The sequence below is a fragment of the Peromyscus maniculatus genome, chromosome 2 (genome assembly GCF_049852395.1).
Source record: "Peromyscus maniculatus bairdii isolate BWxNUB_F1_BW_parent chromosome 2, HU_Pman_BW_mat_3.1, whole genome shotgun sequence".
Taxonomy (NCBI): domain Eukaryota; kingdom Metazoa; phylum Chordata; class Mammalia; order Rodentia; family Cricetidae; genus Peromyscus; species Peromyscus maniculatus.
In genome coordinates this window covers 95304678-95565722 of record NC_134853.1, presented here as the reverse complement: position 1 = coordinate 95565722, position 261045 = coordinate 95304678, and the positions used below count along the sequence as shown (strand labels likewise).

At 38.5% G+C, this 261045-nt stretch overlaps 1 protein-coding gene and 2 non-coding genes across 4 annotated transcripts; all 3 read right to left on the bottom strand.

Annotated features, from left to right (window-relative positions):
* Nucleotides 1–25987: 25987 nt before the first annotated feature.
* Nucleotides 25988–26056, bottom strand: LOC121827761 (small nucleolar RNA U2-30). Its single transcript, XR_006070062.1, has one exon. It is a non-coding gene; the product is annotated as a small nucleolar RNA U2-30 (small nucleolar RNA).
* Nucleotides 26057–26178: 122 nt separating this feature from the next.
* On the bottom strand, nt 26179–26243 carry LOC121827762 (small nucleolar RNA U2-19). Its single transcript, XR_006070063.1, has one exon. It is a non-coding gene; the product is annotated as a small nucleolar RNA U2-19 (small nucleolar RNA).
* Nucleotides 26244–29213: 2970 nt separating this feature from the next.
* Nucleotides 29214–249144, bottom strand: Frmd3 (FERM domain containing 3). Of its 2 annotated transcripts, XM_006981404.4 has the most exons (15): nt 248819–249083; nt 176443–176547; nt 150589–150631; nt 128094–128172; nt 120910–121007; nt 106377–106500; nt 89932–90019; nt 87065–87153; nt 81787–81850; nt 80581–80669; nt 76283–76357; nt 75957–76025; nt 67598–67722; nt 42596–43051; nt 29214–29325 (listed from the first exon to the last, which is right to left on the bottom strand). In XM_006981404.4, exons 1-15 carry the CDS (start codon nt 248963–248965, stop codon nt 29312–29314), a joined length of 1665 nt encoding a protein of 554 aa, XP_006981466.1. In that variant the 5' UTR covers nt 248966–249083; the 3' UTR covers nt 29214–29311. The 2 variants fall into 2 exon arrangements, with proteins under 2 accessions (XP_006981466.1, XP_006981465.1); XM_006981403.4 differs by lacking the exon at nt 29214–29325 and having other exon boundaries at nt 42028–43051; nt 248819–249144.
* Nucleotides 249145–261045: the final 11901 nt, after the last annotated feature.

Here is a 261045-nt window from a genome sequence, read left to right as displayed (position 1 = left end):
AAGTATGACAGATCCTGGGTTTTTAAAAAGAAAGAAAGAAAGAAAGAAAGAAAGAGAGAGAGAGAGAGAGAGAGAGAGAGAGAGAGAGAGAGAGAAAGAAAGAAAGAAAGAAAGAAAGAAAGAAAGAAAGAAAGAAAGAAAGAAAGAAAGAAAGAAAGAAAGAAAGAAAGAAAAGGAAGAAAGAATTCAACTGTAAAGGGCATTATACGAGTGTATGTAGCTGGGCAGTGGTAGCGCATGCCTTTAATCCCAGCACTCGGGATGCAGAGCCAGGTGGATCTCTGTGAGTTCGAGGCCAGCCTGGTCTACAAAGTGAGTTTCGGGACAGGCTCCAAAGCTACACAGAGAAATCCTGTCTCGAAAAACCAAAGGGGTGTGTGTGTGTGTGTGTGTGTGTGTGTGTGTGTGTGTGTGTACAAGAAAAATATGAGATGACTTTTTAATTTTTTTCATTTCTTTTACATCCTGCCCGCAATTTCCCCTCCCTTCCCTCTCCCATCCCCTCCCCCAGGTTTTATTTTATTTCTTTTAAATCTAAATAAAAGCCTGGTAGTGGTGGTGCACGCCTTTAATCCCAGAACTTGGGAGGCAAATGCTAGAAGATCTCAGTGAGTTCGAGGTCAGCCTGGTCTACAAATCGAGTTCCAGGACAGTCAGAACTGTTACACAGAGAAACCCTGTTGGGGGTACTGCATAAAATATGCATGGCCAGTCAGGAAGTGTTAGATTGGAAACCTGATACCGTAGAGTAAAAAGCCTGGAGATTTGAACTCCAGTTCCTTCACACTTGTAGAAACATAATATTGCACATATAGCATTAATTTAATATAACAAATTAAATTCTCCAATTTTAACCAGAATTTTCCAATTTTTTTCCTGAATTCACTTAGCATTTTTGAAATAATACTCAAAAGACCCCAAGTTACTGCTTGGGGCTTCTTTTATGAGACCTAAAGGAAGGAGGGACTAATAATAATAATAATAATGTCTCTGAGGGAGAGTGTTTGTTTTTTGAAACAGGATCTTTCTACATAGCTGTGATGGCCAGCCATGTTTGTCAACTTGACCACATCTGACATCAACTAAAACCCAAGCAGCTGGGCAACTGGTGAGGGACTTATTCTTTCTCTTGGATAATTTGAAGTGGGGAGACCCAATCAAATTTGGTCAGTCCATATAAAGGAAGAAGAAAGCTTTTGCTTTTTGCCTGCTTGCCCTCTTGCCGATGAGTCCTTCTATCCTGCTGCTGAGGCATTAAAACATATTTATTCAGGATTTCAACATAGCCTGAAGACCAGCCGAAATGCCCAGCCTCATGTACTGTCAAATACAGAGACAGCCATTGTTGGACTAGCCTGCCTATAAGTCACCTTTATAAATGGCATACACACACACACACACACACACACACACACACACACACACACACACACTCATTCATTCATTCATTCATTCATTCATTCATTCATTCATTCATTCTGTAGATTCAGTTCCTTTAGAGAATCCTGAATAATACAGTAGGCCATGTTGGCTTTGAACTTAAGGTGAGCTTCTTGCATCAGTCTCCCAAGTACTAGGTATACAATCTTGAGTCACCTTGTCTAGCAACTCTCAATTCTTAAAATGTTCCTCTGCCTGTAAATCAATCCTGTCACTGAACTTGTGAGTCACAGCCTGTTCTGAAACCAGATCTGGCCACCTGTTTGTTCTCAATAAGCCAATTAAAAGAGCTAAATTAAAAGTGAAAAATTGTTTTTTTGTTTTTTTTTTTTAAGATTTATTTATTTATTATGTATACAGCATGTATGACTGCAGGCCAGAAGAGGGAACCAGATCTCATTACAGATGGTTGTGAGCCACCATGTGGTTGCTGGGAATTGAACTCAGGACCTCTAGAAGAGCAGTCAGTGCTCTTAACCTCTGAGCCATCTCTCCAGCCCCATAATGGCCCCGTGGACTTAAAGTGATCAGGCCCTAAAACGTTGTTGTGATGAGGTTTCTTTAGCAAGTTCGTGTTTAAATTATCATTTATTTGATGAGTGAAGTTTTTAACTTGCTTTGCTGTGTGAAATTTAAAAGGGATGTTTTTTCAGGCTGGAACAATAAATGTCGCTGTGCAGTTTATAAAAAAAAAAAAAGTGAAAAATTGATTTATTTGATGTGGCCACATTGGGAAGAGGGACAAAGAGAATCAGTGAATCCCCCAAGATCTCCGGAGTCCTGAAATGAGATTAAAATTTAAATAGAAGGCCAAAGATATGCACACCTAAGCAGTCCCAGTCAAGACATAGCCCCGCCCACCATTGTCTGAGCCTCACTCTCACCCAAGAGGCAGTCTGACAAGTTGCTAAACTATGACATCTCTTTCCAGGAAACAAGACCCCCCTCTGTCTGGTGCCTTTTCCTGATCCTAGCATGAGATTCCCATTTCTTTAAGGCCCATTGTTTCAGTAGTCTGCAATTTAGATTGAGGGACAGTGTCTCTTTAGAATATGTCAGTTCTGTTTGGCCTATTACTCTATGTTGAAACACTGCTTTCCTTCCTAAGGCCACCAAAAACTGCAAAAAAATGTCCCTAACTGCTGCCTTAGGTGTTTCCAATGTGGATAGGATCTGAGGAGACAGACACAGGAAGCTATGCACTTCTACTTTTGCTGCCCCTCACATACTGTCTAACCCCATCAACATGTATCCACCAGGTAATGGTCCACCAAGCTCTCTGAGTGCCCCAGAGGTTCCCTGTGTGCCTTCACGGCTCCTCTGACACAGTGTCTTCCTCAGCCCCACCAGGGGTTCCATACCTTTCCCTGAGAGCTTCCTCATGAACAATAGAGACAGCCTTTTTAAAAGGAGGAAGAAGGAAAGATTTGTTTTCAGACGACTAGGAACCATAAGATTGTTTTCTATTGTGTGCATTTCTTCCTGAATTGTATTCCAAATACATGTGTGCAAAGTTGGCATCCTTAGCAGGTCTCTCCAAGCCTTAGCACCTGCCTCCTACTTGAAAAATTACATACTGAAGGTATTAGCTCTTGATAAAAGCAAATTTTGAAAAACAAAAACCACATCTGGCAGGTAGTATTCATCAACATTTCATTAACATCTAGAACAATGGTTCTCAATCTTCCTAATGCTTTGACTCTTTAACACAGCTCCTCATGCTGTGGTGACCCCAAATGTGGGGTCACAACCCACAGGATGAAAAACACAGATCTAGAGCAGTCTTCCTTATTTACATCTGACACACAATTCCCAAAAAGTTCAACATGGTGGGACAATGTAGTATTGGTTGTTGGCAATCACTAAGCCAAGTATTTTAGCAAAAGGAGAGATTCCTCTAGGATTCTCAACTTTTCTTTAAGATTTTTCTGACATTAATCAAGCTTTTGTTTGGTTTCATTGAGCATAGCATGTATTCCAGGCTAGTCTCAAATTCTAAATCATCTAGGCTAATCTTGAACTCCTGATCTTCTTGCCTTCACTTCCCAAGTACTGGGATTACAAGCATGAGCCACCACAACTGGTTGGTTTTTTATTCAGTGACTTCCAAATGTTAATATGCAGAGCGATTTCCTAGTTGAATCACCAACATTGTTAAACTAGCATAGGCCTCTTCATTCATTAGTCCATGAACTAATGCTTACTAAAAAAACAACTGGCTACAGAGAAGACAGTGTAGGAGTGGCAGACTGACTGAAAGCTCACTTTTAATACTTTTTCAAGGAAGGCACATGTGAATTGGGTCCAAGTTTGTTTATGTAATTCTTTTGGTTTATTTGAGACAGAGTCTCCTGTAGTCTAGGTTACCTTGAACTTACTATATAGTTAAGGATATCCTTGAAAGTCTGTGTCTAACTCTCAGATTCCTGGGACTGTATGTTCCACCATGCCCAGTTCAATGTATAGAAATACCTTGTTCCAAAATTTGCTATTAAGATTCCAGAATCAAGCAGCTGACCTATTCATACCACTCCCTAGAATTGACATAATGTTAACTAGGTAATGACAATTTTTTCTTACATAGTCAAACCTGGAGATGACTTTGTGGTTATGAGTCACTTAGGTACCCACTAGACAAGTGGACTTAACTTTGGAGAATTTATATGGTGTAAAAATATCTTCTGCTATTTTTTGTTCTGGTTTCTTGTTATTTAATGACTACAAATAATTGCTTTACTGGGATATGTGGTGATATTTTATTTGTACTGAAATGTTATTTTAATTTTATGTTAATAAATAAAGTTGCCCTGGGGTCAGAGCTATTAGAGCCATAGTAAGAGCGTGGTGGTTAGAAGAGCTAGGTAGATTTCTGTGTGTTCAGGGATACAGCCAGTATTGGAGACATACGCCTTTAAGACCTGGAGGGCGGTACTTACAGGCAGTGATGAGGCAGTCATGTGGTTGGGTTTACAACCAATGAGAAGGCAGAACAGAAAGATTATTTAAACAGGGACACAGGAAGTACCTCCCTCTCTCGGGGAAGCTAGGAGCACTGCAGGAGGTAAGATTTTATCTCTGAGCTCTGACCTCTCGGCTTTTCTCTTTTACCCTGGCTCTGTGTTTCTTATTTTAATAATACGATTGGTTACATCTACATCTGGCGCCCAACGTGACAAGAATCCATTAAAAACTGCTTGGGGCCGGCTCCCTAGCCGGAGCAGCCGGCTCCCTAGCCCCGGCCCAGGTCTGGGTTCAGGCTGGACTGTGAGCTGCTTGCTTAAAGCCAGTGCTACAAACAGCTCAGGCCTGCCCTGCTAAACAGGGCCCCTGGCTGTAAAGCCAAGCCTTGACTCGGCTCAAGAGGGAACAAGTGGCTGGCTTTAAGCTTTAGCCAGCTACCCCTTCGCTTTCACTTTCACTTTCACTTACACTTTCGCTTTTGCTTTCTCTCTTGCTTTCTCTCTGTCTCTCTGTTTCTGTCTCTCTCTCTCTCTCTCTCTCTCTCTCTCTCTCTCTCTCTCTCTCTGGATTTACACCTAGGACTCTAGGTGGCTGTTTTGAAATTCGCTCGGATTTCTACTGTTCTACGCAGATTTGGTAAGTCATAAAGGAAACTATTTAAAAGACAAATTTTTTCCACATTTAAAAAAAAATGGGTTTCCTGTGTACATTGGAAGAAAATTGGGTTTTGTTTGAAATTTTAGGCAGTCTGACAATGGAACAACTATATGAAAAGATTAGTATTATGGGAATTATGCAGTTAATCACCATGCTTATTCTCATTTTACTATTTAAAAAGATAGTCGATTTAAGTGCCAGGATAACAGCTTTAGAAAAACCTGTTAATTTTAACAGTGAAGTTGGTTCAAGTTTGGATCATAAGGTTACAGAAAGAAAGCCTGTTTTCACACAGTCATCCTTAATTTATCCTGTAACCGTACAGCAGATGCCTGATCAAATGGCTACACAAAATATCTGGGCTCCAATTGAACTGATGGATTTTAAAAGGTTTAAGGAGGCAATAGTATCTTATGGCATGCATTCCCCATATGTAAAGCAAATGTTAAACTCTTGGTCAACATATAATAGGATTATACCACAGGACTGGCGGGACCTTGCACAAGCTGTTCTGGAACCCAGCCAGAGAATTCAATTTCTAACGTGGTTTAAGGAGGAAGCTAGAAATGTAGAAATACAATGGAGGGATAAAGGAATACAAGTTTGTCAGGATCAGCTTATTGGAGAAGGCCAATATGCTTCAATACAAACACAATGTTTATATGATGTTCAAACCGTAATTTTATGTCGAATGGCAGCCTTGAATGCATGGGACAGAGTTGATGAACCAGGAAAAAAACCTGAGTCATTCACAAAGGTTATGCAAGGCCCAAAAGAATCTTTCACAGATTTTTTAGAAAGACTGGCTTCAGCAGTAAACAGAATGGTCTCAGGATCAGAAGCTAGTAAGGCAATAATTGAAGCTTTGGCATTTGAGAATGCGAATGCAGCATGCAAAAGAATAATCAGGCCGTTAAGGGCAAGATCTGCACCTTTGGAAGATTGGATTAGAGAAACAATTAATGTTGAGGTTGATGAGCATGATACGTGGGTAGGAGAAGTAATTTCAAAAGGTTTGAGGAGTGTTAGATGTTTTGGGTGTGGAAAGCAAGGACATTTTAAAAGGGACTGTAAACAGGTCATTCCTAGAAGCAATGTTTCTTCAAGGAACAATGGCAACAGAAGGCCCCTTCCTTCTGGAGTATGCAGAAGGTGTGGTAAGGGAAAACACTGGACCAACGAATGTAGATCAACAAAGGACAGACAGGGTAATCCTTTGCCTCAGTTTTCGGGAAACTCCCGGAGGGGCCTCATGCAGGCCCCCATAGCAAAACCAGTTCAAACCTTTCCTGCAGCTGTAGAGGAAACCCCTGCTCTGAGCGATTAAATAACCAAATGACTATTGGAATAAATCATGCTGGTCAGGATGATGAAACAGAGAGAATAGAAAATTCAGGAGAAAACATAAAGAAAATTTTTTGGCAAACTTCTATTAATGAACAGAGACCAAAATTAACGATAAAAATAAATGGTGTTTTGTTGTCTGGTCTGGTAGACACAGGTGCGGACATTACCATAATTGCACCAGAATTTTGGCATCCAGCTTGGCCTCTTCAGGAGGTAAACGTTCAACTGTTAGGAATTGGGACATTATCTGGAGTGAAACAGAGTGCAAGATGGCTGGAATGTATAGGTCCAGAAGGACAGAGAGGAAAATTAAAACCATATGTCGCTAACATAGCTATGAACCTGTGGGGTCGAGACTTGTTGCAACAATGGAATACTCAGATTAAAATCCCTCCAATCTCAGAAACAAATCATAAACTAGCACATGTTTCTGAGAGAAATATTAGAAGGCATTATTTTGAGTGGTCACCAGCCATCCATATTATACAAGAACAGGGCACAACAACTGATAATCCTCCAAAAATACCAACAGCTCTACCTTTAAAATGGTTAACAGACAAGCCTGTATGGGTTCAGCAATGGCCTTTAACAACAGAGAAACTCCAGGCTTTAGAAGAGCTGGTAGAAGAACAGTTAAATGCTCAGCATATTGAACAGTCAACCAGCCCTTGGAATTCTCCTGTATTTGTTATTAAAAAGAAATCTGGTAAATGGAGAATGGTAACAGACCTTAGAGCAATTAACAAAGTAATTCAGCAGATGGGCTCTCTACAATCTGGAATTCCTTTGCCTACTCTGTTACCAAAAGGATGGCCTCTCATAGTTATTGATTTAAAAGACTGTTTCTTTTCAATACCCTTACAAGAAAAAGACAGAGAAAGATTTGCTTTCACAGTGCCTACTTATAATAATTCTCAACCGGTTAAAAGATTTCAATGGAGGGTCCTCCCACAGGGAATGTTAAATAGCCCAACTCTGTGCCAATATTTTGTACAACAGCCATTGGAAGTGATACGTAAAAAATTTCCTAAATCTATAATTTATCATTATATGGATGATATTTTACTAGCTGACTCAAATGCAGATACTTTAGAAAGAATGTTTGAAGAAGTAAAGAAAATTTTGCCTTGCTGGGGATTACAAATTGCTCCTGAAAAAATACAAAGAGGAGATTCTATTAATTATTTAGGATATAAAATAGAGCTACAAAAAATTAGACCCCAAAAGGTGCAAATTAGGAGAGATAGACTACAGACTCTTAATGACTTTCAAAGATTATTTGGAGATATTTCTCATCTACGAACTATTGTTGGGGTAAAAAATGATGAACTGACTAATTTGTTCAAAACCTTAGAAGGTGACAAGGACTTAAATAGTCCAAGAGAATTATCACCTGAAGCTGAGAAAGAATTGGCCTTGGTAGAAAAGAAAGTACATGAAGGGCACGTGGATCGTATTGATCCAAAGCTGGATTGCATTTTGGTTATTTTACCTTCTAGGCATTCCCCTACTGGAATATTAATGCAAAGGGAAGATATTATATTGGAATGGATATTTTTACCAAATAAACCAAATAAAAAATTAAAAACTTATGGGGAAAAAATCTCTGACTTGATTTGGAAAGGAAAATTGAGACTTCGTCAATTAGCAGGAATAGACCCAGCAGAAATTGTCGTACCTTTAACTAAGGAGGACATTGAAAAATTATGGACAGAAAGTGAACCTTGGCAAAGAGCTTGCAGTAATTTTTTGGGAGAAATTAACAGCAAATATCCCAAAAGCAACAGAATTGATTTTATAAAGAGAGCTGATTGGATCTTGCCTCGAATTGTACGGCAAAAACCCATATCTGGAGTTTGTACATTTTATACAGATGCCAATAAACAAGGAAAGGCAGGTTACAAATCAGAAAATTTAAGTAAAGTGGTACAAAGTCCTTATAATTCAGTGCAAAAATCAGAATTGTATGCTATTCTGTTGGTATTAATGGATTTTTCAGAACCTCTCAACATAGTAACTGACTCTCAGTATGCTGAAAGAGTGGTGTTACATATTGAGACTGCAGAATTTATCCCTGATGCTTCAGAATTAACTTCACTATTTATTCAATTACAAGATACAATCAGGAAAAGGAGTCATCCTTTATATATAACTCACATCCGATCTCATACTGGTTTGCCAGGCCCTTTGGCACAAGGCAATGATGAGATTGATAAATTATTGGTAGGAAATGTGCTGGAGGCCTCAGAATTTCATAAAAAACATCATGTCAATAGTAAAGGTTTAAAAAAGGATTTTTCCATAACCTGGCAACAAGCCAAAGAAATAGTAAAGAAATGTCCTACTTGTTCCTTCTACAATCAAACGCCATTACCAGCAGGATGTAACCCAAAGGGTACTCAGAGAAATGAAATCTGGCAGATGGATGTGTTTCACTTTGCAGAATTTGGAAAATTGAAATATGTACACCACACCATTGATACTTATTCAGGATTTCAATGGGCAACTGCTTTGAGTTCTGAAAAAGCTGATTCTGTAATCACTCATTTGCTAGAAGTTATGGCCATCATGGGTATACCTGCACAAATCAAAACTGACAATGCTCCATCATATGTCTCTGTTAAAATGAAACAGTTTTTTGATTATTACAAAATAAAGCATATTACAGGTATACCACATAATCCTACAGGTCAAGCAGTTATAGAAAGATCAAACAGAACACTAAAGGATATGCTAAATAAACAGAAAGGAGTAACAAAAACCCCCAGAAATAGACTGCATAATGCTCTATTAACTTTGAATTTTCTGAATGCCAATGAGAAAGGAACAACAGCTGCAGAGAGACATTGGGTAATAGAAAAAACTACAGAATTAAATCAGCCTATATACTTTAAGGATGTGCTGACCTCAGAATGGAAGCCAGGGTATGTATTACGTTGGGGACGAGGTTTTGCTTTTGTTTCTATAGGAGAAGATAAGCTGTGGGTACCATCAAAATTGATAAAGGTTCGATTTGAACAAGAGAGACCTCTTAATTAGAGGAGGTGATAGTTCATCAACCAGCATGAACATCCAATTTAAACTAACTCGTACCTGTAACACATGTCTTTTCATTTAATCAGATAATAACTTGCCAAAAAGGAACATCCCCAAAATTAGTCTTGGGGGAAGGTTTTTGTTTTTGTCTTTTAGGAGAATGAAGGTTAAGGAATCTGAAGGACACAAGACAAATGAGACAACTGAAGAAAAGGGACAAATCATCTATCCCAGGAAACAGAGTATATGGGAGTATATGGCATATGGGTATATATTATCTAAAAAATTTTATGTCTTCTTAAATGTTTGTTTCTGCTTTTCTCTAAAGATTTAACACTATTGGTTTTCTAATAGTCCCAGTTCAATTAAAATTTAAAGCTGACTTTGGAGTTGGAGAATGGCTCTCTCCTTCTTCAAACTCAAGCATGTTGTTAAAAGGAAAATGCAAACTCCCTGTATCATGCCAGAAAGAGCCATTTTCTGCTATGGGACAGGACAAAAGCCAAATTAATTAAGGGACTATTCTATTACTAATCTCAACTCTTTGATTCTATTCTGATTCTTTAAACTTTTCTTAAAGTATAAATTTTATATCAAAATTTACAAGATTAATATATATATACATTTTAAACTTTGTTAAGATATGAATGGTCATATAGAGTACTAACTAATTCTAGAAAAAAGGCTTCAGTTAGCTGCATATATATGTCTTTGTGTTTGAGTCTCTTATCAGTTTTCTGCAGGAAATCACGGCCAGGCCTAACATCAACTGAAGTCTCCAGGAAGAAAATGGGGCCCCACAACAACAACAACAATTCCACGTGGACAATAATAATATCACTGAACTGACAAACATCATCTATAGATCAGCTTTGAACTACAAGGTGCTCAGAGCAATTTTGAGATGACTAGCTGAGATGATCCAGTCTCAAAGACTACTTGAATAAGGACTTGAGATAAACCCTGAACTTTGGCTTTATACACAGACTGGATAATAATGAAGGATATAGTTACCTTTCCTAGAATTTGACAATTAACTTAAATTTTTCTTTCAGGATAAAGATAACTTCGCCCATACCCAGCAGGAAGCAATTTTAAGAATGACGCCCACATTCCCAAAGAGGTGGTGTGGGACGGGTGGTACGGGTGGTTTTTTTTTTTGGTTCTTTTTAATGGGTTTTGGGTCTGGGATAATTTTCATTATTTAGGGGGGTAGGTTACAAGTTGTCAAGGGTTAGGAAAAAGGCTAAGCAAAGGAGATTAGATTTAAGGTTCTTGTTTTAAAAAAAAAAAAAGAAAGAAAGAAAGAAAAGAAAAGAAAAAGACAATTACTAGTTTTAAATACTTTACATTATTACCAACTATTAGGATATAAAGAAATGAAAGTTAGTAGTTAGACATTACAATAGAAATTGTAGTCATATTAGATATGTTTTAAAAATTGAGCAGATGTATTTTAGACAAGTCATCTTCAAACCCTTCAGAGATCTACCGAATATGGCATTTAAAATGTTTTAATAACTTAGAAATTTTTCTTTTTTTGAGACATGTCGGCTCCTGGCAGTACCAATCTACTTCAGAGAAAATATGGGCATTGAAGAAACTGCATATGGAGTTAATTTTCATTGTGGCAAAAGTTAGCCACTGGACAACAAAGTATCCTCAAATCAACAGGAAAAATGGACAGACAGAACACGAAACAAAGGACTACCAATTCCTGCCAAAACAAGTGTGGTTATGGCTTTATCAAAAGCCATCTTCTGAGGCCAGGACAATATGGCACCATCCCTGAAGTCGCCTTCACAATCTGGAAAAGGTACAGTGTCCTTTTCTTTGAAGGCAGCTGAACAGGCAGTGGGCCGATGGCTTCTGTTGTGCAATGGAACAGCAACTGAAAGCTCACGCCTCTCAATAGTAGACTGGCATTTAATAGAGGGATGTGGAGAAGGGCATGCTTAGATGAAGCCATATATACACAGCCAAGAAGAATGGACAGCTGAATTCAAAAACCATCAACAATTTCCAGAATTTAAAATCCTGAATCATGACATGACACTAGTGGAATTCAGGTGTTTCTGGTACATGGACTGCTCTCACCCAAATGGAGGTTGAACTGTTGACCTTGTGTACAACCTACTTCACAAATGAGTCTGTCAGATACCATAAGCCTATAGGCTGAAGATGATGCCCCAACACTGTGGAGAAACCTCAGGTGACTGTCCAGGCAGCTGGCTGTTCTGTCAACTCACAAAATTTTTGGAAGTTGCTTTTGTGCACTTCCTGTTTTTATTTTTGTTAGCTAATATTATTTCCTTCTTGGGTCTCTGAGGGAGTTGAAGATTAGTTAGTTATAGTTGAAGATTAATTAGGATAGAAAGTGAATTAGATACATTTTGGACTTACTAAAATAGGATAGATAAGGGAATTATTTTCTCTGATTTGTCAAATACAAATGGACTAGACATCGTTTAGGTATTTGTTACTTGTATATATTGTATATAGTTATTGTACTTTTGTATATAGTTTTTCTTTTGTTAGTTATAACCTTTTGCCTTTTTTCTTTTTATTTAAATAGAAAAGGGGAAATGTGGTGATATTTTATTTGTGCTGAAATGTTATTTTAATTTTATGTTAATAAATAAAGTTGCCCTGAGGTCAGAGCTATTAGAGCCATAGTAAGAGCGTGGTGGTTAGAAGAGCTAGGTAGATTTCTGTGTATTCAGGGATACAGCCAGTATTGGAGACATACGCCTTTAAGACCTGGAGGGCGGTACTTACAGGCAGTGATGAGGCAGTCATGTGGTTGGGTTTACAACCAATGAGAAGGCAGAACAGAAAGATTATTTAAACAGGGACACAGGAAGTACCTCCCTCTCTCGGGGAAGCTAGGAGCACTGCAGGAGGTAAGATTTTATCTCTGAGCTCTGACCTCTCGGCTTTTCTCTTTTACCCTGGCTCTGTGTTTCTTATTTTAATAATACGATTGGTTACATCTACAGGGATAGCCAATGTCTGGAGTGGACGTTTTGAGGTTCTTGGCCCCTTGTTCAAAGAACTGAAACAATGACACACAGAGATTGCAATGTTGCCAAGAAACGTTATTCAAAAGCGAAGTAATAGAATGCATCAGAGTAATTCAAGAATGACAGCAGGCCACATGGAGTGAGAGAATACTCAAGGGTCCCAGTTATTACCTGGGGCTTCTTTTTATGGGATCTAAAGAAAGGAGGGGCTGGTTACTAAGAGGTATAGCATGGGCAGTTCTCTATTTTGATTGACATATTTGAATTATGTTACCTTTTCTCTACTGTGCATGTCCCTTCCTATGGAGCATCTAATTATAATCATGTACATGTCCAATTATGCACAGGTATAAGATGCTAAAAATTTACTCTGAGGACAGTTTGTTTTATGACTCACTCACCTAAAATTAGTTCATGTCATATCAGCCTCTTTCCCATCATACCCTACCCAGATATAACTAGAAATACATTTACATATAAATTATTCCAATCTGATGGATGTTGGGGGAGAAGAAACTTATTACATTGTTTGGAGTGGTGTATGTATGTGGCTGGATTGAAGGTGGGAGTTTTAGGTTACTGCCTGCATTGTTAGGAGAGGGGTTTGAATACACAGTACATTCGAGTGAGGATCTTAGGCTGAAAGTGAATTGTAGAAGAGAAGCATGTACAAGCAGTCCCTATGTGTGCCTGCCTCAGTTGATCATGGTATGCTTATAAACTTAGCATTTGGAAGATAGAGGCAGAGGGATCAGAAGTTCAAGGCATCTTTGGCTAAATAATGAGTGAGTCTGGGGCTACACCCTGGGTTTCATGAGACCGCGTGTCAAATAAAATAATAAAATGAAAGTACTTAAAAATTGAAGGTGCACATGCTTGACAGTCCTTGTTGCTCATTAACTCAGTAAATGAACATTCATTTTTTAGTTTTTGTCTGTCTTATGTCCTTAATTATTCAGGCTAGTGGTAATGGATATTTTAGCAAAGTGGACCTTGCCACAAAGTACCACAATGATGCCACTAGATACCCCCCCCCCCCCCCACACACACACACTGGCAAAACCATTCCTATTGACCTAATTTCATTAGCTATATTTAAACCATAAGAGGATTATCTGCCTAACAGCTGTGTTGTTTTAATCTTCTTGATCCCTTGCTATTTTCACTTTGGAAATTGTATTTTATTCTTGTTTCTATGTCTTTCAGACAGGGTCTCAAGAATGCCAAACTGGCCTAGAATTCACTATGTCGCTAAGAGCAATATTGGGTACAGGAGCATGAGTAGGAGACACTACTCCATTTAACCTTCCATGATCTATAGGCATTTTCTTTAAACTCTCCAGTCTCCTCTATCACATGATGGTGTTGCCATGAGTCCATCACACATCCCTCAAATCCTGATGTTCTCAGTGGATGTGGCTTGTGTTCCTTAGTACAAGGGCTTTAGTCTAGATTTTCAGGCCAGCCTTTGGGGTTGGCTTCCTTGTTCTGAACAGCTCCAGGACAATATTGTCACCATTTCCTTTCCATCAGCCACAACTCGCTGTTGAAAGGCTCCAGCTTGGGTGAACAGTCTCTACTCCCAGTCTACTTTATACCACATACTCTTCTGGGACAATTGCCTATCCTGTCCTATCCACTGTTAGCATAGGCTTGAAAGCCTTCCTGGAGTTTATTAGCACAGTATTTTGCTTTCTATTGATTTTCTTCTCTGGGAACTCTAGCTTTACACAAATCTTACAGACTTCTTGGTCAGTTTTTCCATTCTTTGATCCTGTCTTGATTGATTTTGTGTTTTATAAACCCAATATATTTGCTAACCTCTGTCATTTAAATTTGCCAGAGCTGCTTCTGAGTAATGATTATGTCCTACCATGGAGCTCAGCAAAGCTACTAAAACCCTATACCATTAATGAGGTCCCTGTTGAATCAATCACTTCTTTTAACTCTCCTGCAAACATATCTCCATCAGGCCCAAAGAAATGGGCATCAAACACTGCCTAATTCTCTCCCTCCTTTATGGTCTTCTAGTCTGTGATACTCATGCAGATATCAATTATTGATAACCAAGTGTCTCTAATGGATCCTACAAGACAGTCCATCGGGGATCTGATTTTACTCACATTTCTTCAGGTTATGTAACCATCTCATGGATGGACAAATAGTTATATTACCCAGTTTCTGTACTTCCACAGCAGAGATTGACCCCATTTCCCCCCGTATCCCACAGTCTCATGAACCAGTCTGGGATAGAATGCTTTTTGTTGTTTGAGGGTATTTCTAAATTCAAGCAGTTGAGAAACAGAATACTCACTATCGTGGCCTGTTACATTGGGCCATTATTTAGATTTTCATCTGCTGGCTGGGTTACTGGCATTTTCCTTTCTTTGTATTAAAGGTTGGACCTTGTGGGCATCTTCTATCACCTTTGTCTTCCTCTCTTCATCCTCATTACCTGATTCTTCTGATGGGTCCAATTTCTCTGATGTCAGGTAAGCTTTTTTTTTTTTTTTGGAGGGGGCGGGGCAAATTATCTGAGTTGTGTTCTCTGTTTAAAAAAAAAAGATTAATTGTATGTGTATTAGTGTTTTGCCTGCATGTATGTATGTGTACCATATGTATATGTGTGCTTGCTGCCCTTTGAGGTCAAAAGAGGGTGTTAGACCCCTGGAATTGGAGTTGTGGATGGTTGTAAGCCAGCATGTGAGCGCTAGGAATAGAACCTGTGCCCCTGTAAGGGCAGCAAGTGCTTTCAACAACTAAGTCATTTATTTCTCCAGTCCCAATGAGTTGTGCTTTCTTTACCATTCAGCTTTCTACCTGTAAGAAGCAGCAAGCCAACACCTTCCTCATTCTCCTGTTTTATGCTTTCCTTTCCAATCAGAAGCTAATGTGGAAGCTAACAACCCCATGTCCTTTTCCCACTGTAATCCATCCCTTGGAAAAGCAAGTTCTTTCTTGAAAGATAGCAATGAAACCCCACTCTTAATTCAAAAGTTACTATGATGAGGTCAGCTGTATGATGAAACCTGGTGGCTCTTATTATTCTAAAAACAAATAAAGTAGTTTTGTACAGGTGTACACACATGTTCATCTCCTAGCTCTGCGATAGATAGACCTATATATGAATGGTCACAGAAATGGATTCTCTAGCTCTGCCGTGGGTGTACATGTATAAGTTCACACACATATGTATTTGCTACCCATGCCATAGGAAGGTGTATAGGTTCCAGTCCACAAACATGCATTTTCTAGCTCTGTCACAGGGAGGCCAATTGCTGTGGATGATTGATTGATAAATAAAATATTGATTGGTCAGTAACCAGGCAGAAAGTATAGGTGGGACTAGCAGAGAGGAGAATTGAGAGAACAGGAAGGCAGAGAGGAGGAGACGCCAGCCTGCCATCCAGGGAGCATCATGTAGAGGCAGCAGGTAAAGCCACGGAACACGTGGCGACATATAGATTAACAGAAATGGGCTGAGTATAAGAGTAAGAGCTAGACAATGGTAGGCCTGAGCTAATGGCCAAGCAGTTTAAATAAATAAGCTTCTGTGTGTTTATTTTATATGTGGGCTACGGTACTGCTGGGGCTTTGCGGAACCCAGAGAGAAAAACTGTAGCTGCAAGTTTACAAATACATGTTTTTCCTAGGTCTTTCACAAGTAGGTCTATATGTTCAGGTTCACACACATGTATTTCCTACCTCTGCTATAGATAGGCCTATATGTATAAGAACACAGACATGTATTTCTTAGCTTTGTAATAGGAAGGTGTATGTTTCCAGAGACACAAACATGTATTTCTTATGTCTGTCATAGGTAGACAAGATCACAGTTTTATATATATATATATATATATATATATATACCTGCATATGAACATATGCTCAGAAATGTCATACTGACTGATGGCTTACAGAAACATCACATGTTTGAACAAATGTTTTCAGGCAGACATGTATCAGTGCTCACCAGTGTGATGCATTTAAGCACATATGCCCATGTTGACATGTAACAGTGCTTAGCCATGTCCCATGTGTGAACAAACATGTCCACATAGACACGTGGCATTCAGAAACTTCATACTGATACTTGATGCCTCTCAAGAATGTCACATGCCCGCACCAACATGTGAACATGTATGCCAATGCTGACAAATGTGACAGTAACAGTGCTCAGAAACATCCCATGTGCAAACCCGTGTCCCAATGCCTGTATATAATGGAACTCAGAAAGGTTCCACTTGTGAACATATAAACACATACTGACACATGCTGTGGGATGTCTTTGTGTATGCTGTGAATATGTGTTGCTCTCATTGGTTGATAAATAAAGCTGTTTGGCCAATCGTGAGGCAGAATAAGGTTAGGCAGTACATTCCAACTGAAGATGGAGATAAAGAAGGGTGGAGTCACAGGGAGACGCTGAGAGCCACCACCAGGAGAAGCAAGATGTGAGAGAACAGGTAATGCCACGGAGCCACGTAGCAAAATATAGAATAATAGGAATGGGCTGAGTTAAGTTGTAAGAGCTAGCTAGCAAGAAGCCTGACCCATAGGCCTTGCAGTTTCTAATTAATATAAGCCTCTGTGTGTTTACTTGGGACCAAGCAGCTCTGGGACTGGGTGGGACATAGGAAACTTCCATCTACAGACATATGACTATTCTCAGAAATGGCATGTGTGTGAACACATGTACACATGCTAACATGTGACAGTGCTCTGAAATGGTAAATAAATGAACATGTGTCCACGACAGCACTCAAAAATGTCTAGATTATGAATGCATGTGTTCACACCAACGTGTGACCATGCTCATCAGACCTACATATGACAATACATAAAAATGTCACTTGGGTAAACACATATGCCCACAGTAATGTGTGTCAGCACTCAGAACCATCCTGAACGTGAATATGTTGACCATGCCAACATGTGAAGGAACTCAACAATGACCCACATGTGTTCCCAAGTTGATGTGACAGTTACCATACCTTCTGTGGTCCTAAGGTGGCCATGTGGTGGTCTGGAAACACCTGTTGGCACACAGGCTGGGCATGCCTGTTTGTGCCATCGGGCCACCATTTGATGACATGGACACACCTGTTTGCATACCTGCTGTGTCCCAGTCCTTCCATGTGGGGTTTGGGCATGTCTGTATGTCTTCAATGTCCAAGTGCCACCATATTGCAACCTAGGCACATTTGTTTACTCATCTGCCATGTTCCAGTGCCAATAATTGGAGGGCGGGGCATAACTTTGTATACCTACTGTGTCCCAGCCCTTTCATGTGGTGATATGCTTGCTCTTTCCTAGTGCTGCCATGTGGTGGCCTGGGCAGACCAGTTCTCTTACTTTCAATATCATAGGGCCACCATGTGCTGGCCTGGGGCTTGCCTGATTGCACACATGCCATGTCCCAGCCCTACCAGCTGGTGGGGTGGGTACACCGGTTTACCTGTGTGCTGTGTTTCACCACCATTTAGCAGCACAGGAAAGACTCTTCACAACTGTGCTATGTCCCAGCGTCACCCGTTGGTAGAAAGGGCTTGACTATTGATACACCAGCCATGTCCCAGCACTGCCACAGGGAGGTGCAATAATGCTTGTTCACACACTTGCTATGTCCCAGTGCCATGACTTTGGTGGCATGAGCATAACTGTTAGCATACTCGCCATGTACCAGTGCCTCCACATGGCATGGGCTCACCTGTTTTCATGTAAGCCACGTTCCAGCATGTTATGTGGCAATGCAGAAAAGTCTCTTTGTAACCATGTCAGGCCCAGTGACTCCAAGTGGTGGCTCAGGCTGGCCTGTTTTTATGACTGTTGGGTCCTAGCGCCACAGCATGACATTTGTGGGTACGCAAGCTTGCACATCTGCCATGCATGTCTCAGGTCCACCATTTGGTATTCTAGGCACGCCTGCTTTTATGAATGCTCTGTCCCAGAGCCACAGCATGGTGGTGCACACCTGCTCACACACAAACCGTTTCCTAGAACTGCCACAGAGCAGTGCAGATGTGCGTGTTTGCACCACGCTCTTTCCCTGTACAGACATGTATCAGGCAAGCATAGCTGTTTGAATGCCTAGTGTGTCCCAGATTCACCACATGGTGACCTGGGTACATCTGTTTGCATGCCCGTGGTGTCCCAGAACCACCACCTGGTAGCCTGGCGTGTCAGTTTATCTACCTGCCATGTTCCAGTGCTACCACATGGAGCTGCAAGCATACCTGTTCACATACTCAGAAGTATACCAGCACTTCTGTCTTAATCATCGTTATATTGCTGTGAAGAGACACCACGACAAAGGCAAATCTTATAAAAGAAAGGATTTAATTGGGGGCTTGCTTAAAGCTTCAGAGAGTTGGTTCATGATCATCTGTGGGGGTTCCCCTTTGTCTTCGAGGTCAGTTGGCCATCAGTCCACGAGGACAAAGGGTCAGAAGTGACGACAGAGATCCTTTTATGGCCTGTGAACATGATGGAGACAGCCCTCTGCGAGACAGATGTCAGTGAATCAGCTCAATTTTATTTCGGAGTATAAGAAATATATAGGACTGGGGAGCCTGGGGACAAACCCTAATTTTCATTAAGTGGCATGGTCCTATCATAAGGCTTCATATGTGGCAGTAGGGTCACATAACAGAGCTCCTAGCACAAGTCTTAGATAACATCTGTGCACCAGGGGAGGCTTCTAGCAGTGATCTGTGCCAAGGGTCACACTAGAGATAAATCAGACATCTGGCTTAGAGACAGCTTTCAGATAAGGTCTGTCCTCTGGGCCCAGGGACATTCTCCAGACAAAGGCAGGCAGAGGCAGGAAATTTTGCTAGGGGGAGGGAGTCCTGTGTGGTCGAGCTTTGGAAAAAGTTTCCAGGCCATGATATACTGCAACCTCTGGCCAGCCAGCAAGGCCTCCCAACAATCATCACGGCAGGAAACATGTTGGCAGACAAACAGGAATGTTGCTGGAGAAGTAGCTGAGTGCTACATCCTGAAACACAGGCAGAGAGAGACATTGGACCTGGCATGGACTTTTGAAATATCAAAGTCCACCCCTAGTGACAAATTTCCTTCAACAAGGTCTCACCTCCTAATTCTTCTAATCCTTAAACAGTTCTACTCCCTGGTGACTAAGCATTCAAATATATGAGCCTAAGGGGCCGTTTCCATTCAAACCACCACAGCTGCCTTGTGGCACCCTGGGTTCACCTCCTTGTGTTCCCTCCATCTTCCAGTGCTGCCACTTGGAAGCCTAGGGTATGCCTCTTTGCACCCCAATATGTCCCAATGCTTTAACTTAGCAGCAGCGGCACACCTGTTTGCATGCCTGCCATTTACCAATGCCATCACATGGAGGCACAACTCAGCCTGTTTGCAACCGTGCCGTGTTCAAGAACCACCAGGTGGCAGCACGGATGCAACTGTTTGTACACTTGCCATTTCCCAATGCTACCGCATGATAGAACCAGGCATGCCTGTTTGCACACACTGATGTGTCCCAGGGCTTTCCACCTGGTGGACTGTGCACATTTGTTTACATGTGTTCTGTGTTTGAAAGCCACAACATGGCTGTGCTGGCTCACCTGTTCTCAGACAATCTGTTCCCACCCTGCCACATAGTGGTGTGTACATGTCTATTTGCATGTCTGCCTTGTCCTAACACAGCAATGTGGTGGTCTAAACATGTCTGTTTGCACACTCGCCATGTCCCAGAACTGTGTCTTGGTAGTGCTGACACAGGTATTCACATGCCTGCTGTGTCTTAGTACTATCACAAGCCATCGCAGAAACATCTGTTTGGATGTCTGCCATGTGCCAGCACTACCATATGGCAGCATGTGTTTACCTGTTTCCACATAAGCCATATGATCAGCACCACCACATCACCAGATGGAAAAGCTTTTTCATAATCATGGCATGACCCAGTGCCACTAAGTGGTGGCATGGGCTCGACATTTCTCATTGCTGCAGAGTCCCAGCACTGCCATATGGCTTGTCTGGGCATGCCTGTCTGCACATCTGCTATGTCTCAGGGTCATCAGGTGGTGGCCTGGGCACACCTCCTTGAACTCATGTTCTGTCTCAGAGCCACGACTGGCATGTAGGTATGCCTATTTGCACCTGTGCAGTTTCCCAGCCCAGACACTTGGTAGCCCAGGCATGCCTATTTTCATACCTACCTGTGCGGCAGCCCTAGGATGTTGCAGTGCCATGTGGTAGCCTGGGTCCACCTGAGTACAACTGTGCTGTGTGCCCCAGTGCCACCAAAGCAAGGTCTGAGAATGCTAGTGTACATTCCTGCCATGTCCAGGCTCACTGTGTAAGAGCATGCTTACATGGATCAGGTTGTTCACATGCTTTCCTTTCTAGTGCTACCACAGGGTAACTTAGGTATACCTGTATGTACACCTGATGTGTCCTAGCACTATGACCAGGCAGTGCAAGAACATATGTTTGCATGCCTGCCATGTCCCAGGGCTATCATGTGACGCCCTGGGCTTACTTATTTGCACATATGCTGTGTCTTATAGTGCTGTCGTGTAGCAGCATGGGCATGCCCCTTTGTGCACCTGCCATGTCCAAGCACTGTCATGTGGCAGACAAGGAGTATATATTCACCACTGTGGACGTCTCAGTGCTACCACAAGGGCACACAGGCAGCCTCTTCATAGGTTTGCTGTGTCCCAGTGCCACCACATGGTGCCAGTTGGCACACCTTTTTGCACCCATGTCATTTCCCAGCAGAGCCACATGGCAGTGTCTGCATGCCTGCTTGCATACCTACCATGATGCCCCAGCATTGTTATGTGGTAGTCTGGACACACCTGTTTGCACAGCTGACCTGTCCCAGTACCATCACACGGTGACCTGGTACTCCTGTTCACACAGAAGCTGTGTCACAGCACTGCAATATGGTGGTGTAGGCATGACTCTTCACATGCCTGCCATGTTCCAGTGCCATCATGTAGCGTTTTGGTCATGGCTGCTTGCATGTATGCTGTGTCTTGCAACCACGACACGGCAGTGTGGGCACTTTCTTTTGCATGCCTGCAGAGTTCCAGTGTTGCTAGAGTCCCAATGATGGCCTGGGCACGTCTATTTGCACATCTGCTGTGTGCAAATAGACATGACAGCCTTAGCTCACCTTTTCGTATGTGTGTTGTCTCCCAGCACCACTTGTGAACCTGCCTGGTCACTCACAAGTTGTGTCCCAGCATCATCATTTGATGCCAGAGGCTTGTCTGTTCACATGCCTGCCATATTTCAGCAATGCCACATGGTGGTCTGGGCATGACTGTTTGCAACTGTACCAAGTCACTGTGTGTAAGTGTGTCATGTCCTAGCACCACCACTTGGTGCTGCAGGAAATCCTATCAACATGCCTGCTGTGTCTGACTGTTGTCATGTGGTGACCTGGCTATGACTCTTCACATGCTTGCCAAGTGCCAGTGCTGCCATTGGTGGAAAGGGTAAGCCCATTTACACAATTCCCATGTCCCAGTACCACAGCATGGCTATCTGGGCATGTTTGTTCACACACTTGTCATGTCCCAGAACAAACACATGACAGCGAGGGCATGCCTGTTAGCAGCCGTGCCATGTCTCATTGTGGCCTGTGCAGGCTTGTTTACATGCCTGCATGTCTTATAGTAGCCACAAGGCAGCCTGGACAAGCCTGTTTGCATGCTTGCTTTATGCTAGTACCAAAGGATGGTGACTGGGCTTGCCTGTTTGAATGCATTCTTTGTTCCAGTACCAACATGTGGCAGCCTGCAAATGCCTGTTTGCATGCTTGTTGTGTCCCAACATCACCCTGGGACAGCACAGGCTCGTGTTTTTATATGTGAGTTGTGTCCCAGCTCTGCTGAGAGGCAGTGTGGGCAACTGTGCCATGCAACTGTGCCATGTCCTAGTGCTACCAAGCTGAGGGACCCACTTGTCATGCTTGATATGCTTGCCATGTCCCAGTGTAGTCACAGGTGAAAACAAGCTCACCTGTTTGCACCTCTGCTGTGTCCCAGCACCACCAAGTGGCAGCCTGGGAACACCTCTTCACAAGCCTACTAAATCCCAGTTTTGCCATGAGACAGTCTCAAGATGTCTGCTTGCATACCTGTTGTGTCCTTGCACTACCACGTGGTGGCCTTGGTACACCCAGTTGCACAATTCTGTGTCCCAGTGCTGCCACATGGCACCATGGACATGTCTATTTGTATGTCTGAAGTGCTGCTGTGCCCTGCATAGTGGCTTGAGCATGCATGCTCACACACCTGCCATTTGCTGGAGCCATCACCTGGCACCGACCATATTCTTGTTCAAACCCCTGCCATGTTCCAGAAAGGACACATTGTGGTGCTCATATGGCTGTTTGTATGACTGCCATTTCACAGCACCACCACTTGGTGGCCAGGATATATCTCTTCTATCAGGTTCAGTGTAACTGGATATATGTTGAGAACTTTGATCTGTTTGGACTTGAGTTTATGCAGGGTAATATATATGGATCTATTTGCATTCTACTACATGCTGACTTCGAGTCATGTCAGCACCATTTGCTGAAGATGCTTTCTTTTATCCATTGTATACTTTTGGCTTCTTTGTCAAAAGTCAGATGTCCCTAGGAGTGTGGATTTATGTCTGGGTTTGTGGGCGCCATGGGCCCTGGCCCCCGACTGTGAGTGGCTGCGGCCTTGCTTGCTGACCTTGATCAGATGTCCTCCCTATTCAGATTCCCTGCTGGTATCCACCCTTCTGAATGCTTAAGGGAAGTTCCTTGTTTGTGTATCCTGCATATTGGGCGTTAACAACTTATTCTTACATGCAAGATGTAGAACATTGGGTCTAGAATGTAGACCATTGGTAGTGAACTTCTGCCCTCTGGGGATCCTCCATTTGTGCTGTAAGCCTGTATTTAAGGTTTCTTCCCTCTTTCAATAAACGGCATTTGGCATTCAGCCATGGCAAATGACTCGCTGTCTCTTGTCTCTATTTTTAATCCGCAGCCCTTCGCTCAGACATGGTAAATGGGTATTGGTAATGCTGGCGTTACCGCTACATGGGTCTTCGATTTGATGCCATTGATTCATCTGTTTGTTTTATGTCAATACCACACTTTTTAAAAAATGACTATAGTTCTGTAGTAGAGCTTGAAATTAGGGATAGTGATACCAGAAGTTCCTGTATGGTACAGGATTGTTTTAGCTATCCTGTTTTTTTTTTTTTTCATATGAAGTTGAATATTGCTCTTTCAAGGTCTGTGAAGAATTGTGTTGGAATTTTTATGGGGATTGCATTGAATGTGTAGATTGCTTAGGAGTTATTGGTCTATTTAAATTGTTTATCTCATCTTGACTTAATTTTGTTATGTGGTTCCTATCAAGAAATCTGTCCATTTCGTTTAGATTTTCCAATTTTGCGGAGTACAGGTTTTGAAATATGATCTAATGATTCTCAGGATTTCCTCAGTGTTATGTCCCCCTTTTCATTTCTGACTTTTTCAATTGGATGTTCTCTCTCTGCCTTTTAGTTAGTTTCGGTAAGGGTTTGTCTGTCTTGTTGATTTCCTCAAAGAAACAATCTTTGTTTCATTGATTCATTGTACTGCTCTTTTTGTTTCTATTTTATTGATTTCAGCCCACTATTTGATTATTTTTTAGTATCTATTTCTTTTGGGGATGTTTAGTTTTATTCTAGAGCTTCCAGTTGTGTTGTTAAGTCGATAGTGTGAGATTTCTCCAAATTGTTTATGTAGGCACTTAGTGATATTAACTTTCCTCTTAGCACTGCTTTCATAGTGCCCCAAAAGTTTGGGTATGTTGTCCATTCATTTTCATTGAATTCTAGGAAGTCATTAATTTTTTCTTTATTTCTTCATTGACCCATTAATAATTCAGTTGAGAGTTGTTCATTTTCCACGCTTTTGTAGGCTCTCTGTAGTTTCTTTTGTTGTTTAATTCCAGCTTTAACCAATGGCGATCTGTTAAGATACAAGGGATTATTCCAGTCATTTTGTATCTGTTGAGATTTGTTTTGTGACTGAGTATGTGGTCAATTTTAGAGAAGGTTCCATGAGGTACTGAGAAGAAGGTATATTCTTTCGTGTTTGGGTGAAATGTTCTGTAGATGTCTGTTAGGTCCATTTGAGTCATAACATTTGTTAGCTCCCTTATTTCTCTGTTTAGTTTCTGTCTGGAAGACCTATCCATTGGTGAGAGTGTGGTGTTGTAGTCTCCCACCATAAATGTATGTGGTTCAATGTGTGATTTAAGCTTTAGTAATGTTTCTTTTACAAATGTGGGTACCCTTGTATTTGGGGCATAGATGTTCATAATTGAGACTTCATCTTGATGGATTTTTCCTTTGATGAATATGAAATGTGTTGTGTCTGCATGTGTGTTTGAGTGTGCACATGTCTATTTTAGTATGGGAGTCTGATAGTATGTAAAAATGTACAAGAGTTTGTCAGTGTTTCAATTCATGCATGTGTGAGTATTTGAGTGTATGACTACGTACATGAATATTTTTGTGGGTTAGTTTTAGTGTTTGATTATAAGCAAGTTTGTTTCTTTGACTGAGAGTGTGAGTGCATGCATGTATGAATGTATGTTGTGTGATCTGTGCATGTAGGATTTTGTAAGGGTGTTCAAGAGTGTGTGAATTTGTAATAATTTGAGATTAGGTGAGTATGTTTGAAAGGCATGTATGTGAGCATGTATGTGTGTCAGTGTCAGTATGAGTAAAAAAAAGAGCAAGTGAGTGTACAAGAGTATGCCAAGAGGGTATGTATGATTGTGTTGTGAGTATGTATATAAGTCAATGAGTGTAGAAAGGTGCACTGGGTCAGAAAAGTGCAAGGGTGCGTGTTTATGTCAGTGTGCAAATGTTTATAAATGTGTGGATATGTGAGTATGTAAGAGTATGTTAGAGTGTGAAAGAATATGAGAACATATGACTTTGAGTGGTTTTAACCGAGTGTGGATGTATGAAAATGTGTGTGAGCGTATTTGATTGCATGCAAGGTGTGAGAGTCTGTGACTGTAAAAGTGTGTATAATTAACCACCAATATTTGTGATTATATTTGCATGACTGTGTGGGTGTTCAACTATGTGTAAGCATATGACTGGGTGTCAGTGTGAGAAATGTATGTGTATGTGATGCAATGCTATGCAAGTGTTGGAAAGTGAGTGTATGAATGTATATATGTGATTCTGTGTGAAAGAGTATGTGCAAGACTTTCAAATATGCATGCATGCATAAGAGTTTGTGTGTGTGAAGATTGTGCATGTGTGTTTGACTGAAAGAATGTATAAACATGTGCAGTAGTGAGTATGTGAGACATTGTGTATAAGAGTTTGTGTTTGGATATTTGTGAGTGTTTGAGTGTATCTATGAGTAAGGGGTAGGGCTCCCATTAGGAATAGGGATAGGGTAGTACTGGGTAGGGTTTATAGTTAGGTGTATGTTTAGAAAAAGCTTATGTTTTTATTTATTTATTTATTTTATTTTATTTTTTTGAGCTCAGTTCAAGTGTAGAAACCTTCATAGTGACAAGTTCAGTTCTAAAGCCTTTTCATCATTGCTCAGAAATGACCACAGGCCCCACAGACATACCCCTTCCCTCACCATCCTTACCACCCCCAACACACATCCTTTCTCTCACCATACACAGACCCCAATTGTTTTAAGCTATTTTGTAGTTTTGCTTCTCAGAACTATAGAGATCATGCACCAAGCAGACCAAAATGTCTTCTGATGCTCAGATTTGGCTAAAAGCCAAATATTAACTTCAGAGTTATGGTTAGGATTAGGAATACAGATGTTGTTGTGGTTAGATAAAAGATTAGGGTAATTCTGAGAGTCATTGTAGTTCTAGGGCTAGGGTAAGAGTAAAGGTCAGACTTAGGTCTAGCCTTCTTTTAAGGTTAAGGCTAGGCTTAGTAATATTGTTAGGCCTGGGTGAGGGTTAGGTTAAATGCTAAGATTTGAAAAAATGTTCAGGTTAGAGTTAGGGATGGTTGTGTGTGTATGTGTGTGTGTGTGTGTGTGTGTGTGTGAGAGAGAGAGAGAGAGAGAGAGAGAGAGAGAGAGAGAGACAGAGACAGAGACAGAGAGACAGAGAGAGACAGAGACAGAGAGAGACAGAGAGAGTGACAGAGAGAGACAGAGAGAAAGAGGGAGGGGGAGGGAGGGAGAAAGGAAGGAAGGGAGGGGAAGAGAGAGATTGATTGATTGATTGATTGATTGTGGGTCAAGGTATGTGATTTTTTGTTACTATGCATGTCTTTGGTGTGTGTGTGTGTCTATGTATGGTAAGGTTTAGGGTTAGTTTTAAGAATCAGGTTAGGGCGGTGGTGGCGCACGCCTTTAATCCCAGCACTCGGGAGGCAGAGGCAGGCGGATCTCTGTGAGTTCGCGGCCAGCCTGGGCTACCAAGTGAGCTCTAGGAAAGGCGCAAAGCTACGCAGAGAAACCCTGTCTCGGAAAAACCAAAAAAAAAAAAAAAAGAATCAGGTTAGAGAAAGGGTCCAGAAGGATTAGAGTTTAGGTTACTGCTACAATTCAGTTTATGGTTAGGTTTGGGGTTAAGGTTAAATTTAAGAATATGTTTAGAGTTAGGATCAGGGTTGGGGCTAGGATTAAGGTTAGGGTTAATGCTATGAAATAGTTTTAATGTTTAGAGTTAGGAATAGGATTAGGGTTAGGTTAGGCTTAGAGTCTAGTGTTGAGGTTTAGATTAAGTTTAGGATTAGTTTTAGGATTAGAGATAGGGCTGTGATATTTTAATGGTCAGGGATAGATTTAGGGTTAGTGTTCTTATAAGCATTAGTGTTAGGGTTAGATGTTGGGTTGTAGTCAGGATTAGGTTTGGGATTAAGGTTAGGTTTAGGGCTAGAATATTGTTATGGTTAGGATAGATTTTTGGATTGTGGTTATTAGCATTAGCATGAGGTTTGGACACTGGGGTATGGTAGGGTTATAAGTAGGCTCATTTTAAGATTAGGATTAAAGTTTTGGGTAGAGAAAATGTGAAATTTAGGGTTACCATTAGGATTAGCAGTTCGTGTTAGGCTTATTATTTTAACATGGTTAGAGATTGGGTTAGTGTTATGGGTATGTTCATGTTATAATTAGGGTTAATACTAGGTCTAACTATAATGCTTGAGGTAAGTAAGGGTTCGTGTAACAGATAGGGGTAGGGTTAATATTAATTTTTTGCTATTATTAGGATTATGGTTAGAATTCACTATGCTGTTAAGGCTATGATTAGCTGGAGGGATAGGAACAAGGTTAGTTTTAGGAATATGAATGGGCTGATGGTTAGGGTTAGGATTAGGATTAGCTTTAAGACTAGACTAGTATTAGAGTTATATTTAGGGTTGGCATTAGGGATATATTCAAGTTTACGTATAGGGTTGTACTTACTGTTACTAACATGGTTATGGTTAGGGAAATGGTTGTTAATATTCATCTGTAACATTTAATTTAAAATTTTCTCCTCTACAATTTATAATTTTGGGTCAAATATATACTACAAGCATTGTAGTGAATTTCTATGTGAGTCCTCTTTTCTTTTTAGTGCTGAAAGTATATTCTGTACTTAGGGCTTCACCCATGCTAGGTAAGTCCTCTATCACTGAACTAACTATACCCGGATCGTATGATTGTTGAAGAGTGGGAGTGCTGTGATTGCAAAGCAGTAATTCTACTTTGTTTCAGTTTGTCACGAATACAAAGTAACATCCTAGAAGAGCAGCTGAAAGAAAGTAACTAGTGAGTACAGAGTTCCCAGAATAGTATTAGATGATTTCTTTTGCTATGGCGTGCTTTTTCAAAACATCCTGTTTCACCGTCAAAAGATGCGTATTTTTTATATGGATGAAGCATTTGGTAACCACTTAACCAGGAAGCACTATAATTACATGGCCACCATTGTAAGCTATAGCCTGAATTGCCGCTTGCATAACTGTAACCTCAAACCATGTTATAAAATTTAGGTTGACTGAACAGAGGTTAGATTTGATTCACATCAGCAAAATTACAGTAGACCTAAACAAGAACATTGAATTTTTAACTACTTCCAAACAATGTAGCTGTCACATTTTATGTAAACTAACATTGCTTTCATAACATGTTCTCCATCCTGAAGTGTATTCTCCCCAGAAATTCAATGATCAGAATAATAATTCTGTGATTTACTAGAATCAAACTGATGGATACTAGCTGGAGAAGTTGCCAGAATTTGCAAGGTGTGTTTTAATATGTAGTACCCACAGATAATATCTCTTTATCCTATTAAGAGTATTCTATAACCATGAAAATGACCTTGGTGCCTTTTCTAAAGAGATATGTGCAGTAACGAAGGATATAGAATAGGGATATATGGTTCCAACCAATCCTCTATTAGTTATTAACTGATTCTTGGTTCCTTCTCTCATTAGTGAAGGCTGTGAGGACCCATATTGGTGACAAACATCCTCTAATGCCTGGGGCTTAGCCAAGAACAACCTTCTGCATACTTTCTTTTGTTTTTTGTGACCTTGGAACACAACCAAAGTATCACTGACCTAGGTATTACCCACCACCATGCCACCATTCCAATTCCCAGTAGATAAAAGACACAATGGCCAAGAGATGATTCAAATCAGCTTTACTAATGGATGGATCAATGCAGCTGAAGTCTGAGGCTAAGTGGTGTTTCTTTCTTCCTCTCTGAAGTGATGACAGCTGAGCCCTTTTGGCTGGCTCACAAATTTATCCACCCAGTCAGAGAGAGAGGTTGGAATGTGGAGAACCGATATTGGATGGGTCCACCATGTGCAGGTCCTGCTGAGTCTGTTTATGGCATAGAGACTGGAAGTCCAAAAGCAGGTCCAAGACAGACAGGAAAAGAGAGAGAAGTAGGAGGATATGTAAGTAGGGACCTTCAGGACATTATCTCCCTCAAGTAGAGAAAGTCAGCCCAAAGATGCTCAAGTCCCATGAACCACAACCATGTCTGAAGTCACCCCATAGGCAAAAGCATCTCATTAATACTTGCTCTTTAGGGAAAGTTGTGAGAGAGTCTTCTTCTATTTGACTCAGCAGAAAATAACGGATAAAAAGGAAAAGTAGATGTGAACTTGGGTCAGAAACTCAAAGTACTGCACCATAAATAAGTGGTAAAGTGCTATATTCTTGAAGCCCTTAGGCTCAACAAACACTTATTCAACCTGCCTCCAAGAAAATATGCCCCATCCATCCAATTTCCCCATATCCAACCCTATCTTTGAAACACTAGACAAAGCATACACATTTTATTACAAATGTCCCACTGTAGTAAGAAATTTCAGATTTCTTAATGTTGATTCAAGGCTTAGAGCTGATTATCAAAACTATTTCCTCTTCATTTAGGAACAGAAGAAGAATATTTCCCTTTCCTCATCTAGTGACATTATTGAGTGATGCTCAGTGTAATTTAAAAAAGAAAAGGCATGCATTGTTTCTAAGCCCTTGCCTATGTATGAATCTCTAAATGTCAATGGGTGTTAATACCTTCACGGACACTGAAAAGAGCACCCATAAGAGCTGCCAGAACCAGGACTGTAAGTTCCTAAGTCATGCAGACTTTGAGTATTAAGCTCTGAACTCTTTTCTGTCCTGGACTTTGGACTCTGTCCTTCTCAGGACAGTTGAGTAAGAAAAAAACATATTCAGGAAACAACCTCAACAAGGGGCTGATCCTGCTTCACATATACAGTATTACTTCTTCAGCTGTGTGAAGAGTGGTGCTGAACTCAGGCCAAAATTCATCTGAAGATTTGTTACAGCAATGGAGTACACACCAGAAGGACAGCAAAAGTACAATAATAAAATTCTTTCAAGCCTGTGACAGAGGGAGGAATTGCATGGCAAGCATAGAAGAGTTAAGTCTGATGCACCTCTCTGGAACATGGACTCCTTCTTTTAGACAGTGGTGATAGTTCCTAATTTCTAACACTTTGAAATCATCTTTCCTATTTTTTCAGCTTATTTTCTATGTCTCATTTTTTATTATTTTTTCATACAATGTATGTTGATCATATCTTTTTCTCTTCCTCCAACTTTTCCCAAATCTTGCTCATCTCCCTATCTACCAGCTATATTCATTCATTCATTCATTCATTCATTCATTCATTTTCTCTCTCTCTGTCTCTCAAAGAAAACAAAAACAAAAGTCACAACAAACAAGCAAACAAGACAAAGAAAAATCAAAAACCAAAATAAAACAAAAACTATGAGTCCATTTTTTGTTGTACATCTACTCCTGGGCATGGGGCCTTTTTTGGAGTATGGTTCATTTACCTAGTAACACTCCACTGTAGAAAACTGATTTTCCCTTTCTTAGCAGGTGTTGGTTAGGGGTGGAACTCTGTGTACACTTCTCAGTGCTAAGATCTTGTTTGGTTTGAATCTATGCAGGTCTTGTGCATGCTTCCAAGTCTCTGAGTTTATGGGTGTATTGATCTTGTTGTGTTTTGAAGATGCTATTTTCTTGGAGTCACATACCTCCTCTGGCTCTTATAGTCTAGGTACCCCCTCTTCTGCACATATCTCTGATCCTTTAAGGGAGGGCCTTGACAATGACATCCCATTTAACTATGTCTATGCTCCAATTACTCTCTGCACACCGTCCAGCTGTGGGTCTGTGGGTCTCTGAGTTATTTACCATGTATTACAAGAAGGAACTTTTCTGATGAAGGCTGAGCAATGCATTGGTCTAAGGGTATAGAACTATGCCATTGGGAGTCATTTCCTTGTTATGTTCATTTAGCAGAATAATAGTAGTAGGTTTTCTCTTAGGGTCTGTGACCTATCGAATTTCAGGATGTTGGCACCATAGCAGTGTTGAGTGAGCATGGGTTTCATTTCCTGGAGCAGGCCTTAAATCCAATAAGAAAGTGGCTGGTTTCTTCCATAACATTTGTGCCACTATCCTACTAATATACTTTACAGGCAGATCACTGTTGTAGTTTATGGGTTTGTAGCTGGGCACTCTTGATGATTAACTTTCTCTTCTAGTTGTGCACAGAGTACCTTCTTGCACTATGAATGCTAGTCAGTAGGGGTGAAGCTTCTAGTTGGATACCAACTCAATTTCTTTGTGTTCAATGACATAAGTAAGTAGTTGTGGAAGGTAATAATTAGCTTTAGTAATAGCTTGTGATCCTTTGTGTGTGTGTGTGTGGGGGTGGTTTATGGGATCCTTTTGTCTAATGACTCTAAAAGACATAACCAATTCCCAGCACTGGGGGTTTTACTTGGTGGCATAACATGTTTAGTTAGGGGTATTATCTTGCTAACTATATGGTGATCCCATTTAAATTCATTTCATATATGCATATGTTTTAGGAAGCTTCTATAGTAGCAGGTTTCTGTATGGCTGTTCAAAGGGTCTTTAGTATTGGTTGTTCACCCTTCCCATATTCTCTCCTTATCCTGCCATTCCATTCTCCTCCCCACTTAATGTTCCTTTTCTGTATTCCTCTTTATCTCTTTATAACACTATATGCTATTTTCCTTCCTTGGGATATCTTCTTCTCCCCAGCTGGTCTCTTACTAGCTACCTAACCTCTGTGGATATTTATTTAAATATAAGTATCTAAAGCTTGAAAGCTAAAAGAGAATAAAGTTAAAAAGAGAATACATGCATAATTTGTCTTTTTGGGTCTGGGTTACCTCATTAAGGATGGTATTTTCTATCTTCATCTATTTACCTGAAAATTTCATAATTGTGTTTTGCTTAAAAGCTGAATAATTTTATGTTGTTTTAATTATCCACTCATCAGTTAATGGACATACAGGTTGTTTCAATTTTCGGGTTATTATGAATAAACTGGCAATAAATATGGATGAGTATGTATCTCTGTAGTATGAGGTAGAGTAGTTTGGGTATATGCCCAAGAGCAGTATAGCTGGATCTTGTGGGAGATCAATTTTTAGCTTTTTTGAAGAACCTTCACACTGAGGTCCATAGTAGCTGTACCAGTCTGAACTCTTACCAGAAATGAATGTGTTCTCCTTTCCCCACACTCTTATCAGCATGTGCTGTCAAATGTTTTATGGATGTTGTCCATTCTAACTAGGGTCAGATGAAATCTCAAAGTAATTAAGTTGTATTTTTTTCTGCTGGCTAAGAATGTTGAACATTTATTAAAGTGCTTCTCAGCCATTTGTCTTTCATCTTTTGAGAACTCTGTTTAACTTTATACTTCATTTTTAACTAGGATATTTGCCTTCCTTCCTTCCTTCCTTCCTTCCTTCCTTCCTTCCTTCCTTCCTTCCTTCCTTCCTTCCTTCCTTCCTTCCTTTCTTTTCTTCTTTCTTTCTGGGACACAGTTTATCTGTAGTTCTGACGGTCCTGGAACTCACTCTGTAGACCAGGCTGGCCTTGAATTCACAGAGATCTACCTGCCACTGCCTCCCGAGTGCTGGAATTAAAGGCATGTGCCACTGCTGCCTGGCTATATTTATTTTTTTAATGTTCAGGTTTTTAAAAAATATATTCCAGACACTAATCCTCTATCAGATGCATAATTGGTAAAGATATTTTTCCCCACTCAGTAGGCTGGCATTTTTTGCACACATGATGGTATCCTTTGCTACACAGACGTTTGTTGTTCTTGTTGTTGTTGCTGATTTTAGTTTCATGTGGTCCCATTTATTAACTGTTAGTCTTAGTGCTTATATTGTCATTGTTCTGCTCAGAAAATCCTTTCTTGTGTCAATGAGTTCAAGCTTATTCTTTACTTTATCTATCAGATTCAGTGTATCTGGTCTTACATTTAGGTCCTTCATCCACCAGGAGTTGAGTTTTGTGTAAGAAGGTAGACATGAGCCTATTTTCATTCTTCTATGTGTAGCCATCTACTTTGACCAGCGACTTGTGTTGGAGATGCTCGCTTTTTTCCAGTGTTTATTTCTGGCTTCCTTGTAAAAAAAAAACAAAAAAAAAAAAAACAAAACAAAAAAAAAAACAGGTGTCCGTAGGTGTTCAGAATTATGTTTGTGTCTTTGATTAGGCTCCATTGTTCAATGTGTCTGTTTTTATGCCAATACTCTGCAATACAACTTGAAATTGTGATGCTGATAGCTCTACGAGTTCTTTTATTTTTCTGGATATTTTTTGCTACCCTTGGCTTTCGTGTGTGTGTGTGTGTGTGTGTGTGTGTGTGTGTGTGTGTGTGTCTGTGTGTGTGTGTGTGCACACGCACGCTCATGCGCACGCGCGCACACACACTTCAATATGAAGTGAAAGATTGATCTTGTCATTTCTGTGAAGAATTGTGTTAGGATTTTTGTTTTACTGTTTTATTTTTAGATATTGTTTCCCTGATGTCTTTCTCAGTATGTTTGTCATTTATATATAGAAGTCTACTTTTATGTGTTAATTTTGTATCCTACAACTTTTCTGTAAGTGTTAATCAGCTGTAGGGGTTGACTGGTGAAGTCTTTAGGGCCTTTTATGTTTAAAACCATGTATTTGACAAAAAGATACTTTGCCTCCTTCCATTCCTATTTGTATCCTCTTGATCTCCTTCAGCTGGGTTAGTGTTCTAGCCCAGACTTCAGGTACCATATTCAATAGGTGTGGAGATAGTGGACTTGTCTTCTTCCTGTGTTTAGTGGAAATGCTTTGAATTTCTCTCCATGTAAGATGATGTTGGCTGTAGGATTGCTGTAAATTACCTTTATTATGCTGTAATATGTCCCTTGTATGCAGAATCTCCCAAGACTTCTATCACGAGGGGATATTGGATCGTATCAAAGGGCTTTTCTGTATCTAAAGAGATTTTTCAGTCTGTTAATATGATGGGTTATATTACTGATTTACATGTGTTGATTTATATGCATGCATCTTTGATGAAGCTAACATGATCATGGTTGTATAATTTTTTATATGTTCTGTAATTTAGTTTGCAAGTGTTTTATAGAGCATTTTTGCATCTGTATTGTGGTGGTTTGAATAAAAATGTTCCCCATAGAGTCATATATTTGAAGGCTTGATCCTTAATTGATGGAACTTTTTTGGGGAATTTCTTGTTCTATTATTGCAAAGAGACACCACAACCATGGCAACTCTTACAAAAGAAAGCATTTAGTTGAGAGCTTGTTTATAGTTTCAGGTTTATTCATTATCATCATGGTGGGAAGCGTTCTGCATTCTGATCTATAGGGAGAGAGAGAGAGAGAGAGAGAGAGAGAGAGAGAGAGAGAGAGAGAGAGAGAGAGAAAGAAAGAGAAACAAGAACTGGACCTAGCATAGGTTTTGGAAACCTCAAAGCCCATTACCAATGACATAATTCTTCAAACAAGGCCACACCTTCTAATCCTTTTAATCTTTTCATATAGTTACACTGCCTAATTACCAAACATTCAAATATATGAGCCATTTTTATTCAAAATACCATAGGAAGTCTTACGAGATATTGCCTTGTTTGAGGAGGTGTTTGGGGATGGCCTTTGAGGCTTCAAATATTCATGTCAGGTCCAGTCTTTCTCTCTGTGTTTGTCTGTCTGTCTGTCTCCAACTTGTAGATAAAATATAAGCTCCCAGCTACTGCTCTAATACCATGCCTGTGTGTCTACTGACATATTCCCCACCATGGTAATGCTCATGGACTCACCCTCTGAAATACTCATCAAGCCACCAAATTGATGCTTTCTTTTATAAGTTGTCATGCTCATAGTGTATCTTCATAGCAATAGAAACGTAACTAAGATATATCTTCATAAGAAATATTGTTCTATAATTTCCTTTTTTTTTTGTTTGTGTCTTTGGTATCAATGATTAGAGTGGCTTCATAAAAAGAATTAGGAAAAGTTCTTTCAGTTCCTATTTTTTTGGAATTATTTGAGGACCACTACCATGTTTTTTTTTCTCTTTTCTTGGGGGCCTGCCACCCAGCTTCCAAATAAATCACACACAGAGGCTTATACTTAATTATGAATGACCCACCTTAGCTTGGCTTAGTTTCTTGCCAGTTTTCCTTAAATTAACCCATCTATCTTTTGCCTCTGAGCTTTTCCTATTCTAACCTCTGTAAATTCTACTCTTACTCTGTGGCTTGCTGTATAGCTGAGTGACTGGCCCCTGGAGTCCTCCTCCTACTCTGGCTCCAAGATCCTCGCTCCCTCCTCCCAGTTTTTTCCTTCTATATATACTCTCTGCTTGCCAGCCCCGCCTATCCTTTCTCCTGCCTTGTTATTGGCCAGTTCTTTATTAAACCATGGGGTTGTTTCACACAGGCACAGTAACACAGCTTCACAGAGTTAAATAAATGCAACATAAACAAAAGTAACACATCTTAAAATAATATTTTACTACACTACCATTAGGTCTTTGAATGTATAGTATAGATTCTACACTGAATACATGACTGAGCTTCTTCGGTTGGGAGATTTTTAATTACTGCTTCTATTTTCCTAGGGTTTTTCTGCTTATTTAAGTCACTTATTCCACCTTGATTTGACTTTTGTAGGTCATATATATCAAGAAATTTAAAATATCATTGACCTTCTGAATTCCATTGGTGTCTGTTGTAATGTCTTACTTTTCACTTGTAGTTTTTTTTTTTTTTTGGTTTTTCGAGACAGGGTTTCTTTGTGTAGCTTTGTGCCTTTCCTGGAACTCACTTGGTAGCCCAGGCTGGCCTCGAACTCACAGAGATCCGCCTGGCTCTGCCTCCCGAGTGCTGGGATTAAAGGTGTGCGCCACCACCGCCCAGCTCACTTCTAGTTTTATTAATTTGGGTCTTTTCTCTCCATCTTTTGGTTAATTGGGCTAAGGGTTTGTTAATGTTGCTGATTTTTTTCAGTGAACCAACTCTTTATTTCATTTTTTGTATTTGTTTTGTTTGCTTATTTGTTTCTATTTTACTGATTTCAGCCCTGAATTTGATTATTTCTTCCCATCTACTTTTTTTGGATATTCTTTCTTCTTACTTTTATAGAGATTTTAGGTATGTGTTTGAATTACTATGAGATCTCTCCAATACCATACTGTAGGGACTTAGTGTTAATAACTTGTCTCTTAGAACTGCCTTCTTTGTGTCTTATATGTTTGGGTATAATATATTTTCACTTTCACTCAATTCTAGGACATTTTTAATTTCCTTTTAGGTTTCTGACTAGACATATTTTTCTTTCAGTTGAGTTGTTCAGTTCCCATACTTTCTGCTGTTTTTTTTGTTGATAGTCAGCTTTTATTCATAGTAGCCAGATAGGATGCAGGGTGTTATCTCAATTTTCTTTCATTTGTTTAAACTTGCTTTGTATCCTAATATGCACTCAATTTTAGAAAAAGTTGCATGAGCTTCTGAGAAGCAGGAATTTTCTTTAGTTTTTGAGTGGAATGTTCTATAGATGTATGCTACACCCATTTGGTTTATGATGTTATTTAACTCCCACATTTCTCTGTTTATTTAATTATTTCTTCTAGATGAACTGTTTGTTGGTAATAGTGGGGTACTGAAGTTACCCACTATCACTGTGTAAGGGGCAATATGTGATTTTTAGCTGCAGCAGTGCTTCTTTTATGAAAATAGGTGTCCTTTTGTTTGGTGCATAAATGTTTAGAATCGCAATATCCTCTTGGTGAATTTTTGCTTAAATGTAGTAACCTTCTCTATCTCTTTTTATTAGTTATAGTTTAAAGTCTATTTCATCAGATATTACAATAGCTTCACCTGCTTATTCCTAGTTACATTTGCTTGGAATATCCTTTTCCAGCCTTTACACCTTGAGCTGGTGTCTACCCTTGATGGTGAGGTGTGTTTCTTGCATGCAGCAGAAAGATGGATACTGTTATCTAATCCAGTCTGTTAATCTGTATCTTTTAATTGGGGCATCGAGACCATTCATATTGAGTTATTAATAAACAATATTGATTCCTCTTATTTTATTGTTATGGTATGGACTTTGCCCTCTCTCTTTTGATTGTTTGTTCCAGGATTATTATTACTTGTGTCACCTTGGATGCAGTCAGCTTTCAGACTGATGTTTTCCTTCTAGTGCCTTCTATAGAGCTGTGTTGGTAGACGGTGCTTAAATATGCTTTCACCATGGAACATTTTTCTTTGTCAGTTGTAATTGATAGTGTTTCTGGGTATAGTAGTCTGGACTGTGATCTGTAGTCTCTCAGAGTTTTCATAACATCTGGTTGGCCCTTTAGACGTTCAGGGTCTCCACTAAAAAAAAAATCAGATGTTATTATAATGGCCCTTCCTTTGTATGTTACATGTTCTTTTTCCCCTTGCATCTTTCAATACCCTTTGTTCTGCACATGGAGTATTTTGAATAATATGTGTGATAGGGAAATTATTTTCTGTTCTTGTCTATTTGGTGTTGTCTATGCTTTTACTTTAATCACTGCCTTTAGATTGGGAAAATTTCTTCTATTATTCTGTTTAAAGTATTGTCTATACCTTTTACTTGGGTTTCTTCTCCTTTCTTCATACCTATTAATTATAATTTTACTCTTTTTATCATGTCATAGATTTCCTGGATGTTTTACACTTGGATTGTTGTTGTTGTTGTTGTTAAAGGAATTAACATTTTCACCAAGTGGTGGTGGAGATGCATGCCTTTAATCCCAGTATTCAGGAAGTGGAGGCAGTCAGAGCTCTGTGAGTTTGAGGCCAGCCTGTTCTACAGAGAGAATTTCAGGACAGGCAGGTCTACACAGAGAAATCCTGTCTTGAAAAAATAAAACAAAATGAAACAATTAACATTTTCTTTGACTGAGCTATCCATTTCTTCTACCTGGTTTTCAGTTCTGAAAATTTTCTCTTCCATGTCTTTTAATCTGTTGGTTAGGATTACCCCTGAGCTTTTAGTTCAACATCCTGAGTTTTTCATCTCCAGTTTTATTTCAGTTTGTGTTTTCTTCAGTGGTTCTATTTCCTTCTATTTTCATTTCTGGAATTATTATTATTTTTTATTCAGTTGTTTGTGTTTCCATGGTCTTCATTACGGCATTTATTTATATCATATTTAAGGTCATTGAACGTGTGTAATTCCTATTTTGAAGTCCTTGTCTTGTGTTTTAGCTAAATTTCTTTCCTCAGGACATATTACAATAAGGTTTCTGGCTTCTGGAGGAGACATCTTGTTTTAATTGTTCATAGTTTTGTTTTTTTGCTAGGATTCAGGCATCTGGAATTATGGTATTTGAAGAGATTTTGATGTCTTGCTTTTGTTGTGTGGGTTTTTTTTTCCTTTGGTTACTGTTGCCGAATCTGGGTCCTAGCCCAGTGTGGTGCTATGAGGTCCCTGATTCCCACCCTAGTGTGGTGGTTGTGGGGTTCCTGATAGTGGTTCTGCATTTACATGGGGAGTCACAACAGAATACAGTTGATCTACAAGGCATGGCAGGGAAGAACTAAGGCTACTTTGGTCCTGGGTTTGCATCAAGTCCAAAAGGGACAGAAGTAGGCTGGGAGGAGGGGCTGAGGTAAGTAGGAAGTAGCCAGCTTAAGAGTAAGTCTGGAGAGACCTGACTGGAGGATAGGAACAAGGAAAAGTGTAATAGGAAGGAGAAAAATGTGTGGTCTTTAATCCTTTGAGTTTAATGATTTCCAGACAACTGTTGTGGCTCTGGGTCTCTGGTAGAAACAAATTCTGTGTATCTGCAGGGAGTCACAAAGGAATTTAGATTGGCGAGAAGAAATGGCTGAAAAGGACAGTGGAAAAGAACTAAGTGGGCCTGGATCATGGTTTTGCACAAAAAGACTGAGTCCCAAGCATATTCCTCTACCATTAATTTGACCAATCATTTCTTTTAAAGTGGAGTGCATTTTTAATGCTTATTTTTCTGCTTGGGCCTTAGTAACTTCAGTAGAATCTTAGGTAATTTCCTTCATCACCTAACACACATCCCTCTATAGTTTCCACCCATTACTTTACATAAAATAAAACTGAATGATTGAAAAAATATTTTACCCCAGAGTATTTTATTAGTGATTCCTGCTACCATATTAACAGACAAACATTCTGGATGTTGACATAGAAATGCTAATTCCACTATACAAAGATACATCTTCAATAACAGTAATATGGCCCCCATATCTCTTGTTACTTCAATGAAATTAACTCATTGTAAATTCTTCCCAGAGTTATGTTCATAAATATTAGACAAACTACAAAATATACTGTAAATACATAATACACATCATGTTCCAAGCTCAGAAATAAGTGATCCTTTACCTACATCATTCTCATTATAGAGCTCATATTAGCACTAAAGACAATTGTGTGTACATTTACTTGCTCTCTCGCTCTCTCTGTGTACACAAATCCACAAATGTACACAAAGTACTTTCATGAAATAATTAAGCACTTAAGGCTCTACATATCATGATATCACAATGTCTGAGAGAGAAAGGAGCAAAATTATTCCACAAATTCCTCACCTGGGGCAAAATTAGCACAAGTAAGTATGTATGAAAGGCATGTGGGCTATATCTATACAAACACATACATACATACATATCTTTTGTAAATACACATATACCAATGGAATAGAATACTCAAATGCAAATGTACTTGCTTTGAACTCTCAGTCTCACTATTTTATATACTGGCTATCCTTTGAAGAATCCCTTCTTCATTTGATTTAAACATCTGATGAAATCTTTTTAACAATAAATGCATATTTCTTAAAGGCTTTAATTCTATACCAAATAAATGACATTATAGGATCCCAGTGTTAGGCTTTATCATTATTGTGTTAATTTAGCGGTCCCTATTCTATCTTTCCCTAAAAGTATTTCTAATCCACAATGAACTGTTCCTCAAGAAAAGGGTGATGCAGGCTGTTAATGTTAAAACTATCTGCATCTTGTTCCTCATTACAAATCTGCATGCATGTATTACATGTTATATCTGTCTTGTTTTCTTTTTATATTTTATAATATAAACATGCTATTTCCATAATTTAAAAATATTATTTAACTTAAACATTATTTTTAAAAGAAGCCCAGATGAGTTATCTTGGTCAGCACTTCAAAGAAAATAGGAAGCACAATTAAAACAGTGGCATTTTTTTTTTTTTTTTACCAACTGCACTGGAATTTCCCTATGCCAGAGAGTATGAGTTCAAAGTCATATGAGAGAAAAAGAGAAAAATTAAAATTTCTATCAAAATGCTGATCAGTAGCAAACTTAGAAAAAAAGGCTTAAAGTTCCAGTTATAGAAAATATATTTCTATATCTGTATAAATTATGGATACAATAGCAAGTATATATTATAATGCATTCAACTCAAAGTCCCGAGAGCTGACTTTCAAAGTTCACTTTCAAAATAATCATCTAATAAAACACTCAGAGCTGCACTAAGTAAGCATGGCTGTAGTACTCAATTTGTGTGTCCAATCTCTTCATAATCAAAGGCAATGGGATCTTTTCATACATAGGTAAAATCTCCCTACTCTTTTGATTCTTACTCTTTATACAGTGTTGGTAAGTGACCAGCAATGGAAAGCACCAGATGTTTTCTATCTTGGGTTCACTGATATGAAGGAATGTACTACAGGATTTATCATTCCCTTTGTCTATTATTCTCTTCCATTGTCTACTTCACCAAACAGAAATGGTGTATCATCTGATGATTCACTTAATTATTTCAATGGTAGCCTCAATTACAAGAGTTCAGAACTTAAAGAAACCCATAAAGGAAATCTCTCTCTCTCTCTCTCTCTCTCTCTCTCTCTCTCTCTCTCTCTCTCTCTCTCTCTCCATCTCCATGTCTCTTCCCCCTGTCTGTCTCACTGTCTTTGTCTGTCTATTTCTCTCTCTTACTTACACACACACACACACACACACACACACCCTTAAAATTTCATCCAGAGAATCACAATGAAAAGCATGAGGGATCCCAAATATTCACCTTAAAATTTCTCCACTTTTATTAACTAAACATGGTTTTGTGAACTCAGAAATTGAGTGCACAGCTCTTTACATTGAGTGCCAAATGTATCACCATCACTTCCATAAAAGCAACCATAAGCTTATCACCTCTTGGCTAGCTGTCTCACCAGAACTCTTCTTTGCTACCTTCTATTTGCCAAACTCCTCCTGCTTTCACACAGATTAGTAAACAATAAACAATTAACTAGTGGATCTTTTACAATTTTACTATTACAAGTAGTTTCAATTTCTTTTAAAAACACTCTGCTTCCCCAGCCCAAACATATGGGCAAAATGCAAATGAAATTGTAAGATTATCTTGTTGAAAACTTTGAAAACTAGACCCTACAATGTCAACTCAGTGTTCTCCTTGTTCACATCTTCTAGTTCAATCATCTGTTTTGAATACTTACTATAGTTTCTTACTATTGTTTTTCAAAGTCATATGCAGGTAATAAATTATGGGATTAGTTAGCCAAAAAATATCTTTAAAAAAATCAGGTGCCAAAACACTAAAAAATTCCATGTGCATTAGTTTTACAATATGTGTACTTAAATAATTCCAGAAAGCTTTTTTTGCTAAAAATTTACCAAAATAGTTAGAACACATAAAAATATTTTTTTTTTGTTAAAAAAAACTGAAAGAAAAACTCAGCATCAACTTATTTGTATAGGCATCAGTAAGAGGATATTATTTTCACCAAAGGTTATATTAAAAAGATTTTTCTTGTATTTTTACTAAAATTCTGATTCTGAACATTATAGTTCACAATAAAGAAACAGGAATACCTAACTCCAATGTACTACATGCTATGGTATGGTAAGGAGAATTTTTTTTTTGGTTACTTCAAGGCTGCCTTTCTGAAGGATAACTAAAAGAATTATATTTGATTTAAATTAACTTAAATTCAGTGAAGTACAGAAAACTAATTTCAAGGTTTGAGCAGTCAGTTAAGAGAAAAGAACACATCTTGACAGCTCAAGGCCAATCAAAACCTAGCATCTACTGAAAATGATACCACCAGTATTGAAGATAGCCCTTAGTCTCATCAGATATGAACCTAGGAACAGCCCAGCATGTAGAGGAAGATGTTGACCTTCCCAGCCACCCACTCCTTCAGGGGACAATAATATTCATAGTGAAATTGCTCAAACTCTGGTGTCTGACGAATTTCGCATAAGAAGGAGAGATCAATACCTGACTCCAAAAGGAGGAGGAGCAGGGGAAATACAAACAGCAGCAGTCCCAGGCCCACCACAAGGAGCCTGGAGAAACTCTTGACCAGGGGGTTGACCCAGATATGGCCGGTCAGGATGGAATAGCTCCATGACAAAGCTTGACGAGCTTCCTTTAGCTCCTCCTCTTCAGCCATCAAAAAGGCATTTTCATCTGCTTCCAGTTCCTCAAATGAATCTGTGTCTTCTCTTTCTAATTCGAGCCTAGATGGACAGTCAAAGAGCATGTTGATTTCATCATCATCCACTGGGGTAGGGAGCAGGCTGGCACTGGGATTGTATACTAGTTCAGAGATGGTCAAAGGATCTTCTTTTACTTTATCTTCCTCTTCACTTAGAGGATCTGCACATCGAGCTCTCTTCACTGGTGAACTGGCAACCAGGGGCTCAGAAACATCTGCTTTAGGCAATGGGACACCTGGAAAAAAATATTATTTTATAAAGTTTAAATATCATATTTTCTTGTTTCACAAAAATCTGTATGTGGAAACAAGGAGAGTTCAAGAAATATGCTAAACTGTTCAGTGGCATGTTGATATTAGACAAAATCATATTACTAAGTTCACAGCTCAACATGATAAACATAAAATAAACAACATTAATTGATGTTTTGAAGTAATACAACATTTAAGTATATTATTCAATCTGAAAACCTCAAACTAGAGTCAAGTCTCTAAAACAAATGTAAAAATGATCCAGGAGTACATGGAAATCACAAACGATGTCTTTCAGAGTTCAACCCTATAACAAGCTAGAGTATTATGTGAATTTGCCTTACAGAGATAATTGAGTAATAATTTCAAAGAATTGGTTTCTATTCTTTATCCCAGGCAAAGTTTTGGGATTTTTGTTATTATTATATTGAGTGAATATGTAATCCACAAATCCAAAATATGAAAAGCCCTGATATCCAGAACACTTAAAGCAAATCAAAGTTAAAGATTTCAGTCTTTTTTTTAAATTTCAGATTCTGAGGTTATCAATACTTAAGCATTAAAGTGTACTCAAATGTTCCAAAATCAGAAGAAAAAAAAAAGCCTATGAAATCTGATTTATTTTTGGGCCAAAGCATTTGGGGTATATAGTCCTCAATCTGTAATTGCAATTATGTGGTATGTATAAACTTACATTTCCTCTTTTTATTTAATATTTTAAAACATACATTTATATTCCAGTAGATTGTTTTTATTGTTATTATTTATAAACGAGGTCAAATTTCCTAAGTAACTTTAGTTGTCTATTGGTAAAATCATGGAAAAATGAAGAAAGAAAATGTTTTCTGAGTCTTGCCTTTACATATACAGCTTTTTACCTCCATTTATACCATTAATTTTCCATAGATACATGTCCACAAGGCAAACTGGTTAAAGGGCTTGGGATTTTTAAATGCTTACTGGGAAAGATGCATTTCTTAATATTATATTTTACATATATGATATGTAGCTCTAGTCTCTTAATTTTGAGTAGGGTGAATAATGGGAAATAATCAAAACACCAAAGAAGTGTTCTATATGACACAGCTATAATACAACATGAAATTGACAACCAGGTACAGTAATTAGGAAAGTGTAAAACAGAATACAGTTAAAAATTCTCTTATTTTTTTTATCATTCCAGAAAAAAACAAAAACAAATGAACAACAATAACAAAACAAAAACCAACCATCAAACAATTCCTGGTAGCTCTACCTTGAGAGCAGAAAACACTTTGATTGGAAAATATCATGTAAGTATTCCATATACAGTTGTGGGTGTCTCTTCTAATCATCATCTACTACAAATAGCAACTTCTCTGATGAGAATTAAGAGATGCATTAATCTGTAGGTATAATGATACATCACTAGCTATTGGTTTAGTCCTATGTCCATTTTGCAGAATAATAGTAGGAACTCCCTTATGGCCTATTTAACTATAGTTTCATGCCCTGACAAGGTGCCATGTATGGATTTCATTTGTGGAACAGGATTTAAATCTAACCAGAAAGTGGTTGGTTACTACCTGATGTTCATGCTACACTTTTATTAATGTGCATATTTTACCAGGCCAGACATTACTGTAGCTTAAAAGATTCATAGCTGGGTAAGACTGATGATTCCTTTCCTTCTCTTTTCACAAGCAAAGCACCTTCAGGAAGTATGTTAAGTCTAAGACAGGCCAAAGAGCTAGTGGCAATCTTTAGCTGCTAGGAGAGGAAGAGTCAGTTTTCTCTAAGACTGTAGCCCCTGTAGCACTGGTAAGCCCATCACACTCCAGTAGAATGTCACACATCTAAGCACAAATTGGTCTTGATGGATTAGGAAAAAGACACTAAATTGGGTGAATACAGATAGGGGATATGTGTGAAAAGTATTCTGGCTAGTTTTATGTCAACTTGACTCAAACTATAGTCATCTAAGAGTAATGAGCCTCGATTGAGAAAGTGCCTCCAAAAGATGGCTGTAGGTCATTCTGTAGAGCATTTTCTCAGTTAGTGTTGATGGGGGAGGGTCAAGGCCATTGTGTGTGGTGCCAAACCTGGGCTGGTGGTCCTGTGTTCTATAAGGAAGCAGGGTGAGTAAGACAGAAGGAAAAAAACAGTAAGCACCACATCTACATGGCCTATTCATCAGTTCCTGCCTCCAGGTTCTACATCAGTTCCTGCTTCCTGGTTCCTTCCCTGTTTGATTTCCTGTCCTGATTTCCTTCAATAATGGAATATGATGTGGGAGCATAAGCCAAACAAACTGTTTCCAGCCCAACTTGCTTTTGGTCATGGTGTTTAATCTCAGCAACAGAAACCCTAACTGGATAGGAAATGTGTGTGTGTGTGGGATGAATACAGTCAGAATGAATTGTACAAAACTGTCAAAGAACTAATAAAAAATAAGAAAAAAAAAGAACCAAAATTAAAAACAATCAATAAACAAATGGCCAATAAGCATAAAAAAATGCTTATTATTGTAAACCATGAGGAAAATACAAATCAAAACTATCAGTTTTTTTCTGATCAAAGTATGTTTTTTAATAGTTACAGCAAAAATTGTCGGTGAAGCTCTGGAGAAATTAGAACTCTGTACATTACTAGCAAGAATGTAAAGTTCTTAGTCAGTATGGATAAAATGCTGATTGTTCCTCAAAAAGTCAAATACAGAATTATATCATCTAGTCATTCCATTCATATTCCAGTCATCTAAAACAGGCACACAAAAAACTAGTAACAAATATTCATAGCAATATAATTCTAATTGTCAAAAAGTAAAAATGTCAAATATTTTGTCACTAGATGATCAAATGAAGAATGTGTGTTTTATTAAAGGTGTGGTCCTGGTAAGCCTACTCTCTAGAGAAGGCCCATACTCATAATTGGCCCCTACTAATTAACAAAATGGAATACTTAGTTGGGTAGGTATAGATATTGGGGTGGATTTAGGAGCTTGGAAAGGTGTGTGATTGTGATTATAACATATTGCATGAAATTCTCAAAGAATTAATAAAATAAGAAAATAAAGTGTTGTCTGATCTTCTAGCTGCCCCATGAGGTCCAGATACCCAATAACGCACTCGGTGTCTCCTATTCCTCTTCACTTTTGACAGGCCCAAATCCTGCCTAATGCTTATTTGGGACACCACACCATTTTTTTTCTGGTCCATTTCTGTGTTGGAGTCCTCAAAGCTCTACCCGCAACCTAGACAGGACCCCATGTCTCTTTCTGTAACTCCCTTTTCTCAATATTCTCCAAAGCCCTGGCTAATACCAGCTAAGGGTTTTCTAGATGCCTCGAAAGACCAAAGATTCTGGCAAGTGAATCTACACTTCCACTTTCAGGTCCTTACTTTCTTAGGACCCCATAAACCACCATTCGCTTTCTGAAAAGGGCCCAAGAATCCACCCCAGGAGACATGGAGACCTAGGAAAGTGACTCACAGGTCAGACTCCTGACCCTTCCCAGCCATGGTTCCCAAAGTCCTATCTTTTGTCAGTCAATGCCCCCACATCTCTTCATCTTGCACCTTCCCTGGTGTAGACTACCAAACATCTCATTTGTTACCTATTAGAGATCCTTCAGCTACCATATAAGACTTGGAGACCTTGGCAAATAACCTCCCAGACCTTCCATTCTCAGCATTACCCCAACTTTCATCAGTCACACATTGGGGACCACACATTTCTTATCCCCGCCCTGTTCCCTCTCTGTAATCACCAAAGCCTAACCTGACACCTGCCTAGGACCTCCAGCAATGACAGAATGTTATTAGAAACTCAGGCAGCCTGCATTGTGGGCTAGAAATCTCATCTCAAAAGATACAACCTACAATATAACTTCAGATGTCCAGGTCCCATTGTAAGAACACAAGAAATATGAGAGGGGGCAGGAAAGCCCAGAAACAAAACAAAACAAAACAAAAGCCTCATCAATAAATTGCCTCCCAATGAATCACCAATTCCACAGCAATAGTCACTAATGAGGACAAAGTAAGTGAACATAGTTCAAAAATGATTATAAACATGTTCACAGAGTTCAAATGGTTCAAAGCAGACATAACTATCTGAATGAACTTGAACAGGATAGGAATAAACTGAATCCCAGGAAAATACAAATAGCTGAGTGGAATAAGTGAAACACTGTATAACTCAAAAATGTAATTAAATATTCAGAAATAAGTCAAAACATAGTTCAGTAGAAAGCCTCAACAACTTAACAAATACTGAAGTTAGAATATTAGGCATTTGAGATTAATTAGAGAAATTGGATCATTTAATGAAATATAATGGCAAATTAAAAAAATAAACAAAATCTTGGAAGACAATGAAAAGACCAAATCTACAAATAATGGGCATAGAACAAGGAAAAGAATTCTAAAGTACAGAAAACAATCACAGAAAAAATTCTCAAATCTAGGGAGAGTGATGCCCATACAGATATGAGGCTTACAGAGCACCACATCAGCAGGATCAGAAGAACAATTTTCGACATCATTTCATAGTTAAAACAATAAATACACAGAACAAAGAAATAGTATTGAAAGCTGTAAGAGAGGGTTGTTGTATATAAAGGAAGGCCCATCAGAAGAACTGGTAAGTTCTCAATGGAGACTAACATCCAAAAGGCTGTGGAGAATTGTCTTTATTGAGTTAGATTGTGGGCATATTTGTGCGGGGACTGTCTTAACTAAGTTAACTTATCTGGGAAGATCTAACCCTCTGTGGGTGGTACCATTCCTCAGGCAGGGCATCTTGGACTGTGTGAGTGAACAGACATCAAGTTGAGCGAAAGCAAGCAAGCAGGCAATTCACTTCTCTCGACTGAGGATATGACGTGATTTCCTGCTTCAAGCTACTGACACTGTGATTTCCCCACAATGATGGACTATAACCTGGAACTGTAAGATGAGAGAAACCCTGTCTCCCCTACATTGCCTTTTCAGGATACTTGATCATAACTGAAAAGAGATTAGAAAAATCTATAGCTAGAAAAAATTTTAACTGGTTAACAAATATGTCAAAGACCTATGTATCTTTCACCTATATTTTTTGTTGGTATATTTCTAACATACTGATTGTAGAAGAAAATTCTTTCCTTACAACATGCATGTATGTATTTTCTACTTCATCTGTTAAATTATTGACAAAAAATAATTTTGTAATTAAAATATTATTTTTTTTCTTTGCTGATGACACAGGGATTACATTTAAAACCACCATTTGAAATTCTGCATTGGTATACTTCATTAGAATAAAAATGGACAGCATTTCTAGAAAGTAAATCAGCAAATCATATGGACTATTTATGGGTGTGGTATATCTTAATCATGAAATCTTGTGTTTTCTGGCTTTTATCTGAGAAAGAAACATCACTGCCTTGGTGTCTTCATTATAAACTCACCTAGCCAATTTCTATCTTCTGTTCTCATACATGCCAGAAGGGAGGTCTGCTTTCTCATCATCTCTCCTCCCCTAAATGGCTCTCTGTGCCAGCAAACTATGAGGATGTGAATAAAACTGAGAGGTACCTCGACATTTTATGGACGGGCTAGCTGAACCGACTCTGTCACCCTTCTCTGGGCCTCCATGTAGCAAAGCCTGGTGAGGAACATAAACAGTACTCCACTCTTGCTATACAGGCACACTGCCTCCTTCTTCTTAAACTCTGTGTATAATAAACTCGTTTAGGAACCTAACCTCCCATTGGACTGTTAGTTGTTGTTGTTTTAATTTACAAGCCAAATATCTAGAGACACTAGCCTGAGATGGCTTTGGTAGTCATTAATTTTCTCGGATCCAAACCTTCCCTTCCTCGTCACTCTCAAGGACACCCAATTTCCCCACATCATTGGTGTGGCAGAGCAGGAACTGAAGGAGGGGGGATACAGGAGCCAACGCTCTGTTTGTTCTCTGCTTTAAATTCACTATTACCCCCAACATGCACACACAAACACACACACACACACACACACACACACACACACACACACACACACACACACACACACACACACCTTTCCTGACCTCCAAACTTGGATCCACACTTACATATAGTTCTTCTGTTTCTCTTTGCACCTTCCTTTAATTTAACCCTCATTCCTCTTTTTTCCCTTTCTACCTTTTGTGAGTCTAGGATGATGAGTGTGCTGGAACACCCTCCCTGCACCATGGACATTGAATTTGTACCTAAGTAGAAAAGCATGAAATTACTAGCTGCCAATGGGGGCTAGCTAGCTAGCACTTTGAGATGGCTGGACTCTGTGAATCCATGGCAGCCCAGCACTGAATCTGGAGCCACTGCACAGATCCACCTAAAGCCAAACAATAAATTGCTGTGTGTTGGACGAACCACCACCAGAAAAGAGGAGGCTGCTGTAGCTGTACAGAAACTATCTTACCATTGCGAACAGCTGGAATGCACTAGGTGCTAGTGCCTGGCACTCTGGTTTCATAGTGTCCTAGTTTCTGTTTTTCCCACTCTCAGAACTGCTCCACACATTTTAGTTACTTTCCTTCTGCCACAAGGTGCCCTGCTCCTGCTTTCACTTTCCAGTTGCTGTTACAGGGATAGGGTCAGGGAAAAGAGCATCTGGACACCATATCTTTTTGAGTTTCTTCACACACCTTTCCCTCTATGCTCTGTATTTTCTAGATTATGGGCACTTAAATTCAAGTTACATGTGGTAAATTAAAGTGTGACTCTTTTAAATCAATGGACTCTTCTAAAGGGAGAAATTCATCCTTAGCACTATAATGTTTGCCTCTTATCTAGACTGAGGAACATAAAATGGATTAGCCTATTATAATATTGAAGAAAAGGAGGGCCAGAGGAAATGTCTGAAGAGAATATTAGAGGTGCAACAGAGAAGATCCCCATACCTTATATAATCACTAGACATTGGCTTCTTTCCTAGCCATTCAAGCTTCAATGTTTACTCAAGACATTTAAAAATTTATGGTGGGTCCAGTATGAGAATCAGTTAGAGTGATGTTGTTGAGAATGGTTAGATGTTGGTTAGAATGATATTGTTGAGTCTGATGGGCTCCTTTTTCTCACGATGGCACATGAAAGAAGAGAGGATACAGGAATCAAGGTCTTATCAGTGACAGCAGCTAGCCTGCCAGGCCTTTCCTCATGGTTGTTTAAGAGGCAAGGAGAGAAAAACAATGGAAACTCGCCAGACGATGCTCCAGAAAAGAAGGCAGCAACAGAGATAAGAACTGTGTCCAATATATCTTCTTTTGCTTTACAGATAGGTAGCTGTTTATCTTTAACAAAGGTTTTTACAGGCTGAATCCTTACGTACTGGTAACTCTTCAATCAACGTATCTTACAAAAGATGTGTCTGCAGTTGTTTTGTACTTGAGCCTGGCCTGAATATAAATCAGATAATAGAGAAAAAATGGCCTTCAGATGGAAGTATTACTTTTAACATCATTTTATAATTATATATGTTTTGCAAGGAACAAAAGGGAAAGCGGTTTGAGGTTCCTTATTTATTCTTTGCTCAACTTAGAAATACACAGGAGTATTGATTGACCCAGCACTCCAGCATGCCCTCATACCAGAGCATTTTTTTGTTTGTTTGTTTTTTTCGAGACAAGGTTTCTCTGTGTAATTTTGGTGCCTATCCTGGATCTTGCTCTGTAGAACAGACTGGCCTCAAACTCACAGAGATCCGCCCGGCTTTGCCTCCTGAGTGCTGGGATTAAAGGCGTGTGCCACCACCACCTGGCTAGGTTCAGTCACTCTTATGACAAAAAAAAAGTGTCTCAGCCTTAGGATCCCAGGGTTTTCTCAACTATATCTCCTTCCATTGCAGGAGACAGGTATTGATCAGACATGGAGACTAAATAAGGGTTATACTATCTTTTCTTTCTAAGATCTGAGACAGAGAAAAGTTAATCTTTGAAAAATTTCTGAAGCCTCTGAGGTCTTCCAGGGACTCACTCACTCCTCTGACATGGGCTAGAAGAATGTAGTTACTCCGAAATCAGTCACTGATACTTACTGAAAAGACTTCTGTAGATGTATAGGCCACATATGTGGGAAGAATGAAAAGAGAAACTCTATAACAGGTGAGGTAAAGATCACATGTGGAAAATAACTTCTCAACCGGGAGACGAGCAGTCCCACAAGATGAGCCTCAGTGGGACCTTAATGGCCCCGTTGTGGACTGGAGACAGAGGTATTTTCTCTTATGTCTCTTAGGCTCCAGAGGATTCACTCCAAGACTTTAAAGTTTTTCCAAGTCATCTCGGATTACTGTTAGGCTCTCAAAGAGTCACCCTCAGCCCTTGTAGAAAGATAGGGAGAGACCCTGCCTCTTTGGAAAGGTACTTGATCCTGATACTGCCTTATAATTCAATCCACTCCAAACAAGTGGAAAGTGAAAGGGATCCCTTTGGACTGTGAGCAAACTTTAGACTACTTCCTTGAAATGGCTACTAAGAACTTCTATAATCAGGAGCAAAATTTAAAAAGCAGTGAACAAAACAGGAAAATGATAGCCCTTGTGTCTACAACAATGGGCAAAGCTTAAATCCAGCCATGTGTTCCCTCTTATTTGCAGTGCATCTCCCCCCGCCCCCACCCCCGCCGTGTGTGTGTGTGTGTGTGTGTGTGTGTGTGTGTGTTTGTGTGTGTGTGTGTGTGTGTATGTGTGTTTGTCTGTGTGTGCAGTGTGCACGCTTTTTTGATTATCATAAAATTTGTTACCTGTTTCTGTTTGCTGTGTCTGAGATTTTCCTTTCCTTTTAATTCTTTAACTGGCAGAGAAAATAAACCTGAATAAGACCTCCTAGATCTAAGATGATAATAAGGATATGATCAAACATGAAGGACACTTGTGTACCCCCAATGAGTCAACTAAACTGACTAGTTCATTTGCCTCCTTGCCGTCATTCAATAAACCAGTGGTTCTCAATCTTCCTCATGCTGCAACCCTTTAATACAGTGTCTTATGTTGTGGTGACCCCCAACCATAAAATTATTTTGTTGTTACTTCAAGACTAGAATTTTACTACTGTTATGAATGGTGATGTAAATGTCTGGTATGCAGGATATCTGATATGTGACCCTCAAAGGGGTTGTGACTCACAGGTTGAGAACTGCTGCAATAAACCCTTATTAGCTCCAAGTTGGCGTTCTATGGTATCTTCCTAGGCTCTGCCCTTTTTCTCTTAAGATCCAATTTAGTAGTCTATACTAAATTAAACTTCCTTCTGAATTCATCCTCTCATTGTCCCTCAATTTCACTGGGTGGCTTTGGTGACCATTGATTTTCCAGGACCCTAGTCCTCCTAGCTTATTTGAGGCTAGTCAACTTTTGTCTCTCTCAAGTATGCTCCACTTTTGCTGAATCATCTTTTCCCCACTTCCCCACCATCTGTACATCCTTCCTTAGGAACGCAAGACTCCCCACCCTTTCACTGTCACCCAGAAATCATGGAAAGCCTGACTATAAGCACATAGTATGGACTATTTATCAATCACATGGCATAGAAAAGTCCCTTCTGAGATCCATTTTGAGGAATACACATTTGTTTAGCCCATGCTATAAGGACCTTAACTTGCTCAAATTTCTTGAGCCATAGTCTTGACCTTTTTAAAAAAGATTTATTTATTTATTATGTATACAGAAGAGGGTGCCAGATCTCATTACAGATGGTTGTTATCTACCACGTGGGTGCTGGGAATTGAACTCAGGACCTCTAGAAGAGCAGTCAGTACTCTTAACCTCTGAGCCATCTCTCCAGCCCAGTCTTGAACTTTTTAACCATAACATCATTTAAAAGTGGTTGAGTGTTGCTCAGGTGTGACTTTATAGACTATGGAAATAAATATTAGAAAAGTGATGTTCTTATGTATGGCACTAAGCAGCTTGGTGAGGAACTAAGGCAGACCAGGGCTTTTGTATCAAAGTAGAATTAGAGCAACAATTTGTATCTCTATTATATTTCCAATGAAAAATACTGCACTTCATAAAATGAGCTAAATTTGGAACATCATCCAATGACAGAACTGATGTACACTGTTGTTACCACTGAAATGTTTGCACTGAGGAACACTGTACTCCACTATGAGCTGTGCTGAGAATTAGTTAATACAGAATGTACAGAATGCACAGTGTTATTTTTTTAATGTATTTATTTTTATTTTATGTGCATTGGCTGTGTTGCCTGCATGCATGTCTGTGTGAGAGAGTCAGATCTTGGAGTTACAGACAGTTGTGAGCTGCCATGTGGGTGCTGGGAATTGAACCCTGGTCCTCTGGAAGAGTAGTCAGTGCTCTTAACTGCTGAGCCATCTCTCCAGCCCCCAGAAGGCACAGTGTTAGATTCTTGTGATGTTAATATAATATATGGAAAACAAAATTCATATAAATTTCATTAGGAATAAAGCATTTACCCTTTTCATAGTGATATAAACTTCTGGCTAGCACACAAGTGGTTAGAAAGTACCAGAATTCCAAAGACGAGAACAGCTCCACAGAATAGCACACAAAGGGAATAAAAAAGAATCTTTGAAGATACTATGCATGTTGTCTTCAGATCTTGCTTGGGCCTTTATTGTGTCTGCTGAGCTGCTCTAGGCATCTCTTTACTGAAGGAGTTGCCAAACCAAACAGAAGTGCTTCTTTCTGGAAATTAGTTGGTATGAGAATGGGCTTTGAAGTTTGGCTTAGCTCACCCAATACTACATTTATAAGTAAAAGCTGAACTTCAGCTTCTCAGCAGCCTCTTAAGTACTGTAGTTCAGCAGCAGTAGGCTGTTACTGTTCTTAAATGGGAAAGTTGATGAGGAACAAAGAATTAATTAGCAATGCTACAATGATGCTTTTATGACTTACTTCTAATTTAGGATATTAACTCGTCTTCTGCATTTATGCTGAATGTTTTTCTCATTCATTGTTTGTTGATGGGTTTGCCATCCCGGGTGAAGAGTAATTATAAGGAGAAGGTGGCTCTGCAGGATTCATAAGCAGTTCCTACTACTTCATGGACCATAACATAAATGTGAAGCTGGGCAGTGGTGGTGCACGCCTTTAATCCCAGCACGCAGGAGGCAGAGCCAGGTTGATATGTGTAAGTTCAAGGCCTACCTGGTTTACAGAGCTAGTTCCAGGACAGCAAGGCTACATAAAGAAACCATGTCTTGAAAAGCCAAAACAAATGAAACAACCAAAACAACAACAACAAAAAGAAAATTTTAGGCTAATATATTCCAACATACTGAGCCCCATGAAAGAACAGACTTCCCCCACAGGGACAGAGGTGTGGGAAAGAGACACTGAATCTGTGCAAGTGATAGAAGGAAAACTGTTTGAATCATGGCCATGAAGCCTCAGAAACAGAGGAAGAAGAGAGGAGTATGTTAACAGTAGGCAGCCAAAAATGAGGAATGGACAATGAGAAGAACCTATTAGGCCACAACACCACATTGCTCTGTCAGAGACTTTACCAGCAGTAATATAGCGTAAGAAAATGTGAAGCCTCATATAAGGTCGAAAGTATTGAATAATCTTTCTTTCTTTCAGGTGTACGAGAAACCTCCATTCCCAAATTATATATAGATTAAAATCTGTTTTTGCTGATGTTCAACATTCTCTTAAGAAAATTTAAAATAATTCAATAGCTTCTATGTGCATGCCTGAGCTGATGTCCTGGCTTAAAAGGACTCATGTTTATACTTCTTCTCTTTCAAATAAAATTTTTTAAATTATTTTTTTTGTTCTCATACAATACATCCTGAATGTACTTTCCCCTCCTTCCACTCCTCCCCTTTGCTCCTGATCTCTCCTCTCCTCCAGATCCACTCCCCCCGTCTCTCCCAGAAAATGACAGTTGCATTCTGAGATGAGTTTTTGAGTGAAATTGTGCCTATCTGCAAATGAAAAAATAAAAATACTGTCTCTCTCTATCCAAAGAACCTTGCAATGTATTTGAAAAGTATGTTATGTATTTCTTTGTTCTGCAGTAAGAAAAGTATAAGAAGTTCATGAAGTTGCTACCTTATTTGAACATGGTGTATGTGAAGACCTACATCTGTGTTCTGAGGCCACTTATATTTGGATCTAGAATGAACCATTTTTTTATTCCTTTACATTGAAAGCTGCTTTTTTTTTCATAAACATGAACATAAACACCCATACCTACATACATATATTTTCAGGGTTAGTATTATAATGTGGTTGGAGCAGTTTTTCAGTTTTAAAAAAGTTCTATCTATAAAGCTCTGTTGCTGAAGAAAACACTTATTTCATTGAACACAGAGAAGTTGAGCTGGTGCCTAACTACAAGCTTGACCCCTATTGACTAGCATTTATGATGCTGGGAGTTACTCTCCATGCTACCAGAGGAAAACAGTAATCATTAATATCACCCAGCTATAAACCCTGTAACATACAACACCAACCTAGGTGCAAGATATACTGCTACAATAGTGCACAAATGTTATGAGAATAACTCCGCATTTCTTGATTGGATTTTAAAGCTCACTCCATGAGATGGAATCTATGTGGGATACAGCTGAAGTAGCTAACAACCTGAGACTAGATAGGTCATGGACCTAGGGGAAAACTACTACTTTTATTCTACTAAAGGTATGTATTCAGAAGGACATTGTTGATGTATTTATTTCTTGTATATATTATATATAGTTATTGTACTTATTGTATATAGTTTTTATTATATTAGTTATAACTTTTTATTTTTTATTAGACAATTTTATTTGTGCTGAATGGTGGTGGTATTTTATTTGTGCTTTCATAAATAAAGCTTGCCTGGACATCAGAGGAAAAAGGCCAGCCATTATAAGTAAACAAAAAAGTCAGGCAGTGGTAGCACACACCCTTAATCCTCTCATTTAGCAGGCAGGTTCTCTGTGTGTTCAAGGCCACACTGGAAACAGCCAGGTGTAGTGGCACAGGCCTTAATCCAACACAAGTTAACCATGAAGGTCTGGAGATCTGTACAGACAGACAGAAAGCAACAGAGTTGTGTAAAAAGAGGAAGTGATGTAGATGGACAGAGAGCAAATCAGATGTCAGAACAGCAAGGCATATAGACATGGGTAGACAGGAAGTAACTCACATTTGGAAGCATAGACCCACTGCTTCACAGAGTCAGCAATGAGCATGGTTCCCCCAGAGATGGCTGTAAATGTAGTTTGGCCATGGTGGAAAGCTGAGGTGGGCGGAGCCAGCAGCCAAAGCTGCCATTTCAGTCCTAGCTTTGCTGTAGTTAAAGCAATAGAGTCACAATAAGACAGACTCAGATGGGATAAACCCTAAACAGTTTACAGTGTATGTAAAAATATACGTAGGTTTGGAAGAGAGAGGAAAAGGAATATAGACAGTTATATAAAGAAATAGAAAGTTTTAAAAAATAAAGTCTTTAAAGAGACAGTAAAAGCAATATAATAAGCCATGTAAAGAAGGAAATCACACACAGAGTCTGGATTATACTATCTTTGGGATTTTTAACTGCAGAGAGACATTTGATTATAAAAGCTGCTGAGTTAAATCAATATGTATATTTTAAAGTTATCTTGACCTCAAAATTTATGTCTAAGGATATGTTGCCTGGAAAAGAGATTCTGCTTTTGTTTCCACAGAAGATGAGAAGCTATGGATTTGTTCCAGGTTAAGATGGATCAGATTTGGCCCCCGACTTCCCTTCTGGACCAGAGAGAGTTGGACAAGAGAACTCCCTTTTGGACAAGAGAGAGAGTCTTCCTGAATCTGTCAGCTCTTTCTGAAACAAGTACACTGATAAGACCAAGAAGGAACCACAAGGAGATGGGCAGACGTCAAGGCAGAAGTACATACAACAAAATGAAGAGCAATACAGCATCACCAGAACCTAGCCCGTCTCCAACATCTAGACCTGAACACCAAAAATTGGAAGAAGCAGAAGAAAGTAGCCTTATGAGTAACTTCATGAAGAAGGTAGAGGCTTGTGTAGAGGAAAAGACAAGAAAATTGGAAGAACGGTGTAAACAACTAGAGGAAAGGGCAAACAAATTAGAAGAAAACAATAAAGCCCTCCAAGAAAACAATAATGTCCTGGAAGGAAACAATAAAGCACTGAAAGAAAATCACGAAAAAGCAATGAAACAAACAAAGGAAACAGTCCAAGAACTGAAAAGGGAAATTGAAAAAATAAAGAAGACACAAACAGAGGGAATGTTGGAAATAGAAAACCTGAGTAAAAGATCGGGAACTTCAGATGCAAGTATAACCAACAGAATACAAGAGATGGAAGAGAGGATTTCTGGCATTGAAGATATAGTAGAAGAAATAGTTTCATCAGTCGAAGGAAACACTAAAGCCAACAAAGTCATGAACCAAAATGTCCAAGAAATTTGGGACACCATGAAAAGACCAAACCTACGAATTATAGGGATAGAAGAAGGTGAAGAATACCAACTCAAAGGCACAGAAAATATATTCAACAAAATTATAGAAGAAAACTTTCCCAACTTAAAGAAGGAAATGCCTATGAAGATACAAGAAGCCTATAGAACACCAAACAGACTAGACCCCCCAAAAAAGTCCCTCGACACATAATAATTAAACAACTAAATGTACAGAATAAAGAAAGAATATTAAGAGCAGCCAAGGAAAAAGGCCAAGTGACTTATAAAGGTAAACCCATCAGAATAACACCTGATTTCTCAATGGAGATTTTGAAAGCCAGAAGGACCTGGACAGATGTAATGCAGACACTAAGAGACCATGGATGTCAGCCCAGACTAATATACCCAGCAAAACTTTCAATCATCATAGACGGAAGGAACAAGACATTCGAAGACAAAGCCAGATTTAAACAATACCTATCCACAAACCCAGCCCTACAGAAAGCACTAGAAGGAAAATTCCAACCGAAGGAAGTCAGATACACACTCGAAAACACAGGCAATAGATAAAGCCACAACAGTAAACCCCAAAGAAGGGAAGTACACACACACTACCACCAAAAATAACAGGGATGAAGAATCACTGGTCATTAATATCCCTTAATATCAATGGACTTAATTCACCTATAAAAAGACATAGACTTACAGAATGGATACGAAAGCAGGACCCATCTTTCTGCTGCATACAAGAAACACATCTCAAATTCAAAGACAGACACTACCTAAGAATAAAAGGCTGGGAAAAGACTTTCCAATCAAATGGTCTTAAGAAACAAGCAGGGGTAGCCATCCTGATATCCAACAAAATAGACTTCAAACTAAAATCAATCAAAAGAGATCAAGAAGGACATTACATACTCATCACAGGAAAGATCCGCCAAGATGAAGTTTCAATTCTGAACATTTATGCCCCAAACACAAGGGTACCCACATATGTAAAAGAAACATTACTAAAGCTTAAACCACATATAAAACCCCACACATTAATAGTGGGAGATCTCAACACCCCACTTTCACCACTGGACAGATCTCCCAAATCGAAACTTAACAGAGAAATAAAGGACTTAACTGATGTCATGACCCAATTGGACCTAATAGATATCTACAGAACATTCCATCCTAACAAGAAAGAATATATCTTCTTCTCAGCACCCCATGGAACTTTCTCTAAAATCGACCACATACTTGGCCACAAAGCAAATCTCAACAGATACAAAACAATTAGAATAACCTCCTGTGTTCTATCAGACCACCATGGTTTAAAGTTAGATTTCAACAACAACAAAAACTACAGAAAACCTACAATCTCATGGAAACGGAATAATGCTCAACTGAATCACCAATGGGTTAAGGAAGAAATAAAGAAAGAAATTAAAGACTTCCTAGTAATCAATGAAAATGAGGACACCACATACCCAAACTTATGGGACACTATGAAAGCAGTGCTAAGAGGGAAATTCATAGCACTAAATGCCCACATAAAGAAGTTGGAGAAATCCCACACTAGTGACTTAACAGTACACCTGAAAGCTCTAGAACAAGAAGAAGCAAAATCTCCCAGGAAGAATAGACGCCAGGAAATTATCAAAGTGAGAGGTGAAATTAATAAATTAGAAACTAAGAGAATAATACAAAAAATTAATGAAACAAAGAGTTGGTTCTTTGAGAAAATCAACAAGATAGACAAGCCCTTATCCAAACTAACCAAAAGACAGAGAGAGAGAATCCAAATCAACAAAATCAGAAATGAAAAGGGGGACATAACAACAGACATTGAGGAAATCCAGAGAATTATAAGGTCATATTTCAAAAACCTCTACTCCACAAAACTGGAAAACCTAAAAGAAATGGACATTTTTCTGGATAGGTACCACATACCTAAGTTAAATCAAGACCAGATAAACTATTTAAGTAGCCCAATAACCTCTAAGGAAATAGAAACAGTCATTAAAAGTCTCCCAACCAAAAAAAGCCCAGGACCAGATGGTTTCAGCGCAGAATTCTACCAGATCTTCAAAGAAGAGTTAATACCAATACTCTCTAAATTGTTCCACATAATAGAAACAGAAGGAACATTACCAAACTCCTTCTATGAGGCTACAATTACCCTGATTCCTAAACCAAACAAGGATGCAACAAAGAGAACTACAGACCGATCTCCCTCATGAACATTGATGCAAAAATACTCAATAAAATACTGGCAAACAGACTCCAAGAACACATCAGAACAATTATCCACCATGATCAAGTAGGCTTCATCCCAGGGATGCAAGGGTGGTTCAACATACGAAAGTCCATCAATGTAATACACCATATAAACAAACTCAAAGAAAAAAACCACATGATCATCTCACTAGATGCAGAAAAGGCATTTAACAAAATCCAACACCCCTTCATGATAAAAGTCTTGGAGTGATCAGGAATACAGGGAACATACCTAATCATAATAAAGGCAATATATAGCAAGCCAACAGCCAACATCAAATTAAATGGAGAGAAACTCAAAGCAATTCCACTAAAATCAGGAACGAGGCAAGGCTGTCCACTCTCCCCATACTTATTCAATATAGTACTTGAAGTTCTAGCCAGAGCAATAAGACAACATAAGGAGATTAAGGGGATACAAATTGGAAAGGAAGAAGTCAAGCTTTCCCTATTTGCAGATGACATGATAGTATACTTGAGTGACCCCAAAGATTCCACCCAGGAACTGATAAAGCTTATAAACACCTTCAGCAACATAGCAGGATACAAGATCAACTCAAAAAAATCAGTAGCCCTCCTATATACAATGGACAAAGAAGCTGAGAAGGCAATTAGAGATACATCACCCTTTACAATAGCCAAAAATGACATAAAATACCTTGGGGTAACACTAACCAAGCAAGTGAAGGACCTATATGACAAGAACTTTAAGTCCCTGAAAAAAGAAATTGAAGAAGATGTCAGAAAATGGAAAGATCTCCCATGCTCATGGATAGGCAGGGTTAACATAGTAAAAATGGCAATCTTACCAAAAGCAATTTACAGATTCAATGCAATCCCCATCAAAATACCAACACAATTCTTCACAGACCTGGAAAGAATAATACTCAACTTCATATGGAAAAACAAAAAACCCAGGATAGCTAAAATAAACCTGTACAATAAAACAACTTCTGGATGCATCACAATCCCTGACTTCAAGCTCTACTATAGAGCTACAGTAATAAAAACAGCTTGGTATTGGCATAAAAACCAACATGTGGACCAATGGAATCGAATTGAAGACCCTGACATTAACCCACACACCTATGGACATATAATTTTTGACAAAGAAGCCAAAAGTGTACAATGGAAAAAAGAAAGCATCTTCAACAAATGGTGCTGGCATAACTGGATATCAATGTGTAGAAGACTGCAAATAGATCCATATCTGTCACCGTGCACAAAACTTAAGTCGAAGTGGATCAAAGACCTCAACATAAATCCAGCTACTCTGAACCTGCTAGAAGAGAAAGTAGGAAGTAGTCTTGAACGCACTGGCATAGGAGATCACTTCCTAAATATAACACCAGTAGCACAGACACTGAGACAAACAATCAATCAATGGGACCTCTTGAAACTGAGAAGCTTTTGTAGAGCAAAGGATATGGTCAACAAGGCAAAGCGACACCCTACAGAATGGGAAAAGATCTTCACCAACCCCACATGTGACAGAGGACTGATATCCAGAATATATAAGGAACTCAAGAAATTAGACATCAAAATGACCAACAGTCCAATTGAGAAATGGGCTTTAGCACTAAACAGAGAATTCTCAACAGAGGAAACCCAAATGGCTGAAAGACATTTAAGGAATTGCTCAACATCCCTAATCATCAGGGAAATGCAAATCAAAACAACTCTGAGATACCACCTTACACCTGTCAGAGTGGCTAAGATCAAAAACACTGAAGACACTTTATGCTGGAGAGGATGTGGAACTAGGGGAACTCTCCTCCACTGCTGGTGGGAATGCAAGCTTGTACAACCACTTTGGAAATCAATATGGCACTTTCTTAGAAAATTGGGAATCAATCTCCCCCAAGATCCAACTATACCACTCCTGGGCATATACCCAAGAAATGCTCAATCATACCACAAGAGCACTTGCTCAGCTATGTTCATATCAGCATTGTTTGTAATAGCCAAAACCTGGAAACAACCTAGATGCCCTTCAACTGAAGAATGGATAAATAAATTGTGGCACATATACACAATGGAATCCTACTCAGCAGAGAAAAACAATGACATCATATGGTTTGCAGGCAAATGGATGGATCTAGAAAAAATCATCCTGAGTGAGGTAACCCAGATTCAGAAAGACAAATATGGTATGTACTCACTCATAGGAAGATGCTAGATGTGGAACAAGGATGACTGGACTGCTACTCACATCACCAGTGAGGCTACCTGGAAAACGGGACCCCAAAAAAGACACAGAGAAATGGATGAGATCTACATGAACAGCCTGGTCATGAGTGGGAACAATGAAGAGCGACGGTCGAGGGAAAGAGAGTGGGAGATCCTAGCTGGATCAAGAAAAGAGAGGGAGAACAAGGAATAGGAGACCATGGTAAATGAAGACCACATGAGAAGGGGAGGAAGCAGAGAGCTAGGGAGGCCCACGGAGATCCACAAAGATACCCCCGCAAAAGACTGCTGGCAATGGTCGAGAGATGGCAGGAACTGACCTACTCTGGTGATGGGATGGCCAGACACCCTGATAGTTGTGCCATAAACCCCATCCAAGGACTGAGGAATCTGGATGCAGACATCCACGGCTGGGCCCCTGGTGGAGCATTGGGAGTCTAATTAGTGAGAAAGAAGAGGGTTTATATGAGCGAGAATTGTTGAAGCCAAGATTGGATAAAGCACAGGGACAAATAACCAAATGAATGGAAGGACAGGATCAATGAACCAAAGGCTGAGGGGCCCCCAACTGGATCAGGCACCCTGAATGGGTGAGACAGTCATTTGGCTTGATCTGTTTGGGAGGCAGCTGTGCGTTGGTGCCGGGTCCTGGGCTCGTTGCATGAGTTGGCTGTTTGAATCCTGGGACTTATGCAGGGACACTTGGCTCGGTCTGGGAGGGGGGGACTGGGCCTGCCTGGACTGAGTCTACCAGGTTGACCCAGTCCTCGGGGGAGACCTTGATCTGGAGGAGGTGGGAATGGGGGGGTGGGCTGGGGGGAGGGGGAGGGGGGCGAGAGGGGGAGAACAGGGGAATCTGTGGCTATTATGTTGAACTGAATGGTGGTGTAAAATAAATTAAAAAAAAAAAAAAGATGGATCAGATTTGATCGAGCCGTACCTCCTGAACCTTAACAGATGGTACCTGTCAACAAATGTTACAGCCAGTCTTCTCAGGACTTCACCATAATTCTTAATTTTCTTAGGATCCCCATAAGATTGCCAGCACCCTCAATCAACAGGAAGTAATATGAGAAACTATGCCCCAATTCCCAAAATATAGTTTATAAATATTTATCTTTATTTAAAGGGGGTTGATTATAAATGCAATCTCTTTCTAAAGAGGAAAAGGGGATAGTATAGATAGGATATGATGAAAGGGTAGATTATTGAACCTATTTTTAAAGAGCAACAGCTTGTTTAAAGTTAATTTTATTATATTGTATGTATATTTCTACTCTCATTTAAGGTATTATGTTTGTGCAGCTCATCTGAAATTGTAATGGGCAATTAAGAAACACAGATTACTAATTAGTCTTTTATGATAGTCACACTTATAATTGTGTTAGTTAAGTTTTCTAGGTATACATAGATATAATTCATTTAGGTAGGTAATCTTCAAACACTTCAAAGACCCACAGAATATGGCATTTAAAATGTTTTAAAAACTTATACTTTTCTAGACAATGAGACATGTCTGCTCCTGGCAGCACCAATTACTTCAAGGAAGATGATTGGTACCAAAGACACTCCATATGGAGTTTATCTTCGTCATGGCAAAAGTTAGCCATTTGAGCTAGAAACTGTTCTTGCCTGGACTGTTTGACAAAATGTTGTATAAACTGGACATGCAGGACCCATAGGAAGGTGACCATTGAACTTTGCAAGGTGAGATGATCCTTCAGGTTCCTGCTTCACAGAAGAAACTGCCAGACATTCTACAGGACACAGAGAGAAGCAACTGAGAGACTCTAGGCCTATAAGCTGAAGAAGGATGCTCCAACATTGTAGAGGAACTTTGGTAACTGTCCAGGTAGCCAGCTGTCTCTGTCATTCTAGATTTTTGAAAGTTGCTTACAATGCACTTCCTGTTTACTTGGGTAATATTATATCCTTCTGAGTGAGATCTTTGATGTAGTTGAAGACTAGATAGTTATAATTATAATTTTCCTTGGTTATGATAAAAGATAAATTAGATATGAAACTTTAGACTCACAAATATAGGATAGATAAAATATTTACTTTAATTTTGCCAAATACAAATAGACTAGATATTGTAGCTGTAATTCTTGCTTGATAACTGTTCTATTATATGTAATTTTACTATGTTAAAGTTAAAACCTTCCTTTTTGTTTAGACAGAAAAAGGGAAGTGCTGTGGGATAATGCTTTTGAACACTGGTTTAATAAAATGCTGATTGGCCAGTAGCCAGGCAGGAAGTATGGGTGGGGTAAGCAGCCTAGGAGAACACTGGGAAGAGAAAAGCAGTCAGGAGTTGCCAGCCAGACACAGAGGAAGCAAGATGACAAGGCAGAACTGAGAAAAGGTGCCAAGCCATGTGGCTAAGCATAAATAAGAATTATGGGTTAATTTAAGTGCAAGAGCTTGTCAATAATAAGCCTGAGCTAATGGCTGAACAGTTAAAATTAATATAAGCTTCTGAGTGATTATTTTATTAGCAGGCCATAGAACTGTGGGGGCCTGGTGGGACCAGAGAAAACTTCTGACTACAAAGGTACATAGCAATAAAATGACTCCTAATGACATATTGCTATACTCATAAATCAGTGCATTGCTTAACCCTCATCAGAGAATCTTCTTCATGAAGTAGATGGCAATTAACACAACTGGACAATGTATGAGAGTAAGGGACTTTGGAATATTCAGTCCTAAGTAGGATATTTTTATCAAACCCTTCACCTTAAGGCTCAGGGATCTATATGGAAAAAGAGGCAGAAAAATTATGAGAGCCAGAGATGGTCGTTGACTCCAAGGAAACAGTGTTATCCAAACACTACAGGACTGATGTGCATATGGACTCACAGAGATTATGATAGCATGTATAGGACCTAGGCAGGATCATGCCAGATGGAATCTCAGCACTGAGAAGAAGTGGACACAGGGTCTCACCCCTAACTGCTTACAGTTGATACCCACTAACAAAGGAAAACCAGTTTTTTTCCATTCCAGTGGAGTGGTACTGGCTATATCAACCAGTCCAGGACAGGTCCAGGCCCTGGAGTAAGTGGTTATAACAAAACAAATTCCATGGATCACTAATAATTTCATCAGCTTCATTTCATGTTCCTGGAATACTTCTTTGAGTGAAATTAACATTCTATGATGGTCATGGTTATCCCAAGGTTGATTGAAGAAAGATGAGAAAGATGGGGCTGACTTGTGGAGAAAAGACAAATTACACGTGGAATTGTAACTCTAAATTTCTACACAGATGGAACCTAGACAGAAAAATAAACTTAAGAATCATGCAGGTTGAACATTTTGCATGAGAAATACAGAGTCACAAGTTGTTATTGCTTTGGGACATCATTACACTATGTGCTAGTTTGAATAGACAGCCCCCCTTCCACACATAGACTCATATGTTTGAATGCTTGGCTTATAGGGAGTGGCCTATTAGGAGGATTGGCCTGTTGGAGTAGGTATGGTCTTGTTGGAGGAAGTATGTCGCTGTAGAGGCAGGCTTTGGAGGTCTCATATATGCTCAAGCTATGCCTAGTGACACAGTTTCCTTCCTGCCTGCAAATCAAGATGTAGAACTTTCAGCTTCTTCTCTAGCACCATGTCTGCTTGCATGCTGCCATGTCCTATCATGATGATAATAGACTAAACCTGTGAAACTGTAAGCCAGCCCCAATAAAATGTTTTTCTTTATAAGAGTTACCATGTCATGGTGTCTCTTCACATCAACAGAAACCCTAACTAAGACATACCAGGATATAAAGGGACTCTATTAGTAGAATTTTTAGTGTCAGAGCCTGGGCCCTTGAAGCTCTTAACAAGCCAAGCTCAGCAATCTATACTCCGTAGTCCAATTAAACAAACAAATAATAGTAAAACCCAGAAGGGGAATTTATTCAATGATGTCACATTTGGAAGAAAAACAAGGAGATCTAGTTCATAGCCCCATAAGTCCATTGTTATGTTCCTAATATGAATTTTGGGTTTATATAGAGGACCACAGATTGAAGACTGAAGATGAAGACTGGATAAATTCCAACTGCATGTAACCTTTTACTTCAAAAGTCCGATAGACAAAAGAAAGTGAAAATGTCCTTTTCCATGAAGTTATTACCAGCTTCAGGTTTGATGTGAAAGTGACTGGGAAATCTGTCATCTTGACACTGCCTGCTATCTAGAGTTTCTATGAGAAACTATATCTCAAGTAAAAATGATAAGGGGAAGCCAGGCAACGGTGGCCTTTAATTCCAGTGCTCTGGAGGCAGAGGCAGACAGATCTTTGTGAATTTGATGCCAGCCTGATCTACAAAGAGAGTTCTAGGACAGCCAGGGCTATTCCACAGAGAAACCCTGTCTTGAAAGTCACCCCCCCACACAAAAAAAACCTCAAAACAACAACAAAAAACAAAAACAAAAAGCAAAACAATAAATAAACAAACAAAACAAAACAAAAAAACGTTAAGAGAAAGCTAGTTTGAATTCAGAGTCTTAATAGCTTTATTTGGAATGCATTAAAAAATTACTTTGACATTAGTAGGTTGTGTGTTTGCCTTACTTGGTATCTCAAACAAGCAGGGTGGTGAGATTCTTCCTTGAAGTAAGTGAGAGAAATTATATGAAGAAGATAAAAGAAGAGAAGGTCAAAAATAAAAAAGGAGAATGAGGAGGATGAGGATGAAGAGGATGAGAAAGGGCAACAGCAATGATAGCCTCAGTGGTGATGCACAAATATTAATTATCACTTAATAATGTGAAAGCTTTTGAGTTGAAGTAGAAATTAAATACTTAGCTTTCATCAAAACTATCAGGCATGTTGGAGATGTAGTTTAGTTGCTAGAGTGCTTGCCTATCATGTACAATGCCCCTGGTTAGACTCCTATCACTGCAGAGTATCATTGTGTCATGATCATGGTATCATAGTGCATGCCAGTAATTCCAGTGTTCAGGAGCTAGAGGCAGGAAGAAGAGACATGCAAAGGCATTCCTGACTGCAAACAACATCTGAGGGCAACCTGGGATACAAGACAGCATGTCTCAAAACTAAACCAAGCCAAACCAAACTGATAAAAAGCCAACAGAATACCTGTAAAAACAACAGGCTTGGGAATTAAGAGGCCCAAAATGGAGGATCAGTGTAGATGTACTTGTGGAGAATTGCTTATAATCATCCATTTAATTTTGAGTACTACAGAAAACCATTCTTTCCATCAGGACTTTCTGCAATGATGAAAATCTTCTTAGTCTCAGATGGATATAGTGGCCACCAGCCATAGGTGGCTACTGAGTACTAGAAATCTAGCTATGGTGGCTGGGAGATTGGGTTTTAATTTTAATGAATTATAACTGAATTTCAAATAGCCACTAAAAGTAATTGTCTTACTTGACAGTGCATGCCTTGCACCATTACTTCTTTCATAAGTAATTTTAGAAATGCTGTTTTTTTTTTATTTTTATTTTTTGAGACAGGGTTTCTCTGTGTAGTCCTGGAGCTCACTCTGTCGACCATGTTGGACTCACTCTCACAGGGATCCACTTGCCTCTGCCTCCCAAGTGCTGGGATTAAAGGTGTGCGCCATCACTGCCTGACTTAGAAATATTTTGAATTCACAAAATTTCCTCATTCCTCAGAAAGGAGACTTCTAGGTTGAGGTGGTGGACTTACCCTCAGGAAGAGGAACTTCATCTTCCTGTTCAATGGGTGAAGGAAGCAGGGGCTGCAGGGGCTCCATGTTAATGATGAGCTGTTTGTTCAAGGAGTGAGAGCTGCGACTCTGGGTAATGTTGACTCTAAAAATAGACACAAGCAAATAAATTAGTGTCCACTGCAAATACTGGCCCCACCCTCTGGACACATAAAGAGATTAATGCTAAGAGTAAAAATGTTCCTAACATTTAAGACACATGGCTCTCCTTGTCATTAGATTCCTGACAAAAGTCTACAAATTCTGTTCAACTCAGTAAAAGAAAATAAAGTTCCCCAAATGTCATCTGACACATATGCTCGGCGACAACACACAAATTTTAAATAGACACAAGAAACACACCAGGGACTTTCCTAGCACCGAATTAGACAGGTAGAAATATAAATGACAGTGGTTCAAAGCCACTGGACCACCCTGACCAATCGTGCTTGGACAGAGGACAAAGATGATCTGTAACTGTGATCTATCTTCATGTTGTCAGATGTTCGATGTTTGGATTTCCATTCATCCCCTCCTTTACCAGACAGCCATGAAACTCAGTTCTGGTTCTCGTTTGGAAAGGCATATACACAACAGAAGCTATGACAAGTAACAGATGGCAAGGAAACTGTCGGTGTCTCATTAAAACTGTTGACAGGCAGCTAGAAGTCCATTTGTACTGCCTGTTGTGGGCAGAACAGCTGTGGACCCCTCACAGAGGGAAGTGGAAACCTGAAGGTCTACATTAAGTGCTTAACTCTCTCCAGTTTCCTGTCAAAACCAAACCCACCAGTCTTTTGAAAATGCTGTCAAATGTCTCCTCCTTGAAACCTTCTCCTTGTTGGTTTCTCCCAACAGGGATTCACCCTTTTATTCTCTCCTTTTTCTCATACTTCTCGCTCTTCCTTTGCAATTCAGTATGTTTGTTACTTCCGTCAGTTTGCAATCATTACTGTACTAATTAGCCACACTCTAAAAAGACTGCTGGCCATTAATAAGTGCCTTACGGTGTCTCACTAGGTAACTTCTTATAGGGTTTGAACTCTTAATCTGAAGTAAACTGAGGACAACCTTAGCTTGACATAACCTGGAATTTCAGATTGCCAAGGATTTTCTCAGGCTGGACATTTCTGTTAGGACCTTCATGGGAAGATGTAGAGTAGGATGTCTACTGGCATCTTACACTGGAAACTTTCACAGCTGCCACTGGCTGCATAGGAAGTTGTTTAACCACAGAGTCATTTCTTCGTTTATTTCATTCTAGAAACTGATGTTGGAACGGATGATTATGTATTAGATGATCTGTTTGTTTTGATGATTAGTAGCTCTCCCATTAAGGAAGTCACTATCTAGAAGTAACATTTTCACTTTTTTAAAAAATCTGAGACACATTATGAAATACATTTTGTATCATCTATCCTCCTCCCAACATTCTTCATCTGGAGATGTTGAATATTTTGATACTCTTTTAAAACTGTGTTGTCTAACAACTAGGACAGTTCTATTACCAGGGTTGATATTCCATGTGTAAGTCCATCTTGGTACTGGATGAAAGGTGGGGGCAACTTGGCCCTGATACATAGGTTAATGTTGCTTCATTATAGTAGAGGTTCATGGCTTATGGTTATGCCTAGGGTTAGGACAGATGACTCTTGTAGGGCATTATAAACCTCAGAGTTTAAATAATATGACAGAGAAGGGCACAGATTTCCCATTAAGTGAAAGACTTATATAAACCCAAAGGTATTCCCCAAGTCACAAAATTCTCAGGCTCAATGCCCTAGGATAGCCTGGTAACTCCAGAGACAGATTAAAGAAAGTTAAATGAATAAATGGATGTCTCTCACTCCTTTTTATTTCTATGATCTGAAATTATTATTTTGTCCTTTAAAATCCATTTGTTGAAAAAAATTTCATAAAAAAGAGAAAAAAAATTTCCATTGTGATAGTAGTAAGAGTCAGGGCATTTAGATATAATTCAGTCATGAGAGCTTTCATGAATAGTCTAGAGTCCTTATAAAAGTATTCTGATGGTCAGTGGGGTGGCTCAGTAGGTAAGGACATTAGCCACCATAACTGATGACCTGATTTTTTTAATCCAATGACCCCATAGAATAAGGAAATAACTACTTATTTAAGTTGTCCTCTGACATCTACATACATAGCATAATGAGAATACATGTGCGCTCCCCTCCCCTCTTCAAATAAAGAAAAAAGAAATAGAATGCCAGGGCAGTCTGTTTCTCCCTTTCCTCCTTCAATTGTAGGAAAATAAAGACATTTCTGCTTATGTGGAAGCCCTCGCCAGACATCAAATCTTTCAGTGATTCACTCATGGGCTTTCCATTCTCCAGAACTGTGGGAAATAAAGTGTTGTTGTGCACAAACTACTCAGTCTGTTGTATTTTGCTACAGAAACTCAAATATACTATGTATTTTATTTCTTTCAGACTAAAAATTATCCCTATTTACCTGTTTGGAACGATTGCAAAGAGGATGCCTGACATGAGGTTCATTGGAAGCAAAGGCTCATTGGCACAATGGTAAGGACAAATACTTAATAGAATAAAATCTGAATGGTCAGTTCATTTTATATACTGGCTTGTATACACTCTGCTCATATTTTGGGTTTCTCAGTGTGCTTATGAGTCAGGCAGGATAAACGTGTGTACTGATGAGAGACGCATCTACCCCTCAACAAACGTCCTAGACTATTTGATAAAACGCTAGTGCCAGGTATGGGAAATATCCCCTCTAGTTGCTGATTAGATGTGTGTGTGTGTGTGTGTGTGTGTGTGTGTGTGTGTGTGTGTGTGTGTGTGTGTGTGGTGGTGGTGGTGGTGGTCCAATATACTTTCAAAAAATATAGGTTAATGCATTTCTTTTGGTTGTCTCCTAAAACTTGAAGGCAAGATCCCATTGCAGAAGACACAACATATTTCAGACACATGATTTGGAGGAATTGAGTTGTAGTTGACCTGAAAGCCTCCTCCCTGAGGACTAGCTGTCATAGTATCAGAAGGTGCTATATAAACTGCCAAGTGGGGCAGGGGGGCATAATGATCCTACCCTGCTTTAAAGCTTGTAAACCAGGAGAATAAGTTGGTGAGATATTCCTAAATGGGCAACAGTTGCACTTTTATGTTCAGGGTAAGCAACATCTGTTTGATTGTATTTAAAGACTAATTAATGGGATAAAATTCATGTCTGGTACTGTAAACCTAGCCATCTACCCATGGCTAATGATGTAATAAATCCTAGAGGAGAAACTACTATTGCCATTTTCCTAAATCAATATAATTTCCAGCAGTTTTCTAAATCATTTTACCTACAGATAACTAGTTCTTACCTCTCATCAAAGAAGCTTCTTTTTTTTGAAGCTTCTTTTTATAGCAGATGGAGTGCTATAGAAAGTTACAAGTGGTCAAAATGCAGAGAATAAGTGAGCACGGTATGCCCAGCTTCAATTAGTATATGTACAACAAACTTCTATACCTAAGGCTCAGAGAAGGTTGCAGAAGAGTGCATGGAAAGATTGTAAGAGCCAGAAGATGAGAATGCCTGCTAAAGATAATGTCTTCTAGTCATAAATGGGAAGCCGTATCCATACATCTCCGCAATGTGACTATCTGGACAAGATCTGCATAAACATAATACCAGTTAACATGCCAATATGGAATAGGGAAATTTCACAAGACCTCACCCCTAGATGAATAGATACTGGCAATTGATGGCTGCTGAGAGAGGGAGATTCAGTTTTCTCCAGGGATGATTCCCCTCCTGCCCCGCAACAGGTTATCCAAGTCTAAATAGTCAGTCCTAGACATATGTACATACAAGTAACATTAAATGAATTCAGTAGGTTTGTGTGTGTGTGTGTGTGTGTGTGTGTGTGTGTGTGTATGTGTATACCCACATATACATATAATATATACATGTAGATCTATGTATATGCACACATGTGTATATATGTATATAATGCAAATTACAGAGAGTGGGAGCATGGAAGGAGTTGGAATGGAGAGAGGGAGGAGTGGAAGTGATTTAATATACTCAAGTATGAAAGACTCAAAAAATAAAACTAAATAAAAACAAAGGAGTTATATGGGCAAAACCAGGATTCTTAATTTTGCCTAGTACTTTTGCTTTATGCCACACTTTCTACATTAGTGAGTATAACAGCATCTCAAAAGAATTTGTTTTACAACTAATATTTTGAACTTGGGGCTATACAAGAAGGTCTCACTGTGCTAACCACTTTTCTAAGAAATTGCCAAGGTTCAAATTGGCTTCTACTTTGCCCTTCTTCCTCATATCCTGAGGTGTTTTAGTCAATTCCGTGATGCTATGACCAATACAAAATGTTTGTAATGTACAAATAAAGTGAATTTATTTACAACAAGAGTCTAGAGACTGGAAAGATCCTGAGAGCATTGTGTAGTCATTGTCTTAGCTCCTGCTGAAGGCCATATGATGGTCTACCTCACAGCAGATAATGCAGAAAAACAAACTGGGATCTTCAAAAAGGCAAATGTGAAAATTAACAATTTGCTTCTTAGAAGAAAACTTAATAGCATCATGCAATGAATCTATCCTTGAGGGTAGTGTCTCCACGATTCAAACACTTTCCACATATCCCTAATCTTAATTTTCTCTCCTCCTTATAACTGCTCTATCAGAATCAAGATTCTGGTATAGATACCTTTGTGGACACCCCAAATCTTATCATGAAGTAACTGATTCCTCTGCCAAGCAACAACACGTGCTACATTTCTCCACTTATCGATCCCACCCATCAACTGGAGAAATGCCTATCCTGTTCCATAAGGCACTCATGTTCAATAGTATCCAAACAAAACTGTCATTAAGACTTCCATTGCAGGAGGAAGGCTGGTTGTGGCACATTAAAGTAGATTCTAACACTGGAAGATAGAATTTGTGTAGAATTTAGAGTATTGATTATTTTTTCTCAGCATGAGAAAAGCATGTATTCAAAGATGAGAAAGGAGAAGTCACACAACTGGATTGTAAACTGATGACAACAAATAAATGCAGGACTCAGAAGGGTGACAAAACAGAAGGAGCACATTGACGTTTATGACAGTCATTCACCACTCTATGCTCAAAGGAAGTAGTGCTGGCCTACTGTCTCAACAGATTTCAATATGAATGTATCTTCCAGGTTCTGCCTCCCCATTTTTACAAGGTTGTGGTTTGAACCAGAGGTACTGCAATGCTGAGCAAGTACTCTGCTGCTGAGCTGAATGCTAAGTTCTAGCTGCCCTGTTTTAAATGAATGATAATAATACACATGCTTTACATGTGTATGCCACTTTATATTTTAAAAAGTTATTTTAATCCACCAACAAAATCTAGAAGTAGGTCAAGGCAATATAGAATCTCATTTCATAGATGGGTAAACCAATAATCTAGGAAATTTAGTGACTTACCCAAGGCCACAGAGCTGGCAGGCAATGTAGCAAAGATTAATATCTATTCATTTTTTGTATCAGAACATTCTTGTATCTTGCTGGTTCTGGGTGTTCTGTGTGTCCCCTGGTGGTGGATGCTATGCTCCGAGCTGCAGCCCTCCATCTGACGTGGCCTCTTGGCTAGGCTCAGGGATTCTTCCCCAGCAGCCAGCCCAGGACAGCTTTCCCCAGGATCTTCCCATGCCATCAATAAAGGCCAGTGAACTAACATCAGAGTGAGCTTCTCTTTCTGAAGGAAAGAATAATCCTAAAATATTCTCAGTCTGTTGGTTTCTGTGTTTTTATACATACACACTTTTTCAGAAGCGAGAATCTACGAGCCTGTAATTTTTTGGGGGAGTAGAATCTCATGTGTGAGGAAAGATGATAAATTAATACCTTATCATAGCCATTATAGATTAATGATATTTTCTGAAGTCATCACAAAATATAACCTCATTACTACATTTTTTACTTTTGAAGCCACATTGAAATGCTAACATAGTTTAAAAATAAAATAATGGCCCAAGAGAAACAAGTCCTCCCATGCAAATGACTTCTAGGAAGGTAAAAATTACCTGAAAGTGTTACATATCACTACTGCTTTGACCACATGGTGCCTTTGGAGAGGTCATAGGCCTTTAGAACAATATTTTGGACACATCGCATGTGAAAGAAAATGACTAAATCTTCTATCAATTAAAAAGAAGAAACTACAAGATCGTAAAGGCTACTTCCTATCCAAAGTTTATGGAAACGTCAAAATAATATAATTTATTTTTCCCATCTTCCTTTCTGCTATGCTAAACTGTCCCGGCTTAGGAGAGGGAAGAGTGCTCTGAATCCCCTCTCTGATCTTTGAGTAGCCTGCCACATATTTAGATAGTGTATCAAGGTACCTGCAATCAAGAGCTTCCATGCTCTCTAACCCTGCAGCTTTCTACTTTTTAAAGCTAGAGAGACTGCGTTTATAGATCTGCATACGAGAGCTCCCCTTAGGACTACTCAAAAGCAGGAATGGATCAAAAGCTGGATACATCTGCATCAGGTCTTCTGAAGACTTCAGCTATGTTCAGCTTTTTGGGAAGTAAGTAATGTCTAGATGCCCTTGAAAGGCTGGCTTGGCCTGCTTTCTAGGAGGTCACAGCTATCTCCTGCCTATAACCCCAGGAAAAAGTGGAGTATCACTGTTCACCCAATATTCCTGCAAATGGAAGAAACTCAGCAAATCTGAACTTAAAGAAAAAACTTTTGGGTTCCAAAGTTGAAGAAAGAAGGATAGGTACCAACTCTCCTGTGAGAAGGTTCCTGAATAATTAAGCTTATCAGAAATGAAAGGAGGCCTTATGGGGAAGCATGGGGGATAGGAAGGGAGGTTTTGGGGATGGGACTTGCAAGGGCAGTGGACATGGAGGTGAATAATATGTGTGTGTGTGTGTGTGTGTGTGTGTGTGTGTGTGTGTGTGTAAATGTTATAAAAATGAAGCCCTTTATATCACATTACTTAAAAATTAAAATAGGTTATGATCATTTTATTTTATAGGGCGTGGTGTCATGGTGAGGGTGTTCAGTTTAAGGTATTCAGTATGTTTGAAGCTTAGGATATATATTTGTTTTTGTAAACTGAGGTTATATAAAGTCAGTTTGACAAAGAAAACACTTAATTCCTAAGAACTAACTATAGATTGTCACTTTAAAGAAGATGTAGGTAGGAGGATAGGAATTTCAAGGTTATTCTCAGCTATGTAGTGAGCCTGAGGTTATCTTGGGGTACAGGAGACCCTGTCTCAAAAAAATGTGTACTCTGAACCTAATAATGGTCATGTTTTTCATTCCATAGTTTGGTCTTTGGGAGTATAGAGGCCATATGTAAAGTGTTTCAGAATTAGCATATGGAAAAGCACACTGTCAAAGAGAAGGACCGGAATAAGCCCTCAGTCCTCCATAAGGCCAAGCAAATCAAACCTTTGATCAGGTACCGAGGTACTCCAAAGTATCTGAGGTGACTTATGGTTTTTTTTTTTTTTTTAATAATATGAAAACACACATTTTTGAGTGGAGACTTAGGAGCTTAAAGAGACATGAAATGCATGAGATTGTGTGTAGAACTTCATGTAGCAGAGCATGTGTGAGAAAGCTCATGCTATGCAAATAAGCCCAAAAGACCATCCACATGATATTAAAAACCCCAATCATTTGTATAATGTTGCCCTTTGAATAGCTATCCTTTTTCTTTGCTCCATCTTACTTCTTCCCTTGGGAACTCTATATCTTTTCCTAACAAATTGTCACTGCTCTAATATTACTGTATGCCTCTGGTCCATTCATTTCTCAGGGACAGAAGAAGCTCAAAGCCCTCCAGATGTGTTCATGTTATTCCAAATTCATCAGATATCACAGGGATGGATATCCACTGTTCAGTTGCAGAGAAGGACTCAAAGCAGTGAGCCTGACTATGTCTGATGAGCAAGATATGGTTAGAGCTACTCTATGAGGGCAGTGTGAAAGGGTGATGGAGCAGGTGGAGCTAGCAGGAGCCGTCCAAAGGCACATTCTTGCTTAGTCATGCAGCATTCTAGACCCAATACCTATCTGCATATCAAGTTACCTAAGAGGGAATCAAGCTGCCCTCAGGCCACAGCCCTGACAAATCTGAGAGCAATTTCTAGGGAAGTGAGCGTCTTGACTTCATGCTGCATGTCACTGCACATAGAAACATAACAGAGGAATCAGAATAGTTAGGATAAAAATTATTTTTGTGTTGTTTTAAAATGAACTCAATGCCTCATGTGTGTTAGTCTAGCTTTTAAGTGCCTTTGTCTGTCATGGAAGCATCCTCCCTGAAGCCAGAAGAGAGTACCCTACTCACCTGTGCACCTCAGGAGGGTCCCTCTGGATTTTGGAGCTTGCCTCCACCACTTCTTTGGCAACTTTACCACTACAAAATACACAAATACAATGTATTTGAGAAGACACTCCAAAGAAATGGGGAAGGGTGTGTACATGCTCCCAAGTTGGACCTAAGAGTCCACCTCTTGCCTTATTCCATGAGGAAAATTTATGTGGAGGTTTAGGTGGCCATGTCAGGAGAATAACTCAATGGAATAGGTCATAAGCATAATATCTACAAATAAAACATTCCAATGTAAATGGGTGTCCCTCAACCCATCACTGCACGGATCCATTGTTACTCACCTATATCGAAATCTACTGCCTTTAAAAAATATCTTGCTGCTCGATACAGTCTTGATCTGACTTGACTTGGCATACCTTTAAGGAAAAGCATAGCATAGGCGGTAGTGACATTAAAAAGGTTCAAACAGGACAAGCCGTAGAGCTGTGGCAATCATTCACTTTGATATCCATTTTACATCTGACTAAGCATGTATACACATGATCTGAAGGAGTTTCTCAAAAGAATAGAAATTTTATGCACATTGTAATTTGATATGTTCACTGATTAATTCTATTTCCTTTCATTGTTTGTGAACACTAGTCATAATCCACACATTTGATTTTATACTCCATTTCTAGGTCAGGTTTGCAAAGAGTTTCAGGTAGCTTTCTAGCCAGAAAGGTCATTCATTGTTACAAAGAACTCATCATGTGCTGCTTTATTAATGGAAATGGGTCCATGTCATCATAGCATGGGCACTAGTTATGTATCACTGTGAGACAGTGCCCTTTAAAAGACAGATGAGTAGGATACATAAGGATGAGAAGCTCAACCCAGCACTGGTTCAATAACCTATGAGTATACACATAAACATGAACAAAACACAAACACAAACACTCTGGAAAGAACTCAAGAACATGGGCTGCTTCAGAGTGGAGCATAAGTTACTATGACAGCTGAAGATGCTTGTGTATCAGTCATTTTAAGCCTTATGCAATTACATAAAAAGAAATTAGAAAAAACAGGCATTTCACATTTCAGGATGGTTTGAAATACTTATAATACAGAAGAAGAACAAGAACAAGAACAAAAACAAACCCAAAACAACACAAAACAAAACCCCCTAAAAACCTCACCAAGCCCATGCTTAGATGAAGAGCTAGAGGCAATTAATGACAGTTTCGAGAGAGAGAGAGAATCAGTCTTCCAAAAGAATAAGCTGGCCAATGGGCTATCCAATGTAGCCCTAAAAAGGTATACAAGTATGTGCATGTGTGATATACACATTACATATATAAAATTAAGAAAAATAATTAATTAAATTTATACACAAATTAGCCTCAACGGTATAGCTTCATGGTGCAGGGAGAAGTAGATGCTGCCAAATAAAAAGCAAACAAAATATTGGCAGTCCTACCTTCAGGACAAGCCCACAGCCCTCACTAACCTCAAATGCAGTTTCTGACTTTACTGATACAGTGATTCTTCCATGGATGGGTCAGAGGTGTCCATATATATGACTTGAAAAGCAATAGCTAGGAACTATCTTGAGAGTGAGATTACTGTTAAAAACTGAGCTACTTTGAGAACCTGAGAATAGAGACCAACCACAGATCAGAAAAACACCATTTTGTCTGGCACAGTACTAGTGTGAGCTAAACCTCAGAGAGATGGTTAGGGAGAACAGGAGGGGCGGACACCAAAATGGCCAAAGAATGTAGATGGCCTGTGGCTTGCCTCTGGCAGGGAAGTGTATAGTGAAAGACCCACTCTTAGTGGCCAAGAACAGATCTCATCAACTGAGAATAAGGTTAGCATTGAATAACTCCCAGCCTGAGGTTGGAAGGTAGTTCAACATCTGGATCTACATTTCTGCTGTTCACTGCTGTGGAACAGAGAAACTAAAAGTTCCAAAGCTGTACTCACTACTCATCTCTGTATCCTCTCAGAAAGATGATTAATGCTGACGAGGTTTTGAAGGAGTGAAAGCAGTCCTCTACCTGCACAGATCTGAGTGCTTCCCATACTCTCAATGCATCTGGAAGCCACACTTCCACTAGCACATTTGCTAACTGCCAGCTTGACACAACCTAGAACCGTCTGGAAGGAGTCTTAGCAGGGAATTATCTAGATTTCGCTGGCCTGTGGTCATAACTGTAGGGGATTGTCTTGTTTATTGAATACCTTGCTTATTGTGGGTGACACAACTGCCTATGAAGTGGGTCCTGAAAAGTGTAAAGCGAAAGAAGCTTAAGCAAGCAAGGGAGGGACTAGTAGACGCCTATACAGTATAAGTAAAGATATCTCTGATAGACAATGAACCTTCTTCAATACAAAGTCAGTAACAGTAAAAACCAAAAAAGAGAAAGAAGTCCATTAGTTCAAATGACCCTACTTTGCTCCTGTGCTTAACTGGCAGTCTCTAATTTTTAAAAATAATTTTAAATTAAATTAGACATTTATCCATCACATTGCCCAAAAAGTAGTTCCAAATGGAGCAAAGACCTAACCATGAAACCTTATACACTAAAACTGTTAGAAGAAAACATAGGCAATATACCCTATATAATATAAGTATATGAAAGGACTTTCTGAATAGGACTCCATTTTCCCAAAAATTATGACCAACTATTGAAAATGGGACTTCATAAAACTAACAGCTTCTTCACAGCTAAAGAAAAAAAAAATCACCGAGGTGAAGAAGAAGGCCACAATGGGAGAGAATCTTTCCCAGCTAAGCATCTGACAATGGTTAATACAGAATGTATAAAGAGCTCCAAGAATAAAGGTTCAAACCAAAACCGACTAAACAAACAATAACCCATTTAAAAATGGGCCTGGGACCTGAATCATGAATTCTTAAAAAAGAGGAAAAAAATGACTAAGAAATATCTAAAAAAAAAAAAATCATCCTAGCAATTAGAGAAATGCATATTACCCCACTCAGTACATATTTCTAGTTCTTTTTATTTATCTGTGACTTTCATAACTTCTCTTTTCTCAGAGCTGAAGGAAATCCCATTATTTGTGTGTATACAATTTTCATTATCTTTCATCAGTTGGGGGATGTCTAAGCTGTTTCTAACTCCTACCAATCTGAATAAAGTAGAAATGATCATGGACAAGCAAGTATCTGTGTAGTAGAGTGGATCATATATAGCTGGGTCATATGGTAGATGTTTCTAGCTTTCTGAGGATACACTGATTTCTATAGTGGCTGTACCACTTTGCACTCCCAGCAAGAATGAATATGCATTACCCTTACTATATATCCTCTCTAGAATTTGGTGTCTTTGTTTTTGTGATCTTAGTTATTCTGACCGGGGTGACATGAAATGTCAAAGTAGTTTGAATTTGCATTTCCCTGAAGGCTAAGGATGTTGAACCCCTTTAAAAATACTTCTTAGACGAACCAGCCATTTTACATAACCAGGCAAGACTTCTAGTGGTGGGACTGGAACACCAACCCACACACAAAACCTTCAACTTACAGCCTGTCCTGCCTATAAGATGTGCTGGGGCAAAGGTGGCTCAAGCTTGTGGAAATGGCCAACCAACGCCACAAGAGGGAGCCCATGACCCACACTGCCTGCTGGAAGACCAGTAATCCAGTTGCTTGCTGGCCTGGAGACCTAGGGAAGAACTAAACAGGACTGCCCCCTGCCCCCCACCCCCCAAAAAAAGCAATGAAATGATTCCTGGTGATATTCTGCTATACTCATAGATCGGTGCCTAGCCCAATCATCAGAGAGGCTTCCTCCGGCAGTTGACACAGAGACTCACAGCCAAACATTAAGGCACAGCTCGGGAATCCCACAGAAGTGGGAAGGAAAGATTGTGGGAGCCAGAGGGGTCAAGGACAGCAGGTGAACATAGCCCACAGGCACAGGCAAACTAAGCCTGGCTCCTAGAGGCCAACAGAGACTGAAGCAGCAGTCACAGAGCCTGCATGAGTCTGTGCTAGGTCCTCTGTGTTTGTGTTGTGGTTGTTTTGCTTAGGGGTTTTGTGGGACTCCTAACAGCGCGAGTTGGGGTATTTCTGACTCTTTCACCTGCTCTCAGGACCTTTTGCTCCTACTGGATTGCCCCATTCAGCCTTGATACGAGGGTTTGTGCCCAGCCTTATTGCATTTTGTTATGCTGTGTTTAGTTGATATCCATGGGAGGCCTGTTCTTTTCTGAAAAAGAAGGGAGGCACAGTGGATTTGGTGGAGAGGGAAGGTGAGGGGTCAACTGGGAGGAGTGGAGGGAGGGGAGGTTGTGGTCGGGACGTACTGTATGAGAGAAGGAGAAAAAAAATACTGCTTAGTCTTTGAATTTCTTCTTTGAGAACTCTGTTTGGTTCCATAGCACAATTTTAATTGGGTTGTTCACTTTTTGCTTATTTTTTTTTTTTTTTAGTTCTTTGGATATTCTAGACACTTTCCTTATCAGATGTGTATATGATAAATAATTATGTTCTAAATTTATATTACATTTAAATAGAAAAAATACGAAGAGCGGTATTAAACAAAATGAATATGCAGTCATTGGCAAGGCATAAACAGATCCATGAGTGCTTTAAAACTCCATAGTCAAATGAACACACGAGTCTTACTTATAAAAGGCTTGGTTTTCTACCCCACATTTCCATAGATGTTTGCAGGCAGCTGGTGTCGAAGTATGGAATGCCAAGACAGAATTTTTCTGATAAAAAATAACAAGAAAGGGTATGTTAAACAGTTTGTATTATTCATGTTTTTCATTGAAGTATTTATGTACTTGTAGCCATATATATTTAATATACATGAAGGCAGTTTAGGCATGTGGGCTATATGCAGTCTTGTGTGGAGGCAAAATGTTGGTGTTGGGTGTATTCCTTTACCACACTCAACTTACTTTTTGAAACAGTCTCTTACTGAACCTGGAGTGTACCATTTCAACTAGAGTGGCAGGCCAGCAAGTTCTAGGGATAGCTCTCCTTCACATAGGGCTGGGGGTAAGGGTTTTATGAGGGTTCTGGCTATCAATCTGAAGTCATGTGATTTCACAGTAAATACATTGAATCTTCTCTCCAGCAACCCCCCCCCAATATTACTATGTTCATTAAAATTGAAATGGTATGGCTTTTCCTCACTCATCAGACATCACTAATCTATTTATATACTATGTGAAGCTGATTCATAATCTTCACTAATACTCCAGTTAACACCTACCTCTCTATCAACCCTTGATTAATTTAAAGATTACTTACAATACTGGAAGAACATTTCAGTCAATAACAAAAGTAAAAAAAAAAATTAACAAACTTCAAACCTAGCTTTAAGGTTCAATATTTTGGTAATAGCCTTCCACCAAGTACACTTCCTGGTGAACCCACAAACTATATTTGATGACTGTTAAAAACTCTTGGGGAAAAACAACTTGGACATATATACTGTGGCCATAATACTTTAACTAGTATTGACTGATGTCTAATTTTGTGAGTATTTCTGTTCTGTTTCATTTATTTGTATCTTAGACAAAGACTTATGGAGAAAGTCCATGTTTTATTTAATGAATAAAGTATATCCCAATCTGTTTTTTACATAGGTCTGTCTATACAATTAACATTGCTCATTCACTTTATTCTTACCTATGGATTACCATTAACTTGTCTAGCACTAAAATGTTTTCAGCAAACATCTTCCATTATCACCACTCTTCAAAGTCACTCTCTTTGGGGGCAACCATACTAAAAGCTATTTTATCCTTAGATCTCTCTTATGCACACACACTTGCACATGCACACATATCAAGTAATTATTAAAAATCAGTATCTGACCTCTTTCTGGGTGCCAATCACATAAAATGTCTTCCCTTCAAACTTCAATTTGCAGACATCTGGCCTAAGAAAAGAGAGTCTTTGGGTGAGAAGGAAAAAAAAAAAAGACAACAAACTACAGCTAAACAAGGCACCTAGCTTTGCCATATAATCTTTCTGACTCACAAATGCCAAGGAAACTACAATGAATCAAAATATTTTTTTTTCTCATAAGTGATGGTCTATTGAGAATGGAGGTCTCTGAGTAAATTATGTAGCAATTTTCTTCCCAAGAGTTGATGCACGGCAAGCTCAGAATTATTTCTTCTTCCTTTTCTTTTCTTTTCTTTCTTTTTTTTTACAGTTAGAATACATCTTTCATTTAATGGGCTCTGAATTATTTGTAAACATTAGCAACCAAAACATCAAATGATGAGCTCACTTTGCAAAGTAGGAAAAGTGTTAGAATAATATGGATTCAACATTTTTAATATTTTTTCATTCTTCTCCATCCATCTCTAGGAAGAACATATACCACATTGCAAGCTTTCAAAAGAATCACTCCAGTCCACGTTGAAATTCTCCAAAAAAAAATTATGGTCAAAAGACAACTTTTATTTTATCTCAAAAGGCTATTTGCTGTGACCTGATTTGAATGTAGATCCATGGTCATTTCCTTGATGAGTGAAAAAAAAGGTGCGTTTTTAAAATCTCTTTTATTTAATTTCTAGAGTAGTTACATTGCATGTGTATTTTTCCCATGAGAAAAGAAACAGTGCTTCATTCCCCTGTGTCAGTTTAGATATAGAATTTTTTGAAATGGTAACAAAGCTGGATTAAAAAAAAACACAATCATGATTTACATGAGAAGAAAATTTGATTTAGCAAAAGATGCATGGTTATAACAAATAAATATGTTTAAGAAGAAGCCAGGAAGAATGAGATCCACATGAACACAGTCCCAGTAACATAGGCAACCTGAAGAAATGAAAACAGAAACAAATACTCCAGAGACTATTCACCTCCATATTTCCATTGACCCCTCCACAAAATGTCAAGTGGAAAAGACAAGAAATCAATCTGCATTTAGGTGCAGCAGCTTCTAATCAAACAATTCCAGGTCTCAAGTAATTTTGGAAACCTGTGTATCACATCCTCCAAGACTTTTGCAGTCCTGGGAAAGAATGAGGGCAGTCTTCAAGTTACCCATGCTTCCCAAACTAAGTTGGAGTATCTATGGTATCTACCCTGGAATTGACTGAAGTAAACCCATGGGAGCTTCTTTGCCAGATGCTGAAAATCTAGAGAAGAAAACCAGATAGCAACATCATATAACAATTTATAGTTATCAAATTACACTAGATTTCCAAAGTACTCTTACAAACATTGCATTGGTTTCTCTTCCAACTCCTTTATCCTTTCTAAGACAGACATATATAGCCAATACCCATTTTATGGATGAATACATTGAGACTGAAGGAATTTAAGGGTGAGTTCTGAGATTCCTTACTGTGGAAGAAGAGGACAAATGGGTACAAAGGAGGATTGAAAGTATGACTGATTAAAAATCAATGATACAATAGGAACAGATGTTACATAAAAGTTGGGGTCTTAGATGAACCTAGCACTTAAAAATAGCAGAATGCTCAGGAACAGAATGTTGATATAGGATTAATTGGCTATTCCAGGTCTTTTGTTGTTCCATATGAATTTGAGGATTTTTTTTCTATTTATGTTAGGAATGAGATGAGGATGTTGATTGGGATTGCACTGATTCAGTAAATTGTTTGTGGTAGGAAGGTCTTTTCCACAATGTTAATTCTAGCAAGTCATAAACATGGGCGGTCTTTTCAAATACTGGTTTCTTCCTCATTCTCTTTCTTTACAGATTTATAAAGTTTTCATTGTAGAGTTTTTTCACCTCCTTTGTTTGTTTTATTCTAAATATTTTATTTTAATCGAGAAATTGGGAATAGAAGTGTGTCCATGATCTCTTTCTCATCATGCTTTTTACTGGTTCAAAGATACTAGTCTTTGGATTTTGTAAGTCAATTATACATCCTCACATTTTGCTGTATCTACAAATTTTCTGGGGGAATTTTAGGAGCTCTTGGGTATGAAATCATAGAATCTTCAGTTGGGAATAATTTGAATCTTTATATCCCTCTATTTTTCTTCTCTTGCCTTATTGCTTCAAGCATGTTATTGCTAAGTAGTGGGAATAAATGGACACTTCTCTTTCATTTCTGATTTTAATGGGACTGCTTTGATATTTTCTTCATTTAGGATGATGTTGACTGTGTGTTTTTCATATGTAGCCTTTATTATGTTTGAATATGTTCCCTACATTCCCACTTGTTCTATGACTTTTATTATGAAGCCATGTTGGATCTTGTCAAACCTTTTTTCTTTTTCTTCATCTATTGAGGTGATCATGTGATATTTTTATTTTTTGTTCATTTATATGCTTTATTACATTTATTTCTTACATATGTTGAATTTGTATTTCTGGAATAAGGCCAACTTGATCATGGGACATGCTCCTTTTGATACATGCTTATATTCAATTAGTAAGGATTTTAGAATCTATGTTTATCAGGAATATTGGCATACACACACACACACACATACACATGAGTGAGCATGTGTGCATACTTGGTTTGGGTATTAGAGTAATACTGGCTTCATAGGAGGGGTTTGGAAGTACTCTATATTTCTATTTTTTGAATAATTTAAGAAATAATGGTTGTAGATTTTCTTTGGAACCCTGTTAGAATCCTGCTTATCTTTACAGGTTATAAATCAATCTATTATGAAGCTACTAGGTAAATGGTTACTTCCTGTTTTACTTTTATTTTTATTGATGTGAAAAATACTCTGACGAAAAGGAACTTAAGGGAAGAAAAGTTTTTTTTTTTTTTTTTTTTTCAGGTTACAACTCTAAGACACAATCCATCATTGAGAGAAGTTAAGGCAGGAACTCAAGGTAGGAACTTGAAGGTAGCCCGGCACTCTACTCCACACAGCAAGCTCCAACCAAGGAATCTATAGCCAATCACTATGGTAGGAACCATAGTTTTCTTACAGTTTAAAACTACCTGCCTAGGGAATGGTGCTGTCCACAGACAGCTGGCCCCTCCCATATCAATTAATAGTCCGTACAGTTTACCACGGAAATGTCCATAGGTCAATCTGATCTGGGGTATTTCTCAATTTAGCAATAAACAACATGACAAAAGAAAGAAAGAAAGAAAGAAAGAAAGAAAGAAAGAAAGAAAGAAAGAAAGAAGGAAGGAAGGAAGGAAGGAAGGAAGGAAGGAAGGAAGGAAGGAAGGAAGGAAGAAAATTTCTGTGGGGAAGGGGAACGAAATGATTCATTTCATTTTACACTTACAGGTAATAGCTAAGGGAAGTCAGTGTGGCAGGAACTTAAGGTAGAAACCTGGAGGTGGAAACTGAGGCATTGAAAACAGAGGAACGCTGCTTACTGGCTTGCTTCTCTGGCTTGTTCAGTTATGTTTCTTATATAGCCCAGGCCCATCAGTCAGAGGTGGCACCACTAAGAATAAGCTGGACCATTCTCCATTAAGTAATAATTAAGGAAATACCCCCACTGACATGCTCATGGGTCAATTTGATAGAAACAATTCCTTATTTTAAATCCCTCTTCCTGTGTATGTCTAGAAGTTTAGGTCAAGTTAATAAAAGCTAACTAGCAGAATCTACTCCTTATTAACTTGACAACAAACATATTACTGTTAAACCATAATTTTTCTTTACTTTGTCCCCAAAATCTCATGTTCATATCACAGTATAAAACACAGTCCTACTTTTAATAAAATAAAGCTCCATGGTCTTTTAAAAAATTTCAATAATTTAAAAACCAACGTTCTCTTTAAAAATCCACTTGCTTTACTGTTGGTTCCTACAAAATCTATACTACATCACCATTTATTATTTCTAAAAAAAAAAAAAAAAGCACCAGGTCACAGGAACCATCATATTAAATCAGAACCACACTCTAACTGTGAAAATAGATCAATGTCCAATATCTGGGACTCACTCATGATCTTCTGGGCTCCAAAGAGCTTGGGTAGCCCCATCACTCTAGCTCTACAATCAATAGTACGCACAGAGGATTAGCGTGCTCCAGTCTACACCTGCCACTGCCCTCAGTGGTCATCCTGTGGTGATGCTATCTGCATCTGAGACTACACCTCCACTGATAGCTACCTGGCTTCACTTCAGGAACCCTGATTCTGCCACATGCTGCCAATCCTCAGTTTTCTTCCATGACCCCTTCAGTCATGGGGTTTCTAATGTAACTGAGGCTGCACCATTACAAATGGCTGCTCCTGGACCTTCTGCAAGGACTCTGAACCTGCCACATAGTGTCGAGCCTCAGCTGTTCTTCATGATGCCTTTATGCCTTCAAAAGCAGCATGATGTGGGTGATTCTTAGACATGAACATGTTTGGCTTTCAGGTTGAGATGCAGCTTTGGCTCTCTCTGGACCACAGGTGGTGGTGGTTACTAATAACAGCTGACTTTTCTGTCTCACCTAACCATTGTTAATTGTTCCAGTAAAGCAAAGGTTTCGTTTCCACAGATTCTTAATAAAAAGTATCATGCAAACAACCCTGATAGCATCTTTTCTTTCTTCTGAAATTTCACAAAATAGGCCTCCATTGTTTTACATTCTCTCAGCATTATATCCCAATTTCCCACAGAACAGCCCATTACGCTCTAAACAGTCAATCTCTGTTGTGCCCCAAAGCTCCAAAATCCTGTAACGATCTTCTCCAAAACCAACATGTTCAGGTGTGCCCCAGAAAGACCCTACTTTGGGCACCAATTTCTTAAAATATAGTTTCCTTATCTTAAGGCAAGAACTGAAGCAGAAACCTTGGAGGAACAAGCTTGCTTGATCCAAAGACGTGGTCTGCTATCTTTCGCATACAGCACAGCCCTGCCTGCCCAGGTTTGCTATAAACAACAGTGGGATAGGGCTTATTACATTAATTAGCCATCAAGAAAAGGACTCACAGATATGCCTGTGGGTTAATGATGTTTTTATTGATGAAGTTCTTCAGTTGAGCGTCACTCTTCTCAGGTATATCTAGGATTTGTGTCAAGTTGACAAAAGCTAACAAAAACACCAGATAACCTTAAGAATTATCAAGTTGACAGATAAAGCTAAGCAGGATACCACCTAACAGTACCAGAAAAAATAATGCTAAAGAAAAAGGGGGGGAAGATCAAGAAAAAAAGTAAGCCATTTTTTCAAAGTTGTACTTACCATTTTCTCAAATGGATTCTCTTATTTCCCTGGAATACCACAAACCCTGCAGCAGTGAATCCTAAAAATGCTGTAGCACCTCTTGAATCCTGAAGAAATAAAAATAAAGAACTATTTGGATTGAGAAATATAAATGATAAATGACATTATAATTTTCCTTCATCTTGGGTTAATTCAAACCAAGGCTAGCGACTATAGCCATAACCTATTAAGATGGATTTCCCAAGAACATGACTTCCAAACTCTGGAAAACTCTAGAGTTATGTATTGTTTTTCTTCCAGAAATAGACATCTTGCTGTAGCAGGAACCACATAAAAAAAAAATAAAGATTTCTTCCAAACACTCTAGTTTCCAGTGTTTTGAATTGCTTGTGCTCTGGATCTTCTCTGTAATGTCAGCAAACTATTCTTGGTTGCCTTTAGCTCTCTAATACAATGAAACCAAAACTTTGACTATTTCTGCTAACCTGATTTAACCACATGCAGAATTTCTGGCAACATCAGTATAAAAACCACCCGAAAAAGTCTACTTAACTCCCAGCCAAACCTGAAACTCCAAGCAACTCATGGATAACTTGAAGTCAAGAAATAACAGAAAAATTCAGTGAGTTTCCAAACAAGGAAATAAACAGAGGGGAATATATTTCTGGAAAGAATCTAAGCCACTGAATGAAATAAACATTTATACCATCACTAGGGGCAACTGGGAAATATCATAAAATAATTGTACCAGCATAAAAAGAAGATACATATGTAAATACAGACAAGTAGAACCATCCAAGCACATTCATGTCACCTGGTAGCCTAGCTGCCATGCTCACAGAGTCTGAGGTAATTAGGGTTAGGTAAGCTTTGGGCAAACAGATCTCAATGATGTTTTCCAAGTACTGATAATGAGCAGACTGAATTGAGTATACTAGATCCAGTACTGAGCTGATAAGCTGGCTTGGTCTGGGTAAATATGCTAAAGAATAACTACAAAACTTATTTTTAGTATCCTGATTGACATGAATTCAGTCTAGAATTAGTGCTATTATCTGGTTGATACATAGTTAAAATGCAGAAAAGAAAACTTTGATTGCATGAATTATTTCTCAGGAATATGAACACAAAACCAGTTTAGGAAACTGATAAGAGGAAATTTGCCTGTCTGGATAGCTAAATTAGCAAAGTGCCAATGATCTAAAATATAAAGATCTGAGTTGAGATCCCCAAACTCATATTTAAAAATATCTGGGTTTGACAATATGTGCTTGTAACCCTAACTTTGGTTATGGAATGAGGAGAGGTTATTTAAAACACCAGCCTAGCCAAATCAATAAGCTACCAGTTCACTGAGAGACTCTTTCTAATAAAATTGGGGTGTAGAGAGATTAATGAAAAACACTCAGGCTGATCTTGAGCCTCCACATGTAAGTACACACATGTGCACACTCACCTACACACATGTATCTCACACACACTAGAAAGAGATATAGACAAAGATAGAGACACAGTGAAACAGTGTAACTCTGAGATAGAGCATAGGCAATTCTGATAAAAGTTGTTTGTGTTCCATCCTTGTGGAAAATGTTACCAAATAATGAGAAAAATTACAAGATCAACAAATATTCTCCAAGAGACTCCCCAAACATACAGCTCATTGCTTTGTCCTTGGTAACACCATAGTGGTGGAAGGTAGGATCCTATTGTTGAAGACACCATGAACTTCAGAAACAGCACCCAGAGACTTCTGAGCTGGAACTGGTCAGAAAGCCCTCTCTATGGGGATGCATGGTACCAGAAGATTCCATGCAAGCTTCCAAAAAAGTGAGACAACCAACAGTCCTACCCAGCTATAAAGCCTATGAACCACATCAATGGCCAGCAAGGCACGATAACCCTAAGGGTGCAGTAGTGGCAGGCCTATCTTGGCGATAACCAAGAACTCTCTAATTGGACTAAAATCATGCACACCAAGAGGGAGACCGTGCTTCATACTGTAAATGTAGCTAACAACTCAGTGCTAATGAAGTCCTGATTATTGGGGGAGAACTTACAACTACTGATTTTCCAAACTAGCATAATCCCTAACAACAATCTGTAAAGAATTGTCTTTATACCCACAGAGAACTGTATCCTTCACTTACCATCAAGTAAACTTCCGTTTTAAACAGATGGGGACTATTACAGAAAACCACATTCAATCAAAATGCAGAGTTGTAGAGCCCAGTCCCAATGGATACATCTATAAAGCATTCCCCTACTGAGGGCTGAAAGACAGTAGGAATGAACGAGGAGTACCTTGGGTCTGTACCAAGTGGCAAAGTTCCCAGGGAATGAAGGTGGGTGAAGCTCCTGTGTGCAGGTTGCTGCAGTACTAAGGTAAGTCAGGATAGTCAGGAATGGGAGACAAGAATTATAATAAAGTTTGCCTACCTGAGTCCTAGCCTAGACACTGGGGCCTATGGTACAGAGAGATTCTGTGGGCACATGGCCATCAAAGAGGAAGAGATATGGGCTTGACAGAAAGTCTGTAAAGTGTGGCCCCAAGACTACGATTTTGTTGGTAAAGACCTTGAAAGGAAGCTTGCTTGAATACTCTCATTTTCTGAGGGAAATCATCCATTAGATAAGTAAATGTATATATGTGTATATATATAAATTTAGGAAAATTTGGCTACTCCAATACAATTAGTGAGCATTTCTAGGTCTCTGGCACAGACCCCAGTCACAGTCAAAACATGTGATCATAGCTTACTTTTGTCTTCCAAATGATTGTTATGATAAGGCTGTACAAATTTAAGGGTATTCTGCCAGGCCCACATGACAATAATTTTATTTTGGACAAAATGATGATTATATGGTGACCTGCTTGAGGCAGTTACCTTGCATGGGTGGGGATCTACCCCATAAGTCTCCAATGTATGAGCTTTCAGGAGTAGGTTGAATTCAGCAATCGCTGGGCTCTGACCTCTAAAATGACACATACACACACATACAAAAAAAATTAGAGAATTCAAATAAAATGCAATCAACAAACACAAGTAGTCCCTTTAATCAATCAAATATTTTCTGCTTAATATAAAGATCTTTATGTCAATAAGACTAGGTACATCCATCAGTATTTCTCACCATGCAGAACCCTTTATGAATGTCACATTTTGTAGCTAATTGTACAAAAATACACTGCTGCATATTACCAGCACAGTGAGTAGTATACAGTTAATAAATATTATCAAGTTACCAGTAAGGATGTCTCCACAAATTAAATCTAATACAAAAGAAAACTCAAGATCTCTTTTTTACTATGTATTTTTAAAAGATTATCCAGGATGATGGTGTTTCTTCTTCAGACCAGAAAGAGAGCAATCTTATCCCCACAACAACAATCCTAAACAGAACCTTCTGGGTCTAAAAACACTTATAAGTAATTCTATAAAAAGCCCTGGATCATCAGAGGAAGTCTCAAATACTACTTCTAGAATTTTCTCCTATGTTAGTAAACAAGCTGCGGGCAATAGGTGGTTAGCAAATACAGTGTCAGGAAGAATTGACTTGTGCATTGAGATTATGTAATAATTCAAAGATCCAGCTTTGACTAACAAGGGCATCTCACATGTACCACAAAAACCCCAAACCATTCCTAGTCAAGAAGTGTATGCTATGGAAAAACAGAATGTCATTTTATAGTCTAATTACAAACTTATATTGTACCATTAAAACTAACTGCACCCAAGGTTCTACATATGGAAGGATTGTCACTCAATCCCTTCAAAATACGTAAGGACTCATCATTACTGTAAATTAAAATGGTGTCCATGCGCTTTCTCCCTGGAGCATTTCAGTTCTTCCTTTACTCTCACTGCACTCAAGTTTTGCTTCAGTATGTCTGCAGAGCATCCTCATCATAATCAGTCCAATCTCTCTTTCCTTGATCTCTCTGTTTCTGTCTCGCTAACACTCCTACTTGCTTTAGGACAAAGCCAATGAAGTTGTGCTATCCCAAATGTTACTGAACAACAATCTATTCTGACAGCCTTCAATGCAAAACTTCAGCCTTAGTAACCTGAACAGAATTCATGGGGCACCAATATCAAAGGCAATGTGTCCCTTTGCCTCCTAAAGTTTCAGGACAGTGCCTCTGCATGGACTCATACTTTTGTCTTAGTTGAAAGGCTCTCATTCTACCACAGACTGGTTAGAACTCTTCTGCTATATAGCAATGGCCACTTTCCAGATTATGAAATGGTCAGTGCATTTTTATTTTATTTTTAATTTAAAAAGTATTAATTTTATATGTATAGGTGTTTTGCTTGCATGTATGTCTGTGTACCATATACATGCCTGGTACTTTGGGAGGCCAGCAGGGGGTCTTAGATACTGTGGAACTGCAGTTACAGATGGTTGTGAGCTGCCATGTGGGTGCTGAAAATTTAACCTGGGTCCTCTGGAAGAGCAGCAAATGCTCTTAATCATGCTGAGCCATCTCTGTAGCTCCTACTAGTACATTTTAAAAGCCATAGCCATACATTATTCTTTTGTAAAGTTCAAATTGTCTTTAAGGTCCATCTTTCTTTTTCTAGTCCATGTAGCAAAGGTTACAGTTCAGTTCACCCTTCACACTTTCATATGCTATATGCTTGTTCCTTAGAATGGTAAGTTGAGAGATGGGCTCTTTTAGAGATTTGTGATGAAATGCAAAAGTCAGTAGGGATGTTACCCTCAAAAGCATGATTGTAGTTCTCATGACATCCTAGTTAATATCTCTGTGAGAGATAGGTATTATAAAAAGAGCAATACAAAGGCTGGGATGATGGCTCAGTGTATAAAGTGCTGTTGTTCAAGAATGAGGACATGAGTTTGTATTCACAGAACCCATGTGAAAGACAGACACAACAGTGTGCACCTATTGCAATGTAGGAGGTGGAGACAGCAGAGTCCCCAGAAAATCTCACAGGCCAGAGATAGCATGGTGTACATAGGCAGTGAAAAACAAGACTGCCTAAAATAAGGTGGAAGGCAAGGAGAGATACCTGAGGTTCTCTGATCCACTCTGCAAGCATGCATCTGTATACACACACACACACACACACACACAGAGAGAGAGAGAGAGAGAGAGAGAGAGAGAGAGAGAGAGAGAGAGAGAGAGAGAGAGAGAGGGAGAGGGAGAGGGAGAGGGAGAGGGAGAGGGAGAGGGAGAGGGAGAGGGAGAGGGAGAGGGAGAGGGAGAGGGAGAGGGAGAGGGAGAGGGAGAGGGAGAGGGAGACATGGAGACACAGAGACACAGAAAGAGACAGAGACACTGTAACGGAGTGTTTCAGATAAAGGAAGCTTAGCTCCTGAATGGCTTGCCTCTTGCTATGGTGTTTTGCACTTCCAAACATGAGCTCACCATATTGCCATCTGTAATGTTGCAATACAGCCAGAGCTAAACAGATGATCATGTCATACTCTTGAATCTATAACAGTAGAAGCTAAATGAATCTATTTCCAAATATAGTACCCAGCCTCTAGTGTTTTGTGATAACAACAGAAAGGAAATAGAGTAAAATGGAAGGTCACTAATTTTCCCTTACTTAAATGATATTTTTGTGACTATGTCTCCATCTTTTCTATGTCTCATTGATATTTGTTTTAATTACCAAACTTAATGCCAGATGACAGTAGAGTTCCAGGGCTGCCCAACTCTAGGAGATTTTCAGTTAAACTCGTGGCTCTCTGCTAATCTGAGATTGTTATCCAGGGTGTAAAAAGACAAGTTGCAGCATGAGAGAAATACATCAGCAATCAGGGCAACCAAGAAAGTATTAGTATCTAGAATACTTTTTAAACTCCCAATAATCAATAAACAACATTTAAAAAAATACAAATAACTAAGAAAAAAAATGGACAAAAGTCTTAACATACACTTAACAGGTAGGCAGTATAAACAGTCATCAACCATGTGGAAATAGTCTCAACCTCTTTACAATAAACAGAACATAACTTAAAACTATAAAAGACCCTTAACATATCTTGGTATGATAAAACTAAAAAGACTGACAAAAACTAGCAACAGTGAGGGTGCACAACAAAAACAAGCATCCTGTGGTGATGAGGAAAAGCAAGTTGGTATAATTAATATGGGAAGGAAAACTTTGGCACTACCTGCTAATATTTACTTTGTTTATGAGAACTTATAGCAATTCTACTCATAGTTACACATTCAGCATAATCATAATTGTTATACCAAGAAATATATAAAAGTTTCACTGTAGTGGTTTTTGTAGTAGCAAAATAGAGAAAGCAATGTAAATGTACATCTACTAGCAGTAGAGTAGATGTAAGATGTAATACTATACAGCCATAAAAATAGATACATGAAAAGCAAAGATATACAGAAAATGGGTTAATATCACAAGTGTAAAGAATCAAAGAACTTAAAACACATTAGTAAGTACTGAATGTTCTATAAATTTAATAAGGGAGAAAACTGAAGATGAAATTAAAGTATTGAAATTCATATGTGTCGGGCTGGAGAGATGGCTCAGAGGTTAAGAACACTGGCTGCTCTTTTGGAGGTCCTGAGTTCAATTCCCAGCACCCATATGGTGGCTCACAACCATCTGTAATGAGATCTGATGCCCTCTTCTAAATAAATAAATAAATAAATCTTTTAAAAAAAGAAATTCATATGTGTCTTAGTATCAGTCTTAGGTTTAAATCTACTCCATTTTGAGTTGATCTTTATATAATTATCCTGGCTAGTTTTATATCAACTTGATATAAGCTCTTGTCATCAGAGAGGAGGGAAACAAACAAACAAACAAACAAACAAAAAAACCTCTGTAGGATTGGGCTGTAAGTAAGCCTGTGAGGTATATATATTTTTTTAAATTAGTGATTGATGTGGGAGGGTTCAGTCCATTGTAGTTGTGCTTGTGATCCTGGGTTCTATAAAAAAACAGGCTGAACAAGCCACAGAGTACAAGCCAGTAAGTAGCACTTCTCCATGGCCTCTGCATCAGCTCCTGTCTCTAGGTTCTGCTCTATCTGAGTCCCTGTCCTGGCTTCATTTGATGATGAAGCATACGCAAAAATAACCCTTTCCTCCTCAACTTACCCTTAATCATGGTGTTTCATCACAGCAATAGAAATCCTAACTAGGACAATAGTGAAATGTGTAGATCTTGTTTTATTCTTTTGTGTGATGATAATTGCTTTCCCAACACGGGTTGATAAGACAATGCTTTTTTTTTTTTTTTTTTTTTTTTTTTTTTTTTTTTTTTACTACCATGTGTTTTGGGCTCTTTGCTGCATATCACTTCTGTAAGTGCATCAAATGATTTTTGGGCTTCCTGTTTTCATTCATTGTTTTTGTATCTACTTTGTAACTAGAGTTTTCCTGCCTTGCCCACAGTCAGGACAAATCTCTGTCACCCGCCAGTCCTACAGCAGCTCAGACCCAACCAAGTAAACACAGAGACTTATATTGCTTACAAACTGTATGGCCGTGGCAGGCTTCTTGCTAACTGTTCTTACAGCTTAAATTAATCCATTTCCATAAATCTATACCTTGCCATGTGGCTTGTAGCTTACCAGTGTCTTCACATGCTTCTTGTCATGGTGGCGGTTGGCAGTGACTCCTTCCGCTTTCCTGTTCTTTCTTTTCTCCTCTGTTAGTCCCACCTATACTTCCTGCCTAGCCACTGGCCAATCAGTGTTTTATTTATTGACCAATCAGAGCAACAGATTTGACATACAGACCATCCCACAGTACTACTTTATGCCAGTATCATGATGTTTTGCTTAACTACAGTCTGATTGATTGTTTGTTCTTCAGTCAGGTAGTGGAATGTCCTCAGCTTTGTTCATATTGCTCAGTTGTTTTGATTGTTTAGGGTCTTTTGTGGTTTTATGTGAGGTTTAGACTTAGTTGTATCCATTTCTTCCCTTTAGATTTAGCATTTGCTCCATAATTACTCCTGAACATGACTGAAAACAAAAATCTACTGAAGGGAAGTGTCAGTTAAGATGTTTAGATACAGTAAAGCACAAGCTCATCCTTAAAATATAAATCCTCATGTCAGTATTGCTTGCTTGGGTTTGTCTGCAAATTTCTGCTAGCTAAGCATCTTAATGAATTAGCTGACAAATTTATACACAAAGAAGGAATCAGTGCAAACGTCAGAGAAGGCAAGAGGATAAAGCCATAGCAGCTAAGGCAAGAATTCAATAAACTGAGGTTTATTGAGACCCCCAAATTACTGAGGAACAACTCATTTAATAATTTGCTTTCACAGTAAGTAATTAAATTCCATTCCTGTAGTCTCCCACTGAACATTAGTTTCTGGACAAACTTTGAATGTGACAACAGAAAATAAACATCTGCAAGATGAAGCTTCTCTAATGAGACATTGAAAAAAAAAAAAAAGGTCCAGAGATTAGTTGCATTTCTTTTTTAAGAGACAGCAATTGTAATATATAATTCTCTTAAGATTCTACTAAATTTGCTGAGGTTGGATAATTATGTATTTAGCTATATTTTCCTGTTCTATATTGCATGTCCTGACTACTTTAGCTAACAAGGAACAGTCTTTCTCATATTGGTCTTCTTTGAGTATGCCTTTACAGACAATATAAAAAACATACAGCTCACAAGAATAAATGGTTATTAGTCATCACTAATTTATAATGAGATATCGACTGTTGCTGACCGTATCGGAACTGATTATAAAGTCCAAGCAGAGAAAGGGATGGGTTTGGTGCTGCCTGATCCATTTGGATACAGAAACTCCAGAATTAAATTCAGAGGGAGAGGACCAATAAAATATTGTCATTCTGGGCAGTGGGATTATCCATTTGAGTTAGACTTTGCTGCAACTTGGTTGGGACTCTAGTCATCTTACATTGCTTCCATTTTAAATTTTTTTCACATTTGGCTTTAAATGTTTGGGTATTCTCATAAGATTTGTCTTTCAGTATTTGCTGGATCATAATTTAAGAGGCTTCTGAGAGTATATGATATATAGCTTGACTATAGAATCTGAGTTCAGTAGGGAAACTCATATACCCTTCAAGACCATCACTGGCCCTCTGAGCAGTGCAAACTCATACTGTTCCCCATTGTCCCAGACACATCACAGGCAAGAAGTACCTTGCCCTGGATGGCATTTGTGGTATCTCAGAGTAAGATAATTCAGTTGTCCAGCAGATTAGAGGTTTAACTATTTGCTCTTATTAATATTTGTGGCATACTCCTCTTCTATCATTCCTCATTCTTTGAGGATTATGAAAATAATGAAAGCAACAACAACAGATAGGAGTTTCTACTTCATATGACATGGTAGATTTTAATTCCTCATCTGTCTTTAGATCTCAGAAGAAATAAAAATAGGATTTTGATGTTTACTTCATTTGTTTATTTAGAGTTAGAGGATATCAATGTGGCATATCTTTAAGCATCTGAACTGGGAAAGAAAGTCTCCAGCCTGTCAATTCTAATCTTTGACTTCGAGAGAGATGGCATATATTGAAATCACCTATCTGCATGCCCAACATTAGATATGACATGACAAATATGAGCAGAGATTCTGGTATGAGAAGAGAGTAAAGGCAAACTGAGGCCATGCAGGACTTTGGGAAGCAGTAGCACAGAAAAATTATACAGCAGAAGTCCTGGTCTTCTGGCTCTTTCAAACTTTCCATTCTCTCTTTGTGATGATCTTTGAACTGAAGGTTTAGGGGTTGTGTTATAGATGTATAGATTGGGGCAGGGCACACCATGGTCAGTTGCTCTCTTCATTTTGACTAGTTGTGGTTTTCTGTGATCATCTCCATCTGCTGCAAAGAGAAGCTTCTTCATGACGGCTAAGAGCTACATTGATCTGTGGATATAAGAATACCTGTTTAGAATACAGTTAAAAATTATACTGGTTTAGGAAAATGGCAGTGGTGAGTTCTGCTCTAGGTTCCATGCTCTCACCACCCATTGGTAGTTTACAGTATCAGGAGTGAATTCCATCTGACTGTGCTCCATGGTTTCTTCTTTCCCCTATAGAAACATTTTAGTTTTATGATGTCTCTTCTATCACTTGTGGGCTTTAATTCACAAGCTAATGGATTCCTACTAATAAAGTTCTTTCTTACACCTATGTCCTATAAAGTACTATCTTTTGACTTGCAGTTTCAGTGCTTCATATTGAAGTCCTTCATCCATTTGAACATTATTTTTGCATAGGCTGATAGATAATGGGTTTAATCTCATTATTCTATGAGTGGAAAATTTGCACCAGCACACTGTCTTTTCTCCAATGTGTATTTCTGGCATCTTTGTTATATGTCAGATGGCTATAATTACATTCATTTATGTTTGGGTCTTATGCTTTGTTCCACTGATCTAAACATCTGTCTGGGTGTGTACTTGTTATTACCATGCTTAGTATGGTACTTTTTATATTACTGTAGCTGTGTGACATAGCTTGAAATATGGTATTTTAATCACTCCAGTATTGACCTTTCTCCTCAGGGTTGTTTAGCCTCTCCAGGGTCTTTGATTATTTCATATGTATTTTAGGACTCTTTTCCTATTTCTGTAAAGAATACCATGGGCAATTTTGATTGGGATTGCATTGAATCAGTTAACTATTGATAGAATGGTCATTTTCACAGTATTAATTCTACTAACCCATGAGCATGGGCTGTGTGTATAAATTCTAATGTCCTCTCCAATCACCTTTTTCATAGATTTAAAGTTTTAATTGTAGAGGGATTTTTTTACCAACTTTGTGAGTTTTTTCTTAGATATTTTATTTTGTTTGAATAATTGGGAATGTGAGTGTGTCTATGATATCTTTCTCATTGTATTTGTTGTTAATATATAGAAAGGCTACAGATTTTTGTAAGTTTTTTTTTTCTTTTGCCAAGTTGCTGAAACTGTCAACAATTTCTAGAAGTTTTACACTGTAATTTTTGGAACCCCTTATATAAATCATATCTTCTGCAGATAGGGATACTTTGGTTTCTTTCTTTCTTTTTTTTTTTTAAAGATTTATTTATTATGTATACAGCATATATGACTTCAGGCCATAAGAGGGCGCCAGATCTCCTTACAGATGGCTGTGAGCCACCATGTGGTTGCTGGGAATTGAACTCAGGACCTTTGGAAGAACAGTCAGTGCTCTTAACCTCTGAGCCATCTCTCCAGCCCTGGTTTCTTCTTTTTTACCTCTATTTTAATTTCCCTTTTTATGTCTTGCTGCTTTAGCTAGTGCATCAGGGGCTATACTGAAAAAGAGTGGGGTAGTGGATGTTTCTGTCTTACTTGTGGTTGTAAAATATTTTAAGTCTCATTTTTAATTGTTTGATAAGTCCATAATACATAAAATGCATTTTGATCAAATCAAATCTTCCTCCACCTCTAATTCCTAGCTCTATGTTCCCTCCAAATTTAATATGCTCTTTTTTAAAAAAAAATTTTTTTTGATGAAGACACATGTGCACATGTGGATTTGTCATAGACAGCATCTAGTATATTGAAATATGTTCTCTCCAGTATTACTTTGTCTAAGATTTTTATCATGAAGGCATTTGGGATCTTGTCAAAGGCTTTTTTGGCATCTCTTGAGATGATTCTATGATTTTTGCCTTTGAGTTCATTTCTGTGCTTTACTACATTTACTTTTTACCTGTTGCACTATCCCTGTATCTCTGGGATAAAGCCAACTTGATCATGGTGCATGGTCTTGTAAAATGAATACTGATTTTATTCATAAAACAGGATTTTACTGAGGATTTTTGCATGTATGTTCATCAGGAGTACTGGACTGTAGTTTCCCTTCTGTTTGTTGTGTCTTTACCTGTTTTTGGTATTAGAGTAATACTTGCTTCAAAGGAGGAGTATTCTTTCTATTTTAAGATTTTTAACAATGTAAGAAATATTGGTTATAGATATTTTTTGCAAGCCTTGTAGAAATCTGGTGTGCATCCATCTGGGGCTGTTCTTTTTGTAGTCTGAGATCTTTTTATTATTGTTTCAATCTCCTATTTGTTATAGATTTATTTTTTTTTAATTTTATTTATTTTATTTTACAATACCATTCAGTTCTACATATCAGCCACAGGTTCCCCTATTCTCCCTCCCCCCTCACCCCCTCCCCTTACCCCCAGCTCACCCCCCATTCCCACCTCCTCCAGGGCAAATTCCCCCCCCCCTCCCCCGAGGACTGCGATCAACCTGGTAGACTCAGTCTAAGCAGGTCCAGTCCCTTGTAGATTTATTTAAGTTGATGATCTCTTCTAGTTTTAACTTCGGTGGTTTGGATGAATCCAGAAATTCATCTATTTCTTTTCTATTTTCTAAGTTAAATGAAGATAGGTTTAAAATGTACTCTCTTATAATGTTCTTAATTTCTTTACTGTCTGTTATAATATACCCCTGTTCATTTCTGATTTGGTTAGTTTGTGTTACCTCTTATTTTCTTTTGGTTAGCTGGGTGAGGGGTCTGTCAATCTTGTTTACCTGTTCAAAGGGCCAGCTCTTAGGCTCTGACCTGAAAGCCTCCTCCCAGAGGACTAGCTTTCATTGTACCAGAAAAACAACAACAACAACAACAACAACAAAAAAAAAAAAAAAAAAAAAAAACAAAAACCCCCCCCACCATGTTAGTTTCAAAAGAGGGATGAAACCAACAGTTTTACCCATCTATGATTCCTATAAATCACAATAATGACCAGCATAGCATAATAATCCTAAGGGACCATTAGTAATACATATAACTTTGCCGTAAATAACAGCTCTTTTGATTAAAATTAAGGTCCACTCACCAAGCTCAAAATCATGCCTGGTAATGGAAATCTAGCCAGCTACCCAGGACTAGTGAATTCATTGATCTTGAAGAATAACCTACAACTGCCTCTTTACTAAACCAGTGTAATTCCTAACTAAATTCTAAATATTAATCCTTATTGTCACAGAAAAGGATAGCCTGGACCCCTTATCAAGGGAACTTCTCTTTCCAACAGAGAAGACAATCACAAAACCCCACAACTGATCAGAAGGTAGAGTTGTGGAGTCCAAACACAATGGATATATGTACAGTGAAACTCCTTCACCTAAGGCTCAGAGGTAATTGCAAAAGAGAGTGTAGAGAGATTGTCAGAGCCAGACAAACAGAAAGTTTGCTGTGAGATTATATCCTAGAAGCTACACCCATGAAGTCTCACCAACATGGTTGCCTAAATACAACCTAAACAAGGAAGACACCAATAAACAGGCTAAGATGGAAGAAGAAACGCTCATAAGGCCCAATCCTAAGCAGACACACACACACACACACACACACACACACACACACACACACACACACACGCTGTTGGAGGATAAAATGTCCTTGTGAACACAGAGAAGCTAAGAAAGTTAAACACACACGTTTATTTCTTCAAAGGAAGGTGATGTTTACCTGTCTTCCACTCAGAGTGTTGGGAAAGGATATAGTTTATAACCTGGTGATCTTTTGCTATTTATAGGGCCAGGCTTCACTAGAATCCCTCAGACTATTATGTGTGTTTATCAGACCTCTCAGCCCCATGCCCAAATCTTGAGCATTGCTTCTTAGTCCATAAAACCCATCCTTATGAGAGATGTCACTTGTACATTACAACAGCCTAAGTAACTTCTGTGTTATCTTAGGGCCAGGCCAAATCCTCACTCCCACAGGCATTATTTTTACCCCAGTCATTCTCCCTAGACCCTTACCTTAAGCATTGTTTCTAAGGCCACAGAATTCGTCTTTATGAAAAAAGCAGTATGCACTTTGTAAAGAGTTTCAATGAAAACATGTCTTAAGCTTTGTTGTGCATACAGGACTGAGTTAATTGTCATCATAAAACTTTTCCCCAAAACTGTGCTTTGCTTAAATATAGCTAAAATAAACCATCTGGTGCCAGATTCCAGAAGTCTGGCCCAGCACCACCTAAGCCCGGCTGAGCTGAGTTTCATTCTTATTTCACCAATATCATTTCCCTGTTGGTTGTAGAGCTTGCCGGGACCCCCCATAAAACATGCAAACACACACACATATGTAACAACAACTAAATAAAAAGAAGCTATGAATTTTAAGGAGAGCAAGGTATATAGGAAGCTTGGAGGGAGAAAAGGGAGGGGGAGAACAATTTAATTATATGTGTATTAATCTCAAAAAATGTAAAGAAAATTCACATTCATTTAACAACCACTGTTTCAGTTATTGCTGAAAAGAGCATTTCATTGTGTGTGAAAAAAACGATTTGTATTTCATCCCAATATGTGGTCAACTATAGAGGATCTTCTTACTACTGAGCAGACTCTACATTCTTTGGTATTTGAGAGCAAGTTCTGTAGATCCTGCTTAAATCCATTTGATATATGATGTCATTTATTTCGATGTTTCTTTTAAATTTTTTTCTAGATGACTTGTCTATTGGAGAGAATGGGGTACCAAAGTCACCCACTATTATTGAATTGGAGTTAATGGTTACCTTTAATTTCAGTAGTATGCTTTTATTAAATCTGGCACCCCAGAGTTTAGTACACATATATTAAGGTTGTAATGTCCTCTTGATTAATTTGATTAACTGTTCCCTTGATTATAAAGAAGTATCCTACTTTGTTATTTCTGATTGATACTGTACTATGTTTCTTAATTACTTTTTTCTTTTCTTTTCTTTTTTTCTTTCTTTTTTCTTTTTGGAGACAGGGTTTCACTGTGTAGCCCTGGCTTTCCTAGAACTCACTTTGTAGACCAGACTGGCCCGAACTCACAGACATCTACCTGCCTCTGCCTCCCCAGTGCTGGGATTAAAGGTGTGACCCACCACCACCTGACTTTTTTCTTCTATTTTTTAATTTTTCTTGTTACATGTATATAGGCTTATAAATTCATAACTATAAGCTCTGAGTCCATGTAATGTTACTCATATGTTTATGTTTTTAGGACTAATCACATGGTATAGGTTAACCAATTAAAGGCCTTACCCCTGGTAAAGGCTGATTCTTCCTTTCTTAGCAGTTATTAATTACCTGTAGCTCTTCATCTAGTGGTCGGGCCTTGTGAAATTTTCGCTACCTGTCTTTGTTAGTGTTTCTACTGCTGTGATGAAACACTATGAACAAAAGCAGGTTGGGGAGCAAAGAGTTTATTTGGCTTTTACTTCCACATTGCAGTTCATCATTGAAGGATGCCAGAACAGAAACTGAATATGGCAGGAACCCGGAGGTAGAAGCTGATGATGCAGAGGCCATGGAGGGGTGCTGCCTACTGGCTTGGTCAGCCTGCTTTCTTTTCTTTTTTTTTCTTTTTAACAGAGCTGAGGACCGAACCCAGGGCCTCGAGCTTGCTAGCAAGCGCTCTACCACTGAGCTAAATCCCCAACCCCAGTCTGCTTTCTTATAGAATCCACGACTACATGCCCGGGGTGGCCAGACCCACAATGGGCTGGGACCTTTCCCATATCAATCACTAACTAAGAAAATGTCTTACAGGCCTGCCCAATCTTATTGAGGCATTTTCTCAATTGAGGCTCCCTCCTCTCCACTGACTCCATCTTGAGTCAAGTTGACAAAAAAACTAGCCAGCACACCACCTACATTGGATATCAAGTAGTGTTGTCATTGTTTGCATATTATTAAGGCTTCTGTGTTGTTTTGACTTCATGAGTGCAACTTCCCTGTCCTATATAACAGACATAAACTCACAGTAAATGTCCTGGTCTTCTGGCTCCTACAACTTTTTTCTTTGCCTACCTACTGTGATAGTCTCTCAGCCAAATGCTTAGGGGCTGTGTTGTAGATGAATCAGTTGGGCCTGGGTACACCATGGTCAGTTGTTCTTTGCATTTTGAATACTGTGTCTTTCTGTAATGGTCTCATTTGTTGCAAAAGAATCTTCTTTGATGAGGGGTGAGAGCTACACTCATCTGTGGTTCTAAGTATTTACCCTGCTGTTAAAAACTATACTGGTTTAGGAAAAGGACAGTGCAAGTTCTCCTCTAGTTTCCATTGTCTCACCAGCCACGGGTAAGGTTTATATTACCAGGCATGAACTCCCTCCTATTGAACTGGACTCAAGTCCAATTAGACAGCTGTTAGGTGTGACTATTGCAATTCTGAGTATATCTTGCCATGCCGGCAATTGCTGTGGCTCATAGGCATTGCAGCTGGGTAGGACAATTGATTTATTTTCCCCCTTGACAGCTTCTTGCACAACAATTTTTAGTTCTATAAAAGATAGTCTTCAGGGAGGAGACTGGCAGGTCACTTGCATCTTGATATGCCAAGTCCTGTGTTCAAAGTGTGTGGTTTCTTCAGCACTAGTGATTTACCTTCAAAATTTGGGATGCAATTAAGGGCAAGTAAAATAGCCTATATTGTCTTAGAGGTCTCTTGGACTCTCTTGATCAATAACTGGATAGGAGGTTTCTCATGACTGTTATAACAGCTTTTGCTAAATAGTCTATGGGTCTCATGGGTAGTAACATCACCCCAATGGCATAAGTCCATTTAAACTCTATCTATCTATCTATCTATCTATCTATCTATCTATCTATCTATCTATCTATCTATCTCTATAATCTATCTACATCTCTATCATCTATCTATCTCTATATGTATCATCTATCTACAGATATATTTATAGAACATGTACTTTTAGATAAACATAAAATTATGTCCTAAGACTTTTTCAAACATCTTTAGTGTTATGTATCCCTGTACTTTTCCTCTCCCTTTGCATTGTCCTCCATAAGCCCACCCCAGTTAAACTCATTTTTCTGATTTCCACCTTCATAGCACCTGTCAGGTAAGGTCATTTTTTTTGATAATAGGATATTGACACCTGCTTGTTTTCTGGTCTCATTTTCTTTGAATCTCTTTCCCATCCTTTCACTTTAAGATGAATTTTGATTTAGTTTCTTAATCCATATCATTAACCTACCTTTGTCTTTTGATTGGAAAGTTGTGGTCACCAGTATTTAAAATTATTATTGAAAAGTAAGTGTTGATGACTATCATTTTTCTGATGGTTAAATTTTTAGTCCTATTTTGTGTTTCTATAATTACAGCTTCATTTGTCTTCTTTCTACAGTTTCTTGCTTATGTTTTTTCCTGTGTTTAGTTTGAAGTATTATTTCCAGCATTCTCTGTGGGCTGGTTTGTTGAACATGAATTCTTTTATTTCATTTATATCATGGACATTTTTTCTTTCTCCTTCAACTCTTGCAGTTTTTCTGGGCACAGCATTACAGGTTGGTATATTACTTATCTTTCTACTGCTGTGGTAAGACATTTTGACTGAAAGCGTCTATTTGGGCTGATGTTTCCAGAGGAGTAAAAGTTCACCACCACCATATTAGTGAAGTGTAGTAGCCAGCAGACATGGCAACTGGAACAGTAAGCTGAGAGGTCACTTCTTAAGACACAAACAGGAAGGAGAGAGAGAGAGGAGAGAGAGAGAGAGGGAGAGAGAGAGAGAGAGAGAGAAAGAGAGAGAGAGAGAGAGAGAGAGAGAGAGAGAGAGAGAGAGAGAGAGAGAGAGAGAGAGAATGGAAGCAACACTAATGTTTTAAATTCTCAAAGCCCACCCCCAGTTAGATACTTTCTCCAACAAGGACACACCAACTGGGACTCATTTCTTCAAATCTATATGCCTATGAGGGACACTCGCATTCAAACAACCACAATTGGCATCCGTAGTCTTTTTGTCCTGACACTTTCTCAGGCCTTGCTACTGTAGCACCTGAATAACTACTTGCTTCCTAGTACTGCCCAATGCAGGAGTAATGTGGGCATTAGTATTAGGTAACTAATGGATCATGTTCTGATATCAATGTTAACTAACAGGAAACATTCTTTGTCCTCTTCAGGATCTACCTTCCTTGACCTTCACGGGCACACAAATAGTGCCTGCTTCTTAAAAATTGGAAGGATAGGGCAGAATAGTGTTTAGAAACCCCTTTGCATTATATTTTGGCATCCTGGAAATACTCCATAAATATTTGCCATTACAATATTCACCAATAATTTAAAGCCTTGCAACTTCTAGCCATGGAAGAGCTACCTTTTCTACCAATCCATGCAATGAATCCAACTTACTCATCTAATAACTCTCATCACTTGGTTCCTAAGAAGAATAATTCTATACCACAGTTCCGTTAACTGGAATACTGGAGTCATTGTTCTATATAGTAAATTTATTTCCCAAATATAGAGAGAATAGTGAATATTCTGTATATATTTCCAACACATATTCTTTAATAGAAAATTTTTAAGGCAAGCCATAGAAATTGTGTATTATTTTCTGAAATAGGCACAATGCTGTGATGTCTAAGAATTCTGAAAACAAAAGTTATATTTTCTAACCTGAAACATGCTGCCACCTTGAGTAATCATACATGTATTGTGAGAATGAAAATACAAGAGTGCCACAGGCACTACTTTCTTGATTATTAGAGGCCCATACAGCAGGAGGAGAGAAAAACTAGTATCTAGTTCTTCATCATAATTATCATAGCACTGCCTGTCTATGCTATTGTCACATTATTTTTCTGCGATTTATATAGGATCTAAATTCCAGCTAACTGCAGACTAGCATACCTAAGTTACCTGAATTACAAGTTGGCAATGATTTCTAAGCATGCTTCATTTTGCTCCATCTACTTATGCTTGAATTCAAATTCCAGAAATGTACAAGTTGCTTAACCTCTCTGGACCCAGTTCCTACATACATAATGGAGAAAAAACCCATAATATTTCCTTCCTACATTGTTGTGATGATTAATTGAGTATGTTCAATGTGTACAATAGCACGGTATCTGGTACTCAGTGATGGTCTATTCAATTTGGTTCTCTGACAATTATCACTCTAAAGTTATCATTCTAAGTATTAGAGACAAGCAAAGGAATAACATACACTAAATCTCATCATTTTGAAATCAATTAAGAAAATGGAACCTTTTCAATGAATTCAATTCTACTTAAAGTCAACACTTCTAGCAAGGGCCACGAGAAAGGAAAAAGCAAGATTCAAATATGCAAAGATGGCTTATTAACCTTGGATATATTTTTGGAAACTTAGAAAGGCTAGGAATATATTTGCATAAGAAAATACATACCTTTTTCACGTCCGATCACTCATAGGCACTATCTTGGAAAAATCTTACACTAATTGAGATGCTAAATCATCCTTTGTAGGGCCCAGAAATGTTTCTCTGCAACCTGAAGCTGTCTACTCACATTTGAAACAGTACGACTTCACATGATTCTAATTTTCTATATAGTAAGAATGCCTTTTCATTTTTATATCTTCACTCAAATTACCTGAGTTCATTGTTATGAATTTCCATGATTTTTCTTTCCAACTTCTGTGACTGCTTGGGGAAAATCTCAAACTCACTGATATAATTCTCAGGATGCTCATCAGGATAATAATCACCGAACTCAGCTGTAACCATCAAAAATTGGAGAAAAAGAGAGAAATTAAAAACAACACACTCAGGGCACATATACACTGTCTTTCACTATCCAGAATAAGAATATAGACGGAGCTTACCCAATATAGTGAATTTGTACTCCTGGGGAGAACACCAGTCTCATTTTCCAGAGACATATTCGTGTTCACATCTGACTATGTGAGTGTGGGTACCTGTTAACTCTTTCTGTGCCTCATTTTCTGTGTCCTAAAACAATTTAAAGCATTGTTGTTTTTCATTAGGGCACTGTTGACATTTAGGGTGTGAACAATTTTATTGTTTCAGATTTTCCACAGATGTGTAGGACCTGCAGTCATTGCAATGTTCATAGCAAAATCACACTGTTATCATCAATAATAACACCCTCCAGAGCTAGTCAAAGGATATAAAATTTCAATCATGTAGAAGAAATACATTCAAGATATCTATCGTGCTACATAGTGAGTATACTTTGTATACTATTTTTAAAAATAAGTAGAATAGATTTGGAGTGTTCACACAAAATTATATATACATATATATCTTGAATTTAGAAACCATAAAATGCACACCTTCAAAACGCCATATTGTATGCTATAAATATATATAAGGTTTTGTGGTAGATCTTTTTCAGCTCTTTGAGGAACTTCCACACTGATATAATGGCTGCAGCAGTCTGCACTCCCACTAGCAATAAATAAGCGTTCCCATTCCCTCAGCATGTTTCTTCATTACTCTTTTTGAATCTTAGCCATTCCAACCACAGTAGGATGACATCGCAAAGCACTTTTAATTTACAATGGATAATGATAAGACCCCCCACCTCCAGTGGCTCTAAAGTTCAGTCATAATTGAAAACAAGTATCAAAATTTAGTTCATGATACACTATTACCAGCCATTTGTATTTCATCTTCTGCAAACTCTGTATTTTGTTTCATGACACACTTTAGGATTGGGTTACTTTTCTTTATGTTTATTTCTTTTTCAATTTCTTGTATAGTGCAGATACTAATACTGCTGGTAACACAGCCATTAAACATTTTTTTTTCTATTCTGTAAGTTACCACTTCATTCAAATAACTATGTCCTTTGCTATAGAGAAGAGATTTAGTTTAAAGGTCTTTCCTGTGCCTATAAGTTCAAATATATACTGTACTTTCTTTCTGTCAGATTCAAGAGATCAGGTCTTTCTTTCTTTTCTTTCATTCTTTCTTACTTTTCTTCTCTTTCTCTTTCTTCTCTCTCTCTCTCTCTCTCTCTCTCTCTCTCTCTCTCTCTCTCTCTCTCTCTCTCTCTCTCTCAACAGAGATGGCTGTCCTGGAACTTATCCATAGACAACGCTGGCCTTGAATTCACAGAGACCCACTTTTTTCTTCCTCCTGAGTGCTGGGATTGGATTAGTGTGCGCCACCACCACCCAGCTCAGGATTATGTCTCTTAAAAAGATTTATTACTCACAAATTGACAGGAAGAACAAAAGCCTAGATCCTTAATAAGCTGTTCTTCTGGGAATCATGAAAGCCACCTCTGTCAGAGAAATCTTGTCTGTGCTGTTTTTCTTACTATAGCTCTGTAGTATAATTGGAGATGAAGGATGGTGAGATCTCCAGTGATTCTTTTATTGTTCAGGATTGTTTTAGCTATCCTGTCTTAAGGTTTTTGTTTGTTTGTTTTATCATACATCTCTTTCACATGCTTGTTTAGAGTTACCCCAAGGTACATTATATTTTTGATGCTATAGTGAAAGATATTATTTATTTTCCTGGTTATTTTTTCAGTTCATTTGTCATTTGTATATAGGAAAGCTATTTTTTTTGTTTGTTAATTTTGCATCTTACTAGTTTTCTGAAAGTGATTTTCAGCCAGAGGTATTTCCTGGTGGAATTTTTCGGGTCCATTTATGTATATTATCATATCATCTGCAAATAAAATACTTCAACTTTCCCCCTTCCTATTTGGATCCCCTAGATTTCCATCAATTGTCTTATTGCTCCAGCTAAGATTTTAAGCACTATGTTGCACAGGTATGGAAAGACTGGACAATCTTATTTTGTTCTTGACTTTAGTGGAAATACTATGAGTTTCTCTTCATTTAATTTGATGTTGACTATGGGATTTCTGTACAATGACTTTATTATGTTGAGGTATGTCTCTTGTATCCCTAATCTCTCCAGGACTTTTATCATGAAGGGGGTTGAATTTTGTCAAGGGCCTTTTCTTCTTCTAATGAAATGATCATTTTTTGTCTTTCATTTTGTTTATATTTCATTATATTTATAGATTTACATATGTTGAATGATCCACGTACCTATTGGATGAAGTCTACTTGGTCATGATGGATGTGTTCATGGGTTTGCTTTGCAACATTTTATTGAGTATTTTTACATCTATGTTCATAAAGGAAATTGGTCTCTTTCTTTGTTGGGTCTATGTGTGCTTTAGGTATCAGGGTGACTGTTACCTTCTAAAAAGAATTAGCCAATGTTCCTTGTGTTTCTATATTGTGGAATCATTTGTGTATTATTGAGGTTAACTCTTCTTTGAATGTCTGATAGAACTCTGGGCTACAACCTGGACATTGTGTGTGTGTGTGTGGGGGGGGACGGGGGAGGGTTGGTAGATTTTTTAATTACTGCTTCTATTTTATTAGGTATTATAGCTCTGTTTATATTTCTTTCCTGATCTTGATTTAGCATTAGTTGGTGATAAATATAGAGAAAATTACCCATTTCTTTTAAGTTTTCCAACTGGATGGAGTACAGTTTTTTTCAAGTATGTCTTTATGATTCTCTGGATTTCCTTTGTGTCTGTTTTTACGTCCCCTTCTCATCTCTAGTTTTATTAATTTTCATCGTTTCTCTCTGACTTTTAGTTAATTTGGCTAAGTATTTGCAAAACTTATTGATTTTCTCAAATAATTAACTCTTTGTTTCATTGAGTCTTTGTATTTCTTGTTTGTTTCTGTTTGATTTCAGCCCTGAGTTTGAGTATTTCTTGCCATATATTCCTTTTTAGTGTTATTTCTTCTTTTTGTGGTAGAACTTTCAGGTGTGTTGTTAAGTTACTACTATGAGAGCTCTTTGTTCTTTTTTTTTGTAGGTACTTAGTCCCATGAAGTTGCCTCTTAGTACTGCCTTCATTGCTTCATAAGTTTGGGTATGCTGTATTTTGTTTTTATTCAATTCTAAAGATTTCATATATTTCTTCATCTCTGCCTCAACCCATTTTATATCCAGGAATCCATTGTTCATTTTCCATGAGTTTGTAAGCTTTCTGTTGTTGTTGATATACAATCTTAATTAATGGTGATCAGATAGGATGCAGGGTGTTATTCCAATTTTCTTGTATCTGTTGAGACTTGCTTTGTGTCAGTTTTGGAGAATGTTCATATCATAAACTTCTGAAATGAAGGTATATTCTTTTGTGTTTAAGTGAAATGTTCTGTAAATATCTGTTAGGTCCATTGGTTTATGACACCAGTTAGGTCCAGTGTATCTCTGTTTAGTTTTTGTCTAGATGACCTGCCTATTGATTAGAGTGGAGTACTGAAGTCACTCACTATCACTGTGTGAGGGTCAATATGTGATTTAAACTGTAGAAGTATTTCTTTTATGAACTTGGGTGTCTTTGTGTTTGATGCATAGATGTTAAGAACTGCAATATTCTGTTGGGGGATTTTTCCTTGGGTGAATATTTAGTATCCTTCTCTATCTCTTCTGATTAGTTTTGGTTTGAAGTCTATTTTGATGAATATTAAAATAGCTACACTGGCTTGTCTTATGCCCATTTTCTTGGAATACCTTTTTCTATCCATTTAACTTGAGATGATGTCCATCCTTAATGTTGAGCTGTATTTCCTAGATGCAGCAGAAGGATGGATCCTGTTTTCTAATCTTCTCTGTTAGTCTATATCTTTTTATTGGGCAATTGTGACCATTGATTTTAAGAGTTATCAATGAGCAGCATTTGTTGATTCCCATTACTTTGTTGTTGTGGTGTTCCTCCCTTTTGATTTGGTGTTCTGCTTATATCTATTCCTGTGTTTTCTTGGGTTAACCTCTTCAGGTTAAAGTCTTCCTTCTATCACCTATGTGGGGTTGCACTTATAGACAGACCCTTCTGGCTCTTACAAGCTCCACTGAGCAGTAAAGATTAATTCTAATAGGTCTACCTTTATACATTACTTTGTCTTTTCCCTTTGCAGATTTTAGTATTCCTTCTTTGTTCATCACATTTAATGTTTTGATTGTTATGAGCTTAGGAGACTTTCTTTTCTTGTCCAGTCTATTTAGCATTCTATATGCTTCTTGTACCTTTGTAGGCATTTCTTCCTTTAGGTTAGGACATTTTTCTTCTATGATTTTGTTAATTTTTTTTCTGTGTCTTTAAGATGGGATTCTCCTTCCTCGATTCCCATTTTTCTTAGATTTGATGCTTTCATAATATCTGAGAATTCCTGGATGTTTTATGTCAGGAGATTTCAGATATAAGATTTTCTTTGACTGGTGTACCAATTTCTTCTATTGTATCTTAAATTCCTGAGATTCTGTCTTTCATCTCCTCTATTTTGTTGGTGGAACTTGTCTCTGTAGTTCTTGCTTGAATTCCTAAAGTTTTCATTTATAGAATTCCCTCAGTCTGGATTTTCTTTATTGATTCTATCTCCATTTTCAGGTCTTGAACAGTTTTCTTCATTTTCTTTCATTGTTTGTTTGTGTTTGCCTGTATTTCTTTAAGGAGTTTATTAACTTTCTCTTTGATGACATTTATAATATATTCATAAAGGCAATTTTGAAGTTCCTTTCTTTTACTTCAGCTATATTGCTTTTCTCAGAGCCTACTGTAATAGGGTTGCTGGACTCTACTGGAGACGCATTGTCCTGACAGTTACTGATTGTGTTTTTACACTGGCATCTAAGCATCAGGATTTGAGATTATTATAATACTAGTTGCTAATGTCTGGACTTATCTTTGTTGGTGGGCATTCTCTTCTTTGGTTTCTGTTGCCCTTGCTGGTTAGTAGGAAATTATAGTAGCTGTGTGAGTTTCCTGATAGGGAATGCTTCTTAGATCTTTCCAGGTGTGGCCACTGAGGTTCTGGATAAATGTGTTTGTAGGTACAGAGTGCTGACACTTAAAAATGGGGATGGGATAGAAAGGGGGCCAAGGGAATCATAGGAAGGAGGAAAGCAAGGTATGCCACCAGGATCTGCTTAGTCCCTTGAGAATGGGAGCAGACAGGGAGGCAAAGCCACAGCAGGTGGTGTGCTACTGATCTGGGGAGGTGACTGGGGGACTAGATTTATAGATGAGGAAGTGGAGGAGATATAAGGATCATGTACCTGCTACATGCTCACCTACCTGCCACCTCCTCTGGCTGGCTTGGCTGGCAGGTTCCCATAGAATACCTATGGGGATTGGTGGATGAGACAAAGGGGTTGGGCGGTTAGGAAGTATGAAGGAAAAGATCTGTGTCAAATTATCAGGTCTTATGTTGAGGTCCTCAATCTATATGGAGTTTAGTTTTGTGCAGAGCAAAAGATATACATCTAGTTTTCTTCACTTACATACGTCTATCCAGTTTCATGAGTAATATTTTTTAAAAATGTTATATTTTCTTTAGTGTGTATCTTTCAAATCTGCAAAAAAAAAAATCAGGTGTCTCAAGGTATGTAAATATGTGTCTGGGTCCTCAATTTTATTCCATTGATCAATGTATCTGTCTTTATTCTATTAACATACTGTCTTTTTTACTGTAACCGTGCAGTATAATTAAAAACCAGGAATGGTGATATCTAAAGTTTTTTTTCAGTGTTGTTATTGCTGTCTTGAGATTTTTTGTTTCCATATTAAATTTCAGATTTAATGGTTTTTTGTTTTTTTTTTTTTGGTTTTTCGAGACAGGGTTTCTCTGTGTAGCTTTGTGCCTTTCCTGGAACTCAACTTGGTAGCCCAGGCTGGCCTTGAACTCACAGAGATCCTCCTGCCTCTGCCTCCCGAGTGCTGGGATTAAAGGCGTGCGCCACCACCGCCCGGCTCAGATTTAATTTTTTTTTCAAAAAATTATGTTTGAATTTTAAATGGGGTTGTAAACTGTAAACTGCTTTCAATTGGATGGTCATTTTCAAAATGCTAATCCTAGCAAGCCACGAATGGGTATCTCCTTCAATTCATTTAAGTTTTTATTATATAAATCTTTCACCTCTTTGTTAGGTTTGTTCCAATGTATTTCACTTTTTATTCAGCCCATTGTGAGTGGTATTATTTTCCTTATATCTTCCTTGGTCTGTTTGTTGTTTGTATATAAGAAGGCTACTGTTTTTTTGCCTTAATATTGTAATCTGCTTCTTTGCTGAACGTATTTATGAGCTGATGGAATCTTTATAGTCTTTTATGCATAAGATCATATCATTTGCAAAATAGGATACTTTGACTTACTTTCTTCTTTCCTATTTGTATCCTCTGGATTTCCTTCACTTCTCTCACTGCTTTAGCCAGGACTTTGAATAGCATATTGAATAGGAACGGAGCCAGTAGATATCCTTGTCTTGTTTCTAGTTTTAGTGGAAATGGTTTAACTTTTTCTCCAGTTAGAATGATGTTGGTCCTGAGCTTGTAAATTGCCTTCATAATGTTAAGATGTGCCACTTGTTTCCTTATTTTCATTAGGACTTTGTCATGAAGAAATATTTGTTTCTGTTAAAGTCCTTTTCTGCATTTAATGAAATGGCATTTAGTGTATTTATTTTTTGGATTATTTTAAAAAATATTTACTATGTTGAACCATTCATGCAGCACTTAGATGAAGTTAACTTGATTATAGTGGATAATCTTTCTGATATGTTTTTTAAATTTAATTTGGAAGTGTTTTATTGAGAATTTTGGTGCTATGCTCATCAGATATGTTGGCCTATAATCTTCCATTTTTTATTCGTGTTTGTCTGGTATGGGTATTAAGATAATACTGGCTTTATAAAAAAGAATTTTAAAGTTTTCCTTCAAGTTTTTGTTTTGCAGAATATTTTGAGGAGTGTTATTGTTAGTACTTCTTTGAATTCTATCTATACCACTCTTGAACATATATCTAATAGATTTTGTTGCTACAGAGATGCATACTCATTTATGTTCATTGATGCTTTATTCACAATATTCATCAAATGGAAACAGTCTAGATCTCCATCAACTAATGGTGCATAGAAATGTTTCACATACACAATAGAAGATTATTCAAGCTGTTAAGAAATAAAATTTGCACATAAATGAATGGAACTGGGAACAGTAACTTTGAGTATAACAAAATTCATAAAGACAAAAAAAATGCATGTTTTCTCTTACATATGGAAGTTAGCTATTAAATTTTAAATACATATGTTTCATTTGGAATATCCATAGAAGTTAGACAAATAATAAGGAGCCCATGTGGAGGATGGTTTTTTTCAAGACAGATGAAATAGAATATAATGTTACAAAGGAGCAATGGGCAAAACAAGAAAGATTAAGTTGGATTGGGGCGGGAAAGGGAGGATAGAGAAGTCTTGGGGAAGGAACAACTAACAGTAAAATCATTATGATTTACTATATATTGGGGTAGATTAAAACTAGATGCCATATGCTAGGAAATTAAACTCCTAGTACCAGGATTGGGCTGCCTCTTTTTGAGTTATTGGCCAATGAGTTCTCGTAGACCTCTCCCCAGGCATTATAAGCTATTTCCAATGCTATTGGTTATTCTCCAGAAGTGGACAATAACCAATAAGAACCTATTGATGAAGATATCACATGCCTGAGTTACAGAACATGGAGAAATCTAGCTGGTAATCAACTGGAAGTTTCATTCCTACTGACTAGCTTTCATAGTGCTGGAGTTTGCTGTGAATGCTGCTGAAGGAGACAATCATTAATATCATCAAGTTCTGAACTCTATAAGCCTAGATAATAACCTGCCTGGCAAGATATGCCAAATGATGCAATAGCAGCACAAATGTTATGATAACAACCTTTTTGTAAAAAAAAAAAAATGGACTTAAGGACCACTCCAAAAGATGGAACCCATTGTCAGTATGGTTAAGAACGTGTGACTAGATAGGACATTGGTAAAACTTAGTATAAAACCTACTCTTATTATTCTCATAAATGAATATAGGTCAACTCTCATCAAAGAAACAATTAACATAGAGACACATAACTGCAGAGTATTCAGAAAAAAGAAACTTCAGGGTTCTCAGCCCTACATGGCATGTGTACATCATATGTCTCCCCTCAAAGCTCAGGGATCAATGTGGAAAATGAATGGAAATACTGAAAGATCCAGGGCAGTGGATAACTTCAAGAAACTGTTTTCTAGATTAAAAAAGGAAACTCACAGAGATTGAGACAGCATACACAGTCTGGAGGGAGGGGAGAAGAAGGGAGTTGGGGAGAAACATGAAGATGGGTGGATATGTAGCAGGGGAAGATCTGGAAGGACATAGAGGCAGGGATGAGTGTGATCAGAACTCACTGTTTAAAATTCTCAAAGGATAAATAAAACATTATAGAATATATACAAGGCTTATGAATTTAAAAGTTAAAAAAAAATTCCCGGGCGGTGGTGGCGCACGCCTTTAATCCCAGCACTCGGGAGGCAGAGCCAGGCGGATCTCTGTGAGTTCGAGGCCAGCCTGGGCTACCAAGTGAGTTCCAGGAAAGGCGCAAAGCTACACAGAGAAACCCTGTCTCGAAAAACCAAAAAAAAAAAAAAAAAAAAAAAAAATTCCAAAAACTTTGGTGGTGGTGATGAAAGACTATAAGGAAACAGTATTTTCTAGATTAAACAAGGCAGAAACACATATGAACTCACAGCAATTGCAACAACATACACAAGATCTGCACAAACTCAAGTCGACAAAATCCCAGCATGGAGTAGGAGATGTAGACACAGAATCAGACTGCTAGCTTGGGAGACATTGACATTTGGTGGCTGCTGCTAGAAGAAGGAAATTAAGTTTCCTTGAGAAAAATGATACTTACTATATCAAGAATACTCTAGAGCTGGCCCCACACCCAGGAGTAATCAGCCAACACAAACTCTCAATATTTCCAGGACAAGTTCCTATCAGAATGTTTTCTGAAGGTCATATTCCCAGCCAATAGTTTCTTAGACCAAGAATATTCTGTCTTGAGCTGCTGGGAAAGGATTGTGCAGGTAGAACATACAATGAGAAGAGTGATAACACAGAGGAACCTCTGATGCTTTAAATGAGAATGTGCTCCATAAGCCAAGTTTTATTTTGTTTCAGCACTATTTTGTCACATTGGGTTTCATTTTTTGTTTGCTTTGATTTCCTTTTTTTTGTTTCTTGTGTGTTTTCTTTTGTACTGTCTGTAGAGTTACTGTAAAACCCACAGTGATTTACCACCCCCTCCTTGCCTTACTGTCTTCCTCTTTCTCCCTCATCTTTTCTTCCCATAAATAGGTCATTAGAGTTCATAATATAGGGCTAGTGAGATGGCTCAGAAGTTAAGGCAATTGCTGCCAACTCATATGAGGTAGATTCCCAGGACCTACATTGTGGAAGGATAAAACAAGTTCTGTGTGCTGTAATTTGTTCTCTGACTTCCAAATGCATGCCATAATATGTACACACCTACACATATATATCTGTAGACACATACATGCACATATAACAATAAATAAATGTAATAAATTAAAACCAAAAGAATCTATGCTAAAACTTGCTAGAACACTAGAGTTACATAAGGAATCCTTGTGGCCAGCTGCCTTACAACAGGTCCAGGAGAACAGAATGAATTCTTCTTCATTTATGTATTGGGCCCATCCTTGCCTCTGTCCCTCAGGCCACCTTCCTTCAAAATCTATTTTAACAATAAAAGTGATCCTTCTCCAGTGTCTAGCCTGGAAATTTTGCCTGATGTTCTTTTCTAGGCACCCTCCTTGACCTGCCAGGGCTGTCCCAGATTCCACATTGTCTAGCATCCTTACTCGTATCACAACCAACCTCTAGGCTTCTCTAGAACTTGACCTGGATGCCTTCCAATCCACAGGCTCTTCCATGTCACATCGAACCTTCACCCAGCCAGACTGTGCACATTCTTCTCCAAGGTTTAGCTAGGTGACTCTGTGCCTCTGATCTCCACATACCCATGCTAACTCTCCAGGTCTACCCTGGGTCCCATGTCCAGTGTCCTATCCTAGTCTGGCTACTCTTGGCTATACCACAACTAATCTCTAGGCTTCTTCTAGGACCTTCCCACTGTGTTCTCTAACCCACAGGCTTCCCCATGCCACGTTCAACCTCTCCTCCCATCCAGGTCTACACTCACCTTCCAGAAATGGACCAGGATGCATATCAGTCTAGTACCCTTTGTTCACATGACATAATTCCACCTAAGCTAGTTCCTAATTCTAGGACCAACCCACCTACTCATTCTTCTTTCTGCCCAAACTTTCTTTGTCCTTATCAGATATGTATCTAACAAAAGAAAGCTACAGGCCAGATCTCACTGTAGAAAACTTCCTGAATAGGACTTCATTTGCCCAGGAATTAAGACCATTAACTTTCAAGTGGGGCTTCATAAAACTAAAAAACTTCTGCATAGCTAAAGAAGCAAACATATGAAGAGAAGCCCACAGAATAGGAAGGAATATTCCACAGCTACATATCTGACAGAGGATTAATATCCAGAATATATAAAGAACTAAAAAAAACCTCAAAGATTCAAAAGCAAAAAAGTAAATAAAACCACCACTGCCACCAACAAAAATCCAACCCATTCAAAAAGTTGGACTGGGCTATAAACAGAGAGTTCTCAAGAAGAAGAGGAGGAAGAAGAAGAAAAAGAAGAAAAATAGCTTAAAAATTATCATCCCTAGTAATAAGGGAAATGCAAATTTAAACAACTTTGAGATTTCATCTACTCATGTGAAAATGGCCAAGATCAACAACCAACAACAAATGCTGAGTAGGGTGTGGGAAAAGTGGAATCTTCATTCATTGTTGGCAGGCTTATAAACTGATTTAGCCAATCTAGAAATCAATGTAGAGAATACTTTAAAAATAAATCCCAAATCTATATTGCTTGTCATAATCCCAAATGACTGAATATCCTATTCCCCAGACACTTGTTCATCCATGGTCTTTGATGCTCTATTTACAATAGTTATGAAATGGAAACAACCTAAATGTTTTACCTGATTAATGCATGATGAAAAATATGGTACACATATACCATGGTATACTATTCAGCTGTAAAGAAACATGAAATGGTCTCTGAAAGTAAATGTGTGGATCTAAAAACAAATTATATTGAATAAGGTAACCCAGTCCCCAAAAGACAAACAAGTATCCCATGTTCTTTCTCATCTGAGGCTCATAGCTTCAAATTTTCAGATATGAGTATGTATCATAGACTAAGTGCAAAAATCAAGAAAGTAACTAGGGATCATTGCAGGGATGCAAGGCTAGGGGCACAATAAAGATGGGAATAGAAGAGTTTAAGTGATCTGATGTGGAAATGGGAAAAGGGAAAAACAGGGGATGCTCTGATTAAAAATGGGAGAGGGAGATAACTACAGAATGAGAGAAGAGGTTGTAGATATCACTCTCTATGCTGTGAATGTGTTGCTCTGATTGGTTAATAAATGAAGTGCTGATTGGTCAGTAGCCAGGCAGGAAGTATAGGCAGGACAAGCAGAGAAAAAAATTCTGGGAAGAGAAAGGCTGAGTCAGGAGTCACCAGCCAGACACAGAGGAAGCAAGATGTGAAGGCAAAATTGGAAAAAGGTACCAAGCCATGTGGCTAAACATAAAATAGAATTATGGGTTAATTTAAGTGTAAAAGCTAGTCAGTAATAAGTCTGAGCTAATGTCCTCGGTGCCAGGCGAGCACAGGAAAACCTTCAGCTATGGAAGAGGGTAAAATAACTGTCAGAATTTCTGAAAGAGTGATAAGGAATTATAATATTAACCATTAACCTTAAAAAACCTATAATACATATAAATCCATGTATTACATGTATACTTTAAATGAAAATTTCCATGCTCCATCCAAGAGCCAAAGACTATCTTATAACAACCCCAACAGCAGGCATGAGAAACCATCTTTTAAACATTGGTTAGGGCTGTTCAAGAAACTCACAAAATATTACAGACTATTGTTCTTGCCTTTGTTTACCTGTCAGAGGAGGAAGGTAAATCTCTATGGCTGAAGACACCATGCACTTCAGAAACAGGGACCAGAGGCCCCTGAGCTGGAACTGACTTGAAAGCTTCAGCCTTGAGGACTAGCTTTAATAGCACTATAAGGCATCATGTAACCTTCCAAAGAGGGAATGCAATCAACAAGCCTACCCAGCTATGATGTCTATTAACCACAACAATGACCAACATAGTGAAATAACTCTAAGGGTGCAGTAGTGAGTTGTACACATACCTTGGTGATAATCAATAGCTCTCCAATCAACTTTAGACCTGCTCAATTAGAGAAAACTAATATTTGGTACTAGAAACCTACCAACTACCTAGGACTAGTGAAGCCATGGATCTTGGAGGAGAACCTACAATTGCTAATTTACTAAGCCAGCATAATGCTTACTGCATTCTAAACATTTGCCCTTATGTACACAGTAAGTGTTGTCCTCATTTCTCATCATGGAAACTTCTCTTTGCAACGGAGAGAGACCACTCAGAAAACCAAAACCAATCAAAATACCGAGTTTCACAGCCTGTCCCTCATAGATATATCTACAAAACAATCCCCACACACGAGGCTCAGGTAATATTGTGGAAGAGGCAGTGGAAAGAGGGTAAGAGCCAGAGGATCAGGGGTTTCCCATAAGGTTGTGTCTTTTCAGATTGTTTGAAGCTACTCCCCATGAGTTCTCGCCAGCATGACTGCTTAAACATTGCTGAATAAGGACATCTACAATAGATCTGGACAGAGGAAAGCTCAAGAGGCCCAAACCCTATACAAAAGTACTACAGGCAACTAAGAAATACCGAGGATGGGAGAAATACTTGTCTCCCAGAAAAGCACACCAGTTGGTTATCTAATACCAATTTGACAGCCCTGAAAACATGCATAGTATTACACAAACAGAGCATATATATATATACAATACTGAAAAAAAAGTTCATGAATTTGAAAATGGTCAAAGTGGGGTATAAAGGTAGATTTGGATGGAGGAAAGGAAAGGTGGAAATGATATAATTATATTATAATCTCAAAAACCAAAAGAACTAATTACAAAAGGAGAAACCATACCAACTCAAAGGAATTTTTTTTTTGTTTGTTTTGTTTTTTTGTTTTTCGAGACAGGGTTTCTCTGTGTAGCTTTGCGCCTTTCCTGGAACTCACTTGGTAGCCCAGGCTGGCCTCGAACTCACAGAGATCCGCCTGCCTCTGCCTCCCGAGTGCTGGGATTAAAGGCGTGCGCCACCACCGCCTGGCCACTCAAAGGAATTTTTTTAAACCAGCATTATAGCAAAAGGATACAAGCATCCAGACTCCAGGTCCAGTGAGTACATTCAGTCTTTCTGACACACTAGGGCTGTGCTCATCCCCAAAATGAACAGCAGCCACCTCTTTTTTTTTTCTTTCTTTTTGATTTTTTTTTGAGACAGGGTTTCTCTGTGTAATAGTCCTGGCTGTCCTGTAACTCACTTTGTAGATCTGGCTGGCCTTGAACTCCCAGAGATCTGCTTGCTTCTGCCTCCCAGTCAGTAGCCACCTCTTACATTCCCTAACTTTCTTTGACTTAATGCACAGTAGTATCATGAAATTCCATGTGTAGATGAACTTATACAAGGGAACACCAAAGCTTAAAGAACTCAATTCATGTTTGACAAAATAACTAGGAAAAGGGAGAAAAGATTTATTGAATAGATTTGTGAACTTAGTGGTCTCTTCATCTCCTTATATATCTAGAAAAATCTGAGGAATTTATAGAAATACACGCACACATGAAATATGATTAAAGAGTGACCTACTTGTTTGAAATCCATTTCCTTGATGTGGCTTCACCCCCTGATATGTCTATTAGGCCTCACATTTGATAGGTGGAATCATAACATAGGATACCCATGTAAATATAGAAAGTCTCATAAAATGATGGCCTAACTCCTTGAAGAAAAAAGAGACTCTATATTCTACTCTTTGGGGTTTGGAAGTCTTCAAATGTGAGCAAAGCATGGCAAACACTGAAGCTCAGCTTCCTGCCAGGACCAACCAATGACTTGGAAGGGAAAGTGAATAGGTGAATCTGTGGCAAATTACATAGTTATATCTAGATTACCACATAGACAAAGCCAGGATGGTAACAGGTAGCAGAGAAGAGAGGAACAGAGTAGAGTTCCATAGCTCATTGCAGTGGTGGGGATGGTTGTGCAGGGGCTGGACTCACCTTGAACAATACAAGCACCCAGATAGGCAGCATCAGAAAAGGAGCACAACAGTCGACCATGAAAAATGTCTCTTTTAATCTGCAAGTATAAAAGGTATCTGCAACAAAAAAGGAGAAATAATCATCTTAAGTTTTAGCTGAAGCGTGGAAGTAGGAATTTTTATGCTCTGTTTACCTGAACCACACCTAAGCTTCAGTAGCTTAGACATGTCAAGCTTCCTTTAGATGAGCACATGCAGAAAGAAGTAGAGATTTCAGAATTTAGAAACCCAAAGTTTATGTGAACTTCCAAAGGTAAAGGGGCTCAGCCTTTCTAAGAAATTCGAGAATAATCAAGAAACACATGGTCTAGTAGTCACTACTGCCACACAAGGAAAACCACAACTTATCCATGTCCCAAGTATCTTGTGAAATTTTTTTTAAAACTATATATTTACTTTTAATCAGGGGCGGAGTTCAATTAGTATACATGCATTATTCCTCAAGAAGGGACAGCATCATAGTAACTACTCAATAAAAACCCAACAACAACAAATCTGCGTATGAGGCCAAATCCAGTTGTCTGACACTTGGATTGGGCTCTTGAGTCATTGTATCTGGTCTCTGCTTCTCTGCAGACAAACTCAGACACCTGTAGAAGCACAAATGTGGCTGGTCAGGTGGGCTGGAGAAGCGGAATGAAAAGTGGGCTATATTATGGCAGGATCAACTACTATAAAACTCTGCCTGGGTTGTCTTGTAGGAAAGCTGAAAAGATGTGTTCATTTTATACGAAAATTCATGAGACTGTATTTACAAGGGAAACCTTTGCATTGATAAGTGTTATCACAATACTTTTAAAAGAACATTATTGTAGCTGGAGAGTTTTCTCTCCGGGTCCCACTAATCCCTGGCAGTCCCTTAGCTCACATAAAATAAACATACAGACACTTATATTATTTAAACTGCTTGGTCATTAGCTCAGGCCTATCATTTTCTGGCTCTTACTCTTATATTCAGCTTATTTCTATTAATCTATACTTTGCCACATGGCTCGTGGCTTACTGGTACCTTACATCTATCTTCCTTGTCCTGGTGGTGACTGCAGGCAGTTTCTCCCTCTCTGCCTTCCTGTTCCCTCAATTCTCCTCTCTGTTAGTCCTGCCTATACTTTCTGTCTGGCAACTGGCCAATCAGTGTTTTATTTATACAGAGCAATATCCACAGCACATTATAGTTAAAAAAAGTCCAGAGACTTTGTAGACATTGGCTTCCATTCCCTTGTTACTGTTTTTTGGGTTCATCCATGCTTACCAAATTCTTTTTAGGTTCCATGTTTTTTTTTTTTTTAAACAAATTGACTCTTTCCAGGATCATGTCTGTTTTGTTTTTTAAATCAAAGTAACATATTCCATTCATGCCAATTTTAACATTTACCTACAGGATACCCCCCCACACTTTTGTGCAGTCTTAAGGAAACTCTTAAAAACACCTTTCAGTCAGTCAATTACAACTTTGAGATGGTTAATTTTGGACATCTGCGTAACTGGGACATGGGATACCCAGATATGAAGTGGACCATGATTTCTGGGTTCCTTCAAGCGTGTTTATGTGCATGATTTGTAGCTGAGTTAGTGAAACAGCAAAGCAGATGATTACCCTACTTTGTGTTGTAGAGGGAGAGTGAATTTACTCTATCTGACAATGTGAACTAGAGTATTCTGACTTTTGTACTCCTTATCATTAGGCCTTTAGACCTGGATGGAATCCACTGGCCCTCTGCAGCCTCTCCCCTGAAGACTGCAGGGCTTTTCAACCTCCATAAAGATACAAGCTAATTCATTATAATAAACTTTATATGAACACACATACACAGCCATGTACACACACACACACACACACACACACACACACACACACACACACACACACACACACACACTGCTGTATGTTTCTTTGGAAAAAACCCTGACTAAATACCTCTACTGCTTACTAATTTGCTCTTTACTCAGTCTTACAATGAGCCAAAGCATAATTCCACATTAAAGATAAGTCAAAGAAATGGAAAATCAGAGAGGGAGATTTGTGTTCTAATAGCATAAAGATTTTTCTTGGTCCAGGGCATGGGAACTGCCAGTTCTGGGGGCTACTTCACTGAAATCACATTGGACACAATGAAGGATTCATTGGCTTACTGATGTTTTCATTACTTGGATCTGTATCTCACATATTTTACACTATGCATTGTTCTAGCAATCAAGGTATTAGTGACACATGACAGGTTCAAAAGACAACCTCTTTCCATTTTATCCATAATTGCATTAAAGAGATAAAGTAGCTAATAACTTTATTACTCAGTTTGAACTGACAATCTAGACTAGCTTCCTGCACTGAAGCCTGCCAACCTTAATGAGCACATTTATTACCCAAAGATATTGTTAAAATGTTACTCTGATTCAGTAGGTAGGCAGGATATTCATATATTCAATAGCTACCTGGTGATTCAGTGTCATGAACCACACTTTGAATAATAGGTGAACATGAGAATCACTAGAGGAGGTGGGGCTCTTATCCTTAACCACCAGACAAATGCAAATTCAAGATACTTTGATATTTCATTTTACCCCAGTCAGAATGGATACAAAAAACGAATGATGACAGATGCTGGCTTTGATAAGGGAAATGGAAAGCACTTATTCACAGCTGATGGGAGTGAGTGCAAACTGACACAGCCACTATGGAAATCAGTGTGGAGGTTCCTCAAAGAACAGTAAACAGATCTAATATATGGCACTATACCATTCTTTGGCATATACCCAAAAGACTGTATATCCTGCTACAGAGATACTTCCTCAAATATGTCTGTTGCTACACTATTCACAATAGCCAAGAATGGAAACAGCCTAGATGTCTATAAACAGATGAATGGACAATGAAAATATGATATATTTATATGATGGAATATTAATCAGTTATTATGAAATTCACAAGTAAATGGATGGAGCTTACCCAGAAAGAACAAACATAACATTTTTCCTAATATTTGTACACATTAGCCTAGAATCTTTAGATATATGTTTTCTTTACTCAGTGGGAGTAACCCATAGAAGTTAGGAAACTAAAGTGTTCATAGACAGGGGCTTTCAAGAGAGTAGTGATAAAAACCACTGGTTTAAAGGGTTAAAGGGGAATTAAGGGGCAAGAAGGAGGTATGGGGAAGGGGGGGATATAAAAGAAAAATCAGGATGAAGAAACAACATTAAAAACATTTCCAAAATGTCATATTGAAAACTACTGTTATAGAGTCATCAATAATACATCTATATACGTACATAAAAGGAGTTGAAAGGCAGTTATCCTATATCAGGCTAAATACAAAGTTCTGTCCTAGGAGTAGGTTACACATTTTGGAGTTATTGGCAAGTGAGGTCACAAAGACCCCCAAACATTGCATGCTACTGTCAATGCTCTTGGTTACCCCCTCAGAACTTAATGCTAAGAGCTACCTGCTGATGACACCACATATTTGAATCTTAGAAATCAATCTGGTGAGGACCTGGAAACTTTTCTACTGGCTAGCTTTCAAAATGCTGGGAGGAGCTGTGTAATCTACACGAGGTCAGAATAAACATTAATGATAGCCAGCAGTGCACCATACAAGACACAATGCCTGGCCTAGCAAGACATGCCCACTGGACCAATAGTGACTTGAACAACATTCAAGTCACTAACCGTTTTCTGATTGGATTTAAGGCCTGCTACACAAGATGAAACCCATACTTGGCACCATTATGGAACTGAGAAACTCTGACTAGGCAGGTTATAGGCCCTAGGAGAGAGCCTACTACTCATACTGCTAGACATATAACCAAATCCTGATAATTTATCATTATACCCATAGATTAACGTACCTCTCAACCTTCATCAGAGAAGATATTTCTGTTTGCACTAGATGATCAGGACAATGACCCACAACTGGCCAAGGTGCAAGGAATAAGAGATTGCAGAATAGTCAACCTTAATGGAACATGTATATCACCTCTCCCTCTTCCAAAGATGACAGAAAGAGTGTAAGAGCCCCAGATACTGTGAATGACCACAGAGAAACATTGTCTTTCGGATACAGAAGGGAAATTGTACTTGTGAACTCAAAGCTGTTGTGACAGGGTACATAGGACTTGTTAAGAGCAAATTCCAGCTTGGAAAGGAGAATTGGGTATGAAGACCAACCACCAGGAAAAGAGCTACTGACAGTTGTTGGCTGCTGGGAGAGAGTTATTTATTTATTTTCCTAAGAAGGTAGTCCCTGATAATTCACTGTGCTCTAGTGGAAGACTACACATCCAAGAATATTTGGGCAATACAAACTGGTCTTTATTCGGGAAAAAAACCCCACAAAATTGGGTGGGAAGGGAAGTGGAGCAGATATGGGCATAGTCGGAGAAGGGAGGTTGAAAATAATCAAAACTTATTTACAAATTTGTCAAAGAACTAATTAAAAAATAAAATTAATGAAAAAATACGAATTCTATATATTTTAAATTGTACCCGAGACTCAACTAAATCAGCATCTGGGCTCTGATCAAAATTTGTACATTTATGTTCATTATTAATTATAACTAAGAAGTATTAACAGTTCAAATGTTCACTAACTAATAAATGAATAAAAATGTGATATATATACAATAAAATATTTAAGCATAAAAATAAAATACTGATAGATATTAGTTATTAACTATAATTTTATGTGAATTTGATTATTGAATGAGACTTTTGTTAACAAGTGACTCATTCTTTATATTAGATTGTGATGTATGGTTCAAAGATTCTTCACAAATTGTTTGTCCAGTACCAAATGGTCAGCCTTAAAAACATATATACAATTAATATTATATGGATTGGACAGGTTATATTTAGGAGTATATATGTACATACCTGTATGTATATGAATGCAATAACCATTACTAAAATAAGAGGCCATGAATCTGAAGGACAGCTATATGAAGGGGTTAGAGGGAGGAAGGAGAAGGGAGAAATGTAATTATGTACAAATTTCAAAAGTAAAATAAACTAAAAGAAGAAAAGAGATTTAAAGAGAAATAAATGACAGAAATGAATCATTATTTTTATGTTTTTAATTAAAATAGAATTATATCACTTTCCCCTTTCCATTTCCATCCTCCTGCCCTTCCCAGATACTACCCCTCTAACCTCTCTCACTATGATAGTCTTTTTTCTTTGATTATTGTTATTACATATATACACATATTTGTATATAATGTATTTATAATATACTATAAACATATACATACATGCAGATAATATATATATAATACAATATATAGGTATATGTACATATGTGTATATATGTATATATACCCACATAGTATACATATATGTATATAATAATGTATGTGTTGTATTATTACACACATATAAAAACATATGTATGTATATGTTTTTCTAGTTATGCTGTTAGTACATTCCAGGACTCTTTCAATTAAAAAAATTGTCTTGGAGTTTTGGTGTGGCCTTAGGTGTGTCATTTGTTATTTTGTGCATATTCTCTCTAGTTTTTTATTGTTGTTATTTGAGGTTTGGCATGGTGTCAAAGATGTTACTTTGATTTTTTGTTGTGTTGTATGTTATTTATTTATTTTTTCCAACTCATTGTACTCTTCCATCAGGGTAGATACTTAGAACTGAGGAAAAATTAATCAAATAAATTACAAAAAATTTAAAAAGTCAGGCTAAATCAAGTCAAATCTACATATTCCATGATTTCCCTGACATGAGGCATCTGGAATAGATGAATCTAAAGACATAGAAAATAGCTCAGTTATTATCTGGGGCTAGAATGGAGATACGGATCATAACTGCTGTTAAATAATGTGTGCTTTTGTTTTTGCTTTTCTAATGGGGTAGTGAAAATATTCTGGAATTCAATGGTGGTAATAGTTTTTTAATATTATAAATGTGCTTTTGAAATTAATGTGTTTATCAAGTTAGCCCAATGAAAATAAAAAATAAAAAGGATTGCAAAATAACACTACTTAAAATATGTTACATATCTTTTCTCCTTCACATTTCACACACACACACACATAGACACATACACATTCATATATATTCATACACATGAATAAACACATACACCCACATTCATATTCACAACACAAACACACAGAGGTACTCATACCCCCCCACATACATATACATATGTGCACACATGTACACAAAAATATGCACACATATACACCATATACACTTGTATACACACACACACACACTCACATCGCATATATACTCTCATTTGCTGCTCCTGAACTCCCAGCACAAATCTCATGAAAGAGCTGTTGGCAAATTAATCAAATAAAACAACTATCTGCTCCCCTCACTCCTTATGTCCACGTATCACCATAGGCTACAGATAACAGAAAAGCAAAATCTGCCAAGATCTTCACCTTCTACCTGCCAATAATCAGAACAACATGTACCTGCCTTTCTGTTGGATCTGGACCTATGCAGATTATTGTTAGCTATAATTACATATGGCAATTTTGATGTCACAGGAGTAGAATCTCTGTCAAGAACTAAGTGTATAACAGCTCTTTGACATATCCATCCAGAAGGTGGCCATCTTGGAGTCTTGCTCAGCAACTTTTACCAAATTTTTCAAGGAAATAAAGTTCCCAAGATTAACTGCATGTAAACCCAGCAAAGAGAGATGAAAGAAAAGTCCGAGATGTGGACAGTTCAGAATTGGGCTGAGAAGAGTGTACAAATGAAGAAAAGTCTACCTGGCATCTGTCATTTATTAAGTGGAAACAGAACAGTTAACTGTCCACTCTGTCCAGAAGTCTCTCCTTCCAGAAAGGCTTAGACCCAAAAGACAGTCTACGGCTGCCCTCTGCATTTGCCCATGTCTTCTGCTTACTGTTAGCACCCCACTGTCAAAAGTTCTCTGAGAGCCTCTCTCTCATAACCATTGCTTTCTTGTACAGACAGAGAATACTTTCTCAATGACAAAGGTTCTCTATAAAATGTCTCACGACCATCAAGAGTGAGAGGAGCATAATGCTGACTCCAAAGTCTGCTTCCTGGAGGTGTTTTGATCAAGATAACAGGAATGTCTAGCCTTTAAGATAGCAGAGGCTCTGTCTGGATACAAGTGGTAGAGTAAATATGCAGAAAACGAAAAATACCTTGTGAGCTCTTCTTTAATCTTCAAGGGTTCATGTGGGTAGAATTTCACTCTAAAGCACATGGTATATGGTGGATGAGCTGAAACATCATAAAGAAAAGGCATGAGATAAGCAGCAACAGATCACAGACTCAAACACACACAGGAACATCAGCCATGAAGCCTCATCAACTAGCAGGGAAGGGAGGGGTGTGGTAAGGAAGAAACTGATAGACTGTCATATGACGGTGACACAAAGAAAGAGCTTAACAGAAACATATCCAGAGCAAATGCAGAATACAAGCAACCAAGGATGAAGCCCGTCTTTCCACATCACAACTCACCTTCATCCCTCTCCAGATCACAGCTCCAAAAGAACATTTCACCCTCTGATATTTCCCACCCTCATTCGAAAGGCAAACTGCCAAAAAGCACCATTCAGGTTTTGGATGCATGAAAGAATTTTTAGTGTATAAATTGCCATTATACAGGTGTTCTTAAACCAAAAAGGTGGTGTCTTTGAAGGATAACTGAGATTTTAGAGAAGTTAACCATGAACACACTTGTAGGTTGTTATTATATATAATAATATAAGCTATATATGAAGTTAAGTGGAATTTTATTCTTTAATTCTTCTTTCAAGATATGCAGTGGTTAAATCATCACCAGACAGGGGACAGTGTTTGAACTATTCTGGATGTAATTAAATTTGTTTCATTGAAAGGACCACCAGTTTTAAGTCTGACTGTATAGTGAAGAGAATTCAAATGGAAAATAATTGTCACACTAACTTTACAGTTGAGCTGGTGAGATAGTTTGGCATGTGAAGAAGTTGGTCCCTGAGCCTGATGACCTGAGTTCAGTCCCTGAGACCTGCATGGTGGAGAACCAACTCCTGCAAGTTGTCCTCTGACCTTCACATTGCTACCAACAAGGGCCTGTGTTCCTAGATTTAAGAAAGGAAGGTCTTGATGTGGTGATGCATGTCTGTATTCCAGTACTCTGGAAGCAGAGGCAGGAAAATCACCACGAGTTTGAAGCCAGACTAGTCTACACAAGCGTTCTATGTGAATGAGAGCTAAATAGTGAGACCCTATCTTTAAAAAAAAAAAAAAGTAATAAATTCTAATTAAAGAAAGGATGGACTGAGTATATGACTCAGTGTGAAAAGCATTTATTATGTAAGCAAGAGGACCTGGGATCAAGTTCCTAACACACACACGAAAGTCAGCATGGCTGTGCAACCCTGCAACCCTGGTGGTTCCGGAGTTTGCTGGCTAGTCAGCTTAGCCAAATGGTATGCTTCAGGTTCAGCCAGCAAGCCCGACCCTCTCCCCCGAGTCCCCCCAAAAGTAGAACATATTGAAAGAAGACAAACAGTATCCTCTTCTGGCTTCCAAATGCATGTGCACAGTGCATGCATACACACATCCAAGCACATATACTGTACACAACATACACACAAATAAATACAATGAAAGGTAGTATATTTTCTTAAGTACTAGGAAAAAATGGACACTTTTCATAGGGCAATAACGCAACTTAGAAAAATACAGCGAGTCTCAAGCCATTCAGCCTTCATATCTAGAATGTAAGATATTTTATCACTGAACATTACCTAGAATTTATCTGATTTTGTGAAAAAAATCTTTAAATTATGAAACTAATGGATTTTGATTTTCATTATAAAACATTGTACTTTTTTATTATTTTTCTTTTTCTTTCAGATTATAATTATATCATTTCTCCCTTCCCTTTCTTCCAACCAAACATGCTTTTACCAGAAAACTATTTTTACAAGAGAAGAACAATTGAACCAAAGATTGAGGAGGATAATTTTCTCTATTTTGTGTATTTTTTCCTCCTTTATCTTGTATTAAAATTTTCTAATATAATGTAGTCTCAATGTAAGTGATCAATATAGAGACAGATAGATAAATACATAGATGCCTAATAAATAGAACAATAGGTAGGCCGTTCTCCTTCACTTTATCTCTGTTCCTGATCTTTCATTGTTCAAGATCTTATCAAATGCAAATCTCTCCTCTCACAATTAACAAATTTCTTTATATCCTTCTGTAACTTCTGTGACTTCATGTACATATATTCCCATATGCTTACATATGTGGAGGCATCTTTAATTATTCTCTCAAAATTAAATCAAACCATGACTGCTTCTTTTATTTCTCTCATGTAAAGCTCTACCTGCCCTTTTCTTTCAATAGGGTAGATATAATATTTATACAACTCACTTTCCATAAACTATAAACTCACTTTCTATAAACTATAATAGCATTATATGCAAATCCAAATTTATTCACATATTTGCCTTTAATTATCATTCAGGTTATTTTCAAAATTTTACAATCAAAATATGGTGTGGTATGCATTATTTTATATAAGTCATGATACAGTTCAAAGCTAGAACAGCTGGGCCAATATGTACTGGAAAATGTTTTCAAAGATATAGAAAGCTGAATTTCCTCACTGGAGGCAAAGTACAAAAAAGGTGATAACAAAAGGTGTCCTCTAGGTAGGGCTATAATCTCCTATGACTTGGACTTATTATTTCCTACAGTTGGTTAGCACACAGTTAAGTTCATCACACACCAATCAAGACTAGAGATCTTACAAAGACACAGCTTCACAGTCACCATCTTTGAGTAGTCTGGGTGGAGGAACACCTCCACCCAGTCACCCTTACTCTAACCCAAAGGCTGCGTCTGTCATGTGAGAATTCCACCTTATTAGAAAATAGTGCTCACAGCACTACAGTCTGTTCTCTTTTTAAATTTTTAAAATATTTATTTAATTTGTGCATATGACTATTTGGCCTTCATTTATGTATATGCATGTCTTCTGTGCTGATCCTTGCCAAGGCCAGAAGAGGATATAGGATCCCTGGACCTGGAGTTACAGACTGTTGTTGCTGGCATGTGGATGCTGGGAAACTAACCCAGGTCCTCTGCAAGCAACAGATGATCTTAACCACTGAGGCATCAGTCCTAACTCCAGTCTTCTCTGAAACAAATACCCGCAATTCTTCTCTCTCCTCCTAAGATAGATTGTAACTGTCACAGATGAAGTCTTTGCTTGGTGGCTCTGTGCTTCCTTAAACCTGGGGTCCTGATGCCTCCTTAGTACTAAGTCTTAAACATATGTAAATCTTAATTATTTTCTTACGTGTTGTAGCTTGTCACAAACCAAAAAGACTCCACATTGCCCTACTTTTTTGTGTATGTGATCATAGAAAAAAAACTAATATGTTGTACTGATGATACATTATTACTATACCCGTTAAGGAATGGCAGATGGCAATAGGAAAAAAAAGGAGAGCTACTTTTTAAGGCCATTTTTTTTGTTTTCTTCTATTATCATATCTTACTAATATTAGACCAACATCATTGATCCCATGCAGACAATAAAATAGTTTTTGCAATTCTCCTTACTAGAGAAATAAGCAGGGTGAAAACTATAACCATTTATATCTTTTTTCATTCAACAAGGAGATAAAGGGGAGCCATTTATGCTTCCTCATGGGCACTGCCTTAGGGTGAGAAGATAATGCTGAGCCCTGACATCTACCCACACCACCCATATTACTCCTGAAAATGAGCCCTTCTAAGTGCTAAATAACATCTGGCACTTACTGTTTGGAACATGTCCAAGGAGTTCAATTTTCCTCTAGATAAATGCTTCTCCTTTAAAAGAGATAATAAGTGTCTCTGCCCAATCCTGTACCCATATCTTTTTATTCTTTCACTTCAAAGAAATGATAAGAGTTAAAGGATAATTCTTATTTATGCCAAAGCAGGCAGAATCAGAACAGAGGGCCAGGGCCCAATCCTAGCAGTACCACCATGAAAAGCCAATGGGAATTGTTTTTATGCTAGTTTACATTGTCACTCCACAGTTGTATATCTCTGCTTTGGTACTCAGCTTCAGCAACCACGACAGGGCACACAGGATGGTTGTGTGGCTAGCATATCCCTTTCAAGGGAAGGCCCCAAGCTTTAAAGGGAACTTCTAGGAGTGTCCTTGAGCAAGCCACCTAACTTTTCTTCTTCCTGTTTTGAAAGAGGGGTTTGGATGGATCTACTGGGCTTTTGGTGTTTACATGAAGCATTAGATAAATATAAGATTTCTTGTTAGGAAACATACTCTTACTAGGAGGGATAGAAACAGGAGTTAGAAATGTGAGGGAAGAGAAGGGGACAAGTAAATTGAGCTCAGTTCAAAAGCAGAAAAGCATGTACTAAGCCATGTAAATAGCGTGTGTGTTTTGGGGGGTGGGGTGGTCATTACCATTGAGAAATAGCAGCAAAGGGAAGATTATGCAAAACCCATTTTTTTATTTTTTATTTTATTTTATTTTATTTTATTTATTTTACAATACTATTCAGTTCTACATAATAGCCACAGATTCCCTTGTTCTCTCCCTTCCTGCCTCCCTCTCCTTCCCCCCAGCCCACCCCCCATTCCCACCTCCTCCAGATCAAGGTCTCCCCCAAGGACTGGGATCGACTTGATAGACTCAGTCCAGGCAGGTCCAGTCCCCTCCTCCCAGATTGAGCCAAGCGTCCCTGCATAAGTCCCAGGTTTCAAACAGCTAACTCATGCAATGAGCACAGGACCTGGTACCACTGCCTAGATGCCTCCCAAACAGATCAAGCCAATCGACTGTCTCACCTATTCAGAGGGCCTGATCCAGTTGGGGGCCCCTCAGCCTTTGGTTCATAGTTCATGTGTTTCCATTCATTTGGTTATTTGTCCCTGTGCTTTATCCAACCTTGGTTTCAACAATTCTCGCTCATATAGACCCTCCTCTTTCTCACTAATTAGACTCCCAGCGCTCCACCAGGGGCCTAGCCGTGGATGTCTGCATCCAGATTCCTCATTCCTTGGATGGGGTTTCTGGCGCAACTATTAGGGTGTTTGGCCATCCCATCACCAGAGTAGGTCAGTCCCAGCTGTCTCTCGACCATTGCCAGCAGTCTTTTTTGGGGGTATCTTTGTGGATTTCTGTGGACCTCTTTAGCTCTTTGTTTCTTCCTTTTCTCATGTGATCTTCATTTACCATGGTCTCCTATTCCTTGTTCTCCCTCTCTTTTCTTGATCCAGCTAGGATCTCCTGCTCTCTTTCCCTCGACCCTCGCCCTTCATTGCTCCCACTCATGTCCAGGCTGTTCATGTAGATCTCATCCATTTCTCCGTGTCTTTCTTGGGGTCCCGGCAAAACCCATTTTAAAGACCAGGATCATGCAACTGCCGTGGAAAACACAGGAGTATCATCTACTGGCTGACAGACCAATCCTTGTCACACAGTCCAAGTGTCTCCCTAAGGGAATATCAGTGGCCCCCTTTGCACCAGTAGGTCCCCAAACCCCTTTCCTTTGGGAGCCATGCTTTTCAGAAATGAATAGGATTTTTTTTATGCATTTATTTGTTTCTTAAAAAAATTCATACAGTGCATTTTGATCACATTCTTGAAACCATCCTACTGAATTCAGGAATGAGACAGGGCTTCCCACTCTCCCCATTCCCTTTCAATACTGGGCTTAACATAATGTGTGAAACAATAAGGCAAGAAAGGGAACTAAAGAGAAACAAATAGGGAAAGGGTAAGTCAAGCTGTTCCTATTTGCAGATGACAGGAAATTTTACACAAGAGATCTCAAAATTCTATGAGAAAACATGTAGAACATGATTAACAAACTCAGCAATATGTCAAGACTGCAGTTGATCTTAGCCAAAAGGCCGAGAAGCGATGTGTCAAGACTGAACTCACACAAATCAGTGGTTTTTCTACACATCAGCAAACATACAGAGAAAGAAGTCACAGACACGTCCACTCAGAATGTCATCAAAAATCATCTAGAAACAAACCTAATCAAAGAGGTGAACACTTTAAAACTCTAAAGAAAGACATAGAGAAAGACATTAGAAAATGGAAAAACATCCCATGTTCATGGTTGGTAGAATTGATATTGAAAAAAATGACAATTTTATTAAAGTTATTGACAAATTTAATGCAATACCAAATAAAATTCCCATATGATTCTTTACAGAAATCAACATCATCATCATTATCAGTTCCTAAAATTCATATGAAACCACAGAAGTTGGCAGGTAGCCAAAACAATCCTGAGCAAAAAGAACAATGCTAGAAGGATTACCGTTCCAAGTCTCAAGTAAGGAGCCATAAGAAAAATTATACTGGTCCCAAGATAGACATGTATGTCAATGGGTAAAAATTGAAGCTCATGTCACGAGAACACATAACTTCAGCCACTTAATATGTAACAAAAATGACAAGAGGGTATCCTGGAGAAATGAGAGCATCTTCAATAAATAGTGCTTAGAAAACTAGATGCCCACAGGGAGGAGAATGAAATTGGATCATAATCTATTATCTTGTAAAACAACTAATTTCAAGTGAATCAAGGACATAAATGTGAGACCTGAAGCTGCTGGGAGGAGACATAGGCAGCCCCTTCAGGATACAGGCATAGGAAAGAACTTTCTAAATGAGAACTTGATGCCCAACATTTAAAGTCACCCACCGACAAGTGGAATTTCATAACATTAAAAAGCTACATAGCTAAAGAAACAATCAAATGGGTGAAGTGGGTGAAGAGAAGATCCATAGAAATGTAATCTTTGCCTTCTATACATCTCAGGATTATACCCACAATATATAAAGAACTCAAAAAACAACGAGTCAAACAAAACAATACAGCCTGTTCAAAAAATAAGACTGGTAATAGAATAGAGGGTTTTCAAAAAGAAAAAAATAATGCCTAAGATCTTCACTGTCCCTAGAAATTAGGAAAAAACAAACCAAAAGAACTTTGATATTGTTCCCAATCAAAATGGTAAAGATCAGCAAACCAATTGACAACAAGTACTGAATGGGAGCTGGGAAAAAGGAAATGCTCATTCATTGTTTGCAGGATTGCAAAATATTCCATCCACTCTAGGTATCAGTATGGATAATCCTCAAAAAAAAAAAAAATAAATAAATCCACCACATAACCCAGCTATATCTTTCACTGGCATGAGCTCAAGGAACCTGACATCCTATGCTACAGATACTTGTTCAGCCATATTCATTCCTGCTCCATTCACATTAGCTAGGAAATGAAAAGAACATAAATGTCCATCAATTGATGAATTGGTGAAAAAGTGGTACATATGCACTATTCAGCTGTAAAGAAATATGAAATAATGATCAATAGACCCAGAGAAGATCATATTGAGTGAGGTAATCCATACCCAGGAAGACAAATGTCACATGCTCTCTCTCATCTGAAGCTCCTTGCTCAAAACCTTCAGATTAAAGTAAATACCCTGGAATAACTACAGAAACCAGGAGAATAGAAAATGGACCATAGTTAGGGTGTGTGTGTGTGTGTGTGTGTGTGTGTGTGTGTGTGTGTGTGTGTGTAACACAATAGAAAGGGGACTATCAGGGAAATACCGTTATACCTCAATTTTGCTTTTCTTTACTGTTTGCATTTCTGCTTTCATTTATTGCATAGCAAGGGTGCAAGTAAACTGATGGGGGAAATGGGAAACAAATCAAGAAAGCTATTTTTAGTCTTTCAGTTAGTAGGACTTCCATTCTTGACATCCTGGCTTTTCATAGTCTCTGTTGAAAAGTCAGGTGTCATTCTAATGGTCCTGTCTTCATATATGACATGGTGTTTTCCACTTGCAGTTTTTAATAGGTTTTCTTCTTCAGAACTTTCAAAGTTTTGATTATTTTGTGTTGTAGGAAGTTTCTTTGCTGGTCCAGTCTACCTGGTCTTCTGTTTCCTCTTGCACATTGATAGGTACCTTTCATTAGATTAGGAAACTTGATTAACTGATTTTGTTACAAATATTCTCTGTGCCTTTGACCTGGGTTTCTTCTCTTTTCTCTATGCCTATTATTTATAGATTTGGTCTTTTCATAGTGTCCCCTATTCTCTGGGTGTTTTGTACCAGTATTTTTTTTTAAACATTTTGACTTAGCTATACATTTCTTCTACCTTGCCTTTAAGACCTGATACTTTCTTTTCCACTTCTTTTAATCTATTATTGAGGCTTACTTCTGAACTTTATTATTTTTCTTCCTGAGATTTTCAATTGCAGTTTTATTTTGGTTTAGCTTTTCCATATCAATTTTATTTCTTTGTTAATCCTGCTTTGGTATCTTGAACTATTTTTGTCATTTCATTCAATTGTGTTTTCATAGTCTCCATTAAGGCATTTATTCATATATATTTTAAGGTCCTCAAACATAGTCACAATTGCTACTTTGAAATCCTTTCTTGTGCTTCAGCAAATTACAATAGGCGTGTTGCTTTCTAGAGAAGGTGTATTGCCTTGCTTCTCCTGTTTGTGTTTTCTTGCTGGGATCATCATCTGGAATTATGATGTCTGTAGTGGGTTTTCATGTACCAATCTGGTCTTGCCTTTATTGATTGAGTAGTTGTTTATTTGATTACTGTTGTCTCAATCACACAGGTTGTTGATTAGAAGAATAATGCTTGGTTTTTAGCCATGGGGACACTCTGTCTTTTAGGGTTTAGACTCCATGAAGTCCCAGATCATTGCAGTGGGTAGGGTTAATTTAGGTTTGCAGGCAGTGAGAGGGCTGACTCTAAAATTCTCTTAAATAGCACATGGTGTCCAGCTCTACAAAAAGTAACAGAGGTAGAACTAGGGGTACTCTGACTCTGGCCCCAGATGTCAGTGAGTCTGAAGTGGATGGGGGTGGGCCGAGAGGAGGGGCTGAGGCAGGTACAAGTGGCAGATCTCAGAGTACTGTAGAGAGACCAGAGTGGATCAGTGGAAGGAAGACACATGGGTCCCAGACAAGTGTGTGGCTAGGGTCCCTGGTATAGAACAGTGCAAATACTACCTTTTTTGAACTAGAAACATCACTTACCATAGTTCCTTAATACTTAAAATGTTGAAAATTTCCTGTAGTCACCTCAATGAGTCATAGAAAAATGAAAAGTATCACTTCAGGAACATACTTATAAAATTAGGATCATTATCACATAATTTTGACTTATAGTTAGAGAAAAAAATCCCTCCTACAATTTCCTATAAACAAAGATAACACTTAGAGCTCATGGCTCTGACAGCTTGTAGGACAATTCTTGTACCTAGAATAGGCCTTGTACTGCTCTTATCTGGAACTCTTTGAAGAAAGAAAAAGAAGAAATGTCATAGATTCATCAGGCCCTACAGAAACATTACATAGGACTCAGTATTACAAACCTCTAATGCCTAAAAATGTGACACTTGTTTTCTAAGAGAGCACAGGTTTAGTGTTGAGTGCTCCCAACCTTTTCTGTAAAACTGATTCTTTTTACCCTGGACAAATGACATTCTCTGCCCTGTATTTTTATGAGAAAATTCAGAGTGACTGTTCCTGCCTGCTGTGCCTCGGGCATGAACAGTGGCAGAATTCATTCATGATGGATGCCATAGAGAAATGTTATGAATGTACAGATATTTGCACATGTGCATGCTACCATAAGCACCAACAGGGCAGAAAGTCACTTACTCATCCAGCAAAGAGGAATTCTTAGAGTATATGGGAATAAGCTAATCACAGAGAACACAGGCTCCATCAGTGCTTGTTTTTCTTCTGGTTAGAAATGTTATTATCATTATTATTGGCATTCTCAACAGCAGTGATTCCTTATCACTGATACTGAAATAACTACTGCATTCTTTCTTCTTTGAAATCAGAGATGATGCTCACTCGTTCTGTTTTGTTAGTGTAGTGGTTGCTTGGTTTGGGCATCTTAAATCATGCTGAAGTTGTTTTCTTCTAGTTCTTGTTCTCTCTTCGGCGTCTATCAAACACAGGCACAGTCATCGACATGTATGTCCTGACTGGTCACTCTACGAACTCTCTTAGAAGAAACAGGGCTGCTGAGGAGTTGCCACTCAACACTTAGGCCCTGAGTTCTCAAACCACCTCTACCTGGGCTCTGAATGAGACCTTGGGGTCCAACATTTCTCATCTCAAATGTTTACTTGAATGAATTGTCTAGACAAAATGCTCAGTTTGTGGAACTTCCATGTCCTGCTGCTTACAGTAAGGTTTTATTCTCTCAGGAAAGAAGGCATTTACTTGAGGATGAATTCAGAAGAAAACAACACAAATTTTTCATTTTTAACTTAAATGACAATCTAAAACAAAAGCCAGAGATACCATTGCAAACAAATCTCTTCTCTGTACATGGTAGCACTACAGCATGAATTTTCCTTTTTATTCAAGTTTACTTACTTATGAGTATGTGGGGTACTATAGAAGCCAGAAGAGGGTATTGAATCCCCTGAAACTTAAGTTATAGTCAGTTGTTACCAACCAGATGTTGGTGCTCAGAACCAAATTTGAGTTCCTTGGAAGAGCGATAGGTGCTCTTAACTGCCTAGCCATCTCTCCAGCACTTAACAATTGGTTTACTCGTTAATTGATTGATTGATTTTTTACAGCTTCTTGGAGAAGTCTGGCCAACAGATAAAAACATAAAACACATCATTCTTCAGCTGGATTTATATCATAAGAATCAGGTGGAAATGATCTGAAGGGCTTTAAACACAGACCTTCATATTTATTTACCATGATGGGGAGTATATTAAAAAAGGAGTAGAACTTATGAGATCTTGAATAAGACCTGTTATCATCCAAACTCTCCTTTATAAACAGAAAACAATGGGCCATAGGACTCAGATAAACTAACTTCTTCCACTCCACACAGTTACATTCTACTTCCATATTCCCCCATCTACTCCAAGTTTCCAGAGAAATGGAACCTAGCTTGATGTGGACAAATGAGTAGAGTGCAACATTCTCCAAAAATGGGAAACACTTGGGCTCTCAGGAATAATTAGAGACCTTGTCCCCATTTCAGTTCTGGGACTTCAGCAATGGAAGGAGAAACCAACAAGCTTCTCTGAGGACTTGTGCCAATTGAAAAGTGATGTTCAGAACTTGCAATTAGGGAAATGCAAATCAAAGCAACTTTAGAATCAATCTTATCTCTGTCAGCATGACTAAGAATAAAACAACCAACAACAATTGCTGAACAGGTTGTGGGCAAAAGGGAATCCCGAGACACTATAGAATTACAAACTGGTCCAATCACTCTAGAGTCTAATCAGCATGGAGACTACTCAAAAATAAACAACTAAACGAAAACCTACCATAGGACCCAGCCATACTGCTCCTTGAGATATTTCCAAAGGATTTGACATCCTACACCACAGATACTGTTGCTCTCTTTGAAATACAGAGGAAATGGAAATGATCTAAATGTCCTTTAACTGATGAATGGATAATGAAAATATGTACATAAACATTTCAGAATACTATTAAACTGTAAAGGAAATGAAATCATGAACTTTGCAGATAAATTGGCAGACATAAAAAAGATCATACTGAGTGAGGCAAAGACTCAAAATTCAGGAAGACCAGCATCTCATCTTCTCTCTCATTGGAGGCTCCTAGCTGGAAATGTTCAGATTCAAGTGTGCATTATGGAATAATTGCAGAAACCAGGAAAGTAAAAAAGAGATCACTGTGGAGGAGAAGATTTGAGATACAATAAAGAGGGAATAGAAGGGTATGAGTGGTCTGGTTGGGGAAATGGGAAAAACAAGGACAGTCTATTTAAAGATGGGAAAGGGACACAAACACAGAAGAAGGAAGAAGGAGGGTAAAATAACAGTAAGAATATTTGAAAGAGTAATAAGGAATCATAATATTAGCAATCTACCTAATTTTTTTAAATGTAAGTCTCTGTATAAATATAAATGTGTAGTTTCATGAAATTTTCCCATCTGGGCTAACAATGCAGCTTCCAAGAGCCAAAGACCACCTAACAAAGACCCCAACACCAAACAAGACAAGTGCTGCTCTTTTGAGTTGTTGGTCAGTGTTGTCAAAGAGTCTCCCAACATATTTCAGACTTTTGTTAGCGCTTTTGGCTGCTCCCTTCTGTCAGAGGTGTAAGTATGTACTGCTGAAGATACCATGCACTTCAGAAACAGGGCCCAGAAACCCCTCAACTAAAACTGACTTCAAAGCCTCCTCCTTCAGGACTAGTTTTGTGGTACTGAAGGCATTATGGAAACTTCCATAGGTAGAAAGCAATCAACAGTACAACCCAGCTATGATGCCTATGAAGCGTAACAATGACCAACATGGCAAAATATCCTCAAGGGTGCAGTACTGAAAATCATACTTTGGTGGTAACCAATACTCTCTAATTGGACTTAAGAACTTACCAGCAAGAGAGAAATCATGCCTAGTACTGGAAATCTTGCCAACCACTCAGTGCTATTGGAAGCATATATCTCAGAGAACTTAGAACTGCGAAGGTACTAAACAAGCATAATCACTAAATACATTCTAAGTATTTGTCCTTATATCCACAGATAAGGGTAGTCCTTGTCTATCATCAATGAAATGTCTCTTTGAAACAAATAGAGCCCATTATAAAAAACCATAATTGATGAAATTGCCAATTTGTGGAGCCCAGTCCTGATGGATATATCTACAAAACAACAGGTGGACCCAAGACTCAGGGAACATTGAAGAAGAGGTGATGGGAAGTGCCATACGATCAGGAAAAAGATAGTAATAAAAACCCTTCTGACAAAAAACAAAAGGCCATTTGCAGATGGATTTACAAATGAATTCTATTGGTGTTTCTCAGAAGATTGACAACCAATCCTTTTAAATTATTTAAAGAAATAAAGAAGAATAGAAGCAGAAAGAATAATCCTAACCTCCTTCTATGAAGATTATATGCCTCTAATATCAAAATCAGTAAACATACAACAAAGAAAAGTACAGTCCAATATTCCTGATGAACATAGATGTAAAATTCCTCAAAACAATATTCACAAACTGAAAATGGGTATATATAAGAAAGATTATCCTTCATGATCAAATGGGCTTCTTTTCCCTGAAGCAGGCATGTTTGAACATATAACAGTCAAGAATTGTAATGAATCACAGATATGGACTTAAAGATAAAAATTACATAATAATATCAATAAATGCAGAAAAATCCTTTGATGATACCCAACATGACTTCATGATAAAAGTCCCACAGAATATAGTACTATATGGAATATATTGCATCTAGTGAAGGCCACATGTGAGAAATCCACAGCCTATAACATTCCATGACCATTCTATGAAAAGCTATTCATAGATTCAATGGACTGCCAATGAAAATGCCCATGACATTTCTTCACAGGTATAGAAAAAAAGACATCATAAAATTAACATGGAATCACAAAAGATCTGACAGAGCCACAGCAATCCTGACTGGGGATAAAAACAATGCTGGAGGGATTACCATTCCAGATCTAACGATATATTATAGAGCCATTCTAATAAAAGCAATATGACACAAAAACTAATATGCAAGTACACATAACTAAAGCCACATAAGACCTGTCAAATAAGGCAACAACATACACTGGAGACACAAAGGTGACAAACAAATGACGTGGGAAAACTGGATGCCAACATATGGAGGAATGAACCAAAATCCATGCCTATAACCTCCCACAAAAGCTAGCCTCAAAAATGTCAAGGACCTCAGAGTGAAAGATGAACACTGAAACTACTGGAATAAAACTCCTATAAGAAAAAATATGGGCATAGGAATGGGTGTTCAGAAGAGAACTCCATTTGTCCAAGGAAATAAGGACAGCAATTGAAACATGAGACCTCATAATACTAAAGAGCTTTTGTACAGCCAAGGAAATCATCAATTCAGTGAAGAGAAAGCCACAGAGTAGGAGAATTTCTTTGCCATGTACATATCTGATACAGGGTTAATATCCAGGTTATATAAAGAATTAAATAAACCAACAGTAAAAAAATGATCTATTCAAAAATAGGCTATGGATCTGAACAGAAAGTTTTCAAAACAAAACATAAAAATGCATAAGAAATAAGTCAAAACATATTAGTCATTCTTAGGAATTAGAGAAATGCGAATAAAAATATCTGAGATGTCATCTTACTCATCTACAGAACAACCAACCACAAATGCTGAGATTGTGGGGAAAGGGAACTCCCATTTACTGTTAATGGGATTAGTGTGGCTACTCTGGAAAACTGGGGAAAATCCCCAGAAAGCTAAGGATAAATCTATTGTATAATCCACCTATACCTTTCCTTGGCAAATGCCCAAAAGACTTGACATCAAACCCTGTAGATACTTGCTCATCTACGCTCATTGCTGCCCTATTCACCATAGCTATGAAATGAAAATAACCAAGATGTCCTTAAACTTATAAATTGATAATGAAAATGTGGTACATATACACAACTGAACAGCATTCTACTGTAAAGACAATGAAATCTAGGTTGAAGAATGGATTAAGAAAATGTGGTACATATACATAATGAAGTACTACTCAGCAGAGAAAAACAATGACATTGTGAAATTTGCAAGCAAATGGATGGAACTAGAAAATACCATTCTGAGTGAGGTAACCCAGATTCAGAAGGACAAACATGGTATGCACTCACTCAGAAGTGGATACTAGATGTAAAGCAAAGGATAACCAGACTACAACCTACAACTCCAGAGAAGCTAGCTAACAAGGAAGACCCAAAGTGGGATGCATGGATTGCCCTGGAAAGGGGAAATAGATGAGATCTCCTTAAGTCAACTGGAGAGGAATTGTGGGCAATGGAGGGTAGGGGATGGAGGATGAGAACATAAGGGAATGGGATGGTTGAGCTGGAACAGGGATGGAGTGGGAAAGCAGTGAAACAGATACTATGATAGAGGGATATCATGGGGATAGAGAGAAACCAGGTGCTAGGGAAGATCCCAGGAATCCCCAGGGATGACCCCAACTTGGACTACTAGAAATAGTGGAGAAGGTGCCTGAGCTAAACTGGGTTGCCCCAGAGAACAGATGAGTGAATACCCTAACTGTCATCACAGAGCTTTTCTCCAGCAACACAGCCAGGCACCAGGCAGAGCTCCAGGAGTCTAGTCAGGGAGAGAGAAGAGGGATTTTATGAGCAAGTGCATCAAGATCATAATGGGGAAACTGCAAGAAGACCAAATCAAACTAGTGAATTCAACTCATGAAAGTTGGATCAATGGCTATAGAGCCTGCAGGGGACTGGACTGCCCTCTGCATGTCAAGACAGTTGTGTAGCCTGATCTGCCTCCCCCTGGTGGTAGGATCAGAATCCATCCCTGGTGCATGAGTGGGCTTTTTGGAGCCCACTACCTATGATGAAACACCTCGTGCAGCCTTGAGGCAGGGAGAGGGGCTTGGACTTGCCTCTACTGGATGTGCCTCCTAATGGGAGGCCTTGCCTTCTTGTGTGGGGGGAGTGGGTGGTGGATTTGGAGGGGGAAGCTGGGGGGGGGCAGGAGGAGGAAAGAGTGGATCTTTGATTGGTGTGTAAAATGAATGGAAAATTTTTCTTAATTAAAAAAAAAAAAAAAAACAAGCCGGTCAGTGGTGGCGCACGCTTGTAATCCCAGCACTCGGGAGGCAGAGGCAGGTGGATCTCTGTGAGTTCAAGACCAGCCTGGTCTACAGAGCTAGTCCAGGACAGGCTCCAAAGCTACAGAGAAACCCTGTCTCGAAAAACCAAAAAACAAACAAACAAACAAAAACCCCAAATATTTTCTTTCAAAAAAAGAAAAGAAAATCATGGAATTTTCAGGTAAGTGGATGGAACTAGAAAATATATTATGTAAGACAACTGAGACCCAGGAAGGCAAACTCCATCTTTTCTCTCTCATCTGTATTTTTATCTCCAAATCTTCAGATGTGTGTAAAGAATGTGGAGTAACAGCAGAAACCAGGAATGTGAAAAGGAACCTTAGAGAGTAAGAAGGAATATTTCAGAGAGAATACAGGATAGAGGCAGTATATATGGGTCATGGCTGGACAGCAGGCACTTTGGATAGAGATCTTGGAGCACTCAAGTTGGATCTAACCAGAACAACAACTCCCTGAAGACTACCTTTCATAGTACTGGAAGGCACAATGCAAGTCATTCTGGAAGGAAAGCAATCAATATTCTTACCTCACTGTGATGCCTATGAATCACAACAATGATGAGCATGGAAAGACAACCCTAAAAGTGTAATAGCGTCATTTTTATCTTGGCGGTAACCAACAGCTCTTTAATTGGATGTAAGACCCACTTAGTAGGAGGACAGTCATGCTTGCTACTGGAGAACTAACCAACTAGCTGGAGGAAGTTATGGGTCTTAGAGGAGAAGATACTACTGCCACTTTTCTAAACCAGTATGTTTCCTAACTACATTCCAAATACTTGTTTACACCCACAGACAAGATCAAGTAAATTTTACTTTGCAGCAGATAGAGACTATTACCAAGAAACAAAACAAAACAAAAACAGCAGCAACAACAACAAAGCCATCTGGTCAAAAAGCAGAGGATAACTAATATTGGGGTGCCCAACTCCAATGGATACACAACTCCTGCACCCAGGACTCAGGGAATGTCATAGAACAGGGGTCAGAAAGAGTGTAAGAACCAGGGGACCAGGAACTCTGCAATGAAATTATTGTTTTAGAAATGACTGGAAAGGTACACCCATGATACCTCAGCAATATGATTCTGTAAATAAGACCCGAATAATGAACCAGTAAGCATCATAATGTGAAAGGGGAAAATCTCTTGGGGCACCATACCTAGAAAGAAATAAAAGGAACTAAGGAATGCTGAGAAAGGGAGATGAACCACTAATTGGTTCTCTAAATCAAGTGGTCATCTCTGAAATCACAAATTGGAAGAACTGGACTACTCAGTAAAAGAAAATGTTACATCAAAACAAACAAACAATCATTCAGGAACTCTTAAAACTAAATAAAAAGACCAACCATACTAATAAAAGGTGTAAAATAAAGACAAAAGTCCCAGGTCAACAGCACAGTAAATATTTTCAACAAAATCAGAAGAAAGTCTTCCCAATGTATGAAAGATCATGGACTCCTTTCCATTAGTTACCCCTAGCCACCTGATATATTCTGATTACCTGGGTACTGCCTGCCAGGGGTTGGGACCTCTACCCAGCCTCTTTCCCATTCTTTGAGACTCATCAAACCACAGACTCATTCCCACAAGGGACCCTATAACTGGCCCATGTAGCACAGAGACACAGGTAACCAATGTATAATCTCTGGCATAAGTCCCGTACTCTGGTTTCTCTGAGGTTGCTTGCACAAGATCCATACTCGGGGCAAACCCCAGCCTGAGCATCCTTTACCGCAGCGCAGTCTCTTGAGTAAGTAGTCTGACCCAGAAACAAAATCCTTCTTTCTGCTGTTTACAGGAAAATTGGCTTTAAAGAGAGACACCACTTTAGAGCAAAGGAATGGAAACAATTATTCCAAGTAAATGGAACCAAGAAGCAGGGATACATAGTTATCCTATCTGAAAAAAATAGACTTCACAATAAAACTAATCAGAAGAGATAATGAAGGGCATTGCATTTAAATCAAGGAAACAATTAACCAAGAAGACATTACAACACAAAACATATGTGTACCAAATTCTGATTCTCCCATTTGTCTAAAAAGTATCCTACTAGAATTACAGATACAGGTGAACAGTAACCCAATAGTACTAGGTGATTTCAATACCCCACTTTTTCTAATGGACCAATACCAAATAGAAACATAAGAATTAAATGACATCACCCGTCAAGTGGATCTAACAGATATCTATAGAATATTCCACTTATACATCAAAGAGTATACATTCTGCTCAGTAGCCCATGGGATTGTCTTTTAAAAAAATGGACCACAAAACAAGTCTCAACAAATACAGAAAAGTCTCTTACATGTTACTAGTCTGGTGGTATGAGAGCTTGTAGGATTGTGAAATCATGGGTCATGGACAGAAGCTGAAGCTTGCTTGACGCTGGAAAAGGTCAGGGGGAACAACTGGTGAAGGCAGCTCATTTGCAGTGGAAACACCAGAGTTGAAGGGGTAATGAAAAGAAGCAGAGGCTTGCTTAGAACTATGTGGCAAGGTGAGAGTCCCTGAAGAGAGGTCAGGAGGCCATTTGTGAAGGTGTCGCCTGTGGAGACCCAGCGTATTGCAGATGCCAGACCATGAGATGACTACCAAGGACAGAAGCAGTTATGGAGTACAGCCCGCCTAAGCACTGCAAAAAAGTTATGTGTGTGCAGACGGCAGAACAAGAGAACTGAAGCTGCTCAAGCCATTTGGAGTCCAGAAGATGGTGACTAAATCCTGGAAATTGGACACTGAGTATTTACACTGTTGGAGTTTGGCTTTGCTTTGATCTGGTTTTGACTGTGTCCTGGAACTTTGCCCTGAGAGTAAGAAATTATTGAACTTATTTTTGATTTTACAGGAGGTCACACTAAAGAGACTTTAGATATTTTACAGAGACTAAACTATTGGTGAAATTATTAAGGCCACTCCACGTCGTTAAAAGGGAGGTTTATTTTGTGGGGAAACTTAAAAGTGAAGGGATAGTTTACAGTCTGGGAAAGGTGTAGTGCAGTCCAGCGGTGTTCTCTAGAGAACCCTGCTCCATCTACTTCCAGCATCCAGGGTCCAGGAACCAAGAGAGCCCGAGCATCATCCGGATCTCTGGTTTTCAGCATCCTCTCTCAGCCCCGCCTTATAGGCGTAACCATTACCAAAGCCTCAATGGGGGTTGGAACTTCCAGGCCAAAGCTGGAATGGCTACCCACTACACTAAACTTTTAAAGAACAGGGATCTTTTAAAGTGTGAATGTTGTATAGTGTGATATTGATGTTAATATGACATCCTAGAGATAAACAAGAAAGGAAAAGACATTGTCCAATAGTGTTGTATTGGTGTGTCAAGTTGACAAGAGGGGCCAATAGTCCCAATTAGTTTTTTTGTCAACTTGGCACAAGCTAGAGTCATATAAGAAGAAGAACCTCAATTGAGAAATGCCTCCTGTAAACTGCCTATAGGCAGGACTGTAGGGTATATCCTTGATTAATTATTGATGTAGAAAAACCCACTGTGAGAGATGTCACCCCTGGAGGGTGGTCCTGGATTGTATAAGAAAGCAGGCTGAACAAGCTGTGGGAAGCAAACCAGTAAACAGATTTCCTTCTTGTGATTCAATGAATGTCTCAAGGTTTTTGCCTTGAGTTACTGGCCTGACATTCACTCAATGGTGGACGATGATGTGCAGCTATAAGTTAAATAAGCCCTTCCACCCAAGTTGCTTTTGGTCATGGTATTTATCACAGCAATAGAAAGCAAACTAGGGCATGTTTTCAACTTACCCTTCCTACATTGGCCAGACTTGGCCCTGAAGGATGCACGGTTTGTGTGTGTGTGTGTGTGTGTGTGTGTGTGTGTGTGTGTGTGTGTGTGTGTGTAGGGGGTGATGAAGAAGACGAAAAAAATGGAAAGTTAAGTAGTTTACATGCTAATTATTAGTCTGAAATATATTCATTTCTTCTCTTCTCACTAAAAAAAAAAAAAACCCTACCAGAAAAATTCATATTTGAGAAAGAAAATGACTGCTTTTTTAAATAATGACAAATGGTTTGACACACATAAATCTGATCTCTGGTGACAAAATTACTTATCAATTTTATTACCAAGCCCTGGGAAACTTGATATGGGGATGTCCTAGGTTGTCTTCTATAGTTGTGGTAAAATGCTGATCAAAACCAACTTGGGCAAGAAAGGATTAATTCATCATACAATTCTGGATCACAGTCCATCAGGGAGGGAAGTCACATCAGAAATTCAAGGCAGAAACCTGGATGAAGGAACTGAGGCAGAAGCCTTGGAAGAATGCTTCTTATTGGCATGCTCTCCATGATTTGTTCAGTTATCTTTCTTATAAAACTCAGGATCATTTGCCCAGTATGGCACTTCCTACAATGGGCTTGGTTTTCTCACATCAATCATTAACCAAGAAAATGCCCTATAGAGTTATCTACAGATCAACCTGATGGAGGCATTTTCAGTTCTTTCTTCCTAGACCATAGCCTGTGTCAAGTTAACAGAAAACAATGGGTACAATTGACCCATTATCATCTTGACACACAACTACATCACTATTAAACCATAACCTTTACTTTCTTGTTTTTCCAAGATTTTGTGTTGATATTACAACACAAATCATAATATAATTTTAAAAGTCCCACTGTCTTCTTAAAAATTCAAATACTTTAAAATTTCAGTATCTAAAATATTCTATATTTAAAAGTCTAGCATTGCATTTGTAGGCTGAGGTAAAATAAAAAAATGAGTTACATACTTTGCATTTTAATCAGGAAGAAACAGAGCACAGTTACTATCAAATAAAAGCAAAACAATCATCTAGCATGCTTTGGGGCTTTAACAGGCTTGAGCAGCTCTACTTCTCTGGCTCTGGCTTGCACAGCACACACAGCTTGTTTCATAGGCTCAGGCTCTCCACTCCACACCTGCTGCTGTCCTGAGTGGTCATCCTACAATTTGGCATCATTGATATTCTGGATCTCCAGCCGTACCTTTACCAATGGCCTCCTGGCCCCTTATCAGAGATTCTGACCTGCCACATGGTTCCAAGCCTCGATTCCTCTCCATGACCGCTTCAATATTTGGGTTTCCATTGCAACCAGGGCTTATACATTTACCAATGACCTCTCACAGTGTCATGTCTCAGTCATTCTCCATGATCTCGTCATTCCTGAGGTCTCCCTTGAAATTATAGCTGTACTTTCACCAATGGCCTCTCCCATTACCAAGTATCAGTTATGCTCCATGACTTCCCTTCAGTCCAGCAGCTCCCAAGTCATCAAAACCAATAAAACAAAGGAGACTCTTACACATTACCAAGTTCACCTGCCAGCATGAGATCCAACCTTGACACCATCTGGAACATAAGTCTGTGTGTTGATCCTGAGGAAATGCTCTAGATTTTATCTCAATGTTTCTGGTCTCTTATTAATCATAGCTAGTTTTCTCAGTGCCATCTAACTAGCCTCCAGTGTCCCAGTAAAGCAAATATTTCACATCAGTGATCTTAGTCATTTCTTAAACAAACCGATTTTTCAGCCCTACCTGACCAGAATCACAGATTCTTCATTCAAAATATCAAACAAATAGTGTTAATAGAGTCTTTTGAGGCTCCCAAACCTTTTTCTGAAACTTAAAAAGCCAGGCTGCCATTGTTTTCATTGCTCTCGGCATTATCTTCTAAGTTCCTATAGCAGTCTCAGTGGCCCAAATTTCTAAACACTTCTGCAAACCTACCAAAAGTAACATGTCAAATTTTTCAAAGCAATAAAGTCTTATGATCCTTGTACTTGCTTTTGGTTTAGTTGGGTTTCCATTGCTATGAAATAACACCATGATCAAAAGCCACTTGGAGAGGAGTTTATTTCAGTGTATAGTTTATAGTCCATCTTGAAGGTAAGTCAGGGCAAGAACTCAAGGCAGGGACTGAAGTATAGGCTATAGAGGAACCCTACTTATTCATTTATAGCTTGCTCAGTTTGCTTTCTTATACAACTTAGGACCATCTGTCAAGGGTAGTGCCCTACACTGTAGGCTGGGGTCTCGCTTATCAATCATTCATCAAGAAAATGTCCCACAGATTTTCTTATGGCCCAATCTGATAACAGGCATTTCTCCCAATTGCAGTTTCCCAATTTTCCAAATGCAGCTTCCCTTTTCCAGATGATCCTAGCTTGTGTTAAGCTGACAAAAAAAAAAAAAAAAAAAAAAAAAAAGCCAGCACAGGTTAGTGTAGATTTTAAGAGAAGGCACTGGGTTTCTGGGGTACCTGTTAGAAGTTCTCATTGAAATGATTTGTAAAAGCAGGTTGGATACATTCTGGAAGAGGTGACTCAGACAAAGAATCATATCACTTAAGAATAAAAGTCAATACCCTCCTTGCAGTGCCTACAGTGAATAACAAGGAATTCTAGAAATAAGTCATGTTCAGAACACCAGACTTTTAAAGTTATTACCAGAAAAAAAAAGAGATTTTTTTTACTAATTTTTTTTTGAGTTGGGGCAAAAGAAAAAAAAATGTAATACTATCCAGTGAAACTGTCAGTGTAATTTCAGTTACCAAACAGATCCACTTCTCTTATTCCCACTTGAGACTACATACAACACCATAAGTCATACTACCAACCCTTAAAATGCAGAGGCAAGTCTTTGTGGTTAATGAATATTTAACCACAGAATTTCAAAGCTCTTATTCTAACACGAAATACGAGATTAAACAGGGCAGGAAGTAGAGACTCTGCAGACAATTGAACTGAAGACTGAGCGGGGAGCCAAGGTCAGAGAAAAAAAGGGGAGAAGATTCATAGCTCTCAAAGACAGAGGAGCTGTCATTCACCCATACATCTTTCACTCCATCCTTATCTCCAGAGAGAAGCCACTTTATTAGGAAACAAAATTTATTTTTGAATATTTTGTAGCAGAAGTAAAACCATAGCTTGAAACTTACATTTCATTTGCTTGAAGATGGACTTGTTAGGTTCTAGCCAGTGCTATGGAGAAAACAAAAACAAAACAGATTGTTGGTGTGAATGAAAACTCTTGAAAAGAAACTGTCTGCAGAAACTAAATGATGGGAACTGCAGTACTGTGGATAGATTGCAACATTACATGTCCAGAGGCTAATTATCTTACATTGAGCTAGTTTTAGCTCTCCAGAACAGCCATTCCTTGCCTGAATTAAGATTTTTCTGAGTAATAGATAAAAACATTTTAGAATCTATTAACTTAGCAGACAACCAGCTTTTACCAATCCAAAAGCTAAGAATGGCATCAGACAGCATCCTGGGTTTATGGAAAAGCTTCCCTTATCTCACTATACCTCCCCCCTCTGATGTACCCATGAATGGATTTTTTAAGAGTTAATGATGTAAAACCCTCAGGCAAACTGAGAAACTCTGGACAGGAATGCTGTCTTGACTGATAACATCTGTGGAAGTTTCCGCTGAGGAGATCAACAGTCTAATTATCCCCCGGCCCCAAACTGGTATCTGCAACTCTGAGCCTGCAGGGGAACTGACCTACAGATGGAATCTTCCATACCCAAAGTTCCCCAATTAGGATAAACTTAGTTCTACCCAGAGATGTTAGGCTTCACTCCTCAAACCTTGGTCAGGGACATTCTACTTGCTTGGATACTCCTAGCCCCTAAGTATTCTCAGAAAAACCACGAACAGCCCATGGTCAACATCTGCAAGTTCCATACCATCAATTCCCTGAGATAAGCCTGTGTCAAAGGCTACTTGAGGGCTCAATCTCTATTCCAGCAGAGTGGTTTGTTGTCCTTCATTGTTTTAATTAAAGGGCTGTCTGCTTCTGTTGATGGCGGAGCTGTGCTCTCATTTCCTTTCTTTCTTTCTTTCTTTCTTTCTTTCTTTCTTTCTTTCTTTCTTTCTTTCTTTCTTTCTTTCTTTCTTTCTTTCTTTCTTTCTTTTTTTTTTTCCAAAACAGGGTTTCTCTGTGTAGCTTTGTGCCTTTCCTGGAACTCACTCTGTAGCCCAGGCTGGCCTCGAACTCACAGAGATCCGCCTGGCTCTGCCTCCTGAGTGCTGGGGTTAAAGGCGTGCACCACCACTGCTAGGCATGTGCTCTCATTTCTTATCCAGATGTCACAGTCCATTCGAATCTAACACTTTGGAAAACAGTGAAGGATTTCAATGAGGTTCCTCCCCCAGTTGACTGCTTTCTTTCTCTTTCCCTTCACTCTCTTCCTCTCTCCCAGCTCTCCTTTTATTATACACCTTGTGAGTCCTCAGCACTCCAACCTCACTATGGGCTAAAATGCCTCTGCCCAGGTGAGTAGTGCAAATCCCAGAGATGCAACATTTCCCTGTTTGGGGGAGTTTATTGACTCAAGGACTAAACTCAGTTTTTGTCTCCTTTCCTTTCTTTTCACTCTTGGTCTAATTCTGTTGCCCCTCTGACCTCCAGAGTAGAGCCTTTTCTGTCATTCAACCATACCACATCCAACATTCATACAGCAAAGTAAGGTTCAGAGGCATTCTAAGGGTGCTCTGGACAGATACCATCACCTAAGCCTACGTGGTCCTGCAGCCTTGCCTTCCAGGTCACTGGAATTTTGAATTCCAGGGGTTCTTTCAGCTTCCCACCTTCAGTTTTGCTGCCAGATCTCTAGAATTGTGAATGCCCATTCCAGTCCCCACTCACTCATTTACAGCTGTGTTCTGGTTACGGTAACTTATTACCAGAAAGGAGCCTTACACTTATCTTGCCCAAGATCGTTACCATTCTCACACACTTTGGCTTGCCTGAGGACAAAACTCAAGGTGTTTGTATACTTGTTTGTTTATACTGAGGTTTGTACTTACGACAACTTGGAAATACTTTTGACTTTCAGAGTCTCACTGACTCAAACAACTTCACATGACAGAATGACAGAAGACGAGAAGTGTTCCCCACTTCACATATGTTGTCTTTACTCTGGCCCTTTGCTTTGTTCCTCCATTTCTGCACTTTTACCAGCTTAAACTTCTAAACTCAGTTTCCTAAACTCTCTTGGATGCTAAGAGTAGAGCAGCCACTATTGTCAAACTGTCATGTGCTGGTTAAACTGAGAAGCTGGCTCTGGAATGCGGGAGGAATTTGGCCCTCCCACTTCAGACTCAAGTATGTTTTTCTTAGAATGTTGTCCTCCAAATCTCTGGAGTCAGACTGGCCTCCTGACTGTGATAGGGAAAAGGAGAACAAAACAGCCCAAGAAATACAGAAACACAGATCCCAACAGGGACATGCCGCTGCCAGTGAAGAGCCACCATAGGAGGCTCTGCTGAGTGTCAATGCCTGCCATTTCTGCCTGGGGTCTCCAGGCCCTTTATCTTCTAAGATAAGATGTCTCCCGCCCCCAGGACTCCTTTGTTCCATATGTATTTACTTTTGTTTCTGCCCAGCCTAAAATGTGTTTGCTAAAGATACATATGTTCAGTTTCCCTTTCACAATGAGGAGTGTAGAAAACACAATACAAACAAACAAATAATGCTCACAATCTTGGTTTACTAGTATGTGTCTTACATGTGATTATGTATATTGATTGTCTGTCAGCACATGATTATGGTTTATTCTTTCACAGCATGTACTTAGGACAAAACTGACTTAAAAGTAAATGCTCATGTAAACTAAGTTATTAACTTCACTCCATTTCATTTTCTTTTCATAGTAAAACTAAAATTAACAACAACAACAATAATAATGACTTAGCGAATTAACTTATAAATATGATTCTAAATCTTTCTTTGGAACAATTACCATAAGGCTTCTAAACTAAAAAAAAATTATTTATTCTTCTCTTATACATTACATCTAAACCTCAGTTTCCCACACCACCCACCCTCTCTCCTAGATCTACTCCTCCTCCATTTCCCTTCAGAAAAGAGCAGACCTCCTAGGGATATCAACCAAACACATCACAATGAAGTTACAATTAAATTAGGCACAAACCATCATATCAAGGCTGGTTGATGCAATACAGTAGGAGAAAAAAGGGTCCTAAAAGCAGGCAAAAAGAGTCAGAGATACCCCCGACTCCCACTGTTAGGAATCCCAGGATAGACATACATAATCATACAATTTTGGCCAAAACATTATCTCCTTGATCCTTATCCTAATTCTGGTTCTGACAAATGTATTTTTCAAAGATTCAGTATAGAGAGCTTCTGTCCCATCTTCTGAGGTACATAACTATCATCTTCACACTTTTAGTTATGCTGGCATAAAATAATGTTAAATGTTAATACTCTTTCACAAAAGAGCCTAATAGTCCATCTCAGCCAATTTTATATAGACAAAAGGCTAAAATGAAAATGGGGGGGCGGAGATCTATTTATGTGACTATGAAGTGTCCTACCTCATACATACAAAGTAAAGACTTTTCAATGTGACTGATTCGGGAGACACCAACACTGCCATCATTACCTCTTTACCAACTTCCTGTAAGTAAGCCCATAAATTCCCTAGGGTTAACTTTGATGAAATTAAACTTTGGTTTGTCATTTGAACCTTATAAAGTGGGAATAGACATTATTTTGTCTCTCTCTCCCTCAGGGAGAAAATTCTCATAACAGATAGTAACTCATTTTTTAAATGCTATTGTCTTATGGCATTGAGAAACAAATATAAATGTTATATAACATATATGTATCAAAGTTTCTAAGCTCTAAGATCAGCAGCTACAAAAAACCTGGCTAAAATGTATATTGAATCAATCAAAGTTAATTTAGACATATTCAGCTATCAGAACATTAATTAAACAGTAGTTAGAAGTCCAGATTGGTATAAGTGACTTTCTGCATGTTTAATATCCATACTTGGAGGATACTCTATTGTGGTCAGAGGAAATAAAAGGGAGAATATTTTCACCTCTAAGATCAATAAGGTCCCAGGGGACTGTGGACCATTTTTAGAAATTTTCTCACCCATTCTCTTATTCAGGGAGAATTGACTCAATGAAGTCTAACCAGCATTCACTCTACAAAGAGGAGGATCAACACAGAGGAAAAGATTTCCTCAGTGCTTCCAGGGGAGGTCATAGGCAGGCTAAGCCAAACCTCTGACATATCCTCACATAGATGGACAACTAGTAAGAAAGGCTCGAGGAATCAGAGATTCCTCATAAGCCCAAGTGACCCCTAAGGACTGAATCTTCAATTGATCCTAAGAGTACAAAAACAAAAAGAATAAACTAAGAAAACCAGGAAATATAAACAAACAAACAAACAAATAAATGAAATAAAACCAGGAAAATATAACCAAGATTAAAATGATCGATATGCTTTTTTAACAATTCAAGGGACTACAGTCCTCAGATGTTATACTAAATCATATGAAATGTGTTTTGGACAACCAATTGTCACTAAATAGTCCTCCTCCTGATTTTACACACACACACACACACACACACACACACACACACATTCAAGCCCTCTTTTCTTGACTATAATCTGAGGTGGAATTATAATATCCTAACAGTCTTTTATCTTTTGTATGTTATAGATGCTACCTCTCTCACACTATAAACTCCAAGAATACATGTCATCACAATGTGGTCTTATGTTCTGGATATTTGCCATCTGTCAAGTTCTATTATTGCCTCTCTCTGATACACACTAACTGTTGCCCTTTCTACACGACCCCTTTTGTCAGCTCAAAGCAATTAACAGAGATCTGTGCCCCCAAACCTCTAAAAGCGTATCAATGAACTCCAAAAAAGGGAACTAAGGGACTACCTAACCCACCCACTCATCTTGCCACTCTGGGTGTTGTTTAATACCCAGAGCTCAGAACAGAAACAGCTGCCCTGAAGCCTTCTCTGTGTCAGTTAACCTCTCTGTTGCACCAACTCTCAGAAAATTTTCAACAAATTTAAGATCAGTTAACATCTTTCAGAATCAACTCAAATCTATGGCTGCTGCAGTACTCCAAAAATTAAAGAGAACAAGATCTGACTAGAAAAAAAAATCCTTCAGGAAGGATACTTGGTTCACCCAGGGACCCAATAGCTATGATATTGATAATTTTATTATTTGATCCCACCTTCTCAGTTGCTTTACCAAGTTCCTTCAACAGAAATTACAAGTTTTCATCACCCAGACAGTCAAAGGGTTCTTCAGGCCAGAAGGATATCAGCCACTAGCTAATACAGTGACCGCCTCTATGGATCACTTCAACCCCTCCACTCCTGAACCCTTGATCATTGCCCCAACTCAGCAGGAAGCACCCCTCCCCTGTAGATGTAACCAACCGTCTTATTAAATAAGAAACACAGAAACAGGGGCCGGGCGGTGGTGGCGCACGCCTTTAATCCCAGCACTCGGGAGGCAGAGGCAGGCGGATCTCTGTGAGTTCGAGGCCAGCCTGGGCTACCAAGTGAGATCCAGGAAAGGCGCAAAGCTACACAGAGAAACACAGAAACAATGTAAAAGAGAAAGCCGAGAAGTCAGAGCTCAGAGCTAAAATCTCACCCTTCCTCCTGCTGTCCCAGCTTCGCGAAAAGAGACCTACTTCCTGTCGGTTCGTTTTTTTATAGTATGTTGTTCTGCCTTCTCATTGGTTGTAAACCCAAACACATGACTGCCTCGTCACTGTCTGAATGTACAGCCCCCTAGGTCTTAAAGGCATATGTCTCCAATGCTGACTGTATCCCTGAACACACAGAGATCTTATGGGATTAAAGGCGTGTGCCACCACCGCCACACTCTTGCTATGGCTCTAATAGCTCTGACCCTGAACACACAGATATCTATGGGATTAAAGGCGTGTGCCACCACCGCCACACTCTTGCTATGGCTCTAATAGCTCTGACTCCCAGACAACTTTATTTATTAACATACAATCAAAATAATAATTCAGTACAATTAGATTACCACCACATTTCCCCTTTTCTATTTTAATAAAAAGAAAAAAAAGCAAAAGGTTATAACTAACAAAAGAAAAACTATATACAAAAGTACAATAACTATATACAATATATACAAGTAATAAATACCTAAACAGGTATTTGACAAATCAGAGAAAACAATTACATTATCTATCCTATTTTGGTAAATCCAAGATGTATCTAATGCACTTTCTATCCTAATTAATTTTCAACTATAACTAACTAATCTTCAACCATAACTAACTAATCTTCAACTCCCTCAGAGACCCAAGAAGGAAATAATATTAGCTAACAAAAATAAAAACAGGAAGTGCATGCAAGCAACTTCCAAAAAATTTTGTGAGTTGACAGAAACAGCCTGCTGCCTGGGCAGTCACCTGAGGTTTCTCCGCAGTGTTGGGGCATCATCTTCAGCCTATAGGCTTAGTGTATCTGACAGACTCATTTGTGAAGTAGGATGTACACAAGGTCAACAGTTCAACCTCACATTGGGTGAGAGCAGTCCACGTACCAGAAACACCTGAATTCCACTAGTGTCCTGTCATGATTCAGGATTTTAAATTCTGGAAATTGTTGACAGTTTTTTAATTCAGCTGTCCATTCTTCTTGGCTGTGTATATATGGCTTCATCTCAGCATCCCCTTCTTCTCCACATCCCTCTATTAAATGCCAGTCTACTTTTGAGAGGCATGAGCTTTCAGCTGCTGTTCCATTGTACAACAGAATCCATCGGCCCTCTGCCTGTTAAGCTGCCTTCGAAGAAAAGGGCACCGTACCTTTTCCGGATGCGAAGGCCACTTCAGGGATGGGGCCATATTGTCCTGGCCTCAGAAGATGCCTTTTGATAAAGCCATAACCACACTTGTTTTGGCAAGAATCAGTAGTCCCTTGTTTCGTGATCTGTCTGTCCATTTTGTCCTGTTGATTCGAGGATACTTTGTTGTCTAGTGGCTAACTTTTGCCAGAATGAAAGTTGACTCCATATGCAGTTTCTTCAATGCCCATATTTTCTCTAAAGTAGATTGGTACTGCCAGGAGCCGACATGTCTCAAAAAAGAAAAATTTTCTAAGTTATTAAAACATTGTAAATGCCATATTCTGTAGATCTCTGAAGGGTTTGAAGATGACCTGTCTAAAACATCTCTGCTCAATTTTTAAAACATATCTAATATGACTACAAGTTCTATGATAATGTCTAACTACTAGCTTTCATTTCTTTATTTCCTAATAGTTGATAATAATAACATTCAAGGATCAGAAATTTGCATTACATTGTTAAATGGATGGAATAAATACAATTAGAAATATACATATAGCATTTTCTAACAATATCAGTTTCAAATTTGTGTACAATATAAAACAATTCAATCCAATGTAAAGTATTTAAAACTAGTAATTGTCTTTTTCTTTTCTTTCTTTCTCTCTCTCTCTCTCTTTTTTTTTTAGTTAATGGTACGACAATTTCTGCTGGGTCTATGCCTGCTAATTGACGAAGTCTCAATTTTCCTTTGTAAATCAAGTCAGAGATTTTTTCCACATAAGTTTTTAATTTTTTATTTGGTTTATTTGATAAAAATATCCATTCCAATATAATATCTTCCCTCTGCATTAATATTCCAGTAGGAGAACGCCTAGAAGGTAAGATAACCAAAATGCAATCCAGCTTTGGATCAATACGATTCACGTGTCCTTCATGCACTTTCTTTTCTACCAAGGCTAATTCTTTCTCAGCTTCAGGTGATAATTCTCTTGGACTATTTAAGTCCTTGTCACCTTCTAAGGTTTTGAACAAATTAGTCAGTTCATCATTTTTTACCCCAACAATAGTTCGTAGATGAGAAATATCTCCAAATAATCTTTGAAAGTCATTAAGAGTCTGTAGTCTATCTCTCCGAATTTGCACCTTTTGGGGTCTAATTTTTTGTAGCTCTATTTTATATCCTAAATAATTAATAGAATCTCCTCTTTGTATCTTTTCAGGAGCTATTTGTAATCCCCAGCAAGGCAAAATTTTCTTTACTTCTTCAAACATTATTTCTAAAGTATCTGCATTTGAGTCAGCTAGTAAAATATCGTCCATATAATGATAAATTATAGATTTAGGAAATTTTTTACGTATCACTTCCAATGGCTGTTGTACAAAATATTGGCACAGAGTTGGGCTATTCAACATTCCCTGTGGGAGGACCCTCCATTGAAATCTTTTAACCGGTTGAGAATTATTATAAGTAGGCACTGTAAAAGCAAATCTTTCTTTGTCTTTTTCTTGTAAGGGTATTGAAAAGAAACAGTCTTTTAAATCAATAACTATCAGAGGCCATCCTTTTGGTAACAGAGTAGGCAAAGGCATCCCAGATTGTAGAGAACCCATTGGCTGAATTACTTTGTTAATTGCCCTAAGGTCTGTTACCATTCTCCATTTACCAGATTTCTTTTTAATAACAAATACAGGAGAATTCCAAGGGCTGGTTGATTCTTCAATATGCTGAGCATTTAACTGTTCTTCTACCAGCTCTTCTAAAGCCTGGAGTTTCTCTGTTGTTAAAGGCCATTGCTGGACCCATACAGGCTTGTCTGTTAACCATTTTAAAGGTAGAGCTGTTGGTGTCTTTGGAAGATCATCAGTTATTGTGCCCTGTTCTTGTATAATATGGATGGCTGGTGACCACTCATTAGAACAATATCTTCTAATATTTCTCTCAGTAACATGTGCTAGTTTATGATTTGTTTCTGAGATTGGAGGGATGTTAATCTGAGTATTCCATTGTTGCAACAAGTCTCGACCCCACAGGTTCATAGTTATGTTAGCCACATATGGTTTTAATTTTCCTCTCTGTCCTTCTGGACCTATACATTCGAGCCATCTTGCACTCTGTTTCACCTGAGATAATGTCCCAATTCCTAACAGTTGAACGTTTACCTCCTGAAGAGGCCAAGTTGGATGCCAAAATTCTGGTGCAATTATGGTAACGTCCGCACTTGTGTCTACCAGACCAGACAACAAAACACCATTTATTTTTATTGTTAATTTTGGTCTTTGTTCATTAATAGAAGTTTGCCAAAAAATTTTCTTTATGTTTTCTCCTGAATTTTCTATTCTCTCTGTTTCATCATCCTGACCAGCATGATTTATTCCAATAGGCATTTGGTTATTTAATCGCTCTCCAGAGCAGGCATTTCCTCTATGGCTGCAGGAAAGGTTTGAACTGGATTTGCACTGGGGGCCTGCCTGAGGCCCCTCTGGGAGTTTCCCGAAGACTGAGGCAAAGGATTACCCTGTCTGTCCTTTGTTGATCTACATTCATTGGTCCAGTGTTTTCCCTTACCACACCTTCTGCATACTCCAGAAGGAAGGGGCATTCTGTTGCCATTGTTCCTTGAAGAAACATTGTTTCTGGGAATGACCTGTCTACAGTCCCTTTTCAAATGTCCTTGCTTTCCACATCCAAAACATCTAACACTCCTCAAACCTTTTGAAATTACTTCTCCTACCCATGTATCATCATGCTCATCAGCTTCAACATTAATTGTTTCTCTAATCCAATCTTCCATAGGTGCAGATCTTGCCCTTAATGGCCTGATTATTCTTTTGCATGCTGCATTCGCATTCTCAAAGGCCAAAGATTCAATTATTGCCTTACTAGCTTCTGAATCCGAGACCATTCTCTTTACTGCTGAAGCCAGTCTTTGTAAAAAATCTGTAAAAGACTCTTTTGGGCCTTGCATCACCTTTGTAAATGACTCAGATTTTTTTCCTGGTTCCTCAACTCTGTCCCATGCATTCAAGGCTGCCGTTCGACATAAAATTAGGGTTTGGACATCATATAAACATTGTGTTTGTGCTGAAGCATATTGGCCTTCGCCCATAAGCTGATCCTGGCAAACTTGTATTCCTTTATCCCTCCATTGTTTTTCTATGTTTTTAGCCTCCTCCTTAAACCAAGTCAGAAATTGAAGTCTCTGGCTGGGTTCCAGAACACCTTGTGCAAGGTCCCGCCAGTCCTGTGGTACTATCCTATTATATGTTGACCAAGTGTTTAACATTTGCTTTACATATGGGGAATGCATGCCATAAGATACTATTGCCTCCTTAAACCTTTTTAAATCCAACATTTCAATTGGAGCCCAAGTATTTTGTGTAGCCATTTGATCAGGCATCTGCTGTACGGTTACAGGATAAATTAAGGGTGACTGTGTGAAAACAGGCTTTCTTTCTGCAACCTTATGATCCCGACTTGAAACAACTTCACTGTTAATTTCTTCTGTCTGAATTTTTACAGGTTTAACAAGTTCTTCTAAAGCTGTTATCCTGGCACTTAAATTGACTATCTTTTTAAATATTAAAATGTGGATTATTATAGTGATAAGGTGCATAATTCCACCAATACTAATATTATATAGTTGTTCCATTGCCAGACTGCCTAAAATTTCGAACAAAAACCAATTTTCTTCCAATGTACACATAAAACCCATTTGTTTTTTAATGTGGAAAAAAATTCTCTTTTAGATAGTTTCCTTTAAAATATCTGATATATTATGACTTACCAAATCTGCGTAGAACAGTAGAAATCTGAGGGGATTTTCAAAGCAGCCACCTAGTGTCCCAGGTGTAAATCCAGAGAGAGAGAGAGAGAGAGAGAGAGAGAGAGAGAGAGAGAGAGAGAGAGAGAAAAGAGAGAACGCACAAGAAAGCGTAGCCGGCTAAAGCTTAAATGCAGCCACGTGTTCCCTCTTGTGCCGAGTCAAGGCTTGGGTCTGGCTTCCTTAAGCTCCGACCACGTGCGTTGGCTTTACAGGCAGGGCCCTGTTCGGCAGGGCAGGTCTGAGTTGTTTGTAGCACCGGCTTTAGGCAAGCTGCTCACAGACCTAGGCCCAGGCTAGAAGTTGCTACCCGGACTAGGAAGCCGGCAGCTCAGACTAGGAAGCCGGCACCTCGGACTAGGACACCGGCAGCTCGGACTAAGACGCCGGCCGCTTCCTGCCACTTCCTCCACCGCCTGCCACCGCCTGCCGCCCTTGCGGGAAAGCGGACCTGCCGTCAAGCCAAGCAGTTTTTAATGGATTCTTGTCACGTTGGGCGCCAGATGTAGATGTAACCAACCGTCTTATTAAATAAGAAACACAGAAACAATGTAAAAGAGAAAGCCGAGAAGTCAGAGCTCAGAGCTAAAATCTCACCCTTCCTCCTGCTGTCCCAGCTTCGCGAAAAGAGACCTACTTCCTGTCGGTTCGTTTTTTTATAGTATGTTGTTCTGCCTTCTCATTGGTTGTAAACCCAAACACATGACTGCCTCTTCACTGTCTGAATGTACAGCCCCCTAGGTCTTAAAGGCATATGTCTCCAATGCTGACTGTATCCCTGAACACACAGAGATCTTATGGGATTAAAGGCGTGTGCCACCACTGCCACACTCTTTCTATGGCTCTAATAGCTCTGACTCCCAGACAACTTTATTTATTAACATACAATCAAAATAATAATTCAGTACAATTAGATTACCACCACACTCCCCTAAACAAACAAACAAACAAACAAACAAACAAACAAAAAACCTATCCACAAATAAAGACAAGCCTGTAGAATCCCCTGCCTTGAACCATCTTCAGTCCAATTTTATATTCCCTCAGGTTTGGGATATGTTGGAATAATCATAGTTTGACCGATAAATATTCAGCTCTGCTTCCCCAATACTAATCAGTGACCTTCTTCTTGCTCAGAGCCTTCCAGAACTCTGCATCCCTATATGCTCTTAGGAAAACTGCAGAGAGCTCAGACTCAAACCTTGAAACTTCCATACCCTCAACTCCCTGACTTACACCTGCCCAAATCACCCTGAGGGCTCACCCTCCATTCCCAGGTTGTTGCCCTTCAGTTGTTCTAATGTAAGGATGGTCTGCTTTTGTCTAGGTTGGAGTTGTGCTCTTCCTTCCTTCCCAGACATCACAGTCCATTTCCCAATCTACTGCCCCTTTCCACCCTATGAAACTCCAATCTCCACTTTGCCACATGCACACAGACACCGTTCCTGCAGAAGTACTATTATCTTTCAGTTGTTGTGACTCAAAAACAATTCTGTTTCTGGAAATGCCTGTCTTCTTCCTTCTATTTTCATGTCACTTCTGTCAATTACAATATAACAGTTTTAAACTTACTTTAATTTGTGATCTTCTTTGTTCTATAAAACTATAAAAAACTTCATGAAACTGATTCCACCTTGGAACATGGAATTTGGGGTAACTTAAATGTGTGTTCCCCAGCCATAGTCACTCAAAATGGCTCCAGAATAAACTATCTCTTTAAGATAAGAGCTGTAGTTTTTGCATTAGCAGTATACATTGTAAAGGAAAGTCCCAGAAAAAAAAAAGCTATACCTTAAAACTTAAACCTTCAGGGAGGCTGATTAGGGGACTAGAACTTTAATGATTGTGGAGAGTTTGGAATGTTACAGGTCCAGAGCCTAATTAAAATTTACTGAGGGCCATCTTTAGCCCTCTAAAAGGCCATTCCATTCCCATTTCTTTGTTGGATCTAACATCCTGTGACTAATAGGTAAACAAAAATGCCTTATCAATGCTTTAGGTTACCAAAACCCTATATCCCATCAGTCAAAAGACTAAGAATGCTGTCAGGCAGCATCTAAGGGTTGTAGCAGAGTTCTCCCTGTTTTGCTGCTAGGCAACCTCTCTGATGTTTCCATCAAAGTATTGAAAAGGGTTTTGATTTATGACTTACTTTGTTCTGTTATTATAAATACTTAATGAATTTGCTTTCTTGTTGGAACACAGCATTTGTGTAAGCTAAATCTGTGTTCTTGGGTCATGGTCATTCACATTTGGCTCCAAAATAAACTATCTCTTATCCCCTTTGTGATGAGAATTGTGTTTCTGTGTCAACAACATCATGAATTCAGGGAAGTCTATTTCATGTGCACCTGCCTGCTCCATACTAGAAAGGAAAAGATCAGAGTTTTTACACTTCACTGTATCTCCTTGTTTGACAGTGCATCTTGTATTCTCCATCTTGTATTCTTGCTGATGCCATTTCACATTTAACTGGAATTTGATCTCCTTGATGAAGAATCCCATGGAAAACTACCTAACTCTATTCTAGGAACCTGAGGTCAAGATGCCCCTGCTAACTTAGCTGTGTTAAACTGTCTGCTTTTGCAAGCCTCCCCCTTCAGCTAACTGCTTTTCTTAGCTTCTGTTAAACTGCTTGCTCGTTCAAAATCTCCCCTGCTGCTGCTAAGCACCAGGATGTGGATTTTGCCTTTAAAAGCCCCTTGCTCTAAATGCCTGGGACTACATCCAGGTCCCAAATACCTGAATGTAGTCGCAGCTGGCTGGAATAAAGACTTTAACTACCTGTACACTCTGTCTGAGGGGTCATTTCTGGGGGGCTCTCCATAATATTGTCTGTCTTCCTATTAAACTCAAGGCTCTGCATTATACTTATTGTTTAACGTAAATTCATGCTCATACAATTAAACAAAAATAATCATTCATTTACTGCTTACTGAATACCAGGCACCCTTGAAAAGTTTCTTCTTTTACAGGGTAGCTTATTTATTTCACACAGCTATTCATTTGCCGATCAGAAGTCTTGTGGCTCTTAATCTGAAAAGATTTGCCCAGGGCTACCTAGCTAAACTGTAATAGAATTCCAGAGAGAGGGTCTTTAGCATCTGAGCTATGCAGCTTCCCATTGATTAGTTTGCATGACAATGCAATATTTTCTTTGATGAATATTTTTTTATTTTCTCAGGAACTGAAAAACTGAATGGCCAAATCAGTAGTTTCCAATCATATATGTCTGATCTGTATAGTCTTCACAAGCAGTAAGGAGACTCTTTTAATGGCTTCAATATTATGGAAAAATTCATCAGGAAATCATGCATAGGTAAGCTTCTTCTAAAGAGCATCTTTCTTTCTTTCTTTCTTTCTTTCTTTCTTTCTTTCTTTCTTTCTTTCTTTCTTTCTTTCTTTTTTGGCAAAATTATACCAAGTTGTTTTTGAAAACCTTACCATATTATAAGAAAAAGAAATCAGGCCTGGTGGTGGTGGCACATGCCTTTAATCCTAGCACTTGGGAGGCAGAACCAGGCGGATCTTTGTGAGTTTGAGGCCAGCCTGGTCTATAGAGCGAGATCCAGGAAAGTCGCAAAGCTACACAGAGAAACCCTGTCTTGAAAAACCAAAAAAAAAAAAAAAAAAAAAAAGAAAAGAAAAGAAAAGAAAAGAAAGATAATTCATCTTATCACTTAGTATCTAAAGAACTTTGTGCAAAAATATTCTGTGCATCTCAGATTCCACAAATATAAAGTGAAACCTGACCTAGTATCAACATTAGGGATAATGTTACTATGCAGACAATAAATATGGGTCTCACAGCGGCACTGTAAAAACTACAAAGGTTTGTTGCTGTTGCCATGGTTTTAATTTAGTATGCATAATTTAGTTGATGGGCCCCATCTTTCAGTGGGTTTCAAGGAGGTGAATAATAAACAGACCTCATTGTGATTAAATGACTTTGGGAGAAATAAACAGGTTCATTTAAAATTACACTCAGGGAAAAAAAAGTATGAGCAATCAGAGACCTGCACACATTATTGTTTCATGAAGATAATCACTAGTCATTTCGCTAGCCTGAAATGTAAATAATATTTTGAAATTTTCCTTGCTTAGCATCCTTTGAAGTCCTTACCCTTCCTTTGCTGAATTTGAACCCATTTTCTCTAAAGTCACGCTGATTCAGGAAATCAACGAATCTGTTGCATCTCATGCACTGTGAAGATGGTACTAGTACTGGATGAAGGCTCAAAGAGAATGAATGTCATTTGGGATTGGCTATGTCTGCCAAGGAGAGGGATAGGAAATATTTAAGGAATGCCTTCAAGGTACTTACCATCTGTGCCCTAAATAAATTATTTATTCTAAATGAGCTGCTTTCTTCATTACTCTAAGAAATACACCTCACAGTTTCTTACCAGTTCCCATTTTCTTTCCTTTTAGGCTCTGTGTATCTCATTTACTTATACAATGTGACCGATAGTTACTTTTTTAGGGCAACTATTCTTTCCCAAGGGGATAATCACAAGGTAGAGAGACCTAGGAAAAATAACCTAGAAATAAACATGTTTTAAAGGATTATAGAAAACCATGTTTTCAAAGAGGGTTAAGTTTAATCTGTTAATAATAGTTACAGCAATTTTTTATTCTGTAATTCATGTAAATGAAGAAATACATGGCAAGGATTTCCAATGCAATTTTATATGAAATAGTATAAGGTTACAAATAACACCAATGGCCATCATTAGGAAAATAGGTAAATAAACTGTAGTTTGCTAATATTCTGGATGATTAAAAATGAGTGTTCTATATGAGATAAAGTTTTATGTGTAACATATACAAAAGTTTTAGATACAATGCAGGACGAAAAAGTAAACTGTAATTTATAACTGTAGTAGCAGTTAGCAACCCAAGGGAATATAGCCATAGCAAGCTCCTGCCAATACCATAGCTACCATTCCAGAGACTTCATAGTTTTAGCATTAGTTTGTGCTTGACTGCTTTTGATGTCATTTTCTTTTGGAAATTTAGTTTGCATGTTGTGACAAAAGGCAGATAATATCCAAATTAGTCAAGGAACACAAGGAACTTGATGATGTTTGGTAACACCCTAAGAGTATCAAAGAAGTGCAAACCTGCCATTTTGGAGTAATTGTACTTATTTTAGAATTAAATGAAAATAGTATTTTTCTTAAAACTTATGCGCAAAATGTTCCAAGGTACAACCATGTTGTTAGTACACAAATGGTTATTATGGTCTTTAGATTTGACTCTTACTTATATTGAATTGTTCTTCAGCCGATAGGCAGCAAAAAAATAATGGCTAAGATAGTAAGTGAACCATGCATTGAGAAAACTATAGAAAAATTTAAATACTCTTATCATAATTTGTTTTGAAAATAAAAAGTACAAAACACTATAAAATGTTTGAAAAACAAATATAGGCATCTAAAACTATTCTTTAAAGTTTAGAAGCAATACAGTAAACATAGTTTGGGTGAGTGGTACCAATTTATGGGTGTTGGCTAAAGGAATTTAGAACTTCAGCCTTTCATATGGCATTTTATCTCAGACATTTCAACCTTAATGTTTTTCCATGTATTAGTACATTCCATGAATAATTAAAAATAAATCAAAAAAACCCCCCACAAAACTAAGGTCTACCTAGAGAATGAAAGTGAATTTCATGTAATTTTTACTCTGCGTGAAGAATTTTCCATATGACAGGAAGACATGAAGCTCAGCTCTGCACTCAGGGTCACAGTCTTTCTCCTTGGCTGGTACACTGGTAGCTTTCAGTAAATTCATTTGTTATTGATCTCTTTCCCCTTCCTGTCTCACTTTTCATTCTCCTCTACATAAGGACATTATTTATGCATTTGCCAGGCAGCTTTTAGCCCTTGGCCTCTCCACTTTCTTCTTTTGTTTCCTTCCTTTGCTCGTTCTTTCCATTAGAGTTAAGAGGTGGCCAATACAGTCAAGCTGAAGCATGTCAGCAACTTCTATTTTTACTAGAATTCTAGTGGTATAAAACTATAACACCATTACGTGATGTACTTGGAAGTTAGATATAAGGCTTAGATACTTTCCCTATTTTATTTAAGTTCACTTGCTACCTGGAAATTATGGTATTTTAGTTTTAAAAAGAAATAATGCTATTTTGTAACTAAAACCTGGTATGCCTTAAGGCAGAAAGAAAAATCTGCTAACCTAACATGTGATTTTGTGGCTTGTGTACTATTGCTGAACACTTCATTTTTTCAATTTTCTCGAAGAATAAAAAGTCTCAAAATGTATGGAAGCTAATTTCCCAACGCTGGTTCTATAAGATAAACTAAAGGAACAAAGCAAAACAGGGGGATATTGATTAGTATTACTTGAAAGTAGCAGGAGGGCATCAGAAGCAGAAGCTAGTCTTTTGTCTTATTGACACTAGGTAGAGACACTAGGAAGAGGAACCTCAAGCAATAAAATGCTTTCATTAGATTGACCTGTAGGCACATCTGTTTGGCATTTCTTCATTAATGATTGATGTAGGAAGGCTCAGCCATTTCTGGTAAGGTAGTCCTGGCAGGAATACGCCAGGTAGCAGAACATGAACTTAGACAGTAAAGCAGAAAGCAGTGCTCCTCCATGGCTTCTGCTTCAGTTTCTGCTTCCAGGTTCAGTTTCTGCTTCCAGCCTTGAGTTCCTGCTGCAAATTCCATTCATACTGGACTACAACTATAAATTAAAATAAATTTTTTTCACACCAAGTGGCTTTTGGTCATAGTTCTTATCACAGTGATAGAAATCTAACTAAGACAATAGTCTTTGTCTTTTTGGGAATGTTGCTTCTTAAGCTATTGGAATCTACTATAGAATAGCTTCCATAATTATCTTAACTTCCACAAACCAGGGTTGTTTTTAAACAATGCATGATCTCTGATTCCTCAGCTCCCTTGTGAGGTGGAAGAAAGGTCTTTGCCCAATATTAAGATGTTGCTTTGTTTACTTCCTTTCTATATCCCAATCCTCTGTCTCCCACAACTCTTTTCCTGGAAACACTGCCTAAAATCACTAAGGGAAAAATTTTAGCTCAAGGCCTGATTTAGAGAACCATACCTAATACAACCTCTCTACCTCTCCTTTTATGCGACTAGTATCCTACTCTTGGAGATTTATTCCTTTTACCTTAAGTTGAAACCCTGGCCCCCACAAAGCCCCAATATAAAAGGGCTTTTAGTATTGACAAAATCTAGCCTGATTATATCATAAGTCCCTTCTTAGAACACATTCATTTTGACTGAGAGCAGTGTAAAGCAAAAAGAGGAAGAATACAAGGAAGCCAAAGGAAGGCAATACAGAGAGAGTCCCAAACTTCTACACTGTCATCTTCTTATCTGCAATGACAGTAGAAAAGAATGCAGGGTTGGGGTGGGAGATTGGGTGCAGATTCCTTTTGCTCCTGATGTCCACACTCTGTGAACCTGTAGGGTAAGTACATCATCAAGTCTTTCTTATATGTCTTTCTTTATAACGTTCTAGCACCAATTGTACATAACTAGATCATTTCTTCACTTATTTCACATTCTAATGTGGGCTAATGGGTGGGAAGATGAGATGTGAAGGGGCAACTAATTTATGAGTGGTCTGATTTTTAATTTGGTAGTTGCAAAATTCTTAAAAAGGCTAAAATAAATAATATAACACTTATTTACCCTCAAATGTTTGGTTTCTGTTGACATGGATTTAGCTTATGATTAGAGAATTAAGTTACATTCCTTAAATTATAAAATCTTAGTGCCATAAATTATAAAAATGCATAAACCAAAGAAATACATTCAATAATCCATGATTATTTAAAAAACAATGAATACATCTTTCAAAGTAGACACATTTTCACCTAATAGTAACAAGATTTAAATATCTAAATAGTTCCCACCATGGCCCTGAAAAATGTCCAGTTCTCATGTTCAACAGTGCAAAGCCTAAAGTAACCAAGTCTTGGTGTTATAGGCATAAATTAGACCATTTATGGAACCCGTGGTTTCTGCTGGAAAGAAAAAAAAATGATATCTGAATGCATATGGCCTTATCAGAGTTCTGGATGGAAAAGTAATAGAGAGCTTTCTATCATTTACCTACCAGTAAAAGGTACTCTGTCATTTCAGTAAAGCATACGGCACAGGAACAAATAGCAAGTTACACAGCAAGGATACTGACAATTTACTGTCCACTTGCTTGGCAGTCCTCCACAGAAGAAAAACTTAACTGCCTTTGATGGAGTAGATTTTACTTTTGTAGCCATAAATTGATTTTGTATTCTAGAATCTTGGATGGCTTAAAAAGGAGCGACAGTTGTACAAAACGAAGAGGTGCTGGGTAAGCTAAAAAAGCATAAACCTCCATTCAAATATTCATCAACTCCATATTCTATCTCTATGCTGCTCCCTACAATGCTTTCAAGATTCTGTACATCCCTGCATCCTTACAATGCGCCCTAGTAGGTGAGATGAAGTAGGTATTTTAGGCTTTGTGGCCAATATGGTCTCTGTTACACTAGGAACTCTTTTTCAAGTATAAAATCAGCCACAAGTAATACACTAATATGTAGTCATAAGGGTATTGAATTAAAATTTAACTCATGAAAACATACTTTCATGCCAGCTCATATTCTATAGTCAATAACTCTTTAGTATACACTAAAAAATTAAATAGACATAATATGAAAATAATGCCTTGTAAAAACAATTATTTGTGATTATTGTAAACTATATTGGGATAATAACAAGCTATCAAAAGAGAAATTATGGGGAGTGGAGGGATGATTAAGTGTCTAAGAGCATTTGCTGCTCTCACAGTAGACCCAGGTTTGTTTCCCAGCTTCCACATGATGGCTCATAACTGCTTATAACTACCGTTCTAGAGAATTTTTTTTTTTTTTTGTTTTTTTTGAGACAGGGTTTCTCTGTGTAGCTTTGTGCCATTCCTGGAACTCACTCTGTAGCCCAGGCTGGCCTCGAACTCACAGAGATCTGCCTGCCTCTGCCTCCCAAGTGCTGGGATTAAAGGCGTGCACCACCACCTCCTGGCTAGAATCTGAAAACTTCTTTAGGTCTCCATGGGCATCAGTTATGTAAGTGGTTCACATACATACATATAGGAATACATACATACACATAAATAAAAAAATTAAAAATATGGGAATTTGTTGAATTCATTCAAACTTATGATTTGTTAATGCATAACATTAGATATCATGCCATATAAATTCAATAACATTAGTACTGAACTGTTCTAAGGTCAGATATTTCCCATGGGTCTATTTATACTCTTGAAAACATGGCATTTAAAATCAATTATATAAGATGGATAATTTGTATGATCCATTTAAAAAACGTAGGTACTATGTGTCAGAAGATGAAGAAACCGAGGGACAGAATGATAAGAAATCTGTTCAAGGCTGTACAAGAGGCAAATGGCATGGACGGTTTTTCTACTGTTGCATGGTAAATTTTTTAGCCAAAGCCCTTGAAACTGTCAAGTCTTCTCTGTGCTAAGTCTAGAGCTAACCTTGTTTCCCTCATTTTTTCCTGTCTGCTCTATTTGGGTATTCCTCGTTTCTTTTTCTAGGCCATACCTTAAAATATGAGTGTCCCTTAACTTTCTGATTCTCCTCATAGCTCCACAATGAAATCCCAGGGTTTGAAGAAATAAAATGTTTTATTGGTTACAAACAATTATATCTGAGGCAAAAACTCCTGATTTAGCTTCTGACTCAAATTTTCAAACATTTACAGAGTCTCAGTGCTCTAACTATGCTAACAAACCTTCCAAACTGAGTATGTTCACACAGGTGCTGCTCACTTTCTACAAGCTCATTAGGTGATTGGCTCTATCTATATGTGGAGCCCTAGCCAGCCATGTCGTGACTTCAGATGTCCTGAAACTAAATTCAGAGAGGAGAGTCCCCCTACACCTTTCACTCCTTCCCTCAACCAAGGCACCAAAGCCTGTGAAGATGAACGTAAAAAAATAAAAGTTAGATTTTTCCAGACCACACTAGCACCTGCCCAATTTAGCCCTGCTCAAACCCCATGATTGTATATATCCTAGGCTATATAAATCTAATATTGGATGTTCTAAGTCAATAAATTATAGGGAAGCTTGTTACAAAGTAGGCTAACTCACACAGTGATCAGCTCCCTGTCATACTTCATTCATGTGAAACAATTACTATTCAATTTTGAAAATAATTGGCTGACTTAAGCTCAAAATAGAAGTCCCCTTCAACTGTTCACTGCCTGACTGCACTGTTTGTATTTCTTCAAGCTGTGTATCATAGCAATGGTAACCTCTTCCCGGCTTGTTAAAATCTAACTTGAAAGCCATTTCAAAACTTCCAAGTCCCTGGTTTCCAGTGAGATCTTATGTTCAGGCTGCTGTAAACGTCCAACTGCTTCTTCTTTATCCAGTGATACTGTGTAAACTTCATTTCTCTAAATTGATTCCTCTCCAGGTTCTTCTCCAACAAAGTGAGAGAAAATTCCCTATTTTAGGTATTTTGTTTTTCCTGACTCCAACTGGGCTAAAATTACATTTCCCACCTACATCCCTTATTCTTATAGTTGTGTTCTGTTTCAAACATAACAATTACTTTGTGTATTTACCCCCTTCCCTGTTAAATTAATGACATCAGACATGTGGAGTAACTTCCAGTTCTTCCTCTCCCTTCTCTGGAGGACTTTAAATGTGTGCAATAATTATGGTTAAACTCCAAGTTCTGCTGTCTGCTGAAGTAGTCTTATTGCATCCTCAAATATGGCAATGTTAATTCTCTGAGTCACACCTGGACCTCTTAATAACATATCCAGCTTTAAAGAGGAGATGACAGGCCTCTGTGTTATGTGACTTCAATGACTAAGACCTCTCCTTAGAAGAACAAGTCATCTGTACATATCCCACAAGGCACCCAAGAAGTTGTAATTTTTAAAATACTTTTTATTTTTAAATTAGGTGTATGTGCACATTGTCTCTCTGTGTGTGTTTATGTGAGTTCAGGTGTCTGAAGAGGCAACAAGAGGGCACAGGATGACCTTAAGTTGTAGATATGTGCAGGTGTGAGCTGCCCAGTGTTGGTATTGAAAATCAAACTCCAGTCCTCTGTAAGAGGAACAAGCATTGCTGGGTGGTGGTGACACACACCTTTAATCCTAGCCCTCGGGATTAAAGAGAGCTAGGAGGATCTCTGTGAGTTCAAGGCCAACCTGGGCTACAGAGTAAGTTCCAGGAAAGGAGCAAAAGCTACACAGAGAAACCCTGCCTCAAAAAACAAAACAAAAACAAAAACAAACAACAACAAAAAGAGCAAAAAGCATTGTAAACCACTGAGTGATATATCTCCAGCTTTTGAAATTGTGATATTTGACCCTGTTGATCTTTAAAAACAAAATAAAATTCATTAAGCAGGCAAATTCATAAACAGGGACTTCTGCTTGCAGCAAATCCTGTTGCGTTTAGGGCTGTCCTACATCTTTGGTTCCTTTTGTAGTCTCAGTGATGAACATCTGAGAAGCAATTATCCCTGAGGAGACCAGCAGGAAGCAGCCTTTCAATAGCAGGAGCAGGTGGTGGGATATAATACCATCTGGCTTTCTGCCACCATCCCAATAGTTTGTTTCATTCTGTGTCCTCCTGAAGGTGCTTGTAGAAAAAGTAAACTGTTCTGATGCAGACAAGATTTTTTCCCACTATTAATATGACAGCAATAGGCTCATTATCTGACTTCCTACACAAAAACTCAGGGATGTGTTTACTTACATTAAGGGGATGTATTAAAACCAAATATATAAACCAATCACCTACAGCTTAGGTGTGGCCTAATTCTTCTTTGGTTGGGTTGGTGGCTAGTAATGCATAATGTCTGGCTTCCTTGCTTAGATTTGGGGAAGATGGTAGGGGGTACTGTAGTCAGACTTTCCTTTGGACCACCAGCTCTTAAATAAAGACATGGAGACTTATTATTAATTATGAGAGTTCGGACTTATCTTAGGCTTTTTCTCAACTAACTCATAACTTAAATTAACTCCTTTTTTTGAATCTACATTCTACCATGTGGCTTGGTCACCTCTCCTCTTTATCCTATGTTTGACTTCTTCAGCGTCTCGCTAGCATTTCTCTCATGTGCTAGATTCATCTTGAGTTCCTTTATTTACCCAGAAGTCCTGCCTAGTCTCTCCTGTCTGGCTAATGGCCATTCAGTTTTTTATTAAATCAATCACAATGACATATCTTTACACAGTGTAAACAAATATCCTGCAACAGGGTACAAAACTAGGGAGGGAGATCTAGTACAATTTATATTTGAAACCACAATAATAGAAATTAGAGTTATGAAATTCAGCTACTTGTATAAAAAATGTTTCCCAAAAGTTTCCCTCATTACCTGAGGAAAATGGTAGAATGAATATGGCAGATTTAAAATAATAATATTCCACAGTGATTTCCATCAATGAGGCTGAGAGGAGGTACAGGTAACCCACTAACTACACAATGTGGGTAATAACACTTTGCTTCTCTAGCTCACCTGGTTTTCTTAATTGATTAGATTTTTATAAACAAATAAGTCATCAGCGACTCTTAACAGCATCTCTCTTAACTTTAAAAGGAGAACATTTGTATGTTCAGTAGGTTCTAAACACACCTCTAATTACTTACCTGGATTTGGCCAAAGCATAGTAACTGTAAAGCAATAGCATTAAATCACAGGGAGAACAACATATAACACAGTCAATATATGTCATGTGCCATATTCTAGTTCTCTTAAGAGTCATAAAGCAAATATTCTATTTATTGTTTCCACTGGGACAGAGCACAGAAGTAATATAACCTGATGGGTCAAACAGCTTACTAACCAGAAGAACTAAGGTTTCCAAATCACATCTTTCTGAGTCCACAAGCTATGCAATTTTAAGAGGTTGGATTGTAACTCAGTGGTTGAATACCTGCCTAGCTTGTAAAAGGCTCTGAGTCTGATCCACAGAAATGGAAACATCAAACCAAATAAAAATTATGCAAGCATGGTGCCTCAGAACCACATGCCTATAATTGTAGAGCCTACAAAGCTGAAGCCAGCGGATGTAGAAGAAGCTGAGGCTAGCCTAAGTTTTTTTTTTTTTTTTTTTTTTTGTGAGACTTATTTTTTTGTGAGACTATTTAATGTGAGACCCTGGCCCAAATTAAAATAAGAATCTATTCAGTTTTGTATAGCAATAACACTGCAACTGATGCAGCTATAGAAGATCATAGCAGCTAGTAAATATTGATAAAAACAGAAATGGTTGTTGTGGTGGATTAAGTAAATATAGCCCACATAGGCCCATAGGGAGTGGCACTATTAGGAGGTGTGACCTTGTTGGAGTAGGTGTAACCTTGTTGGAGGAATTTTGTCACAATCTCTTCCTGTTGCCTGTGGATCAAGATGTAGAACTCTCAGCTCCTCCAGCACCATGTCTACCTGCATGCCACCATGCTTCCTATCATGACAATAATGGACTAAACCTCTGAACTGTAAGTCATTCCCAATGAAATGCTTTCCTTTATTAGAGTGCTGTGGCTATGGTGTCTCTTCATAGCAATAAAACCCTAAAAGACTGAGAATAAGAATGCAAAAAGTGGGGAGAGATGTAGAGGTTTTGTTTAATGATAGATTAAAGTGAGTGAATGAATAAATGTACTCAGATATTATAATATCTGTAAGGTCAGCCTCTGGGCTTTGGCTATATGACAGTAAGAGAAAAGCATATGGGAAAAAAAAGAAAAAAAATAGGTAAAAAAAGAAAAGAGACCAAGGGAGAGTGTGCACAAAACCATAACAGGCATGAACAATAGGGTACAATGTCAGCCTGTTACATGGATATGCTTTATTAAATAAATAAACAACTGGTAGGGGGAGAAGAGCTGAGCGGAGATGTAAGAAAATAAAAACACTGGCAGATACTGAATAGCTGTGGAGTGGGGGAAAGGAGAGCAGGGTGGAGAGAGATAGGAGAAAATGAAATCACTGACCTTAATGTTGTTTTTTATCTCCATATCTATTGTTTTGTCTCCCTGGTCCTAGCCCAGGCTATACTCTATGTTGATTTTTCACTCATGCCATTCTTCACTCAGGGACTGCATCTCTCTCCTGTGCAAAGTTTTCTTGACTCTGTTCTGAGGGCTGTGTTTAGGGTATCTATGTTTAGAACTGCAATCTGCAATGCAGATTGTCTTCTTCATCCATATGAAGTCACCAAGAGATATTCTTTATGTATTTTTTACTAATTTTAATTTGAAATCTATTTTTTTCAGGTACTAGAAGAGCAGCTACTTTTTCCTTTCTAGTTTTATTTCCTTGATATACCTTTTTTATCCTTCTATCTGAAATTTGGGATTAGTTTTCATAGTGATATACATTTATTGGAAACAAGTCGATTAATCCTATTTTTTAATTAAAATACAATTACATCATTTCCCATCTTTCCTTTACTTCCTCCAGCCCCTCCCAAAGTTTCCTGCTCCTTCAATCCCTGTCAAACTGACAACAATTTTCTTGGGTTATTTACACACACACACACACACACACACACACACACACACACACACACACACTCAATCCCTATAATATTTCAGTGCCTTCTGCTGCTATTTGTCTTTTCCAGCTATGTATCCAGCGTTTGTCAATCAAGCTCACTGTTCATACAATGCCACTGTGTGTGAAGGGAAGTACTTTGTGGATTCCAGTGACCTCCCTAAAGCCATGTGTTGCTGATGGTCAACATGTAAGCTTCTCTTGCTTGCTTCCATGTAGGCATTCACTATTTTACCCCAAAGTCTCTTCCAAATAATGTGAAATAAACCATTTTTTTTTAAATGTACATTTCAGTGGCATTGGCTGTGTTGGATAGGAATCATCTATGTCAGACTCCAAACATTTCCATCATTCCACAAGGAAACCCTTTCCCTACCAAGTCCATCCCCTACCTCCGCCAGTAGGTTCTTGTGGTGTGTGTGCATGGGGGAGGGTTCTTCATAATAGATTATATGAAACTACTCTGAGGAGGGTTGTAAAGTCTAAACTCAAAGAGAATAGCAGCCTTCTTACTTCTCTTCATGTGAGAACAGCTTCCTGAAAGGCCTTTCGGTCTTCCTATTTCTTCCAGTCAGGTAGTATTCCAGCCACACACCCACCAGCTGTTTTACTTCTCATGCCAATAATTCATGAGAACAAAGGTACCATAAGGCTTCTGGAAAGGATCCTGCAGTGCCTGACATTCTGAGCCTCCCCCTAATCCCATAGTTTGGAGATCAAGATAGGCTCTTACCCTTTGCTTCTCTGGGTCCACATAGCGAATTCCGAAGTAGTCCTTCTCCAGCAAGCTGTAGTAGTTGCAGATGTATTCAATAAGAAACTGGCCTTTGGTCTCCCTCTGTAAAAGAAGTACATTTAAGTTACAGCCAGAGCTCACATATCCATTCCTATTCCATTCCCAGCAAGCCTTTCTTATCCAACTGTGTCTGTGTTTAGAACAATGGATTTGATCACTTTAGACACTGGCATAAGGGTTTCCAATATTGTTTAATTACAACCTCCTTAAGCAACAGAGTTTACTAGGTGAGCAGATTAGTAATTTTCTGTTTGTTGTAACCAAGTACGTGACAAGAAGCAACTTAAAGTAGGAAAGCTTTATTTTTATTTGTGATTCAATGGGATACAGTCCATTCTAGTAGGAAAGACACGGCAATGAATGTGGGACTGAGTGTGCACATCTAGATCAGGGAAACAGAAGGGGGAAAGAAAGCACAGCTAAGAAAAACAAAAACAATCCAAATAACAAAACAGAAAAACAAAACAAAACAAAACAAAAGCCACCTCAAACTCCTACCACAGAAGCCCACTTCCTCCAGTGAAGCCCCAGATCCTAAAGGTTTCACAAACTCTTCTAATAGCACCACTGTCTGGGAAGAAAATGTTAAAACACATTAGCCTACAGGCACGTGTGACATTCAAACCACAAGAGTGAGCCAACACACACACATGCACACACACACACACACACACACACACACACACACACACACACACACGTTAGCATATGCACACTTTAAATTACAAGAGAACCCAGGAAGTGGAATCAATGGTATACACAGCAATATCTTACATAAGTACCATGTGCTCTTGTGTGTTCTGTTTCATATTAGAGGTCATTTAATTTTCTTTACAATTTTTATAACTGAGAAAACATTTCACATTCAATACCATGTGGGGACCCACAATTTACAGTGCCTTTGACTCCTTGCTGTACATGGTTTCTGTTATTCACCCATTTAGTATTCTGAGAAAACTGAACCACAAAATAATTCACTGACTTGTCTAATATTACACAATTTGCATGGATCAAGGTAGGATCTCAGTCACAGAATCTGGGTGTGGAATGTGGATTTCTGTCCAACCGCATTGTCATTCTGGAATATTCTGAGATCACTGAGAGACTTGATGTGCAGTGAAAGACATTGGGATATCCTGGCTCCCACTAGCAATGTTGTGAAATTCAGTTTCTTCAGTTTGAGAACCATGATAAATCAAAAGAGAAGAGCATACTTCAATGCTCTTAAGGTTTGGTTGACTCATGAATAAGGTTCAATAAGGTTGCTGACAAGGGATTGGAGAGATCGACTCAGCGATAAAGATTGTCTGCTGCTCTTGCAAAGGACCTAGAGTTGGCTCCTAGCACCTATACTGTAGCTCACTACTGTCTGTAACTCTAGTTCCAGGCAATCCATTGCCTTCCTCTGGTCTCCTTTGGCAGCAGGCACATAGACAGACAGACAGATGAAACACATATCATACATATAAAATAAAATAAATAAATCTTTTTGTTTTAGTTGTTGACAGATCTATGAACTACTTTAGGAGTGCATTATGATCAATAAAAAGAAATTTTAAAATTTAAAAGCTTAATGGTTCCAAGATATTAGAAACAGTTTTAGGGCCGAGTGTGATGACACATGCTGTCTTTAGTTACTGTTCTATTGTTGTGCAGGGGACATAATGACCAAGGAAACTTACAGAGGAAAGCATAATAGAAAACTTGCTTACAGAGGATGAGTACATGATCATCATGACAGGGACAAGACAGCAAACAAGTGGGTATGGCATGGAAACAATAGCTGAGAGCTTACATCTTATGAGAGAGAGAGAGAGAGAGAGAGAGAGAGAGAGAGAGAGAGAGAGAGAGAGAGAGAGAGAAAGACTTGGTGTGGCATGCACTTTTGAAACCTCAAAACCCACCCCCAGTGACATACTCCCTCCAACAAGGCCACACCTCTTAATCCTGCCCCAAACAGTTCCACCAACTAGGAACCAAATACTCATATATATTAGTCTGGGAGTCCAATTTTTCACTCAAGCCTCCACACATGTCTTTAGTCACAGCACTCCAGTCTAAAGCAAGATGATCTTTGTTAGTTCAGGTCAGCCTGGTCTATATATTGAATTGAAGGCTAGCCAGGCTGACACACTGAGATGTCAAAAGAGGAAGTGGTGCCGATTCTTCCACCACTCTCCAGGATCTAGCTGGGTGAATCCTTCTATTCCTCTAGTACAAACACCTACCTATCCTATCCGCGCAGAGTCAGGCCAGCTTTTACATCCAGTACCCGGGCCTTTTCTTACCATCCCTCCCTGTGCAACAACTAACCTCTAGGCTTTGGCCAGGACCTATCCTCCTAACCTGCCTACCCTGATACATAGGCCTCTCCCACATCACTTCCAATCTCTCCACTCAACCACATCCTACACATCCTTCTCCAGGATGTAGCTCAGTGACTCCTGATTTCCCCTTCTAAGCACACTCCTAAGCTCCTTCATAGATAGTTAGTGTCATACATACTGTGCCCCAGACTAGAAAGGGTACCCTTGACTAGACTGCAAGAAAAATCTAGGCTTTTGCCAGGACTCATACTGGCTGATCCTGACCAACAGCTCCCTTCTATACCACAACCACCTTGCCATATGGCCAGATGCTGCTCTAGAATCCAGCCAGGTGAGTCCTTTTGTTCCTCGCCACCACACACCTTCCTCCAAACCCCACATTGATGCCCACACTGGACTAGAATGCACATTCTACATATTAGCCCAGTTACCTATGTCCTTCTTACTTCATTCTAGCTAAGGCATAACCAACCATTAGGCCCAACCCAATGTGCACTTCTCTCATGCTCCAATCTGCTTTCTTCATGTCAGACATAGAACTAATAAAAGAAGTCCACAGGCACAGATACCATTGTAAAGACACAAACAACATGAATGATCACAGGAATATTACTGGCACCCATGTACACAAAAACAACCAACCAACCAACCAAACAAACAAAAAACCACCAGTCTGTAGAATTTTTTTTGAGGGGGGATTTCAAGACAGGATTTCTTTGTAGCTCTGGCTGTCCTGGAACTTGCTCTGTAAACCAGGGTGGCCTCAAAATCAGAGATCTGCCTACCTCTGCCTCCCAAGTGCTAGGAATAAAAGTGAGTGCCACCACTGCCTGGTTTTCCTGTAGAATTTCTTGCCAATAAGAATTACCTTCATGAATCACAGGACACAGAACTTAATAGAACAATCATAAACTTCATCAAAGATTTCAAAGAGTTTAAAAAAGACAAAAAGAAACAGCTCAATGAAATTAAAGAAAAAGAACCTAAAGAGAACAAATGTCAGGGTAATATACAAGAAAACACAAACATAAGAGTGATGGAAATGACTAAGACACTTCAGGATTTGAAAATGGAATTCAGTAAAGACATAGAAACACCGAAGAAGACACAAGCTGAAATGAAGATGAAACTGAAAACCCCAGTAACCCAACTAGAAAACTCAAAGACTTACAGATAGAATAAATCAAGCAAAAGATGGAATATCAAGACTCAAAGTAAAGTAGAAGATGTAGAGTAATAGGCAGAGAGGATGTAAAAAGAAAAAAAAATGAAATGAATATACAAGAAAAGCAGAACACCATGGAATGACTGAACTTTTGAATTATAGGAATCCATGAAGGACAAGAATCCCAAGTCAATGAATGGAACCAGATCTTCATCAAGATCATCGAAGAAAACTTTCCCAAACTAAGGATATGTAGATACTCATACAGATACAAGAGATAAACAGAATACTAAATGGTCAAGACCAGAAATGAAACACCCCATGGCATATTATGGTTTAAAAACAAAGTATACAGAAAAAAGAAGTATAGGCCAGTATCCCCGATGAACATAGATTATTCAATAAAATATTTGCAAACCAAATATAGACATAAATAAAAAAGATTATTTACTGTAACCAGTTGGCTTTATTGCTGAAATTCAGGAATGGGTTACCATGAATACATCAATAACCTACATAAAGGAATTTAAACAGATGCAGGAAAAAGCCTTTGAGAGAATCCAATCTACTTTCATGATAAAAGTCCTTGAGAAAAAACTAGAGTTAACATACCTCAACACAATAAAGGCAATATAGATAAAACCAATAGGCAACACCAACACAAATGGAGGGAAACTTGAATCAATCCCACTGAAGTCAGGAAATTATCTAATGATATATTGAATGTTATAACCCTGACCCAAAAATACAAATATTGCATGTTCTTTTCATCTGAGATTTTGAACTCCAAATCTTCACATGGGAATACATATGCCAGAGTAAACACAGAAACCAGTAAAGTAAAAATGGACCACTGTTGGGAAGAAGATAAAGGAGCAATAAAAGGGAATAGCAAGGGAGAGCGGTCTGATGGGGTAAATGGGAAAAAATGAGTGGGAGGGCTCTAACTATGGAAAAGGTGATAGATAAATATAGAAAATGGTGAAAGGAGGGCTATAAAAACATTAAGAGTATCTGAAAAATTCATAATAAGCTATAATGTTAATTATGACCTAAAATACATACAATACACAGAGTTTAGGTTTTAAATACACATACATAGTTTAAATGAAGTTTTCCCATCTGAGTTTTCAATGCCCCCACCCCAAGAACAATAGACCATCTAATAAACACCATCACTGGGCTTTAGGAGCCCTCATTTGATTGTTAGGTGAGGTTTGTTCATAGGACTATCAAAACAACAGAGGCCCAGAAGTCACTGAAGTGATTCTGATCTGAATGTCTCTTCTCTGAATACAACCTTTCTTGTACCAAAAGGTGCAAGCTTTCAAAGAAGGGAAGCTACCAAGGGTTCTACCCTACCTCACAACAAAGAGTAGTATAGCACAAAAACCCTAAGGGAGCAATAGTGGCATTTATACTTTGGCAGTAATCAACAGCACTCTAATTGGACTGAGGGCCACCTCTACAAGAAGAAACCATGCCTGGTGCTGGAAACCTGACAACTACCAAGGGCTAGTGAAGCCATTGATCTTGAAGGAGAACCTACAATTGCCACTATACCAAACTGCCATAACTTCTAACTACATTCTAAATATTTGTCCTTATACCCACAGGTAAGTGTAGTTCTCATTCCTCCTCATGGAAACTTTTCTTTGCCACAGAAAGAGACCATTACATAAAACTACAACTAACCTAAATTGAGAGTTATAGAGCCCAGTCCAAACTGATACATCTACAAGACAACTCCTGCACACAAGTGTTAGGGATCACAGTGGAAGATGTGGTGGAATGTAGTAAGAGCCAAAGGAACAGGGAGTTTGTTGTGATGGGAGCTACACCTGTGAAGTCTCATCAACATGACTGCGTAAATATGACCTGAACAAAGATATTTCCAATAGACATGCTAACATGAATGTCTGAAAACCCAGGAGGCCTCAAGTCTATGGAAAAACTTCAGACAACTGAGGAATTCTGAGAACAGGAGAAGTAGTCTTCTCCAGGGAAGAGCACATCAATTTTATTCAACACCAAATTCAGTCCTGAAAACATATACATACAAGTACCATTATACCCACTGAGTGATAATTGTATTTAAGTATTTAGGAATATAGATAGATGGATAGATAGACAGATACATAGATATTGATGATAGATGGATAAATGATATATAAATAGATAGATGATAGGTAGATAAATGACAGATGATAGGTAGACAATAGATAGATGATAAATAACAATAGTTAAAGAAAAAGAGGTCATGGATTTGAAAGGAGGGCTACACAAGAGAGCAGAGAGGCAAGAGGAATATTATACAATTATAGTATAAACTCAAAAGCTAAAAAAGTAGTTTTAAAAAGAGAGACTGTTTTGTTTCATGCTCTACATAATGGCATTTAACAAAATGATATTACTAGCAGCTGAGCAAGTTATGATTAATAAGGCAGCCCTTGGCCTGAGTTTACTAAAAATATCCTGGGGCGTATAGGGTGGTGCTATGATCTGAAGCTTCTATTGTTTTCCTGAAACCAAGTCCCAGTTGCTTGTATGAGTTGTGAGGCTTTATTTCTTTCTATAAAGTCAAAGATAAATTATCAGAATAAATTTCATCATAAAATTTGGTAATTGTTTTCTAAATCTGCTCACTGAAATGACAAATTTTTGCCTTTGGATAGCTGAATTCAATGTCCAAAATAGTCTAAACTCCTTTGAGTTTAAAGAAATTGAACTTGATCCACTAACTGAACGTAATAGAAACTCATCATTGTGATTGATTGCAAGCTCTTTGCATGTGGTTCCAGAATAAGCAACTACATCTTATCACAAGTGAGATAAATTTTAAAAAGCTATGTGGGTCAAGAATTCTTCACAAAAAAAAAAAAATAAAAAAGAACTTGCTTTTGCATAACATACTTGGATTTCTTTTTTCTCCTAAGGGAAGAGCCTGGTTTGTTGATATCTCTAATTTCTAAATTTCTGCTTATAGGTCATATTCTATCCCTAAAATGTTCTATGAATTTTTTAGCAACTTAAAAAAAAACTCTTAGACTATTTTTAGTGAATGACCACAGTAACCAGTATATAGCTCTCAGCAACATCTCCTTAAAACTATTCAAGACCCTTGAGATAAAATAACTACTGCAAACACTGTAATGACTAGAATATGTAAATGTGACTGTAGTAGGGTAATTAATTTCTATAAAAGCAGATCAGGCCAATGGGAATGGAGGTCCCTAAAGGATATATATATATATATATATATATATATATATATATATATATATGCATGTGTGTGTGTGTGTGTATCAAATATATATCAAAATAATATAAATACAAGTATTCTGTGTTAAATATCTTCAAGCAACTCTTTTATAAAGGTTTCCCATTGACTATGTTGTGATATGGACTGCTTATTACAGTCTTCAGTAAGATTAGTGCAGAAATTCATTTTTGTGTTTTCTACTGGGATTGCTTCAGAACAGAAAACAAACCTAGAACCCATTCCAGAGAGTGATCTGATCCAAAGTGGCACCATATATGGCTTCATGTGGGGACTTCCTTAACTCAGAAGCCTCAAAATGTGAATGGACTTAGTGCTTTCTCCATATTCTCTACCTGTTTGCCAGGACAACTGTCTCTGTGTGTGCAGATTCCTAACCTTCTGCAAAGACCTTGTCTGAGGGTCATCTCTCATGAATTGGAACATGATGGTCTGTTGTATATGACAGAGTACTTGGCATAATTTGGGTATCTTAAAAGACAAATCTGAGTGGACCAAAGTTTCTTCTGTGTAGTGGTAAAAAACTGTTTCAACAGTCTTTGTATAAAAGGACAATGTGTTTGAACAGATAAGGTGGAAAAATTTCGTTAATAAAAGGCCTCATTCTATTGTCCTTGCAACAGAGTGCCAAATAGGATTCCTTTCAGCAGTCCACAGGTGGCTCAAGCAGGTCAGTGGACATCCATGTGGATACAGCAACTCTGTGGCCAACATATAGGATGGGGCATCTCACCTGCCTTAGAATTGCTACCAGTGAATTATCTCTCTTTTTTAGTCCATTCTAACAAGGTAACAATATTCCAGTTGGATTCCTTTGGAAATAGTTTTGAGAGGAGAAAGACATCATTTAGTTTCTCTGCTTTTTTATTATGTAGTCTGTTTGGTAAGTTATTCACTATTTCATGGAAATTTTAAAGGTGATTTGTTACACATAGTGGGCAAATCTGTAATCCCGGTGGTTGAAAGGCAGAGGCTCAGGCAGTAGGATTGCAAGTTCGAGGCCAGCCTGGGCTACACAGTGAAACATGAGAACTACATAGCTCTAGGCTAGACAACATTATAAACAAAAACACTGATCCAAAAAGCAAATAATAATAACAACAATAATAGTAATAAACAAATTTAAAGACTGACAACTAGTAGATGGTCAGTAAATGAAACCTATAATCAACTGTGATGGCAAATGCCTGTAATCCTAGAACTCAGGAGGTGGAAGCATATGGATTATGAATTCAAGGCCAGTCTGGGTTACACAATGAGATTCTGTCTCAAATCAAATGAAATACACAACTATAGAGTAATATAACAAGAAGACCTTTTACTTATGATGCCATGGTCCTGCCTGAATGCTTTCCCATGGACTAAAGTAAGCAGGCTTTTCCTACTAAACTGAGATTGAATACACAATTTGTTATTCTCTCATGGGATGGGTTTTACTTTCTTATGCCTCAAAGAACCTGATTTTTATGAACACAAACTAGGCTACCTCTTTAAAATTCCTCATCACCTTACCACTCCAAAGAAGGCATCAGAGAACACAACAAACCACTGCTTTCAAATCTTGTTTTTACTACACCCTTGCTGAGTGGCCTTCAGCAAGTCATGAAATCTCCTTGAGGCTGAGTTTTATCTCAGTAAAGGGTTAGTAATTATAATAATTCCCAGGTCTACATCTAACAGGTTACTTTAAGGCTCATTCACATATTTGTTAAACACCTGTCATGCACTCAATAGCAATGGGAGAAAAACAGTGAAGGAATTGAAAGTAGTTTGAAATTGTGAACTGTCTTAGAAATGGCAAAGCACAGTGATAAGTCATTATAACTAACTTTAAGAATAAACTTTAATATAATTTATTATTTCAAGTGTCATGGGTCATTTTTGATTCAAAGATATTGCTCAGAGTAGTATTCGCCTCCTAGAATTGGCCCTTACGAGGAAAAGGGTTCAATTCTTTCCACATTTCTTTCAGTTGCCAATAATGCATTTATTTTAATTACCCAGATCAGTTGCAAAGTCAAAACAATAATATATTTGAGATTTTAAAAAATGCAAAGAAATAAATGGCCTATATTAGCAGTGAATTTTTTCACATGAAAAAATTATAAAACCTTAATCTTCAATTCCTAAAGCTCCAATCTAAGGCATTTTGCTCTCTTTTAAATACTGGTTAAGTCTAAGACAGGACATCATTCAAAAAGAATGATTCTAAATCAAAGCTTAGAGTTTGGAATAGTTACTTTCAGGAATGAAGGTTAAAACATAGTGATAGCAAATATCACTTAGTTAATTAAATACTTAGTGGATGCCATGAACTGCTTTTACAGATTACACCTTTAATCTTCTAACAAACTGCTTATTTAGTTAATATTCTTCCCATGGTAGCTATTAGAATTTGGACAGGGAGAGGAAGGGACACTGGGATACAAAACAGAATATAGTATCTAGCAAAGACGGGACTTGAGTTTTCAGAAAATACTAAGCACATTATATATAGTGAAGTCGTTGGATGACTGTCCAGTATCCTAACACTCCTAAATCTTTCCTAATGGCATCCCAAATTGTACAATTATGTGCATTAATATTGGTACACAAACCCACATGAGAGTCTAAAGGAACTAAGACCCATCCCTGTGGTGACATTTGTTTGTGCTCTAACAAATAAAGCTTGCCTGGAGATCAGAGTGTAGAGGCCAGGCAGTGGTGGCACACACCTTTAATCCCAGCACTTGGGATTTTATGCCTTTGATCCCAGCACTTGGGAGGAGGAAACAGGAAGTGATATGGCTGGGCAGAGTGAGGAAGTGATAAGGCAGGGTGGAGACAGGAGCCCAAGCCCTTTCAGTCTGAGGATTCCTAGTGGTAAGAAGTCTTTCTCTAGTGTCTGGCTGCTCTGCTTCTCTGATCTTTTAGCTTTCACCCCCTAATATCTGACGCTGAGTTTTTATTATTAAGACCAATTTGCGCTACACTCCAATTTGCGCTATCTCCAGGGCTCAGGCTGGATTGATCTAAAGATAATCCATCTTCTCTTGTCTTGCTGGTTCTAGAAAGGACATAGAACATAGCAAGCCTAAGAAGCAATTTATTAGGGGTTTTAGAATGATTTCTGTTTATTTTGCTGAAAGAGTTTCAAGAAAACGCTTTCTCTTACCTCTAGGTAATAAGCAAGGGCATATGGTCTATAACTGCTTCCACAGTTTAAAATCCAGTTAGTTAGAACTTAACATCCAGAGAAATCAAGACTTTGCCTTCAAATTGTTGAATTGTTAATATGAATATAAAGAGATGTCCATGATGTTTGAAGCTAGTACAAATTTGTTTTCCTGTTTGTTATATTTAAACTTTTCCTCAAGGCAAACAATGAACCAATACGCCAGGTCAAGTGCGATTTATTAGTAACCAACCATATGGATATAACACACAGGTGTTGGTGAAGACTGGACCAGCTGAATTGTTCAGCTCTTCTGCCACCATGTTCTATTTGGTCAACAAAACACCTTGACAGTTTGGAGTTGGGAAACACGACCTGGTTGCTGGCTGCTGGCTGCTGTTGGGAAGACTAACTGTGAAAGCCAGCTGGAGTTCAGCATTGTCTGCACCTTCCCTGCAGAGTGAATTCTATGGTATGCTACATTCACACAGGTCCTGTTGTCTTTCATGTCCCTAATTTCTTGTGTCCTTAGCAGTATTCACATGTATACTCCTAGGCAATAGGAATGATTTTTCTGAGAAAGGCTGTTTGAATCTTACCTTTACAGTTCAAACTTTCCCCCACTCTACAGTGAAATTTATGGCTATGTACTCATTCTGTTTTCATTCTATGTATTCGGCTTGTTCAGAATTAATTGATCTTTAAGGATAACTATGAAGACAGTCTTACTAGGATTTGGATTCCTGATGAAATTAACTCATAAGTTAAGTTGGATGCTTGGGTTTGAGTTTTTGCCCATGCTACTTTATTGGTGAAATTATTAAGGCCACTCCACGTAGTTAAAAGGGAGGTTTATTTTGTGGGGTAACTTACAAGTGAAGGGGATAGGTTGCAGGGTCTGGGAAAGATGTAGTGCAGTCCGACAGTGTTCTCTGGAGAACTCTGTTTGGTCTACCTTCAGCATCCTGGGTCCAGGAACCAAGAGAGCCGGCCCATCCGGATCTGAGGTCTTCAGGGTCCTCTCTCACCCTGCCTTGTAGGCGTGACAGTTACCAAAGCCTCAATGGGGTTTGGAACTTCCAGATCAAAGCTGGAATGGTTACCCACTACACTCCTTATTTTTTCTTTGTGGCCCATTCATGCCCCTGATTCATAAAAACTTAGGTATGCTTAAGATAACTAGATGCAAAACCATTCACTGGAAGCAGTGGGGTGTTGAAAGGAACACCTCTCAAAGTGTTGAGAACAAAATACGGGTATAGATGGATGGATGACACGTGATTGTGGCTTTGTGTACTATTCTAGGTCAACATGGTCAGAAAAACAATTTCTTCCTTTGTGAGACTCCTGGAAATATAAAATAAAATGTTCTTCATTGCTTTTCCACACTACATTTGCTGTATTATATTAATAAACAGAGAGGGGAGCCTTTGTGCAAGAGATCAAAACATTTCAGAACAATATGAAAGCTGGCCACAATCTTCAACTGCCTGTGAACTCAAGAGGATGAGGCACCATGGCATGGGAAGGCTGCTGTGGGAACAGGTCCTGTAGTGGTTGTGTATTCTTAATATACTAATAGCAGAGTTGTGACAGGAAGAAAGAGGCTTTGTTCCCAGAAGGTAGTGGATGAAGAAAAAGGGTGGTGGGAAATTGTGGAGTATTTTGAGTGATGAAAGTAACTGGAAGCATGGAAAATAAAGCAGAATTAACTGTAAACCCACAACAAAACTAAACAACAACAACACAACCCGAACAGCAAATAAATAAATAAATAAATAAATAAATAAATAAATAAATAAATAAATAAATAATAAATAAATAAAATAAAAAAATAACAAAATAAAACTCAACAAGTTAGGCAATAGATTTAGTCAGTGGCCTGTGTTCTTTCAGACACTGGTTACCATAAGCTGACCTCTGTATGAAGAATCTTTGTCATTGTCTTAAAATCCAGGCAACCAACTTTCAGACGAGCAGCATTTAACTTAGGGTAGCAGCACTGAAGCTGGAGGGAAGACCTCCCACGGGGACTGTGTCTTAGCTTGAAAGAGATGATGCCATCTTCCTTTCTGAGCCCTGGAATGCCTGTCAGTGCTTGTTACCTGTGCAGATGTCCCTTCCACCTGTGAGACCTGGGGAGAATCTGGTGCTGCCCCTTCTTATTTGTATGAAGCATGCATGTGTGCATAAACTGCAGTGCAGTAATTCTTATATAGGTGTACTTCAAAATGTGGGTGCAGTTTTGGTTTTGGTGATTTTGATTTGTTTCCTTCTCATTTTCCAACTTTGGATTGAGAGCAAGGATTGGGAAGCCCTTTATAGGGAGTGGTCATATCTAGAAGGTAGAGAGCAAGAGGCAGGAAAGGTGTGTACTGATGGCAGAGGAGGCAGTGAACTATTTCGTGTGTTCTAGAAAGCCTAAAGAGGCAATCAGCTAACAAAACTATGGGTCTGCTTTCTTCTGCATAGCCCAGGATGTTCTGTGTTAGTCTTGAAGTTACCTTCTTAGCATGTTTACATAGAGAAGTATGCATGGGCAAAGAATGTGATAGAACTTCTGGGAAAAAAACAAAGTTACCGGTGTGAAGTGAAACATAATTTGGTGTCGGATTTTATCTGTATGGAGTAACAACATCTTCATTAAAACCAAAAATATGAACCAAAAACCAGATTTTCTCCATTCCAACAAACATGTCAAGCTAACAATCTCTGCTGGCTCTGGTCCTACCTTTATCCAAAGACTCTATGTGGAGGAAGGATGATGTACATTTTAAAAACCATTTTTATTTATCTCCAAGGCCCACTCCCCAAATTCCTTTATGAACCTGTAAAGAGGCCAGCTAACTACATTCAGATGTGAGTGAACAATACCAAATATAAAGAGATAGCAAGAACAACCTATAGATACTATAGTTTTGTTTTGAGATGGTCTTTCACCAGCATCAATCCCTGCTTATTGCTGTGTTTGTACCCCCAAAATGATGGTAATTTTCCAGATCAGTATTTGGCAAAGGCAGGAAGTAATGAAACATTAAGATCAGGGGTATTCTCACTTCACTTAATCTCTTGTTTCTCTTAATTCTTGGATAAAAACTAAGTGATGGTTTCTAGGTAATAAGATAACTGGAATTCTGGTTTTCAGGTCCTAAGAATGCCACTAGAGGCCATGCTCATGTCTGTGATTGTGCTGCCACCAGAAGCCACCTTGATGTTCATGGTCCACATTGCTGGCAGAGGCCATGTTGATGTTCATGGTCCATGCTTCAGCAAGAAGCCATGTTGATGTCCATGATGCATACTGATGGTGCTACTATGACAAGGGAGCTTCTTTTGCAGTGGTATCAATGACTTCAGATTCATAATTGAGAATGAGAGACACTGAAGACTTCTGTGACAACCTGTCCCCCTAAAAAGAAACAGTCTAGACAGGAAGCTATTGAAGAGACTCTTTATAACTATGATCAAGATGCTGAAGTGTAGCTCTTCACAGCTGATACTTCTATTTGGGGGTGGGCCAATTTTCTTTAAGGGCCTGACCACTGAGAGTTCAACCAGGCTCCAATGAGTATATAGGCAATACATTGGACTGGGGGGTTTTATTTCTTTGATTGTTTTCTTTTTGGGGTGGGGCATGAGGGTTGGGGGTGGACAGGGAGGAATGGGAGAATGAAAATTGAGTGTGACTGGGGTGCATTGTAACAAATTCCCAAATAATTAGTATAAATATTATGTTGGGGAGAAAAGAATGCTTGAGATTTATTTTTACAGTGGTTTGAAAGAATATTGTCTGTATGTTACCTCCAAAGAGTGCATTATATTAATAAAAAGTACATTATATTGATAACTCAATGATTGTTGCTTTATAGGAAAACTCAAAAATATAAATGAACTCACAGAAATCTAGGAATAGATTGTCATCTCCTACTGGTATCATTGTCAACATTTATCTTTGTCAACAACAAGGCTTTATTCTCTGTGTCTATGTGTATATCTCTTTATGTGTGTATATATAATATATAAAAATGTGAAACACATGTTTTACAAGATGATTCTTTATACCTATATTTTATACATGTTGAATATCTACCTATGAATGCCCTTTTAATAGTGAACCCCAAGAGGAAAATCTTTACTTTTTTTTCCCTGTGAACACTGAAGGGCTCTCTAACAGATCTGAGCACTGCAAACCTGGTGCTGGCAGGTCTTGCATTCTCCCCTGCTAAACCATTAGATTACATCCCTAAAGTTACCACCAAGGTATATTCCTTTATTTGGCCACTTCCTTATGCTTAACTAAAACTCCAAGGTCCGGCTATCAAAACACCAAAGTCCCACATTCAAAATTCATTGTCGGGATACACTGTATCCAGTCACACCCCAGTCACACTCAATTTTCATTCTCCCATTCCTCCCTGTCCACCCCCAACCCTCATGCCCCACCCCAAAAAGATAACATGTCCAATCAGAACTTACCAACTCATCCTAGCACAGACTTCTCCTTTTTCCCTTTAAAAAAGAAAATCACTCCCTCAACCCCCATCCCGCACCCCACACCACACCCATCTCTTTTAGGGTAAAACTCTCCTTTATGCTGAGAATTTGGTGTCTGGTGTGTTCTGTGCTGACTCCAAGGCCCCTTCAAACATCCTCATGAAAGGGATCTTTTAATTTACAATAAAAATATTTGGGAGCACATATCAGCTGAAGATTTATTAACTCAGACCTACAAGAACAAAGAAATTTCACAGACTCAGAAAAAACTAAAAAATCAGAAATAAATACATAAATATTCCACATACCACACTCAGTCATCACAAACTTCAAAGTAACATAGATGATGAACATTGAATTAAGACAACTATATTTCTAAAACAGAAGCTTCACACATTTGATTTTAAGATAAGTGGCCCATAGGAAATCTGATTCAAAACAAGGGGTGCACAAATCCAACCACTGAACTAAATCCTTCCTGCACTCAATTCACTGACACAAGCTCAGTTAATGTCGGGCAAAAGAACCCAAAGTGCTCTCTGTGATCATGCAGTCTGATCAGGCTTTGCATTAGAGCCTTGCTGAAACACAGACAGGCATGATCTTCAAGAATAAAGAGCTGGCAGAATGAATGTGATATTTTCCTTTTCCAGGAACCTCCCATCTGCCACAGAGTAAAAAAGGCAGAGGAGGCTTAATGAACAAAAAAAAGGTTTGTAATAGCTGATAACAGTGACTAAATTGCTACCAGGCATTCTGTATATTTTTAGTTCCCTAAAAACAAAACAATTTTGGCATGGGTTGCTATGTTGTCAGAACAGATGCAAGTATAATCAAGATGTTTTTCACTGTCCATGACTAATCTCTTGAAATGAGGAGGAGGTATAATTGGGGAGACCAGCCTTCTAGACTTTAAATACTTGTAACAAATCATTCTGATGGGCATGCACACCCGCCTTCTCTATGTGTGTGTATATGTGCACATGGGTACATTTGCATGTGGAGGAAACCATGTCACCACATGCCTAAGAGGGAAGAAAGTTCAGAAGAGATAGATGAAAAAGATATTGACTGAAATTGGGTCAAATTTTAGAAAATTTAATTTCAGACTCTTCAGCCTAGGTTTAGGGAACTTAACAGAATCCTAGTCACAAAATCCTAATCACACAAATTGGTATTAGACTCTAAAGTTATTGTTTCCTATCTAAAAACATTATGTTTCCTCATAAAAGCTCAGCATTTTCTTTTTTCTCTTTCTTTCTTTCTTTCTTTCTTTCTTTCTTTCTTTCTTTCTTTCTTTCTTTCTCTCTCTCTCTCTCTCTCTCTCTCTCTCTCTCTCTCTTCCTTCCTTCTTTTCTTTCTTTCTTTCTTTCTTTCTTTCTTTCTTTCTTTCTTTCTTTCTTTCTTTCTTTCTTCCTTCCTTCCTTCCTTCCTTCCTTCCTTCCTCTCTCTCTCTCTCTCTCTCTCTCTCTCTCTCTCTCTCTCTCTCTCTTTCCTTGTTTCACTGGTAATTAGCAGAGAAGAGTTAGGCAACTGGGACATGCAATCTTGGATACAAACTAAAAAGCAATATACATACAGGAAAAGCAGAACAGGACAAAGAAATTCCAAACACTCATTATGAATATAGCTAAGGATCTAAAGAAAGATATTAATAAATGCCTCAGTGAAGACTGTGAAAATACAGTTGAATGAAATGAAATAGTGAAAAAAAATTAAAACATGAAAGTGAAATTTCACAAAGAAATAAAATCACCAGAGAAAACCTAAACTGAAATAAACCCAAAATGAAATAACGCAGAAAGACAAACAAAAAGGTCAGAGGTAAGCCTCAACAATAAATTAAAAGACATGAAAAATAGAACTTCTGGTTTTGAAGACTACTTAGAAGAAATGAACACAATTTCAAACAAAATATGATACCTATACTATTCAGGCAGAAAACATCCAGGAAATATGAGACACTATGAAAATACCAAGCATACAAATAATTGATATAGTGGAAGGAGAAGAAACACAAATCAAATGCACTGAAACTGCTTTTAACAAAATCATATAAGAAAATCCCCAAATCTAAAGAAAGTGGTGCCTTTCAAGGTGCAAGAGGCATAGTGAGTGCCAAATAGATAGGATATAAAAGAGGCTCCTATGAAGCATAATATCAAAACACTAAATGTACAGAACAAAGAAAAGATATTAAAAGCTGCAAAAGGCACCTATAAAGGCAGGCTCATTATAATATCACTTAACACTTCAAAGGAGACTATAAAAACCAGAAAGCACTGGAAGTATGTTCTACAAACTCTGAAAGGCCAAAGATGGCAGGCCAGACTACTATAACCAGAAAAATTATCAATTACAATTGAAGGCGCAATTAGAATATGTTATGATAAAAACAAATTTAGGAAACTTCTGCCCTCCAATCTAGCTCTACAAAAGGCACTAAAAAACAAATAAACAAAAAACTAAAACAACAAAAACCCCTTCAATATGAACAGGAGACTAACTGTATCCAAGATGACATGAAGAATAAATAATCCCAGAACAATTAACCAAAAGAGGTCTGCAAAAAACAAAACAAAACACACAAAACAACAGGAACTAAAAAAACATAACAAAACAAAACACCACTGCTTATTGGTATCTTTTAATATTAACTGCTTCAGTTTCCAAATAAATAGATACAAATTAACAGATTGGATTAGTAAACAAGATAAATTTTTCTGCTGGCTCCAAGAAACACACCTTACCATCAAGGACAAACATTACTTTAGGATAAATGGGTAGAAAAAGATATTCCAAGTAAAAGAAGCAAAAATGATCAAGGTTGGGTATTTTTTGTTTGTTTATTTTTCAAGACAGAGTTTTTCTGTGTAGCTCTGGCTGTCCTGGAACTCACTCTGTAGACCAGGCTGGGCTTGAACTCAAAGAGATCTAAATGCTTCTGTCTCACTGAGTGCTGAGATTAAAGGTGTACACCACCACCACCACCACCACCACCACCACCCAGCTAAGACTTCAAGTCAAAACTAATTGGAAGAGATAAAAAAGGACATTAGATCCTCATTAAAGAAAAAATTCCCCAAGAGGATATTACAATTATGAAAATGTATACACCAAAATAAAGGTCACCCAATTTCATAAAAGCAACTCTATTACACATAAAATCACATGTTGACCTTAACCCAGGGATAGTGAGTGTGTTCTATAATGCACTCTCACCAATAGAAAGAACAGCCAGACAAAAACTAAACAGAAAAATTCTGGAGTTAAATAACATCAAAAATCAAATGGATGTAAAAGACACCTACAGAACATTCTACCCAAACATTAAAGAAAAATCTTCCATCTCCAAAGCCCAAGGAACATTCTTCAATTAACCATGACAGGACACAAAGCAAATCCTAATATATACAAGAAAATTTAAATAACATCTTTCACCCTATCTAATTACTATGGATGAAAGCAGGATGCCGACAATACATATGACAGAAAGTACACAAATTCATAGAATCTGAACAACTTATCATTGAACAAAAAGTGAATCAAGATTAAAATCAAGAAAGAATTCTAAAAATATTTAGAATTGAATGAAAATAAAAACATAACATACAAAACCTATGTAACACGTGAAGACAGTTCTAAGGTACAAGTTTGTAGCATTAAGTGCTACATCAAAAACCTGAGGAGATCTCATATTAACAATTTAATAATATACTTGAAAGATTTTGAGAAAGAAGAGAAATAACACCCCAAAAGTGTATATGGGAAGAAGTAATCAAACTCAAGGATGAAATAATTAAAGAGAGAAATTAAATAGAAAGGAAGGAAGGAAGGAAGGAAGGAAGGAAGGAAGGAAGGAAGGAAGGAAGGAAGGAAGAAGTAAGCAAAGAAAGAACAATATAAATAACCAATGAAATGAATAGTTGGTTCTTTGAAAAAAAATCAGTGAGTTGACAGTGCTTTTTAATTTTTTAAAGACCTTTAGCCAAACAAAAAGAAAGAGAGATATGAACCAAATTACTAAAAGACATACTTGACAATGAGTAAATTCAGAAAGCCATAAGGATATACATTGAAAAATCTGCATTCCACTAAACTGAGAAATCTAAAAGCAATGGGTGAAATTCAGTATGTAATTAAATTCAGTAATTTAAACCAAGACTAAGTGAATGATGTATGTAGACCTATAACTTCTAGCACAACAGAAGCAGTAATTAAAAACATCCCAACAGCAAAAAAGCCCAAGGCTAGATGGATTCAGCACAGAATTCTACCAGATCCATAAGTAAGAATTAACACAAATGTGCTTCAAACTAGTTTGAAAAACTAAAATTAAAGAAATATTTGCAAATTATTGTTTATGAAGCCAGTTTTACCCTGTCATCAAGACCACACCACAACCCAACAAAAGAGAAAATTATATTGGTTATGATAATAGCTGCAATAATTCTCAATAAATTACTTTCAACCTGAATGCAAGAAAATATTTTTTAAAAAGATGAACTACTATGATCAAATCAGCTTCATTCCAGAGACCTAAATATCTTCAACATAAATAAATCAACAAATATTATTCACCACATGAACAGAATAAAGACACAAACTACAGGATCAACTCATTAGATGTAGAAAGGGCCTTTGAAAGAAAAAAATCAAACATCCCTTCATGATAAAAGTCCTGAAGAGACTAGAGATTCAAGTGCTACATTTTAATATAGTAAAAGCAATATACATTACACACACAATCACCACCATCCTAAGTCGACAGAACTCATGGCATTTCCACTCTAATCAGGAACAAGATAGAATTTCCCCTGTTTATATACCTGTTCCATATAGTGCTTAAAGTCTTAGAGCAATAAGTTAACTGAAGGAGATAAAGAGGATATAAATAAGAAAAGAAGTAAAAGTATTCTTTTTGGCAGGAAGTATAACATAATAAAGAAATGACCTCAAAAAATCAGCTAGGAAAATTATACAGCTGATAAACACTTTCAACAAAGTAACAGATACAAAATTAACACACACACACACACACACACACACACACACACACACACACGCACATGCAGGTGCACACACATACACACACAATCAGTAGCCTTCCTATATATGAATGACAAACATACTAAGAAGTCAGGGAAATAAGACCTTTCAAAATTTTTCACGAAATAAGTCTAACTCTGCAAGAGACAGTCTTGTCTAACAAAAACTGTAAGGCACTGAGGAAGAAAAAGAAAATAGAATGATCCCTGTTGTTCACAAATCTGTAAGATTAATGTTGTGAACTTGGCCACCTTACCAAATGTATTCTACATATTCAGTGAAATTTCCAACCAAGTTCCAACACAATTCTTCATGGAAAATATAAAAAACATCTTCAATTTCATACAGAACACACACACACACACACACACACAGAGAGAGAGAGAGAGAGAGAGAGAGAGAGAGAGAGAGAGAGAGAGAGAGAGAGAGAGAGAGAGAGAGAGAAGATAAAACTATCATGAATAATAAAAGAACTGCTGGAGGTATCACCACCACAGATTTCCAGTTCTATGGCAGTGCTACAGTAATAAAAAAGCCCGATATTGGCATGAAATCAAACACATTAATCAATGGACTCAAATTGAAGACCCAGACACAACTCTACAGATGTAAAGACTCCTGATTTTTTTTTTGACAGAGAGAGAGGGACCCAGCTCACACTGCTAACTCCCTCCAAACCTACGAAGGGCCCTCTCCACATCTCTACCTTGAGAGCCTAGGCTCCCTCACCTCAAGTCGACTCATTTCAGATGCAAACCCCTGTTCCATTCTCTAGCCAGACACTAGACTCCTGCTTCCAATTACACCCACCATTTGACATGAGACTGCCTATCTCATTTCCTGCCTGTCTTCTGTGTCCTTACATCCACTTTGCTGCCTAAGTACTCTGACCTCCACCTCTAGCTGGGGAACCAACCCTGACAACCACATCTCCCTCTGAAAATTTCCTGAGGAACACAGACATCATACTCTCTTCTTCCCCTGGCCTTGCTCTCTTTAGGTAGAAATCACAGACTCCTATCTTCAACTCCACCAGCACCCTTTACCGGAAGTCCTGAGTACCTCCCCAGATTCCTGAAGACTGACTATGAGAATCATACAACTCTACAGAAGATGTGCTTTGCACTTAGCAATCTCACTTAGTACAAAATGAGCAAGAACAAATTCTCAAACCTCACAGAAACATCAACACTGAATTGCCCTAAGACTTGAACCTTAATATAGCTGGGCAGGTAAGGGTAACAGGAAACAGAGATTCAAAACCCATTCAACAAAGCAGAGACAAGATTTTCATACCAAGAAACAGTACCAAGGACCTAACTCCAGATACCTTAGTCCCATCACAAATACAGAAAGATGAAAGCTCCAACAGTCTCTAACAAAAATGTTTATAGTAATATTCCACTAGGAAAGCAAATAAAATGATATAGAAGACAATTTCAAAGTAGCAATAGTAAATATAAACAAAAAAACTCAGACAGGAATTCTCCTCATGGGTTACTCAGTCTGCTTTTTTTTTTATATATAACCCAGGACCAGCTGCCCAAGGGGCCATTGCCCATAGTAAGCTGGGCCCTTCCAAATCAATCATTAATCAAGACAATATCCAACAGTCTTGCCTACAGACTGATGTGATAAAGGCATTTTCTCAAATGAAGTTACCTTTTCCAAGACAACCCCACCTGTGCCAAGGTGACATAGAAACTAGTCAGCTCACTAACCATGTGTCCTTAGTCAATTTCTTTATTCTAAGATGCTAGAATTTGAAAACTTCAGCAGGTGTCTGCTGGGTTCAGATTCAGTCTTAAAATATGTAGGAAACATAAGATGTCCATAGAATAAAAATATCAGTTAATGTTATTATGAACTGATCTTGAAATTACCATATATAAACATATATATATATATATACATGAATTTATATAGGTCATTCTGTACACACATATATGTATATGTATTTATGTAAACATATGTATGTGGTGGTTTAAATGAGAATGCCCCTGCCATAGGCTCATATATTTGTATGCTTGGTCCCCAGTTCAAGAACTGTTTGGAAGGGATTAGGTGTGTCCTTGTTGGAGTAGGTGCACCATGTTGGAAGAGGTGTGATGTTGGGTGTGGCCTTTGAGTTTTCTAAAGCCCATACCATGCCCAATCTTTCTCTTTGCCTGTTGCCAGCAGGTCAGGATGCAAACCTCTCAGCTACTGTTCTAGTGCCACACCTGTCTGCTTCCCACCATGATGATGATGGACCAACTCTTTGAATTGTGAAGCAAGCTTTAAATGCTTTCTTTTATAAACAGTGCTTTGGTCATAATGTCTCTTCAAAGCAATAGAACAGTGACTGAGACAATGTATGTATATATAGTATATACATATATGTATATATTATATAGTAACATATACCATACATTATATATACTTATATAAATATATCTATAATTTGACTGCTGTGGGATGTTCTGTATGTCCTGTGGGAGCCCTTCTTGGGTTCTTTGTGGCGTTACCCAGCAGGTCTGCATAGAGGATGATTAGGACCACGGGCCTGAGTGCAGGTGTCTGAGATGGTCTGCACTGGGCTGTGCTGGGGGATGGTCTGTATGTCAAGTTGTTCTGATTGATCAATAAATAAAACCTGATCGGCTGTAGCTAGGCAGGAAGGATAGGCGGGACTAACAGAGAGGAGAAATAAAAGGACAGGAAGGCAGAAGGACTGACTGCAGCCACCGCCATGACCAGCAGCATGTGAAGATGCCGGTAGGCCACCAGCCACATGGCAAGGTATAGATTTATGGAAATGGACTAATTTAAGCTATAAGCACAGTTAGCAAGAAGCCTGCCACGGCCATACAGTTTGTAAGCAATATAAGTCTCTGTGTTTACTTGGTTGGGTCTGAGCGGCTGTGGGACCGGCGAGTGACAAAGATTTGTCCTGACTGTGGGCAAGGCGGAAAACTCTAGCTACATTTGACATCTTTAAAAAGATGACTGGAGAAAAAATGGGCAAAAATCATTAACAGGGATTAAAAAAAAGAAAATTAAAGGTTAACAAATATGAAAAGATGTTCAACTAATCAGCAATCAAGATAATAACTAAAAAGCGAAGCACATTTTTTTTTAACCTATAAAACTGGCAGCCATTTAACTTTAAAGCTCACCATTTCAAAGTAGTAATGGGATCTAGATAAACTGGAAACTCATGTTCTGCTTATAGGAAGGCAAATGAATATGTCTTTAGAAAACTATCTGGCATGACCTGGAAGAGTTGAAGAAGAATTTAGTGACTGTTTCCATGTCCCACAGGCAGCCAAAGAAAGAACAGCACAGAGGTTATATAACCTTTATCACATATATGATAAAAGTATATAGTAGTACATTTTATAATAAAATAAAACTAAAATAATTCAAGCATTCATAAAGAGAATGAAACATCACCTTTTATATGTATATGTACATTTATTTATACACATGCTCAGCAAACTTAGGCATATTAGAAACCCAAGTTGACCCAATGTCTTTTATAAATAAAACATTTAGTCCCTGGTTCATTTAATGATTAAGTTTTAAAATATTTCCACCATTTTAGTAAATAGGAATCATGGTATTTTTCCTATTTTGTTCATTTACAATTTCATGAACACATATAATGAATTCTGATTACTTTTGCTCCTCACCCCCTTTTAACATCTCTTCTACTCCTATCACACCCTCTCCTCCCCACCAGTCCCTTTCCCAGATTTATGTTTTGTTACCCACTGAGTTCAGTCAAGGCTGACTAAACTCCTCAACTTCTCCTAGATCTAGCCCCATCATCCTATGAACTCAACATTTATGTCTTCTTCTTTTTCTATACTTAATCTGTTTATATTGATCTTTAATTTATGAGGATTAACATGCATGAGCCATCAAAAATATTGCATTAAAAAGAATACACGTAGGGCTGGTGACATGGCTCAACAGGCAAAGGTAGATGCTGCCGAGTATGATGACTTGAGTTAAATTCCGGAGACTCACATGGTTGATAGAATTGTCTCCTACAAGTTGTCCTCTTGAATCCACATGTGTGCCGTGGTACAGATACATATAATAAACAAGCAAACAAGTAAATAAAGGTAATATTTTTAAAAAGAAAGCACACAGATAATACTTCTCAGTCATGTCTAGTTCCTCCTTTAGAAACTGGCTAGTTTACCTACGGGCTGTGAACAATGAGCTGAAGTTAGGCATTTGGTGCATTCTTCTGCTCCGTAAGCTACTTCTGCATCTTCCCAGATAGTGAGTTACCCCTGCACCAAGGAATCTATTTGAGAAAAACACTGAAGAGCTGACAGATGGCAAGGATCCACCAGGCTAACTCAGTGGCCCAGAAGAATGTGACTATGTGTCTTTTATGTCATTCTTCCCCCACAGTCTGCCTGCCCATACTCCTCCAAAGCCCCCTCACATTCCAAGATTTTTCTATGTGAACTACAGTAAAACCCACTGCCATACTATGGAAACTACTGCCCACGACTCCAAACCCTCTGGAATTTTCAAAGGCCAGTAAGAGAAATATTCAAAACAAAGGTCAGAGAACACCCACCCAAAGCCTAGTGAAATAACTGTTTGCAAGTTCAATATAACAAGAATATAAAGTTTGATATGAAAGCAATCTTTTTATTTGTAATATGTTTTTCTTTTAAAAATTGGAGAAGGATAAAAAAAAACCAGTGAGTGCTACATGAAAGAAATATATTAATAAAGGACTTGGTAGAAGTAACCCTTAGCCATGTCATCAAAGTCTGTGTGCTTAGCAATGATGGCTATGAGAGGTTAGAAGAGAAAGACGGAGCTGTCAAAGACAGCCATTGAACTGTGATGTTTTTGGTCAAATACTGTATAACCTTGAACATTTCCACCTCTTTCCCAAACTTAAACACTGCCCCTTATGAATCCACTTTACAAACTAGTTTTTGGACAATGATGGAAAAGAGGAGAGGCTCTTAGCATCTTTGAGAACCACCAAAGCTATATGATGCTTTGATAATTATAAAGAAATCTAACTGTGACTGTTCCTTGAGAAGCCTATACTCATGCTTGGTTATGCTTATTCTTTCCCAGAGTGTTTTTCTAGTCTTAACATCTACGTTTAAAAGCATGTCTCTTTTTTTTCCTCAATGAAAAAAATCTCCAGCTATACTTGATAGAGGCTCACTTCTTTTCTTCCTGGAAGACACAAATCCTGATTTTGCCTAAATGGAGGTTGCTAAGGACAAAGGGAACTCTTAAGACTACTGTCAGCAATATATGGAGCTATGTCCCTCTCCTATATCAAATAAGATAATGATAATCAATGGTTCTCTCCCAATGTCTTAGACTTAAAGCCCAGAGATTTTTGGTTTTCAGTGGAGAACAAGGACTAGGTGTGGGAGAAGATAAGCTGTAAAGTGTGGTCAGCAGTCTACAGCTTCTCCTTTGAACAGATCAATATAATTCAACTGAGGTGCTAACATCTGAATCTCTTAGCAATATTGCTTATTAAGAACTTCTCAATTCTGTTGATGCCCAAGGAGATATTACAGAAACAGCAATACATACAGGGACTTCCATGTTATTTCTCCATAGTCTTCTAAATGAAAATCTACCCTCGAATCTTTGGTCCAATCTGTTTGGAAATGTCAGAATCTGAGAAATTCAAGTAGTCTCTGTACAAATCAAGTCTGTGCCTCTTTAAAGTCAGGTGTGAGGCCACTGCAAACCAAACAGTCGATGAGAAAGCCCAAGGGTCTAGGGCAAAACTTCCCAATGATAATAACATTACTGTAGAGCCATAGAGGCAACATAGTCCTTCCTAAAATTATGAACCTATGAACATTATTGTCAGCAAGACTATCTTTTTTTTTTTTGTCTAGATAGCTTAAAAGAAGTAAAAAATGATTTCATTGAAAGCATCAGTTGTGTTGTATTTTACTATATTTTTATTGGGGACATAAGTTAAGTGGAGTGCAGAAATAACATAACATCTATTTGAGTGATTCTCAGTTTTTTAAGATGTCCTGGAAGGCTTTCAAAGGAAGTTTCCTTGCTTCATCCTTAGATCCTGAGTCAGTAAATCTTAAATGTAAATTCATGAATCTACTTTCAAACATCTCTTTGCTCCATTGATTTTAATGAGATTTTTCAGAGTATTAATATGCAGGAAATGGATGTGTTGTCTGCAGAAAAATCTCTAGAATGTGACTTGAGAAAAAGGATAAGTTCTCAGAATGTAATTCCAGGGAAAGAGAGCCACAGATATATTCAAGAAACAGGTGTAAGGAATTCCCAGAATGCCTCCCTGGAAGCTGAGCACACATGCATTCCTTCTCACTGTCCCAAACTCACTTGGTCCTCAACCCAGTGTCCATCATCTTAAAAATCTCACTTTCTTCTATGACTTTTCAGCATCTTCTGTGAGATTAAACAATTCCAAAAAGAAAGAAATAGTGTAAGGAATCCACTATTTTTAAGTCTATTTGTTGTTCTGTTCCACTGTGGATTAACTCATAGTTAAATAAAATAATTGACACATAAAACTTCTTTCACAGCAAGGATTACATAAGGATTCAAGGGGCTTCATAACATTTAGTTTTGTAGTTAAAAAAAAAAAAAGAATGTAGATTAATCACTGTTTTGTCTAATGTAATGTAAATGAACAAGAATTGTTGGATGATGAAGTCATATACAAAATAGATGAACTCATTCAGGGAAAAAAAAACCCTTACTTCAAGTGGCAATGAAAAGATGTGAATATATTAATTAAAAATACTGTTTACAAAATTAGCTATAAAGTAGTCATTTTCTATATTCATACGATCCATTCAAACTCTGCTCTGGTTCTAGACAAAAACTATAATTTTTCATTTTCTAAAATAACCATGCCACTTAAAGGTAAGTATGTATTGTTTATTCTGTACTGAAAATATTCCAATCTGAACTAAATGCAGTAGTATTGGGGGTGGATTTAAGTTTTACAGAGCTAAACAGAGAAAAATATATTGATCTGGATGGTTTACCTAGGAGCCAACAACTCTGAAAACAGAACATACTGTACTAGCAAGATACAATAGTGAAGTAAAGAGAGACATTTTCTAAGCTACAGGCATTCTTAAATAACTAATCCTTCAAAGGTCAGTATAAGGCAAATATGTTTATGTATACTAATAAACAGAAAAAATAAAAAAGTCCAAACAAAGCAACAAGAGATAAAGTACAACAAAATTCATTTTGTGTTGGCTATCTACCGTGGAACATGGGGCCTACCGTTCAAGGTAGTTAATATACCTAATTGAGACATTGGAGAGCCAATTTTTCCTTTGCAAGGAGATGTCAAATGGAGATAGTGTCTTGGTTAGAGGTGGGAGCTCTTCCTCCTCTCAGTGCTGTGGCTCTATTGGGCTCAAATCTGTATGGTTTCCAATTTTGGGTTTGTGCAGATTTGGATTTGTGTGTGTGTGTTTCTTGTGTATTTTTTATTATGGTTTTGTTATTTGCCTGTTTGTTCTAAAGAGAGAAAAAGGCTCATGGAGCTGGAATGTGGGGATCAGCTAGGAAGAGTTGGGGAAGGGAAATAGTCCAGAATACATTGTATAAAATTTTTTTCAATAAAAAGAATAAATATCAAACAAGAAATCCGAAGGTTTGTTTTTGTGATGTTGCCTACAAGAACAGTTTCTGTAATAATCACATCATGCATTATTAAGAAAAATTATCCAAACTTTAAAAATCAGGCATAAGATGATTAAATGTCATCCTAATGTCACATAAATCATCCTTGAACACAGCCACAGAAGGGCCACCTCATTCTTTGGAAATGTAAACTTGGTTAGACTTCATGTTTACTACCCTTCAAGAAAAATACTATGAAATTATATGCTTATTGTAGAAGATTCATAAGCTAAGAATAATTTCTGTTTCAAAGTTTATCATTTTAACGCCTTATTGCTGAGATCTGTCAAATCTATGTCTGGTAGCATTTCTCTTTCATGTAGTGTATATGCTTACTATGTTTCATTGAACTTCCTTTGCCTTCTTTCAAGTTCTCTCACTAATGGGCTAAACAAGTCTTTGGTAAATTCAAATTGCACATGTATAGGAGAAGCTGTTTGGTACTGGCTGGATGAAGATGTCCTGTAGCCATAGCCAGTGGTGATGAACTTATAACAACTACATGAACTGAGTGGAAACATAACTCACAGTATTTGCAGTTACTGAAAATTTTACATTGAGATTTTCTTTGCCATTTTTACCAGTCATTTCTCTGTCCTGGAAGTGAATGCCAATTCTGTGACATCACAGAAGTCTAAACTCAAAAATTGTTACCAAAAATACTTTGAGCCAAGGTTCCATTTAGTTCATATACTTTCCCTAAGACCATGGCCACTAACCACAGCCACAGGGGCTTTACCTGCATATCAGTTTCTCCTGGAGTCTATGGAGTCTACCACTCTCTGACCAAACTGAAACCTAAGCAAGCAACCCAGATACATAGAACTGAGTCTTCTAGGCAAGTGAAAAACAGTGCAAAGAAAGAAGAGACAGATCATACTTCCATCTTATTAGGTCCAGTATCCTATTCTTATTGATTGCTACAAGAAATTACGTTTATATCAGATTTTTCCATTGGAATGAGTGTATATGTCACTGAACAAAGCCAAGTAAGTGAAGTAAAGGGTATCCTCAAGAACACAAAAGGCAGCGTGAAAGAAAACCAGATGAGGAGGGCATGCAAGGGCACAGGAGAATACTTCATTTTTCAGCATCAGCCTCTCCTCTCAGCTTCACCTCCCACACACTGCCTGTTCTGATACTATAAGCAAACTCACAGAGAGGCTGGAAGTGCCAGAAAAAGTCTAAAAATTCTTTCTAAATTACTAGTAACCATACTAAGAAAAGGCCTGAGTCAAGAAAACAACCTGACAGAATTTTCCAAATAAGAAAAGCAAATGTATTTTCCGAAGTAAGCTACAGAGTATGAGATAGATAAGCGCATATAGTATTATACCAAATAGGTGAAACCTAAAAACTCTATTTTTAAATTTCTAAAATAAACACTGCAGAAAACCATGCTTGTCACTGACAGATGATATCCTAAAGGGACCTTAAAAGTGAGTGTCTAGTAAGGAACATAAGTAATTTCCCTCTGTTTGTTCTGTGATTTTCAAGAATGACTGTTTTCTGCACAAATGTGAGCATCCATTATCATGTACACCACAGCACAGCCCCTAAGTAGGTCAAACAACCACATTGGGAACAAAAGAAACAGTCTTCTTGTTCTGTGTTTTCTCTGTCTCCCACACTTGGGAGGGCCATAAAAGCTTGTTCCCAAGACTCAGTTCTACTGCAGTCCCGTTTTCCTCTTACACAATGTGTGAATCCATAGATTCTCTCTAGAAAAGAAGTGGGAACTCCTCAACTGTGGACCAATAGCTGTGGAGCCTCCATGGGACTGAACTAGCCTTCTGCATAGTCAAGACAGTTTTGTAGCTTGACCTGCTTAAGTGGCTCCTTGGCAATGGGATCAGGATCTATCCCTGGTGCAAGAGTAGGCTTCTGGAGCCCACTGCCTATAGTGGGACACCTTACATAGCCTTGGTGCAGGGGAGGGATGTGGATCTGCCTCAACTGAATGTACCAAGCTCTGCTGACTCCCCATGGGAGGCCTTGCCTTGGAGAAGGTGGGAATGGGGTGGTGGGTTGCGGGGGGGGGAAGGCTAGGGGGTAGGGGGAGGGAGGAGAGGGGGATGTGTGTGTGGTTGGTATGTAAAATGAATAGAAAATTTCTTAATAATAATAAAAAAAGAAAGAAATACTTGAGAGGAAGCAGGGGGATTTCTGAAAGCCTGAGCCCACATAGATGCATGTAGGTTTCCTTAAGGAAAGTCAGGCAGTGCTACTAATCCAAATGTGCCATTTTTAAGATACAAAAGTTGTATGTGGGTGTGGTGGCCCATGCCTGTATTCCTGGTTCTTGGAATGCATAGGCAGAAAGATCCTAGTCTACATAATGAGTTTCAGGAAATTCAAGACTACATAGTAAGAACTCAAACTTGAACTCTCCGTGTGTATGTGTGTGTGTGTGTGTGTGTGTGTGTGTGTGTGTGTGTGTGTGTACGATGTCTAATGATATTTATAGTATAGAAATTGATCATATGTTGGAGATGAAGATTAAAAACCTAAGTTGTTTCAGGCAGAATAAAAGAACATGAATGTAGCTAGAGTTTTTCTGGTCCTGCCTGGCCCACAGTCAGGACAAATCTCTCTAACCTGCCAGTCCTGCAGCAGCTCAGACCCAACCAAGTAAACACACAGAAACTTATATTCCTTACAGACTGTATGGCCGTGGTAGGCTTCTTGCTAACTGTGCTTATAGCTTAAATTAGTCCATTTCCATAAATCTATACCTTGCCACGTGGCTCATGGCTTACCGGCATCTTCACATGCTGCTTGTCATAGCGGTGGCTGGCAGTGTCTCCCTGACTCAGCCATCCACTTTCTAGAATTCTCCTCTCTCCTTGTCCTGCCTACTTCCTGCCTGGCCACTGGCCAATCAGTGTTTTATTTATACAGAACAATATCCACAGCACATGAACACATTTGGAGTATCATAGAGAACAGATATAGTTTCAAGCCTATATGTTCTTGAGTAATTAGCTTGCCTCTATAAGTCTCCTTTTAATATACTAATAGGAACTTGTGCTTTGGGCTGGAGTTTATAAATGATGTATCAAGGCATTGAATACTGAGTCTTATCCCAGAGGGTGTGGTGATCTTTAGGGATAGGTCTATACATTCTAGTTTTCATTTACTTCTAAGCATAAGACTGAACCTTGTGTCTTAAGTAGATGTTGTCTGTGGGATTCGTTGAGGTCAATCCTTCATTGACCTCAACAAATCCACTGAAGGATTCATGACACTACCTTCCAATATCTCTGGTACCATTTGATATGAAGCTTCTGATCAGACTTGATCACTGTGTCTTAGTTAGGATTTTTTTATTGTTGTGAAGAGACACCATGACCACAGCAACTCTTATAAAGAAAACATTTAATTGGGGTGGCATGCTCACAGTTTCAGAGGTTCAGTCCATTATCATCATGACAGGGAGCATGACAGCATTCAGGTAGACATGGTACTGGAGCTGACAGTCCTTACATATTGACTCAGAGGCAACAGGAAGTCTGCTGACTGTCACACTAAGAGAAGCTTGAGAAAAAGAGACCTCACAACCCCCTTCCCCCGTGGCACACTTCCTCCAGCAAGGCCACACCTCCTAATACTGCCACTCCCTTTGAGGGGCCATTTTCTTTCAAACCACCACAATTGTGTGATATGATGATCTAAATAGCCCTGTTGTCACCATGGGATACTGAAGTATTAGCAGAAAAAATGTCACATAAATCCAATGATATTTAGGGGAAGGGATATTATAACAGTGTAGTATAGCCCATCATTGCTGAAAGGATAAATCCAATGAATTTTGGACAACATTGATTCAGGGTGTTTGTGACAACTGTATCTAAGACCAAGGTAGTTCACAAGGGAAGGATCCTAGTATATTTGTTACATGAGCTTACAAAAAGAAGAAGCAGATAATCCTAGATCTGAATCTGTGTTATGGCTCTGAAAATTGAGGATTTAAATGTTCACATTAAGCCTCCTGGGATAAACACAAAATAATCTATAGATTAAAAGCTTAGGATCTCTAAACCTCAGCCAGAAATAGCCATGATCAAAGAATCAAGGTCAACAGCCCTGAGAAAAGATAACATTTAAGTTTATTCAGCTTTTAAAACTCATCAATACATGAGAAAACATCTGTTTCCTGTTCTAGATCATAAAGTCACATTACTAAATAGTAGCAAGCAACCCTCAGCATGAAATGTACTACTTTTTTCCTGGTCAAAACAAACACATACATCAACCTTTCCTTTTCTAACTGTAGATGTCCCAGCTGTAGATACCTCCACAGGATACATGATTGTTCTCATTTTTCATCCAGATAAAGCAGAATGCTTCACTTTCTTGGAAGTATACCACATTCCCAAAAGGCAAGCATCAATTCTGAAGGGTGAACATCTACTTCTTTGTAGACATCTAGCACAGAAGAAATGAAAGGCACTTGCCTGAAGAGGAAACAAATTTTCATAGTCATAGACCTAATCAAATGTATAAAATGTGAGCTCCACATTCCAGTGCAGCAGAGTTGAAATGCTATTCTTAGCATGCAACAGCTGAGGGAAATTAGGTTCATCACCTGTAGCATGAATCTTAAAAGTTCTTATTAACAAAATCAAACCTCAGGCCAGTTATTGGGGTGAACACTGGAAAATCAGAGAGCCAGAACAGGCCACAGCCACCTCACCTCGTTGGATTCTCAGCTGGTCTTGTGTTTCCTCAGATTGGAAGCCTCTGTGTCCTCATCCAGAATGGGGCTCAGCTGAACTGTGCTGCTAGAAGCTTGAATGCTTAACCAGGTCAAATGCTTAACCAGCCAAATGCTTCTAGTTCCTGGTCTTCATGCCTTATATATCTTTCTGCCTTCTACCATCACTCCCTGGGATTAAAGGCTCGCTTTCTGGGGTTAAAGGCATGAGTCATCATGCTTGGCTGTTTCCAATGTGGCCTTGAACTCACAGAGATCCCAGATGGATTTCTGCCTCTGGAATGCTAGGATTAAAGGCGTGAGTGCCAACATTTTCTAGTCTAAGTATCTAGTGGCTTTTCTGTTATCTGACTCCAGATAAGTTTATTACGGTACATAATATTTTGGGGAACACAATACCACCACAATCACCTGATTCAAAACTGAGTTTCCTCTATTAAGATTACTGAAAAGAGATTCTATTGGTGAGCTGAGTTTCCATTTACCAAATGTAAAGTTTTATGTACATTAAATCTTTCAATCTTCACAATAACTCTAATGTATAATATTTTTACAGATCTTATAAGAAAAGGTGAGGCTGTCATCCAGTAAAGCCTAAGTCCAGAAGATTGGATTTTTTTCAAACTCATCCCAAACAGCCAACATCTACTTCCTATAGCTCTTACTTAGCATAGTTTCCAGAATCAATGGTTGATGGTTATCTTGAGTACTAGTCTTGAAACTTGTAAATGAGGGATAAGTCATCTCCTATGCATTTTCCCCAAGGACAGTATTGTATGCTCTCTTTGGATATCTTTTCAAAGATTAGTAGGCATCATAGCATATGCCTATAATTCTGGTAGTAAGGGGGCCAAGGCAGGACGATCATGAGCTAGCTTGGACTACTTAGTCAGACTCTGAATTTAAAAAAAAAAATGATGTATCCGATGGCTCTTCATAAGCAATCACCATTCCAAAGCAAAGTCAACACTACAGAAAGTGTGTATGTGGATCACATTGAACAAAAGTGATCTATCACACTACCATTAACATGATGTTCTGAAACTTCCTTTTTATAATGAAGAACTTGATGAGCAATGAGCTGAAGTTCTGCTTCTGTTTTCGCCATTGGGCATTGTTGAACCTAATATAGACTATAGCATCTATATTTTTTAACCTGTCCCAAGTTGGAATTAAGGACTTTGAGATATTTTCTGTCCACAGGAACTTAGTGATATATTTCTTCTTAGTATTTTAATATTATACTCTAGTATCACTTGTAAGCTAACTTAGATCTTCTATAAAATGTGTTAGATATCAATTATCAAGATTCTAATGAGTATCATCAGACATGGCAGAGAGGTGGAATCAGGAGCATGTAATTCAAAAGTCTCCAAAGGTCATTTCTCCTTTCTAACCCTCTCTAGTCTCAGCTGCAGGGTAATTGATCACTTGAAATTCAATCATGTGGAAAAAATAGCAGCATATTCTTGGAAGTTAATGTAAATGTGCTTGAAATGAACACCTAAATTATTTACCTTACAAAGAGACATATTATGATGCTGTGTAATCACATATATGATCTTCAGCTCAAGGCCACTCTGTGTGTGATGGCTATTTTTGGCTGTCAACTTTACTACATCTGAAATTAACTAAGACTTTGGTTATACTTGTGAGAAATTTTTCTTGATTGGATGATTTGAGGTTGGAAAATCAACCCTAAATCCAGGTCATTTGAGGTAGGAAGACCCACCTTAAATCTGGGCCACTCCTTCTGATTGATGGTAGTATATATAAAGGACATGGAAGAAAGAAGTTTTGCTCTTTGCCTGCTTCTCCTCAATCTCACTGGCAACTTCATTCCTTCACTGGCATTAGAGACTACTTCTTGAGGATTCTGGCTTATACTGAGGATGACCTGAGACAACTATCCTTGTGGACCAAATAACTGTCGGATTCTCGGGCTTTCTATTGGGAAACAGCCATTGTTGGAATACTTCAACAACTGCTGGTAAAGTACTCTGATAAGTCATTGATAGATAAATAGATAGATATGATAGATATGATAAATGAGAGGGGGGAGAGAGAGAGAGAGAGAGAGAGAGAGAGAGAGAGAGAGAGAGAGAAGAGATTCGTTCTATCAGTTCCATTTCTGTAGAGAAACCTGACTAATACTGACTAATATTCTGGGCTATATAATGAGATGAGATCCTGTGTCTTAGTTTCTTAGTTTCCCTTCTATTGTTGTAGTAAACACCATAACCAAAAGCAACTCTGGGGAAAAGGGTTCATTTCATCTTACATTTCCATGAGTCCATCACCAAGGGAAGTAAAGATAGAAACTAGAGACAAGAGCCTAGAAGTAGAAACTGAATCAGAGACCATGGAGGGGTGATGCTTACTGGCATATTCTCCATGGCCTGTTTCTAATGAAATCCAGGACACCTGTTCAGGGATGGCATTCCTCCCAATGGATTGGCCCTCTTACATCAATTATTAATCAAGAAAATGCCCCCACAGAGTTGCCTATAGACAAATCTGATAGAGGCATTTTCTCAGTTGAAGTTCCCTCTTCCCTAGCTTGTTTCAAGTTGTTTAAAAGACAACTATTCAGCAAACCCTCTCATAGACAAACATAAATTAGTTAATTCACCTGATGCACACATATTCACAATGAAGAATCAAAAGAAAACTAGGTAAGTTCTTTGTATATCTAGCAGCATTTCTGGGTGCCCTAGCATGGGGTACTGAATTTACTAAATTCCAAATGTTCTGATTTATTTATATTTATGAGGAAAAATACAACCTTATTTAGCACATGACACCACCCTCCCCTAAAACAATTTATCTTCCAAACGATACTTATTGCAGATCTTGTTTCCAATTTGTCAGGAAGGTTAGAAATAAATGAAGAACAAGGCAACTGCTCCCACTCAAGCGAAGCCATTGATGGGTAGTCTATGGTAGGGATCTAATTACAGGCCTTTCAATCACCTATGCCAGCCTGAAAGGGAACCAAACCTGGAGGGGGCGCTAAGTAGGATAAATACTAGCCACAGGCAAGCGTCAGACTCAGAAGAGAACTACCCTGAGAACAGCAAGAGAACATGTAGTCACAACTGGCAGGGACCTAGGCCCCTGGACCCCAAGAAGCTCGAGGCTGGATAAGAACTGACAGCTGGCCCTAGTGAAGGCAAATGTCCATATTCACAGTGTAGGAGACCAGAAGTTGGACAGTGACTACAAAATCCAGTGACACTGAGGCTTAACAGCTACCAGACTAAGGAACAAAAATCAAGGTGCCAGTTTCTGATGCCACTACACTCTGGCTGAGTAACCATAAGCAAAGTATTTGTCCTTTCTGTGATCAAAAATGAAGGCTGTGAGACCTACTTCTCAGGATTTCTGTGAGTATTTAAGAATATTGATGAAAAGGTCAATACATCATCTTGTACTTAGTAGGTAGACAAGTATATCTTTTTCTTTTTAAACTGCATCAGAAATTGTAAATTCCCTGTAATCAAGCTAAATAAAAGTGCAGGTGTAGATTAGTCTCCCCACCTTTACTTTTGGTTTGAATTTGTAAAGGCTGATTCTTAGGTTTGCAAAGTAATCTAATTTCACTGTTACTTCCCCTGTAGTCATCATACCTTCTTATCGTCATGTACATGATCCTAAACCCACTTCTCTAAGAGAATTATCACATAACTGAAAATAACAACTGATGAGAAGTTTGTCAACTTCTGCTGCAGCCCTGCACTGTTTTTACCCTTGCCTTGGCTATATAACATACTTCCTACCTGGCCATGCATAAAGCTGAGTCTATGTCTCCTACTCTTGAGGCAAGATTCAGAGCAAGCTGAAGGCAGATATTCAGACAAGAGAATGAGGTACAAAAATACACACAGCCCTATCCAAAGTTAACATAGACATCCATGGCAACCAACCATCTTACTGTGCCAGTGGATACACCCCTTTGGCCCTGGAGGCAAACCCTAGGTACTCAAGTGGCACCAGGAAGACTTGGCAAAGTGCTACATCAGCAACCTTCTTGAAGTGGCCATACAGTGAGCAAGTCACCACAGCTCAGTTCTGAAAGCTCTGTTATATCTTTAAATATTAACAATTCCTCAAGTAAATCAAGGGCTCTGAGCCACTATGGAGCCACTCCCTTAGACAAGGAAACAGTGCTTGAAGCCAGGTCTGGCTTTCAACTTCCCATTGGGCTGAGGTGACTTAAACCATGCAAACTTTGAATCACTGGTTTCCTTGATCTCTCAGATTTCTTAGCATCAAGGACTAACAGGTTGTACTTCAAAGTCCAATCAACTTTATTGGCAGAGCTACGAGAAGTAAAAGTAGATTATGTCTAGGTAGAAACTTTTCTTTACCATCTCCACCTCACCCTGATGTGGCCAAAAGGGCTCCAGGTCTTACATGCATGAAACACATTGTGTTGAACATCAGAAGCCTTGCTGAATCATGCAAGAAGGATGGGCACCAGGAGGAAAACAGTATTTTGTTTTTGTTTTTGTTTTCTGAGGTAATTCATTAAGGATCCTTGCTGGATATTGCTAGGAATTAGGGTGGTAGTCAAAATATTTAACAAGGAAAAGCAAGGGGTATCATCAAATCAGATTAATTGCCTTCCCTCCAATTAGAGTTACAAGTAACTACACCTTAGTTTTGAAAACCTAACACACAATTAAGTGAAAGGTTCTCTAAACTGTCATTCAGCCTGCTCAGAGGCCACTTCCGTCAAGATAAAAGAAGAAGACAATTAAGCAGCTATACAATGCCTTTTAGAAGGGCATCTGGTCTGTTGGCTGGGTTTCAGGAATTTCTTGGTTGAACTGTAACTTCATGTGTTTATTATATTTACACTGCAAGAGACTGTGGGAGTATACAGCAGGTGACAATTAGTATTTAACAGGTCTATCCATCAGAGAAATAACTCCTGATGGGAGCTCCACCTGGCAAGGCTGTGAGGTCACTGGCTGTAAATGTTTGTAACTTTCTTATGTGTCACTACTTACCTTTCTAAAAAAAGGAACAGCTGTGGGGTTCTTTCTACAGCCCATTGGTAGTGCGTTTTATATCTTTGGACACATATATAGCTGTGGGTGGTCAGAAAGATGATTTCTGTTTAAGTTGTATAATTCTGATGAATAGAAAATATACTAGAATATTTTTCATAATTGACACAGGAAAGTACTCTCAGTTACAAAAACAGCCTTTTACATATTTAGCTGAGACCTTTGTGCAAATTCAAAAACAGACTAGCTGACCCTGCAGAGAATACATAAACCTAAGTTCCAGGTGTTTATTGCTGAATCAAGGTTAGAACTGAAGCAACTTTGGTAGACAGAACCCCCTGCAGTAATTCTCTTTCTGCAAAACCCCAATCACTCAAGGTTCAGTCAACTAACTGTTAAGTCCTGAATTTCAATACCATTCTCTTTCTGGGAAAGGGCTATGTGCACAGCCAAGCATTACTCACAGACATCTCTAGCTTGAGAAAAACTATGTGACTTATCATGTGTTATGAGAATCAGTCGGACCCTGAAAATGTAACATATAATTGTCCAGAATTCGGCTGTGAGAGGAAGGAGGAGTGAGAGAGTATGAGTGTGTGTGTGTGTGTGTGTGTGTGTGTGTGTGTGTGTGTATGCACAGAGGGAGCTGAGGAGAGAGGATGAGTAGCTAGACAGGAGAGAGAGCAAGAGAGATTTTAAGAAAGAGATTCTGAGATGTATGTCTGTGTAAAGAGCTGGGCAGAGGTGTGAGATTGTGTGTGTAAGCATGAGAAAGCTGCTGTGTGAAGAGCTGTACAGTGTGAGTGAGTGTGTGTTACAGTGGGTGTGGGTGTGCAGAGGAAGCTGAGGAGAGGATGAGTAGCTAGGCAGGAGAGACAGCAAAAGAAATTTTCAGGGAGGATTTTTTCAAGATGAAGTAAAAGAGTAAGTTACAGTCAGAAAGTGCATCTTCCTTTATTTACCCCTCAGATAGAAAAAGTCCAGCCCTTGCTGCATTTGTGGATTTTTGTTGTTTTTGTTGTTGTTTTTTGCATACCCTGGTGGTGACTGGAGACTGGCCCTCCAGTTACCGATATGACACAAAGGTCATAATTCCACTAGATCCTAATACTGTCACATGGGAAGCCCAAAGGCATCACTGTGAGCTTCCCTAAAGCCTATCTAGAGACAGAGAAGGGTCTAAAACACTGACTTTTGATTACTTATTGGGAATTATCAAGTCATACATCATTCTGAAAAAGTCCTTTCCACCATTTGCTAAACTACATTCCAGTTGGTATTACTGTTCTAAGAAAATTGAGGAACTTAAAGCTGGCCTGGCAGGAAAGGAAAGCAGTGATGGTTCACAAATATTGGACACATAATGTATTCTCCAGATGACCAATCCAAGGTCCTCTGTCCTGTAGAGGGGAGAAATCTCAATTTTATCTGTGTTGTTCACTCCAGAGAGTGGAGTTGAGGCACTTGACAATATGCATAAAATGCAATAATACATTTTAAATAGAATAAACCCATAATACTTATTCTTTATCTTGAATATCTAAGAAGCTAATGGTGAAAAGTTGGTGGTGAAAATTTGATATTATTTACAGAATAAACCAAAAAGAAGCCTTGTGTTGATCCAACTGACAATTTTCTTTACTATTTATTTTATTTATGTATATATGTGTACCTTCATGAGAATGTATACCACATATGTGTATGCCTCATGCTGCCCACAGAGACCAGAGGAAGACATCAGATCCCCTGGAGCTGAAATTACAGGCAGTTGTGAGCCATTATTTGATTCCAAGGCAGATGCTTGGAACTAAACCTGGGAACTCTGCAAGAGAAGGTAGAGCTAGAAACCCCTGAGCCATCTCTCCAGCCACCACAGCTAACAACTTTTAAAAGCAAAACCTGAGCTGTCTATCTCCAGGCACACAGATAGATGGATGTGCATACACATGGATCGCCTTCTCACAAAGGCTACCAGCTCACAGCCTCTTAAATACATTGGGAAAGCTACTAAGCCAAAAAGATCCAAGCTTGCAACAACAGTATTTATATTTGTTTTTAGTGTTTCTAGTCCAAGGTCACTGCCCTGTAGGTAGTTCAGGGCAAAATGAATATTATTAACTCTTCTTCCTATTCAGAAATAGTAAGCTCCCATATTGCAGCCTGAAACAAAGGTCCTCAGCTTCCTGGGAATGGAAGACTCTAAATGCAAGGAGAAGACATAGCCAGACTATTAATGGCTATCAGAACTAGGTACTGATTAGCTGCAGTGGAGGTACCTGCCTATCCACCTAGGCAGGAGAAGCAAAACTGTCAAGACACTGTCTCTTCGGAAAATTATCATTATGGAAACCAAGTGTCTGGATGACATTATTAGTGAGATAATATTATATAGGGAGTATGAAATGCACATGGTTTCAAATTGGAAGATGGGGTGGAGTGTAATTTACATGCTGGTAAAATACAGGAAAAAAACTGGCTTTAACAAGTATGCACAAATAAGTGTCCAAATGTTAAATGGTTTACAGATAAAGACTCAAAGGTAGTGGTTCTCAACCTGTGGGTTGTAACCCCTTTGAGGGTCTCATATAAAATATTCTGCATATCAGATATTCTGCATATAAGATATTTACATTACAAGTCATAACAGTAGCAAAATTACAGTTATGAAGTAGCAACTAAATGATTTTATGGTTGGGGAACACAACATGAAAAACTGTATTAAAGGGTCACAGCATTAGGAAGGTTGAGAAAGCACTGTGCTAAGATATGAGCAATCTAATACATGGTTGCCTTTAACCTGAGAGTACTAAAAATCTGCACACACACACCCCCAAGGCTACAGGAAAGGTGTTTTTATTACTTATTTTTACTGAAAAACAGTTTTTCATACATTATATTTTGATCATATTTTCCCTTCCACAACTCTTCCCAGATCCTACCCAAACAACTTTGTTCTTTCTCTCTCTCTTTTAAAACAAAACACATATAAATAAACACAAAAGCAAAAATCAAAATAAGTAAGAAAATGACCAATGAAATAAAAGAAAACAAAAAAGCCCAATCAAAATAAGAGCAAAAGTGTACAAAAATACCACTGAGTTCATTTTGTAATTTGGCTAATTACTTCTGGGCGTGGGCCCTCCCCATGGGGCATGAGGTATGGTTAATACCCAGTGAAACTCCATTGGAGAAAACTAACTTTTCCTTTGCCAGTGAGTATCAGTTCCAGATAGGTTAGGGGTGGAAGCCCATATCTACTTCCTCCTCTCAGTGATGGAACCCAATCTGGCTTGAATCAGTGAAGGCCTTGTGTCTCTGAGGTCATATGTTCAGTAGACCTGTTGTGTCTGAATGATCTTTTTCACTGGAACTCTGTCAATGCTGGCTCTTACAATCTTTCCACATTATCTTCTGGATAGATCACTGAGCCTTGAGGAGTAAGCTTTAATGAAAACATACCATTTACGCCTGAATGCTAAGTCTCTCTACTCTCAGCAAATCATCCAGTTCTGAGTTTCTGTGTTATTTCCCATCTATTGCAAGTTGGTTCTCTGAAGAGAGCTGAGTGAGACATTGATCTATGGCTATACCAGTATCCCATTAGGGGCCATTTTATTGCTATGTTCCTTTAGCAGAATAGTAGTAAGCCCATGACCTATCTAGTCTAGGTTCTTGGACACTTTAGTTTTGTTAAGTATAGGTTCCATCTCATTGAATGGGCTTTAAATCCAATAGAAAAGTGGTTAGTTATTCCCGTAAATTTGTGCCACTATTGTACTAGTATATCTTTCAGTAAGATTACTAATGTAGGTCACAGAATTTATAACTGGGAGATAGTAATGACTATCTTTCTCCTCCAGTAGTGTGCAGTATGCCTTCCAGTACCATGAACATAAAACAATAACAGAGCTGAAGCTTCTAGTTAGGCTCTATCTCAACTGGTCAATGTTTGATTATGTATGTAAATGCTGTCTTCAGCAAAAGAGTGTTACCATCGGATTGGGGAGAGTAACTATCTTGCTCAGGGTTACTATTAGTATGATTGCAATACCATGGCCAAAGAAAGCTTGGTAGGAGGTTATTTGGCTTATGCTTCCACATCATAGTTTATCACCAAAGGAAGTCAGGACAGGATCTCAAACACAGACCTGGAGGCAGGAGCTGATACATAGGCCATGAGGAGTGCTGCTTAATATCTTGCTCCCAACGTTTTGCTCAGCCTTTCTTCTAGAACTCAGGACCATCAGCTCAGGTGTGGCACTGCCCACAATAAGCAGGGCCCTCCTCCATCAATCAGTAACTAGGAAAATGCCCTCTAGTATTGCCTACAGTCTGTTCTTATAGAGGCATTCTCAGTTATGGAGTTGTCTGCAATGTAAGTAGAAGCCTTCAGTAATCCAAACCATAATACTAATCTATTTTACCACGTCAAATCCAGGAGGATGATGGCTTCCAAGAAGTCAGGTGTGTTACCAAAGGAGATTTGCTGGTATCGCAGTTCTAACCCTCTGCCTATGAAAATGTACCAATTTGTGAGACAGTCTGGCCATTCCTCAAACAATTAGACACAGAATTAACATAGACTTAGCAATTCTAGTCCTAAGTAAATGAAAATAGTAGTTTCTACGAAAATTTACACGCAAATACTCAACATGGATTATTTCTGTTGCTTCTAATAAGAAATAGTTTGTTCTGAACCCAAGATGAGTGGCCAGGGCCCAGAAACCAAGGTTCAGGCTATCAAATTCCATGTTCCAGCATAGAAGCTGTTTCATGAAGCTGATATAGTAACAGAACAAAGAAAGCCATAAATCAGGCACTTAAAAAGTATTTCTGTGGGAACATGCGAGAGACAGGTTATAGTAAGATGGGGAAGTCACTCCCATAGGCCTCATATGTTATCTGGCAGCATGCCTAGTACTTTGCTTGGTGAAAAATAGGGTTTCATTAAGTTAATACATATCAAAGTTTAATTCCTTTATCAGGATTTTTATCTGACACAGAGGTGGGCAAGAATAAAGTGTAATTAGGCTCTGGACCTGCAAGATTTCAACCTTCCTACATAACTGAAGTGCTATTCTGTCAGTCACCTTTTGCAGACACAGCTTCTTTCTGGGAATTCTTATTCCCAATTCCCCTGTTAACCACTATAACACAATGTCCCACAAAGCTAGGAAAGGTTATTCCTAGGAACTAATATCAATGAAAGTGAGTAGTAGGCAAGAGAGCAGTCTTTAGGAGCAAGGACTAACCATTCACCCATTAAGAAAGAAACACCAGAGTCATACCAAAGCTGTTAGCCACCATAATATTGATTTGACTTAATTGTAAATTTTATACTGCCTCACATAACATTTACAGGTGAAATATAGTAGAATTATTATGCTTAAAATAATCATGAACACCATTAGGCCTAAAGGAGTAAAAAATAACAGATGAAGGGAACATACTTTAAAAAACTAAGGTTTACATATTTTTAAAAGCAGTTGCAGTTTTTTGTACTTTATTAACTTTCATATTTATATTTGGAGTACTTAAACAAATCTATTATCTCTTATTTTCAAGGTTTTTTTTTTTGTCAACTTGATCTTATATCTTTAACTTCATGTAGAATGGCTAACTTAAGTCTAAGAAGGATTGGTCTCTGATATCTAAATTATCATAGCTCCTATCATGGATACTGTCTTTTCTAAGCTATTCTATTCTATTGGTTCTACACCAGACTTACTTTTAAAAAGTAAATGGAAAGCCACATTTTAGGGCAAATTATATAACAATCTAATATTTCTTTAAGCATTTTAATAAGATTGTTTTTATGTACTAAACTTTAATAACAGATAGAAAAAAGAGATTAGACCTGTTAGAAATCAGAATTCATTCTATCTAAATCTCACTTCTCATTGAAGTGATTAGAAATGGAAAAGGGACTCTGGAAGGACTCACTGTAGTTTTTCCATTTCTTTTTCATTACTAAAATATAGACATTGTTTAATTTTAAATCCTAGCTAACTATGCTATAGGACCTTAGTAATTTACCAAAGAAACATCAGTACATAAGGTATAAAGTACCATGAATGTTATTATTAGAGATTGATGTCTTGTATATAATTTGGATAAGAATTATTAACTCACATCTTTGGGTATCCATAGCTAGAGTAAATGAATTTAAAGTACAATTTAAAAACTAGATTATTTTATCCAAATTATACGAAATAAGAAACTATTTTTATAAAGATAGAGGAGATACTTTTAAACATGAACTATTTTTTAATAAGGTAGTGGTTTTGGCCAAGTAAGCAATTATATCATAATGAAAAAATATTATAAATGGGAAGAAACTATATCTTCATTTGTAATTTCATTAAAATATATATTAGCATCATTTTAAGCATTATAGTCAAAAACATAAACAACTTGAATGTGTATCTATCAATGAACATATAAACTGTGGTACACACAAGGGAATACTATTTGGCTGTAAAAAGAAACAAAGCACTGACATATTCTATAACATGAATGAATCTTGAGAACATTTGCAAACTGGAAGTAGACAATAACAAAACCATGTAGAATGACTTCATTTAAGTGACATGTACAAAAAAGGAAAAAAAAATGTAGTGCCACAGGTAAGTTTCTGATTGCCGAGGAGAAGTGCAAGGATTGTTGGCAGCGTGAAAAGTTATGATTCTTGCTAGTAATAAAAAATTCTAGAATGGACTATGGACATGAATGAAGAGTTCAGTGTCTTTCCTCAAAAACATATAACTGAGGCAAAAAGCATGAATTAATAGATAAAAGTGTTTTATCACCTGAGGTCAACTCTCAGGTTCAACATGATAGAGGGAGAAAACTGACTCTCATACATTGTTACCTCCCCATGGATGCAATGACATAAGCACACACACGCACGCACGCACGCACGCGCACACACACACACACACACACACACACACTAAATAAATAAATAAATGTAATAAAGTTGAAACTGTGGAATTGTATACTTTAAATATTAGCTTATAAATTATCTGTATTCTATTCCAATAAACTGTTTTTAAAAGGTATGAGGAAAGCTCCCTTAGCACCAACACCTTAAGAAATACTCTGGGGGGAAGACATGGCTAATAGTACAATAAATGCTTAGTATGTACAATATGAGTTCAGTTCTTACCACCACAGAGAGAGAGAAAGGGAGGGAGAGATAATAAGCAAAAAGAACTTAGCTTCAAGGTTGTTTTTTTCTCCTTCTATTAATAGAAAAAAAAAAAAGAAAGAAAGAAAGCTCAGTAGTGGCAGAGCCTCTGGGCTCGAATTTCATTCATTTAGGATTCAGTGCAAGGAATCACTCTGCCTCAGCATCTGAATAATTCACAAGTGCTAAAATATCCACCCAGGTCATGGACAAGCCCGCTCCTCACTGCACACTGATGGGGCTGTGTGTTTCCACCTAAGCTCTCCAGGAACGGCAGCCTAGTGTATCGTCAACCACAGACATCTAACAAAACCCTGCTTTCCCTGCAGAGAGGTATCCCTAGGGATCATGCTGTAATTTTGTTTGTTTTATTGAGACAAGATTTCTCTATGTAGCCCCAGCTATGTTGGAATTAGCTTTGTAGACCAGGCTAGCCTCAAACTCAGAGATTGCTTGCCTCTGCCTCCTGAGTGCTAGGATTAAAGGCGTGCACTGTCACAACCTGGCTCATTCTTTAATTTTTTTAAACCTCAAGAGCTCATGCAGATCCAGGTGCAAACCTCAGTCTACCACTAACTGTCTTTGTGATTTAGGGCAGAATACCCAATATTTTTATGGCTCATTTCTTTACTTGTAATATAAGAATATTAATTACTATTTCCAAAGGCTTCTTTTGAGGTTTTGATTAGATGCAAGGTGATTAGTGTAGGGTTTGATACATGTAGGGGGCTCATTATTTTGGTAGTTACAATTGGGCAAGTGATTCATTTATTCTTTCATTTAATCAATGTTTGTATTGACCCTACAGTGTTCTATAAAAGCCCTTATGGAGCAGCCAACTAATGTAGATTAATGATGACAAACATACCCACAAAAGAAGCAAGTTAGCCACAAGAAGAGGTGCTATGAATATGTGGCAAAGAGGAAATACACAGTGTGTGTAATGAAGAAACAATAACAACAAAATGTTAGTCCAGGAACTAGAGTGGCTAAGGGTACTTGATGCTTTTGAGGTCAGTTTCCAGCACCCACAGGGCAGCTCACAGCCATTTGCAACTCTAGTTCCAGGGGTTCCAATACCATTTTATAGCATCTGTGGGTACCAGACATGTACACGGTGCAAATATATACATCCAGACAAAACACACACACACACACACACACACACACACACACACACACACACGTATGCACAAAAATAAATAAATAAATAAATAAATGAATGAATAAATAAATAAATAAATAAATAAATAAATAAATATTACTTTAGTAAATGGTTGCTGGTTGATCAGTCCATTGATTACAAACCTAGCCACAGGGTCTTCCATTGTCATCCATACATCCAGCACACTGGTACATATCCCCAGGCTTTCCTTGCTATTCTCCTTGTGGAGGACAGGCTTATTTTCTTTTTTCATCACTTCCATGTTGTCTAGAATCTAATTCATTCTACCTTGGGAAGACCCTTACACATTAGATCATCAGATCACTAATTGTTCTTTACATATCACAGAAAAAGTGAAATTTTAAGCCTATTTAAATCTAAGCCTATTGTGGGTGGGTGGAGTCCTCTCTGCAAACATATAAAAGCTCTAAGACAGGGAGATGAGAATAGAAGGAGAAGGACATGGAAGACTCCTCATCTACTCCAATAATACTGCAAAAAAGGGAAATAGAAAGAAATAATTAAAGAAGCAGTAGAAATTACCCATCAAAACAGGATATGACTCTTAGCTACTAGCACAATTATAAATCCATAAGGAAAATATATACATATATGTGGTCACCAAAATTCTAAAGGTATTGAAAACCTAATAGAAGGAAACCAACACATTTGATATTTGGATATGCAAGTGTTAAATGGCCAAGGTCCACAAAACATTCCTGTGGGAAGTGGGGGCCCTAAGCATTAGCTAGAGTCATAAGCAGAAGGAAACTTTGCACTGGGTAATCTTTTGTGTTTATTTGGATTTTTTTGTGCTTTTATTACTAAAGATAAAAGATATTATCTCCAAAATCAATAAGAGAAGAAAAACTAATTTGAGAGGTACTGTTTATTCTTCAGTATATACTAGAGTGAATTTCCATTCACTTAATCATTGTAGGTCATTTACATTTAGGGACACAGAGAAAATATAGCATATTATCAATGCCTACAAGAATAGTAACTTATCACAAAGGAGAAAGAACGATGAAAATGGGAGCAAGATCCTAGACTTCTTTGTTATTCAGCCTGATAAGTGGATCTGTTCCTTTCCTAGACTTCAAAAAAGATACAGACATTGACTGAAAAATCTAAAATTCTATCTAATCCCCCAAATACTCTCTGAGAATAAAAGTGTGTATACATGTTACAATTTTTCCTATGGTTTTAAAATGTGATCCATGCTCAGCAACATTCAAATAACCATAAAAGTACATGAATGAGGATTTCTTGCTCTACCACTAAAGGGGACCATTATTTACTGTTCACTTCCAAGGTTAATCGCTGCTGTGGGACTGACCAGGTGGTACTTAAATTGTAGGGAATTTTATATGAATATCCTTGAAAATTCGGCTGCAGACTCCTATCAATCAAGTGTCCAGTTGCCACATGAGCTAGTACTTACCAGCCAGCACAGAAACAGAACAAAGCTTAAAAAAAAAAGTCTGTTGAAAAACTGTACAATGTGCATATAGAGGCCTTTTTAAACTTCTTACATTTCTCTTTGATTTTATTTCCTGGAGCCCTTGGAAATTGCTCATACAAGTCAGGTCGGGGCTCAATACCACCTTAATAGGTGAAAACGATAAGTTGCCTTGGCAAGATCTCCTAATTTCTTGGCCTGTAATTAAGAATGACTTGTTTCCTGGCATTCCTGGTCTCCATATCCCATCCCAGAACTCCAGTAGAATACTCCTGTTCTACTAGAGACCATGCTGGTACTAGGAACCGCTGGTAAGACACTGCCTACCACCTGCTAACACCCGTTGAAGTCCACTCAATAGTTCCCAACAGTACCCCCTTCCTGGGGCTCCATATCTCAGCCCACAACTCTGGCAGAAGACACCTGCTCTACAAGAGGCCATTCTTTTACTGGGAATCCAAGGCCCACAACTCTGGCAGAAGACTTTCTTCTCTGCCAGAGGCCAAACTGGTCCTAGCAACCCCAGAGACCAAGCTGGTACCTGGAATACCAGGTGCCACATAAGTCACCAAAATGTCAGCAGAGATATACTAGACATGAAGAGTCACTTGTTACCAAAACCACAGGCCACTCAGGCCAGATGACCAATAAAAAGCAGAAACAAAGGGAGAAAAAAACATAAAAAAAATCCACCCAATAAAGATGAACTCAGAAAATGACACCTATAACAACCCAAAACCCAGATGACTAAAAGCTAGCATAAGAACAGAATTAACAATAGCCAGGGCAGTATGGTACCATCAGAGCTTAGCTCTCCTACCATAGCAAGTCCTGAATATTCCATCATAGCTGAAGCACAAGAAAATGATCTTAAATACACTCTTATGAAAATGATAGAGGCCTTAAAGAGGAAATGAATAAAACCCTTAAAGAAATCCAGCAAATCAGAAGCAAACAGATGAAGGAAATGAATAAAACTGTTCAAGACCTGAAAATGGAAATAGAATCAATGACGAAAGCACAAACTGAAGGAGTCCTGGAGATGGAAAATCTAGGTGAGCAAACAGGAATTACAGATGAAAGCATCACCAAGAGAATACAAGAGATGGAAGAGAGAATCTCAAGCATAGAGGGTACAATAGAAGAAATTAATACAATGGTCAAAGAAAACGTTACATATAAAAAGTTTCTAACACAAAACATTCAGGAAATCTGGGACATTATGAAAAGACCAAACCTAAGAATAACAGGAATAGAAGAAGAAGATTACCAGCTGAAAGGCCTAGAAAATATTTTCAACAAAATCATAGAAGAAAACTTCCCTAACCTAAAGAAGGAGATGCCTACGAAGGTACAAGAAGCCTATAGAACACCAAATAGATTGGACCAGAAAAGAAAGTTCCCCTGCCGCATAACAATCAAAACACTAAACATACAGAACAAAAAAAGAATATTAAAAGCTGCAAAGGAAAAAGCCCAAGTAACATATAAGTGAAGGCCGATTAGAATTACACCCAACTTCTCAATGAAGACTCTAAAAGCTAGAAGGGCCTAGACACATGTTTTGCAGACTCTAAGAAACCATAGATACGAGCCCAAACTACTATGCCCAGCAAAACTTTCAATCACCAGAGATGGAGAAAACAAGATATTTTATGACAAAGTCAAATTTAAACAACATCTATCTACAAATCCAGCCCTAGAGAAGGTACTAGAAGGAAAACTCCAATCCAAGATTAACTACACCCAAGAAATCATGAGAAATTAATAATTTCACACCAAAAAACCAAGAGAAGGGAAGTGTGCATGCACATACACATACACACACACAAACACACACACACTCATACATATGCACTACCAACATCACCACCAACAACAACAGCAAAGTAACAGGAATTACCTCTCATTATCAATGGACTCAATTCCCCAGTAAAAAGACATGGGCTAACAAAATGGATACAAAAATAGGATCCATCTTTTTGCCACATACACACCTCAACATCAAAGATAGACATTACCTCAAAGTAAATAAAGGGTTGGGAAAAGATTTTCCAAGCAAATGGACCCAAGAAGCCAGGTGGTGTAGCAGTTCTAATATCTAACAAAGTAGACTTCCAACCAAAATTAGTCAATAGATGGGGAAGGACACTTCATATTCATTACAGGAAAAATCAACCAATGTCTCAATTCTGAACATCTATGCTCCAAACACAAGGGGACCCACATTTGTAAAAGAAATACTACTAAAGCTTAAACAAACATCAAATGTCACACATTAATAGTAAAAGACTTTAATATTTCACTTTCATCAATGGACAGGTCATCTAGACAGAAAATAAACAAAGAAATGGTGGAACTAACAGACTCAATGGAACTAATGACTCAAATGGACCTAACAGATATCTACAGCACATTTCACCCAAACATGAAAGAATATACCTTCTCCTTTGAAGGTAGAACCTTTGAAGAAGAATGACCCTTCTCTGAAATTGATCACATACTTGATCACAAAGCAAGTCTAAACAGATACAAGAAAATTTAAATACCCCCTGTATCTTATCAGAGCACCATAGATTTCAGCAACAGCAGAAAGTCTACTAAACAAAAACATATAAACAAAACAACAGTCTACTGAATGACCAGAGGGTCAAGGCAGAAATAAATAAATTAAAGACTTCCTAGAATTCCATGAAAATGAATGCACAGCATAATCAAATATATGGAACACAGTGAAAGTGGTGCTAAGAGGAAAATTCATAGTACTAAGTGCCTTTTTGATATGGAAATTAGAGAGAGCTCATACTAGCAACTTAACAGTGCACTTGAAAACTCTAGAACAAAAAGAAGCAAACAAACCCAAGAGGAGAAAATGACAGGAAATAATCAAATTGAGAGCTGAAATCAATAAAATAGAAACAAAGAATAATACAAAGAATCAATGAAACAAAGAGTTGGTTATTTGAGAGAATCAACAAGCTAGACAAACCCTTATCCAAACTAACTAAAAGGCAGAGAAAGAATATTAAAATTAACAAAATCAGAAATAAAAAGAGGGATATAACCACAGACACCAAGGAAATTCAAATAATCATTAGGTTAGACTTTAAAAACCTGTACTCCACAAAATTGGAAAATCTAAAAGAAATAGAAATTTCCTTGATAAATACCACTTACCGAAGTTAAATCAAAATCAGATAAACAATTTAAATACATCTATAATCCTTAAGGAAATAGAAGCAGTCATTAAAAGCTCCCCCTCCAGCCAAAAAAAGCCTAAGGCCAGACAGTGCTAGCACAGAATTCTACCAGACTTTCAAAGAAGAGCTAATACCAGCTCTCCTCAAATTATTTCACAAAATAGAAACAAAAAGAAAATTGGCAAATTCATTTTATGAGACTAAAGACACCCTGATACCCAAACCACATGAAGACTCAGCATAGAAAGAATTACAAACCAATTTTGCTCATGAATGTTGATGCAAAAACACTCAATAAAATACTTGCAAACCGAATTCAAGAACACATAAAAAAATATCCACCATGATAAAGCGGGCTTAATCCCAGAGATGCAGTGATGGTTCAATATATGAAAAATCTGTCAATGTAATCCATCATATAAACAAACCGAAAGGAAAAAAAAAAAACACACAAGATCATCTCATTCGATGCTAAAAAGACTTTGATAAAATCTATGATAAAATTCTTGGAGAGATCAGGGATACAAGGAACATTCCTAAATACAATAAAGGCAATATGCAGCAAGCTGATAGCTGACATCAAATTTAGATGAGAGTAACTCAAAGCAATTCCACTAAAGTCAGAACCAAGATAAGGCTGTACAGTCTCTCGATATCAATTCAAAACAATACTTGAAGTTCTAGCTACACCAACAGACAACAAAAGGAGATCAAGGGGATACAAATTAGAAAAGAAGAAGTCCTGTAAGCAACCTCAAGAAAACTCAGTGGTTCCCCACGTTGGACTTTGATATATTTTAACTGGTCTGTCACTGGTCCTGTCTGGTAAGTAGGCATTTGTTCACATCTCTTCATGAACAGTGTCACCCAATAACTACTCAGAATAAACACTCCTTCAGTTCTCTTTGGCCCAAGCAAACCATACCTTGATGAATAGTCTTAATTTTTTTCCTGGCAAAAACGGCCAATAATGTTTTCAGAATTCTAATTATATACTACATTATCCACTTAAGCAGACAATTACCAACACCCTATTGTATTTTATAAACTGCAGTACAAGTCTTTCAATTCCCCATAAATGACAATTCTTTCCATACGCTTGGCCTTTTCCTAGAATGTCCTTCAAACTACACCCTTTCACACGGCCAACCTGCCAGTTTTTGGACAATGGCTACTATTTTTTTAATGTGTATCACACACCATCCCTGCAAAGTCCGCCTGTCCTTTGCTCATACTGCATTAGAGCACTGCTCCAGTAAAGATGGCAGCATTAAAATCTGGCAGAAAGTGATTTATCTTGAAATCACATTTTATAATGTGAGAAAAGAGCTTAGCTTTAGGAAGTACAGTATGCCTAAAACAAGATAATCAAAACAACAGATGATATAGGTCATTCTAGATGGTCATAAAAATAGTGGTGGTCTATAAAAAAGGATTTAAAGACAAGTAATAGTGTTCACTTCAGATGGGCCATCTCAGGGTCCTTAATACAATATAATAAAAATAATAGATGATAATAATCACCTCTTGTTGGGTTACCTCAAATTGGCTTCGGGGAATTCCCACCATGGGAACATATCAGTAACCTTTGTCCTAATGAACTTTTCAATTTTAGGTGTACTTAAAACCATATTCATATTTTCATATCTTGCACATTTACTTATAGCAGACTAAATTTCTGGGTATAGCAGGCTTCCAAAAATTGCCTATCACTTTCCTGGAAGTTCCACCTTGGGAGAGGCAGAGGGAAGGGATAACAGAAAAAGGAGAACTATGAATTCCCATCTTTTCAAGGGCCGTGGGCTTTGTTTTTTTAGCTTAGCCTCCTCTTTGTAAAAATGAATTCTATGTATCTTGCCTGTTTTATTTAGACTGTTAGGATTATTTCTCTTTCAAAACTCAGTAATAAAAACCAAGGCTAAAATGAAAACCAGAAAAAAATAAAGACCTCCCCACAATAATAAGTTATAATTTTCCTGAGATGTTTGCAAGAAAAAGAACTAAGTTAGATGTGAGTAAGAAGATGTCAGGATGAAAATGTCAGTGATCTATTTAAAAAACTTCCCTGTAAGAAGTGGTAGCTTTGGAAGGAAACAACAGAGATTAATGGAAACTCATGCCTTCTCCAAATCTCATCTTCACTTTACTAAGGGCCCCCTCTCTGAGTTCCAATAGCATTCTGGCATCTTTCTATTATAATATTACTGTGTTGAATTGATTTATGTGTCTGTATTCTTTATTAGAACATGTTCTAATTTATCTTCTTGTATCTCAGATATCCAGAGAAGGCCCCTACAGAGGCCTTTTCAAGTTTTTGTACCTCTATCCAACACGTATTTCCTGGAACATCTACATTTATTTATACCACTCTCTTCTAGCCATCCTCAGAAACATCCTAATACTTAAAAGAGGTTAGTAGCTTCAGTAAGGTTTTTCCAGTTTCCTGGTGTGTAGTTAAAAAGTAATTGCAATATCAACAATCACAGTTTTTGGAACCATGTCTACTTCCAAAAACACATAGAAGTTTAAAACCCTAGCTGAGAACTTACAAAATCCAATATCCCCTGGGGAAAATGTTTGTTTTTTTAAAAAGGTGGATGGTTGGGATGATGCATGGCTGGATGAATGGATGGATGGATGGGTGGATGGGTAGATGGATGGATGGATGGATGGATAGGTGGATGGATGGATGGATGGATGGATGGATGGATGGATGGATGGATGGATGGAGGTATTTTTTTAAGTATTGGATTTTGCCTTAATAGCAGAATATCCTAAAGGTATGAAACTAAATCCTGCCTCTTCTCTCGATTTTATTTCTAGTAACACCAAGAAAATGTTTCTATTTCAAAGTTCAATTTGGAGAGAAACCTGAGCCATCCTACTCTTTGTGGCATATGTTTAAATCTGCTTTGTTCTTCTAATTTGCTGTTCTCAGGTGGTCACATTGCAGCTGGACCTGCAAACTCAGCTTCTGTAACCGCCCTTGAATTACGGTGCATTTCCCCTCTTTACCTTTCTTAATCAGCACTGAGCAAGAAGGTGCCTTCTACACCTGGTGGAAAAACTCTTTCCACACACAGAAGCAAAAAGTATCACTCAAGGTGCCCCTCAACCTTGTGGCAGGACACCCATCTGAAGAAACACATCTCCTTTGAGGTTTGGGAACTCAAAAGGTGAAGCTACCCCAAATAAAGTTCCAGGTGCTATGAAAGAACACAAAGTTTTGTTTTTATCTTTTTTTCTCCTGACTCCAGTGATTTTATTACCCTTCTCTCTAAGCCTTCTAGAAAAAAAAAGTGTCAAGCAATCTTGTAGCTCATGCTCAGCCCCAAAACATTATGTTCTCTTAATTTCCTAGAGGGCACTAAATACCAGGGCTTGACACTGCAAGAACTGAACTGACTTGCAGAGTATTTCTTAGGATTACAAGGTAAAGCATTTTAGAAGATAGACAGGAATTATATTGATACTATCTTTGTGTTTCTCTCTGTAATTATATGGGGATTAATTTGAAATTTTGAACTCTAAGCAATACCTCTATCACGCTGGCATACAAAGGAGAGTATATAGTTATATAAGAAGGCAATATATTGCCGGGCGGTGGTGGCGCACGCCTTTAATCCCAGCACTCGGGAGGCAGAGCCAGGCGGATCTCTGTGAGTTCGAGGCCAGCCTGGGCTACCAAGTGAGCTCCAGGAAAGGCGCAAAGCTACACAGAGAAACCCTGTCTCGCAAAACCAAAAAAAAAAAAAAAAAAAAAAAGAAGGCAATATATTAATATATGAGTATATGTGTGAATGTGTGCATAGATACTGAAGAAAATAGAAGGTAATAGTTCTGTGATATCCATTCTCTATCACGCTGGCATACAAAGGAGAGTATATAGTTATATAAGAAGGCAATATATTAATATATGAGTATATGTGTGAATGTGTGCATAGATACTGAAGAAAATAGAAGGTAATAGTTCTGTGATATCCATTTGCTTTCTCTTAACACTGGTGTGATGTTATGTTGTTTTTTTTTTAATTATACTTTTTCTTTTGAGATTATAATAAATTTAAATAATTTCCCTCTTCCTTTCCTCCTTTCCAAATCCTCCCATATACCCTTCTTTGTTCTCTGTCAATTTCATGGCCTCTTTTTTTCATTGATTATTGTTACATGCATATATGTATATGCATATGTATTTCTACATACAACCTGTTTCTATAATGTTACTTCTACATGTTTTCAGGGCTGACCATTTAATATTGAATAACCAACTTGTGGTGATATTTTATTTGTACTGAAATGTTATTTTAATTTTATGTTAATAAATAAAGTTGCCCTGGGGTCAGAGCTATTAGAGCCATAGTAAGAGCGTGGTGGTTAGAAGAGCTAGGTAGATTTCTGTGTGTTCAGGGATACAGCCAGTATTGGAGACATACGCCTTTAAGATCTGGAGGGCGGTACTTACAGGCAGTGATGAGGCAGTCATGTGGTTGGGTTTACAACCAATGAGAAGGCAGAACAGAAAGATTATTTAAGCAGGGACACAGGAAGTACCTCCCTCTCTCGGGGAAGCTAGGAGCACTGCAGGAGGTAAGATTTTATCTCTGAGCTCTGACCTCTCGGCTTTTCTCTTTTACCTTGGCTCTGTGTTTCTTATTTTAATAATACGATTGGTTACATCTACATCTGGCGCCCAACGTGACAAGAATCCATTAAAAACTGCTTGGGGCCGGCTCCCTAGCCGGAGCAGCCGGCTCCCTAGCCCCAGCCCAGGTCTGCTTGGGCTCAGGCCGGACTGTGAGCTGCTTGCTTAAAGCCAGTGCTACAAACAGCTCAGGCCTGCCCTGCTAAACAGGGCCCCTGGCTGTAAAGCCAAGCCTTGACTCGGCTCAGAGGGAACAAGTGGCTGGCTTTAAGCTTTAGCCGGCTACCCCTTCGCTTTCACTTTCACTTTCACTTTCGCTTTCGCTTTCGCTTTCTCTCTTGCTTTCTCTCTGTCTCTCTGTTTCTCTCTCTCTCTCTCTCTCTCTCTCTCTCTCTCTCTCTCTCTCTCTCTCTGGATTTACACCTAGGACTCTAGGTGGCTGTTTTGAAATTCGCTCGGATTTCTACTGTTCTACGCAGATTTGGTAAGTCATAAAGGAAACTATTTAAAAGACAAATTTTTTCCACATTTAAAAAAAATGGGTTTCCTGTGTACATTGGAAGAAAATTGGGTTTTGTTTGAAATTTTAGGCAGTCTGACAATGGAACAACTATATGAAAAGATTAGTATTATGGGAATTATGCAGTTAATCACCATGCTTATTCTCATTTTACTATTTAAAAAGATAGTCGATTTAAGTGCCAGGATAACAGCTTTAGAAAAACCTGTTAATTTTAACAGTGAAGTTGGTTCAAGTTTGGATCATAAGGTTACAGAAAGAAAGCCTGTTTTCACACAATCATCCTTAATTTATCCTGTAACCGTACAGCAGATGCCTGATCAAATGACTACACAAAATATCTGGGCTCCAATTGAACTGATGGATTTTAAAAGGTTTAAGGAGGCAATAGTATCTTATGGCATGCATTCCCCATATGTAAAGCAAATGTTAAACTCTTGGTCAACATATAATAGGATTATACCACAGGACTGGCGGGACCTTGCACAAGCTGTTCTGGAACCCAGCCAGAGAATTCAATTTCTGACTTGGTTTAAGGAGGAAGCTAGAAACGTAGAAACACAATGGAGGGATAAAGGAATACAAGTTTGTCAGGATCAGCTTATTGGAGAAGGCCAATATGCTTCAATACAAACACAATGTTTATATGATGTTCAAACCGTAATTTTATGTCGAATGGCAGCCTTGAATGCATGGGACAGAGTTGATGAACCAGGAAAAAAACATGAGTCATTCACAAAGGTTATGCAAGGCCCTAAAGAATCTTTCACAGATTTTTTAGAAGGACTGGCTTCAGCAGTAAACAGAATGGTCTCAGGATCAGAAGCTAGTAAGGCAATAATTGAAGCTTTGGCATTTGAGAATGCGAATGCAGCATGCAAAAGAATAATCAGGCCGTTAAGGGCAAGATCTGCACCTTTGGAAGATTGGATTAGAGAAACAATTAATGTTGAGGTTGATGAGCATGATACGTGGGTAGGAGAAGTAATTTCGAAAGGTTTGAGGAGTGTTAGATGTTTTGGGTGTGGAAAGCAAGGACATTTTAAAAGGGACTGTAAACAGGTCAATCCTAGAAGCAATGTTTCTTCAAGGAACAATGGCAACAGAATGCCCCTTCCTTCTGGAGTATGCAGAAGGTGTGGTAAGGGAAAACACTGGACCAACGAATGTAGATCAACAAAGGACAGACAGGGTAATCCTTTGCCTCAGTTTTCGGGAAACTCCCGGAGGGGACTCATGCAGGCCCCCACAGCAAAACCAGTTCAAACCTTTCCTGCAGCTGTAGAGGAAATCCCTGCTCTGAGCGATTAAATAACCAAATGACTATTGGAATAAATCAGGCTGGTCAGGATGATGAAAAAGAGAGAATAGAAAATTCAGGAGAAAACATAAAGAAAATTTTTTGGCAAACTTCTATTAATGAACAGAGACCAAAATTAACGATAAAAATAAATGGTGTTTTGTTGTCTGGTCTGGTAGACACAGGTGCGGACATTACCATAATTGCACCAGAATTTTGGCATCCAGCTTGGCCTCTTCAGGAGGTAAACGTTCAACTGTTAGGAATTGGGACATTATCTGGAGTGAAACAAAGTGCAAGATGGCTGGAATGTATAGGTCCAGAAGGACAGAGAGGAAAATTAAAACCATATGTCGCTAACATAGCTATGAACCTGTGGGGTCGAGACTTGTTGCAACAATGGAATACTCAGATTAAAATCCCTCCAATCTCAGAAACAAATCATAAACTAGCACATGTTTCTGAGAGAAATATTAGAAGGCATTATTTTGAGTGGTCACCAGCCATCCATATTATACAGGAACAGGGCACAACAACTGATAATCTTCCAAAAATACCAACAGCTCTACCTTTAAAATGGTTAACAGACAAGCCTGTATGGGTTCAGCAATGGCCTTTAACAACAGAGAAACTCCAGGCTTTAGAAGAGCTGGTAGAAGAACAGTTAAATGCTCAGCATATTGAACAGTCAACCAGCCCTTGGAATTCTCCTGTATTTGTTATTAAAAAGAAATCTGGTAAATGGAGAATGGTAACAGACCTTAGAGCAATTAACAAAGTAATTCAGCCGATGGGCTCTCTACAATCTGGAATTCCTTTGCCTACTCTGTTACCAAAAGGATGGCCTCTCATAGTTATTGATTTAAAAGACTGTTTCTTTTCAATACCCTTACAAGAAAAGGACAAAGAAAGATTTGCTTTCACAGTGCCTACTTATAATAATTCTCAACCGGTTAAAAGATTTCAATGGAGGGTCCTCCCACAGGGAATGTTAAATAGCCCAACTCTGTGCCAATATTTTGTACAACAGCCATTGGAAGTGATACGTAAAAAATTTCCTAAATCTATAATTTATCATTATATGGATGATATTTTACTAGCTGACTCAAATGCAGATACTTTAGAAAGAATGTTTGAAGAAGTAAAGAAAATTTTGCCTTGCTGGGGATTACAAATTGCTCCTGAAAAAATACAAAGAGGAGATTCTATTAATTATTTAGGATATAAAATAGAGCTACAAAAAATTAGACCCCAAAAGGTGCAAATTAGGAGAGATAGACTACAGACTCTTAATGACTTTCAAAGATTATTTGGAGATATTTCTCATCTACGAACTATTGTTGGGGTAAAAAATGATGAACTGACTAATTTGTTCAAAACCTTAGAAGGTGACAAGGACTTAAATAGTCCAAGAGAATTATCACCTGAAGCTGAGAAAGAATTGGCCTTGGTAGAAAAGAAAGTACATGAAGGGCACGTGGATCGTATTGATCCAAAGCTGGATTGCATTTTGGTTATTTTACCCTCTAGGCATTCCCCTACTGGAATATTAATGCAGAGGGAAGATATTATATTGGAATGGATATTTTTACCAAATAAACCAAATAAAAAATTAAAAACTTATGGGGAAAAAATCTCTGACTTGATTTGGAAAGGAAAATTGAGACTTCGTCAATTAGCAGGAATAGACCCAGCAGAAATTGTCGTACCTTTAACTAAGGAGGACATTGAAAAATTATGGACAGAAAGTGAACCTTGGCAAAGAGCTTGCAGTAATTTTTTGGGAGAAATTAACAGCAAATATCCCAAAAGCAACAGAATTGATTTTATAAAGAGAGCTGATTGGATCTTGCCTCGAATTGTACGGCAAAAACCCATATCTGGAGTTCGTACATTTTATACAGATGCCAACAAACAAGGAAAGGCAGGTTACAAATCAGAAAATTTAAGTAAAGTGGTACAAAGTCCTTATAATTCAGTGCAAAAATCAGAATTGTATGCTATTCTGTTGGTATTAATGGATTTTTCAGAACCTCTCAACATAGTAACTGACTCTCAGTATGCTGAAAGAGTGGTATTACATATTGAGACTGCAGAATTTATCCCTGATGCTTCAGAATTAACTTCACTATTTATTCAATTACAAGATACAATCAGGAAAAGGAGTCATCCTTTATATATAACTCACATCCGATCTCATACTGGTTTGCCAGGCCCTTTAGCACAAGGCAATGATGAGATTGATAAATTATTGATAGGAAATGTGCTGGAGGCCTCAGACTTTCATAAAAAACATCATGTCAATAGTAAAGGTTTAAAAAAGGATTTTTCCATAACCTGGCAACAAGCCAAAGAAATAGTAAAGAAATGTCCTACTTGTTCCTTCTATAATCAAACGCCATTACCAGCAGGATGTAACCCAAAGGGTACTCAGAGAAATGAAATCTGGCAGATGGATGTGTTTCACTTTGCAGAATTTGGAAAATTGAAATATGTACACCACACCATTGATACTTATTCAGGATTTCAATGGGCAACTGCTTTGAGTTCTGAAAAAGCTGATTCTGTAATCACTCATTTGCTAGAAGTTATGGCCATTATGGGTATACCTGCACAAATCAAAACTGACAATGCTCCATCATATGTCTCTGTTAAAATGAAACAGTTTTTTGCTTATTACAATATAAAGCATATTACAGGTATACCACATAATCCTACAGGTCAAGCAGTTATAGAAAGGTCAAACAGAACTCTAAAGGATATGCTAAATAAACAGAAAGGAGTAACAAAAACCCCCAGAAATAGACTGCATAATGCTCTATTAACTTTGAATTTTCTGAATGCCAATGAGAAAGGAACAACAGCTGCAGAGAGACATTGGGTAATAGAAAAAACTACAGAATTAAATCAGCCTATATACTTTAAGGATGTGCTGACCTCAGAATGGAAGCCAGGGTATGTATTACGTTGGGGACGAGGTTTTGCTTTTGTTTCTATAGGAGAAGATAAGCTGTGGGTACCATCAAAATTGATAAAGGTTCGATTTGAACAAGAGAAACCTCTTAATTAGAGGAGGTGATAGTTCATCAACCAGCATGAACATCCAATTTAAACTAACTTGTACCTGTAACACATGTCTTTTCATTTAATCAGATAATAACTTGCCAAAAAGGAACATCCCCAAAATTAGTCTTGGGGGAAGGTTTTTGTTTTTGTCTTTTAGGAGAATGAAGGTTAAGGAATCTGAAGGACACAAGACAAATGAGACAACTGAAGAAAAGGGACAAATCATCTATCCCAGGAAACAGAGTATATTGGAGTATATGGCATATGGGTATATATTATCTAAAAAATTTTATGTCTTCTTAAATGTTTGTTTCTGCTTTTCTCTAAAGATTTAACACTATTGGTTTTCTAATAGTCCCAGTTCAATTAAAATTTAAAGCTGACTTTGGAGTTGGAGAATGGCTCTCTCCTTCTTTAAACTCAAGCATGTTGTTAAAATGAAAATACAAACTCCCTGTATCATGACAGAATAAAAGAGCCATTTTCTGCTATGGGACAGGACAAAAGCCAAATTAATTAAGGGACTATTCTATTACTAATCTCAACTCTTTGATTCTATTCTGATTCTTTAAACTTTTCTTAAAGTATAAATTTTATATCAAAATTTACAAGATTAATATATATAGATATATATATACATTTTAAACTTTGTTAAGATAGGAATGGTCATATAGAGTACTAACTAATTCTAGAAAAAAGGCTTCAATTAGCTGCATATATATGTCTTTGTGTTCGAGTCTCTTATCAGTTTTCTGCAGGAAATCATGGCCAGGCCTAACATCAACTGAAGTCTCCAGGAAGAAAATGGGGCCCCACAACACCAACAACAATTCCACGTGGACAATAATAATATCACTGAACTGACAAACATCATCTACAGATCAGCTTTGAACTACAAGGTGCTCAGAGCAATTTTGAGATGACTAGCTGAGATGATCCAGTCTCAAAGACTACTTAAATAAGGACTTGAGATAAACCCTGAACTTTGGCAATACACATGGACTGGATAATAATGAAGGATATAGTTACCTTTCCTAGAATTTGACAATTAACCTAAAATTTTTCTTTCAGGATAAAGATAACTTCGCCCATACCCAGCAGGAAGCAATTTTAAGAATATGACACCCACATTGCCAAAGAAGTGGTGTGGGGCGGGTGGTTTTTTGGTTCTTTTAATGGGTTTTGGGTCTGGGATAATTTTCATTATTTAGGGGGGTAGGCTACAAGTTGTCAAGGGTTAGGAAAAAGGCTAAGCAAAGGAGATTAGATTTAAGGTTCTTGTTTTAAAAAAAAAAAAAAGAAAAAAAAGAAAGAAAGAAAGAAAAGAAAAGAAAAAGACAATTACTAATTTTAAATACTTTACATTATTACCAACTATTAGGATATAAAGAAATGAAAGTTAGTAGTTAGACATTACAATAGAAATTGTAGTCATATTAGATATGTTTTAAAAATTGAGCAGATGTATTTTAGACAGGTCATCTTCAAACCCTTCAGAGATCTACAGAATATGGCATTTAAAATATTTTAATAACTTAGAAATTTTTCTTTTTTGAGACATGTCAGCTCCTGGCAGTACCAATCTACTTCAGAGAAAATATGGGCATTGAAGAAACTGCATATGGAGTTAATTTTCATTGTGGCAAAAGTTAGCCACTGGACAACAAAGTATCCTCAAATCAACAGGACAAAATGGACAGACAGAACACGAAACAAAGGACTACCAATTCCTGCCAAAACAAGTGTGGTTATGGCTTTATCAGACAGCATCTTCTGAGGCCAGGACAATATGGCACCATCCCTGAAGTGGCCTTCACAATCTGGAAAAGGTACAGTACCCTTTTCTTAGAAGGCAGCTGAACAGGCAGTGGGCCGATGGCTTCTGTTGTGCAATGGAACAGCAACTGAAAGCTCACGCCTCTCAATAGTAGACTGGCATTTAATAGAGGGATGTGGAGAAGGGCATGCTTAGATGAAGCCATATATACACAACCAAGAAGAATGGACAGCTGAATTCAAAAACCATCAACAATTTCCAGAATTTAAAATCCTGAATCATGACATGACACTAGTGGAATTCAGGTGTTTCTGGTACATGGACTGCTCTCACCCAGTGTGAGGTTGAACTGTTGACCTTGTGTACAACCTACTTCACAAATGAGTCTGTCAGATACGCTAAGCCTATAGGCTGAAGATGATGCCCCAACACTGTGGAGAAACCTCAGGTGACTGTCCAGGCAGCTGGCTGTTTCTGTCAACTCACAAAATTTTTGGAAGTTGCTTTTGTGCACTTCCTGTTTTTATTTTTGTTAGCTAATATTATTTCCTTCTTGGGTCTCTGAGGGAGTTGAAGATTAGTTAGTTATAGTTGAAGATTAATTAGGATAGAAAGTGAATTAGATACATTTTGGACTTACTAAAATAGGATAGATAAGGGAATTATTTTCTCTGATTTGTCAAATACAAATGGACTAGACATCGTTTAGGTATTTGTTACTTGTATATATTGTATATAGTTATTGTACTTTTGTATATAGTTTTTCTTTTGTTAGTTATAACCTTTTGCCTTTTTTCTTTTTATTAAAATAGAAAAGGGGAAATGTGGTGATATTTTATTTGTACTGAAATGTTATTTTAATTTTATGTTAATAAATAAAGTTGCCCTGGGGTCAGAGCTATTAGAGCCATAGTAAGAGCGTGGTGGTTAGAAGAGCTAGGTAGATTTCTGTGTGTTCAGGGATACAGCCAGTATTGGAGACATACGCCTTTAAGATCTGGAGGGCGGTACTTACAGGCAGTGATGAGGCAGTCATGTGGTTGGGTTTACAACCAATGAGAAGGCAGAACAGAAAGATTATTTAAGCAGGGACACAGGAAGTACCTCCCTCTCTCGGGGAAGCTAGGAGCACTGCAGGAGGTAAGATTTTATCTCTGAGCTCTGACCTCTCGGCTTTTCTCTTTTACCTTGGCTCTGTGTTTCTTATTTTAATAATACGATTGGTTACATCTACACCAACTAATTGATGTATTCTTTCCTTTGGAAGACTATTTCTTCCTCTCTGAGCATCTGTTAGTTGAGTTCTTTGTGTACGGATGAGGTCTTCTGTGGTCTATCCTCTGTCCACTTTGGCATGTCTAATGGTATAATCTTTGTTCAGTTCGTATTTAGGAAGTCATATTGCTAAGACTGTATGTGTGTAGCTTCTGACATTGCTAAGAGACGGAGTCTCAAAATGAACTCCCTGACCTGGCTCGTACAATCTTTCCAGCCTCTCTTCTACAATGATCCCTGAGCCTTGGGTGCAGGAGTTGTTTTGTAGATGTATCCCATGGGACTGGGCCCTACAACTCTGCATTTTGATTGGTTATGGTTTTCTGTAGTGGTTTCCATCTGTTGCAAAGAGTAGGTTCCTTGATGAGGGATGAGGATTACGCTTATTTGGAAGTATATGAACAAACATTTAGAGTGTAGTTAGGGTTTATACTGGTTTAGTAAGGTGATAGTAATAAGTTCTTCTCCAAGACCCATGACTTCACTAGCACTGTCTTTCTCTTATATTAAAAAAGTTTTCAGTGGAAAGATATGAATTTCACTCAAACCATTAGGGGAACTTCAAAAGCAAAATAATTGCATGATTTAGTACAGTTGAAGCAAACCTAAACTCCAAACATATTACTCCATGATAACCTTGCCAAATACAAGAATTTAAGAATACCACCTTGCCTGTGTGGAGTTTCAGATCACAAAGATTTACACAACTTTCAAACCAATAGTCAGCAATGTATACATAAAATAATAAAATCTATCTTTGGATAGGAGCACCAAAGCAGAATTATTAGACAGTCTGTTAATAAGTAGCCAACTGACATAAGTAGAGCTAATTCATTTTTTCATTTTTAAAGAGATTAATTTTATAATGATGTTCATTAGTAAATGATACTGTAATTTCTGTTTGTGTGTGAAGATCTTGTTTCAGTCAACATTGAGATTCTAGATTAACTCTAAAAATCAAGGCCTAGCCTCTTAATCAGCAATTTATACTTCTAGAAAAAGAGTAAACTAACCCAGTTTTAGTGGTTTGAAAGAAAATGGTCCCCAAAGGGAGTGGCACTAATGAGAGGTGTGGCCTTGTCGGAGTAGGTGTGGCCTTGTTGGAGAAAGTGTGTCAATGTCAGGGTGAGCTTTGAGGTCTCCTATGCTCAAACTCCACCCAGTAAGACAGACCACTTCTTGTTGCCTGTACATCAACACGTAAGGACTCTCCACTACTCCTCCAGGACCATGTCTGCCTGCAGGCCACCATGTCACACAATGATAATAAAAGACCAAACCTCTGAAAATGTAAACCAGCCCCAATTAACTGTTTTTTCCTTTATAAGAGTTGTCATGGACATGGTGTCTCTTTATAGCAATAAAAACTTTAACTAAGATGCTAGACACTAGCCATGATCTGTTATGGCTAATTATCTTCCCTGCCTTTGAATTCATACTCCAAATTGTAGCATGAGGCATGATATAGTATATACTGGGCCACAACAAACATGTGAGTAGTCTTTGAAAGGGCTTTGTCAATATTTTAGTCACTAATTCTAATCATCTTGGCCTCTAATTCAGCCTTCATTCCCACATCTAGGTATATTATTTATGCCTAGGTTACTGTATCAAGAAAAATATAAAAAGATAAATAGAAGTCAACTGGCAATCACCTATGCTCCCATCCAAATGAAGATTCTAGAGCAGATCATTAAAATGACCCTTAGATTTGGATTTCTAACCTGTTTCTAGATGCTGTCCACTGATCCTTTAATTATTTACCAGTTTCATTTATAACCAGACATTCTTACCTGCATATAACAGTCTTTATGCCATGTCTATATGCCATTTTGTTCTCAAATAAAAATTTTGTTCATCTTTCTCAAACTGATCAAGGGCCTCTTAACTAACTTAATTTTTTTAAAAATTATTTTTAGTCCTAGCTCTGTGTTTGACATATGGAAGATATTTAGCAAATACTAATTGCATAAATTGAAATGAGTATTTTTTTTAATTTTAATTCATCTTTGAAAATGTAATCATCTGAACTACCTAACTATGCAAAAGTTCCTCATCTTATGAATGAGCTACATTTTTTTTCCTGAAATACTCCTCTCCTTTTGTCCTATGCTTGTGAGGAAAATCACCAATGCAAAGGGCTCCAAAGCTCATGTTACAACAAAAACACACTGTGTAGTGTCCTCCAGAATCAACATTGCTTGTGAGAACAATTGGGAACCCACATGTCCCCTGACCATCATAGTATGTAATCAGAGCATAGCCAGGCAATCTTCTCTTAGTTCTTGGTTTGGTTCACAGTTCATCTTTTGATTCACAGGGATAATTTGAAGATTATCTGATTTGAAACATAAAAATACAGTGTGTAGAACCTAACTGCATGTAAGTATAATTTTCTTAAAGAAAAATACAGTATTTGCTGTATTTTTCCCAGTGGCATTTGGATTGTGGCATTCCAATCAGCTCTGGAATGCCAGCTTTCCAGCCAGATCCTGAACTTGATCCATATGCAAATTAGCAAGACATGACTCCCTACTGGTCTTCAAATCAGTTCAGGCAGCCTTCTATGGATTCATCTGTTTCTGTGTTGGAAAACTCACTGAAATTTAATTATTTTGAACATGAAGTAGTATGCCAAAGGCATTCAAGCGCTTTGGATCCAGACAATTGTGATCTGAATGCCAGCAGCTCAATCTCTTTTGGACAAATAGGTTAATATTTCAGTATCTCAGTTTTCTTATCCATAATATCTAAATAATGCCCATCTGTAAGGCTTATATTATGTATTGGATATTGTAGTTTTAAAAGGGATAACACATAGAAGACACTGAAAAACGGTACTGGATGCAGTTGCACGATCTCACACAACAGTCCTGAGTGCTCCTTGCAGTAGAACCTTCTGCAGAATTTATATTTCTAGAAAGCAGACTAATGAGCAACCCACAAATTTGCAACCTGAGTGTTTTGACTTATTCCGGAGGCAGCACTCTTTATGCCTTGATCTGAACACACTTCCAGCCCCTGCTGTTGCAGCTTTTCTTGGCAGATAGTAGGGAACTATAGCCCTGCACTGAAACTCACCCCAATGTCAGTTTACAAAAGTTTCAACTGCCTTCCTGTCATAAATCCCTGTAATAAATAATTAAACAAAAGTTTCAGGAAGCCTAGTTCCAACTAGAATCCTGTGATCTCTCTTTGTTCACCAGCCAACTTTGCCCTATACGTGAAGTCTTCCTTTTACAATCCTCTGCCAACCTCAAAACTTCTCCCCTATCCCCAACTCAGCACAGGCCTGGGTCCAGATGTGCCTCCTGCAAAAACTGTTTGTGAGCCACCTTTTCTGGCTAAGTTGGTTTTGCCTTTCTCATCACTTTTCCACCCCCCCACCCCCCCACCCCCGCCTATGGCCATCTTCACACCCATAAGCCTAAGTCCAGATAAATGATCTTTGAAACTGCTCTGTCCAAGAGCCACTTTTGACTGGTGAGATGCTCCTTTCCTCTCCCATCCTTCTGGCTACCCACTGCCATCTCTGCATGCAAAGGCTTAGTTCCAAATCTGTGGTTTGGGAGACATCTTTGCATGGTCTAGTTAAACAGTGAACCCAACCTGGCTGAGATCAGACCATGAAGCTCCTACATTGATTCAGTCTAAGGAGGTCAGATTATCATAACAGACAGATAATCAATGAAGTCTATAAATCCAGATCAAATCACAAAAACAACTGCCTAGACACAATCACCCCAGGACATAGAACTTAATAAGAACAATCATAAAATGCATCAAAGAATTAAAGGAATTTAAGAAGCATGAAGAAATACTTCATTGAACTCCAAGAGGATAAGAATAAATGCATTAAATACACACACACACACACACACACACACACACACACACACACACACACACTGAATGTAAGGAGAAAGATAATTTGGGATTTAAAAACTGAATTCAATAAAGAGGACAGAAATATTAAAGAGAACACAAACTGATATGAAGATGAAATTGAAAAATGCAACATCCCAGTTAGAAAACACAGAGGAAAGCCTTTCAAGTAAAATGAATCATACAGAAGATAGACTATCAAGACAACAATAAAGTAGCAGATTGCGGTGAAATAGACAAAGAATATAGATTTTTTTTTTTTTTTTTTCCGAGACAGGGTTTCTCTGTGTAGCTTTGCGCCTTTCCTGGAGCTCACTTGGTAGCCCAGGCTGGCCTCGAACTCACAGCGATCCGCCTGGCTCTGCCTCCCGAGTGCTGGGATTAAAGGCGTGCGCCACCAACGCCCGGCTCGGATATTCTTTTTAAAGCACAGGAAAGGAACACATGTGAAATGTAGCACACCATCAAAAGACAAAATCTGAATTATAGGCATAGATGAGTGAGATGAATTCCATGTAAATGGCATAGATCATATCTTTAACAGGATCACAGAGAAAACTTCCCTAAACTACAGAAAGACAAACCTGTACAGATACAAGAAGCATACAGAACCCCTAGGCAAGACAAGACGAGAAACACCCACAACATTTCACAGTTCAAACACTAAATATACAGAACAAAGAAAAAATATTGAAGGCTACAAGAGAAAAAAAAAAAAAAACACAAGTTACACCCATCCAGATAACAGCTGGTTTCTCTCTTTCTTTCTTTCTTTCTTTCTTTCTTTCTTTCTTTCTTTCTTTCTTTCTTTCTTTCTTTCTTTCTTTCTTTCTTTCTTTCTTTCTTTCTTTCTTTCTTTCTTTCTCTCTCTCTCTCTCTCTCTCTCTCTCTCTCTCTCTCTCTCTTTCTTTCTTTCTTATTATTATTTTGTTGTTGCTGTTGTTTCAAGTTGGAGTTTCACTATGTAAAACAGACTGACCTCGAACTCATAGATGTTGGCCTGCCTCTGTCTCCTGGGTGCTGGGATTAAAGACATGCATCATTATGCTCTCCTCAATAGCTTATTTCTCAATGGAAACTTTGAAAGCCTGAAGAGCCTGGAAAAATGTACTACAAGTTCAAAATGACCATGACTGCCAACCTATACTAATATACCCTGCGAAACTATTTGGCACAGTCGAAGGAGAGAGCAAAACTTTTCATGATCCACAAGGCTAAAACAATTCATATAAAACAACACTACAAAGTAAATAGAACCCTGCAAGCAATTCTTAGAACTGAAGAGAATAAGCACAACCAAGAAATTCTAGACAGAAATAAATGAAGCTATATTTTAGTGAAACAGAAACCATAACTAAGAAAACAAACCATCAAAAATTGCAATCTATATGCACCTTTCTATAATAATTGCAAGTAAATGGTCTCAACTCTTAAATCAAAAGAAACAAGTTAGCTGGATATATTAAGGAACAAAAATCCATGTATCTATTGTCTACAGGAATCAGTTTAAAAAGTAGGCAACACCTTAAAGTTAAAGGATAGAAAAATGCCTTCCAAGCAAATGGGTTAAAGAAGGAATGGGTTATTTGCCAAATGACAAAATAGACTTCAAACTAATTCTAATGGGAAAAAAAAAGACAGAGAAGTGTACTTCATTCTAATCAAGAGATCATTTAATCAAGAAAAGGTGACAATATCAAACACATGCACCAACGTCTGGTGCACCCAATTTCATAAAATGTATAGGAATGAAATTAAAGACAGTTTAAAACAAACACAGTAATAGAAGGGCATTTCAACATCCCACTTTTTCCAACAGATAGGTCATCTGGTCAGAAAATAAACAGATACTTCAGAATTAAATGACAACTTACACTAAATGAACCTAACCGATATATACAGATTAATCTATGCAAACACTGAAGAATACGCATTCTACTCAGCAGTACATAAAAGCTTCTCTAAAATGGACCACATACACTGGGACAAAAAGCAAACTTTAACAAATACAGAAAAACAAATAATCCTATGCATCCTACCCAACCACTATGCAATAAAACTTAAAGTCAATAGTAAACAAAACTTTAATAGGTGCATAAACTCATGGAGATTAAACAGCATATCAATGAATGATGAATGGGTCTAATAAGAAATCAAGAAAGAAATTAAAATACTCCTGGAACTAAATAAAAATTAAAATATTACACAACAAAACCTCTGGGACACATTAAAAGCAATCCTAAGAGTAAAGTTTCTAGTTGTAAGTGCCTTGAATTAAAAAAACCAGAAATAGTGTGCACAAATGATGCAACTCAGGAATGTGGAAAAATAAGAAAAAAAAAAAAAAAACAACTCAAACCAGCAGTAAGCAAGAAAGAGGACAAGTTGGAAAACACAAGATGGACTCCATTGTTTTAAACTCTTTTTTTTTGTTGTTGTTCATTTGTTTTGGTATTCTTTGTGTTATTGGTTTTTCAATTGTTTGTTTTGATTTTCTTTCTTTTTTTTGTTTTTGGGGTGTTATTTTTTTAGGGACAGAGAAAGAAAGAGGAAAAAGAACATGAAGTTGGGTGAGGAGGGAGGTGGGGAGATACTGGGGGGAGTTGAGGGACAGCAAAATGCGATCAAAATATATTTCACGAAAAATGTTAATATAAATAAAAATTAATAAATAAAAACATTCTAAGAACTCATTCTTTGAGAAGATAAATGAGATTAACAGACAGCAACTAACTAAAAGAAAGAAATGACCCAAATGAGCACAATCAAAAACACAACAGACATCCTATTGCTCCAAATCTTCAGAAGTAAGTATGCAACATGGAGTAACTACAGAAACCAGGAAAGCATAATGGGACCACAGGGCAGGAGGGGTTGAGAGGGGAACAGCAATAAAATGAAGGTCAAAACAGAGAAATGGGGTGAGGAGCTCCAACTGGGAAGGGGAGAGGGAGGTCAGTAAAGAAGCAGAAGGAATGAGAAGTGACAAAAACCACCAAGGTTATTTGATAAAGCCTTCTTATTTTATAGTTGCCTAAATTATACATTACACACACACACACACACACACACACACACACACACACACACACACACACACACACAGGCTGACAAGGCCTCCACAAGAACTACAGACTAACTCTCAGGATCAGGTATGAAAAATCTCCCTTTGAATGATTGGTCAGGTTAGTCCAAGGGATTCCCAAAACAATATAGAATACTGCTGTTGCTATTGTTGCCTTTCAGAAGTTGAAGGTAAGCCCCTATTGCTGAAGACACTGCACACTTAGGACACAGAACTCAGATTATTTTTATTCAAGCTGGATCTGACCTAAAATCCTTCCTGTGGTTTAGCTTCCATAGTACCAGGAAATATTATGGCACTATGAAAACTCCCAAGAGAAGTGTGTTAGAAAGGTTGCTAATGCTGTGGTTAAAACCTCCAACTTGGAGATGAAAGGGTTTATGTTTGTTTACACTTCCAGGTAAGGGCCCATCATGGAGGGAAGGAAAGGCAGGAACTCAATCAGGCCAAAAACCTGGAGGCAGGAGCAGAAGCAGAGGCTAGGAATAGAAGGCCTTACCGGCTTGCTCCTCCCAGCTTGCTTCTCATGGCTTGCTGAGCATGCTGTTTTCTAGCACCCAGGAGACCACCAGCTCAGGGGTGGCCCCCCCCCCACCCCCACCCCCCTCCCCCAGGCGAACTACGTCCTCTGACATTAATCATCAATCAAGAAAACGCTCAATAGGCTTTTCCACAGGCAAATCAGATGGGGCATTTTCTCAGTTGACATTCCCTCTTCCTAAATGAGTCTAGCTTGTTTCAAGTTTGACATAAAACTAACCAGCGTAGGAGAGACACAATTAACAATCCCCTCTGAGCTGTGACTCACAAGAGCCACAACAGTGACCAGCAGAAGTAAATATTTATAAAGGTGCAACAACAGCTGTTTGGTGAATGGAAATTCCACTCAGCTGGAGAGAAATCAGCTTCCCAGATCTGGTGAGGTCCTGGATATTAGGAGAGAATCTACTACTACCACTTGGGAAGACCAATATAACTTCTAACTACATTCTAAAACTTATCCTTATACCCACAGACAAATGTGTCGACCATCCTTCATTAAAGAAGCTTCTCTTTACAGCAAATGGAAATCATCACATAAAATCACAATTGGACACAATCCAAAGATCAAGGATCGTGGGGAGGCCATCCCCAGAGGACACATCTGCTTCAAGGGTCCTGCATCCATGGCTCATGGAACATTGTGTGAGAGATGGCGAAAGATTGTAACATGCTGAATACCAGGATTTCTGCTGTGAAACAGTTTCTCAGAGAAATGGCATAAACAAGACCTGAACAATAGCAATATCAATAAGCACACTAACTGAGAACGAGGATGTTTTCCACAAAGCCCCGCCTCTATATAAAGAACTTCGGGCAATTAATTAGTGCTGAAGAGCAGGATGACTCCCCTTATTGGTTATCCAATACAAAGTGGTCAGCCCTGAAACCATACACAGACAAACAACAAAAACACACTCAGCAGGTTGTATCTATGTAGCTGTGTATATGTAACAGTAATAATAAAAGAGACTATCAGTTTGAGAATGTGATTGGGGGAGCATGGAAAAAGTTGGAGAGTGGAGACTTGGAAGGGGCTGAGGGAGGACAGAGAAGGGGGAAAGTGATATAACTTTAATTTTAATTAAAAATATCTTTTTAAAAACCCAGGTACAACTTAGAGGTGGATTTCGGCCTCTAGGAGGTGCTAATCCATTCTCCTACTACAGGCATGGGTCTTAGAACCTTAAATGTAGTAGACTAGAAGAGGGTATCCTAGAAATAAAGAATTCGATTTTAAACTGATGCCAGCAGTGCTTAGTTCCGATACAAGTTTTGCAGAATGTGCATGCCACATGAGGTCATGGGAGGAGCGCACACCTACTTACCAGAACAACCTCAGCTAAAGGAAACACAAGCATGTGTAAGTGCACCGAAACACACACACACACACACACACACACACACACACACACACACACACACACACAGCCCACTACCACCACCCGCAGCAGCAGCAGCAGGAGGAGGAGGAGCAGCAGCAGCAGCAGCAGCAGCAGGTTACAAAATATTTGCAAGGCCAAAGACTCTTATCTCCCAAGGAAGGGAGGGTCAATAAAAATAATAAGCAATGTGCCTTTCTCCTCCAACTTGACCACAGTGAATAGTCACCAAAATTCCAAGCTCTTTTACCCAAGATCCAGCTTCCTGCAGGACCGGTTTGCTAGTCTTATGAATTTTTTCTTTTCTCTGAAGCACAGACTTCACCTTCTTTTGAGGTAGCTCCACTTCAATTATAACGTGCACCCCATCTCTCGAGGCTGGAAGCCCAAGATTTCGAGGAAACTTGGGGAAGTCCATTGCCCCACAAGAGAAGTACAGACTACTGGCAGAGGGACAGCAGGGCACAAGAAGCAGGTTCCCAAACGGCCTGGGCGCGGGAAACAGAAAGGCGAGCCCTGGCTGGTGGAGTCCTTTTCCACGTGGTGGGTGAGGAAAAAAAAAGCCATGTGGGGGGTTAGCATGCAAATGTCTCCCCGACCCTCATAGCTTCTATGTCCTGGTGGGATAGGCTTTAAAGGGACCAAGCAAGCTTGCAGCGTTAAGCAAGACATCTGGTTACCGCCTCAGCCTAGGAGCAACGCGAAGTGAGCACAGGGTACATGCTAGGGTAGGGGGCTGAGGCAAGGATAATGCAAAGCAGATGACTACAGAGGGCCAAAGCCCCTATCTTGAGGACTGAAGCAAATCCCGCATTCTAGCCAGGCTTCTCTGATGAGGTGGGTTTCCTTCCAGCACATGGCTACCCTCAGAGCCCCCTTACTCACTCCTGTACCCTGCGAATACCGCACATTCTGCATCCTCCCCCGTTCCACCGCACCTGTATATGGCAGGAAACCTCCGAGTCGTCCAGCAGCCGAATGGTGCATTTCATCTCCTGGTTGAGCGATTTGATGCTGGAGCTCCGAAAGTGAATCATCTTCATAGTCCTCCTGCCTCTCGGTGCACAGTGACAAGAAGCGAACATACACAGCAGCACGCGGGAGCGAGCCGTAGGAGGCGCGGGGCCCGCGCGGCCCTAGTCCACGCGGACATTCACACGCTCTCAATACAGTCCGGGCTTCGGGTGCAGCTCCGCCCAGGGAGACCGCGGCAACCCAGGGCGCCTGCAGCCACCAGCTCGAGGAGCGTCGGTTCCTCCCTCTCCTCCTCAGACGATTCAGTCCCCGCCTCCTTCCGTAGCTAGCTCAGAGGGCACCTCCCTTGGCTTGAGGCTGAGGGCGGCTGGAACCCAGGATCCTAGGGATCGAGGCCGGAGGAGGCAGGAGGCAGAGGACGGGCTGGATCCGGACGCCCAGCATCTCTGGAGGGGCCTCCTCCACCGCTGCTGCTGCGTCAGGATAGGCCCTGCTGCCTTCCTCCTGCTGGCCACCTCCTCCCTCCTCCCATCGTGGTTGCTATAGATGGTCCCTGCCCTGCTGCTTCCCTGGGACTCAAGGGTGCCCTGCACTGTAAAATCCCGGGTCCTGGCGGGCAACAAAGTGTAGAGAGCACTCCACACACCTCCATTAAGCTGGTGGAGGACTGTAGGGCTGGCAGGGAGTCCCAGACAATGGCAGGAGGCACAGGTATTGCATATGCCCAGGGCCGTAGTAACTCTCGGATATTCCTGGAGGATTTCAAAGTCGCTGGTTCAGTTAATCAGATCAGCCCCCTTCTTCCTTCCTTAGGAAGCAATTGTCTTTCTTAAGCAGTGTGATCTTCGATTACAGTATCTCTTAGATACCAACTAGGAGCCCTATTCTGCCCCACCCCCTCTGAGAGAGCCTCCTCCACCACCAACTGCATAGGAATCTAGTGACAAAGAAGCCTCCCATCCTATTTTAGTCTCCTCACTCGGGTGCTGGAAACCCAGGAATTCCCTGCTACTCTCCAGGAATTCATTGCTATCCCAAGGTGCCCCTGCCCCGGTGTGAAGTGCTCTAAGTTCAAGGGGTGGCAGAGAGGCTGCGGCTGTGTGGGTGGGTGGAGCTTCGAGATGGAGGGTGGGATGTTAGGGAATAGGAATTAAATGAAAGCTGTTTTGTTCCTCTATTTCTTTTCCAGTGAAGAAAGAACGGGTGTTAGTGGGAGAACTTGTTGCTAGCTGTCAGTTCTTTCATGGTTTGCCACACATGAAGAGTGCCTTCATCCAAAAGGATATCCTGTGCTGTGTAGGGAAGGAGGCTCAGAGGACATTGGTTGTAGTCTGAAGTGCATTTGGAGTTCTCCTTCTGTCTGCACCCTCTTTTGTCTGCTCTTCCAGCAATAATAATCACCCTATAGTCAGGCTCTGCTTCTCAGTCCTCTAAACTGCAAAAGCTATCAAGCTAAGAGAGCCTAGTGTCCCTTGTCTGAAATCTCTGCCCTAGAGATGATGATGCAGGAGGATGAAGAATTTGAGGTCAGCCTGGATTGGATAGTGAGAATGTCTTAAATAAAAAAATAATAAAGAGAGTGTGCATTTAATATAACATTATGTCTTAGTCACTGCTCTATTGCTATGAAGAAACACCATGAGAATGACAATTCTTACAAAAGAAAGCATTTAATTAGGGGCTTGCCTACAGTTTCAGAGGGTTAGTCCATTATCATCATGGCAGGAGCATGGAAGGAACATTGGCAGCATGCATGACTCTCTAGCAGTAACTGAGAGCTATATCCTGATCCATAAGTAATAGGAAGAGGAGAGAGAGAGAGAGAGAAAGAGAGAGAGAGAGAGAGAGAGAGAGAGAGAGAGAGAGAGAGAGAGAGAGAGAGAGATGCTGTGTCTGGCCCTGGATTTGAAACCTCAAAGCCCACCCCCAGCTCCATACTTCCTTTAACAAGGTCATATCTCCTAATCCTTCTAATTCTTCTCAAACATGCCACTCCCTGGTAGCTGAGCATTCAAATGTATGAGCCTATAGACACCATTCTCATTCAAACTCAACACATATTATGAGACCTGAATTATGGTTTTGAGATATTTAGATGTCAGTCATGTGTGAGCTTCTGTAGGATAGGAATCGATAGGTCATATTTGAGGGCCATGAGATGATGTGAACTGCAGCTGTCAGTGCAATGAGACATGAATACAAGACACATTTCTACCTCTAGTCAAGTGAAGGTAGTGTATAAGTTACTTTTCTTTTTCTGTGAAAAAACACCACAATCAAGGCAACTTATAGAAGAAAGTGTTTAATGAGGCTTACAGTTTCAAAGGGTTAGAGTCCAGGATGACAAAGTGAAGGCATGGCAAGAGGAACGGCTCAGAGCTCATATCTCTGTACCACAAAGGGGAAGCAAAGAACACACTGGCAATGGCACCAGACTTTTGAAACTTCAACGCCTCTCCCCATCTTCAACTCCTTCAACAAGGTCACACATCCTAATCCTTCCTGTGCTGGCTAGTTTTATGCTAACTTGACACAAGCTAGAGTTATCTGAAAGGAGGGAACCTCAATTAAGAAAATGGCTCCATAAGATCCAGCTGTATGGAACAGGGATGGAGTGAGAGAGCAATGAAAGAGAAACCATGATAGAGGGAGTCATCATGGGGATAAGGAGAAACCAGAAGGTAGGGAAGTTCCCAGGAATTCACAAGGATGACTTCACCTTTGACTACTAGCAATAGTAAAGAGGGTGCCTGACCTGACCTACCCTGGTAATCAGATTGGTGGATACCTTGTCATCATAGAGCCTTTATCCAGTAACAGATGGAAGCAGGTGCAGAGATCCACAGCCAAGCACGAGACCAAGCTCCAGGAGGCCAGTCCAAGAAAGTGAAGAGGGACTCTATGAGCAAGTGGCATCAAGATCATGATGGGGAAATGTACAGAGACAACCAAACCAAACTGGTGGGAACTAGTGAACTGTGGACCAGAAACCGTGGAGCCTCCCAGGGATTGGACTAGGCCCTCCGCATAGGCAAGACAGTTGTGTAGTTTGATCTGCATAAGGTCCCCCCTGAAAATGGGATCAAGACCCTCCCTGATGCATGAGTGGGCTTTTTAGAGCCCACTGCCTATGGTGGGACACCTTACACAGCCTTGGTGCAAGGCGGGAGGAGGTTGGACCTGCCTCAACTGAGTATATCAGGCTCTGCTGACTCCCCATGGGAGGCCTTGCCTTGGAGGAGGTGGAAATGGGGGGTGGGTTGGGGCAGGAAGGCTGGAGGGTGGGAGGAGGAAGGGGAGGGGGATCTGTGGTTGGTATGTAAAATGAACAGAAAATTTCTTTTTTTATTATTAAGAAATTTTCTTAACAATTAAAGTAGTGTCAAAAAGCCAAGAAAGGCCAGTGAAAGAAACAGTTTGGCTCTGAAATGAGGGCAATTTCTGCCCCTAGCCCACAAAACTGACCAATTCCTGGGCAGAAAAAGAAAAACTAACCAATTACTAGTTGACTTTGCCCCCAAGACATCCTATATAAACTGCCCTGCCTCGTTGGTTTGGGCCATTCTCTCCACCCTGGTAGACGCAGCTACTCTCCTGGACTCCTCCTTCCCAAATAAATCTCTTTCTCAAAAGAGTTTTGGGTGTGAAGATCTTCATTCACTGGCAAATAGAAGATTCTCATTGAAATGTCCCATAGTGGACAGTGCAAGGAGGAGCTGAAATTAAAAACAAAGAAGATCCTTGCTGGGACGTCCCTCAGTGGAGAGAGCAAAGGAGAGCCGAAAAAGTAACACTTTTCTCCAGAGCCAGAGAAGATTACTACATTTCTGCAGGGGTTTCCCTTTTTGCAGAGTGAAGCAAAGGTAGCAACTTCTTAGGCTGGAGAAGCAGGAGAGGAGCAGGACTGATATATCCTGGGGGGAGACCATCCCCCATCACACCAGGTATAGCCTGACTCTCCGGAACAGTCAGGATACCCTGCCCTGCAGAGCTGTCCTGTCAGCTCCAGGCCTGACTCTCCTGAGAAAAACTTCCCCTCCAGAGCAGAGATGCCCTAAGTGGCTTGTGGCATCCGGGATACCTTGCCCTTTGGGAAACCTCTCCCTCTCCCCGCAGCCATCAGAGCTGTCCGAAGTGGCTTGCGGTATCCAGGATATCTTGCCCTCTACCTGTCAGCTGTTCTAAGGGGCTACCTCACCCTTTAGGGATGCTGTCTCATCGCAGCTCCAGCCGTAGCCTGATTTCCAAGTAGTCAGGATACCTCTCCCCAGAGTTCCAAAACTCACATTTTGGTGCCCAAATCTGGGACCAAACCAACAGAGTTGCAACAAATTTACTTACATTTCCGGTTTCTGGCTGTTATGAATAGAGAAGCAATGAACATGGTTGAGCAAGTTCTCTATAGTGGAATGAACAATCATTTGGGTATTTTCTCAACAATGATATAGCTGGATCTTGAGGTAGATCTATTTCAAGCTTTCTGAGGAACCACCACATGAACTCTCATTTACTGATGTTGACCATTTTGACTGGTATAAAATGAAATCTCAAAGTAGTTTTATTTGCATTTCCTTGCTGACTAAGGATGTTGAACATTTCCTTATTTCTCAGCCCTTTGTGTTTCATCTTTTGTGAACTCTCTGTTTAGTTCTCAAATTTTTAATTTTAATTTTCTTGGTGTCCAGTATTTTAATTCTTTGCATGTTTAGATATTATGGACAAGGATTTTTTTTTGTGTATGAGGTTTGAAGTACAGTCAATAAAATTAAAAACAGACAAATAGAATTACTGATAAACAAAACTGAAAAGCTTCTGCATGATAAAAGTAATGAAAAAACAAAGTAAGAGAAGATACATACAAGGAATTGAAATAACTTAATAGCAAGAAGGTAAAAAAATGGACGAAGTGCCTTAACAGATGTTTTTCAAAGGAAAACATACAAATAACCAATAGGTTAGTGAATAAATCCTAGTACATCTCTGATCATAGCAGTTGGAAGTAGAGGCAAAAGGATGATGAGCTGAAGGCCAGCCTAGGCTACAGAGAAATCCTGACTGAAAAAATTAACAAACAAACAAAACAACAACAGCAATAAAACCAACTCAGTATTGCTCATCATCTGGAACACATACATTGAAAACATGGGCAATGAAATGGAGGGTCTGTGAGCACCTAAAATCAAATTGCCATAGGATACAGAAGACTCACTTCTGGAAAGATAGCAAAAGAAACTGGCATCCATAAGTTCAAGGGCAATCCAAACTCTCCTGTTCATGGAAGTGTCATTCAAAATTGTAAAATCAAAATCTTGACCTAAGTATTTATCATATGATCAAGTATGAAGGCAATGTGACATCTGTGATACATGAATAAAGAAAAGCTACATGGTCTCTTAGAGCATTGAAAAATCTAAAGGATGTTATGGTAAGTGAAATAAGACATATAAAATGACAAATACTACATGATGTCATGTATGTGTGAAATATAAATAGGCATTTACTTAATAGTTGAAAATAAAATTATGGTTACCAGAAGGTAACAGGAGAGAAAGGAGGGAATAAAAAGTTAACTGTTCACCAGTAATGCAGGTAACAGGAGTGAGTTTTGAAAGCTACTGCAGAACAACGTAACTCATCAGTAACAGAATACTGTACCTTTTAATTTAACTAAGCAAATTCAAATGTAACACAAAAAGTTAAGTAAGACAATGAATATGTTAGTTTGATTTAATCATTCTACACTGTATTACACATTTCAAAATGTTTTATTGTATTTAATTAGTGTAGTAAAATACAGTTTACTGATGTCTTTTAAAAAGTGGAAGTCGTGAGATGTTTGCTAATGAACATTACCAATCCGTCCAAAGTTTTTATAGTAATATCCACTGCTCTCTAGATCTCTAGCTATCTCCATTGACTTCATTATCTTCCTCTCCAACTTTATTCAGTGTTAATGGGGAAGGAAAGAGAAAGGGATTAAAACACTCATATCCAGACTGTTGTAGGCCCCTCCCACATGTTAGGACCTGTAGGCTCAACCTCGCCTTGTTTGCGTGCATTTGCGTATTTATATTGATTATCCTATTCAATATAGACCCTCAGTCCTGCCAAGTGAATATTGAAAGTCCCACGAAGGGCAATAAAGAGAGGAAACTTAATTTACCCTTTACTATAATATAGAAAGAAAATTTCTGCTCAACCTCCATTCATCAAACTTTCCTAAGATTCACTTCATATTTATGAGGAGAGTGGGAGAGCACATCTATTGGCACAGCCACCAAATGCCTCTGGATGCTCACACAAACTATATGCGCCTCTTTGGAAACATGAAGGTTATTTTATTTAAGTATTTTTTTCAGTGTCAGTGTGTATTTCTGTATGGGCTGCATACCCACACATTTTCAAGTCAGATCAATTTTGGGAGTTTCCTTCCATCTTCTTTGAGGCAGGGTTACTCTTTCATTAGTCTAAAAAAGATGTTCTAGCATTTAAAAATCCACTATATTAGAGTTTAAAACAATATTATTATTTTATAATTAATTTAATTTACATATCAGTCATGGATTCTCCTGTCCTCCCTCATCCCATGCCCAGCCTTCCTCCCCAATTCAACCCCCATTCCCACCTAATCGAAGGCAAGGTCTCTCCTGGGGAGTCGGCCCAGTCTGGTAGATTCAGTTGAGGCAGGTCCAGTCCCCTCCTCCCTACACCAAGGCTGAGCAAAATGTCTCCGCATAGGCCCTAGGTTCGAAAAAGCCAGCTCATGCACCAAGGCAGGTCCCAGTTCCACTGCCTGGGGGCCTCCTAAACAGTTCAAGCTGATCAACTGTTTCACTTATCCAGAGGGCGTGGTCCACTTCCACCGGGGCTCCTCAGCTATTGGTTCACAGTTCATGTGTTTCTGCTATTGTGGCTATTTGTCCCTGTGCTTTTTCCAATCATAGTCTCAATATATTTTGCTCATATAATCCCTCCTCTCTCTCTCTCCGATTGGACTCCTGGAGCTCCACCTGGGGCTTGGCAGTGGATCTCTGCATCTGCTTCCATCAGTCACTGGATGAGAGTTCAATCATGACAGTTAGGGTATTCGGCTATCTTATCACCAGAGTAGGTCAGTTCAGGCTTTCTCTCGACCATTGCCAGTAGTCTATCTATCGCAGAGGTATCTTTGTGGATTTCTGGGGACCTCTCTAGCACTTTGCTTCTTCCTATTCTCATGTGGTCTGCATTTATCACGGTATCTCTTTCCTTATTTTCCTACTGTGTTCCTGATCCAGCTGGGAACTCCCACTCCCATAAGCTGTCTTTCCTCCGACCCTTGCCTTCCATTACCCCCCTCAACCTGAGTTTGCTTATGTAGATCTCATCCATTTCTCTGTCATTGGGCAATCGCTGTGTCTTTCTTAGGGTCCTCTTTACTAGGTAGCCTTCCTGGAGTTATGAGTTGCAGTCTGGATATCCTTTGCTTTACATCTAGTATCCACTTATGAGTCAGTACATACCATGTTTGTCTTTCTGAGTTTGGGTTACCTCACTCAGGATGATATTCTCTATTTCCATCCATTTGCCTGCAAACCTCATGATGTCACAGTTTTTTTTCTGCTGAGTAGAACTCCATTGTGTATATGTACCACATTTTATTTATCCATTCTTCAGTTGAATCCATTCTTCATCTAGGTTGTTTCCAGGTTCTGGCTATTACAAATAATGCTGCTATGAACATAGTTGAGCATGTGTTCTTGTGGTGTGATTGAGCATTCCTCAAGTATATTCCCAAGAGTGGAATAGATGGGTCTTGAGGGAGGTTGATTCCCAATTTTCTAAGAAAGCACCATACTGATTTCCAAAGTGTCTGTACAAGTTTCCATTTCCACCAACAGTGGAGGAGTGCTCCCCTTGCTCCACATCATCTCCAACATAAGCTGTCTTCAGTGTTTTTGATCTTGGCCATTCTGACAGGTGTAAGGTGGTATCTCAGAGTTATTTTGATTTGCATTTCCCTGATGATTAGGGATGCTGAGCAATTCCTTAAATGTCTTTCAGCAGTCCATAGAACCTTGGAGGCTATATATATAGCATGGAGGTCCCTAGGACGACTGTGGCTTATAATAAATTTCGGATTTACTCAATTATTGAAAAAAAATAGCCAAACGAATGGAAACACATGAACTATGAACCAAAGGCTGAGGGGCCTCCAGCTGGATCAGGCCCTCTGAATAGGTGAGGCAGTTGATTGGCTTGATCTGTTTGGGAGGCAACTAGGCAGTGGGACCAAGTCCTGTGCTCATTGCATGAGTGGGCCGTTTGAACCTGGAGCTTATGCAGGGATGCCTGGCTCAGTCTGGGAGGAGGGGACTGGACCTGCCTGGACTGAGTCTACCAGGTTGATCGCAGTCCTAGGGGGAGGCTTTGCCCTGGAGGAGGTGGGATTGGGAGCTGGGTTGAGGGTAAGGGGAGGGGGCGGGAGGGGGCGGGAGAGGGGAGAACAGGGGAACCTGTGGCTGATATGTAGAACTGAATGGTATTATAAAATAAAATAAAAGGGGGAAAAAACAAAAAAAAATGTCTTTCAGCCATTTGAGCTTCCTCTGTTGAGAATTCTCTGTTTAGCTCTATAGCCCATTTCTTAATTGGATTGATGGGCATTTTGATGTCTAATTTCTCGAGTTCTTTATATATTCTAGATATAAGCTCTCTGTCAGATGTGGGTTTGGTGAAGATCTTTTCTCATTCTGTAGGCTGTTGTTTTGTCTTGTTGACTGCATCCTTTGCCCTACAAAAGCTTCTCAGTTTCAAGAGGTCCCATTTACTAATTGTTTCTCTTAGTGTCTGTGCTACTGGTGTTATATTTAGGAAGTGATTTCCGGTGCCAGTGCGTTCAAGACTACTTCCTACTTTCTCTTCTATCAGGTTCAGAGTAACTGGATTTATGTTGAGGTCTTTGATCCACTTGGACTTAAGTTTTGTGCACGGTGACAGATATGGATCTATTTACAGTCTTCTACATGTTTACATCCAGTTATGCCAGCACCATTTGTTGAAGATGCTTTCTTTTTTCCATTGTATAGTTTTGGCTTCTTTGTCAAAAATTGTATGTTCATAGGTGTGCGGATTAATGTCAGGGCCTTCAGTTCTGTTCCATTGGTCCACATCTTGGTTTTTATGCCAGTACCAAGCTGTTTTTATTACTATAGTTCTATAGTAGAGCTTGAAGTCAGGGATCATGATGCCTCCAGAGGTTTTTTTATTGTACAGGATTCTTTTGGCATCATGGTTTCTCCCCCCCCCCCATATGAAGTTGAGTATTGTTCTTTCCAGGTCTGTGAAGAATTGTGTTGATATTTTGATGGTGATTGCATTGAATCCGTAGATTGTTTTTGGTAAGATTGTCATTTTTACTATGTTAATCCTACCTATCCATGAGCATGGGAGATCTTTCCATTTTCTGACATCTTCTTCAATTTCTTTCTTCAGCGACTTAAAGTTCTTGTCATACAGGTCCTTCGCTTGTCTAGTTAGAGTTACCCCAAGGTATTTTATAACATTTGTGGCTATTGTAAAGGGTGATGTATCTTTGATTTCTTTCTCAGCCCATTTGTCATTTGTATATAGGAGGGCTACTGATTTTTTTATTTGAGTTAATCTTGTATCCTGCTACATTGCTGAAGGTGTTTATAAGCTGTATCAGTTCCTTGGTTGAATCTTTGGGGTCACTCAAGTATACTATCATGTCATCTGCAAATAGGGAACACTTGACTTCTTTCTTTCCAATTTGTATCCCCTTGATCTCCTTATGTTTTATTATTGCTCTGGCTAGAACTTCAAGTACTATATTAAATAAATATGGGGAGAGCGGGCAGCCTCGTCTTTTTCCTGATTTTAGTATAATAGCTTTGAATTTCTCTCCATTTACTTTGATGCTGGCTTTTGGCTTGCTGTAAATTGCCTTTATTATGTTTAGGTAAGTTCCCTGTACTCCTGATCTCTCCAAGACCTTTATGATGAAGAGGTGTTGGATTTTGTCAAATGCCTTTTCTGCATCTAGTGAGATGATCATGTGGTTTTTTTCTTTGAGTTTGTTTATATGGTGTATTACATTGATGGACTTTCGTATATTGAACCACCCTTGCATCCCTGGGATGAAGCCTACTTGATCATGGTGGATAATTGTTCTGATGTGTTCTTGGAGTCTGTTTGCCAGTATTTTATTGAGTATTTTTGCATCAATGTTCATGAGGGAGATTGGTCTGTAGTTCACTTTCTTTGTTGCATCTTTGTTTGGCATGGGAATCAGGGTAATTGTAGCCTCATAGAAGGAGTTTGGTAATGTATCTTCTGTTTCTATTGTATGGAACAATTTCAAGAGTATTGGTATTATCTCTTCTTTGAAGATCAGGTAGAATTCTGCACTGAAACCATCTGGTCCTGTGTTTATTCTGGTTGGGAGACTTTTAGTGACTGTTTCTATTTACTTAGGGGTTATTGGTCTATTTAAATAGTTTATCTGGTCTTGATTTCACTTAGGTATGTGGTACCTATCCAGAAAATTATCCATTTCTTTGAGATTTTCCAGTTTTGTGGAGTACAGGTTTTTGAAGTATGAGCTGATGGTTCTCTGGATTTCCTCGATGTTAGTTGTTATGTCTCCCTTTTCATTTCTGATTTTGCTAATTTGGGTGCTCTCTCTCTGCCTTTTGGTTAGTTTGGATAAGGGCTTGTCTATATTGTTGATTTTTCTCAAAGAACCAACTCTTTCTTTCTTTGATTTTTTTGTATTGTTCTTTTTGTTTCTATTTTATTGATTTCAGCTCTCAATTTGGTTATTTCCTGTTGTCTATTCCTCTTGGGTGACTTTGCTTCTTCTTGTTCTAGGGCTTTCAGGTGTGCTGTTAAGTCGCTAGTGTGAGATGTCTCCAACTTCTTTATGTCGGCATTTAGTGCTAAGAATTTTCCTCTTAGCACTTATTTCATAGTGTCCCATAATTTTGGGTATGTGGTACATTCATTTTCATTGATCTCTAGGAAGTCTTTAATTTCTTTCTTTATTTCTTCCTTGACCCATTGGAGATTCAGGTGAGCATCATTAAGTTTCCATGAGATTGTAGGCTTTCTGCAATTTTTGTTGTTGTTGAAATCTAACTTTAAACCATGGTGGTCTGATAGAACACAGGAGGTTACTACAATTGTTTTTGTATCTGTTGTGATTTGCTTTGTGGCTGAGTATGTGGTTGATTTTAGAGAAGTTTCCATGGGTTGCTGAGAAGAAGGTATATTCTTTTTTGTTAGGATGGAATGTTCTGTAGATATCAATTAAGTCCATTTGAGTCATAACATCAGTTAAGTCCGTTATTTCTCTGTTAAGTTTCAATTTGGCATATCTGTCCAGTGGTAAGAGTGAGGTGTTGAAGTCTCCCACTATTAATGTGTGGGGTTTTATATGTGATTTAAGCTTTAGTAATGTTTGTTTTACATATGTGTGTGCCCTTATGTTTTGGGCATAAATGTTCAGAATTGAAACTTCATCTTGGTGGATCTTTCCTGTGATGAGTATGTAATGTCCTTCTTGATCTCTTTTGATTGATTTTAGTTTGAAGTCTATTTTCCTGGATGTTAGGATGACTACACAAGCTTGCTTCTTAAGACCATTTGATTGGAAAGACTTTTCCCAGCCTTTTATTCTGAGGTAGTGTCTATGTTTGAAATTGAGATGGTTTCTTGTATGCAGCAGAAAGATGGGTCTTGCTTTTGTATTCATTCTGTAAGCCCGTGTCTTTTTATAGGTGAATTAAGTCCATTGATATTAAAGGATATTAATTACCAGTGATTGTTAGTTTGTGTTATCTTTTGGTGTTAGTGTGTGTCTACTTCTCTTCTTTGGGGTTTACTGCTGTGGTGTTATCTATTGCCTGTGTTTTCGAGGGTGTATCTGACTTTCTTAGGTTGGAATTTTCCTTCTAGTGCTTTCTGTGGGGCTGGGTTTGTGGATAGGTATTATTTAAATTTGGTTTTGTCTTAGAATGTCTTGTTCACTCCATCTATGATGATTGAAAGTTTTGCTGGGTATATTAGTCTAAGCTGGTATCCATGGTCTCTTAGTGTCTGCATTACATCTGTTTAGGTCCTCCTGGCTTTCAAAGTCTCCATTGAGAAATTGGGTGTTATTCTAATGGGTTTGCCTTTATAAGTAACT

Coding starts and splice junctions, on each gene's coding strand:
- Frmd3 (XM_006981403.4), bottom strand. CDS start 248,965: ATGTTCGCTTCTTGTCACTGTGCACCGAGAGGCAGGAGGACTATGAAG. Junction 150,632..176,442: donor TGGACCCAGAGAAGCAAAGG/GTAAGAGCCTAT, acceptor TTTTCTCCATAG/CACTGGCTAGAACCTAACAA. Junction 106,501..120,909: donor GGGTGCTTGTATTGTTCAAG/GTGAGTCCAGCC, acceptor TGATGGTTACAG/CTGAGTTCGGTGATTATTAT.